This window comes from Pituophis catenifer, unplaced genomic scaffold (assembly GCF_029215685.1).
Source record: "Pituophis catenifer annectens isolate HBS135680 unplaced genomic scaffold, rPitCat1.0.hap2 SCAF_1, whole genome shotgun sequence".
Taxonomy (NCBI): Eukaryota; Metazoa; Chordata; class Lepidosauria; order Squamata; family Colubridae; genus Pituophis; species Pituophis catenifer.
Genome location: NW_027256881.1, coordinates 353127013 through 353382012, shown reverse-complemented (window position 1 = coordinate 353382012; position 255000 = coordinate 353127013). Strand labels below are relative to the sequence as shown.

General features: G+C 48.9%; 6 protein-coding genes across 8 annotated transcripts in view; 4 read left to right on the top strand and 2 right to left on the bottom strand.

The window, feature by feature from the left end:
• Positions 1 to 9211, bottom strand: part of NRTN (neurturin) — a 52915-nt gene extending 43704 nt beyond the window's left edge. Inside the window, 1 exon segment of the mRNA XM_070931927.1 lies at positions 9170 to 9211. The gene's annotated coding sequence lies outside the window, so the exon portion shown is untranslated.
• A 63873-nt stretch (positions 9212 to 73084) lies between these two features.
• DUS3L (dihydrouridine synthase 3 like) lies at positions 73085 to 96895 on the top strand. 2 transcript variants are annotated; one of them, XR_011600468.1, is made up of 13 exons: positions 73085 to 73148; positions 77453 to 77750; positions 79036 to 79617; positions 80854 to 80895; positions 83746 to 83898; positions 85534 to 85650; positions 87906 to 87971; positions 90572 to 90682; positions 91072 to 91168; positions 92375 to 92450; positions 93920 to 94108; positions 95164 to 95351; positions 96471 to 96559. XR_011600468.1 is itself a non-coding variant. In XM_070944737.1 (13 exons), the coding sequence occupies exons 1-13, from the start codon at positions 73114 to 73116 to the stop codon at positions 96777 to 96779; spliced, it is 1968 nt and encodes a 655-aa protein (XP_070800838.1). In that variant the 5' UTR covers positions 73085 to 73113; the 3' UTR covers positions 96780 to 96895. The 2 variants fall into 2 exon arrangements, 1 of the variants encoding a protein (XP_070800838.1); XM_070944737.1 differs by lacking the exon at positions 95164 to 95351 and adding an exon at positions 96707 to 96895 and having other exon boundaries at positions 96471 to 96599.
• A 2713-nt stretch (positions 96896 to 99608) lies between these two features.
• Positions 99609 to 123603, top strand: MLLT1 (MLLT1 super elongation complex subunit). The gene is made up of 12 exons (XM_070931926.1): positions 99609 to 99799; positions 103705 to 103885; positions 106915 to 106997; positions 108438 to 108581; positions 111309 to 111434; positions 113959 to 114549; positions 115880 to 115967; positions 116569 to 116680; positions 118442 to 118541; positions 119980 to 120051; positions 121032 to 121103; positions 123279 to 123603. The coding sequence occupies exons 1-12, from the start codon at positions 99788 to 99790 to the stop codon at positions 123405 to 123407; spliced, it is 1710 nt and encodes a 569-aa protein (XP_070788027.1). The 5' UTR covers positions 99609 to 99787; the 3' UTR covers positions 123408 to 123603.
• A 25340-nt stretch (positions 123604 to 148943) lies between these two features.
• On the top strand, positions 148944 to 176526 carry ACSBG2 (acyl-CoA synthetase bubblegum family member 2). Its single transcript, XM_070931925.1, has 14 exons — positions 148944 to 149059; positions 156268 to 156323; positions 157160 to 157401; positions 157679 to 157767; positions 158902 to 159022; positions 160972 to 161052; positions 162450 to 162599; positions 163804 to 163980; positions 165691 to 165872; positions 169823 to 170056; positions 172583 to 172800; positions 173818 to 173957; positions 174887 to 175133; positions 175889 to 176526. The coding sequence occupies exons 1-14, from the start codon at positions 148944 to 148946 to the stop codon at positions 175975 to 175977; spliced, it is 2142 nt and encodes a 713-aa protein (XP_070788026.1). The 3' UTR covers positions 175978 to 176526.
• Positions 176527 to 181624: 5098 nt separating this feature from the next.
• Positions 181625 to 240608, top strand: RFX2 (regulatory factor X2). Of its 2 annotated transcripts, none has more exons than XM_070931923.1 (18): positions 181625 to 181708; positions 210087 to 210184; positions 212700 to 212777; positions 216386 to 216465; positions 218382 to 218649; positions 219443 to 219517; positions 223245 to 223426; positions 225951 to 226070; positions 226935 to 227050; positions 228029 to 228147; positions 228322 to 228440; positions 230039 to 230190; positions 231989 to 232086; positions 235316 to 235465; positions 236767 to 236975; positions 238814 to 238967; positions 239917 to 239959; positions 240074 to 240608. In XM_070931923.1, the coding sequence occupies exons 2-18, from the start codon at positions 210095 to 210097 to the stop codon at positions 240169 to 240171; spliced, it is 2151 nt and encodes a 716-aa protein (XP_070788024.1). In that variant the 5' UTR covers positions 181625 to 181708; positions 210087 to 210094; the 3' UTR covers positions 240172 to 240608. The 2 variants fall into 2 exon arrangements, with proteins under 2 accessions (XP_070788024.1, XP_070788025.1); XM_070931924.1 differs by lacking the exon at positions 181625 to 181708 and adding an exon at positions 197348 to 197378.
• Positions 240609 to 243160: 2552 nt separating this feature from the next.
• On the bottom strand, positions 243161 to 247966 carry PRR22 (proline rich 22). Its single transcript, XM_070931922.1, has 3 exons — positions 247837 to 247966; positions 245735 to 245791; positions 243161 to 244308 (listed from the first exon to the last, which is right to left on the bottom strand). The coding sequence occupies exons 1-3, from the start codon at positions 247964 to 247966 to the stop codon at positions 243161 to 243163; spliced, it is 1335 nt and encodes a 444-aa protein (XP_070788023.1).
• Positions 247967 to 255000: the final 7034 nt, after the last annotated feature.

Sequence of the window (255000 nt, the reverse complement as noted above, 5' to 3'; positions counted from 1 at the left end):
GTGTTGGTTATCACCTTTAAAGCACTCCATGGCATAGGGCCTAGCTATCTTCGAGACTGCCTGCTGCTACTGACGACCTCCATCGACCCGTGCGCTCCCACAGAGATGGCCTCCTCGGGGTGCCATCAGCCAAGCAATGTAGGCTGGTGACCCCCAGGGGGAGGGCCTTCTCTATGGGGGCACCTACCCTCTGGAATCAGCTGCCCCCAGAGATAAGGAGAATCCAAGACCTCGGTGCCTTCCGCCGTGCCCTTAAAACCCACTTTTTCCAGCAAGCCGGGCTGGCCTAACACTTTTTAAAATGTTTTTAATTGTCTGCTATTGTTTTTAATCATGGGGCCAAATTTATACATATCTTTTTAATTGTATTTTAATGTTTGTAGTTTATGTTTTTACTTGGCTGTTCACCGCCCTGAGTCCTCAGGGAGAAGGGCGGTATACAAATTTAAAAATAAATAAATAAATAAATAAATAAATAAATAAATAAATAAATAAATAAATAAATAAATAAATAAATAAATAAACTGAGGGTTCCCCGGGGTTGTGTCCTCCCCTGTGAGTTTTTTTCCCACTTAAGGCTGTTCAGTAAACTTCATTTTCAGGGGAAAAAAAAGCTTTTAAGGTGCCTTTTCTAGCCTAAACTGGAAATCTGGGCCCATCTTCTTTGCATCTGCCCCCAATTTTTAGATCTCTGCAGTTGTCTTCTTTGTGGAGAGATGACCAGCATTCACAAAGGCGTAAAAATGTGGATATTGCAACCCATCTGCAGACTTCCATTGAAAGATGACTGCATGGTCATTCCTAGGGGATTTTCTTAACCTTAGACTGAGACCGAAGCCACAGCAACGGAAGGATAGTATCAAGATATCACCTGAAGTGTTAGTACCGTTTTATGATACCTTGGTAAGACTAAGCTGGGAATATTGCATCCAGTTTTAGTCACCACGATGTAAAAAAGATGTTGAAACTCTGGAAAAAGTGCAGAGAAGAGCAACAAAGATGATTAGAGGTCTGGAGGCTACATGGGGCTCCCCTTGAGGAGCACCCGGAGGCTCCAGCTGGTGCAGAATGCAGCCGCGCGGGTACTTATGGGGGCGACATGGCACTCCCACGTAACACCTCTCCTGCGCGAGCTGCATTGGCTCCCGGTGGTCTTCCGGGTGCGCTTCAAGGTATTGGTTCTCATCTTCAAAGCGCTCCATGGCTTAGGACCCGGTTACTTACGAGACCACCTTCTGCCACCGATAACCTCCCACCAGCCAATACGCTCCCACAGAGAGGGTCTCCTCAGGGTGCCGTCGGGCAGGCAATGTTGGCTGGCGACCCCCAGGGGGAGAGCCTTCTCTGTGGCTCTCTGGAATGAGCTACCCCCAGAGATACGACTGATCCCAGACCTCCGTACTTTCCGCCGAGCGTTAAAGACCTTCTTATTCCAGCAAGCCGGGCTGGCTTAAAATTTTTAATTGGTTAATTTATGGGTAAGGAGTTTTAAATTGGGGGAAGCCAATATAGATTTAATTATGTTTTAAAGTATTCTAATGTTTATATTGTATGTTTTTTAATCCTGGCTGTTCACCGCCCCGAGTCCTTCGGGAGAGGGGCGGTATAAAAATTTAAGAAATGAAATGAAATGAAAATGAAATGGAGGCTAAAATATAGGAAGAACGGTTGCAGGAACTGGGTATGTCTATTTTAATGAAAAGAAGGACTAGGGGAGACATGATAGCCGTCTTCCAATATCTCAGGGGCTGCCCCAAAGAAGAGGGGGTCAACCCATTCTCCAAAGCACCAGAAGGCAGGAGGAGAAGCAACGGATGGAAACTAGTCAAGGAGAGAAACAACCTAGAACTAAGGAGAAACTTCCTAATAGTGAGGACAATTAATCAGTGGAACAGCTTGCCTCCAGAAATTGTGGGTGCTCCATCCCTGGAGGCTTTTAAGAGACTGGATAGCCTGAAATGGAGTAAGGTCTCCTGCTTGATCAAGGAGGTGGACTAGATGACCTCCAAGGTCCCTTCCAGCTCTGTTATTTTCTGTTACACCAATATGTCCTGCAGGGAGAAGGTCTCAATCTCAAAGAAACAGTTTTAAGACCCGACAGCCTTGGAGACCGCATCGGAGGGCTCAGCCGGTTGCCACCCTTGGGCCTGACCAACATCTTGAGGCTTCTCTTGCCGTGATGCACCTCAAGAAAGATCAGGAAACACCACACCTGGGATACAGCACCCAGTTTTGGTCGCCATGTTACAAAAAAGATACATATAAAGATCATACAAAGACTCAGGTCTACAGAGCCTGGGTCCTGAGCACACTCTTGTACTGCAGTGAGTCTTGGACCCTCTACGCACGGCAGGAGAGAAACTTGAACACCTTTCCTACGTGCTGTCTCTGACGAATTCTCGGCATCACCTGGCAGGACAAAGTTCCAAGTAGCGCACTCTTGGAATGTTCTGGAATTTCAAGCATGTATTGAAAGAGCGACGTCTACGCTGGCTGGGGCATGTCGTGAGAATGGCCGATGGTCGGATCCCGAAAGATCTCCTGGATGGAGAATTAGTGCCGGGAAAGCGCCCCAGAGGGAGACCTCAGCTGCGATATAAGTGTTAGGATATGGTTTGAGCCTAATAGTTGTCCAGGCAATATATGTGTATTGTACCTTTAATCTGTAAATGTATTATGCGACTTTAAAGGTTTTCCTGCTGATTCATTGTAATGCTGAGTCACGCTGTAATTAGGTAATGACTGGTTGTGAAAGTATTTAAGCAAGGTATTGTAACGTATTCAGATTGATGATGAAGCTGAGATGATATGCTACCATTGAGAGGAGTTGCTATCTGCTAATCATCATTTGATGGATCTGCTACCATCGTGGTGTGTGAACCAGAGTGAGTTTGTTATTCTAACCAACTAATGTTTGTTTGATAAGACGATATCTGTAACTACTGGACTGATTTAACTGGCAAAGACTTGGAATTTGTTTAAAGACTATGAGACTGTTTTTCTACTATAAAGTAAGCGTTTGATAAACCAGTTTGCATACCTCTTATTCATTGCTCTCAGCAACGTTTCCTTGTGCATACACTCTGCTGGTTGGTAACACAACAACAATATCCTTAACAATAAGGATATCTGCAAGAGGGACCGAAAGGTCCTGGGAATGGACATTAACGACTGGGAAACCTTGACCTCCGATCGTTCAGCTTGGAGGCGAAAGACGCAGCATGGCCTTCTCCAATCCGAAGAGACACTCGTTCGGCAGGCCGAGGCAAAGAGGGAGTCCCGGAACCAGCGAAATCTGGGGGTTGGGCAGGGGACGGAATGGATCTGCCCTCCGTGTGGAAGGGATGGCCACTCTCCAATTGGCCTTTTTAGTCACACTAAAAAAATGCTGTTTTAGGACCTCTTTCCAGAGCACAATACCATCGTCTCTTGAGACGGAAGGATGCCAATGAGTGTTACAAAAAAGTTTTTAAGAGCAACAAAGGTGTTTTAGGGGCTTGAAGGCTAAAACACATGAAGAACGGTTGCAGGAACTGGGAATGTCTAGTTTAACGAAGAGAAGGATCAGGGGAGACATGATAGCAGTCTTCCAGTATTTGAGAGGCTACCCCAAAAAAGAGGGAGTCAAGCTATTCTCCAAAGCATCTGAGGGCAGGACAGGAAGCAATAGATGGAAACTAGGCAAGGACAGAAGTAACCTGGAACTAAGGAGAAATTTCCTGACAACAGGGCTGTCTTAACGCAGGGGCCCGATGGGCACTTGCCTGTGGGCCCCACGAGCATAGGGGCCCCGTACTAATCTGTGTATGTCAACCCTTCAACGCACCTTGTATCATATAAATACAGCAACATATTGATTACATTTTACTGCATGTTTTTAATTAATATTAACCTGCATTAATAGAAATGAACACTGATTTTTTTTCCGTAAATGATGAGACGAGCCCACATGTTTTTAATGTTTCAACACCGATTTTGATGGAAGTGCCAATAAAATAAATATATGTTTAATTTTATCAATTGTTTACATTTTTAGTGTGAGTAATTGTCGTAGGGACCCCACTGCTTTGCCCGGGGAGGGGGGCATAATGCTGTTAAGACGGCCCTGAGAACAATTAATCGGTGGAACTTCTTGCCTCCAGAAGTTGTGGGTGCCCCAACACGGGAGTTTTGAAGAAGAGACTGGATTTCAGACATTTGTCTGGAATGGTGAAAGGACGTCCTGCTTGAGAAGGGGGCTGGACTAGAAGACCTCCAAGGGCCCTTCCAATGCTTCTGTTATTCTGCTGTTATTCTATGGTGAGGCAGAGATGGAACCAGACAGACAGGCAGTCAGTCGCCGGCTCTTCCCCCTTTCCTTTCGCCCTGCAGTTCAGAACTGCCCCGTCCAGGAGGGGAAGGGGCATTCGGTCCCCGGTGGGAGGAAGGACATGCAAAACAGACCCCGGGGCTCTTGGCCAAGCCAAAAGGCTTTTTTTCCCCGAGCAAAGCTTTTGGCTTGGCAAAGAGTCCGCCAACTTTTTGTGAGGCACTTGAAACCGTAATGCATTAAAAGTTTATATGATACACAGACACACACATCAGCAGTGCCCAAGAGCGACTCCGAGAACGGAGCGAGCAATGGCTCATATTTACAGCTGAAGCCCCATCCGAGAGAAAGGGGGGGAGGGAGAGAGAGGGAGGGGAGAGAGGGAGGGAGAGAGAGACGGAGGGGGGGAGAGGGAGAGCGGGAGGGAGAAAGACAGGGAAGGAAGGAGAAAGAAAGGGAAGGGGAAGGGAGAAAGACAGGGAGGGAGAAAGACAGGAAGTGAGGGAGGGAGAGATGGAGGGGAGGGAGAGAGGGAGGGAGAGGGAGTTGTTTTTTTTTTTAATTTGATTTATATGCCGCCCTTCTCCGGAGACTCAGGGCGGCTTACAGTGCGTTAAGCAATAGCCTTCATCCTTTTTGTATATTTATACAAAGTCAACTTATTGCCCCCACAAACTGGGTCCTCAATTTACCTACCTTAGAAAGGATGGAAGGCTGAGTCAACCTTGAGCCTGGCGAGATTCGAACCTGCAGTAATTGCAGGCAGCTGTCCTTAATAACAGGGTGCTTTAGACCACTGTACTACCAAGGCTCTTGGTAGTTAGGGAGGGAGAGACAAGGAGGGAGGGAGAGAGGAGAGAGAAAGAGAGGGAAAGGGAGAAAGAAAGGGAAGGGGGAGGGAGAAAGACAGGAAGTGAGGGAGGGAGGGAGAGAGGGAGGGGAGGGAGGGAGGGAGAGAGAGGGAGTAAGGAAGGGAGAAAGACAGGGAAGGAGAGAGGGAGAGAGGGAGGGAGAGAGGAAGGGGTGAGAGGGAGAGGGAGGGAGGGAAGGAGGGGGAGAGGGGGGAGGGAGAGAGGGAGAGAGGGAGGGAGGGAAGAGAGGGAGGGAGGGAAGAGAAGGAGGGAGGAAGAAAGGGAGAGGAAGAGAGAGGGAGGGAGAGGGAGAGGGAAAGAGAGGGAAAGGGAGAAAGAAAGGGAAGGGGGAGGGAGAAAGAGAGGAAGGGAGGGAGAGAGGAAGGGAGAGAGAGAGGGAGGGGAGGGAGGGAGGGAGAAAGACAGGGAAGGAGGGAGGGAGAGGGAGGGAGAGAAGAAGGGGTGAGAGGGAGAGACAATGGGAGGGAAGGAGGGGGAGAGAGGGGGAGGGAGGGAGAGAGGGAGGGAGGGAGGGAAGAGAGGGAGGGAGGGAAGAGAAGGAGGGAGGAAGAAAGGGAGAGGAAGAGAGAGGGAGGGAGAGAAGGAGGGAGAGAGAGAGGGAAAGAGAGGGAAAGGGAGGGAAAGGGAGAAAGAAAGGGAAGGGGAGGGGAGGGAGAAAGAGAGGGAAGGAGGGAGGGAGGGGAGGGAGGGAGAGATCCTTGAAAGGGAGAATCTTCCAATTCACAAAACCAGCTGAGGTGGGGGGGCAGGGTTGGCGTGCATTTTGGGCAAGGGAATCCCGACTTCCCACTGCCAACATTTGGATTGGAGGGATCCCACCTGCAGCTCAGGGTCACCTTTTCCCTGGTTGTTTCTCAACCTCAGGAACTTTTAAGACCTATGGACTTCAACTCCCAGAATTCCCCAGCTAGCCTGCCTGGGGAATTCTGGGAGTTGAAGTCCACAGGTCTTAACATTGAGAAACATTCCCCTATTTTATGCAGCATAGATGGGGGTGGGGAGGGGAGAGAAGCTACTGCAGAAACGCATTACAGGTAGCTCTCGGCTTACAACCGATTCATTTAGTGACCGTTCGAAGTTACAACGGGACTGAAAAAAATGACTTAGGACCGTGTTTCACACTTACGACCCGGGTAGCCTCCCCATGGTCATGTGATCCACATTCAGATGCATGGTGGCTGACTCATATTTATGACGGTTGCAGTATCCCGGGGTCACGTGATCCCTTTTTGTGACCTTCTGACACACAAAGTCTACAGAGAAACCTGATTCAGGTTAACAACCTGTGTGACTAATTTAACACCCACAGTTCGTTCATTTAACGAACGGGGCAAGAAAGGGCCGTAAAAGGGCTTGGTGGTTCAGCAGACTGATAGCATTGTGATTAACACCAGCTGTCTGCAATTACTGTAAGTTCGAATCTTGCCAGGCTCAAGGTTGACTCAGCCTTCCATCCTTTCTAAGGTAGGTAAAATGAGGACCCAGTTTGTGGGGGCAATAAGCTGACTTTGTATAAATACACAAAAAGGATGAAGGCTATTGCTTAACGCATTGTAAGCCGCCCTGAGTCTCCGGAGAAGGGCGGCATATAAATCAAATTTTTTTTAAAAAAAAAGGGAGCCAAAACCCACTCAACAAAATGTCTCACTTAGCAACATAAATTCTGGGCTCCTTTGTTGGTCGTAAGTCATGGACTATCTGAATTCTGAAGTCAACGGCCTTCCAGTCCCATCCCTGCCAACCGACATTATCCAGGAACTGCAAGTTCCAAAGAACTACTGTCAAATAACAGACGCTGTTTAAAGAAAGCGGATTTCCAAAAACCAAAACATTTTTTCTTTTCCTTTTGTAATCACACAACTCCTTTGTTGTAAATAGGCAGCCGGTAGCCTTCCAGGGAAAAATCCATCGTTCCGGAGAAACCGAAGGAAAACAAAGCCCAGAAAATTGAGTATATATATTTTGTAAATAAAATTTACAAAGCCTTTAGTAAGGCCACACCTGGAATAACTGCATCCCGTTTTGGTCACCACGTTTCCAAAAAAAAAAAAAAGATGTTGAGATTTTGGAAAAAGTGCCAAGAAGAGCAACGAAGATGATTAAAAGCCTGGAGATTAAAATTATATGGAGAATAGTTGGAAGATTTGGGTTTGGCCAGTCTAGAGAAAAGAAGAATTAGGGGTGATATGATCGCAGTCTTCCAGTATTTGAGGGGCTGCCCCGAAGAGGAGAGTCCAAAGCACCGGAAGGCAGGACAAGGAACATGGAAACTGATCAAGGAGAGAGAAGCAACCTGGAATTAAGGAGAAACTTCCCGACAGTGAGGACAATTAACCAGTGGAACTGCTTGCCACCAGAAGTTGTAGGTGCTCCAACACTGGAGTTTTTTTGTTGTTGTTTTTTTAATTTGATTTATATGCCGCCCTTCTCCGGAGACTCAGGGCGGCTTACAATGTGCTCAGCAATAGCCTTCATCCTTTTGTATATTTATACAAAGTCAGCTTATTGCCCCCACAAACTGGGTCCTCATTTCACCTACCTTAGAAAGGATGGAAGGCTGAGTCAACCTTGAGCCTTGGCGAGATTCGAACCCTGCAGTAATTGCAGGCAGCTGGTCTTAATAACCAGCTTAATAACAGGGTGCCTTAAACCGCTGTACTACCAAGGCTCTTTTTAAGAAGAGACTGGACAACCACTTGTCCGGAATGGGATAGGGTGTCTTGCTCAAGCAGCGGGTTGGACTAGAAGACCTCTAAGGTCCCTTCCGGCTCTATTTTGATCGCTAGTGACTGGGTTCTCATAATTTCGGGAGGCAAATTCTAAGCTCCAGCAACTTCTCTCCTCGGGCCCCGAAACTCTAACAACAACAACAACAACAACAACAACAACACACACACACACACACACACACACACACACACACACAACTAGCCTTAACGCTGACAATTTAACGCCTGCGGTTTGGCGTGCATGTGTGTTTAATCTTGCGAAACTATGCGGGCAACGTCATTCCTGCTCTTGCAAGCCTACTCCGGCCGCGCAGATCGGGCATGTAAGGGGTTCGAATCCAATTAGTGAAATTCATTTGAAATTTCCGAGGAATTTGCGGTAGGGAGATCTTCGCTGGAACAGATTTCCCAGCCACGTCTGGCCGGCAGAGAAACCCGGAGATCCAAGAGCGATCGCTCCCCCTTTTTCTCCCAAGGAGATCCCCCCCACCCCACACACCCCCAGCCCCAGATCCAAAGCGGCTGTGCCGGTTCTGTCTTTCCCACACACCCCCCCGTCGCCCCCCGACCCAATTTTCTAGGAAAGGAAAGGAAAAGGCGAGTGGGGGAAATGCCAAGGTGAGATTTTGCAAAACTTTTGACTTGGGACGGGGAGAAATTGGGGCGCGCGTGGAAGCGGGCAGCCGGGAGGGGGAGGCGCAGCCCCTTCCCCACGTCTCGGAACCCATCTGTCAAGCTGGGACTTCATCCCGGGGGAGGGTCTGAAGTCCCGGGAGGACCCCAGGAGGAGCCCACCCACCAGAGCCAGCCAGGTCGGAGGGACGGGCAGACCACGTCCCCAACCTATCAGTTCAACCCCCTCCCCGACCCCCCCAACCCTCAATCCTGGCTCGGCCCCACATCCATCGCGATCCATCCACATGGCAAGTCGGACCAGACAATCAACCCGCTTTTTGGAAAGGACCTGCAACCCGCATCTCGTGTGAACGCAGCCGCGGCCTCCTGGAAATGCCTTTTGGGGAGGGGGCGTTGCGCAGGATCTTCTTCTTTTGTGTGTGTGTGTGTGTGTGTGTGTGTGTGTGTGTGTGTGTGTGTGTGTGTGTGTGTGTAAACCCCCCCCCCATTCTTTTCCGCTCAATTTGGACCACCGGGCAAATGTGCCGGGGTGGCGGCGGGGGTCTCACTCCCAGACCATCGGGAGACCCTCCGCCCGCTTACTTGCTTGCTGCCCCCGAGCCGGAGCAAGATCGCGTCCTTACCTTCTCCCACCGGCGGCAGCTGCTCCGAGGCGCGCACCTCCGCCCGGGCGGACCCCGAGCGCTTAGGATCGCTTCCCGCCAGGCGCGCAGAGCCAGGCTCACGCCCAGGCGGGGGGGCGTCATGGCTCGGCGGGCGGGCCGCCTTCAGATGTCCCCCCCCGGGGGACCCGATCCCGGCGCTCAGCCGCCGTCGCCTCCTCCGTCGCCGCGCGGGATCCAAAGCGCCTCGGAACCCGGGCATCTTCTCCTGGGGGTGGGCTTCTCCTCTCCGCGGCCGGCCAGGCGATAAATGAGGAGAGGGGAGGGGGGGAGAATCTCCAAGCTGGCTCTCAGCCCCGGCCAAAGCCCCCCCACCCCCACCCCACCCCCGGCGGGCTTTGCGCTGCTCGGCTCTGGATCGCCCCTTGCCCGCTTTTCTCTCGCCGGCGCTGGAAAAAGAGCGAGGCGGAGGAAGGTCCTGCGCGATCCGGGCTCTGCGCCCTGCAGGCGGCGTCGGGAGCCGCGGGGCAGGGTCCGCTGCCAGCCGAGATGCGACGGTGGGGGGGGGGGGGCTTGTGCGGGGAGGGGGGGGGGTTGAAGGCCCCTCCTCCGTCCCACCGCTGGGCTGCGGGGTGTCGGGTTTCGCCCGAGCGGAGGCTCCGGGAAGCGCCCTGCGAGGAGGAGGGTGGGGGTGGGGGGTCCCGGGACGCCCCTTCCCCCCCTCTAGGCTCCATCTCGACCCTTCGCAGCCCCCGCAAATGTCTCCGGGCAGGGGGGGGGGTCTCGAGATCCGATTCGCCGGGAAAGTTAGGCAGACTCTCCGAGGAGTCGCAGCCTGAAACCCACCCACCCAACGGGCCGGAATCGCCGGGGGTTGGACTAGATGACCTCTGGAGTCCCTTCCGCCCCGTACTCCTGTAGAGGAACGCCTTTTCTGATGCGGCTACAGTTCAGGGCTCTTCCCCTCTCGGGTGGGGAGGGGAGGGGAGGGGAGGGGGCTGTGCAGCCGGAGCAATTCCAGGGATTGGAGGCTGGGCAGGAGAAAGCTCCCCCACCCCACTCCTCTTCCCCCCCACCCCCAAAATGTGTGCTTTGGAGAGGCGGCTTGCGGGGGAAGGGCGGGGGTGGATGATAAAGCGGGGGGCTTTGGGAGCTTCTAAATGTATCCTGGCAATGCAGAGTAACAGAATAACAGAGTTGGAAGGGACCTTGGAGGTCATCTAGTCCAACCCCCTGCTCAATCAGGAGACCCTACACCATTTCTGACAAGTGGCTGTCCAACCTCTTCTTAAAAACCTCCAGTGATGGGAGCACCCACAACCTCTGGTGGCAAGTCGTTCCACTGGTTAATAGTTCTCACCCTCAGGAAATTTCTCCTTAGTTCCAGGTGGCTTCTCTCCTTGGTGAGTTTCCATCTTGTCCTGCCTTCTGGTGCTTTGGAAAATAAGCTGACCCCCGCGGCCCCCCCCCCCTCTTCTTTGGGGCAACCTCTCAAATACTTGAAATACTGCTATCATGTGTCCCCCCCCCCATTTTTCTTTTCTCTGGACTGGCCAAACCCAAATCCTACAACCGTTCTTCATGTGTTTTTGTCTCCAGCCCCTTAATCCTCTTCGTTGCTCTTCTTTGCAATTGCAATATATGTTTTATTTATTTATTTATTGGTTCGATTTATATGCCGCCCTTCTCCGGAGACTCAGGGCGGCTTACAATGCGTTAAGCAACAGCCTCCATACTTTTGTATATACCTGCTTAGTAGGGCTTTCGCCCCCCCCCCAAAGCAGTGTTCTTTTTTTTATACAAAGTCAGCTTATTGCCCCCACAATCCGGATCCTCATTTTACCCACCTCGGAAGGATGGAAGGCTGAGTCAACCTTGAGCCGGGTGAGATTCGAACTTGCAGTAATTGCAGGCAGCTGGCAGCTAAGTACTACTTTAACAGCACTTAGTCCACTGTGCCACCCAGGCCATTTCATGTTGCATTGAAAACATGGCACTTGGGATGTGCACAGAAGTGATTTGCAAGAAGGGAAAAGCGGGGGGGGGAACCTAAATCAGTGACAATAATTGGGGAGTGGGCAGCGGACTTCTCCCCCTTTGCTTACCGGCCTGTGTGTTGTCTGGAGCAAACTGGACACCTCTGGGTTATAATGCTAAATTAATCTTTGATGAGGATATATATGGTTTTTAACTTTGCTGTACATATCCCTCACCTGTGAGGTGGGCGGCCGCATGAAATGACTAATAAATCAATATATAAGGCGGCGAAGCCACGGCAGGCTAGAAATGCCACTGATAAAAGGCGCAGGAGATGCCAGCCTGCACCCAGCATCAAAAACGGCAGCGAATGTGCTTGGGAAGGGCCGGAATTTTTTGCACTCTCTTCCAAGACTTGCCTTGTTTCCTGGGAAAACAATAAATAAACAGGAGGTTCAGCTTCTTTTCTAAGGAACGCATTTTATTAATGAGCCAAAGCCAGCAACTGGGATGGCCCGGTGGGGTGTGGATAGGCAGGAGGGTGGCACACACACACCGTTGCCACCAACACCCTTTTCCGAGCCAGTTCGCGCCGACTTTTATGGCTGCTGCGTGACTCTCGCCTGCTAATCGGGAAGCTTCGAATGCAGGCCTCTCGAATCACCCACAAAACTGGACTTTCAACTTTGCGCACGCCAGGTGTGAGCCAAGGGCTCTGCTTTGGTGGTGCCAGAGCTCAGCTGGGTGTGTGCGAAACATCCCAGAGTATTATTAAGAACTTTTAGCCCCGCCTTATAGCAGTAGCAGTTAATACTTAGACTAGGAGTCAGCAACCTGCAGCTCTGGAGCCGCATGTGGCTCTTTCATCCCTCTGTTGCAGCTCCCTGTCGCTCAAAACATGCATCACAACCGCCAATGTGTGACAACCACCAGCACACCATTAATTGACCTTTTCCAATCCCCATGGCTAAATCCAAGAAAAGAAAAGTCTCAGAAGAAAACAGAACGTTGAATTCCAACTACATGTGCTAGTTTTGTGGCCACTCAAGAAACAGTCAGGCACGGGGAGGGTTTTGTGGCTCCTGGTGTTTTCTTTTCTGTGGGAAACGGGTCCAAATGGCTCTTTGAGTGTTTAAGGTTGCAGACCCCTGACTTAGACTTATATACGGCTTCATAGGCCTCTCTAAGCGGTTGACAGAGTCCTCCAACAATCTGGATCCTCATTTTAATGACTTTGAAAGGATGGAAGGCTCAGTCAAACTTGAGCCGGTCAGGATCGAACTCAGAATCAAAATCAGAATCAGAATCAGAATTATTATTATTATTATTTATTTATTGAATTTCTATACCGCCGTACTCCCGAAGGACTCAGGGCGGTGTACAGCCATGAAATAAAACACATAGATATACAAAAGAATAAAGCCGGAAGGGACCTTGGAGGTCTTCTAGTCCAACCCCGTTCAAGCTGGAGACCCTCTACCATTTCAGACCGATGGCTGTCCAGTCTCTTCTTAAAGACCTCCAGTGATGAAGCACCTACAACATCTGGTGGCAGGCAGTTCCACTGGTTGATTGTTCTCACTGTTAGGAAGTTTCTCCTTCATTCTAGGTTGCTTCTCTCCTTGATCAGTTTCCATCTGTTGCTTCTCATCCTTCTCACCTTCTGGTGCTTTGGAGAATAGTTTGACCCCCTCCTCTTTGGGGCAGCCCCTCAAATACTGGAAAACTGCTAGCATGTCCCCCCTTAGTCCTTCTTTTCATTAAACTAGACATACCCAATTCCTGCAACCGTTCTTTCTATATTTTAGCCTCCAGGCCCTTAATCATCTTCGTTTTTCTTCTCTGCACTTTTTCCAAAGTCTCAATAACTTTTTTGTAACGTGGTGACCAAAACTGGATGCTGTATTCCAGCTGTGGCCTTACCAAGGATTTATAATGCGGCACTAAGACTTCAATTTGGGTCCTCATTTTACTAAGCGGTTTAGAGAGTCAGCCTCTTGCCCGCGACAATTTGAGTCCTCCTTTTACCCATCCTCAGAAGGATGGAAGGAGGAGTCAACCTTGAGCAGGTCAGGATGGAACTGCTGGCAGTGAGCAGGGAGTTAGCCTGCAATGCTGCATTCTTTTTTTTTTTTTTTCCAAAAAAGTTTTTATTTTTATTTCTCATAAACATATTTAAATGTACAATCTTTTATCCATCATTTTCCATTCATCTTATCTTTTAACTTTCATTTTTAGTTGTTCGGGGCTGCTCTTTTACCGTTTACCCTCCTTTATTTTTCCACAACTTTTCCTCTTCTCCTCCCCTTCCCTTCCTTCCTTCCTCTATCTCTTCCTCCTTTCTTCATTCTTCCTCTCCTTCTCTTTTGCCACCCTGGCTTTTACAGACCCTGGTTAGCTCCCGTCCTCCAGAGACCCTTTGCAGCTGCCACCTGCCTTTGACTCATCTGCCTTAAAACAGATTCCGACTTGCTGATGGGGCCTCCTTCCCCCCCTCACCCGCAGGCAAAGGTGGAGAGTGAAGGGTGAGACAGGCCAGGAAGGGCGGGGGGGCAGCAGACTTGTAAGGCCTGGCTCTCTGCACATGCCCAGATGCCCTCTGGCATAAATCCTTGAGATGCCAGCCTCTTTCTCCCGCAAGTAAAACATCCCTCTCCTTTAGGAGTTCAAGGGAAGCAGGCAAACGTTGAGAGGTAGACTGCTCCTCCCAATGCAGGCTCCACGGACCCATCGGTGAATGGGCCTCAGCTTGTAGAGTGATCGGCTGTCTCCACCCTCCAGGTCACCCTTAGTGGAAAGGGAAGTGAGAAAAAGCCGGTGGGAAAATCCCCGGCTCTTCAGTGGAATTTCTTTTTCTAGGTAGGATAGAAAAAAACCGCTTTGAGTAGTTAGAACTGGATTCAAATTCCCTGGTTTGTTGGTTTGCGGGAGGAGTCCCAGAGAGGCAATTCGTTAATTAAACGCCGGGTTAATCTTCGGCTGCAAAAACCAAAAGCTGGCAGCCGATCACAGGAATAACCCCTTGCATAACTTTCCAGCCCAGCGTAGTAATAAACGGAGGTTTGAAGACTTCTGAACCTCTAAACCCAGCTTAGCTGTTCTGACCTAGGCTTCCTGATATAGTAAAGAGCACACAATTAGTCCCCCAACACCCCCCCCCCTTTTTTTTTTTATTTTAACGGTTGTGAATTCCTTTCGTTCACAGCACGTGCTGAATCACCCAGAGTTTATAAATAGCCCAACAGAAGTCTGCCACAGTCCTTCGGATAAGGCTGGTAAACACCCACCTTTATCTTCTTTGACACGTTGCCAAAGACCTAATTGGCAATTATCTTGGCCAGGCCACACGGAAACACAGAGTCAAAAATGGAGCTTCAAAGTACAAACCGTCACCATCCACAACGTTGCTTCCTGCAAAGGCCCATGTGCCTTTGCTCTTCCTTTATGTTTTACGGGAGGGGGACAACCATCTCCAGGCCTTACTCCTGAGTCGTCCCTTTTGTTTTAACTGTTTGGCAGCTCTGCGCGTGAGCACACTCTGCCTCACTGATGTCCGACTCTGGAGGCTCGGGAGTCCGCACGTAACTCCCAGATTTTATTTATTTATTTGATTTATTTGATTTGTATACCACCCTACTCCCGAAGGACTCAGGGCAGTGAACAGCCAACAATAAAATACATAAATACACAAAATTTAAAAACTTTTAAATTTGGAGATGGCCCCATCTCTGCCTCCGACGCAGAGCACTCATCCGAGTCTTTCCCAGACTCCAAGACTGGCCCATGTTCCTCCCCAGCCTCCTCACTGTCCGATTCTGCTGCCAGCTCCGCAGGCTGCTGGCGGACCACAACACTAGCCATGGGCGACGGAGATGTCGCAACCACATTGTGCAATTGTGCAGCCACCTTATGTGGCTTCACACCTGGCTCAACGTTCCTCTGGATTGCCCAGCCAGCTCATCTTCTTTTAATGACCCCATGATCCCTTGTGGGGTGGAGTCTGGGCAACTGAATGGGGCCAAGTGTTTACTGGCCAGATGCCCTTCCTGTCGCCAATACAGAGTTTTACAGATATATTCTCAGTGTGCCCAGAGAGAGAAATATCTGTCTCTACCTAGGATTGAACTCACAGCCTCCTGATTGTGAGGCGAGAGTTCCACCTTTAGGCCACTGCACCACTCTATTACCCAGCCAACTCCCTGTTTGCAAAATCTGGAAAGTTGTGTGAATGCAGCCAGAGTTCTTAGAAAGAAGAGGGGGGAAGGGGAAGGGAGGGGGGCTCTTCACCTCTCCAAGTTATACAGTGCCCCCTGCTGAACTGTAAACCCACTCGGTTATCCCCCACCCCAAAGATCAGGGATCAAACTGCAACCTTAATACAGGCAGTCCTCGACTTAACGACCAAAATTGGGACCGGGCTTCCTATCGCTATCGCTTCCTATCGCTAAGCCATGTACCATCAACCATGGTATCCTGCTGCAGCGGTTGAGGGGGTTAGGAATAGGAGGCACCGTCTTGCGGTGGTTCTCCTCCTTCCTCTCCGACCGCTTGCAGTTTGTGTTGGCAGGGGGGCAGAGGTCGACCTCGAGGCGCCTCGCTTGGGGGGTGCCGCAAGGGTCGGTCCTCTCGCCTCTCCTGTTCAACATTTATGTGAAGCCGCTGGGCGAGATCATCCGTGGTTTTGGGGTGAGGGTATATCAGTACGCTGATGACACTCAGCTGTACATCTCCACCCCAGGCCACCCCAACGATGCCCTTGACGTGATGTCCTGCTGCCTGGAGGCCGTGCGGGTCTGGATGGGGAGGAACAGGCTCAGACTCAACCCTTCCAAGACCGAGTGGCTGTGGCTACCCGCATCCCGGTATAGCCAGCTGGTGCCATCGCTGACTATTGGGGGTGAATCTCTACCCCCCACAGAGAGGGCTCGCAATCTGTGTGTCCTCCTGGACGCACGGCTGTCTTTAGAAGAGCACATGACGGCCGTGGCCAGGGGGGCCTTTTATCAGGTTCGCCTGATTCGCCAGTTGCAGCCCTTTCTGGACCGGGACGCCCTGCGCACAGTCATTCACGCCCTTGTTACCTCCCGGTTGGACTACTGCAATGCTCTCTACATGGGGCTCCCCTTGAAGAGCACTCGGAGGCTCCAACTGCAATGGCTCTTGCGGGTTGACTCATCTCCTCATTCCAGAAGGGGGACCCGATCCACCCCCATCCCCCAGGCAGATGTTGGCCCTTAAGCCTTTCCAGATGAGCCTTCCTCCAAGACGGGGCTGTCAGATGGGGAAGGGGTGTTGGCTGCCCACCTGAAAGATATTAGTGACTAGACTCCCTCCCGCTTCGACTAGAGCTCTCCAGCTGCGCTGAAAGCAGCGACTGAAAGGATCGGTTGAACTGGATTTTTTTAATCAAAGCCTGCGGGAAGAAGCCCGGAGCCCACCTGCCTCCTGGCATCCATCGTGGGGAGGGTCCAGGGGGAGAGAGATCCCTGAAGATCTCCGAGGCTGCTTCGCGGGAATAACAGCCCTGCTCCATCCCTGGAGGCAAGAAAAGCCCGGAATCCCTTGGCCGCCCCCCGCCCCTACTCCGTGCCTAGATGCGGGGAGGGGAGGGGAAGGGAGGCTGTCTGCTGAAGGAGGGGGCTGGGGGCTTCTCTGCACCAGTCCCTGATGCCTGGATCCGAACCTGCATCCAGGCGCTAAGAATGAGGAGGAGAATGAGGAGGAAGAGAGGAGCAGGGAGAGAGGAGGAGAATGGAAAGGAGGGAGGGGGAGCAGGAGGAGGGGAGGGAGGAGAGGAGGAGGAAAAGGAGGAGGATCAGGAGGAGGGGAGGGAGGAGCAGGAGGGAGGGAGGAGTGGAGTGAGGAGAGGAGGAGGAGAGGGAGGGGGAGCAGGAGGAGGGGAGGGAGGAGAGGAGGAGGAGAAGGAGAAGGAGGAGGATCAGGAGGAGGGGAGGGAGGAGCAGGAGGGAGGGAGGAGTGGAGTGAGGAGAGGAGGAGGAGAGGGAGGGGGGAGCAGGAGAAGGGGAGGGAGGAGAGGGAGGAGGAGCAGGAGGGGAGGGAAGGGAGGAAAGGAGGAGGGGAGAGAGGAGGGGAGGAAGAAGAGAAGGAAGATGGAAGAGAGGAGGAGGATGGGGAGGGGTGAGCAGGAAAGGAGGAGGAGGAGGGGAGGGAGGTGGATGAGGACCGGAGGCAGGAGGGGAGGAAGAGGAGGAGGAGGAGGAGCAGACCCAGCCAGCTCCTCCTTGTGGGCTCTTCTCATAAAACCCTCAAATACCCTTTCCTCTTTCCCTCAGCAGGAAGGGCAGGAGTTCCCTGGACAAACCTGACTTGAACCTTTCAGGGGAAGCCTGGCCAAATCCTGCTCCATTCCGAAACCAACACGCCTGATTTGGGAATGATTTCCTCTCCTCGGACCCCCAAACTTTCCAGGGAGGGGAGGTCCATTTCTTCCACAAACAGTCCCATTTCAGTCCCAAGTTCCCCAATACCACGCCAGGATCAAAGGAGTTTCCACCGTTTGGGATGCTGAGAACAGGCTCCGGGCGCTCTCACAAAATGGCTGGCAGGGTGGGCGTGGCCTGTTGCTCTACGCCCCCTTGGCCGAAGGCCACAGAGGGTGTTCTTTTAGCTTCCAGGATCCTGTCCAGCTTCATCTTCTGCCTGTCTTCAGTGGCTCCTCTCCAAGTCCGAAGCTTCGCTGGAACTTCTTGGAAATCTGTTTTGTCATGAATTTGTTTATTGTCCTGTGTTTATAAGCTCTCTTTCTTTAGAAGTCCCCGAAAGCGGGAACAAGAAAACATCTGCGAAAGAACAGTTGGTGGGACAATTAAAACAAGCTGCCCTACAACAAGGTTATGAAAGCACAACGTGGCACTGCGTGCACAATTAAAACACCAGTAAAGTTCATGTTGCCGGCTGGCCTTCTAATCTGCCGAAACTAGTTTCCAAGGCATGTTGTTGTTTTTCAAAAGAGTAATTTAAAAAAAAAAAACAAAAAAAGGATAAAAGAAAAATTGGGGTGGGGGGGGTGGCAGACTCTGCTGGATCCTTTGGCGCCCGCGAGCCCCGCGTTGGGCATCCAAGACGCAGCGAGCAGGGCGCCGAGATTCCCCGCTTGACCCCTGATCCAGCTGGTTTTCTGAGTGGAGCAAACTGGCCTTGAGTGAAACTTCCCTCCTTCTAGAGAAACCAGCTCACTTGAGAAAAAGCAAGCTCCCCTCTCCTTGTGATCTCTAATCGTTGTTTTCTTTTGGGGGGCCTGCTTTGTGTTAAGCAGTTTGCTTTGCAGCTACTGGATTTGGCCAGAAACCTTTGCCGTTTCCTTGGTCTTTGTTATGGCTCCTTTGATGCTGGGAGAAATTCCCAGTCCCACCCCCACCTCCCCCGAGCCCTCGCCACACAAATGTGCATGTGCACATATACGCAAAGAGGGAGGGAGGGAGGGACAGATAGGCAGACAGACACAGGCTGACAGATAAGTAGATCATAGGTAGATAACAGGGACAGAGTTGGAAGGGACCTTGGAGGTCATCTAGCCCAATCTCCCTACTCACGCAGGAGACCTATACTGGGGATTCAAACCGCCGACCTGCCAACCTTTCTGATCTAGGTAGATAAATAGGAAGGTGAGGATAGATAGATAGATAGATAGATAGATAGATAGATAGATAGATAGATAGATAGATGATAGATAGATAGATAGATAGATAGATAGACAGACAGACAGACAGCTAGACAGATCGATGACAGGTAGGCATAGGAAGATGATAGATACAGCAGGTAGATAAGTAGACACATAGATGATAGCCTGAAAGATAGACACAGAGATAATAGGTAGACAGACAGACAGATGGATGATAGGATAAGAAGATAGGATAGGATAGGATAGGATAGGATAGGATAGGATAGGATAGGATAGGATAGGATAGGATAGGATAGGATAGGATAGATAGATAGATAGATAGATAGATAGATAGATAGATAGATAGATAGATAGATAGATGATAGACAGATGATAGGGAGAGAGAGAGAGACAGACAGGTGAATGATAGGTAGGATAAGATTAGAGAGAGAGATGATAGACAGAAAGAGATAATAGGTAGATGATAGGAAGATGAGATAGGGAGGGAGGGACAGAGAGAGGGAGATGACAGACAGACAGATGACAGGTAAGTAGAGACAGACAGGTGGATGATAGGATAAGAAGATGAGAGAGAGAGAGATGATAGACAGAAACAGATAATAGGTAGATAGATGATAGGAAGATGAGATAGGGAGGGAGGGAGGGAGATGACAGACAGACAGACAGATGACAGGTAAGTAGAGAGAGACAGGCAGGCAGGCAGAGACAAATGGATGATAGGTAGGATAAGAAGATTAGGAGAGAGAGAGAGAGAGACCATCATTGCATTGCCGCCAGTGCTTGCCTTCTTTAGAGGGAGGGGCAGGAAGGAGACGCCAGACCTTCCTTAAAGGAATGCCAGAAGCTGGAAGGGGAGACTCTCTCCTGTTGTGCCAGCCTCCCTGCCTTCCTTCCCTCTCACTGACAGTAGGTGTAGAGATTTTATTTTATTTTATTTTATTTTGAATTTGTATACCGCCCTTCTCCCTGAGGACTCAGGGCGGTGAACAGCCAAGTAAAAACATCAACTACAAATATTAAAAAAACAATTAAAATATATATAAATATGGCCCAAAAATTAAAAATCACAAACCAATTAAAACATTTAAAATTTCTTCTTAAGCCAGCCTGGCTTGCTGGAAAAAGAAGGTTTTAAGGGTACGGCGGAAGGCACTGAGGTCATGGATTCTTCTTATCTCCGGGGGCAACTGATTCCAGAGGGTGGGAGCCCCCACAGAGAAGGCCCTCTCCCTGGGGGTCACCAGCCTACATTGCTTGGCCGATGGCACCCCGAGGAGGCCCTCTCTGTGGGAGCGCACGGGACGATGGGAGGTCGTCGGTGGCAGCAGGCGGTCTCGAAGATAGCTAGGCCCTATGCCATGGAGTGCTTTAAAGGTGGTAACCAACACCTTGATGAACTAGACAAGGGTCTCCATTTCCGTCCAGGCCACCCCAAATTTCAGCTGCCCCGAATTCAAAGCCAGTTCCCAAAGAGGGAAGCATCTTAGTCACTCAAAGCCCTTGAAAGGGGATTCTTTGCATCTAAAGATAACTTTGCCGAAAGGTGTTTCAAGTTCAATCTCTTTACTCGTCTGGCCTTTTCATGTCAAATCCCTGCAGAATTCCAAATTCTTTGGCCTCCGATTTCCAAAGACCCCGGCTGCTGTTTTTCTTTCCCCCGCCCCCCACCCCCTAGTCTTTCCTGAGATTTCCTTGCCCTCTGATGGATTTCCTGGGCTTCTTTCCTAGGAGTCCCAACATGAAACAAAAAAAAAAACAAGTGGAGAAGTGTGTGTGGGGGGGGGGGTGAGACTAAATGATCTCCAGGTTCCCTTTCAAAGGATCCAGACTTTGGCTGAAAGGAGGGGCGTGGAAGCCTTTGGTGGAGGGCTGTCGTGACGTGGGAGCATATGTCCAACATATATCATAAGTCATAAGTTTATTTGTCAAGCATATATAAGATAACAGGTAACAGTATAAACGTAATTTGAATACATGAAAAGAGTAAGTAAAAAGGAATATTAGGACAGGGATGGTAGGCACGCTGGTGCACTTATGCACACCCCTTACAGACCTCTTAGGAATGGGGTGAATTAACAATAGTTAGTTTAAGATTAAAGTTTTGGGGATTTGGGGAAGAAACTACAGAGTCAGGAAGTGAATTCCAGGCATTGACCACTCTGTTGCTGAAGTCATATTTTCTGCCATCAAGTTTGGAACGGTTTACCTTGAGTTGGTATCTATTATTTGCTCATGTATTGTTGTGGTTGAAGCTGAAGTAGTCATTGACAGGAAGGACATTGTGGCAGATAATTTTATGTACTACGCTTAGGTCAGACTGAAGTCGGCGTAGTTCTAAGTTGTCTAAGCCCAAAATTTGGAGTCTGGTGGCATAGAGTATTTTATTGCGGTTAGAGGAATGGAGGTCTCTTCTCGTAAAACATCTCTGGATTCTCTCGGTTGTATTTATGTCCGATATGCAGTGCGGGTTCCAGACAGATGAGCTGTATTCAAGAATTGGTCTAGCAAATGTTTTGTATGCTCTAGTTAGCAGTACAACATTACCAGAGAGGAAGCTACGCAAGATTAGGTTAACAACTCTTCATGCCTTTTTGGCAATGTTGTTACAGTGGGCTCGGGCACTCAGATCATTAGAAATGAGTACTCCAACATGTAGTTATACCGAGACAAAACAGTTTGTGTAGCAACAGCCATTGGAAAACATTTGGCCTTTCCCTTGAGTTATTGATCTGAGTTTGAGGATTAAGTTGGTCGCGGGAGGGAGGGAAGGAAGGAAGGAAGGAAGGAAGGAAGGAAGGAAGGAAGGAAGGAAGGAAGGAGGGGCTGGATCATAAATGGAGGGGGGTGGAGAGAAGGGTGAAGGCGCCTTTGGTCTTCTGCCACCAGGGAGATTGGCAGGGCTGGAGACCCTCAGCAACACATTCATTGCGTAGGTTTCCACCCTGATCTTCTAGAGTCGTGTTAACAACTTTAAGATGGGTGAACATCCTCTCGACCTTTCCTCCTCTTCCATCCTTCTCTAACACCTTCTTCTCCTTTTGCTACTTCTCGTCCTTCCACCTCGTCCTCCTTCTCTCCTCTTTCTTCCCCCATTCTTCTCCTTCTCCCTCTGATCCTTCCTTCTCCATCTCATCTTTCTCCTCCTCCTCCTCCTCCCTCTGATTCTTCTCCTTTTCCTACTTCTCCCCCTTCTCTTCCACCTTCTCCCTTGTCCTCCTTCTTCTCTCCCCACCTTTCTTCTTCTTCTTCTTCTTCTCCTCCCTCTGATCCTTTTCGTCCTTCTCATTCTCCTCCTTCTCCTTCTTTCTTTCCACCCTTTTTCTTCTCCTTCTCCCTCTGATCCTTCCTTCTCTATCTCGTCTTCCTCCTCCTCCTTGTTCCTTCTGCTTCTCCCTCTGCCTCTGATCCTTCTCCATCTTTCTTCTTTTTCTTTTTCTTCTTCTTCTTCTTCTTCTTCTTCTTCTTCTTCTTCTTCTTCTTCTTCTTCTTCTTCTTCTTCTTCTTCTCCTCCTCCTCCTCCTCCTCCTGCCAGAGTGACAGCCTCCTGTGAGTGTCCAGCTTCCCGTTCTCCCTTCCTTGCCCCATGGAGACGTGTGCCCTTCCTCCCAGCCAAGCCACCTGCTTGCAATGACGTTTCCTTCGGAGGCGGAATTGAATTATCAGGATGAAAGCTGAGAGTTTGATTCGCTTGTTGGATGCTCTTCTGGAGGCCTGTGTTGTGGTTGACGCTGTCACACCGAAGGGAGAGTCACAGGACGCTTCTTGGCCGGGCTCCGTTCCCGCGGACGAGCTGTGATCCTTTCCATCTGGAGCCCGCCTGCCATAACCCGATCCCCAAGGGTGCTTTTGCTTAGATCTTGCGACCTCAGCGCTCACAAATCTACTTTAAATATTTACCCTGTCTTGTTAAATAGAACATAATCCCCAATTAATTGAACTCTTGGCAGTGTGAAGGGGACTCTCTCTCTCTCTCTCTCTCTCTCTCTCTCTCTCTCTCTCTCTCTCTCTCTCTCTCTCTGTTTCTGTCTCTTCTTTCTGTTTCTGTCTCTCTGTTTTTCTCTTTCTCTCTCTTTCTGTCTCTGTCTTTCTGTCTTTTTCCTCTGTCTCTCTCTCTCTGTTTTTCTCTCTCTCTTTCTCACTCTCCTTCTCCCTGTCTCTCTCTTTCTCACCCTCCCTTTCTTTTTCTCTCTCTGTCCTCTCTCTTTTTCACCCTCTCTCTCTTTCTCTCTCTCCTCTCTCTTTCTCTTCTCTACCTCCCTATTTCTTTTTTCTCTTTCTCTTTTCTCTCTCTCCTCTCTCTCTTTCACTCTCTCTTTCTCTCCATGTCTCTCTCTCCCTTTCTTTATTTTTTCTTTCACCCTCTCCCTTCCTCTCTCTCTCTTTCTCTCTGTCTCTCTGTCTCTCCCTTTCTCTTTATGTCTCTCTCTCTCTCTTCCTCCCTCCCTCCCTCCCTCTTTCTTTTTTCTGTTTTCTCTCTCTCCTCTCTCTTTCACTCTTTGTCTCTCTGTCTCTCTCTCTCCCTCCCTTTCTTTATTTTTTCTTTCACTCTCTCTTTCTCTCTCTCTCTTTCTCTGTCTCTCCCTTTCTCTATGTCTCTCTCTCTCTTCTTCTCTCCCTTTTTCTTTCTTTTTTCTGTTTTCTCTCTCTCCTCTCTCTTTCACTCTTTGTCTCTCTCTTTCCCTCCCTTTCTCTCCCTCTCTCTGTACCTCTCTCTGGTGTTCTCATGAGTTTTCCTTGTGGAAAGAACAGATCCTGCCTTCTTGGCATTTCACAGAGGACACAAGGCTGCAGAAAATTTGGTGTGCACGGTCTGGGGGTCTGGAGGAGACCGCCCTCGGCTTCCTGCCAGCCCTGCAAGGGAGACAAGACTGAGAAACCCATGCCAAAAAAACCTTACTTTTATTGGAAGAACCAGAGCAAAGGAGCAAAACTGAATGTGCTTTATCTTGAGGTCAGCTAGGGAGGTCAGTCTGCCTGAAAACATTTTCTTACCTTGGGCAGCAGGGAGCTTGCTGGCTGCCTGAAAAAAAGCCTAGAAATTAGTGGATTGGGATTTCACTGAACTAGGGCTGCATAAAAATCTTGCTTTACGTAGGAAGAACCTGGCTAAAGAGAAATACATACATACATACATATGTTTTCTTTCCTTTTCGTAGGCTTTATGTGTATTTCTCTTTAGCCAGGTTCTTCCTACGTAAAGCAAGATTTTTATGCAGCCCTAATTCAGTGAAATCCCAATCCACTAGTTTCTAGGCTTTTTTCAGGCAGCCAGCAAGCACCCTGCTGCCCATTGGGGGACTAAGGAGACTAAGATAGATCTGTTTCGGACTTATTAGTCCTCATCAGTTAGCCACACCTTCATCCCACTGATATCTATGTGGGCATGTCAAGTGAGGGTCAGGTGTGAGCCATCCGTGGGAGTCTTCTGGTGGGTCTTGTAATGGGGAGGTTACATCAGATGGGAGGTCATTGGGAGGTGGTCGGGGGGGAGGGGCTTGGGTGGTTGGGTTGATTAATAATATATTAATCACAGACAAGAATTTCAGTGAAAATGTGGTCACCAGTAATGAAAGTGCCTGAATGAAACAATTCATACAGGACTGGGTTGTCCCATGGTGAGTTGGCCAGGGACAGCCATCTACCTGGAATGGTGTAAGGCCGTGATGGGGAACCTATGGCACATGTGCCAGAGGTGGCACACAGCACCCTCTCTGATGGCACGCGAGCTGTCGCCCCAGTTCAGCTCCGCCATGCATGTGCGCACGCCTCCCGCCAGCCAGTTTAGGTCTCTGCCGAACATGCACGGGGGCAAGGCGTGTGCGGGGGCACACCCATGCATGCGTGGGAGCGTGTGGAGGGCGCACCCATGTGCAGGGATGGCAGGCACGCATGTGCATATTGGATTTTGGGGGTTTGGGTGCCCGCGTGCACATTCACACACACACAGCCGCATGTTTTGGGCACTTGGTCCGGAAAAGGTTAGCCATCACGGGTATAAGGTATCCTCCTGGAGCAGAGGGTTGGGCTAGAAGACCTCCAGGGTCCCTTCCAAACTCTGTGATTTTAAAAGCCGATAAAATGCATCGGAAGGCCGTCCCATCTCGAACCCAAAGTCTTGAAAGGGGCTTCCGTCTGATCCAGAGCCGGACAGGCCAGCTTCCGGTTCCCATCTTGGCTTGAAAAAGGACAGGCCGAAGGTGAAGCAGCGGAAAGTAGAATTGTCCTAATATTTGGAAGTCAGAATCTCATCCTCGTCTCCCATCCATCCCCACCCCACACCTCCATCCACTCTGCTCCTGGACCCCAGCCTAAATTGCTTTCAGCTTTATGCCTTTTCAGGGGGGGGGGCAAAGAGGGGAGGGGGCTGCCGAGACCTTTTTAAAAGCCCAGGGCAGCTGCCTCGCAGACCGTGGAGGATGTCGACCTCTTCTTCCCACAAAACCTTCTTTCCGTCCTTGATTGATTTACAAACAGAGGTTTCGCCCCACTTGTCTTGCTAAAAGGGGTCACGGAGGAGAGCAGACAACGCTGGTAAACACCTGAGGTCCAAGGGAAGACTCCTCAAGAGACACCCCCAAAGGAAGAAGTGGTAAAACGGGGAACCCCCAAGGCTGAAGAAGGAGCTCAGCTGGGAAGTTTGTTTGTTTGTTTGATTAATTGATTGATTGAGTGACATCCCGCCTTTATTATTTTTGCACATGCAGTAAGTCAAGGTAGGGAACATATCCAACACGCCTCCTTTCTCCTCTTTTTCTCACAACGACTCTGTAAGGTGGATTGGATTGAGAGAAGCACTGGCCCAAAGTCACCCAGCTGGCTTTTGTTCCATGTGGTGGGCTCCTCCCGGTTCAGTCCGGTTCAGCCGAGCCGGTAGCGGTGACGATATGACGTCACCGAACCGGTTCTCCCTCCCCCCACCCCCCCACCCCCCCCCACCCCCCCACATTATTCTTACCTTTTATTTGGCCCCACCCCCAATCTATTGCTGCCTCCTGAGTCCCAGCTGATCGGCTAGAGGGAAAAAAAACTGTTTAAACTCTTGGGGGGGGGCTTCAAAGGGCCGCCCTACAGCTGATCAGTGTTAAAAGCAAATAAATGAGTTGGGTCCTAAGTGCGAGGACTGGTCATAAGTGCGAGGACCTTCCAGAAATGACTCTGACCAGCTAGCCACACCCACCTAGTCACATGACCTCCAAGCCACACCCACAAGATAAAGCCACGCCCACAGAACTGGTAGTAAAAAAATTTAGAACCCACCCCTGCGAGATTAGCACTTCGTCTTTTTATATATATAAAATAATTTTTATTGAATATTTTACATTTTAAAACCAAACACACAATAGCAAAAGTAGTCAAGAGACAAAAAAACAAAAATACACATCAGATGTTAAAATACAATACTAACAACAGATATATACAATTTTACAACTTTCTGCATCGACTTTTGTCTTTCCTCTTAGCTTTTATCCTCCCGCTCCTTCTCTTTATTTTTAAATATTCATAATTAACTCCTTTGTTAGCAGGATCATTATTTACATTTATATCCAGTATGTTAATATCAAATTTCACTTTATAGTCTTATTTCTTAATTTGATTTCTGTTTTCCAACCATGTATAAAACCTATTCCACACTTTATAATAATCCGAGTCTTCTCTTTCTTTGATCTCCATCGTTAATTTATCCATTTCGGCGCATTTGAGGATTTTCTTTATTATTGTTTCTTCCGATGGTGTATTGGTCGACTTCCACATTTGTGCTAGAACTCCCGATCTCCTGGTGATGGGCCCAAACTCACCCAGCTGGCTTTCATTCCTGAGGCAGCACCAGAACTCCCCATCTCCTGGTGATGGGCCCAAAGTCACCCAGCTGGGTTGAAAGAGAAGGACTGGCCCAAAGTCATCCAACTGGCTTCCCTTCCTAAGGTGGGACTAGAACTCACAAACTCCTGATGATGGGCCCAAAGTCATCCAGCTGGCTTTCGTTCCTAAGGCAGCACTAGAACTCCCGATCTCCTGGTGATGGGCCCAAAGTCACCCAGCTGGGTTGAAAGAGAAGGACTGGCCCAAAGTCATCCAACTGGCTTCCCTTCCTAAGGTGGGACTAGAACTCCCCATCTCCTGATGATGGGCCCAAAGCCACCCAGCTGGCTTTCATGCCTAAGGCAGCACTAGAACTCACAAACTCCTGACGATGGGCCGAAAGTCACCCAGCCTGTTTTGGTTCCTAAGGTGGGACTAGAACTCCCCATCTCCTGGTGATGGGCCCGAAGACTCAGCGCCCCCAACTCACCCACAAGAGGAAGAGGAGGCAAAGCTTGAGACTCAGAAGGGCTTTTTCTGCCCAGCCAGTGAAAATCCAAAAGCCCTTCCATATGATGGAATTGTACCGATAATCCTTGATTTACAACCCTTCATTTAGTGACGGTTCAAAGTTACAACAGCACCCAAACGAAGTGACCAACGATCGTTTTTCACACCTGCGACCATTGCAGCATCCCTACAGTCACGAAGTCAAAAGTTTGGAGTTTTGGCCATTGGCTCTATTTATGACGGCCTCAGCATCCGGGGTGAGTGGGGGGGGGTCTCACGGGATCCCCATTTGTGACCTTCCGGCAAGCCAAATCCACGGGGAAGCCAGGTTCACTTAACAACCAGGTTATTAAATTAACAACTGCAGCGGTTCGGTTAACAACGATGGCGGCAAAAGTTATGAAAAGTCATAAAAAAGTCATAAAAGGGCCAAAATTGATTTGAACAAACGTTTCGCTTAGCAACAGAAATTTGGGGGGGGGGGCTCAATTGTGGACCCCTTCCTCCTTTTCTTCTGTTGTTGTTCTGTCTAACACTGAACCCCCAATGCTGTAGTCTACTCTGCTCAGGAAGGGGGGGGCTCTTGGGGACCCCGAAGGGGAAGACACCCCCCCCCAAAGGAGCAAGGCGAGGAGGCCACCTGCCCCTCTCCGTCAGCCAGGCCAGCGGCGTATCTGGAGGCAGCCTGGTAGTGGAAGCCGATCTCCGTGGGACCAGCCCCTGGGGGCCCTGCTCAACCCCTATCTGGGGGCTCCCCAGTCCTTTCCTTCCCTTCCCTTTCTTTCCCATCTTTACTTTTCCCTTTCCTTCTTCATCTATTTCCTTTCCTTTCCTTTTTTCTTGTTCTTTCCCTTCACTCCTTCATCTAGTTTCTTTCCTTTCCAGTTTTCTTCCCTTCCTCATCTATTTACTTCCTTTCCTTTTCTCCCTCTTTCCTTCATCTCCTCCTTCCCTTCCCTTTTCTTCCTCCCTCTCTCCCATTCTCTCTCCTTCCTCCCCTCCCTCCCCTCTCTCCTTCCTCCCTTCCTTCCTTTCTCCTTCCTTCCTTCCTTCCTTCCACCCTCCAATTCTTTCCTTCCATCCCTCCCTCCGTTCCATCTCTCCTTCCTTCCTTCCTTCCTTCTTTCCTCTCTCCCTCCCTCCCTCTCATCTCTTCCTCCCTCCCCTCTCTCCTTCCTCCCTTCCTTCCTTTCTCCTTCCTTCCTTCCTTCCTTCCACCCTCCAATTCTCTTTCCTTCCTTCCATCCCTCCCTCCCTTCCATCTCTCCTTCCTTCCTTCCTTCTTTCCTCTCTCCCTCCCTCCCTCTCATCTCTTCCTCCCTCCCCTCTCTCCTTCCTCCCTTCCTTCCTTTCTCCTTCCTTCCTTCCTTCCTTCCACCCTCCAATTCTCTTTCCTTCCTTCCATCCCTCCCTCCCTTCCATCTCTCCTTCCTTCCTTCCTTCCTTCTTCTTTCCTCCCTCCCTCCCTCCCTCTCATCTCTTCCTCCCTCCCCTCTCTCCTTCCTCCCTTCCTTCCTTTCTCCTTCCTTCCTTCCTTCCACCCTCCAATTCTCTTTCCTTCCTTCCATCCCTCCCTCCCTTCCATCTCTCCTTCCTTCCTTCCTTCCTTCCTTCCTTCCTTCCTTCCTTCCTTCCTTCCTTCCTTCCTCCCCTCCCCTCCCCTTTTCCAGAAAAAGAAAGGGAACTCAGGACAAGCGAAGGCATTGCTGAACTAGCAGCCAAAATCTCACTTGCCCCTTAGAATCTTCACTTGCAGCCATAAAATTATTCCAGCTGTTTTTCCTCTGGCGTCATTTCAAGCTAATTGTTCACATATGTCCTGGGGGCTGCAGAGTCTCCCATCATCTGAGCTTGGGCAGAATGGGGAGGGGGAGGTCGGCAACAAAATGGGGCAATGGGGACCCTTCTGCCCCACCTGCCTTTCAGCCGTCCATTCACAAAGTGCACGGATGGATCGGCTTTTAATTCCCCACCCGAGATCCAGACTCTGGCAGGGCCCAGAAGCAGATAAACCACCCACAACTTCATGACAGCAAAACAGCCCCACTGGAGCAGAGAACTGCAGACAAGAACAATAATAATAAAATAAAATAAAATAAAATAAAATAAAATAAAATAAAATAAAATAAAATAAAATAAAATAAAATAAAATAAAATAAAATAAAATAAAATAAAATAAAATATAAAATATAGTAAAGTAAAATAAAATAAATTAAAACAAAATAAATTAAAACAAAATAAACTAAAATAAACTATAACATAAAATTAAAAATATAAAATAAAATAAAATAATATAAAGTAAAATAATAAAATAAAAAATGTAACAGTTATAACAGTAACTGAGTTGGAAGGGACCTGGGAGGTCATTTAGTCCAACCCCCCGCTCACGCAGGAGACCTGTACTAGGGATTCGAACCGCTGAACTGCCGAATATAAAATAAACTAAAATAAAATATAAAGTAAAATAATAAACTAAACTAAACTAAACTAAACTAAACTAAACTAAACTAAACTAAACTAAACTAAACTAAACTAAACTAAACTAAACTAAACTAAACTAAACTAAACTGAAGTCCAATAAAATTGGAAGAGCGCCTGGAACAGAGGTGTCAAACTCAAGGCCCAGAGGCCAAATCCGGCCCGTGGGGTGTTTAGAGCTGGCCCACGCGGCCGCCTTGAAAACAGTGAAGGACGGGGGCCCCGGGAGCTCTGTTTTCGCTGGCCGAGGGTTGCAGGAGGCTGTTGCAGCTGAAAACGGAGCTCGGAGGTGACGTCAAGGTGGCCACACACACACACACACACCAGCCCCTGCCCCCCCATCCCCACCCCACCCCCCACCCCCGAGGTCAAACACAACCCTGATGCGGCCCTCAATGAAATCGAGTCTGGAGCCATGATGCCTTTGGAAACTTTCAAAAAGTCAGTGGGGCAAGGGGAACAGGGAGGGGGTGCTCAGCCTACTCTGAACCCCAGAGGTTCTTCCCGTGTGGGCACCCCCCCCCCGTAGAAGCAGGCCCTTCTCTTTCCAGCCCCTCACCCGCTGTCAGACTTCGATGCTATCTCAAAATAAATGAATTTCCAAACTGCCAATCTTTAAGGAAATCTTCTCTTTATTCGAGCACAGCAACCGGATCATGACTCGATGCGGACAAGACTGACCTTTTGCCCCCCAATCCCTCCCTTTCCGATCCCCAATTATCTGCTTCTCATTGGCTATCTTCCAAGTCACTCTACTGACTTCTTGTCTCGTCATTTCACAGGAATGTCCCCCCTCCCTTCATTTCCACGACGACCCAGCTTCAAAGGGATTTAGCAGGCAAAAGTTCTGGGCTTATCTCTCTCCTCTCTATGCCAGCGGTGCGACGCTGTCACCCGCCTCCTACGACTTCCCCAAAATTTGGGATTGGTGAATTTCATTGGACTGCTTTCATTGGACTGCTCTGGGAGGTGCAATACAGATTGTTAGTAGGTAGGTTAAAAAATAGTTCCAGAACCCATCAAGGAGAATATTTGTAGCGGAGGGTTAAAATGAGGGATGCTTGGAGCTCTCTGGGCTTGCAGACATTTCATGACCCCCCCGACTAAGTAATATCATCAGGGCACTGATGATGTTCCATAGTTGGGTCACGAAACAGCTGCAAGAAAACCTATCTTTGGGGAAAGCAAAGATAAATTTAATTTCGTTTTATAGTATTTTAATGTTTGTATTGTGTGTTTTTAATTTTGGCTGTTCACCACCCCGAGTCCTTCGGGAGAGGGGGCGGTATAAAAATTTTAAAAATAAAATAAATAAAATGAATCACACTCAGAGAGCACCAAGGAGCCCATAGTTGTTGTCCTCCTCCTCCTCCTCCTCCTCCTCCTCCTCCTCCTCCTCCTCCTCCTCCTCCACCTCCACCTCCACCTCCTCCTCTTCCTTCTTCCTCCATGTCAAGCACTGGGAAAATCAGGAGATCTGGACAGTTCAAATGTCTATTGCAAGATACCCACAAAATCTTGCAAGTCGGAAGGTACAAATCTCCCGCTGTCTCCTTTATAGCCTGAGAGGCTAGGCAGGGAGGGTCCCTTCTGAGGTTTTCTTTCTCCATCCGTTATGTAACTGAGGGCTAAGCTGTCTCTTATCTGACTGTCCCCTAGGCAGTGTCTCTCCCTTCCGTTTCTCAAGGTCTTTCTCACACACACCATTGCAGGAGTTACAGGCACGACAGAGGTGATCTATGTGAACAATCAGCAGATGGACCAAGTCTGATTCTCCCAAAAACCTTGTTGACAATCAAAAAGGGGATCTGTGGCTGACAGGATCTTGTCCCCAATCCCAGGCTGCTCTCCTGCTTTTTCCTGGAAAGCCAAGTCTCCCTGGAGAGGGGTTTCTCGGCCTTAATCGCTGGAAGATGAGTGGACTTCAACTCCCAGAATTCATGCAGAGTCCATACCGGCTGGGGAATTCTGGGAGTTGAAGTCCACCCATCTTCCAGTGGCCCAGGAGAAATCCCTGCTCCATAGCTTCACCCTCTGGGCCCGTTTGGCAGAAGTGAGGTCAGCAGCCCACCGACCCCCTTCGTCTCCCCAAAAACACCGAGAGGCTCTTCAGCTATTCCTGGAATGCTGGATAGATTCTGGATCCCTCCCTCTGTCTCTCCCTCTCTCTCCTTCTTTTTCTCTCCCCCTCTCTCTCCCCTCCCTCTCTCTCCCCTTTCTCCCTCTCTCCCTCCCTCTCTCCCTCCCTCTTTCTCTCCCTCCCCCTCCCTCTTTCCCTCTCCCTTCCCCTTCCTCTCTCCTTCCCTCTATCCCTCCCTCTCTCCCTTTCTCTCTCCCTCTCCCTCCCTCCTTCTCCCCCTCTCTCCCTCTCTCTCACTTTCTCCCTCCCACTCTCCCTCCTTCTCTCTCCCTCTCTCCCTCCTTCTCTCTCTCCCTCTCCCTCCTTCTCTCCCCTCTCTCCCTTTCTCTCCCTCTCCCTCCTTCCTTCTCCCCTTCCCTCTCCCTCCCTCTCCCCTCCCTCCCTCTCTCCCATTCTACCACTCTCTCCCCCCCTCTCTTTCTCTCTCCCTCTCTCTCCCCTCCCTCTCTCCCTCCCTCCCTCCCTCTGAATTGCTCGTGCAGCAAGCTTTTTCCTCCTCCCTCTGGCTCTGTCTCCCCTCTGCAAATTTTCGGGGAATCCGGGAAGGGACCTTGCCAATAGGATTGGAGCCGACAGGAAGAAATTAAGCCCCTTAAGCCGCTTAAAAGCTCTTCCTGGAACCTTTGGGGCTGGCAGGGAACACCTCGAAGGTGTCCAAAACCTCCGGGGGCTTCGCAGCTCTACCCCCCGTTCATGTACCCAACCAGCCCACCCGTGGAAAGAAGCGACCAGTTCCTTCAAGCCGGCATCTATTTCCCCCCCCCCCCAAAGCGTTCCTGTTTGGGAACGTCCCGCCGGAGGACGTGAGCCACACGAAGGCCTCCCTGTCACAAGCAGAACTGGTGATGCCGAAACTATTTCTGGATTGGACCACTCCGGCTCTTTAATTGCCTCCATATGACAGGAACAGGCCTTACATGGAGACTTCGAGCGTGCGAGGGAAACGCGGGGCTCCCCCCCACCCCACCCCCCCAGGGCCTCCCTTTCTTCGCCTCTGTCGATTTGGCTTCCTGCACTCCGCAACCAGAGGCAGCCCTGAACAGCTCCGCATGTGCTTAACACAGGTGGGCAAAAGACGTAGACCACCCCGGAAGACCAAAAGTGATGGAACAGAAGAACAGAGTTGGAAGGGACCTTGGAGGTCTTCTAGTCCAACCCCCTGCTTAGGCAGGAAACCCTACACCACTTCAGACATAAGGTTATCCTACATCTTCTTCAAAACTTCCAGTGTTGGAGCATTCACAACTTCTAGTGGCAAGTCGTTCCACTGATGAATTGTTCTAACGGTCAGGAAATTTCTCCTCAGTTCTAAGTGGCTTCTCTCCTTGATCAGTTTCCACCGATTCCTGGAATCTTGAGCCGAAAAGAATTGGCACCTTAAAAAAAAACACATTATCCCTCCTTTATCGTTTTGATAAGTAACCCAAAGCTTCAGACATACTCCTTCCTCCTCCTATTTTCTCAGAACAACAACCCTGTCAGGTGGGCTGGGCTGAGAGAGAGAGCAACTGGCCCAGAATCATCCAGCCATCCATTATGCCTAAAGCAGAACTAGAATTCCCCGTCTCCTGGTGATTGGCTCAAAGTCACCAGCCAGCTTTCATGCTTAAGGTGGGACTAGAGCTCGCTGTCTCCTGGTGATTGGCTCAAAGTCACCAGCTGGCTTTCATGCTTAAGGTGGGACTAGAACTCCCTGTCTCCTGGTGATTGGCTCAAAGTCACCAGCCAGCTGTCATGCCTAAGGCGGGAGTAGGACTCCCTGTCTCCTGGTGATTGGCTCAAAGTCACCAGCCAGCTTTCATGCTTAAGGTGGGACTAGAACTCCCTGTCTCCTGGTGATTGGCTCAAAGTCACCAGCCGGCTTTCATGCTTAAGGTGGGACTAGAACTCCCTGTCTCCTGGTGATTGGCTCAAAGTCACCCAGCCAGCTGTCATGCCTAAGGCGGGAGTAGAACTCCCTGTCTCCTGGTGATTGGCTCAAAGTCACCAGCCAGCTTTCATGCTTAAGGCGGGACTAGAACTCCCTGTCTCCTGGTGATTGGCTCAAAGTCACCCAGCCAGCTTTCATGCTTAAGGCGGGACTAGAACTCCCTGTCTCCTGGTGATTGGCTCAAAGTCACCCAGCCAGCTTTCATGCTTAAGGTGGGACTAGAGCTCCCTGTCTCCTGGTGATTGGCTCAAAGTCACCAGCCAGCTTTCATGCTTAAGGTGGGACTAGAACTCCCTGTCTCCTGGTGATTGGCTCAAAGTCACCAGCCAGCTTTCATGCTTAAGGTGGGACTAGAGCTCGCTGTCTCCTGGTGATTGGCTCAAAGTCACCAGCTGGCTTTCATGCTTAAGGTGGGACTAGAACTCCCTGTCTCCTGGTGATTGGCTCAAAGTCACCAGCCAGCTGTCATGCCTAAGGCGGGAGTAGGACTCCCTGTCTCCTGGTGATTGGCTCAAAGTCACCAGCCAGCTTTCATGCTTAAGGTGGGACTAGAACTCCCTGTCTCCTGGTGATTGGCTCAAAGTCACCAGCCGGCTTTCATGCTTAAGGTGGGACTAGAACTCCCTGTCTCCTGGTGATTGGCTCAAAGTCACCCAGCCAGCTGTCATGCCTAAGGCGGGAGTAGAACTCCCTGTCTCCTGGTGATTGGCTCAAAGTCACCAGCCAGCTTTCATGCTTAAGGCGGGACTAGAACTCCCTGTCTCCTGGTGATTGGCTCAAAGTCACCCAGCCAGCTTTCATGCTTAAGGCGGGACTAGAACTCCCTGTCTCCTGGTGATTGGCTCAAAGTCACCCAGCCAGCTTTCATGCTTAAGGTGGGACTAGAGCTCCCTGTCTCCTGGTGATTGGCTCAAAGTCACCAGCCAGCTTTCATGCTTAAGGTGGGACTAGAACTCCCTGTCTCCTGGTGATTGGCTCAAAGTCACCAGCCAGCTTTCATGCTTAAGGTGGGACTAGAGCTCCCTGTCTCCTGGTGATTGGCTCAAAGTCACCAGCCAGCTGTCATGCCTAAGGCGGGAGTAGGACTCCCTGTCTCCTGGTGATTGGCTCAAAGTCACCAGCCAGCTTTCATGCTTAAGGTGGGACTAGAACTCCCTGTCTCCTGGTGATTGGCTCAAAGTCACCAGCCAGCTGTCATGCCCAAGGCGGGAGTAGGAGTCCCTATCTCCTGGTGATTGGCTCAAAGTCACCAGCTGGCTTTCATGCTTAAGGTGGGACTAGAACTCCCTGTCTCCTGGTGATTGGCTCAAAGTCACCAGCTGGCTGTCATGCTTAAGGTGGGACTAGAACTCCCTGTCTCCTGGTGATTGGCTCAAAGTCACCAGCCAGCTGTCATGCCCAAGGCGGGAGTAGGAGTCCCTATCTCCTGGTGATTGGCTCAAAGTCACCAGCTGGCTTTCATGCTTAAGGTGGGACTAGAACTCCCTGTCTCCTGGTGATTGGCTCAAAGTCACACAGCCAGCTGTCATGCCTAAGGCGGGAGTAGAACTCCCTGTCTCCTGGTGATTGGCTCAAAGTCACCAGCCAGCTTTCATGCTTAAGGCGGGACTAGAACTCCCTGTCTCCTGGTGATTGGCTCAAAGTCACCCAGCCAGCTTTCATGCTTAAGGCGGGACTAGAACTCCCTGTCTCCTGGTGATTGGCTCAAAGTCACCCAGCCAGCTTTCATGCTTAAGGTGGGACTAGAGCTCCCTGTCTCCTGGTGATTGGCTCAAAGTCACCAGCCAGCTGTTATGCCTAAGGCGGGAGTAGGACTCCCTGTCTCCTGGTGATTGGCTCAAAGTCACCAGCCAGCTTTCATGCTTAAGGTGGGACTAGAACTCCCTGTCTCCTGGTGATTGGCTCAAAGTCACCAGCCAGCTGTCATGCCCAAGGCGGGAGTAGGACTCCCTGTCTCCTGGTGATTGGCTCAAAGTCACCAGCTGGCTTTCATGCTTAAGGTGAGACTAGAACTCCCTGTCTCCTGGTGATTGGCTCAAAGTCACCAGCTGGCTTTCATGCTTAAGGTGAGACTAGAACTCCCTGTCTCCTGGTGATTGGCTCAAAGTCACCAGCTGGCTTTCATGCTTAAGGTGAGACTAGAACTCCCTGTCTCCTGGTGATTGGCTCAAAGTCACCAGCTGGCTTTCATGCTTAAGGTGAGACTAGAACTCCCTGTCTCCTGGTGATTGGCTCAAAGTCACCCAGCCAGCTGTCATGCCTAAGGCGGGAGTAGGACTCCCTGTCTCCTGGTGATTGGCTCAAAGTCACCAGCTGGCTTTCATGCTTAAGGTGGGACTAGAGCTCCCTGTCTCCTGGTGATTGGCTCAAAGTCACCAGCCAGCTTTCATGCTTAAGGTGGGACTAGAACTCCCTGTCTCCTGGTGATTGGCTCAAAGTCACCCAGCCAGCTTTCATGCCCAAGGCGGGAGTAGGAGTCCCTGTCTCCTGGTGATTGGCTCAAAGTCACCAGCTGGCTTTCATGCTTAAGGTGGGACTAGAGCTCCCTGTCTCCTGGTGATTGGCTCAAAGTCACCAGCCAGCTTTCATGCTTAAGGCGGGAGTAGGACTCCCTGTCTCCTGGTGATTGGCTCAAAGTCACCAGCCAGCTGTCATGCCCAAGGCGGGAGTAGGAGTCCCTGTCTCCTGGTGATTGGCTCAAAGTCACCAGCTGGCTTTCATGCTTAAGGTGAGACTAGAACTCCCTGTCTCCTGGTGATTGGCTCAAAGTCACCAGCTGGCTTTCATGCTTAAGGTGAGACTAGAACTCCCTGTCTCCTGGTGATTGGCTCAAAGTCACCCAGCCAGCTGTCATGCCTAAGGCGGGAGTAGGACTCCCTGTCTCCTGGTGATTGGCTCAAAGTCACCAGCTGGCTTTCATGCTTAAGGTGGGACTAGAGCTCCCTGTCTCCTGGTGATTGGCTCAAAGTCACCAGCCAGCTTTCATGCTTAAGGTGGGACTAGAACTCCCTGTCTCCTGGTGATTGGCTCAAAGTCACCAGCCAGCTGTCATGCCCAAGGCGGGAGTAGGACTCCCTGTCTCCTGGTGATTGGCTCAAAGTCACCAGCTGGCTTTCATGCTTAAGGTGGGACTAGAACTCCCTGTCTCCTGGTGATTGGCTCAAAGTCACCAGCTGGCTTTCATGCTTAAGGTGGGACTAGAGCTCCCTGTCTCCTGGTGATTGGCTCAAAGTCACCAGCCAGCTTTCATGCTTAAGGTGGGACTAGAGCTCCCTGTCTCCTGGTGATTGGCTCAAAGTCACCCAGCCAGCTGTCATGCCTAAGGCGGGAGTAGGACTCCCTGTCTCCTGGTGATTGGCTCAAAGTCACCAGCCAGCTTTCATGCTTAAGGTGGGACTAGAACTCCCTGTCTCCTGGTGATTGGCTCAAAGTCACCAGCCAGCTGTCATGCCCAAGGCGGGAGTAGGACTCCCTGTCTCCTGGTGATTGGCTCAAAGTCACCAGCTGGCTTTCATGCTTAAGGTGAGACTAGAACTCCCTGTCTCCTGGTGATTGGCTCAAAGTCACCAGCTGGCTTTCATGCTTAAGGTGAGACTAGAACTCCCTGTCTCCTGGTGATTGGCTCAAAGTCACCAGCTGGCTTTCATGCTTAAGGTGAGACTAGAACTCCCTGTCTCCTGGTGATTGGCTCAAAGTCACCCAGCCAGCTGTCATGCCTAAGGCGGGAGTAGGACTCCCTGTCTCCTGGTGATTGGCTCAAAGTCACCAGCTGGCTTTCATGCTTAAGGTGGGACTAGAGCTCCCTGTCTCCTGGTGATTGGCTCAAAGTCACCAGCCAGCTTTCATGCTTAAGGTGGGACTAGAACTCCCTGTCTCCTGGTGATTGGCTCAAAGTCACCCAGCCAGCTGTCATGCCCAAGGCGGGAGTAGGACTCCCTGTCTCCTGGTGATTGGCTCAAAGTCACCAGCTGGCTTTCATGCTTAAGGTGAGACTAGAACTCCCTGTCTCCTGGTGATTGGCTCAAAGTCACCAGCTGGCTTTCATGCTTAAGGTGAGACTAGAACTCCCTGTCTCCTGGTGATTGGCTCAAAGTCACCCAGCCAGCTGTCATGCCTAAGGCGGGAGTAGGACTCCCTGTCTCCTGGTGATTGGCTCAAAGTCACCAGCTGGCTTTCATGCTTAAGGTGGGACTAGAGCTCCCTGTCTCCTGGTGATTGGCTCAAAGTCACCAGCCAGCTTTCATGCTTAAGGTGGGACTAGAACTCCCTGTCTCCTGGTGATTGGCTCAAAGTCACCAGCCAGCTGTCATGCCCAAGGCGGGAGTAGGACTCCCTGTCTCCTGGTGATTGGCTCAAAGTCACCAGCTGGCTTTCATGCTTAAGGTGGGACTAGAACTCCCTGTCTCCTGGTGATTGGCTCAAAGTCACCAGCTGGCTTTCATGCTTAAGGTGGGACTAGAGCTCCCTGTCTCCTGGTGATTGGCTCAAAGTCACCCAGCCAGCTGTCATGCCTAAGGCGGGAGTAGGACTCCCTGTCTCCTGGTGATTGGCTCAAAGTCACCAGCCAGCTTTCATGCTTAAGGTGGGACTAGAACTCCCTGTCTCCTGGTGATTGGCTCAAAGTCACCAGCCAGCTTTCATGCTTAAGGTGGGACTAGGACTCCCTGTCTCCTGGTGATTGGCTCAAAGTCACCAGCTGGCTTTCATGCTTAAGGTGAGACTAGAACTCCCTGTCTCCTGGTGATTGGCTCAAAGTCACCAGCTGGCTTTCATGCTTAAGGTGAGACTAGAACTCCCTGTCTCCTGGTGATTGGCTCAAAGTCACCAGCTGGCTTTCATGCTTAAGGTGAGACTAGAACTCCCTGTCTCCTGGTGATTGGCTCAAAGTCACCCAGCCAGCTGTCATGCCTAAGGCGGGAGTAGGACTCCCTGTCTCCTGGTGATTGGCTCAAAGTCACCAGCTGGCTTTCATGCTTAAGGTGGGACTAGAGCTCCCTGTCTCCTGGTGATTGGCTCAAAGTCACCCAGCCAGCTGTCATGCCTAAGGCGGGAGTAGGACTCCCTGTCTCCTGGTGATTGGCTCAAAGTCACCAGCTGGCTTTCATGCTTAAGGTGGGACTAGAGCTCCCTGTCTCCTGGTGATTGGCTCAAAGTCACCAGCCAGCTTTCATGCTTAAGGTGGGACTAGAACTCCCTGTCTCCTGGTGATTGGCTCAAAGTCACCCAGCCAGCTTTCATGCCCAAGGCGGGAGTAGGACTCCCTGTCTCCTGGTGATTGGCTCAAAGTCACCAGCTGGCTTTCATGCTTAAGGTGGGACTAGAACTCCCTGTCTCCTGGTGATTGGCTCAAAGTCACCCAGCCAGCTGTCATGCCTAAGGCGGGAGTAGGACTCCCTGTCTCCTGGTGATTGGCTCAAAGTCACCAGCTGGCTTTCATGCTTAAGGTGGGACTAGAGCTCCCTGTCTCCTGGTGATTGGCTCAAAGTCACCAGCCAGCTTTCATGCTTAAGGTGAGACTAGAACTCCCTGTCTCCTGGTGATTGGCTCAAAGTCACCAGCTGGCTTTCATGCTTAAGGTGAGACTAGAACTCCCTGTCTCCTGGTGATTGGCTCAAAGTCACCCAGCCAGCTGTCATGCCTAAGGCGGGAGTAGGACTCCCTGTCTCCTGGTGATTGGCTCAAAGTCACCAGCTGGCTTTCATGCTTAAGGTGGGACTAGAGCTCCCTGTCTCCTGGTGATTGGCTCAAAGTCACCAGCCAGCTTTCATGCTTAAGGTGGGACTAGAACTCCCTGTCTCCTGGTGATTGGCTCAAAGTCACCCAGCCAGCTGTCATGCCCAAGGCGGGAGTAGGACTCCCTGTCTCCTGGTGATTGGCTCAAAGTCACCAGCTGGCTTTCATGCTTAAGGTGAGACTAGAACTCCCTGTCTCCTGGTGATTGGCTCAAAGTCACCAGCTGGCTTTCATGCTTAAGGTGAGACTAGAACTCCCTGTCTCCTGGTGATTGGCTCAAAGTCACCCAGCCAGCTGTCATGCCTAAGGCGGGAGTAGGACTCCCTGTCTCCTGGTGATTGGCTCAAAGTCACCAGCTGGCTTTCATGCTTAAGGTGGGACTAGAGCTCCCTGTCTCCTGGTGATTGGCTCAAAGTCACCAGCCAGCTTTCATGCTTAAGGTGGGACTAGAACTCCCTGTCTCCTGGTGATTGGCTCAAAGTCACCAGCCAGCTGTCATGCCCAAGGCGGGAGTAGGACTCCCTGTCTCCTGGTGATTGGCTCAAAGTCACCAGCTGGCTTTCATGCTTAAGGTGGGACTAGAACTCCCTGTCTCCTGGTGATTGGCTCAAAGTCACCAGCTGGCTTTCATGCTTAAGGTGGGACTAGAGCTCCCTGTCTCCTGGTGATTGGCTCAAAGTCACCCAGCCAGCTGTCATGCCTAAGGCGGGAGTAGGACTCCCTGTCTCCTGGTGATTGGCTCAAAGTCACCAGCCAGCTTTCATGCTTAAGGTGGGACTAGAACTCCCTGTCTCCTGGTGATTGGCTCAAAGTCACCAGCCAGCTTTCATGCTTAAGGTGGGACTAGGACTCCCTGTCTCCTGGTGATTGGCTCAAAGTCACCAGCTGGCTTTCATGCTTAAGGTGAGACTAGAACTCCCTGTCTCCTGGTGATTGGCTCAAAGTCACCAGCTGGCTTTCATGCTTAAGGTGAGACTAGAACTCCCTGTCTCCTGGTGATTGGCTCAAAGTCACCAGCCAGCTTTCATGCTTAAGGTGGGACTAGAGCTCCCTGTCTCCTGGTGATTGGCTCAAAGTCACCAGCTGGCTTTCATGCTTAAGGTGAGACTAGAACTCCCTGTCTCCTGGTGATTGGCTCAAAGTCACCAGCCAGCTTTCATGCTTAAGGTGGGACTAGAGCTCCCTGTCTCCTGGTGATTGGCTCAAAGTCACCAGCCAGCTTTCATGCTTAAGGTGAGACTAGAACTCCCTGTCTCCTGGTGATTGGCTCAAAGTCACCAGCTGGCTTTCATGCTTAAGGTGAGACTAGAACTCCCTGTCTCCTGGTGATTGGCTCAAAGTCACCAGCCAGCTTTCATGCTTAAGGTGGGACTAGAGCTCCCTGTCTCCTGGTGATTGGCTCAAAGTCACCAGCCAGCTGTCATGCCTAAGGCGGGAGTAGGACTCCCTGTCTCCTGGTGATTGGCTCAAAGTCACCAGCTGGCTTTCATGCTTAAGGTGGGACTAGAGCTCCCTGTCTCCTGGTGATTGGCTCAAAGTCACCAGCCAGCTTTCATGCTTAAGGTGGGACTAGAGCTCCCTGTCTCCTGGTGATTGGCTCAAAGTCACCAGCCAGCTTTCATGCTTAAGGTGAGACTAGAACTCCCTGTCTCCTGGTGATTGGCTCAAAGTCACCAGCTGGCTTTCATGCTTAAGGTGAGACTAGAACTCCCTGTCTCCTGGTGATTGGCTCAAAGTCACCCAGCCAGCTGTCATGCCTAAGGCGGGAGTAGGACTCCCTGTCTCCTGGTGATTGGCTCAAAGTCACCAGCTGGCTTTCATGCTTAAGGTGGGACTAGAGCTCCCTGTCTCCTGGTGATTGGCTCAAAGTCACCCAGCCAGCTGTCATGCCTAAGGCGGGAGTAGGACTCCCTGTCTCCTGGTGATTGGCTCAAAGTCACCAGCTGGCTTTCATGCTTAAGGTGGGACTAGAGCTCCCTGTCTCCTGGTGATTGGCTCAAAGTCACCAGCCAGCTTTCATGCTTAAGGTGGGACTAGAACTCCCTGTCTCCTGGTGATTGGCTCAAAGTCACCCAGCCAGCTTTCATGCCCAAGGCGGGAGTAGGACTCCCTGTCTCCTGGTGATTGGCTCAAAGTCACCAGCTGGCTTTCATGCTTAAGGTGGGACTAGAACTCCCTGTCTCCTGGTGATTGGCTCAAAGTCACCCAGCCAGCTGTCATGCCTAAGGCGGGAGTAGGACTCCCTGTCTCCTGGTGATTGGCTCAAAGTCACCAGCTGGCTTTCATGCTTAAGGTGGGACTAGAGCTCCCTGTCTCCTGGTGATTGGCTCAAAGTCACCAGCCAGCTTTCATGCTTAAGGTGGGACTAGAACTCCCTGTCTCCTGGTGATTGGCTCAAAGTCACCAGCCAGCTGTCATGCCCAAGGCGGGAGTAGGACTCCCTGTCTCCTGGTGATTGGCTCAAAGTCACCAGCTGGCTTTCATGCTTAAGGTGGGACTAGAACTCCCTGTCTCCTGGTGATTGGCTCAAAGTCACCAGCCAGCTGTCATGCCCAAGGCGGGAGTAGGACTCCCTGTCTCCTGGTGATTGGCTCAAAGTCACCAGCTGGCTTTCATGCTTAAGGTGGGACTAGAACTCCCTGTCTCCTGGTGATTGGCTCAAAGTCACCAGCTGGCTTTCATGCTTAAGGTGGGACTAGAGCTCCCTGTCTCCTGGTGATTGGCTCAAAGTCACCCAGCCAGCTGTCATGCCTAAGGCGGGAGTAGGACTCCCTGTCTCCTGGTGATTGGCTCAAAGTCACCAGCCAGCTTTCATGCTTAAGGTGGGACTAGAACTCCCTGTCTCCTGGTGATTGGCTCAAAGTCACCAGCCAGCTTTCATGCTTAAGGTGGGACTAGAGCTCCCTGTCTCCTGGTGATTGGCTCAAAGTCACCAGCCAGTTTTCGTGCCCAAGGCGGGAGTAGGACTCCCTGTCTCCTGGTGATTGGCTCAAAGTCACCAGCTGGCTTTCATGCTTAAGGTGGGACTAGAACTCCCTGTCTCCTGGTGATTGGCTCAAAGTCACCAGCTGGCTTTCATGCTTAAGGTGAGACTAGAACTCCCTGTCTCCTGGTGATTGGCTCAAAGTCACCCAGCCAGCTGTCATGCCTAAGGCGGGAGTAGGACTCCCTGTCTCCTGGTGATTGGCTCAAAGTCACCAGCCAGCTTTCATGCTTAAGGTGGGACTAGAACTCCCTGTCTCCTGGTGATTGGCTCAAAGTCACCCAGCCAGCTGTCATGCCTAAGGCGGGAGTAGGACTCCCTGTCTCCTGGTGATTGGCTCAAAGTCACCAGCTGGCTTTCATGCTTAAGGTGGGACTAGAGCTCCCTGTCTCCTGGTGATTGGCTCAAAGTCACCAGCCAGCTGTCATGCCCAAGGCGGGAGTAGGACTCCCTGTCTCCTGGTGATTGGCTCAAAGTCACCAGCTGGCTTTCATGCTTAAGGTGGGACTAGAACTCCCTGTCTCCTGGTGATTGGCTCAAAGTCACCAGCCAGCTGTCATGCCCAAGGCGGGAGTAGGACTCCCTGTCTCCTGGTGATTGGCTCAAAGTCACCAGCTGGCTTTCATGCTTAAGGTGGGACTAGAACTCCCTGTCTCCTGGTGATTGGCTCAAAGTCACCAGCTGGCTTTCATGCTTAAGGTGGGACTAGAGCTCCCTGTCTCCTGGTGATTGGCTCAAAGTCACCCAGCCAGCTGTCATGCCTAAGGCGGGAGTAGGACTCCCTGTCTCCTGGTGATTGGCTCAAAGTCACCAGCCAGCTTTCATGCTTAAGGTGGGACTAGAACTCCCTGTCTCCTGGTGATTGGCTCAAAGTCACCAGCCAGCTTTCATGCTTAAGGTGGGACTAGAGCTCCCTGTCTCCTGGTGATTGGCTCAAAGTCACCAGCCAGTTTTCGTGCCCAAGGCGGGAGTAGGACTCCCTGTCTCCTGGTGATTGGCTCAAAGTCACCAGCTGGCTTTCATGCTTAAGGTGGGACTAGAACTCCCTGTCTCCTGGTGATTGGCTCAAAGTCACCAGCTGGCTTTCATGCTTAAGGTGAGACTAGAACTCCCTGTCTCCTGGTGATTGGCTCAAAGTCACCCAGCCAGCTGTCATGCCTAAGGCGGGAGTAGGACTCCCTGTCTCCTGGTGATTGGCTCAAAGTCACCAGCCAGCTTTCATGCTTAAGGTGGGACTAGAACTCCCTGTCTCCTGGTGATTGGCTCAAAGTCACCCAGCCAGCTTTCATGCCTAAGGCGGGAGTAGGACTCCCTGTCTCCTGGTGATTGGCTCAAAGTCACCAGCCAGCTTTCATGCTTAAGGTGGGACTAGAACTCCCTGTCTCCTGGTGATTGGCTCAAAGTCACCAGCCAGCTTTCATGCTTAAGGTGGGACTAGAGCTCCCTGTCTCCTGGTGATTGGCTCAAAGTCACCAGCCAGTTTTCGTGCCTAAGGCAGGACAAGAATTTATTGTCTCCTGGCATTTCACCCAAAGTCACCTAGCTGGCTTTTGTATCCAAGGTGGGAGTAGAACTTACTAAGTCCTGGTTTCTATCCTGATGCCATAATTCCTAGACCAAACATAGGCTGAGACTTTCCCAAAAAAATGTCAGTCCAGTCACGGATGCCGGGAGGAAAAGAAATGAAAAGTTTGAGATCAAACTATCTCCTTTCAACTATGCTGGGAATTCTTGCCTGCTGTTCTGATTACAACCCGGCCTCTCCCCTAAAAAATGGAGATACGGAACACACAAAGATAAGGACCTCCAAATCCTCCACTCTCAGGAAGAGATAAGAAGAAACTTCATTGCAGTACATAACATCTCAACTCCAGAAAATAAAGAAGAAATCCATTTCTCTCCTTCCCAGGACTTGAACTCGGAGCATCCCAGGGAGCTGAAGGTGGGTGATGGTGGACAGGTGAAATAAAGACTTTGGGGCACAATCAGGAAGAAGGAGATATGCAGGAGCTGTAAACCAAGGAAAGGGGGTTGAAACATTTCTTTAAGTCCAGAACATCGAGATAACATTCAGAGGTGGCTCAAAAACACCCCCACTCTGATTCACTGGAGTATAAGTGGGGGAGGGAGAGAGAAAGTCCTCTACCTCAGACCACCCCAATGATGCCCTTGACATGATGTCCCGGTGCCTGGAGGCCGTGTGGATCTGGATGGGGGGAAACAGGCTCAGACTCAACCCCTCCAAGACCGAGTGGCTGTGGTTTCCGGCGTCCCGATATAGCCAGCTGGTGCCTTCGCTGGCTATTGGGGGCGAGTTATTGGCCCCCACAGATAGGGCTCGCAACTTGGGCGTCCTCCTGGATGCACGGCTGTCTTTAGAAGATCATGTGACGGCTGTGGCCAGGGGGGCCTTTTATCAGATTCGCCTGATTCGCCAGTTGCGTCCCTTTCTGGATTGGGACTCCCTGCGCACGGTCACTCATGCCCTCGTCACTTCCCGTCTGGACTACTGTAATGCTCTCTACATGGGGCTCCCCTTGAAGGGCACTCAGAGGTTCCAACTGGTCCAGAATGCGGCCAGGCGGGTGGTTATGGGTGCGACACGGCGCTCCCATGTAACACCTCTCCTACGCGAGCTGCACTGTTTATCTGTGTCCTCAGGGTCACCTGAGTGGTGCAAGAAGAAGGCTCCACCCCGATTTATACCACTCAGGTGACCCTGAGGACACAGGTAAACCTCCAGGTGGCCTCAATGACTCCCTAAAAGGATGCAAATGACCAGCTGTCTGCAAGGGGTATCAGTCCTTCCCTTCCCCACCATCCTGTCAGAGCTGAAGAAGCTTCTTGGATGAATAGTGCTGCAGAGCAGGGGTGAAATACTCCCGGTTCGGACTGGATCACCCGATCCGGTAGCGATGGTGGCGGCTGGTTCGGAGAACCAGTAGCAAAAATCCCTGCACCCCTCCCCCATGCCCAGCTGAGCCGCACGATCATCAGAGGCTTTTTTTTTTTACTTTTAAAAGCATTTTTTCTACAACCTCTTCCGATGAAAAGATGCTTTTAAAAGTAAAAAAATAAAAGCCTCTGATGATTGCGCGACTCAGCTGGGATCATCAGAGGCTTTTCAAAGCATTTTTTTTCTGCAACCTCTTGGCCGAAGAGGTGGTAAAAAAAAATGCTTTGAAAAGTCTCTGACGATCCCAGCTGAGTTGCTTGATCGGCAGAGAGGCTTTTCAAAGCATTAGAAAAAATGCTTTGAAAAGTTTTTTTTAAAAGTTGGCCACGCCCACCCAGTCACATTACCCACCACCACCAAGCCACGCCCACAGAACCGGTAGTAACAGATTTTACATTTCACCCCTGCTGCAGAGGGTGTGTGTGTGTGTGTGTGTGTGTGTGTGTGTGTGTGTGTGAGAGAGAGAGAGAGAGAGAGAGAGAGAGAGAGAGAGAGAGAGAGAGAGACTCAGGGGAGCCATGGAAAGAGGGAAGGCCTCGCACCAGGCATGAAAAGTGTCCTTGCACACTTGTCTTGGTGGAGGGGCTTCCACTCAGCCTCGGCTCAGCCCCTCTGAGAAGACCCATGGTGCTCATCCAGCAGCAGACTCCTAAACTGGGATTCAGCTGGGGAGGGAGGGATTTATTAAAACATAATTCTCTTACATTCCCTTTCAAGCCCATCTTCCCCGCCGGTGGTGCATCGAACCACCAACTTCTGTTGTATTTTGCTGCTCCTCCTTGGACAGCTTTCCAGCAATTACACGCCCGGACACACACATACAAAAACACGCAAACCTCAGGAAACTTCCCCTTTCATTCTGAGGCTCACCGCAATCTCGAATGTTTATCTGCGCCGCGAGACGGACGGCAGAATTATGTCAGGAAAGGCGGGTTTGGCTCCGGCAATCCCGTGGAGGCACAGTGTGGCCTGGCCAGGAGAAACCAGCAGGGGCTCATATAACTGTTTCTGTGTTTATTTTGGGGACATAAAGCGAGGAAGGTGGGGGTGCGAGACAGCCTTGCACATCTGGAAAGGAAATTTTGCTCGGATCAAAGATTGCCAGGGAGCGGAGGGTGTTTTATTTTGGTTTTTATTCCGGCTTTTGGGGAGGGGGGGGCTACCAAGGGTGAGACAGGTGCAGGGCAGGGAGGGGGCCCATCTCCCCCCCCCAGCTGCAGATCTCTGGCAGGACATTGTTTGAGCCAAGGTGCCTGGGTCAAAAAGGGATGGATTTTGGGGTCAGTTCAGGCCAGCTGCAATCTTAATCCTCCGAATCAGCCATCCACAGGCACATAGAGATCAACAACGTGTACACGCCATTCAAAAGAGACAATCACGAAGCTAAAGAAGGGAACAAAAAGACCAAACGTCTCCTCCCCAGCAATCAACACCCAGATTAACATTAAACCAACCATCAAGCCGTAAACAATACTGTGATCAATGAACTGCCAAGAAAAATAAAGTAATACTCCCATCAACATTGTCAAGACAAACCACCATATATAAACAGACCAGGAAATCCCGCTCCTTTCTAGCACTGATGATTTTATCTAGCTGGGTTATCTAGCTCTCGATCCCCTGAGTAACTGATCATTTGAGGAACTGATCCCCTGAGTAACTGATTGTTTGAGGAACTGATCCCCTGAGTAACCGATTGTTCGAGGCACTGATCCCCTGAGTAACTGATTGTTCGAGGCACTGATCCCCTGAGTAACCGATTGTTCGAGGCACTGATCCCCTGAGTAACCGATTGTTCGAGGCACTGATCCCCTGAGTAACCGATTGTTTGAGGCACTGATTCCCTGAGTAACCGATTGTTCGAGGCACTGATTCCCTGAGTAACTGATCGTTTGAGGCACTGATCCCCTGAGTAACTGATCCTTTGAGGCACTGATCTCCTGAGTAACTGATCCTTTGAGGCACTGATCCCCTGAGTAAACGATCCTTTGAGGCACTGATCCCCTGAGTAAACGATCCTTTGAGGCACTGATCCCCTGAGTAAACGATCCTTTGAGGCACTGATCCCCTGAGTAAACGATCCTTTGAGGCACTGATCCCCTGAGTAAACGATCCTTTGAGGCACTGATCCCCTGAGTAACTGATCCTTTGAGGCACTGATCCCCTGAGTAACTGATCCTTTGAGGCACTGATCCCCTGAGTAACTGATCCTTTGAGGCACTGATCCCCTGAGTAAATAATCCTTTGAGGCACTGATCCCCTGAGTAAACGATCCTTTGAGGCACTGATCCCCTGAGTAAACTGCTACTCAAACAAAGGGAACCCTGCACTGACATTCCTTCTTTGCACTCTCGTTCATCCTCTGGTTTCTTACTGTCAATCCACCAGCCAACTTCCTTGCATGCCAAGATTCGAATCAGGGTCTCACCAGCCTGGTTGAGACTCTGGACCCCTCCTCTCCACCCGGACCACCGCAAGGAGGGACAGAAGAGACCTTCCCTCCTGGTTTACTGCAGCTCCAAGAAACAACCCCATTGCAGGGGTAATACAGAATAGCAGAATACAGAATAGGGACCTTGGAGGTCCTCTAGTCCAACCCCCCCACTCCGCCCATGGCAGGAGATCCTATACCATTCCGGAATCTTTTGGGAGGGCTGGATGTAACGGCTACGCATAATCATAAAAAGAATAACAGAAAATAAAAGTTTTAAAAATTTTAAAAACCCAGAATAATTAGAGTTTCGAAGGGGCCCGGTTTGTCCTGCCGTCTGAATTCAGATCTGCTTAGAGAGGCCCCGTGTTGTGCTGGGGCGTGGGACACGGCCAACGTGGCCTGCTTCTGAAGAAGCCAAATCGGAGGCCCAATCCTAATCCTTGTTTATGTTGGGTGGCTGACCTGCAGGGAGGTGGGGAGGGGGCTCTAATCATTGGGCTTGTCCTTCTTGCCAAGTTGCTTTCTTTTCTCAGAGAGTTTGCGGAGGGTCCCTCAACTGCGGAATCCAATCCGGAGCGATTCTGTTTCCCTGGTAGATATTTTTAACCTGAAGGATAAACACGAGGAATTAGCTTTTAATGGCTTGAAGATCAGGAATAAATCCCCAGCAGAGGCCAATGCGAAAGCAGACGACCTCCGGCCAACATGCCCTGGCGACGATGGGACCTAGAATAGAATAGAACAACAGAGTTGGAAGGGACCTTAGAGGTCTTCTAGTCCAACCCCCTGCTCAGGCAGGAAACCCTAGACCACTGATGATGGCGAACCTTTTCAGCACCGAGTGCCCAAACCAGAACGTGTGCCGGAACCCAAAGATCAGGTTGCCAGTGCGCAGCTGGACTTCAGGTTTCCGGTGCACCGGTGCACACAAGGACATGTGCACTGGAAAACGAAAGAGCAGCTGGTGACGGTGCATGTGCCCACAGATAGGGCACTGCGTGCCACCTCTGGCACGTATGCCATAGGTTCACCATCACGGCCCTATACCACTTCAGACAAATGGTTGTCCGATCTCTTCTTAAAAACTTCCAGCGTTGGAGCATTCACAACTTCTGGTGGCAAGCAGTTCCACTGGTTAATTGTCCTCACAGTCAGGAAATTTCTCCTTCGTTCCAGGTTGCTTTTTCTTCTTGATTAGTTTCCATCTTGTCCCACTTTCTGGTGCTTTGGGGAATAGCTTGACATGTAGTCCCAGCAAGATCACGAAAGTCAGTTTCAGGAATGATGCACGGCGGAGGAGAGATGGCCGGAGAATGGCATCCATTTTTTGATTCTTCTTTGCTGGGAAGACATATACCTGTTCTGTCCCCGTCCCACACACACACACACACAGACGGCCCGGAGTTAATAAGCCACACGACAAAATCTTTGAAGATAAAGCTGGCAGCAACCCAGTGGCTAGCTGCCAATTCAGACTTTACTCACACAAAACAAAGATTAGACTGCCAGCATTCCGATAAAGCAGGCAAAGTTTTCAGCAATACAAGGATTAGTCCAAATGCAGTCCGACAAGGCAGGCAGAAGTCCAGTAATGCAGAGATCATGGATTATTTCTAGTTTTTGCTCGTCACAAACTGAACCGGCCACCACACCCACATTTATACCCTGTGGGGTGTGGTCCAGTGACTCAGCTAATCTCTGGCACGCCTTCCCCTCTGCTGCGCACGCTTCTCCCTGCGCCTCTGCTGAGGGTCCAGCCAGCACTTATCTCCTTCGTCGCCGTCCACCTGTGGCTGCAGGGACGTGCTTGGCTCTGGGCCTATCTCTTGGCCTTTGGAGGCATTGCCAGAGAGGAGGGTCCTGGAGAGGGAGGTCTTGCCAACTCCTCTCCCTCACTCTCAGAGTCTGCATCTGTCGATAGCCCAGGCTCAGGCAACGGAGCCACAACAATACCAGGGATCAGCAACCTGTGGCTCTGGAGCCGCATGTGGCTCTTTCACCCCTCTGCTGGGCTCCCTGTCAGTCAAAATATGTGTCATAACCACCAATGTGCGACATCCATTGGCACATAATTTATTGAGCTTTTCAACCCCAATAGGCCAACCATGGATAAATCTAAGAAAAGAAAAGTTTCAGAAGAAAATAAAACATTTAATTGAACTACATAGGCTAGTTTTGTGGCCGCTCAAGAAATAGTCAGGCACGGGAAGGGTTTTGTGGCTCCCGGTGTTTTCTTTTCTGTGGGAAATGGGTCCAAATGGCTCTTTAAGGTTGCAGACCCCTGACATATATGGTTGAATCATTGCTATTAACATGCCTAATTTTCAAAATTTAGCTGGGTTGACGGGCAGGGGTGAAATGTAAAATCTGTTACTACCGGTTCTGTGGGCGTGGCTTGGTGGTGGTGGGTAATGTGACTGGGTGGGCATGGCCAACATTTTTTTTTTAAAAAAACTTTTCAAAGCATTTTTTCTAATGCTTTGAAAAGCCTCTCTGCCGATCAGGCAACTCAGCTGGGATCCTCAGAGACTTTTCAAAGCAATTTTTTTACCACCTCTTCGGCCAAAGAGGTTGCAGAAAAAAATGCTTTGAAAAGCCTCTGACGATCCCAGCTGAGCCGCGCGATCATCAGAGGCTTTTTTTTTTTTTACTTTTAAAATCATTTTTTCACCGGAAGAGGTTGTAGAAAACATGCTTTTAAAAGTAAAAAAAAAAAAAGCCTCTGATGATCGTGCGGCTCAGCTGGGCATGGGGGGGGGCAGGGATTTTTGCTACCAGTTCTCCGAACCAGCCGCCACCCTTGCTACCGGATCGGGCGATCTGGTCCGAACCGGGAGCATTTCACCCCTGTTGACGGGGTTTGAAGCAGAAAGAGTCCGTCCCTCTGTCCAGGACCATTGTTGTAGGGATGTCCTGCCTTGGAAAAACCAACAGTCAACAAGGGGGTGGACTGCAGGACCTCAAGTGTCCCCCCTCCCCCTGCAACTCTATAACTAGACCGAAGTACCTCGATTTACAACCATTCATTTAGTGACCATTCAAAGTTACGATGACACTGGGGGAGGGAAAGGACTTATGACCATTTTTCACACTTACGACCATTGCGATCAGGCAATCTAAATTCAGATGTTTGGCCACTGACTCATACTTATGACGGTTGCCGTGTCCCAGGGTCATGCGATCCCCTTTTGCGACCTTCTGATGAGCACCATCAACAGGGAAGCTAGATTCAGTTAACATCCAGGTTACAACTGCAATGATTCACTTAACAACTGAGCAAGAAAGGTCATAAAAATGGAGCAAAACTCGCTTAACAAACATCTCATTTAACAACAAAATTTGGGCTCAATTGTGGTCGTAAATCGAGGACTACCCATATCATTTAAGTGTCTGGTCTTGGCCACTTCCTTCCCTTCCACAATGACATGTAGTCCTCAATTTACGGCCACAATTCCAGAATTGGGCCGTTTGCTGTCTTTTCCCAAAACACCGTATACGTGTGGGAGCACACGTAATATGCTACATGCTACTCAGGCCCATGCCATGGTGAATCTGGTCAGATTCATCGTTGCATTCCCACACTGCCAACAGTCCCAACCAGCACAACTGATGTGTAGAAAGTCAGCGCCTACCCCTCCTAGAAGAATGAAATATTTTGAGGAATATTTAAAAAGGCAGAATCTTCTATTTCCCTAAATGAGAAATGAAGAAATCTGTTTTTTTAGAGGCGGAAAGCTGCCCCCACTTTCCTTAATAGCCCATCACAGATGCCAGCACTTAAAGAGATAAAGAGCTTATTGAAAAAGGAAGGCAAATATCTAGATAGCTCTATTCATAGGCAAAGCAAATACTGCAGGCAGAAATCCATTCAAGACAGGATATTTTAAAATTTCCTGCAGCAAAGTCATTCCCACTTTTGACTGTAGAGCCAGCTATGACCCCCACATGACTCCATGGGAATCTGACAACAGCCAATAGAAGACATGTTCTTGCACAGGAACAGGAAGCTCAAGTGCAAAGCCCAAAGAAGGTATAAAAACCCTTCCACTCTCAACTCCATTTTTGGTCAGCTGCACCAGAACCACAGACCCATCTGGTTCTGCTTCATCAATAAACCATCTTTCCAATCAGCCTCCATGTTTCCAGTGTCTTTCTCCCGGCTTGGAACTGAACCAGATGGATATTTCTTCCCACAGATGAAAAAGCTTTTTCTGATTTTTTTTTTCCAGCCTTGCTCGGCCTCCCTGGTTTGCTTCCTCTAAAGCAGTGTTGGAAGAAATGTCCAGGCCCAATTCCAAGCCGGGAATAAAATGGAGGCTGATTGGAAGGAAAGATTCTGTTTATTGATAAACAGAACCACCAACAGCTTGTGGTTCTGGGGCAGCTGAACAAATGGAGTTGAGAATGGGTGGGGTTTTTTTTTATATACCTTCTTGATTCCTATAGGGGTCATGTAGGGGTCATGGCTGGCTCTATAGGCAAAAAGGGGAAATGCAAATCCTAGGTGTTTGTCTGAGCTAATCTTGTCAGCCTTTGGCTTGCCTAATTGGGTTGCTTATCTGGAGTCTCTGTCTGACCCAGTCTTTCTGAATGGAATACCACGCTTGCATTTCTAAAAGCTGGCCTCCTTAGTTTCTGCTTGGGGCAGGGAGACTGGGGCTGGGTTTGTTTCTTTGTTTTGCCTCCCTTAAGATTTTTTTCTCCATTTCTCCTTTGGGGGAAAATATTCTATCCTGCCCTTTTTAATATTCCTCAAAATATTTCATTCTCTAAGGAGGGTGGGTGGGTGCTGATTTTCTACAGCAGGTGACGGGATTTGCTGGCCGCGGGGCAAAATATTTAGCTTGCAGGCACAAAGGCTGACCATAAATGGAGAGCCATCCTGGAGCAGGCCAGACCTCTGGATCTGCGGAGGGAGGGAATCAGGGCCGGCTTTCCAGAGAAAGTGGACTGCCAATCACTCTCGCTTTCCCAGCCCGGAGAGCAGAGTGCAAAGCTCCCTTGGTTATTGTCACAGGGACTGAATGACTGCATTCCACAACAAAGAGATAAGACAGAGACAGGCAGGCACACACACACACATGACAGAGGGGTGATGGATGGCCAATGGGCTCATGGCCAGAACACACACACACAAAAACCTCCAGGATCTCTTTGGCTGAACTGGAACCTTTTAAAGAATCCTCTGCGAGCATTTATTCATAAGCTGACTTACACAAACACACAAACACACAGCAGCTCTGTGTATGGTGCTTACAGATTTTCTTCAAGCTAAATTTGCAGATAATAAAAGAGAGGATGATGAGGGGACCGAAGGCTAAAACATATGAAGAATGGTTGCAGGAACTGGGCCTGGTTGGTCTAGTGAAGAGAAGGACCAGGGGAGACAGGAGAGCATCTTCCAATATTTGAGGGGCTGCCCCAGAGAGGAGGAAGGGGGTCAAGCTATTTCCCAAGACACCTGAAGGCCAGACAAGGAATAATGGACAGAAACTGAACAAGGAGAGATTCAACCTAGAAATAAGGAGATATTTTCTGACAGTGAGGACAATTAACCAGTGGAATGACTTGCCACCAGAAGTTGTGGATGCTTCATCACTGGAGGCTTTTAAGAAAAGACTGGACAGCTACTTGTCAGAAATGGTACAAGGTTTCCTGCCTGAGCATGGGGTTGGACTAGATGACCTCCAAGGTCCCTTCCAACTCTGTTTATTCTATTCTATTCTATTCTATTCTATTCTATTCTATTCTATTCTATTCTATTCTATTCTATTTTCTACTCTATTCTTCACAAGAGCTCTCTCCAGAACAGATCAAAGAACCACACTGAAGACTTTTCCCTTTTTAAATGTAGTTAGTTCCCTTTTCTCTTTGCAGAATAGGTACCAAGTCCACCTGGGCATTTGGGTGCAAATACAAACATATAATGTTAACGTACTAAATGCAGAAAGACAAAAGAACACACACATATACACACAAACCCCAAAGAAGAAATGGAATGAAATCTAATCTCAGAAATCAAGCACAGATCTGCAAACTTTCTGTTTTCAAAGGCCAGGATGCAACAATAACAACGACAAAAATACAGCCGATGTATTTATTCAGCACAGCCCAAATCCCAATTATGAGGAAAAAAAAAAAAAAAGCAAAGTAACCTCTCCTTGCAGTTCAGCTCAATTACTACATGCAAACATCCTGTTATTTCCTTGGTGACAGATCGGACATTGTCGGTCGGCGCCTTCGTCCCAGTTATTTTGGGAGCTTCCCTAGGGAATTACCAGGTGGTGTCCCATCCAGGTGGCGACCTAACTTAACCCCGCTTGATTTTGGGGAGTTCAGACAAGATGAACCACATGTGACCACCGGCTCTGGATCAAATTTCTAGGTGTGGTCTTACTAGGGCTTTATAAAGTGGTATTATTACCTCCCTTGATCTTGATTGTATCCCTCTGTTAATGCAGTTTAGGATTGCCTTGGCTTTTCTGGCTGGCGCTGCACACGGCTGGCTCCTATTTAGCTGGTTGTCCACTAAGACTCCCAGATCCCTCTCACAGTCACTGCTATTAAGCCCGGTTTCCCCCACTCTATATTTGTACTTTTGGTTTTTCTACCTCAGTGTAAGACTTGACTTTTCTCTACGTTGAATTTCATTTTGTTAGAGAGGGCCCAGGATTCAAGTCTGCCAAGATCCATCCGGATGTTGCTTCTTGTCCTGCCTTCAGATGCTTTGGAAAATATCTTGAGCCCCTCCTCTCTGCGGCAGCCCCTCAAATACTGGAAGATGCTCTCCTGTCTCCCCTGGTCCTTCTCTTCACTAGACCAGCCAGGCCCAGTTCCTGCAACCGTTCATCGCATGTTTTAGCCTCCAATCCCCTCATCATCCTGGTTGCTCTTCTCTGCAACTTTTTCTAAAATCTCAGCCTCTTTTTTATAGTGCGGTGACCACAACTGATGTAGTACTCTAGGTATGGTCTTACTAAGGCTTTATAGAGTGGTATTAGTACCTCCCGTGATCTTGATTGTATCCCTCTGTTAATGCAATTTAGGACTGCACTGTCTTTTTTGGCTGTCGTTGCACACAACTGGCTCATATTTAACTGGCTGTCCTCTAAGATGCCAAGATCCCTCTCACAGTTACTGCTATTAAGAACCTCCAGAAGCTCTCTTAAGTGAAGAGGACGAAGAGGAGGAACCTCTTCTCGATGCACGGGCGCGCAGAGCTGCCAAAAGACAGGAGTGGCTCCTCTGGAGGAGGTCTCCTTGAGAGTAAGGCTTGGGGCTAATTGGCCACTCCCTTAGCCTATTTAAGGAAGAATGCCGACTGAAGCAATTTGCAGGGAACAACTCCGTTCACATACCTTCCTGTCTTGTCTTGCTTATCTAATCAGCTTCCTGCAAATTGCTTCTGGGCATTCTGCCAATCACAGTAAGCTTTCGGTTATTATTCTTTGAATTCTTGGCGGCTGTTAATGCAGTTAATTAACAGCCGGTGTTGTAAAAGACAGATTTATTTAGTAAACCAAGGTTTGAACAGACTTTGTGTGTGCTGCGTTCTTTGGGGTCCGTAGCTGGGGCAGAACAGCTGGAGGCTAAAAGATATGAATGATTTGAGTTGCAGGATTTGGGTTTGGCCAGTCTAGTGAAAAGAAGGACTAGGGGTGACATGACGGCAGGGTTCCCATATCTCAGGGGCTGCCCCAAAGAAGAGGTGGGGGTCAACCTATTCTCCAAAGCACTTGAAGGCAGGACAAGAAGCAACGGATGGAAACTAATCAACCTAGAACTGTCAGCCAGAAGGATAAAAATCGGTGATCCCAATAAAGAATAAATGAGGCATTTCTATCCAGTTTGGCACAATCTCTCTCTCTCCCCCTATTTGAACACGTCCAGCAAGATATAAGTTTTTAAAGCCGAACGTTGAAAGAAACGTTTAGATGTGATCGTTTTAGTCCGTGGGCAAAATTCTAGTCCATACATGGTTTTTAGGTTAAATAAAATCAGGGTCTGCATTGCTTGTTAAAAGCTATTTTTGACATCCATGCATACTCTCATAGCTCAGCCTGCCAATCTTCTAAAGAAGGAATTATGTATATTTTCCACCAAAAAAAAAAAAAGCATAAAGTCTCTTAGGAGCTGTTTGCTGTACCCAGCCAAGTTCATGGGATTCGTAGAAATGTAAGACTTAAACAGATTAAAAGAGTTGGAAGGGACCTTGTAGGTCATCTAGTCCAACCCCACCCACCCACCCAAACAGGAGACTTTATGCCATTTCTGACAGATGGCAGTCCAGTCTCTTCTTGAAAGCCCCCAGGGGTAAAACTCCCACCATTTCTTTCTTTCTTTCTTTCTCTTTCTTTCTTTCTCTCTCTCTCTCGCTCTCTCTTTCTATCTATCTATCTAATCTATCTATCTATATCTATCATCTCTATAATCTTTCTGTCTATTTATCTATCATTTCTATTATCTATCTATATCTATCTATCTTTCATCTATCTACCATCTCTATAATTTTTCTGTCTATTTATCTATCATCTCTATCATTTCTATTATCTATCTATCTATCTATCTATCTATCTATCTATCTATCTATCTATCCGTCTGTCTCTGTCTATCTATATCTACCTATCTATCTATCTATCTATCTATCTATCTATCTATCTATCTATCTATCCGTCTGTCTGTCTGTGTCTGTCTGTCTGTCTATCTATCTATCTATCTATCTATCTATCTATCTATCTATCTATCTATCCATGGTGGAATTCAGCCAGTTCTCACCAGTTCGGGAGAACCGGTTGTTAACTTTCTGAGCAGTTTGGTGAACTGGTTGTTGAAAGAAATCATTAGGGCAGAGAACCGGTTGTTAAATTATTTGAATCCCACCACTGTATCTATCTACTATCTCTCTCGCTATCATCTCTCTCTATCTCTCTATCTATGTCTGTCTATCTAAATATCTATCTATCTATCTATCTATCTATCTATCTATCTATCTATCTATCTATCATCTATCTACCATCTCTATAATCTTTCTATCTATTTATCTGTCTATCGTTCTATCTATCAGTCATCTGTCTGTCTATCTATCTATCTATCTATCTATCTATCTATCTATCTATCTACTATCTATCTTTCTCTAACAGGTTAACAGAGTTGGAAGGGACCTTGTAGGTCATCAAGTCCAACCCCCCGCCCAAGCAGGAGACTCTACACCGTTTCTGACCAATGGCAGTCCAGTTTCTTCTTGACAGCTTCCAGTGATGAAGCTCCCACAACTTCTGAAGGCACCTTCTGATCCATGGGCTGATTGTTCTCCCTGTCAGAAAATTTCTCCTTATTTCCAGGTTGAATCTCTCCTTGTTCAGTTTCCATCCATTCTTCCTTGTCTTCAGGCCTTCAGGTGCCTTGGAAAACAGGTTGACCCCCTTCCTCCTCTCTGTGGCAGCCCCTCAAATATTGGAACTTAATAATGCTTGACAGAAAGGCAGGTTTTAAACACATACACAGAGAGAGAGAGAGAGAGAGAGAGAGAGACCATGGACCTCTCCCACTGTATCATCAGCTACCCCACCCCCAAACTACTTTTTCAACCGTCCCCTTCCCCCCAGACACCTGCTCCAACTCTTAAGTGAGGTTTGCTGGGGATAACGTGCGAATGGCACAAAGGACCCCCCTTGCTCCCCTCCTCCTCTCCCGCCCCATCAGCCTTCAATCTTTCTCCAGTGGTGGGTTCAGCCAGGCTCCTTCCTTTGACCGGACAGCTTCCTGCAGTGGGAGGAGGGGAGGGGAGAGAGACGGGAAGGCCACCCAGGGCGCTGGCTTGATGGGAAGAGCCCCTCTCCACTCCCAGCTCTACCTCACCCCTTGCCCCGCGGAGCTTCAAAGGCGGAAAGGGAAGGTCGGAGAGGGGAGCTGTCCACTGTTCTCCTGCCCGGCTCCAGAGCTGCTTGCGGCTGCTGTTGGTGGGGGATGCAACGCCTGGGACCCTCCGCGCCAGGCTGAATGGAGAGCTGTCCCCTGTGCAGGTTGAGCCCAGCCAAGGCGCAGCGCTCTAAAAGAAGCAGGGACCAAAACCCAGCCGGGGTCTGGTCGGATGGTCCAGACGGACCCTAGCAGGCTCCGCGGGGATGAATAGAATAATAGCATAGGATAATAGAGTGGGAAGGGACTGTGGAGGTCTTCTAGTCCAGCCCCTCAGCTCAAGTAGGAGAGCCTATGCCCATGATGGCGAACTTATGCCCTCTCTGCTGGCATGCAAGCTGTCACCCAACTCAGCTCTATCATGCCTGCACTGAGCCTCCCGCTGGCCAGCTGATTTTTGGGTCTCTGGGTGGGGTGGGGTGGGGTTATGCATGCATGTTTTAGGTCCTAGGAGGCTTCAGGGAGGCCTGCCAGGCCCAAAACGGGATGGGGGGGTATGGTGCTCCCCCCCCCCTCACGGCCCGTTTTTGGTCCCAGGAGGCTTCAGGGAGGCTTGCCAGGCCCAAAACAGGCGGGGAGGGGGTCACGCGTGCATGCACGGGGAAGGGAAGTGCAGGGGGGTCGCACGTGCATGTGGGGGGGCGTGGGGGATGTGGGGGGGGGTCGCATGCACATGCGTGGAGGGTGGGGCACACAGGGGGCATTGCATCATGGGGGTGGGCACGTGCACATGAGACCCCCCCCCCTGTGCAAACCCTGCTTTTGGCATGCGACAACAAAAAGGCTATCCATCAGTGCCCTATGCCATTGCAGAGAAATGGTTGTCCAGTCTCTTCGCAAAAAAACACCAGGCCTTTTTTTTTCAAGAGGCAACTGGATTTTCTTGTTTTTCCTTGGAGAGGTTTTGCTTCTCATCCAAGAAGCTTCTTCAACTCCGGCTGAATGGTGGGGAAGGGAAGGATTGATACTTGTTTCAGCAGGCCCTTTATATTGCTTTTGATTTTATTTTAAACTGGGATGTCTTGAATTATCTAGGACCAGAGTGTTTAGTATATTTTAATTGGCTTTTTTTTAACGTTTGTATTACATGTATTTTTATCGTTCGCTGTTCACCGCCCTGAGTCCCTCAGGAATAGGGCGGTATATAAATTTAATAAATAAATAAATAAATAAATACTGCTTGCAGACAGCTGGTCCTTTGCATCCTTTTTAGAGGGGCGTTGAGGCCGCTTGGAGGTTTCTCGGTGTCCTCGGGATCACCTGAGTCGTGCAAATGGGGGCGGAGCCTTCTTGGAACTGTTGAAACTAATGAGAAGCGAAAGACCTTCCAAGAAAAACGAAGGAAGTCCAGTTGCCTCTTGAAAAAAGCACCTTCGGGACAACCAGGACCTGGAGGACTGAGAATCTCCATAGACACTAGATGGAGCGCCCACAACGTCTGGTGCCAAGCAGTTCCACTGGTTAATTAGTCTCATTTTTAGGAAATTCCTCCTTAGTTCTAGATCGCTTGTCTCCTTGATGAGTTTCCATCCGTTGCTTCTTGTCCTGCCTTCAGGGGCTTTGGAGAACAGGCTGACCCCCCCCTCTTCTTTGGGGCAGCCCCCCATGTACTGGAAGATCACTATTATCTATCACCTGTAGTCCTCCTCATTGTGAAACATACTCAGTTCTCTCCTAACTCTGTGAGTGTAAAGAATGAGGGGCATCTTTAAAAACATTTCCAACTCAGAAGTTGGGCAGAGGAGAGCAACCAGGATGATGAGGGGACTGGAGGCTAAAACATACGAAGAACGGTTGCAGGAACTGGGCATGGCTGGTCTAGTGAAGTGAAGGACCAGGGGAGACAGGAGAGCATCTTCCAATATTTGAGGGGCTGCCTCAGAGAGGAGGAAGGGGGTCAAGCTATTTTCCAAAGCACCGGAAGGCCAGACAAGGAACAATGGATGGAAACTGATCAAGGAGAGAAGCAACCTAGAACTAAGGAGAAATTTCCTGACAGTGAGGACAATTAATCAGTGGAACAACTTGCCACCAGAAGTTGTGGGTGCTCCATCCCTGGAGGCTTTTAAGAAGAGATTGGACAGCCACTTGTCCGAAATGGTGTAGGGTCTCCTGATTAAGCAGGGGGTTGGACTAGAAGACCTCCAAGGTCCCTTCCAACTCTGTTCTGTTAGTCTGTTTAAAAGCAGATCGCAAGTTGGTACTAACACACATACACAAAATTCCTCTCCAGCTGCCTTCTTCTCTCCCCCACCTTCCCACCCCATAGTGCCCCACCCAGAGATCAGCTGGCCCACAGTTGGGCTTCTGCTTATTCAGCTCCCAGAGCCACGTGGCCCCTTTAAATAACGAATTGCCAATTTCTCCTACTCAGGATTCCACCCTTGGGAGTTGGGGGCACTCCAGCTGTCTCCCCATTCCCCACTTGGCCAGAAGGGACTCAGGGTAGCCGGAGTCCTACACCCCAAGAGGCCTCCCTTCCTCCCTGCTTCTCCCTCTGTGCCCGGCTGAGGTGCCTTTCGCCCCTCCCAACGCAGGCGAAGGGGGCACATCCGCTTCTCCAGCCTCGGTGCACTGAGCCCTATTTTAGGAAGACCCAACAGCACACGGGCGAGCACGAGGCAAGGGTGCCCGTGACATTTACAAGGTGATGGCGTGATGGGTTCCGTCTGGAGAGAAGTGGAAGCAGGCGGGCAGCGGTTTCGGCCGGAAAAACAGCGACGTGGTTATCTCCGACAAGGCTGGCAGGAGGTGAGATGGGCACTGTCCGGTTTTGGACAGTGATAATGGACCCTGTGATAATCCTGCCTAGTTGTTTTTTTTTTTCACACCTCTCCCACTGCATAAAACAGCAACAAAGGCCTCCGTTTGTGTGCCAGTTACCGGCTGCTGTCTACAGGGGAGAAGTCGGGAGAGATGGGAACTGTAGTCCATGTCCCACGCCAGAGGTGGGGGCAGCTGTTCTTCTATTCCGTCAGAGATGCCCAATGGCTAACAGGATGGCAGCCTTTTGTTGGCCTTCTTTAAGTTAGGAAGCTCAGTGGGTTTAGCTCTGGTTAAGCTTCGGGCAGGAGACCAAGCCAGGATTGTCGGCTTGGGGAAATTTTCAGAGTTGGAAGGGACCTCGGAGGTCTTCTAGTCCAACCCCCTGCTCAGGCAGGAAAAACCCTACACCACTTCAGACAAAGGGTTGCCCAATCTCTTCTTAAAAACTTCCAGTGTTGGAGCATTTACAATTTCTGGAGGCGAGTCGTTCCACTGGTTAATTATTCTAACCGTCAGGAAATGTCTCCTTAATTCTAGGTTGATTAGTTTCCATCCGTTGCTTCTCGTCCTGCCTTCAGGTCCTGGAAGGAGGCTGGCACAAAACCTTGCTCTGGCCAAGGACATGGCACAGACGCCTTGGCAGAGACAAGGAAGGGGGTTTTCTGCCGAGGGACCCCCGGAGCAAGCAACTTTTTCAGCCTGTTTGTCTGACGGCTTTGATCGATTCAGACTTTATGCCCTGCCGCTTCCCTGCCATTTATACCTGCAGACACTCCGGTTCTAGAGCCCATCCAAACGGGTGGTTGGCACAGCCTTGTCCTGCCAGTGACCTACCCAGACCTTGGCAGGGAAATCAGCCCTCTTCAAGGGGAGAGCTCTCCCACCCTCCCCCCACCCTCTACCCCCACCCCATTTAATCGATCTTTCTGATTTCTCCGAGTCTTTTTTTCCGCTGGCTCTTAATTGCCTTTTATAATTCAGATGGTTTCAGTTTTTCTTTGGCTTATATGGCGTTTTTATTTTGCATATGTTTTTATTCAAGACTGTCATTATTATTATTTATTTTTTTTTGAAGGCCTTTTATTGTACTGTAAATGGCCCAGAATGCTTCAGCTACTGGGCAGTTTTAAACATTTCAAGCAATAAAATTAAAGCGAAGGGTGAATCTTGACTTCTAGCTGTCTCTTCTGGTATGGACCGTGAGTTTGGAGATGATTTGGTTTCCAAAGGTCTTTTCTGGAGCCCTGTATTAAATCCAACTTTCCTGCGGGCCCAAAAACATCTGAAAACGTCCATTTTTTTTAATCGGTGATGATTTGTTTAGCAAGCTCGGAGAAGAAACCACTGTCAGTATCTACCACCATTATTTTCCACCATTTCTAATCTCTGTTTTTCTATGGCAAAAGTTCCGGACAATCTGACTTTTTTTTTAAATTCAATCTTGGCAATTTTAAGAGGGGAGGACTTCAACTTCCAGAATTCTCCTGGCCAAGGTATAGAAAAACACTGATTTAATTGAAAACCCACTCGTTTTTGTAGCCAGGAGGACTAGGAACTTGAGCCGTAGTGGTGCAGTGGTTAGAATGCAGTACTGCAGGCTAACTCTGCCCACTGCCAGGAGTTCGATCTTGACCAGCTCAAGGTTGACTCAGCCTTCCGTCCTTCTGAGGTCGGTAAAATGAGGACCCAGATTGTGGGCTGACTCTGTAAACTGCTTAGAGGGGGCTGGAAAGCAACGTGAAACAGTAAATAAGTCTAAGGGCTATTGCTAACTTACTTTATTTTTTGAAAAATCCTGATTGTGACAAACTTGGACCATGGGCCCTATCCAACTAAACAAATTTTTAATGTGGAGAAAAGCAAAGTTTTACATTTAAGGAGGAAAAATCAAACAGGCAGCCCAAAGACACACACAAAAAAAAACCCCTCCCCCATCTTCTGAAGCGGGCACAGCAAGAACAACAAAAACTTTATTATTATTATTTTTTTAAAAATGATTGTCCTGACTTGCCGGTATAAAGACGGGGCTGTTGCAGCTTCAATGGGTCCTTTGTGAGCCGGGACAATGGCAATCCATCGATGGCATCAAGAGTGGCAGCTCTGGATCCAGGCCTAAATATATATATATTGCATTAGCAAAAAGAAAAAAGAAAAACAAAGGGGGGGAGGGCGGAGGGGGTGGAAACGACAGAAAATGTTCAAGGGTAACATGACCTCTTAATCCCTCCTGCCAGGCACCCCTTCGTTCCAAGAGAGGTTTCCCTGTGTCCCCCCCCCCCCAATCCAGCCTCTGAGCACCCCCAGGAGGGGCCCTGTGATTGGGGAGGCAGCCCCCCTGGCTTCCTTTCGACAGTTCTTGCTTTTGCTACGGAAGGGGCTGGAGTTGAGTTGAGATTTTAGTTTCTTTTAAAATTTAAAAAGTAAATCTTTCTTCCTTTCTCTCTCTCTCCCTCCTTCCCTTTCTTTTCTTTCCCTTCCTGTCTCTCCTTCCTTCCCTTCTTATTCTCCGTTTCTTTTTCTTTCTCTCCCGCTCCCTCCATCTATTTCCCTTCTCTTTTTCTCTCCCTCTCCTAGCCTTCCTCCCTCCCTCGCTTCTTTCCTTTCTTCTTCTTCTTTCTTCCTTTAATTGGGATTTTAGTTTCTTTTAAAACTTAAAAAGTTCATCCTTCTTCCTTTCTTTTTCTCCATTTCTTTTTCTTTCTCTCCTGCGCCTCCCATCTTATTCCCCTTCTCTTTTTCTCCCCCTCTCCTCTCCTCCTCCCTCCCTTTTCTTTCTTTCTCCCTTTCTCTTTCTTTCTTTTTCTTTCCTTCTTCCTTTTTTCTTTCTCTCTCACCTTCCTTCTGTCCTTCTTTCCTTCCTCCCTTTCTCTTTCCCTCTCTCTCTCCTTCCTTCCCTCTCTTTCTTTCCTCTGTCTTTCCTTCCTTCCTTCCTTATCTATCTATCCATCCATCCTTCTCTCTCTCTCTCTCTCTCTCTCTCTCTTTCTCTCTCTTTCATTGGTTGCCCAATTCCATCACGACTCTGGGTGGCCTCCTCTCCACCCCTTTCAAACTAGCCTTTCCTTGCCTCTTTTGGTACCGTTATCTTCACCAAAGTCAATATATTGCAGCTTCCTCGGATGCTTTGCTTTTATACAATCAACAAACTGAACTTCCCATTTCTACAGAACTTGCTGCTCTCCTGGCCTGCCGATGCTTCCCTCTGTACAGGCAGTCCTTGACTTAAATAATTCTCGTTTAGTGACCGTAAAGTGGGACAGATTCCCTTGACATGTTTTTCACCGAACAACAGAAATTTAGGGCTCAATTGTGGTCGTACGTTGAGGATTACCTGTATAGTCGTCATCTGTAAAACCCATACGGCCTTGGTCCTGGAGATCAGTGGTGGGATTCAGCCGAACCGGTAGCTAACTTTTTCTGCAGTCTGGTGAACCGGCTGATCCCACCACTGGCTGGCCCCGCCCTGCCACTCGCCCCTCCCCTCCCAGCCACTCCTCTCCTGCGTATATGAAAAGCTTGTTCATATTATATTGTTATATTGTTTATGTGCAATATCAAAATTACAGAGATTGGGCAGCCGCAGTGAGCAGTGATGTGAGCCCTGCGGGCTGGAAGGTAAGGCTGACACTGGGGGAGGGAGACCAGCTCCGGGCTTTCCACACTCGGTCGAAGGGCACAGGCCGCATCGGATGCTCGGACGCCTTTCAGACCCGCCTCTCAGCTTCTGCGGAGCTTCTGGGTGAGAAAGCGCCTGGTCCAGGCACAGCGCCCCAGCGCAGCACTCTTCCAAGAGGGCCGCCTACTCACCCAGCCGCAGGCCAGGCTGGCCCGGAAGCAGCACATCCCCCCACTGCAGGTTGGATGCGGGACCCGAGGCGGAGGGAGGGTGAACAGGCGGCAGCCAAGAGCTGGACCTGAAAGACAGCCAAGCTTCACCATCCCTTGCGAGGTGGCCCGTGCAGCAGGCCCAGAGGGGGTCTCCCTTACATTCTCAGACCAGGCGAGGAGTTGCTGGGAGGGGAGGGGAGGGGAGGGGAGAGGCGGGGCCAGGTGTGGTGAGGCACCCCTCAACATGAGTGATGTAGAGTTGGCCATGCCCACCCAGTCACATGACCACCCAGCTACAGCTACCCAGCCGGTCATTAGGGCAGAGAACCGGTTGTTAAATTATTTGAATCCCACCACTGGTTTAAGGTAAATCGCACCGGTTTTTTTGTTGTTGTTGTTGTTTTTTAATTTGATTTATATGCCGCCCTTCTCCGAAGACTCAGGGCGGCTTACAATGTGCTCAGCAATAGCCTTCATCCTTTTGTATATTTATACAAAGTCAGCTTATTGCCCCCACAAACTGGGTCCTCATTTCACCTACCTTAGAAAGGATGGAAGGCTGAGTCAACCTTGAGCCTTGGCGAGATTCGAACCCTGCAGTAATTGCAGGCAGCTGGTCTTAATAACCAGCTTAATAACAGGGTGCCTTTTTCCAAGAATTACATTCAAACTCCTTGCTGAATGAGGTTCTTGGGAACCTGAAGTATTTAAAAACAAACTACCCTGTTTCCCCCAAAATAAGACCTCCCCTGATAATAAGCCAAATCTGGCTTTTGAGCGCATGGCAATAAGGCCAAGCGCTTATTTCAGGGTTCAAAAAAAATCAGGGGTCCCCAACCCCCAACGACCCAACATTGGGCCGTGGCCCGTTCAGAACTGGGCCATGCATGTGGTGGGAGAACATGCATACAGGTGCAGCTCCACTTGCACAAGTGGCAGACACTTGTGCTTGCGTGTGAAACTCCACTTACGTGAGAGGTGGGCACGTGTGCAAATGTTGATTTGTTTGAGCAGTGGGCATGCACGCTTGTTCTCACAGAAACAGAGCTGTGCATATGCCCGCGCTCACTTACCATTCACATGGAGCAATCTCCTCTCCTCCCTATACACACCGGACCGCCAAGCTGGAAAGGTGGGGGACCGTTGCCATAGACAACAGATTGGAAGGGACCTTGGAGGTCTTCGATTCCAACTCCCTACTCAAGCAGGAGCCCCCAGATCATTTCAGTCAAACGGTTGCCCAATCTAAAAGGTTGTCCAAGCAACGCAAATGAGGCCATTTTCACAGAAACCACACTGGAGAAGGAGCATCTCATTGACAGAATAACAGAATTGGAAGAGACCTTGTAGGTCATCTAGTCCAACCCCCTGCACAAGCAGGAGACCCTACACCATTTACAACAGATGGCAGTCCAGTCTCTTCATGAAAGCCTCCAGTGATGAAACTCCCACAACTTCCGAAGGCAATTTCTGTTCCATGGGTTGATTGTTCTCAGAAAATTTCTCCTTATTTCGAGATTGAATCTCTCCTTGTTCAGTTTCCATCCATTATTCCTTGTCTGGCCTTCAGGTGCTTTGGAAAATAGCTTGACCCCCGTCCTCCTCTCTGTGGCAGCCCCTCAAATATCGGAAGACTTGCTATCCTGCTTCCCCTGGTCCTTCTCTTCACTAGACTAGCCAGGCCCAGTTCCTGCAACCGTTCTTTGTATGTTTGTTCCCATCATCTGCTGTCCTTTTATTCTTTAGAGCAGAGTGATCATGGCATTTGAAATCTAAACAGAAAATCAACTCCAGGAGACGCGGGGTGGGAGAGCCAGAGCTTTAAACGTTTGCAGGTGTTCGGTACGGCAAATGGCTGTTGCGTGCAGCAGACAAGAGTGCCGTACACCGTGTCACAAAAGAAAACCTAAAACAGGACTCCGGGCATGGGAGGGGAGGGAGGGCAGGGGAGTCGCGGGGAGCTGGTCAGGGTAAACACACCTGGACTCAATACAAATGTAGGCCTGAACCGGAATGCGCACATTGGGGGAAGCTTGGAAAGGTTTGCATTTCATTCCTTCCGCAGCTTTCGACAACATTGTGTGGGAAAAACGAGTGCTGTTGCCATCTGGGAAATTCTTTGGTTAATTTCGCCTTGTTCTGAAGGTGCACTGAGGGTGACTTTGCTCCCACATCAAATTATTCATCCCTGCCGACAGCAGTCAGTGTGCAGTAGTGTAAAACGAGAGAGTTACACAACAAGGCTGAAGGTCGTCCCAGCACCAGCTGGATTAAAGGAAATATTTGGGGGATTATACGCCAGTACAAAGCTTCCCGTTGCCAGCAGGATCCTGCCCCTCACCAGCCCAAGAAATGTCCCCGGAGATCTGAAGAATGGAGTGTCCAAACACATGTGAGGTTTTTCCCAATCGGTGCACACCTGGAGTTTTGGAAATGGTGAAATCCTATGCTGCCAAAAAAAAAAAAAAAAAACCCAACCAGGGGGAGGCAGGTAGCACCTTTTCTGACCCACAAATCCTATTAAAAGGCAGAAGCTGCCACTCACAACAATGTCTACTTTTTAAAAATGAAATGTTCATGGCAATTATGCGTTGGAAAAGGATTCCCAGGTTGCTGGTGCCTTAGAAGGTGTCGCTTGCTGGACGGCATGTAAATATAATAAATAAGTATAAATATAAATAATGCCTCTCTCAGGATTCTTAGCAAGGGGGATCTCAGGCTACGCAGGCTGGGCATCTGGAAGTTGTAGTTCTAATACTACTGGAGGCCCCTAAAGATTAAAACCAGAGCTTTAAATGATGCTATTAAAAAAATTGAAGAGGGTGAAAAGCCTGCTTCTCACTGTGGCTATCGTCAGCCCACACAAATTTACTGACCCTCGAGACATTTGAGACAGAAAACTAGATTCCAGCACAGTACAAGATAATATTGACAGTTTGGGCCTGCTAGAAACCAGGAGACAGTGAGTTCTAGTCCTGCCTTAGGCATGAAAGCCATCTGGGTGTCTTTGGGCCAATCACTAGGAGATGGTGAGTTCTAGTGCCACCTCAGGCATGAAAGCCGTCTGGGTGTCTTCTCTCAGCCCAGCTCACTTCATGGGGTGGTTGTTGTGGGGAAAATAGGAGGAGGAAATATGTTTGCCACCTTGTGTTATATATAAAAATAATAAAGGCGGGATAAGAAATCTAAAACAACTTGAAAAAGTTGATTCTTTTGAAAAAGAAATTGATTATGGCCTGAATGGGTCCTCCCTTGATCCTTTCTTTCCACCGTGATCTTTTCCAGTGTCACCTTTATGGCTTGCCGTCCGTCTCCTTCTACATGAGGTTCAGAGGAAGCCACTTCGGCAGCCCAGCGGGAATCACACTGCCGTAATCAGCTAAAATCCTGTGGCACAGAAGCCACTGCGATGAAATGAGGCTTATTTGGCAAGCAACTTTGAAACTTTATCTGTTTTGGTGATCAACATACTTTCTAGCCAGATGCCATTGGAAAATAATTTCCTCTCTCATGGGTTTTTTTTCCTAGTAAGGAGCACCTTAAGACACGGGCAGGGTTAGATTCTGCTAGTCAGTCAGAGGACCAGTTGACAATGAACAACTAACATTTTACTTAAACATCACATTGTATAAATAGATTATAAGAGCGGTCTCTCTTTACAAGCACCTTGGCCCAAAGGCTTAATTGCAGAACAATTATTTCAAAAGCCACCAGCTTTCTTTCTCTTCATACTTTTTTTCCCCCTTTGTCCAACTGACCAGTGCCTCTCTCCTCTCTCAAGTCAGCACCAGTTCCCTTAATTTTCCATATTGGTCTTTGGCCTTATAAAGATCCAAGTTGATTGGATCCCTTAGTTTTCTGCACACATTCCTCAGAAGGGCTCTTTTCCTCTTTTACTTTAGGAGGAAATGCCTCCTAAAGGATCCAGTAAACTGAGATCACAACTCTTGAGCCAAATAGGATTGGAAATGAGCTAAACTGGAGCCAAGTGGCCACAAAGGATTTGCTTTGCCATCTGATATTTCTGTTGAATCTGCACCATCTGCAGAGCTTTGCTGCAAGAAATCCCTCCAGCCACCATCTTGCTGCAGGTGCCCCTTTCTGTGACTATTTTGTCCCTTGTTGGTTTCCAGAAAGCTGCTAGAAACAGAAATGCCAGCCTTTCCAAGAGTTCAATGCACGAACCCATCTTTTGTTTCCTTTTTATATAGTGTCTTTTACACTGAAGTTTATGATAGAGATTTAGTTAGGATCGAAGTCTAGATGTTTTATGTTTTTTATACAATCTATCACATAACCTGCTGAGGCTCATAGCACTGAGGGGGATACAAACTTCAGGGAGTAAATAAATGTACCAAAAAAGGCCAGGAATGATTCACTACAAAATCTCGCATGGTACTGTAGCGCCTCCTACAGCATCTGATAAACTGAATCCTTCTTGAGAGGCCTGACAAACGGAATCCGGTTTTTTATTTTCCCGAAACTTGTGACAGCCTACGTACCCAAAGGTACAACTGATCAGATGTTAAGACTGCACCTTTATTCCCACTAGGTTGAACAGGAAGACAAATTAAGCTCCCAAAAACTTTCTGATTTCACTGGCCTGCAAGGAGAAAGCCTCGGAAATGAAAGTAGCTTAATTTTACCAAATTGGGTCACTAATAAAGGAGAATTTAAGTCCGGAGTTAGCTCGAGTTTCCAAGATACAGCTTCAAGTCAAAATTTCATCAAAATAATTCAAAACTACAAGGGGGATGTGCAACTATGCTCCATAACTTTTCTGCAAAATGTGATATATAGCGATGGGAATGGTGCCACACCAATCATTATAAATTCATCTTTTTATTAATACCAATAACTTTACATTCATATATTGGCTTTTCATGTAACCTTTTAATGCTTTTTGCATGAAAAACTGACAAGCTCCAACATCAGATGACACAGCAAGGTTCCATTTTTATTCGGTCTCTAAACCACACTTTTTGGCTTTTCTTTTGTGAGCTGCAGTAGGATCATCCCTGGGGAAATTCCAACAATAATCGGCAAGCGTGGACGGACTCCATTTCCCTTGGTATCTTTTCTCCATGCCTGCAATATCCTGGTGGATTCTCTCCCCATGTTCTTCACTCACTGCCCCACAGTTCAAAGGGAAGTAGTCAAAATGTGAGTGTAAGAAGTGAATTTTCAGTGACATGTTTGCAACAAGTACTTTATAGGACCTAGGCAATTCCAAACCCCTGACCAGGTCATTTAGTTCACTCTGTGAAATGAGATGTGGTTCAGGAGGAGCATATGGTGAGCTAAAGTTTGGGCCCGCTAACATCGACGGCCCCAGATCGGCTGCATCCTGCTCATCGTCTTTATCATCATCGGAGTCTAGAGGATTCTGGTGGGTCTGGAATTGGCAAGTCCTCCCCATGGGGTACAGGACGCAGGGCGGATGGAATGTTTGCATATTCCACAGCCCATTTCTTCTTTCTCGAGATTCCTTTTGCAACTGAGGGAGCCATGCAGAAATAGCAATCGCTACTATGATTTGTGGGTTCCCTCCACATAATCGGGACCTGCGAAAGGCATGGATTTTTTCTTCCTGCTTAGCCAACAACGCAGGTAAGTTGCACATGTAATGCAACAATAATGAGGGGCCCAACTCTTCTCCTGATCCCCTATTTTGCATCCAAAATATAGGTGGTAGGCCTTCTTTACCACAGCTGTCAATCTGCACTTTTGGGATGCAAATGTAACCTCACCACAAATGTAGCAGAAGTTATCTGCGTTGTTTAGTTTCGAGACATCTTGGCTTCTGAGGGAAAATATCATGCAACTGTTCCTTGGAAATGTTAGGCAGTAACACTTTCACAAGCCACCAGATGTAAGTGTATGATGTGTAGATCTCACAAAGACAAACATGCCTTGCAATAAAAGAACAATTACAGTTAGGTAATAATCTTTAATCTCAAAGTGAAGATAAATTTATACGCTTCCATGTGGTACCATTTTCATTGCTCTACCATATTTTGTCAAGACGTTATGAGGCATTCTAGACACCTCCCTCCCTTGTCGGCAAATATACTCACCTGTGTACAAATCTTTCTTGTGAAGTATCTTGAAAACTTTAGCCAACCAGCACCATTATCATGTTTTCTAATTCATCTACTCGAAATATGTAAAAGTTAATACATTTTATCTCAGAGGTTGATAATTTCTCAAAATGACTTTGTATAAAATATACAAAAGAATGAAGGCTATTGCTTAAAGCATTGTAAGCCGCCCTGAGTCTCTGGAGAAGGGCGGCATATAAATCAAATTAAAAAAATTAAAAAAAAAAAAAAAAAATCAGTGGAACGACTTGACTCCAGAAGTTGTGGGTGCTTCATCACTGGAGGCTTTTAAGAAGAAACTGGACAGTCACTTGTCTCACATGGTTACAGGGTCTCCTACTCAAGCAGGGGGTTGGACTTGAAGACATCCAAGGTCCCTGTAAGGACTTGCCTCTCCTCTCTCTTCAAGAAAGCAGAACTCTTGAAACAGGCATTATTTCAAAAGGAAACTTTTATTGAGGGAAAGTGATAGCAAGGAAAGCAAGGCAGGATCTGAAGTTCAGAACTGCTCAGAACCATTAGGTTAAACATTACAGAAAACCCCTCCCCTGTGTCCAGTCTGAGGTGAGCCAATCCGCAGGTGTGAAGTTGTTGTGAGAACCCAAGGTGATAAGAAGTTGTTCTCAGGCGCAGTATGAGAAAAGAGGTTGTAAAGGAGCATCCAGACCTCCTCCCTGCCAGAATGGCAGCGTCCTGACAGGGACCTAACAGTCCCTTCCAATTCTGTTATTCTATGCCAACTTTACGAGCTGTGGACTTCAACTCCCAGAATTCGAGGCAACCATGCTGGCTCAGGAATTCAGGGAGTTATCAATCAATTAGAAGAGAGCTGGAAGGAATCTTTGGAGGTCTTCTAGTCCAGCCCCCTGCACAAGCAGGAGACCTTATACTGTATCAAACAAGTGGCTGTCCAGTCTCTTCTTAAAAGCTTCCAGTATTGGAGCAGCCACAACTTCTGGTGGCAAGCTGCTCCACTGGTTAATTGTTCTCACTGTCAGGAAGTTTCTCCTTAATTCCAGGCTGCATCTCTCCTTGATTAGTTTCCACCCATGTTTCTTGTCCTGCCTTCTGGTGCTTTGGAGAATAAGTTGACTCCCTCTTCTTTGGGGCAGCCTCTCAAATACTGGAAGACTGCTGTCATATCACCCCTAATTCTTTTCTCTACAGGCCACAACTTCTGGTGGCAAGCTGCTCCACTAATTAATTGTCCTCACTGTCAGGAAGTTTCTCCTTAATTCCAGGTTGCTTCTGTTTGATTAGTTTCTGTCCATTGCTTCTTCTCCTGCCTTCTGGTGCTTTGGAGAAAAAGCTGACTCCCTCTTCTTTGGGGCAGCCTCTCAAATACTGGAGGACTGCTGTCATGTCTCCCCTAATTCCTCTTTTCTCTAGACTGGCCACAATGTCTAGTGGCAAGCTGTTCCACTGGTTATTTATTTATTTTATTGGACTTATATGCCGCCCTATCTCCACAGGACTCAGGACGGCTCACAACAATAAAAACAAGCAAACCGTTAAAAACAAAGTCCATGATAAAATTGACAAAAATCCAATAAAACCCCATTAAGTTCTATTAAAAAAACCCCATCAGTCTAGGGCGGCTAGATGAAATAGCCACATTTTCAGCCCACGGTGGAAGGAGCGAAGGTCGGGGGCCACCCAGAGCTCCAGAGGGAGTTGATTCCAAAGGGTGGGTGCGCCTACAGAGAAAGCCCTCTCCCTGGGGGTCGCCAGCCGACACTGTCTGGCCGACGGCACCGGACAGTTAATTGGAGCTCTCAGTTGATAACAATGCCGTAGTTCGGAGGGTCTGTCTCCACTGACACAAGAAGCCTTTCTTCTGTAAACAAACGCAAATACACACACAGACGTTGCAGGAAGAGCCTTGCTAAGACCCTCTGGGTCCCCCCAGAGACAGAGGGGAGAGCAAGACCCCCTCCCCAGCAGAACCAAAAGTGGTGCGGGGGACATATACATCTCTCCAAAGCAGTCTTTTTCAGTCTAGGCCTCTTTAAGATGGGTGGACCCCTACTTTCCCCGGCTACTAGGGAATTCTGGGAGTGGGAGTCCACCCATCTTCAAGCTGCCCAGGCTGGTCGAAGAAAAAAGAAAGAAAATCGCTGATCCAAAAGGCTGTTTTATTGGGCATCCCTGCTTGCTTTGGTCGCCCCTTCGGTAAAACGGGTTCTTCCTCCACGCTGACTCCGCTGCGGTCTTTAAATGCGAGTCAAGACTCCAGTCCTCATGTTTCTGACTACAGGATTAGCAGAACGCCTTTCGAGGCATCGCGAGCGAGCGAACAACCGTTTACCTCAGAGTTGGCGCCTTTTTTTTTTTTGGCTGACTTCCGGCCGGAGTCCCGCCCTCGTCGCCGCACATCCGGCGGCTCTTTTTCCCCCTCATTGGCTGAAAAGGGAATCAATCCCGGCGTGAAGGGCGGGCGGCGGGAGCTGAGGGGACGAAGCCGAGGGAGATATTTCTTTCTACGGAGAAAATATTGACTCCCTTTTCTTCTACCGTGGCTAATTAGACATTAATTAAATGAATTAAATTTAGCTGCAGAAGGAACGTGTGTTTTTCCCGCACTGGGGATGGGGGGAGGGGAGGGGAAGCGCCTTCCCGCGCTTTTCCAGCCTCGGAAGCCCCGCCCGCGGCCACCGTTATCCGCGGAGGCCAATTCCTAGAACGGCGCCCTGATGTATCCGGGGGCGCTCTAGGCTCCCTACCAGGAGCTGCAGCGCTTCCGGGTAGGTCGGGGAAGTCAAGCCAGCCATGGAGGCGGCCGGAGTGGCTCCCATCCGAGCCCAGTGAGTACGAGAGCCCCGGGGTTTTGGCCTACCTCTCCGACCGGGGAGGCTCAGCCTTTCTCTGCCCCGGGCCTTTTCCCCCCGCTTCCTTCGCAGCTCTGGGAGCCCTCCTTGTGAGTTCCTCGGAGTTACGACCCTTGGCCGGGTCCTTCCAGGCCTTGGTGTGTGTGTGTGTGTGTGAAATGGGTCAAGGGATCCCCCTCCCCCTTTTTCCCAAATCCCTGTGGAACTGTCCCCATGAGCAGGGCGGGTTGGACTAGAAGACCTCTTAAGGGCCCTTCCCATGAGGGGTGGGGGGAGGAGGAGGGTTGTGGAGCCCAGTGAGTAGGAGAGAAATAAAATTTTAAAAAAATCCTTGGGAATTGCCCGCTTGTTGAATAGATTTTGGGGGGCGGGCAGGTGACAGGATGGGATATAAACTGGCAAAAGACATTTCTTTACCAAAAAAACCTCCAATTAACAGAGGGGTTATACTGAAATACTAGAATTAAGTAGAAACTTGCTAATTGTTTCCTGCAACATATATACATAGATAACATATATTTGTCTTCTTAAGTTTTTGCCGGTGTGCATATGCAAAAAATTAAAATCTCGGGTGTTTTCCCGCGTCATTGTAAACAAGTTGGTTAAAATATTTAAAATCCTGGTTAAAATCCCAGCTTAAAATCTTCTAAAAATCCTTACAGAGCACTCTGCAAGGTCCTTTAAAACCTCAGCTAAAATCCTACCAGTGACTTTAAAAAAAGTTTTTCTTAAAGCAACGTTTCGACAGGCTCACAACCCTGTCATCTTCAGGCTCTGTTTCATTTAGAAGCTATGGGTTTTGAGCTGGGATTTTAACCAGGATTTTAAATATTTTAACCAACTTATTTACAATGACGCGGGAAAACACCCGAGATTTTAATTTTTTGCATATACATATATATATATATATACACATCTCTCTCGTCATCTTCAGGCTGGTGTCTTCGGCTTCGTGCTTGTGCGAGGAAAGCTTTCCTCTTCTCAGGTTTTCGCAGGTGTGTGTATGTAAAAGGTTAAAATCTCGGGTGTTTTCCTGCGTCATTAAAAGTCTGTTAGTTAAAATGCTTAAAATCCTGGCTAAAATCCCAGCTCAAAATCCTCTAAAATCCTAACAAAACACTTTGTAAGGTCTTTTAAAACTTTGGCTAAAATCCTAATCAACACTTTAAAAGCTTCTAAACTGAAAAGATGATGACAAGTTAGAGAGCTTGTCGAAACGTTGCCAAAAGAAATTTTAAAGCGTTGGTTAGAATTTTAGCCTTACAAAGTGTTTTGTTAGGATTTTAGAGGATTTTGAGCTGGGATTTTAGCCAGGATTTTAAGCATTTTAACTAACAGACTTTTAATGACGCGGGAAAACACCCGAGATTTTAACCTTTTACATATATATATATATATATATATATATATATATATATATATACATATATATATATATATACATATACATATACATATATACATTACATATACATATACATATACATATACATATACATATACATATATATAGCTGTAGAAAAATCTTGGCTACGTAGGAAAAACCTGGCTATAAGAAAAACACACATAAAACCTACAAAAAGTAAGAGAAAAGAGATATATATGTATATATGTATGATATATGATGTCTTTGTATACCTGCATGCTGTAAATATTTGTTTCCTGTGACACTGACATATATTAAGCCCTTTGTAGCAGTGTTGGATTTCAAATTTTTTTTACTATCGGTTCTGTGGGCATGGCTTGGTGGGTGTGGCAGGGGAAGGATACTGTAAAATCTCCATTCCCACCCGATGAGCTGGCACTATGGCACTCAACATGGAGAGAAGTAAGCAGTGGGGTACTACCAGTGGTAGGATTCAAAATTTTTTACTACCAGTTCTGTGGTCATGGCGTGGTGGGCGTGGCTTGGTGGGCGTGGCACAGGAAGGATACTGCAAAATCCCCATTCCCACCCCACTCCAGGGGAAGGATATTGCAAAATCCCCATTCCCTCCCGATCAGCTGGGACTCGGAAGGCAGAGAATAGATGGGGGCGGGGCAGGTCAGAGGTGATATTTACCGGTTCTCTGAACTACTCAAAATTTCCGCTACCAGGGAAATAAAATGAATAAATTTATGAATAAAATTAAAACTACTCCAGGACTCAAAAGATAGAGGAGGAACAGCACTCCCGGATTGGGAACTTTATCACCAAGCGGCAGGACTTGTATGGGTCAAAGACTGGATGGAATTGAATAATAGCAGAATATTATCCATTGAAGGTCATGACTTACAAACGGGCTGGCACTCTTTTTTATGGGACGAAAGGTATAAATCACATACTTATTTTAAAAGACACACAATTAGGAATGCTTTATTACCAGTTTGGCTAAAAACTAAAAAACAACAGTATACAAAAATCCCGATCTGGCTTTCACCCTCAGAAGCGTTAAAACACCCTGACCTTACAGAACCCAAAAATATAATTAGATATAAAGATTTAATTGATCAACAAGGAAAATTGAAAACCAAACAACAATTGGAAACAGATTTGAATAGAGAAATCGGTTGGTGGACTTTCTCACAGATTCAATCAAAACATAAGGAATATATAAAAACATTTGAAATATGTAAAGAGAAGCAGGAACAAGATAAAATTATATTAGACTCCGAAGAGAAACTAATCAGGAAAATTTACAAATTCTTACTGCGATATAAGATGGAGGAGGAAATAGTTAAAAACACGATGATTAAATGGATGCAAAATTTTAAATATTCAATAGAGTGGGAGAAATGGGAAGAACTCTGGCAATTGAACACAAAAACAACATTGGCGGTGGCATACAAGGAGAACCAGCTAAAAATGTTCTATAGGTGGCATATGTCGCCTACAAGATTGGCCAAAATTAATCCGAAAAATACCTCAGTGTGCTGGAAATGTAAAAACCCACAAGGCACCTTTTACCATCTATGGTGGACATGCCCGGCGGTGAAGAAATTTCGGTCCAACATCAAGAAATGGCTAGATCAAATTACCAAATTACAGATATACAAGAGACCCGAAACCTTCCTCTTAGGAATCTTCACAAAACCATATCCTAAAGAAATAAAACACCTGTTAATACATATCCTAACGACAGCGAGGATAATATATGCTAAAAATTGGAAACTGGAAAAAATCCCAACGGAAGAAGAAATAATAGATAGATAAAATTACACAGTGTGCTGAAATGGATAGGTTAACAAAAGAGCGAAAGGAAAAGGAAGAGAGAGAATTTTATAAAGTTTGGAATAAATGGTATCAATGGCATAATGTTACTACTGAAGAATCACAACTAGAAGTAAGATAGAATAGAAATACAATTGTGCATACAAATAATTCCCTACGGGCAGATAAACTTACAGAGAGAAACTCTAAAAGTAAAGATACAATTTAAATGTATGATATATAGATTACTAAAGTAGAAGTCTTAGAGAAGAGAAGAGAGGGGAGGGAGAAATGGTAAAATGAAATTATTAAGTTAAGATTTAGGGGAATAAGTACAACCGTATTACTTGAAAGACCAATACGAAATAAATGTTCCAAAAGACTGATTTACTTATAAATTATTCATTGTATAATGTATTTATATGGTTTTTTTTTGTTTTTCTTATGTGTTTTATATATGTTTTAATAAAGTTTATAATTTTTTTTTTAAAAAAAATCCGCTATCAGTTCTCCAGAACTGATCAGAACCTGCTGAAACCCACCTCTGCTTTGTAGTTATAACACAAACATGCCACATTTGACTAACTTCCTGGATTGTTATTGGGGTCTGTTGTGAAGTATCTTGCATTTGTCAAACTATAGGTTCCACCTTTGGATCAGAGCCTTATCTCTCCCCCTCCTGCCTTGATCTTTTAAGCTCCCCCCACTCCAGGGGGCTAAATAGCCAAGTGTGAACACAAAGAGGATGATCAGGAAGAGATAACACTAATGATGCTCATTAAGAGGTTCTACCCTGTTTTTTTTGGGGGGGGGGGATACAGAAACCAAATTCCAGGGGATACACAAATCAAAGATGCCAGAACTGGAGGTTTATGACTTTCCTAAACAACATAAAAGGGGTTCACATTCCTTCTCTTGTTTGTAGTTGTTACTTGCATGTATCTTGTATGTGTTTGGAACAGCTAACCATTGAAGCTTAATCAAGATTAAATGCTATTTTACTCAAGCCTCTGTTTAAGTTTCTTGTTTGACATTTATGAGCTTAAACGTATTATTATTATTGGACCTTACACAACCTTTCTCCCTTGAGATACCGCTGCACGAAAGAGGACTTCCACGCCCACCTTGAGAAGGAAGAGAAGCCGAGGAAAGATCCGGATGGAGCCAAGAACGACCTTCAGGCCGCCGAGCGAGGGGAGCCTCCTGCCAAGCTGCAGAAGGTGGAACTTGATGGGGCCGGAGAAGAGAAGCCCGCGGAAGTTGCCGTTGCCAGTGAGAGCGCCCCAGAGCCTCCGGGACGGAAGAGGCTGAGAGGGCAGAACAAGAACCGACATTGCATGAAGCCGACTCACTACGAGAAGCAGCGTTTGTGTCCCTCCGTGGTTCAGGTAAAGTTGTCTTAACGCGTGGCACACGCCTGCGGACGAGTCCACTTGCTGGGCCTTGAAACAGTCTTTCTGGCTTAAGCATTCACATTCCTTGGGCGGCTTCAAAACGGACCAAAGGGTTCGGTTTTAATGGCTACATAGAGGTAGTCCAAAACTTAACGACCAGTCACAAATATTCTCTATACTCCTCGACTTAACAACCATTCATTTATTGGTTGTTCAAAGTTACAAGAAGCTGAAAAATGACTTATAGCCATTTTTCACACTTATAACCATGGCGGCATCCCCATGTGGTCAAAATTGAGACGCTTGGCAACTGGTGTGTATGTATGATTGTCAGGAAGTTTCTCCTTAGTTCTAAGTTGCTTCTCTCCTTGGTGAGTTTCCATCCATTGTTTCTTGTCCTGCCCTCTGGTGCTTTTGAGAATCAACCCCCTTTTTTTGGGGCAGCCCTCAAATACTGGAAGACTGCTATCATGTCACTCCTAGTTCTGTGAACTGGAGAGCGCACAGAGATTTCGGAAGGAGCTTGCGGTCCGAGCAAGCAAAAGGCTGAAAGAATTTCACTAATAGTCGGGAGACCCTAAGAGCCAATTGGCAAGGGATCAGTCCAAAATGGAGAAGAACATATTAGCTAAGGGTGACAGGTGACCAAGGGGGTTGGTGAGACAAAGGCCTTTTGGTTGTGGTGGAATCAAATTGAAAATCATCTGTGTAAAATATAAAAGATTTTAAAAGTCTGTGGAGATTCTCAGCCATTCAGGACATGGTTGTCCCAAAGGTGCTTTTTTCAGGAGGCAACTGGACTTCCTTTGAAGACGTTTCGCTTCTCATCCGAGAAGCTTCTTCCGTTCTGACAGGATATTGGGGAACGGAAGGATTTATAGTCCTTGCAGACAGCTGGTCATTTGCATCCTTTTAGAGAGTCGCTGAAGCACTTGGAGGTTTATCTGTGTCCTCAGGGTCACAGGACTACAGGAACCAGGAGCACCACTCAGGTGATTCTGAGGACGCAGGTAAACTTCCAAGTGGCCTCAACGACCTTCTAAAAAGAATGCAAATGACCAGCTGTCGGCAAGGAGTATAAATCCTTCCATTCCTCACCCTCCAGTCAGAGCTGAAGAAGCTTCTTGGATGAGAAGCGAAACAAGAAAACTCCAGTTGCCTCCCGAAAAAGCACCTTTGGGACTATAAAATTTTGATTTTGATTTTTTAATTTTAGGGGAAAAAAAAAAACCTAGTTTCTGCCAGTTTTCCCCATCGCTTGTCTTTTCTCTCGCCAAAGGAACGTCTGGAGAAATGCTTCTACGGCTCCAGCTGCTGCTTCCTGCACGACCTTAAGGAGTACATGGCCGCCAAGCCCCCAGACCTCGGGGGCCGCTGCCTGCTGTTCGAGACCTTCGGCCGGTGCACGTACGGGGCCACCTGCCGATTCGCCGGAGCTCACTTGGGAGAGGGCTACAAGAACCTGGTGAACGCCGACCTCCTGAAGCAGTGGGAAGGGAGGCTGGCGGTAAGAAACGGCCTCAGCAAGGACGTCCAGCAGCAGCTGCGCAAGAAGAAAATGCCCTTCACCAGATCCAGCGAGTACCTCCGTTCCCTGGGCAAGACCCACCCGGCCAGGAGGTCTGGCACCCAGGCTGCGGTGGCAGAGACGGGGGTCTCGGACTGCTCTGCTTCTGAAGGAACCAAGGAGCCTGAAACGGCCAGGTTGGAGGCACCGAACGGTTCTAACCCATCGGAAGGAGTAGGATCTGCTTCGGAAACCGCGAAGACGCCGATTCCTCCAGCAGAACCCGTTCTGGAAAGAGTGGGCGTGGTGACGGATGAAGACACGGTGAAACTGAGGCCATCTGAGAAACCCAAGGTAAACCAGCCCAGGAAGGGGCAAGGGATCTGTCAGTCCATCTACTATTTTATTTAGCCAATCCATTTATTTACTATCTCTTGTTTATTCTATTCTATCTTATCTTTCTGACTGTCTTTATCATCTATCATCTATCATCTAAGTTTTATCTATGTGCCTGTATCTATGTCTATCACCTCATCTATTGCCTCACTTATCTGTCTTCTATCTGTCTGATCTCTCTATTATCTAGCTAACAGTTGACAGACAGATAAAAGATAAGATGATAGGGATCTATCTGCCTGCCTGTCTCTTATCATTTATTATCCAACTTTATCTCTCTGTCCCTATCACCTCTATTATCTGTTATTTAACTTTTATCTATCATCTATGTTTTTCTCTCTGTCTGTCTGTCTGTCTCATCTATCTATTGTCTAACTCAGAGGTCTTCAAACTTGGCTTCTTTAAGACTTGTGGACTTCAACTCCCATAGCTGGCTGGAGAATTCTGGGAGTTGAAGTCCACAAGTCTTAAAGCTGCCAAGTTTGAAGACTTCTGGTCTAATTTATCTGTCTCATCTCTATTATCTCTTAGACAGATAAGATGATAGATCTGTCTGTCTCTGTTACCTATTGTCTGTCTAGCTTTATCTCTTGTCTATTATCTCTCTATTTAGCTTTTAGCATCTCACTTTATGTCTCATCTCTATTATCTGTCTGTCTAATGTATCTATTATTTAACTTACCTATCTGTTTCATCTCTATTACCTAACTTAGATGATAGATAAGATGATCTATCTGTCTCTGTTATCTATTGTCTATCTAGCTTTATCTCTATTATCTCTCTATTATTGAACTTTTATCATCTATCTCTGTTTATGTTTCATCTCTCTCATTCTCCATCTAATTTAGAAACTGCTCACCTCCCTCACAGAGAGCTTTAATAGTCTTCCCGCTCTTTCCAAATTAAGTTTAGATTTTGCACAAAGAAAAGAAAGGGAGCCAGAAAGTCGCTCCACCTGTGACCCCTTCCTCTGGCTGGTATCTCCTTTCAGGCAGAGAAGAGACTTTTGGGAGGGGTACCCTCCAGGGGCTGCTGTGTTTTGCATCGTTCAACAACCCCCCTCCCACACACATCCCTGCACCGTAACAAATGGCAGAGTTTCTGCCAACTGGGCTTTGTTGAGTAGGAAGCAGATTCCCCACGATGCGCAACTTAGCCTTCACACATTTCTCTCTTCCTGTGTTTCTCTTCCAGTTGGATCTGCATGGCAAGCTCTATTTGGCCCCTCTGACCACGGTAAGGAGGCCTCCTCCTAGTGGAGGTTTGCCAACACAAACGCTAGACAGCTGAGGATGTGAGCTCAGGTCAACATGCTTATGGGGAAGCCAGGAGAAAGGGTGAAGCAGGAATCCCAGAAGAGCTTTTTCAAGAAACAACCTGGACTTTCTGTTTTTTTTCTTTGAAGACCTCTCGCCCAAGAAGCTTCTTCAGCTCTGACAGGATGGCGGGGAAGGGAAGGATTTATACTCCTTGCAGACAAAACTGGTCATTTGCATCCTTTCAGAGAGTCCTTGAGGCTACTTGGAGGTTTTATCTGTGTCCTCAGGGTCACCTGAGTGGTGCAAATGGGGGTGGAGCCTCCTTGGAACTGCTGATGACATCATCTATCTCCGGTCTACAACACGATCCGTTCAGCAGTTCCAAGGTGACCCTGAGGACACAGGTGAACCTCCAAGTGGCCTCAACGACTCTCTGAAAGGATGCAAATGAACAAGGCACCTTTGGGACAACCAGGGACCTGGATGGCTGAGAATCTCCATAGACGGATGAAGCAGGAGAACAGCTGAGCTGGCCTACCTACTTCCAGAATGGGATGGAGCAAATATTTATCTTCCCCCCACCCCTTCACAATGCTTCCTTCTCTCCTGAAGTAATCCATGGATCCCTCCTCTGCTTCTCCCTGTCCCACTGGATTCTGCATCCCCCACCCCCAAATCTTAGGGTTTTTTCCTCAGTGTCCCAAAAGTACTTTCACACACACACACACACACACACACACACACACACACCGAGGCAACTGGACTTTCTGTGTTTTTCTTTGAAGACATTTCGCTTCTCACCCAAGAAGCTTCTTTGGGTTTTTTCCCTTGGGTTTCTCGGCGAGAAAGGTGTTCTCCCTCCCCCCCCCCCCCCAAATTTCACAAATCCTTAGCAGGACAGATAGTCCTTGACTTACAATCATAATTGAGCCCAAAATTATGAAATTGGCCTACTTAGACTGACCCAAATTTTTAAAAAGTCCATAATTTAAGACGTCTGGAGAAGCAATCATTTCATTCTCCTGGAGGAAAAAAAGCAGATCTGAGGGTCAAGCGTATCTCCCAGATCCCATGGCCGGACAGAAGATGCTCCTTGGAAGGTGGACAACACGATAAGTTGTTACTAACTTCACAACCGCAGGGATTCGCTGAGTGGCCGTGGCAAGAAAGACGGTAAAATGGGGCAAAACTCCCTTAACAGCTGTCTCGCTTAGCAATGGAAATTTGGGGTTCAGTTGTGGTCGTGAGTCAAACAGTACCAATGTTATAAAAGATCAAAGCAAATAAATACAACTGTTTAATTAACAGAAAACTAGCTAAGATGGGGCAGGAGCAGGCGGGGGGGGGGGGTTAGAGTTGGGGGTCTTTTATTTCATTCCCTAACCACCTCCAGAATGACTCGTCTCCCATCAGGGCCCCAGGCCAAATTATGGGGGTCCTTCAGGAAGGCCAAAAGGATGGGTGAAGATCTCGGGGTGCACAAAGTTCCAGAGGGTGGGAGCCATAACCTAAAAGGTTCTTCCGGACCCCCACTGGCTGGGATTCCTTGACCGACAGAGTCTGCAGCAGGCCCCTTCTGATGGGGCGAGTAGGGTGGCCTGACCCCATTGGTGGAGGGAGACGCTTCTTCAGAAACCTGGACAACCCCCCCCCCCCTTGTCCCCAGAAGCCACATTTCTCCTCTCAATTAAAACCTTTTTATTAGTTTATCAAAGTACAAAATACGTAGGGGAAAAAACATGGAAAAGTAAGAAGAGGAAGGGGAAAGGGGGGTGTAGTATAATGGAAGCAACAAAAATAAAGGAAAAAGGCACCAACTTCCGACTCTCTTTGGCACAGTCGAAGGTAACATTACAACTACAACTTTTTGTTTTTACACAGCAATGTGTGCAAGCCATTTCTATAACAATAAGCTAGTTTTGTACGTATAAAATGAGTAGGTACATATACGCAGGTATGCCGGGTTTTTTAAAGTAATGCTGAACAATATTTTAAAGTTGGTAAAATAGTATGGACTAGATTTGAAAATAGGAGAATGAATGATGTATTATTTCCCACAGCAAGGGAAGTTGAGATGGTTAATTTATAAAAACAGAATCAGAGTTCCACTTTTTTGCCCCACCCCCACCCCCACTGCAAACACAAAAATCCAGAAGCAATTTCGAACTAGAGACAAAATTAAATACAATCTCTTATTTTGGATAAAAGAAACATTTTAACCATCTCACCTTCCCTTGCTGTGGGGAATAATATATCATTCATTCTCCTACTTTCAAATCTAGTCCATATTTTACCACCTTTTAAAATATTGTTCAGCATCACTTAAAAAAAAACCTGGCATACCTGCGTAGACGTACCTACTCATTTTATACATACAAAACGGGGGTGAAATCCAGCAGGTTCTGACGGGTTCTGGAGAACCAGTAGTGGAAATTTTGAGTAGTTCGGAGAACCGGCAATACCACCTCTGACTGGCCCCAGAGTGGGGTGGGAATGGGGATTTTGCAGTACCCTTCCCCTGCCATGCCCACCAAGCCACGCCCACAGAACCAGTAGTAACAAAATTTGGATTTTCACCACTGATACAAAACTAACTTAAAAGTTTTCTAACCATATATCGTTTTTTTTTTTAATCCATCCTAATGAATTAAACCATATTTAAGTCCCTCCCTCCCGCTTATCTTCATAGAACAGAGCCCTTTTCTTCTCGGGAGAGACCATCAAGTCTCTTTTCCTAAACACGTTCTCGGCTTTATTGATATCCATGATGCGAATCCATCCTGGCTTGCATTAACCTCCCTCCCTCCTTCTTCCCTGCCGTTTTCAGTGCGGCAACCTTCCCTTCCGTCGGATATGCAAAGGCTATGGGGCGGACGTCACCTGCGGAGAGATGGCGGTGTGCACCAACCTCCTTCAGGGACAGTCTTCCGAATGGGCGTTGCTGAAGCGCCACATGACCGAGGATCTCTTCGGGGTTCAGGTAGCTTCCTGGGGCAGAATGGGAATTGGGTCCCCGGGGGCCGAGGGAGCATTGGCTCAGGTTGAAGCTCTATCTGCTTCTGGCAGACGACGCCTCTCCCTGAAAAAGGGAGACCAGCAGAAACGGAGGCTTCCCATGGAGACGATTGCAGGAATTGGATCTGTCTAGTTCAGGGGTCAGCAACCTGCAGCTCTGGAGCCGCATGTGGCTCTTTCATCCCTCTGCTGCGGCTCCCAGTTGCTGGTCAGCTCCACAATTCATAAGCCCCTGAAGGCAGGACAGGAAGCAACGGATGGAAACTCATCAAGGAGAGAAGCAACCTGGAACTAAGGAATTTCCTGACAGTTAGAGCAATTAATCAGTGGAACAGCTTGCCACCAGAAGTTGTGGGTGCTCCAACATAGGATGTTTTTTAAGAGATTGGACACCCATTTCTGTGAAATAGTGTGGGGTCTCCTGCCTGAACGGGGTTGGAGTAGAAGACCTCCAAGGTCCCTTCCAACTCTTGTTATTCTGTTATTTTATTTTATTCTGTTCTGTCTATTATGTTCCACAATACAAAAAAGGATGATGAGACTCTGGAAAGAGTGCAGAGAATGATTAGGGGACTGGAGGCTAAAACATACGGTTGCTGGAATTGGGTATGTTTAGCTTAATGAAAAAGAGAATGATAGCATCTCCCAGTATTTGAGGGGCTGCCCCAAAGAGGTGGGGGGGGTATCCACCTGTTCTCCAAAGCCCCTGAAGGCAGGACAGGAAGCAACAGATGGAAACTCATCAAGGAGAGACGCAACCTGGAACTAAGGAATTTCTCCCCGGATGTACACTATATTCAAGCCAGAATGGGCAAAAAGCCAGCTGCTGCCTCAGATCAATTTAAGTACCGTATTTTTCGAGTATAAGATGCAGCTTAGTTTTTGGGGAGGAAACTAGGGGGAAAAATTCTGCCTACCAGGTATTCACCTGGCTAGCGTCCTTAGCCTGGTCAGCTTCAGCACATTAGTTCGCTCGCTGGTTTTGAGGTTGGGGCTGCTTGGGGCTAAAAAACAGCTTCTAAAGCACAGCTGATCGTCGGAGGGAGCGCCAGAGGAAGGGGTAAGAGAAACCAGCCCTGGGTAGCCATTTTGGGCACCGTGCGTTCACGCTTTCAGCCTCCAAGCGTATCACATTTTCGGGCAGCGATGTGCTTTGGCGATCCCCGCAGCCTTGAAGGGCTCTCAAACGGAGCATTTGGAGGCTGAAAATGCGACGTGCAGAGCCCAAAAACACCAGCCGTTGTCGGTGGCAATCTCTGCAGCCAGGAAGAGGACGCGCGGAGGCCGAAGGGTGGGGGCCAGCAGGCGGGAAGAATTACATTTGGAGTATAAAACGCACCCAAATTTTCGGCCTGTTTTAAGGAGGGGAAAAAAATGTGTCTTGTACTCCGAAAAATACAGCAAATCATTGCTGGTGTAGAACGAGATACGCCTGAAATTGTCGGAACTGACAATTTCTGAATGGTCTGAAACAATGTAGGGTCTCCTGCTTTTAGCAGGGGGTAGGACTAGAAGACCTCCGAGGTGCCTTCCAACTCGGTTATTCGGTTTAGGGGCTCCCTTGCGCCTGGCTAACTTTCGGCGTCTCCTCTGTTTGCAGCTGGAAGGAGCCTTTCCAGACACCATGACTAAATGCGCCGAGCTCCTGAACCAAAACATTGAGGTGGATTTTGTGGATATCAATGTGGGATGCCCAATTGACCTGGTCTATAACAAGGTAAGTGGTCGTTTTGGGCCAGTGTACGGCTGCCTTGTATTGGCTGTGGCTCAGTGGCTAAGGCGCTGAGCTTGTCGATCGAAAGGTCGGCAGGTCAGCGGTTCGAATCCCTAGCGCCACGTAATGGGGTGAGCTCCCGTTCCTTGTCCCAGCTTCTGCCAACCTAGCAGTTCGAAAGCACGTAAAAAAATGCAAGTAGAAAAATAGGGACCCCCTTTGGTGGGAAGGGAACAGCGTTCCGTGCGCCTTTGGCGTTGAGTCATGCCGGCCACATGACCACGGAGACGTCTTCGGACAGCGCTGGCTCTTCGGCTTTGAAACGGAGATGAGCACCGCCCCCTAGAGTCGGGAACGACTAGCACAGATGTGCGAGGGGAACCTTTAGCTTTACCTAATAAAGTGTAGCTCCTGTTCCAATGGGCTGACGGCTTAGAAAGCCAGCCCAGCGGAGTAGACATCCAAGAGGATTAATCCACTTTCAAACGTCGGCTTCTCCATCTCTTGACCCACTCGGGAAATAGAATGGAAATGGGTAAAGGAGGAGGTATGCAAAAAGAAGCCTCTGGACCTGTGCTTCTGTGTAGGTTGAGGTGGTAACGTAAGGCCGCAGCGGATATGCCGCCGTAACTCCGTATCTTGAAATCGGGCCTTGAGAGGAATGATAAAACGGCTGCCAAGGAGAAAGGGGTGTGCCCATTTCCAAAATGGCTGCCTCGCAGACAGCAGTCACTGAGCCCTACCATCAAAAGAGGAAAATATTTGTATCTCGGGGTTAAAACTGTGGGGTCCTTGCTGCTCTCTGAGCTTGGTGGTATTCCTGCAGACGTTTCATGACCCAACAAGATCATCAGTGCTGGAAGGAAGTGGGGGTCGCTCTCGGCTTATATAATATTGGCTTCTCCTGTCCGTCTCCCCCCCCCCCCCCCCCGGTCAACGGGTCCTTCTGACCAGCAAAGTCAACAGGGGGAGCCAGAGTCACTTAACCAGGTTGCTAACAATTGCAGTGGTTCGCTTAACAACTGTGGCAAGAAAGGTTGTAAAATGGGGCAAAAATCACTTAACAGCGAGCGCAGTGGTTAGAATGCAGAATGGGAAGCTGACTCTGCCCACTTGCAGGAGTTCGATCCTGACCTACTCAAGGCTGACTCAGCCTTCCATCCCTCTGAGGTCGGTAAAACGAGGACCCGGATTGTTGTGGGCAAGAGGCTGACTCTAAACTGCTTAGAGGGGGCTTTGATGCACTTTTTTTTTTTAATTTGATTTATATGCCGCCCTTCTCCGAAGACTCAGGGCGGCTTACAATGTGCTCAGCAATAGCCTTCATCCTTTTGTATATTTATACAAAGTCAGCTTATTGCCCCCACAAACCGGGTCCTCAATTTACCTACCTTAGAAAGGATGGAAGGCTGAGTCAACCTTGAGCCTTGGCGAGATTCGAACCCTGCAGTAATTGCAGGCAGCTGGTCTTAATAAGCTTAATAACAGGGTGCCTTAAACCTCTGTACTACCAAGGCTCTTTGAAGCGGTATATAAGTCTAAGAGCTAAGTGGGAAGGAAGGAAGGAAGGAAGGAAGGAAGGAAGGAAGGAAGGAAGGAAGGAAGGAAGGAAGGAAGGAAAATGCAGCATTTATTATTTATTTATTAATCATATTTCTATGCCGCCCACTCTCTGAGGACTGGGCGGCTTACACCAAAGACAGTATACGAAATAGCATATTGCCCCCCAACAATCTGGGTCCCCAAAGTTAGCATTGCAGGCTAACTTTGCCCAGAGCCAGGAATTCAATCCTGACCTGCTCAAGGCTGACTTAGCCTTCCATCCTTCTGAGGTCGCTAAATAAGGACCCAGATTGTTGGGGGCAAGAGGCTGACTCTGTAAAGTGCTTAGAGAGGGCTGGAAAGCCCTGTGAAGCAGTATGTAAATCTAAGTGCTTAGTGCTATTGTTATTAACAACTCTCTGGCTTAGCAAGAGAAATGTTGGGCTCCATTGCGGTCATAAATCGAGGACTACCTATATGGGAGACGGTGAATTGTAATCCCAGCCTAGCCATGAAAGACACCTGGCTCACCTTGAGCCAGTCACTCGCTCGCTCTCTCAGTCTAACTCACCTCACGCGGGGGGAAGGGGAGGGCAAATGAGGAAATACTTATTATATTCAAAGCCTTAAATGGTTGATAAGAAATAATGCAGGCAGCCTATTAGATAAGTAAACAATCTCTGAACGCTTCGCCCTCTTTTCCTTTCCCTTCTCAGGGTGGCGGATGTGCTCTGATGACCCGAACCAATAAGTTTGAGCAAATCGTCCGAGGCATGAACTCCGTAAGTCGGCCGATTCACGCAGCGTTCAATGTCTGCTTTTCCTAACCACTTGAAACTCTTTGTGTGTGTGTGTCTTTTCCTAATGGCTTGAAACTCTCCTGTCTTAACAAAATGAAATTCAACGGTGGAAAAAGCAAGGATCTACATTTAGGCAAGAAAAACCAAATGCACAGGGACAGTATATATGTGGTACCTTGCTCAATAGTAGTAACTGTGAGAGGGACCTTGGAGTCCTAGTGGACAACCACTTAGATAGGAGCCAGCCGTGTGCAGCAGCTGCCAAAAAAGCCAACACAGTTCTGGGCTGCATAAACAGAGGGAGAGAATCAAGATCACGTGAAGTGTTAATACCACTTTATAAGGCCTTGGTAATAAGGCCACACTTAGAATATTGCATTCAGTTTTGGTCGCCATGATGAAAAAAAAGATGCGGATACTCTGGAAAGAGTGCAGAGAAGAGCAACAAGGAGGATTTAGGGGACTGGAGGCTAAAACATATGAAGAACGGTTGCAGGAATTGAGTAGGTCTAGTCTAGTGAAGAGAAGGACTAGGGGAGACAGGAGAGCAGTCTTCCAATATCTCAGGGGCTGCCCCAAAGAAGAGGGAGTCAAGCTATTCTCCAAAGCACCTGAGGGCAGGACAAGAAGCAACGGGTGGAAACTAATCAAGGAGAGAAGGAACCGAGAATGAAGGAGAATTTTCCTGACAGGGAGAATAATTAACCAGTGGAACTCCTTGCCTCCAGAAGTTGTGAATGCTCCAACACTGGAAGTTTTTTTAGAAGAGGTTGGACAACCATTTGTCTGGGATGGTTTTCTTCCTGAGCAGGTGGTTGGTCTAGAAGACCTCTGTGGTCCCTTCCAACTCTTATTCTATCCCATCTTGCTGGGCTGCATTTCAGGAAACATGCACAAAATATGTCAGGGACTCGATGGTGTGACGGATCAGGCCCTGTCCTCTCCAGCTCGTGTGTTTTTCCAGGTCTAACTAGATGGGGTCTGTAGCTTGAGTCGTCCTATCCTCTTCTTGTGATCTCTTTCGACTTTACAGAACAGATCCCTGGGTCCTTGCCTTGTTCAAAAAACAGCAGATTCAAAGAAAGCAAATTCTATCAAGCGTGGGATTCCCAAACAGACTTGCCCCAGCTGTGATGACTCCTCCAGACGCTTCCCCAGATGCCTCTTCAGATGTCAGTTCGGAGGAGGATGAACCAGTCCTGGGCACGTCAGGAGGGGAGTTGGTCAGTGGTTCCAAGCAGCGGTCTGAAGAGGGATTTGGCTGAAGCACAACTGCAGCCAGGCAGCTCTGAGGCTTCAGGTGGGGAAAGCAGGCAGCTGCAGCGATGATGATGATGAGGAGGAGGAGCTGCCTTCTGCACCCGATCGAAGGACCCGCAGGGCAGAGAAGAGGCAGGAGCAGAGGAGGTCAGGCAGAGTGCTCGCGAGGAGGCAGCCTCGCCCTTCCCGATGGGCTGCCCCAGAAGCTGACTCTGTAGCACAGCAGAGAGGGGGGGGGGGAGCGATGCTGGGAACGACGTGTTCATTTCCTAGCTGTGTGTTTTCTGGTTGTCATGATTCCAGCCTTGCCTTGGATTGGCCCCGTGCCTTGGCTTTGGTTCGTGCCTTGTGAACTCCGGACTTTGCTTGCCTCGTGAAACCTCTTGAGCTGTGGATTTAATTTCGCCCAGTGGATTTATCTGGATTGGGAAACTTTCAAGTGCCTTGTGGACTCACTGGCACAGTGCTCTCTGGACTAGCCTCGGTCTGCTTTTGGCTGGACTTAGAATAGAATAGAAGAACAGAGTTAGAAGGGACCTTGGAGGTCTTCTAGTCCAACCCCCTGCTTAGGCAGGAAACCCTACACCACTTCGACAAACGGCTGTCCAACCTCTTCAAGTTGTTCCACTGATTGATTGTTCTAACTGTCAGGAAGTTTCTCCTTAGTTCTAAGTTGCTTCTCTCCTTGATCGGTTTCCACCCATTGCTTCTGGTCCTGCCCTCTCGTGCTTTGGAGAATAGCTTGACTCCCTCTTCTTTGGGGCAGCCCCTGAGATATTGGAAGACTGCTATCATGTCTCCCCAAGTCCTTCTCTTCATTAAACTAGACATACCCAGTTCCTGCAACCGTTCTTCCTATGTTTTAGCTTCCAATCATCCCCTAATCATCTTTGTTGCTCTTCTCTGCACTGTTTCTAGAGTCTCAACATCTTTTTTTACATCGTGGCAACCAAAACTGAATGCAGGATTCCAAGTGTGGCCTTACCAAGGCATTATAAAGTGGTATTAACCCTTCCCGGGATCTTGATTCTATCATTCTTAATTCTCTCCCTCTGTTGATGCAGCCCAGAACTGTGTTGGCTTTTTTGGCAGCTGCTGCACACGGCTGGCTCCTATCTTCATTGGGACAGTTCTGGGTTTTCAGCAAAGGGAGTTGCAGGGGAATATTAAAACAAACCCAGTAACCCACCCTTACATGTGTGTGTGCTGTATGTGAGTGAAGGAGTGGCTGGGGAATATTAATAAACGCAGTAACCCATGGTTGCGTGTGAGTGGGACAGCACACCGGCTCGATTTTTTTCCTCTTCTCTTTTCTCTCTCAGGTCCTGGATGTTCCCCTGACGGTTAAGATCAGGACAGGCGTGCAAGAGAAGACGAACCTGGCTCATAAACTGATCCCCAACCTCCGAGAATGGGGAGCCTCGTTGGTCACGGTATAGGATGCTCTGCTTTCCTTGCTCCGGTTGGGATGGAGGCCTGGTTACTCGCCTTGGCAAATCTGAGTGCTAATTCTTCTTTGGCTGTCCCGCGTCGGGGGGGGGGGGGGAGGGGGGGGGCGGCTCAGAGGGGAAGAGGGGGGTAGCATTCCTGTCCCGTCCTTCCTCTTCCTGGGAGTTTCTCTAGCAAAGGTTTGGAGAAAGAGAGAGAGAGAGGGAGGGGGAGAGAGAGAGAGAGAGAAGTGGAACCTGCTGTGCTGCTTTTATTTAGAGCAGGGGGGTCTACAAGCTCCCAGAATTCCCCAGCCGAGCAGGCGTGAAGGCATCCAGGCCTTGCCGTGTTTGCTTCATCCATGCCAACTGCGCCTTTTTCTGCCCCTCGTTAGCTCCACGGCCGATCGAGAGAGCAGAGGTACACAAAGATGGCAGACTGGGCCTACATAGCGGAGTGTGTCCAGGTGGCCAGCCCCATGCCCCTCTTCGGTAAGTGGCGGGCGGCCAGTTCCGGCATTTCCTAGTCCTTTTGGGTCAGCCCTTGCAGGATACTTCAACAGGCATCGTTTTTAGCATGGCTTTGCTTGCTTCCCTTGAATTAGACTCTTCTGTCTGTCTGTCTGTCCGTCCATCCATCCATCCATATCTATCTCATCTATCTATCATCTATGTATCTATCTAATGTACCTCGCTTTCTCTCCTTATCTATCAATCATCTATCTATCCTATTTGTTTGCTGTCCATCATGCCACAAGGTGACTCTGGGCGGCTTACAACATTAAAATGAAAACATAAGTAAATGAATAAATGTTACACACATCCATATATTTATATATATACACACACACACACACACACACATATATATAATTCAACTTACAACAGTACATTTGGTGGCCTTTTAAAGTTACAGCAGCACTAAAAATGGACTTTTCGCAACCCCATGTTACCGCATCCCCATGGTCATATGGTGAAGATTCAGACGCTTGGCAACTGACTCACATTTATGACGGTTGCAGCATCCCAGGGTCACACGCTTCTCCTTTTGTGACCTTCTGACTAGTAAAGTCCATGGGGGAAACAAGATTCCCTTAACAAACTTAAGTGTTAACTAATTTAACGACGGCAGTTGGTTCCCTTCACAACTGTGACAAGAAAGTTCATAAAATGGGTCATAATTCACTTAACTTCACTTTCACTTTTATTAGATTTCTATACCGCCCTTCTCCTGAAGGACTCAGGGCGGTGTACAGCCATATTAAAACACATGTAATTTACAAAATTTAAAAACCATTAAAATCAAATATACAAAATTTGGCCCACAAATTAAAAGCTAACAACTGTCTCGCTTAGCAACAGACATTTTGGGCTCTACCGTGGTCGTAAGTCGAGCACTACCTTACCTGTACATCTCTCTTCGCACAGAAAGGAGGATTGGGAACAAGTGCCTTTACGACCTTTCTTGCCACACACCATTGTTAAGTGAATCACTGCGGTGAAGTTAGCAACACAATTGTTCAGGGGATCTGGCTTCCCCTTAACTTCGTTTGTCAGAAGGTCACAAAAGGGGTCACACGACACCCCCCCCCCCGGCGACACTGCAACCGTCATAACATCTCTTCATTTATTTATTTTTCCTTTAACTTTTCGGATTCATATTTATTTATTTATTTATTTATTTTTCTTGTGGCGCAGGAAACGGCGATATTTTTTCTTTCGAAGATGCTAACCAAGCCATGCAGAGCGGAGTTTCAGGGGTCATGATTGCACGGTAAATGGTTTCTCTTCTTCCAGCCTCTAATATAAAAATAAAAATAAAAAACTTCCATTGCTTAATGGGAGAATTCAGAACGGGTTCCCTTGCTTCCATCCAGAAGATCGCAAGCTCATCTCCTCCGTCACGTATATCCGTCCTGCGGGGCTGGGAAAGGCAGCTCCCTGTAGCCCTTGTAGAAACTGTACCAGCTCACAACCGAGTTCCTCCTAGAATAACAGAGTTGGAAGGGACCTTAGAGGTCGTCTAGTCCAACCCCCTGCTCTTTGTGGAGTAAGGAATCTCTTTGTGGAAATTTAGAATTAGGAGCCCTCCTGTCCTACCACCTCTTACAATACTAGACAGCACAGTATCAACAGTAGAGTCCTTCAACTTTCTAGGTTCTACCATATCGCAAGATCTAAAATGGGACAGCTAACATCAAAAACGTCATCAAAAAAGCACAACAAAGAATGTTCTTTCTGCGCCAACTCAGAAAGCTCAAACTGCCCAAGGAGCTGCTGATCCAGTTCTACAGAGGAATTATTGAGTCTGTCATCTGCACCTCCGTATCTGTCTGGTTTGGTTCTGCAGCCCAACAAGACAGACAGAGACTTCAGAAGATAATTAGAACTGCTGAAAAAACAATGGCTACCAACCTGCCTTCCATGGAGGACCTGTATACTGCACGAGTCAAAAAGAGGGCTGTGAAAATATCTACAGACCCCTCGCATCCTGGACATAAACTCTTTCAACTCCTACCCTCGAAACGACGCTATAGAGCACTGTACACCAGAACAACTAGACACAAGGACAGTTTTTTCCCGAACGCCATCACTCTGCTAAAGAAATAATTCCCTCAACACTGTCTATGCTCTGGGATGTCAAACCATTTAATGGGGCTGCATTACTTATTGCCCTTCTCATCTTTCCTACTCCCTACAGCCTTATCATCTTATGACTATAACTTTATTGCTTGTATCTTGTGATTTATATTGTTTTATTTAGCATCCCACTAAATAACTGCTTATTTAGTATCCTAGAACTATCCCCGAGTGTTGTATCTTATGATTTATGACGACTGTATTTTACCATCGTGATTTGTTTTATTTATTTATTTATTTATTTATAAAATTTGTATGCCGCCCTATCTCCAAGGACTCAGGGCGGCTCACAACGACCATCGACCAAGCGACTGTTAAAAACAACAAATACACACAAAAAATAAAAACGTTTTTAAAAAAATTTAAAATAATTCATCCTTCGAGCTTCTGCACCTTGTGCAGAAGACAAATTCCTTGTGTGTCCAATCACACTTGGCCAATAAAGGAGACAAATTCCTTGTGTGTCCATTCACACTTGGCCAACGAAGAATTCTCTATTCCAGGAACGGAAGCCCCCCCCCCCACCACCACCTCAACCCTCTCCCATTTTTGACGCGCTCCACAGATTTTGAATGCTGTCACGACTGTTGTTCTTGGTCACAGGGGAGCCCTCATCAAACCTTGGATCTTCACCGAGATCAAAGAACAGCGGCACTGGGACATCTCTTCCAGGGAGAGGCTGGACATCCTCCAGGACTACACCAACTACGGCCTGGAACACTGGGGCTCGGACACCCAAGGCGTGGAGAAGACCAGGAAGTTCTTGCTGGAGTGGCTTTCCTTCCTCTGCAGGTGGGTGAGCACTCCTGTACCTTCGGCCGGATGGTCATGGTGGGCAGGAATTAGCTGGGAGGGACTCAAAAGGTGCTTTTTCAAGAGGCAAGTGGACTTCCTGGCTTTTCTGTTTCCTTTGAAGATGTTTTGCTTCTCATCCGAGAAGCTTCTTCAGCTCTGACAGGATGGTGGGGAAGGGAAGGATTTATACCCCTTGCAGACAGCTGGTCATTTGCATCCTTTTTAGGGAGTCTTTGAGGCCACCTGGAGGTTTGTCTGTGTCCTCAGGGTCACCTGAGTGGTGCAAATGGATGCGGAGCCTTCTTGGAACTGCTGAAAGGACTGTAAGAAGGCTCCACTCAGTGGTGCCATTTGCACCACTCAGGTGACCCTGAGGACACAGACAAACCTCCAGGTGGCCTCAGCGACTCTCTAAAAAGGATGCAAATGACCAGCTGTCTGCAAGGAGTATCAGTCCTTCCCTTCCCCACCATCCTGTCAGAGCTGAAGAAACTTCTCGGATGAGAAGCGAAACTTCTTCAAAAGAAAAAAACCCAGAAAGTCCACTTGCCTCTTGAAAAAGCACCTTTGGGACAACCAGGACCCAAATGGCTGGGAATCTCCATAAACATTTACCGTATTTTTCGGAGTATAAGACGCACCTTTTTCCCCCCTAAAAGGGGGTGAAAATTTAGGTGCGTCTTATACACCGAATGTAGCCCCGCCCATCCGCTGGCCCCCACCTTTTGGCCTCTGCCTCCCAGCAGTTACCTCTTTGCAAGCAAACAGCAAGAAAAAACAGCTCCTTTCAGCTTCAGCACAGCCTAATTAGCACAAGTTGATTGGATCGGCCTCCCGACTCTCAGCTGATTTGCTCTCAGCTGTTTTGCGCAGGGCTCTGCTGCTTGCTTGCAAGGAAGAAAATTGCTGGAGCAGATTTTTTTTGCCTTGGGCTAATCAAGCTATGCTGAAAACAAAAATGAAAGTAAAGTTGTTTGCTGTTTGCTGCAATGAGGCAAAATTGCTCAGAGGCAGAGGGAGATTTCTTTTTCTTCTTTTCCTCACCAAAAAAGGTAGTTGCGTCTTATACTCCGAAAAATACAGTAGGTAGTAGGGATGAGAATTTTCTGACATCAGAGGCTGAACGCTGGCTGGCGAGAACACAGCAAGAGAGCTACTGATGGGGCATATTGCCGGTAGTCCTGGATTTACGACCACAACCAAGCCCGAAGGTTCTGTTGCTAAGCAAGACAGTTGTTAAGTGAGTTTTGCCCCATTTTACAATCTTTTTTGCCATGGTTGTTAAATGAATCACTGCAGCTGTCACACGGTTGCAAAGTGAACCTGGCTTCCCCGTGGCTTCTTCTCAGAAGGTTGCAAAAGGGGATCATGTGACCCCGGGACACGGCGACCGTCGTGAATATGAACCAGTTGCCAAGGCCCTGAATTTGGATCACCTGACTAAGGGGAATGCTATAAGTGCGAAAATCAGTCATAACTCAACTTTTTCTGGTGCCTTTGGATGGTGCAGACATTTGCATCCTTTTTAGAAGGTCATTGAGGCCACTTTACCTGTGTCCTTGAGGTCACTTTGGAACTGCTGAACACGGACCGTGTTGTAGACCGGAGATAGATGATGTCGTCAGCTGTGCCAAGGAGGCTCCACCCCGATTTGCACCACTCAGGTAACCCTGAGGACACAGATAAACCTCCAGGTGGCCTCAACGACTCCCTTAAAGGTTGCAAACGACCACGATTTCTACTCCTTGCAGACAAAGCTGGTCATTTGCATCCTTTTTAGAGAGTCGTTGAGGCCACTTGGGGGTTTGTCTGTGTCCTCAGGGTCACCTGAGTGGTGCAAATGGGGGTGGAGCCTCCTTGGAACTGCTGAACATCCTGCGGAAAGCACAACTCCACAACACAATCCTTTCAGCAGTTCCCGAGGACACAGGTAAACCTCCAGGTGGCCTCAGTGACTCTCTCAAAGGAAGCAAATGACCAGCTGTCTGCAAGGGGTATAAATCCTTCCATTCCCCAAAGGTGCTTTTTCAGGAGGCAGCTGGACTTCCTTGTTTGTTTGTTTGTTTTTTTGTTTGAAGACGTTTCGCTTCTCGTCCAAGAAGCTTCTTTAGCTCTGACTGGATGGTGGGGAAAAGCACCTTTGGGACAACCATGACCCATGAATGTCTACAGACTTCCGTTCCCCACCATCCAGCCAGAGCTGAAGAAGCTTCTTGGATGAGAAGCCAAAACATGAAGGAAACACCCAGAAAGTCCAGTTGCCTCTTGAAAAATCACCTTTGGGACAACGGTGACCCCGGTGGCTGAGAATCTCCCTAGACCTCTCATTTCCGGCTGTTTTTATTTTCCTCTTGCTCAGGTACATCCCCGTGGGCTTGCTGGAGCGCCTGCCGCAGCGAATCAACGAAAGGCCCCCTTACTACCTGGGCCGAGACTACTTGGAGACCTTGATGGCTAGCCAAAACGTGGACGACTGGATTAAGATCAGGTACGAGGGAGCTCGAACCGCCCCTCGCCTCGCCTTACCTTTTGAATTCCTCACATCCTCAATAATTCAAGTTTCTTCTTCTTTTTTTCTTTTTTCTTTTTTTCCAGCGAGATGCTGCTGGGCCGCGTCCCTGCCAACTTCTCCTTCCTGCCGAAACACAAAGCGAATTCTTACAAATAGGACGGCTGAAGGAGAAGCGACGACATCCTCCGTCTGCTGCTTACCTGTCTTGTTTATTCAAATCATTAAAAGAAATTTTTCCTTTTTTTAAAAAAAGAAAAAGACGAAAAAAATCACCTGACTGTTGGCTACGTTCATTGCTTCCCCAATCGGCCCCCGTCCCGAAGGACCTTGTGTCTGTGGGTGGGTGGGTGGGTGGCTCTGCTCCCTTTGCCTGGCCGCTTCTTGGGATGCCCCGATTTACAGATTTACAGGTAGTCCTCGGCTTACGACCCACAATTGAGCCCACGGTTTTCACTGCTAAGTAAGAGGGTCGCTAAGTGAGTTTTGCCCCATTCTGCAACCTTTCTTTCCACGGCTGTTAAGTGAAATCACTGCAGTCCTTAGTAAAACACGGTTCTCAAGCGAATCTGACTTTGCTTGGGGATCGCGTGACCCGCGGGATACTGCAACCGTCATAAATACGAGTCAGTTGCCAAGAATTCTGATGGTGTGACCATGGGGATGCTGCAACGGTCGTAAGTGTGAGAAATGGTCCCAAGTTGGGGGTTTTTTTCAGTGCCCGTTATAACTCCAAACTGTCACTAAAGGAGTGGTGGTAAGGCAAGGACTACCTGTATTTATGTCCCGTCTTCATCATCATTATTATTTAAATTATTATTATTGGTTAATCTTTAGTGAGATTCACAGCCTTTGAGGCTGGTTAATAGCTCAGCAGCTCGAGTCCTAACCGAGGACCTAGGAACTGTTAAGGTATCGTCGGAGGATGTAAGCTGTTCCGAGTAAGGTGGCTTTTTGTAGAGTCAAAAATTATTATTATTATTATTATTATTATTATTATTATTATTATTATTATTATTATTATTATTAGTTAATCTGTAGTGAGATTCACAGCCTTTGAGGCTGGTTAATAGCTCAGCAGCTCGAGTCCTAACCAAGGACCTAGGAACTGTTAAGGTATCGTCGGAGGATGTAAGCTGTTCCGAGTAAGGTGGTTTTTTGTAGAGTCAAAATGTTCAAGTCCGGCAAATTTAGAATTTCTAAATAGCGGGGTAGCCCCCTGGGTATTGCTCCGAGGGCTCCAATTACAATCGGGACAACACACGATTTCTTATTCCACAGTCGCTCAACTTCAATTTGTAAGTCCCGGTACTTTGTGATTTTTTCTTGCTGCTTATCTTCAATTCGTGCATCACCAGGTATTGCAATGTCAATGAACCATACTTTTTTCTTTTCAACTATTGTTATGTCAGGTGTGTTGTGGATCAAGTGCCTGTCAGTCTGAATCCTAAAGTCCCACAAGATCTTGAGTTTCTCATTTTTTCTCTCTTAAGTTTCTCTCTTATTATTATTTATATATAATATATAATATATATTTATTATATATAATAAGTTTCTCTCTTCTTCTTCTTCTTCTTCTTCTTCTTATTATTATTATTATTATTATTATTATTATTATTATTATTATTTATTGGTTAATCTTTAGTGAGATTCACAGCCTTTGAGGCTGGTTAATAGCTCAGCAGCTCGAGTCCTAACCAAGGACCTAGGAACTGTTAAGGTATCGTCGGAGGATGTAAGCTGTTCCGAGTAAGGTGGCTTTTTGTAGAGTCAAAATGTTCAAGTCCGGCAAATTTAGGATTTCTAAATAGCGGGGTAGCCCCCTGGGTATTGCTCCGAGGGCTCCAATTACAATCGGGACAACACACGATTTCTTTTTCCACAGTCGCTCAACTTCAATTTGTAAGTCTGGTACTTTGTGATTTTTTCTTGCTGCTTATCTTCAATCCGTGCATCACCAGGTATTGCAATGTCAATGAACCATCCTTTTTTCTTATTTTTTTTTAATATTTTTCTTATTATTTTTCTTATTATTATTTAAATAATTCAAGGCAGGAAACATACTTAAGTATACGTAGTCCCCAGCTTTTCATTTAGTGACTGTTCAAGGTTAAAACGGCCCTGAAAACTGTGACTTACGACCGCCTTTTCCCACGGCCCTTCCTGCCAGGTGATCAGAATTCAGACGCTTGGCGAACGGCTCGTACTTAACGACGGCCGCGATTCTCCCGGTGTGTGTATGTGTGTCACGCCGATTCCTCTTTTGCGACCTGATGAACAAAGTCAAGGGGGAAGATTCACTTCACCATCATTTTAAGAACAGCGATTCACTTAATGGCGGCGAGAAAGATCGTAAAACGGGGCAGAACCCACCGAAGTGTCTCCCTTCGCAACATAAATGTTGGGTTTCCGTTGTGGTCGTAACAGGAGGACTCCCCGCTACTGTTTCCCACACAACAGCCCTGTGAGGTGGGCTGGGCCGATTGGTTTATTCATTTATTTATTTATTTATTCAATTTATATACCGGTTAGATCGGTTGAGGCCGATCTCTTCACTGCCCGGTTGAAACCCCACATGATAAACGTTAAGAGGGGAGAAATCGCCTCTCCACCCCAAACTGCTGCTCTCTGAGGGTCTCCGCTCCATCTTCTGCCCCTCTGGTAAGGGAAGGGCTCTCCGCGCATCCGCCTCAATGAGGACTAGCCGCCCTCGGGGTCTCTTCCCTCTCCCTCTCTCGCAGCGCTCCGCCGTCTCCCTGGCAACGCGGCCCCCGCGCTCCCATTGGCCCTCCGGCGGGCGCCGCTATTCCCGCCCTCTCCGCGGCGCTCCCATTGGCGGGGACGGCGAGGCGCCGAGGCGAGCGCTCCCATTGGCCGGGCCGGCCGCTCGTCTCCGGGGCGAAGGGGAGGGAGGGAGGGGGTTCCGGTTCCGGTGTGGAGGCGGCAGGAGCAGCAGCAGCAGAAGCAGCGCTGGCGGCCAAGCGAGCGTCGGAGGGGGCCGGGCCCAGCGCGGCGAGGACCACACGCCAGGCCCGCTCCCGCCCGGCAGGCAGCCCGCCATGAGGAGGCGGCGGCGGGAGCAGCAGCACCAGCCGCCCCTCGAGCCCTGAAGGCAGCCGAGCCCCGTAGGCCCCAACCCGCCTGGGGGGAGCCGGCCCGGCCCAGCCATGGACAACCAGGTGAGGAGGAGGAGGAGTCCCCCCTCCCTCCCAGGAAGGGGCGGGGCCGGCCCTCATTGGGCGCGCGGCGGCCACGCCCACACCCTGTGGAAAGGGGCGGGGTTTGGGCAGCGAGCCACGAGGCTGGCCACGCCCACGGAGGTCCTCATGCAGCCCCCCCCAACTCCCCCTTCCTGCCTTTTGTTCCTGAGGGGGGAGGGGCGGGTGTGAGGTGAGTGGGGTGCCCTCCCCTTTGAAAGGGGGAGGGGAGGGGGAAAACCACCTGCCCTGGAGGGAGGGAGGGGAGGAGCCTGCCCACCTGAAGGGGCGTGGCTTCCTCAAGGCAGGGGAAGCATGGATAGGATAGGATGATAATAGGCTGTAATAAGAGTAGAATGTAGAATATGCTGGAAGGGACCTTGGAGGTCTTCTAGTCCAGCCCCCTGCTCAAGGGGATAGAGGGGAGCAGAGGTTGACACCCCCACCCCCATATTGCTGGAAGCTTCCTCTCCCTCCCTGCCCCCACCCCCACCCCGGGATGCAGGCAGCATGCAAAACCCTCCCCACCCCAGTCTGGGGGGGGGGGGCTTTCTCCATGGAACCAGTCCCTGGTGCCCAAAAGGTGGGGGGGGGTCACTGGTCTAGAGAAAAAGAGGACATGGGGTGATATAATAGCAGCCTTCCAGTATTTGAGGGGCTGCCCCAAAGAAGAGGGGGGTCAAATTATTCTCCAAAAGGACCAGAAGGCAGGAGAAAAAGCGACAGATGGAAACTACCCAAGGAGAGAAGCAACCTGGAATTGAGGAGAAACTTCCTGACAGTGAGGACAATTAACCAGTGGAACTGCTTGCCACCAGAAGTTGTGGGTGCTTCACCACCGGAGGTTTTTAAGAAGAGGCTGGACAGGCACCTGTCTGAAATGGGAGAGGGTCTCCTGCTTCAACGGGGCTGGACTAGGAGACCTCTGAGGTCCCTTCCAGCTCTATTCTGATTGGTTGATTGATTGATATAGGGAGTCCTCGACTTACAACCACAATGGACCCCCAAAATTTGTGTTGTTAAGTGGGACATTGGTTAAGTGAGTTTTGCCCTATTTTACGTTTCTTGCCACATTAAGTCAATCGCTGCAGCTGATAAGTTACTAACCTGGCCATTAAGTGGATCTGGCTTCCCCTGTTAACTTTGCGGTTCTGAAGGTCGCAAAAGGGGATCACCTGATCCCAGGATGCAGCCAAGGTCGTAAACATGAACCAGTGGCCAAGCGTCCGAATTTTGATCCAGTAACCCTGGGGATGGTTGTGAAAAGCCGCCCTAAGTCACATTTTTCAGCACCGCTGTAACTTTGAAGGGTCACAAAACAAACTGTTGTTAAATCGAGGACTACCTGTAGTAGGACCACGCTGACTTAACTGCCACAGTTGCCGTTGTTGGGCGAGTCCCGTGCGGTTGCAGCTGCCCACACTTGTGGGGTCGCCATTTGCAATCTCCCGCCGGCTTCCCTATGGGTCACTGCTGTGTGTCATGGAAATTCCACGCTGGGTAACGCTACAATGGCTGCAACTACAAGTTGTCGTTCCTCATTCAGTGCGGTACCTTCCAGCGGTCACTAAACAAGGGGTCGTCACCAAGGACGACCTGTATAGCAAAGGTGGGGAGCAGGCAACTCCGGTAGACATATAAACTATGCACAATTGCAGTTTGTGCCAGTTTGGTAAGCTGCAAATAATAGCTTGTAAGCAGCCCTGAGTTTACCTATCCTCACAAAGTAGGTTCGCGTATTGCAGGAACATTAAGAGCTTAGAACAACGGAGCTGAACCTTGTAGGTCACCTCGTTCAACCCCCTGCTGAAGCAGAAAACCCTGCACCATTTTTGACAGATGGCAGTCCAGTCTCTTCTTGAAAAACTCCAGTGATGAAGCAACCACAACTTCTGGTGGCAAGCTGTTCCACGGGTTGATTGTTCTCACTGTCAGGAAGTTTCACCTTTAATTCCAGGTTGTTTCTCTCCTTGATCAGTTTCCACCCATTATTCCTTGTCTGGCCTTCGGGTGCTTTGGAAAATAGTTTGACCCCCTTCCTCCTCTCTGTAGCAGCCCCTCAAATATTAGAAGACTGCTCTCCTGTCTCCCCTGGTCCTTCACTTCACTAGACTAGCCAGGCCCAGTTCCTGCAACCGTTCTTCGTGTGTTTGAGCCTCCAGTCCCCTCATCATCCTGGTTGCTCTCCTCTGCACTCTTTCTAGAGTCTCAACCTCTTTTTTATAGTGTGGTGACCAAAACTGGATGCAGGACTCTAGGTGTGGTCTTACTAAGGCTTTGTAGAGTGGTCTTAGTGCCTCCCTTGATCTTGATTGTATCCCTCTGATAATGCAGTTTAGGATTGTCTTGGCTTTTCTGGCTGCCACCACACAGGGCTCCGGCTCATGTTTTAAGTGTCTGTCCAGTAGGACTGCAGCCCAGCCCAAGACAAGGAACGATGGTAATTGAGGGAGAGAGAGCATTCTTTGGGTATGTAAGGTAGATATTCATAAAAGTTGAAGCATAGGATCTAACTCTTTGTCGGACACCCAAAGCTAGAACTTGGGGTGTCCAAAAGGGCCTACAGGCCTTTTGGATATTAAAGTCAGCTGTGTAGTCACTGGGACCCCCCTCCGTCTTTTTTTAACCGTTCCACCAATATTTGTGCCAGAAGACCTCTTAACAGTTGTGCAACATCTGTTCTCACCCTGCTACGTGCCTGGACCGCTTTTGAGTTGAGTTCGTATCTTCCACCTGACAGCTGAGTGTTGGCTTAATGTCAGTTTATCCTCTTGCCCCACCACTGATAATCCTCATGGGGACAATTGAGCGCGCAACATTTTGGTTGCCAAGCCAGACGGTGGTTAAGTGAGTTTGTCCCATGTAACGACCTCTCTTGCCCCAGTTATTAAGTGAGTCGCTGCCGATGTTCAGTTAGTAAAACGGTGGTAAAGCGAATCTGAACTGTCGCAAAAGGTGGTCGCGTGAATTCTGCAACCTTCCTAAACGTGAATCTGTTTGGGTGCTATGAACAGTCCCTAAACATAAGGCCTCCTTGTGTTTCTCCACAGGCCATCCGCTCCTAAGCGCTATTTTTGATTACCTGCTTTTAGGCACCTACTTTCTCAGGTGAGGAAATGGTTTAGCCGCTGGGGCCTTAAAAGGCTGCAAAGGGCCCTCCTGAGGCTATCTGCTCTGGGCTAATCCCTTCGTTCCCGCAGACTCGTGGTAACGTATCCCAAAAGTGGCAGAAAAGACTTTACAACTGAAGAGGCAGAATGGGGGTCCTGTGGGTTTGTTGTTGTTGTTTTGAGCTGCTTTGCGGTGCCCTTTCCCCATCCCCACCCCATCCCCTTATGGCTAGAACAGCTAAGAAAACCCACACACCACGTCTGTGTGTGTGTGTGTGTGTGTGTTTGTAAATATCGCCCTATATTTGTACAGCAAGTCCTAATTCACAGTTGTGGAAGAGGGTTAAGCCTACAGACCTTGGATCTGTCATCTGGACGGAGAGGGCCGTTTGCGGGAAGCTTGACCTGTAGTTTGTGCGTGAGAAATTAACGTGCGGTACGCTTTTTAATCTTTCCAATAATTGAGCGGGGGGCACAGATCCTGACTGTTAGGTTCTAAAATCAGTTTTGCTAAATTAACGTCCTTCAGGTAAGCTGTCGCCTGAGCTGCCGAGTTCCCAGCCAGTTGGGAAAAGCTGGTTTTAAACAAAGGAATTAAATCGTTTCGGGTCTTTCCTGAACTATATAAACAGTTGGTGTGACTTTTTTTTTCTTTTTAAAGAAGTCACTGTTGCAGTTCACCAGCTAGATCTAACAGTCGAGGTATGTTTGCCTCCCTCCCTCCCTCTCTTCCTTTGCCCTTCCCCTCCCCTCCCACACCGCCTTCCCCCTTCCTAGTGTACAGTCCAGGTGAAGTTGGAGCTCGGACACCGCGCCCAGCTGCGCAAGAAGCCCACCACTGAGGGGTTCACGCACGACTGGATGGTCTTTGTACGAGGGCCGGAGCAGTTTGAGATTCAGCACTTCGTGGAGAGGGTCGTCTTCCGTCTCCATCAGAGCTTCCCGAAACCGAAACGTGGTGAGTGAGCGAGCGAGTGGGCGTGCATGCGTGGCCGCTGGGGTGTCCCAAGAGAAGTAACTCCCAACCTAGAAGTAAGGAGAAGTTTTTCTGACCGTGGGAGCAATCAACCCATGGAACAGAAGTTGCCTCCAGAAGTTGTGGGAGCTTCATCCCTGGAAGCTGTCAAGAAGAGACTGGACTGCCATCGGTCAGAAATGGGGTAGGGTCTCCTGCTTGGGCGGGGGGGTTGGACTAGATGACCCACAAGGTCCCTTCCAAATCTGTTATTCTGTTAAGAACTTACATAGGAAGTCGGTTCTCCCAGTTGAGAAAAAAAAACACTAAGGATTTGTAGCTCCCAGAAGTATCCTGTGTTCTCCCTGAGATGTTAGATTTCTACATGCAGGGAAGTTGGACTCCCTGGCTTGGCTTCTGAGGTCATGCTCATGTAATCTTCCACCCAAATATAAGCAGTCCTCGGCTGACCACCACAGTTGAGCCCAAAATGTACGTTGCCAAGTGAAACATTTAAGTGAGTTTTGCCCCCGCTGTACGACCTTCCTTGCCAGAGTTGTTAAGCAAATGGTTGCAGCTGTTCAGTTAATAACCTCGTCGTTAAGCGACCCTTGGCTTCCCCATGAATTTTGCTTGTCCACGGGATTTGGTTAAGAATGACAACACCGATCCATTGGCCAACCCCCGGACACTGCAACCGTCATAAATACGAAGCACTTGCCAAGCATCTGAATTTTATGGCCACAGGAACCCTAGAGCAGTCGTAAGTGTGAAAAATGGCCCCAAGTCACTTTTTTTCAGGGACCGTTGGAACTTTGAATGATCCGTAAATGAACTGTCATAAGTAGGGGACTACCTATATAAGTTTTGCATTTAAGGAACCCAGTGGAAGGGCCCAAATTGGCCGCCAAAGGATGCAAGACGGAACGTCCTCTCAAGGGCTCTGCAGACTCGGACAGAAATGGAACTGCTTTAGAATTAGAATAACAGAGTCGGAAGGGACCTTGGAGGTCTTCTAGTCCAACCCCCACTCAGGCAGGAAACCCTATAGCATTTCAGACAAACGGTTGTCCAATCTCTTCTTAAAAACCTCCAGTGTTGGAGGATTCACAACTTCCGGTAGCAAGCTGTTCCACTGGTTAATTGTTCTCACGGTCAGGAAATTTCTCCTTAGTTCTAGGTTGCTTGTGAGGCTTTCCTGAGCCCCCCTGGCTCTTTGTGGGAAGCGGCACAAAGTTGGCATCTGATAGTCCTGTTTTACGTTTCTGGGGTGTTTCTCAGCCGACAAACATTGGGAAGTTTAGAAGCCCAGGATGCTGAAATTTTGAAATTTAACACTAGTCCTGGACTCACAATAGCAATTGGGAGGGGAATTTCATCACCAAGGAATGCTTTTGTAAAGTACGACCGCATCACTTAGCGATGGATATCCTTATGGTCCTGGTTGCCGTTGTTAACTGAACCCCATGGACGTTAGGTGAACTGCAAAAGTCAGCGGAGAAGCCAGCAGGAAGTTGCAGGTCCCATGTATGTCAAAGGTGCTTTTTCAAAAGGCAGCTGGACTGTTGAAGGGAAGGGAAGGACCAGGGGAGACAGGAGAGGAGAGGGAGGGAGTGGGAGAGGTCCATGGTCTGTGTGTGTGTGTGTGTGTGTGTGTTTAAAACATGTCTTTTTGTTAAGCATTATTAAGTTCCAATATTTGAGGGGTTCCCACAGAGGAGGGGGTAAAGCTATTTTCCAAGGCATCCGAAGGCCAGACAAGGAACAATGGATGGAAACTGACCAAGTAGAGATTCAACCTGAAAATAAGGAGAAATTTTCTGACAGTGAGAGCAATCAACCCATGGAACAGAAGTTGCCTTCAGAAATTGTGGGAGCTTCATTACTGGAAGCTATCAAGAAGAGACTGGACTGCCACCTGTCAGAAATGGTGTAGGGTCTCCTGCTTGGGTGGGGGGTTGGACTAGATGACCCACAAGGTCCCTTCCAACTCTGTTCATCTAATCTCTTGAGGAGAAGGAAGAAGGAGAAGAAATGTTGCTTCTCATCCAAGAAGCTTCCTCGGTTGTGACTGGATGGTGGGAGATGCAAAGAGAGGTTCTGACAGGTTGGGAAGGGGCAAGAGAGACCCAGCTCGGGTCAGGGAGGACGCCCGAGGGTATGAGGGGGATGCCCAAGAGGCCCGGGGTGGGGGGAGGGTTGTGTGAGCCAGCAAAGGGATATGCAAGAAGGGGGACAGAGGTTGGAGACGGGATGTGAGGGCTTTGGGTGGCACGGGTTGGGCAAGGGGCCCCAGCGGGTGAGCAAGAGGCCTGGTTCGGAGACAACACAAAGGGGTCGGGGGGAAAGGTGTGTGAGGGGTAGAGAGGGTTGCAAATGTCTGTGAGTGGCCAGCGTGACACAAGCACAGAGGGATGGGTGGGAGAGGACTGCCCCGTGAGCTTTCCTGCCAGCTTCTCCATTGACTTTCTGGGGAAGCCAGCAGGGAAACTTGCAAACGGGGATCGCTCGATTCCAGGGCAATGCAACCGGCAACCGGTCATGGCTACAAAGCGGTTAACATGCACCCAGCTCACGATTTCCATTGTTAATTGGGTCGTTGGTTCAGTGAGTTTTGCCCCCATTTTACGACCTTTCTCGCCAGAGTCATTAAGGGAATCTAGCTCTCCCTCCCCCCCCCCCCCCACCCTTGACTTTGCTTGTCAGAAGGTCACGAAAATGAGGATGGCTCGTCCTTGGGACCCTGCAACTGTCATAAGTATGAGCCGGTTGCCAAGAGTCAGAATTTGGGTCACGTGACCACGGGGATGCTGCAAAGGTTGTACGTTGTGGGAAACGGTCTCCAGTCACTTTTTTCAGGGCCGTTGTCACTTCGGTCACTAAACGAGCTGTCCGGTATTGCCTGTAGATCACATTATGGGTAAAAAGGAGTGTCCCACCGTTTTGATTTTCCTCCCTGCCGTTTGCCTGGTTTACATGGTCCTGCTGGGGGGGGTTGCTAACGCTCCTTTTTGCTTCCCCCACACGCACAGTTTGCAAAGAGCCCCCTTACAAAGTGGAGGAGTCTGGCTACGCGGGATTCATCATGCCCATTGAGGTCTACTTCAAGAATAAGGTATCGTTTTATTTTCTTCCTCCTCCTCCTCCTCCTCCTCCTCCTCCTCCTCCTCCCTGCATTTCATCTCCTGGCCAACCCCAGGAACTAATTTCACCTTCCTGTTTTACATCTTTTATATTCATATCTCGCCTTCTAAATCCGAGGCAAGATATGGATGGACAGAAAATCTGCTCTTTTTCCTAAGACAGTAATGAGTAATGTGTGTTTAGGCATTCCAGCTCTGATCTAGCCCTGCCTCTGCAGATCATTCTGGAAGGAGATTGGATCCTTCCTTCCTTTCTCACCCCAAATTCATTACCTTCTGTTTTCTCCCTGCCTTTCATTTCCTTCTGGCCAACCCCGGGAACCAATTTCACCTTCCGAGTCAAGATACGGATGAAGAGAAAACTTTGCTCTTCTCCTAAAACCATAATGAGTAGGGTGTTTCCCCAAAAATAAGGCCCAACCGGAAAATAAGCCCTAGCATGATTTTTCAGGATGCTCGTAATAGCCCTACCCCAAAAAATAAACCCCACTTAAGATCGTCAGCCAGACGGACGCATTTAGTATCGTACTTCCCCGAAAATTAGACCTACCTGGAAAATAAGCCCTAATATGTGTCTTTTGGAGCAAAAATTAATACAAGGTCCGGTTTATTTTTGGGGAAACGGGTATGTTTAGTTTATTCCAGCTCTGATCGACCCCACCTGCGCTGATCATTCTGGAAGGAGATAGTAACAAAGTGTAATATTGGGTTTTAATTGGATTGTTTTAAATTGTGGGCCAAAGCTGTATAATTCTTTTAATCGATTTTAAATTTTGTATTGGTATGTTTTTTATCCTTGGCTGTGCACCGCCCTGAGTCCAATAGGAGAAGGGCGGTATATAAATTGAATTAATAATAATAATAATAATAATAATAATAATAATAATAATAATAATAATAATAATAATAATAATAATATCCTTTCTTCTTTCTCACCCCAAATTAATTAATGTCCCTCTGGGAAAATAGATGAGCCTTTCACCTCAAAGCTCATGTCCAAAATGTTTTGGGCAAATTAGTTTAAAAAAAACCCCAAAACCGGTGCCATTTTGAAGGCTGTTTCTACCACCAACCATGGCACGGTGACAGCTAAGGGGACACCAGGGCTGTTCCTGTACGAATCGGCCAACGCAGGATTTTGCCATCCTGTAGCCAAGATTTTGTTGATATATCCGAATGCTCCCATCCTGTACTTCGACCCTGCTTTGAATGTTTACAGGGCCTCCTCCACCCCCCAGAAGGATTTGCCAACAATGTGGTGGAGTTCGGAGTGAATTTTTCCGGTTACGCTCCGTTCTTCTCGTTCGGCTGTTTTAGCTGCCCGAACACGGGAGAGCTGTCGAAATTGCAGGACAGAGACTCGTGCAGTCGGTTTCAATCTCTTGAGATTTTTTTTCCCTCTGCTTTCACAGGAGGAACCGAAGAAAGTGTGTTTTACCTATGATCTTTTCCTAAACCTGGAAGGAAACCCCCCGGTGAACCATTTGCGCTGCGAGAAGCTCACCTTTAATAACCCCACCAAGGAATTCCGTCACAAACTCATCAAAGCCGGAGGGGTGAGTAATGAAGGGAGGCAGCCCCTTCCTAGGGACCAGGAGAACGAAAATTGTCTAGTGGTTCTTTTTTCTGTTTGTCGTGTTGTCTGGCCGTGGGATCTGGGAGAGAATGTGATTGACTCTCTCTCCATCTGGCTTTTTTCCTACAGGAGATTACATGATTGCTTCTCCAGGCAGTTTAAAGAAACGTTGGACGTTTTAAATTTGGTTCGGTCTGAGTAGGACCATTACTTTGTGATTGTTGTTTTTATGCCCTTTGATTTGCTTGGTTTTCATTCTCTTAAAATTCACACACTGTTCTTGGGATAGTCTTGGTGGTAGCAAAGCGGTTGAAAAAAATCAGTAAATCAAAAAGTATACTCAGAAATTAATTTAAAAAAGTATGGTGGTGGGTTTTTGCTTTTTGATATTGGTTCTTTGAGACTAAAGAATAAGACTAGAAAAGGTGTGGGAAAAACATCGTTCCTTTCACTCTAACAGTACTAGAGCTAGGACTCACACAGGCGGTCCTCGATTTAACAGGATCACATGACACTGCGACCGTCATAAATACGAGACAGTTGCCAAGGGTCTGGATTTGGATGGGAATGCTGCAGTGTGAAAAATGGTCATAAGTCACTTTTCTTTTTCCCAGTGCCGTTGTCACTTGGAATGGTCCCTAAAATGAAGCGTTGTAAGTTAAGGACTACCTGTGAAATGGACGAGATAATGAGTGAACGCTTTCAACTCCAGCAGAGGAGAATATTTGTAGCTCAAGAGTTGAAATGAGGGCATCCTTGGTACTTGGTGGTCTCCTTGCAGCCGTTTTGTGACCCAAGCAGGGAACATCTTCAGTGCTGTCCCAAAGGGGCTTTTTTTTTTTTCAAGAGGCCACTGGATTTCCTGGTTTTTCTTTGAAGACGTTTCGCTTCTCATCCGAGAAGCTTCTTCAGAGCTGAAGTCCAGTTGCCTCTTGAAAAAAAAAAAAAAGCCCCTTTGGGAGAACCAGGACCTGGATGGCTAAGAATCTCCATGGATGTTTTCAGGGCTATTGCTCCCTTCGGCACTGAAGATGTTGCTTAGCTGACTAAAGGAACATCTGCAGGAAAACAACCAAGCTCAGAGGACTGCACTATCTTCTCTTCCTCCTCCTCCTCCTCTCCTCAAACCCCACTCCCTTCTAGCACTGATGACGTTCCCTAGTTGGGTAATCAAACATCAAGGACCCCTCACTCCAAACTCCTCCAGAATGCCGAGAAAGTCCATCTTAACACTTCCGAAGCCCACGGGTGGCTACTTGGTGTGGTGGAACATAGCCTGGAGTCCCAGAAAGGCCGGGGCGGGGGGTTACTTCTCTTGAGGGCAAAGAGGCAGTGGATTGTCTGGAAGGCTGGATGAAAGTCAGAAGGGCCCCTCGCTGAGACTTCACCAAGTCGTCTCCTTCCGTGTCCAGATCAGCCTTCGAGCTGCCAGAAGGAAGCCGCCTTCTTGGCTTTGTCGTTGGCCCCAAAATAAGACCTGATCGGTACATGTTCGTATGGTACGATTGGTAACTATAATCTATGTCACTTGCTGTTTGTATGTACAATGACAGCTTCTGCACCAGAGGCAAATTCCTTCAAAGAATTCGGTTCCGTTCCCTGGTAGTAGCCGAAATACCAGCAGATACCAGGGCTCTGGGTCTCTCCACAGCCACCCAGTGTGATGTTATCCGCGAAGAGCTTCTCCTTCAGCATCTTGGCTTTGCATTGAGGGACTCCGACTTTCAACCTATTCAGGGTTCTCCAAGTAGTATAAGGGAGGTCAGATCCTTCAGCCGTATCCTCCTTAAATGTCGTCCCTCGCTCAGTGGTCTCCTTCCTCCATCTTTTCATTCAGTTTTGTTCTTGTGTCCTCGCACGAGTCTTGGTTCTTGCCAGAAGGCCATCCCTCAATCTGAGTCCGGCGGGCTTGGGGCCCATTGTCCGTTCAGAGGACATTGAGAGTCGTCGCCTCGCTTCATTCTCTCGGCCTCTGCCGCTACTTCTGTCCCGACCTTGAGTGGGGCCGGAGGAGATGTTTTCTCTTAATGCTCACAGAGTATATCTATAGTCATGCAAGTGGTTGGTTTAGCCTGGCAAGATTCTGCCTGTAAGATGAACAGCAACGAAGAATAGAATAGGAATAGGAATAGGAATAGGAATAGGAATAGGAATAGGAATAGGAATAGGAATTGGAATGGAATGGAATAGGAATGGAATGGAATGGAATGGAATGGAATGGAATGGAATGGAATGGAATGGAATGGAATGGAAAAGAAACAGAGTTGGAAGGGACCTTGGAGGTCTTCTAGTCCAACCCCCTGCTTAGGCAGGAAACCCTACACCACTTCAGACAAATGGTTGTCCAATCTCTTCTTAAAAACCTCCAGTGTTGGAGCACCTACAACTTCTGGAGGCAAGTTGTTCCACTGATGAATTGTTCTCACTGTCAGGAAATTCCTCCTCAGTTCTAAGTTGCTTCTCTCCTTGATGAGTTTCCACCCGTTGCTTCTTGTCCTGCCCTCAGGGGCTTTGGAGAATAGCTACTCCGGAGTAACTCCGGAGTAACTCTTGTGTGTCTTTTTTGACTGGCTGGCTGGGGAATTCTGGGAGTTGAAGTCCACGAGTTTTCAAGTGGCCAGATTTGGGGAGACGCCCCTGATCTAGGCTCTTGCCTGATGAGAAGCAGAGGTAGAATTTCCAAGATTGATCATCGATTTCTCCCCAGGTGATGGTCATGCCGGAAGGTGCAGAAACAGTCTCCAGGCCGAGTCCTGACTACCCCATGCTTCCAACCATCCCTCTCTCGGCCTTCTCTGATCCTAAGAAGTCCAAACCATCTCATGGGTCAAAGGTGAGTCACTTTGGAATGCAGGTAGTCCTCGATGTACGACCGTAATTGAGCCCAAAGTGCCTGTGGTTGGCGGAAAGACTTGTGAAGTGAGTTTTGCCCCTGTTTTACAACTTTCCTTGCCATAGTTGTTAAGTGAGTCACTGCAGCTGTTAATGTTAGTATCGTAAACGTGGTTGTTATGGGAGTCTGGCTTCCCCCTTGATCAGAAGGTCGCAAAAGGGGATCACGTGACCCAGGTACACTGCAGCCGTCACAAGTACGAATCCGTCGCCCAGCATCTGAATTCTGAACATGTGACCCCGGGAATGCTGCAATGGTCACACGTGTGAAAAACCATCATGTCACTTTTCTCAATCTCATTGTAACTTGGAACGGTCACTAAATGAAAAATATTAACAGAGGCACATACGTGTATAAACGATGTTTTTCAGCCAAAAAAAAAGGATAATTGGAAATCATAATCCTAAAATATATCCATAAAATATGATGGTTGTGGAGATTCTCAGTCCTCCAGGTGGTGATTGTCCTGAAGGGGCTTTTCTTTTCTTTTTTTTGCAAGGGAAAACTGGACTTCCTTTGTTTTTCTCGGAAGACGTTTCACTTCTCATCCAAGAAGCTTCTTCATTTCTCAGAGCGAAACGTCCTCCGAGAAAAAGAAAGAGAATCCAGTTGGGGGGGGGAAAACCCCCACCTTTGGCCCTTGGAATGGTTCATTCTTGAAAATAGCTTCTGATGAACACCAGAATGTCCATTTAATTAGTCACATCATATCCCAAAGAAAAGAGAGTTCCGAAAACTGCTTTGGTGGGGAAGGAGAGAGAAAATTGGAGGGAAACCACAGTTCTGGCTGTTCTCTTGCAATTAGAAAAAGTCCTGAGGTGGGAAACCGATCCAGTTTTTTACTCTCGTTCCAAAGTGCAGAATGAAACAGTCGGCACCAATTTCTGAACAGTCGGAGTCGTTCAACACCGTTAGTTGAGCGGGAGGTGGCAACTATTTCATTTGGTGACAACGGCGCTACATCACCAAAGGTGACTTACCGTTTTTCACACTTAACGGCCGTTGCAACCATCCCCACGGTCACGCAATCAAAATTTCCGACGGTCGGCAACTGGTTCACATTTACGACGGTTGCAGTGTCTCGGGCGGGCAAGGGGAGTGTGTCACGTGATCCCCTTTTGCGACCTTCCGAGACAAGCAGAGTCCACGGGGAAGCCGGATTGCCTTAACAACCGTGTTACTAGCTTACTAACTGCAGGGTTTCGCTTAACTACTGTGGCTAGAAAGGTCATTAAATGGGACGGAACTCGCTTAACAGTCTTGCTTACTTAGCGACAGAAATTTTAGGCTTAATTGGGGGTCGTAGCTCAAGAACTACCTATATTAGAGCAAAATTGCCTTTACGAGGCAATTCAAGGTGCGTGCTATGTTTCCCACTGGTGTAAGCTGGTGTTTTAGTTGCTACCCATAAAAACAGGCCTTCTCCACGCCAAGGTGATTCTGTAAGTAATGATTTAGTCTTTCCGAAAGAGCCTTTCTCAGCCCACCCAGGAACCCTACAAAGTTTTTGTTTTGTCCCCAAAGTTAACCACTGTTGATGTGATTTTGTGCCCTTGGAGGAATTGGGTATGTCTAGTTTAATGGGAAGAGGGGCTAGGGGAGACAGGATGGTAGCCTTCCAATATTTGAGGGGCTGCCATTAAGAAAAGGGAGGTAAGCTATTCTCCAAAGCACCTGAAGACAGGACACAAGAAGCAACGGGTGGAAACTAATCCAGAGATTATAGACTGGGTGAAACCAGGCTTAATAGCAGTGACTGTGAGAGGGATCTTGGAGTCTTAGTGGACAAAAAGTTAAATAGGAGCCAGCAGTGTGCAGCAGCAGCCAAAAAAGCCAATGCAATCCTAAATTGCATTAACAGAGAGAGGAATACAATCACGGGAGGCACTAATCCCACTCTACAAAGCCTTAGGAAGGCCACACCTAGAGTCCTGCATCCAGTTTTGGTCACCACCACACTATAAAAAAGAGGTTGAGACTCTAGAAAGAGTGCAGAGAAGACCAACCAGGATGATGAGGGGACTGGAGGCTCAAACATACGAAGAACGGTTGCAGGAACTGGGCCTGGCTAGTCTAGTGAAGAGAAGGACCAGGGGAGACAGGAGAGCATCTTCCAGTATTTGAGGGGCTGCCCCAGAGAGGAGGAAGGGGGTCAAGGTATTCTCTAAAGCACCTGAAGGCCAGAAAGGAATAATGGATGGAAACTGATCAAGGAGAGATTCAACCTGGAAATAAGGAGAATTTTTTCCGACCGTGAGAGCCATCAACCTGTGGATCAGAAGTTGCCTTCAGAAGTTGTGGGAACTTCATCCCCGGAAGCCTTCAAGAAGAGACTGGACTGCCATCGGTCAGAAATGATGTATGGTCTCCTGCTTGAGTGGAGGGGGTGGGGGTTGGACTAGTTGACCTACCAGGTCCCTTCCAACTCTGTTACTCTGTTATTTCTTTTTCCTCTGATATCTAGGAGGTGAGCAAAGAGGGAGGCAAACTCTCCAAGCCCCACAAAGTCACCCGTGAGCATCGCGAGAGGCCCCGGAAAGACTCGGAGAGCAAAGGCTCGTCTCGAGACCCCGAACGGGAAGCCGGCAAGGCCGCCAAGGAGCCCTCCAAGAAACACGCCACCGAGAACAAAGGGCCGAAGGAGGAGAAGCCCCTCCCCAAGGCCGCTCTCAAGGAGGCCAAGCTGGCCCTGAAGGAGCACAAGCTGGAGAACGCCTCGCCCAAGGGGGCGCCCCCGGCCCCCGAAGGGAAGTCCTCGGCCAAGCGGCCCCTGGCAGTGGAGTCGCCCAAGCCCATGGCCAAGAAGCTGAAGAAGAACAGCTCCAAGGGAGCCAAGACCGTCCCCACCAACACCCACCGTCCCACCAACACCACCACCACCACCACCTCCTCCTCTTCCTCCTACGCGGAGAAGAAGCTGCCCAAGGAGAAGGTGCCCAGCGCCAAAGCCGAGAAGCCCAAGCCGGAGAGCGAAGCCAAGGCCATCAAGAAGCCCGTGGAGGTGACCGTGGCCGAGGAGTCCAACTCGGAAGACGAGGCCTCGCTCAAGTCCGAGGTGAGGGCCGGCCCAGCCCACTCACTCGGCTGCCCATTTGTGGCTTGATTTTGCCCAGGGCAATCAGGGAGTCCTTGACTTTTAACAACAGTCCGTTTAGTGACTATTCAGCACTGCACTCGCACTGAGAAAAGGGGCAGGCGACCCACATTTAGGATGGTCGTCGACATCCCTGGGGGTGTCATGTGGTCCCTCTTTTGCGACTGCCTGACAAGCAAAGTCCAAGGTGGAGGGTGGGGGAGGGGAGAAAGCCAGATTTGCTTCCCTTCCCGTGCGATAAGCTGAACAATTTCAGGGATTGGTTGAAGAAACGTGGCGAGGGAAGTTTGTAAAAATGGGACCAAATTCACTTAGCAACACAAATTTTGGGCTCGATTCTGGTTATAAGTCGAGGACTACCTTGAATATATATACAGATATATATATATATACAATATATATATATATATTGCTAGAAAGAAAAACTTCATGTACTGGTAGGATTTTAGCTAAGGTTTTAAAGGACCTTGCAGAGTGCTCTGTAAGGATTTTTGGAAGATTTTAAGCTAGGATTTTAACCAGAATTTTAAACATTTTAACTAACTTATTTAACATGACGCGGGAAAACACCCGAGATTTTAATTTTTTGCATATACACAATCGCAAAAACTTAAGACATATATATATATATATATATATATATATATATATATATATATATATATATATATATATATATATATATATATATATATGTTTTCTGAGGTTTTCGCGGGTGTTTGTATGTAGGTCTTTGGTTATTCGGGTTTTCTCCCGCGTAAAATTGGAAGTGTCTTGGCGACGTTTCGACGAAGTCTCATTCGTCATCTTCAGGCTGGTGTTTTCGGCTTCGTGCTTCTAGGAGCTTCTAGGAGTTAAAAGGAAGAAACAGCTGCAATCACACACATTGCTCCTAGAAGCACGAAGCCGAAAACACCAGCCTGAAGATGACGAATGAGACTTCGTCGAAACGTCACCAAGACACTTCCAATTTTACGCGGGAGAAAACCCGAATAACCAAAGACCTACATATATAATATATTTTAACTGCATGCTGCCCAGAGTCACTGACTGACATGGTTGGCGACAAATTGAATGAATGGGTGGATGGATCGATGGATGGATAGGGGAGTGGACAGATGGATGGATGAGTGGATGAGTAGATCAATGGGTGAGTGGATGGATGGAGGGATGAATGGGTGGGTGGGAGGTTGAATGAATGATTGATCCGAGAAGGAAGGGAAGAGGCAGGGGGCTCTCTATTTTATTGACATTCTTTTCTCTCCTCCTTCCTTTTCTGGGGGCGGCAAAGTCTGCCGTATCCAGTCCTTCCAACTCCAGTTCCAGTTCCGACTCCAGCTCCGACTCGGATTTCGAGCCGTCTCAGAACCACAGTCAAGGTGCGTGGCCTTCGGTCGCTTGCCCCGTCCCCCGAACTCTGGCTTTGGACCAAGCCTTGGTGCCAGGCGGCTGTCGGTCTGAGCAGCCTCCCCACGTCTCTGAATGCCCAGCCTCTGTCCTGCAACTGACAGCCTGGTCCTCCTGGGCAGCCATTGGGCACCTTGACCTCTTAGGTCAGAATCTCTCGACCGTGGCAACTTTAAGAGGGGTGGACTTCAACTCCCAGAATCCCCCAGCCAGGAAGGGGAATGAAGCCCACCTTAAGCAGATGGGTACACAGTGAACCTGGCAGAGTAACAGGGGCCATCCCAGGGCCCCCTCCCCAAAGATTGCTCCCAGGGCCACGCTGTGCATCAGCCAAAGGTTTCCAAACGGTCTTCAAGGGTGGCCCCGTGAAGAGCGAAGGTCCGCCAGCATTGTCGCCAGGCCGCCTCGTCAGGGGACGCGAGGACGCAAAGGCAGCCGGGTCACCTGCACCCAACCCCTTAGAAGGCCCGAACTCAGACTGCCCCACGCCTGACCCGGTTCCTCCCAGCCCCGAACCCGTGCCCCTTCTCCAGCTCCCCATTTTTTGTAATCGGCTGGGCTTCCTGCTTGCAGGGCCACTGCGTACCATGGTGGAGCACCTGCAGTCGGAAGAATCGGACGAGGACGACAGCTCCTCCGGAGAAGAGGTGGCCGTGAAGTCCACCCCCATCAGCAGAGAGGCCAGGTGAGAGCGGGAACGCTGCCCCCACGCCCTCCCCCCCCCCCTTTCTTCTTCTTTTCCTCCCAGCTCGCCTCTGTTCCTCTCTGGAACCCTTTAGGATCAGGAAGGCGAAAGAAAGCAGAGACGAGGAAGCTGCCCTTTCTGAACCTTTTCTTTTTTCTTTATAATCTTTATTGTCAAGTGCACACAGTGACACACATTAAAAATGAAGTTGTGTTGCCTGCTCTCAAAAGTGTACACATACATAACATGCAAAAGGAATGGAATAAGAGGAGTAGGAGTAGGAGTAGGAGTAGGAATAGAATAGAATAGAATAGAATAGAATAGAATAGAATAGAATAGAATAGAATAGAATAGAATAGAGAATGGGAAGAAAGGAAGAAGGGGAGAGGGGAAGGGGAGAGGAAGAGAAGAGATATATGGATAGGATAGGATAGAATGGGAAGAGGAGAGAAAGAGAAAATATAGGAATAGAGTGGAGTAGAGTAGAATAGAATAGAATAGAATAGAATAGAATAGAATAGAATAGAATAGAATATGGGAAGAAAGGAAGAAGGGAAGAGGGGAAGGGGAGAGAAAGAGGAAGAGAAGAGAAAGAGAAGAGATATACGGATAGGATAGGATAGGATAGAATGGGAAAAGGAGAGAAAGAGAAGAGAATATAGGAATAGAATAGAACGGAACGGAACGGAACAGAACAGAACAGAACAGAATAGAATATGGGAAGAAAGGAAGAAGGGAAGAGGGGAAGGGGAGAGAAAGAGGAAGAGAAGAGAAAGAGAAGAGATATACGGATAGGATAGGATAGGATAGAATGGGAAAAGGAGAGAAAGAGAAGAGAATATAGGAATAGAATAGAACGGAACGGAACGGAACAGAACAGAACAGAATAGAATATGGGAAGAAAGGAAGAAGGGAAGAGGGGAAGGGGAGAGAAAGAGGAAGAGAAGAGAAAGAGAAGAGATATACGGATAGGATAGGATAGGATAGAATGGGAAAAGGAGAGAAAGAGAAGAGAATATAGGAATAGAATAGAACGGAACGGAACGGAACGGAACAGAACAGAACAGAATAGAATATGGGAAGAAAGGAAGAAGGGAAGAGGGGAAGGGGAGAGAAAGAGGAAGAGAAGAGATATACGGATAGGATAGGATAGGATAGAATGGGAAAAGGAGAGAAAGAGAAGAGAATATAGGAATAGAATAGAATGGAACGGAACGGAACGGAACGGAACGGAACGGAACAGAACAGAACAGAACAGAACAGAATAGAATATGGGAAGAAAGGAAGAAGGGAAGAGGGGAAGGGGAGAGAAAGAGGAAGAGAAGAGAAAGAGAAGAGATATACGGATAGGATAGGATAGGATAGAATGGGAAAAGGAGAGAAAGAGAAGAGAATATAGGAATAGAATAGAATAGATAGAATAGAATAGAATAGAATAGAATAGAATAGAATAGAATAGAATAGAATAGAATAGAATAGAATAGAATAGAATAGAATAAGGGAATGGAACGGAACGGAACAGAATAGAATAGGAATAAGGAGAGGACAGGATAGAAATAGAAATAGAAATAAATAGAAAAAGAAAAAGAAGAGAAGAAGAGGAATAGAACGGAACAGAATCTTGGAGATCTTCTAGTCCAGCCTCCTGTTCAATCTCTTATAGATATGACCTCCGCCTGCCTTTCTCTCCTCCTCGGTGTGGGGCTCTACCTCCCCCACTGCCCCAACTTCTCCCCTAATTCCCAGCCCTCCCTTTTTCAGGCTCAGCCACAGCGACAGCGATACCGACAACAGCGCCGACTCCTGCCTGCCGAGTCGAGATACGCCACCCAGGCAGAAGGGGCCCTCCGCTAACAATAAGGTCAGCAGCATCCTTCCGCTACGAAGCCCGGCGGCCTCCAGCCCTGGGAAACCAGCTCAGCCGTGCCGGCCCCCCTTCCCCCCCCCCTGCTGCCGCCACAGAGGGGGTGGTGGAGGGCACAAACACCCACCCACCAATTGCCCAGACGGGGGACGGGGGCTCGTTGGAGCCAGGGTGCGTGAAAAGACCTGCCCCCTCCTAATGTGCTTCTAGAACTTTGAATTAAGTTGGGAAGACGGTGGGGAGTCCAGCCTGCTGCTCCCTGGAACCGGCTCAGAGGAAAAGCCATCAGCCCAAAGATTAGGGGGCTCTTCCCCAGATAGAAATGGAATTGGACAACTCACCACAGCCGTCTTGCCGTGGCCAATTCGCCGCCGGAGAGTTCCAGACACGGGAGAACTCCCTGTCACTCTTTCTTTCTTGATTTCCATTGGCCAAACTGGAAATAATGTCCAGCTGTTGTAACTTTGAACGGTCGCTAAACGAACCGCCGTATGTCGAGGAGTGCCTGCACCAGTTTTTATGCGGGGGGGGGAGGTTCTTCATTCCTGATCCCGTTGCCAGAAGGAGCCGGATGAGGCTGGCTTTCAGGGCTCGAATCACAACCGCTTGCTTAGCGACCGATGGAAGTCACAACGACGTTGAAAAAAAAAGTGACTTATGACCGGGTTTTTGCACTTACGACCGTCGTAGCCTCCCCACGGTCACGGGATCTAAATCGGGACGCTTGGTAACCAGTTCATACTTACAATAGTCACAGTGGGATCCCCTTTTGTGATCTTTTGACGAGCATAGCCAAGGGGGGGAGCTGGATTCCCTTAAGACCCTCCGGGATTCGCCTCACTGCAACCAAGGAAGGTCGTAAAACAGGACAGGACTCCCGTAACAAAATGTCCTTTGTTTAGCAGTGGAAATTCTGGGCTCAGTTGTTGTTAAGTCGAGGACTGCCTGTACAGGTAGTAGTCCTCAACGTATCGACCAGAATTGAGCCCAAAATTTCTGTTGCTAAGCCAAACTGTCGTTAAGTGAGTTTTGCCTCGTTTTACGACTTTCCTCGCAGTGGTTAAGCCAATGGCTGCCATTGATAAGTTAGTCACCCGGTTGTTAAGTGAATCCGGCTTTTCCCCCATAGACTTTTGCTTGTCAGAAGGTCGCAAAAGGGGATCTCATGACCCCCCCCTTCCCCCCGGGGACTCCATGCCCATCATAAATACGAGCCAGTTCAAATATGATCACATGACCACCGTGATGCTGCAGCCACGGTCGTAAGTGCGAAATGCGGTCACAACGTCCCTTTCCCCCCCCCTCAACACCGTTGGGACTTGAAACGGTCACTAAATGAATGGTCACTAAACAGAGGGCTACCTGTGTTTGGTGCATGGCTGTTGGGAAACGAAATCTGCCCTTTTTCCGATTCTTCGTCCGCTTTCCCTCTCAGGTGTCTGGCAGGAAAAGTCCAGAGTCCTGCAATAAACCGGAGAAGATCTTGAAGAAAGGGACTTACGACAAGGTACGTCCACCCAAAATGGGGGGAGAGGGGGGCGCTCTGGAGTTTATTTATTTATTTTATTTATTTATTTTATTTTGAATTTGTATACCGCCCTTCTCCCTGAGGACTCAGGGCGGTAAACAGCCAACTAAAAACATCCAGTACAAATATTAAAATACAATTAAAATATATATATATAAATTTGGCCCCATTAATTAAAAACGATAAACAAAACAATTAAAAACACTTAAAAAATTATTGTTTGGGGGGTGATCAGAGACAGGCGGGCTCCTTTGCAGCTCACCTGTCTCGGAGGCTGTTTTGGGCACAGAGGGGCATCTCTTCGCCCCGGCAGCTTCTTCCTGGAGGTTTTCCTGCGCTCACTCCTGCCTGATGCCGATTGGCTAAGGACCACGCCAGTCAGTCTCCAAGCAGGGGGGGGGGATCCGGCGGAGACGGGCTCTTCCCCATTTGCCGTGGTGCAGAAGCAATGCAGCCTTGCGGAAAAGGGGGACCGGCCGTGGCAAGCCAAAGGAATCACAGGGTCGGTCCTCGGCTTAACAGCCGCGCGGTCGGGACTTCCGCGGCTAAGCGGACCGCGATCCTTGAGTGGGCGCCGGGCCTGGTTTTGCTAACCTTTCATTCCGTTGCGACAGTTCAGCAAACGGCGTGGCCGTTAACCGAATTGCGCAGTCGTTAAGTGAATCCTATACCCCCCTCCGCCCCCATTCACTTTGCTTGTCAGAAAGGATGTAAATGGCCATCGTGTCACGCGCACACACGCACACACACACACGAGAGAGACACCGCTTGCCAGTGTCCGAATTTTGATCCCATGACTTCTGCAGTGGTCATAAGCGCGAGGATGGGTCACAATTCCCTTTTTTTTAGCACCGTTACAATTTTGGTCCTTAAACGAATGGCCCTTAAGTTGACGAACTAACTAATCTGGTTTTCCTAACCCCCCCCCCTTTCATTTCCCCCCCCCCCCCGCCAACCAGGCCTACACGGATGAGTTGGTGGAGCTTCACCGGCGGCTGATGGCTTTACGAGAACGCAACGTGCTGCAGCAGGTGAGAAGCGGGTCAGGGGGCTCTGCCAGGTGAGGGAGGGGAGGGCCGGTTCTCGGCTTTGCAGATCTGGCGGTCTTGATGTGACAGAGCCCTGTCAATCGGGGAGGGGGCGGGATACATTTTCAGAATGGCCGGGACCAGTCCCAAAAGCAGTGCCCTGGTGGCCCAGGTGTCGGAATGCAGCATGGCAGGCTAACTTCACTGCCCACCGCTGGCAGTTTGATCCTGACTGGCTCAAGGTTGACTCCGCCTTCCGTCCTTCCGAGGTCACTAAATAAGGATCCAGATAGTTGGGGGCAACCAGCTATCTCTGTAACCCGCTTAGCATTAACAATAGCAATGTCGCTTAGACTTATATACCGCTTCACAGTGCTCTACAGCCCTCTGTAAGCGGTTTACGGAGTCAGTGAATTGCCCCTAACAATCTGGGTCCTCCTTTTACCGACCTCGGGAAAGGACGGAAGGCTGAGTCAACCTTGAGCCGGTCAAGGATCGAACTACTGGCTGTGTGGGCAGAGTTTTTGCCTGCAATGCTGCGATGCAACCACTGGGCCACCAGGGGTCATTAGAGAGCCTGCCAAGCATTTAGGAAGCGGCATAGGAGTGAAATCGTCACTGCTGTGGCTATTAAAGTGATCGCTGCACAATTTGAAGTCACGTCGTCCTTCCATAATTACATTATATTCCGTTGTCCTAATAATGCTCCAAAGAGATTAAAAACGAAGGCGAAGGCTGCTATGGAGAGCAGGAAGGGGGGGAAAGCAGGCAGTCCTGGGACGTCTTGCGGCCTAATCCCAGAATGATGCCACCCTTGCCCACGGGGAGGCCAAACACCGGCAGGAAAACCAATTCGTATTTAGAATCCGCGCTAGGAAGGGACCCTTCAGGTCATCTAGTCCAGCCCCCTGCTCCCTTCAGGATCCTGTCAGACCTCGATGCTATCTCAAAATAAATGAATTTCCAAACTGCCAATTTTTAAGGAAATCTTTTCTTTAATTGAGCACAGCCACCGGATCATGACTCGATGCGGACAAGACTGACCTTTGCCCCCCAATCCCTCCCTTTTCGATCCCCAAATCTCTGCTTCTCATTGGCTATCTTCCAAGCCATTCTCCAGACTTCTTGTCTCGTCATTTCCCAGGAATGTCCCCCCTCCTCATTTCCACGACAACCCAACTTCAAAGGGATTTAGCAGGCAAAAGTTCAGAGCTTATCTCTCTCCTCTGCTCTCTTTGCCAGCGTTGAAGCGCTGACAGATCCTCTGACGCATGACCTGCAGCCTCCCAGGATTCCTTGGACCAGCAGAAACTGGGAATTCCAGGAAACTGGGAGGCAGGCGATGAATTGGTGCCCCCCCCAGCCCACTTCAGAGGGTGACGCCCACAATTCAGAGCGATTAATTTTCCAAATTCAAAATGGGTTCAGGGAGGAGAGGAGGCGGCTGCACGCCGGTCTGAATTTTACCCTGTTGCGTTAGGGCCTCCTTTATGTGGTCCTCGACTTCCGACCACAATTGAGCCCCAGATTTCAGTTGCTAAGCGAGACGGTTTTTAAGAGAGGTTCGCCCCACGTCACGACCCTTCTTGCCGCGGCTGTTAAGTCCATATTCAGTAACCCCCGTTGTTCAATGAATCTGGCTCCCCCCTTGATTAGGCTTGCCAGAAGGTCGCAAAAGGGGATCATGTGACCCCGGGACACTGCGACCGTCATAAATACGAGCCGGTTGTCAAGCGTCCAATTTGGATCGCGTGATCAGAACGGGGAGGCTGCAGCAATCAGGAGTACTAATAAAGGAGAATATTTGTAGCTCAGGGTTGGCCTGAGGGGTCCTGGGGGCTTTCTGAGGCTGGTGGTTTTCTTGCAGACGTTTCATGACCCGAAGGTAACATCATCGGTGCTAGTGATGATGACCGTGATGACAACAACTAGCACTGATGATGTTACCTAGTTGGGTCATGAAACGTCTGTGAGAAAACAGCCCAGTACCCTTCGCCATCATCCCAAGTGTGAAAAATCATTCACAAGTCAGCTTTTTCGGGGGCCGTTTTCACTAGGAACGGTCGCTAAATGAACGTTCGTAAAGCCAGGGCTGCCTCTGAACATGTCCGGGGGGGTGGGGGGAGTCTTCATGCGAGTGCCTTCCTCCTCCTCCTCCTCTTCCTCCTCCCATCCCAGATCGTGAACCTCATTGAAGAGACGGGGCACTTCAACGTCACCAACACGACCTTCGACTTCGACCTCTTCTCCTTGGACGAGACCACCGTCCGCAAGCTGCAGAGCTACCTGGAGGCGGTGGCCACGTGACCCTCGGCCTCGGGAGCAGGACCCACCCGCTTCTCTTCGGTCTCTCTGGGATTAGGAAAGGGGACCCCCCACCCCCGGACTACGGCCGCTGCCTTACTCTCTCCTTTCACCCGAAGCACTGCCTTAGGGATCAGCCACGCGCTAGGAAGACCCTGCCGCTGCCGCCGCTGCCCCTGACTCGGTTTCTCTCCTTTCGGGCTTCAGCTAAGTGCTCGCCTCTGGCCACCGTCCTCTTGCCCCCCCCATTCCACCCCCCCCATTTGCTCTGGAACCACTTGGAGCGAAAGCAGGATTTGATGCCAGCTGGCCACCGTCTTCTCCTTCCAGCCTGGTCGTTTCAGAGCAAGAGAGTTTTGGGGAGGGAGTGTCGTTTTCAGATATAGGTCAGCCTGGAATGGACGCAGCGCTTACTTCCGTTGGACTTGCAGCCACTTCCACCAGGGTGTGTGCGTGGGTATGATCTGTGCCGGCACCTGCCCTCCACAGTCACCGGTCGGGTCAACGTTGGCCTTCCTGCAGCCATTATCGGCGGCCGGAGACTTCTGCCCTGCCAGCTGCCATGGGTCAAGGAGCCAGCGACCCCGCTGGATGTGCCCGTGCGGTGCGCTCGGACCGGGCAGAGTCTGGCACGCCGAGGTTCTTCGGCAAAAGATTTCCGGCCCTCGCGCGGCTGAAGACGCTTCCCTCGAGTCTTTTAAGGCGCCGCGGTTCTTGGTTCCCGGTTTGTTCCAGTTTTTGATCGGCTCGGACCGTAAGGACGACCTTAATTGTACGCTGTCTGTTTTCCAAGCATACCTACAGATAACCCGGTCGCTATCTGTACGTATGTACCTATAATGTATTTACGGTGTAAAAAAAAAAAAAGAGAGAAAGAGAGAAAGAAAAGGCCCCAACGGGCCTTGAGGTCTCAAAAGAGGGTTAGGGAGGAGGGCACGTTTGAAAGGCTTTTTTAAGATTTCTTTTTTTAAAAAAAGGAAAAGGTGAAATAGGGCTTCGGGCTACCTTCTGTCGGTTTGTTCAAGAGGGCGGTTTTTTTAGCGTTTTAGAAGCGGGAGCGGGGGAGTTGGGCCAAAGGCTCCCGGGGCCTTTTGTGCCAAGCGACAGACTCCCTCTGGGCTGCGTTTGTCGGTTTGTTTGTTTTTTCAATTCGCCATCAGTGTTCAAGGAAAGTGTTTTTTGTTTTTTTGTTTTTGGCCGAAATTGCCCTCCGGTGTGCGTTGGTTGAGAGAAACCTCGTCCGCTCCGGGCTCCGCACCACCAGTTTGGAGGGAAAGAGGCCATCAGTCATGAAAACTTATGGGGTTTTTTTTCCCCCCTTTCTTCCTTTGGAAAATGCTCCTTTTGCGATTCCCCAGGGTTTGCGAAAACGATTCTGATCTTCTCGGACAACCCATGGGAATATTTGTAAATATTCCTCGGAGTCCTCCCCCCCCCTCCCCTTTTAGCATGTAGAGACGCGAGGAGGCGTCTGCAGGAAAGTTTTGTGCTGTCCCGTCCATGCCTTCTGGGAACGAAGCCCCCTCCCCTCTCTCCTTCCCAGTCTGGGGGCGGGAGCTCCACCTTCGGCCGAACATTACCGGCTTGTGCACCGGGGCAGAAAATACTGCCGGTGGCTAATATTTTGTATTTCGCTCTTTCTCAAGTTGCTCTTTCCTTTCGGGGGGGAATTGTCCCCCGCTTCCGGATCGTTCTTCCCCATCGCTTCCCTAAAAGACTGACGTGGCAATAAGCCGATCTGAGTGAGGTCATGTTGACCCTGTTCCGAGGTGAAACCCCCCCCCCTTTTATTTTATTTTATTTTATTTTATTTTTGCTGTCTCTTTGTGTACACAATGTTGTTTGCAAAGGTTTTCGAGATGTTGCCCTGACATTTGGCAACGCCTCAAGCCAGGTGGAGATTTCCCAATTTGGCCAGCGAACAAAGCCTGGGCACGGCCAAACGGGCAAAAAACAAACCCGGCAGAAGCCCAGACCGCTTTCTCGGTGGCATCCCATGGGGCTGCCACGCTCTGCTCGACGAGCAACACTACTGCTGGGGCCAGCCCCTCTCCCCCCCCCCGATCTGCTTGCAACCGCTGTAAAAATGGGTCCCTCCCAAAGCAAGGGCTGATCCGCCCCCCAAATCCCCCCATTTCGTTACAATCCCCCCACCCCACCCCCATAGCTTTGAAGCTGCTTGGAAGAGAAAGAGGCTCCCGGGTGCTTCCAGAGGGCTGGGTCCCTGGCGCTTGGCTGGGAAGGTCAGAAGGGCTGGGGTGGGGGGGAAGAGGGGAAGGGTCCTCCTGAATTAATGCTCTGAACATCCCTGCCATTAAAGGGGAGGGGTCTCTTCTGCTGGAAGAAGGCCTCTGAAGAGCTGGCTTTGGAGACAGATTTCATCCTCGGGGTCGCCATTTGTGTTTGTAGGTCCCCAAATTCCTTAGTTTCTCTACCTGACCAAAGCTGGATGCTTCGTGGTGGGGTGAGAGCGACTGGCTGGTTGGCTGGCTGACCAGAGGACCCTCTCTTCTTCCCCCCTTCCCTGGCAGACGATTCTCTCTTAGGCGCGGCCGTGTTTGTGGGTGTGATGTGATTGTCTCGTGCGTCGTCTCCTCTGCCCCTTCGGGCTTCCTGCTTTCAGCTTCCTCCCATCCGATGCTCGGGTAGACAACGCCCGTCACGCTCTTCCGTAAGGTGGGGAAATTCAAGAGCGTTTCCACCAAGGTTGCAGAGGGTTGGTTTCGCCTCTGGGAAAAAAATCACCGAAGAACTGGAAAGGTGGTCCAGTCCTCCAAGATTTGGCATTTTGGTAAAATCTTGGAAAACCTCAAGTTTCTGGGAGGGAGGCGCGAAAATTTTCCAATTCCAGCGCTGTTTTCCTCTCCCCTCTGGTTTCCCTTTTGCTTTCCTTGTTTCCGTAGGAAATTTGCGTCTCCGTACAGACCACAGCACAATTTTGTGTGGATCGTATTTCAGATATTAATTCCGGACCGTGTTGAGTGCTGAGAGTGGGCAAGTGGCAACTTCCTAATCCAGGCCAAGGATCCCCCCAAGCATGGCAACTTATAAGACGTGTGGACTTCAACTCCCACAATTCCACACCTCTTAAAGTTGCCCAGTTCACTTCCCCTGCCGGTTTGGGCTAGTCTGGAAGCCGCCAAGTGAAGCAGTGCAAAAATCCAGGGGCCTCAGAAGCCACCTCTCTGCTCCCAGGGATTTAATCAAAACACATCGGGGGCATTTCATTGGGGGGGGGATGGGCTTCTCCTGGCACATTGTCCTCTCGAAGCAAAAGTGGATTTTGTGCTTCGGGTCAACCGACCTTGGCGATCAGCCCTTGCAGACGTGGCATGGCCGGCCTTCCTCTTTTTTGCCCGTCGCCGAAATAAATAATTGACAAAAAATGGGTGATTTCCAGGGACGAGGCGACCTAGGGCACAAAATAACCTGAGTGTTTTTGGCGGCATGGCCCTTCAGCAAAGCTGCTCTTTGACCCCCGCTTAAGACGCTTCTCCGTTTCGCCAGAACAAAAGTATTTCACAAGTAGCGTTAGGTTTTTTTCCTTCCTCGCTTTCCCGTTCGTCCCCGGTTTTGGCAGCCGGGAGGATTCGTAGACTGGGTTTTTCTGCTGGTGGGGACAGGCGGATACACACACACACACACACACACACACACACACACACACGTATGTCTCCAGAAATGTGGACGGCTGCTGTTTGCGCTCAGAGTGAAGGTCCCCCCTCCCCCTTTAGAGCCACTTCACCTTGTAAAAAAGAGCTCCTCTTTTGCTCTCTTCTCTTGAGGAGCCGTTCTTGCGGGACCCCTCAATGGGAGGGGCTTGTCTGCAAAGGCCACCCTCTTCCCCCCCCCCCAAACATTTGACCCACCGAACTCTCTCCCCAAACACGAGGGCCCTCCCCACCTTTCGAAGCACCCACATGTTTTCACGGAGCTGGAAGTGGTCAGTCGGGGGAGGGGGGGGAGTGTCCCAACCTTCGAAGACTTGTGGACTTCAACTCCCAGAAGTCCACTGGCTGGGGGAATTCTGGGAGTTGAAGTCCAGAGATCTTCTGATCGCCAAAGTTGGACGCCCCTTTTGTAGATTGAACGGATCCTCCCTAAATTTGGATTTTTATTATTTTGGGTCAGATGTGCCATTTCAGGGATGTTTTCCCCCCCTCGCATCCGTTCTTTTGGTATTTTGTAAAAGTTTTAAAAAAAAAGTATTTTGGAGAACAATCTCCTACAGGATTGATTGCAGTTTTGCAGTTCGTTTCTTTGGGGGTGGGAGTGGCCCCCCATGCTTTTTATGGAGATTTCTAATCTCCCAGCCAGGTGAGCTCCGTAGGGCCTTTCTCTGCTCCTTGCTTTGACCAGACGCATCACAACGGTAGGTAACTACAATGAAGCATCTCTTGTTATTCCCCCCCACCCCCCGTTTTCATTGCCAAGTGCGCCAATCCCCCCCCCCCCACCTGTCCCATCTCAGGTTCTCCCTGTGGGTGGAGATGGGGGTGAGGGGGGGGGGCTGGGACCGGTCTGGCCTTGAGAACAAAAACGGGGGATTTTGCACCCTCAAAACGAACAAGTCCTTAAGGCAAGTATTGGAACGCTTCGGTTTCTCTCTCCCGGAGCGAAGGTATTAAATCAACCCAAGCGCGTTAAAAATTGGTTTTTAAGGGAAAAAAAACAAAAAAAAAAGTCAGGGGTGGGGAGGGAAATGTTTGTAATAAGTTATGGGATTGTGGTCATTTTTGTTTTTTGGGGTCCTGACTTTTAAGCTTTTTTTGTTACATTTGTGGAAATTTATGGAGGAGTTTTATAGGAAAAATTTAAAACAAAAAAAAAAAAAGAGAACCTGAAATAAAAGGTGAAAGTTGCAATCTGGAGGGGATGTCGATTTTTTTTCCTCGGGGGGGGGGGAAGAGGGGGGCGTTGGCATCAAGACAGGTGTGCTCTGCAAACGTGCCCATCCAGCTGTGGACATTTTGAGGGCTCGGCTGGTTCTTCACTCTTCCCCCCCCCCCACCGGCCCCCTCCTCGTGAACCAGAAGGGAGCCCAAAGGCAGTGAGGCCTCGCGTGTCCAGGTGAGCCTCACTCACCCACCTGGAAGGGGAGAGGGGTCTCCGGGAAGGAGGGGTCTCCACCTAACTCCCTTGACTCTTAACTGCCTGCTGTGTCATGGCCCGGAGGAAGACAGGAAGGAAAAGGAGGGAGGCAGGAAGAAATGGGGTAGAAAGACGAGAGGGAGGGAAGAAAGGACGGGATGAAAAGGGAAGGGAGGAAGGAGAAGAAGGAAAGGAGGGAGGAAGGACAGAAGAGAAGGAGGGCAGGGAGGAAGGAGAAAGGGGAAGGAAAAGGAGGGAGGGAGGAAGAAATGGGGTAGAAAGACGAGGGAGGGAGGGAGGAAAGAAGGACGGGGTAAAAAGGGAAGGGAGGAAGGAGAAGAAGGAAAGGAGGGAGGAAGGAGAAAGGGGAAGGAAAGGGAGGGAGGAAGAAATGGGGTAGAAAGACGAGAGGGAGAGAGGAAAGGACGGGGTGAAAAGGGGAGGAAGGAGAAGAAGGAAGGAAGAAAAGGAGGGAGGAAGGACGGAAGAGAAGGAGGGCAGGGAGGAAGGAGAAAGGGGAAGGAAAAGGAGGGAGGGAGGAAGAAATGGGGTAGAAAGACGAGAGGGAGAGAGGAAAGGACGGGGTGAAAAGGGGAGGAAGGAGAAGAAGGAAGGAAGAAAAGGAGGGAGGAAGGACGGAAGAGAAGGAGGGGAGGGAGGAAGGAGAAAGGGGAAGGAAAAGGAGGGAGGGAGGAAGAAATGGGGTAGAAAGACGAGAGAGAGAGGAAAGAAGGACGGGGTAAAAAGGGAAGGGAGGAAGGAGAAGAAGGAAAGGAGGGAGGAAGGAGAAAGGGGAAGGAAAGGGAGGGAGGAAGAAATGGGGTAGAAAGACGAGAGGGAAGGAAGAAAGGACGGGATGAAAAGGGAAGGGAGGAAGGAGAAGAAAGGAAGGAAAGGAGGGAGGAAGGACAGAAGAGAAGGAGGGCAGGGAGGAAGGAGAAAGGGGAAGGAAAAGGAGGGAGGGAGGAAGAAATGGGGTAGAAAGACGGAGGGAGGGAGGAAAGAAGGACGGGGTAAAAAGGGAAGGGAGGAAGGAGAAGAAGGAAGGAAGAAAAGGAGGGAGGAAGGACGGAAGAGAAGGAGGGCAGGGAGGAAGGAGAAAGGGGAAGGAGAAGGAGGGAGGGAGGAAGAAATGGGGTAGAAAGACGAGAGGGAGGGAGGAAAGGACGGGGTGAAAAGGAGAGGAAGGAGAAGGAAGGACGGAAGAGAAGGAGGGGAGGGAGGAAGGAGAAAGGGGAAGGAAAGGGAGGAAGGAGAAGAGAGGGATGTCACCTTGTAGCTTGACTACTGCAATCTGCTCAGTGTGGGGCTGCCCTTGAAGGCCACCGAAAGCTGCAGCTGCTCCAGAAGGCAGCCAGGTTGGGCAGTGAGGGACATGCCCCACAAGCCTCACTGCCTGCCAGTTGGCTTCTGGGGGCAGGTCAAGGTGCCCGGGGCGACCTCGAAAGACCAAGACGGCGCAGGGCCCGGAGACTTCAGGAACCGCCCGTCTCGGAGCAGCTGCCGGTAGTTCTCAGACAAGGCGGCTGCGCCATCAGCTATGCCCCCCCCCACTCCTCCTCTGCCACACTGCCTGCTATTTATATATTTATATTCAACCTGTTCTCCAAAGCCCCCGAAGGCCAGACAAGGAAGAATGGATGGAAACTTGATCAAGGAGAGATTCAACCTGGAAATGAGGAGGGATTTTCCTGACAGGGAGAACGATTAACCCGTGGAACTGCTTGCCACTGGACGTTGTGGCAGCTTCATCCCTGGAGGCTTTCAAGAAGAGATTGGAGTGCCCCTCTTGTCAGAACTGGTGTAGGTAGGGTCTCCTACTCGAGCAAGATCCCTTCCAACGCTCTTTCTCTCTTACGTTTGATGGGCTTCTACTAACCTACTTGAAATGAAATTTATTTTGGATGGTCCCTGTACGATACGCCATATGCTAAATATGGCATGTGGGCCTCAGATAAATGTAATGAATAATAAAAAAATACCTCAAGCACCCACTACGGCAGTGTTTCTCAACCTTGGAAGCTTGAAGATGGGTGGACTTCAACTCCCAGAATCCCCCAGCCAGCAGCGCTGGCTGGGGGATTCTGGGAGTTGAAGTCCACCCATCTTCAAGCTTCCAAGGTTGAGAAACACTTAACTTTACAAGCTGTGGACTACAACTCCCAGAATCCCTGGCTGGCTCAGGAATTCTGGGAGTGGAAGTCCGTAAGTCGTAAGGTTGCTATACGGACAGTCCTCGACTTGCCACCACCGCTGAGCCCAACATTTCTGTTGTTAAGCGAGACGTCTTAAGTGAGTTTTGCCCCATTTTACGACCTTTTAAGCCCCCGGTGGTTAAGTGAGCCACTGAAGTCGGTAGCCCGCCTGTTAAGTGAATCCGGCTTGCCCGTTGCTTATCAGGCGGTCGCAAAAGGGGATCACGCCATACCCCCCCCCCTTCACCCCGTCTGGGGACACTGCGACCGTCGTAAACACGGACCTGTTGCCAAGCGTCTTGAATTTCGATCACGTGACGACGGAGATATCTGCAACTGTTGAAAAACGGCCACAAGTCCCCTTTTTCAGTGACGTAGCTTTGAATGGTCACTAAGTGAACCGTGGTAAGTCGAGGACCACCTGTAGTTGTAAAGAGGTAACAGGAAGAGTGTTAAGTTTCCAGTAGCCGAGATTTATTTTTTTTAAAAAAAAAAGGACAAACCCTTTTAAACAAACACGTTTTATTCAAAGGGAGAAACTTTCCATATTGTTGGACTGATCTCAAAAGAGTCCCTCTGTGCTCATCAAAAATAAAGAGGAAATTCTGCAAGAACCCAAGCTGTGAGAAGGGTTTTTTTTTTTTTTTAACTTTAATTTTATTTATTTATTTGACTCAAAAGATCGATACGGTTGCCCAGATTGAACAATGCGACTCTCGGCAGTTTACAAGCAGAACCTACCGAGCTAATCTCTTTTGGAAAACAACAGTAACAGCTCGCATTTGTAGCCTCGGGGAGTTTATTTATTAACTAAAACTAATAAAATCTTATTTTTAATGTGGTCTGGGGAAACAATCGGGTTTTGAAGGCTGTTATAAACCTGGCTCCCACCAAGACAGGTTTTTCCTGTTTTATTCTCTTGTTTTGGTTAGCAGGTCCTGTGCGTTTAATATGGAAACTGATCGATAAATAAGATTTCCCTACGTGAACAGGAAGACGGGAAGCCCGCTTCTCTCCAGAAAATGTGGATTTAGCCCTGCTCTGTTGACGTCTTCCTTGGGGCGCCAAGCGGTCTTTTCTGATGGGAAATCCAACAGCTGCTCTCAACCTGAATTTCACCGTATCCACCTGCCGTGATCAGCTCCTAATCCATCACAGCCTCCCTTTTGTCTGCTGATCATTTTTTATTTTTTAATTAAAAGTTTGTTTATACGCAGGCATGGGAGAGCCCAGCAGCTGAAAAGGTGCCCAGGTTTTTGAGGTAGGCAGGCAGACGGACGGACAAAAGAGCCAGAAGGAGGGGAAAACTAGCCCAGCCACTCTCTTCACCCCTGCAGGTTAGGCAAACCTAGTTTTTTTTAGTTTGTACATCAGATTAAAGTGGTAGCAGGGATTGGGGTTCTCTGTGTGTGATAGGAAGCTGGAACACTGGGCTAAAGAAACTATGTCCCAAACTAGGTAACATCATCAGTGGGAGCGGGACGACAGGATCCTTGGTGCTGTCTGAGCTTCTTTTCTTGCAGGCGTTTCATGACCCAAACTAGGTAACATCATCAGTGCTAATCCTGATGATGTTCCCTAGATGGGTCATGAAACGTCTGCAAGAAAACAAGGCAAGCTCAGAAAGCGCCAGCCCTCCTCCTCTTCTTTCTCCTCCTCCTCTTCTCCCTCCAATCCTTCCCTTCCTCCTCCTCTTCCTCTCCGCCAACCCCTCGTCCCTCCTAGCACCGATGACGTTCCCTAGTTGGGTCAGCAAACGTCTGCAAGGAAACCACTAAGCTCAGAGGGCACCAAGGACCCCACAGTCCTCCTCCTCCTCTCTGCTAACCCCTCCTAGCACTGATGCCGTTGCCTAGTTGGGTCAGGAAATGTCTGCAAGGAAACCTCCAGGCTCAGAGAGCACCAAGGACCTCCTCATTTCAACCCTGAGCTACACAAATTTTCCTTGATCGATAAATATGGGACAGGGGTTGTTCCTCTGTCCTGGTCCTGTTAGATCTCTCAGCGGCTTTTGATACCATCGACCATGGTATCCTGCTGCGCCGGTTGGAGGGGTTGGGAGTGGGGGGCACCGTTTTGCGGTGGTTCTCCTCCTATCTCTCCAACCGGTTGCAGTCGGTGTTGGCAGGGGGACAGAGGTCGACCCCGAGGCGCCATGTTTGTGGGGTGCCTCAGGGGTCGGTCCTCTCGCCCCTCCTGTTCAACATTTATGTGAAGCCACTGGGTGAGATCATCCGTGGCTTTGGGGTGGAGTTCCATCAGTACGCTGACAATACTCAACTGTACATCTCCACCCTGGACCACCCCAACGATGCCCTTGAAGTGATGTCCCGGTGCCTGGAGGCCGTGCGGGTCTGGATGGGGAGAAACAGGCTCCGACTCAACCCATCCAAGACCGAGTGGCTGTGGCTTCGGGGTCACAATATAGCCAGCTGGTGCCATCGCTGGCTATTGGGGGCGAATCACTGGCTCCCACGGAGAGGGCTCGCAACTTGAGCGTCCTCCTGGATACACGGCTGTCTTTGGAAGAGCATATGATGGCCGTGGCCAGGGGGGCCTTTTATCAGGTTCGCCTGATTCGCCAGTTGCAGCCCTTTCTGGATCGGGACGCCTTGCGCACGGTCACTCACGCCCTTGTCACCTCCCGGTTGGACTATTGTAATGCTCTCTACATGGGGCTCCCCTTGAAGAGCACTCAGAGGCTCCAACTGGTCCAGAATGCGGCCACATGGGGGATTATGGGAGCGATGGGGCACTCCCATGTGACACCCCTCCTGCGCGAGCTGCATTGGCTCCCTGTGGTCTTCCGGGTGCGCTTCAAGGTGCTGGTTACCACCTTTAAAGCGCTCCATGGCTTAGGGCCGGGATACTTACGGGACCGCCTTCTGCCACCGATAGCCTCCCACCGGCCAGTTCGCTCCCACAGAGAGGGTCTCCTCAGGGTGCCATCGGCCAAGTTATGTCTGCTGGCGACTCCCAGTGGGAGGGCCTTCTCTGTGGCAGCTCCTGCCCTCTGGAACCATTTGCCCCCGGAGATACGAAGGATACCAGATCTCCGGGCCTTTCGCCGTGCCCTAAAAACTTTTCTATTTCATCAAGCTGGGCTGGCGTGAAACCCCCCCCCCTTTTAGGTATTTTTAATTGTAAATGTCGGGAGGTTTTAAATTTTGGGCCAAAATTTGTTTAATTCTTTTAAAATTTTAAATTTTGTATTGGGATGCTTTTTATTCTAGGCTGTGCACCACCCTGAGTCCAGCAAGAGAAGGGCGGTATAAAAATTTAATAAAATAAAATAAAATAATAAATAAATATTCTGATATTCCTCTCATTCAAAGAGGGGACCTCTAGGCATATCTGACATCCCCTTTATAGTTTAAGATGTCGAACAAAATGCCAGAGAAAAGTTGATTGGACAAAAGTAATTTCCCCTTTGCATAGTAAACCAGCTACATGTATTCAAACATGTTACATGTATGACCATTGAAAGGAGGTCTGATCACAGAAGGGGCACAAAATTGAAGATATTAATGAGGAAAGAGCTTGTTTGACCTTCACAAAGGGAAAAAAATAGACACCAATTAGCAGTAATCAGCTTTTTCTTATCAGGAGGCATTTTACAGACATCCCCTCCTACAACTTATCTTTTCAGTTAGAAATGTCAGAGGCTGTCAATCAATCAATCCATCCATCCATGCAGGAATAGGATAAAGTTTTCCCACTTTCCATTCTCTAACGGTTTGTTAAACCCTTATCACCATTTTAAGAGAGAGAAAAATAAGTCAAATCGAAATGCAAAAATAACCATTTGAGTTTGAACAATACAGGCAGACCTGACGTACGACCACAACTGAGCACAAAATCTTCCGTTGCTAAGGGAGACGTTTGTGAAAGTGAGTTTTGCCCCATTTTACGACCTTCCTTGACACGGTGGTTAAGCGTGAACCTGGCTTCCCCGCATGGAGTTAGTATGTCAGGAGGTCGCCAAAGGGGATCGCATGACACACCCCGAGACACTGCCACCGTTGTAAGCGTGAATCCGAAGCATCTGAATTTGGATCGCGTGACCATGGGGACGCTGAAAAGATCGGATACGTGAGGATTTTTTTCAGTGCCCTTGTTAATTTTGAACGGGGACTAAATGAAGTGTTGTAAATTGGGGATTACCTGTAAAATGGTATTACAAATAATAATACAACGGTATTATTGCAATTCTGCCAGGGTGGGAAGGTGGGTTTGTCTACATCAGTGTTTCTCAACCTTGGCTGCTGGACGATGTGTGGACTTCAATTCCCAGAATTCCCCAGCCAGCTCTGCTGGCTGGGGAATTCTGGGAGTTGAAGTCCACACATCGTCCAGTGGCCAAGGTTGAGAAACACTGCTCTACATGGTGGCAGAAAGCAAAAAAGATGGGGAGGGGTGCTTCCGTCCTTCTGCCACTGCCCCCCTTTGCCCACTGACCACCCAGCCGATGCCAGCCTTCCCTCCCCTTGGTGGGGGGGGGGATCCACCCACTCAACCCAAAAGCTGCTACGGCTCAGGGTTGTATAAACAGAGGCATAGGATCAAAATCACGTGAAGTATTCATACCCCCTTTGTAAAACTTTAGTAAGGCCACCCCTGGATCCGATTTTGGTCACCACCTTTTGGTCACCACCACCTGTAAGGTGGACTTCAACCACCTTACAGAAAAGAGGTTGAGACTTTGGGAAAAGTGCCAAGAGAAGAGCAAGTCGGATGATCAAACGGATGAAGAAGGGATGCAGGAATTGGCTCTGGCCAGTCTACAGAAAATAAGGAGCGGGGGGGGGGGGACACATGATAGCATTCTAGTATTTTGAGGGGCTGCCCCAAAGAGGAGAGGGGGGGAGTTCTCCCTATTCTCCAAAGCCCCTGAAGGCAGGACAAGAAGAAGCGAGGGATGGAAACCAATCAAGGAGAGAAGCCACCTGGAATTAAAAGAGTAGCTTCCTGACTATGAGGACAATCAACCAGCGGAACTGCTTGCCACCAGAAATGGTGGGTTCTCCATCTCTGGAGATTTTTGAACAAGTGAATGGACAACCATTTGTCTGAAATGCTACAGGTCTCCTGATTGGCTTGTGTGGGGGGGGGGGGGAAACCGCCGCGGGGGGGGCACTTCAGGCCCGCCATTCACAAAAAATCCACCGTGGCTGACTTCCTACGCTACTTCCTTCTCCGCGGGGCGGATAGAGCCCCGCTCCCGCCTGATGCAATCGGCCCGGCACGTGCGTCTCTCCCAGCAGCGCCCCCCCTCCTGCCCCCCCCACGCCACGTGGGCCGCTCTTCCATCCCTCCATCCATCCATCCAACCAGCCTCCATTCATTCATTCATTCATTCATTTGAATCTCCCCAGGCTCCAGGGGGACTCAGCCTTCCAGCCTTCCCAGGTTTCTAAAATGATAGTTGGGGGGCAAAGGGGCTGACTCTGTAAACCGCTTAGACTGCAGTGTTTCTCAACAGCACTGCTGGCTGGGGGATTCTGGGAGTTGAAGTCCACCCATCTTCAAGCTTCCAAGGTTGAGAAACACTGGCTTAGAGGGAGCTTTGAAGCCCTTGGAAGCGGTATATAAGTCTAAGTGCTAAATGGGGAGGGAGGGAGGGGCAAGAGGCTGACTCTGTAAGCCGCTTAGAGAGGGCTGTAAAAGCACTGTGAAGCGGTATATAAGTCTAAGTGCTAAGTGGGAAGGAAGGAAGGAAGGAAGGAAGGAAGGAAGGAAGGAAGGAAGGAAGGAAGGGGCAAGAGGCTGACTCTGTAAGCCGCTTAGAGAGGGCTGTAAAAGCACTGTGAAGCGGTATATAAGTCTAAGTGCTAAGTGGGAAGGAAGGAAGGAAGGAAGGAAGGAAGGAAGGAAGGAAGGAAGGAAGGAAGGAAGGAGAGCCTTGGTACTACAGTGGTTTAAAGCACCCTGTTATTAACACAGCTGCCTGCAATTTACTGCTGGTTTGAATCTCTCCAAGGCTCAAGGTTGACTCAGCCTTCCATCCTTTCTAAGGTAGGTGAAATGAGGACCCAGTTTGTGGGGGCAATAAGCTGATTGGTATAAAAATATACAAAAGGATGAAGGCTATTGCTTAACGCCTTGTAAGCCGCCCTGAGTCTCCGGAGAAGGGTGGCATATAAATTAAATTAAAAAAAAAAAAAGAAAAGAAAGAAAGGAAGGAAGGAAGGGGCAAGAGGCTGACTCTGTAAGCCGCTTAGAGAGGGCTGTAAAAGCACTGTGAAGCGGTATATAAGTCTAAGTGCTAAGTGGGAAGGAAGGAAGGAAGGAAGGAAGGAAGGAAGGAAGGAAGGAAGGAAGGAAGGAAGGAGGAAGGAAGGAAGGAAGGGAAGGAAGGAAGGAAGGAAGGAAGGAAGGAAGGAAGGAAGGAAGGAAGGAAGGAAGGAAGGAAGGAAGGGGCAAGAGGCTGACTCTGTAAGCCGCTTAGAGAGGGCTGTAAAGCATTGGGAAGCGGCATATAAGTCTAAGGGCTATTGCTATGCAGCCAGCCAGCCGTTCATTCATGCTTTCGGGCGGGAGGTCAACGACCGGGAGTAACTCGGCACGCGCGCCCCACCCTCCTCCTCCCCTGAGCCCCGCCCCTGTTGGCTTCCCGGAGGCACGAGCCACCCCGCCCCCTCCAGCTGTCCCGCGCAGGCCCCGCCCACGCCCCTCCCTCCCTCCCTTTTTCAAAAGCAGCCGGCTCGGGGCAGCGGCGCTTACTGGAGGCGCTGGAGGCGAAGGGTGAGTGTGCGGGACGGGACGGGACGGGAGGCGGGGAGCGGCTTTGCGGGGCTGCCTGCTGGGGCGTCCCGGGCTCTGAGAGGGGGCTGGACGGGGCTCCCCTCGTTGCCCCCTTTCCCCCCCCCTCCAAACCCGGTTCTCGGGGGCTTCGCCAACCCGGCGCCCGCCAGCTGCTTTGGGAGCCCGGCTGCCCGAGGGGAGGTCCGGCGCGGGCTTTGCTGGCTTGCAAGGCGGCCGCCTCTGGCCAGCTCTCCCGCCCGGCGCCGCCTGGGAGGCCGAGGGGAAGCCCAGCCGTCGATCCTCGGAGGAGGAGGAGGAGGAGGAGAAAAAATCCCCCGCCGAGTCCTCGGGTTCGGTGCTCAGCTCTATCGACGCCGTTCTTCTGTTGGGCGTGTAACGGGGAAGCCAGCTCCTCCTCCTCCTTTTCCCCACAACAGCAACAACAACAACCCTGTGAGGTGGGAATGGGGGTCCAAAGTCAGCCAGGAACTCGTGGTCGGTCCAAAGTCACCTAGCCATCTTTCATGGCTAAGGAGGAACTAGAATTCCCCATCTCCTGATGACTGGCCTAAAGTCACCCAGCCTTCTTGGATAACAGTCGGAAGGGACCTTGAAGGTCTTCTAGTCCAACCCCCTGCCAGGCCATTTCGGACAAACGGCTGACTTTCACAACTAAGCCAGGACTAGAACTCGCCGGCACCTGGTGACCGTCCCAAAGCCAGCCAGCCAGCCAGCCGGCCATCTTCATAGCTAAGGCAGAACTAGAAGTCCCGGTCTCCTGCTCTGTAGCCTGCTGCTTTAACCACTAGGCCAAATTTTTTTTTAATTTTTCTTTAATTTTTATTTATTTTTATATGCCGCCCTTCTCCGGAGACTCAGGGCGGCTTACAATGTGCTCAGCAATAGCCTTCATCCTTTTGTATATTTATACAAAGTCAGCTTATTGCCCCCACAACTCGGTCCTCAATTTACCTACCTTAGAAAGGATGGAAGGCTGAGTCAACCTTGAGCCTGGCGAGATTTGAACTCGCAGTAATTGCAGGCAGCTGGATGTTAAATGCTGCCTTAGTAGGAGGCATTAGCCTCCTACGCCACTCAGGCTCAAATACATCCCCTTTGCTGCTCTCTGCCTCGATGGAAGGAGGGGACCCCTCGATGACCCCTTGCCCGGTCAGAACCCCTCGCCCCTCTTCCCCGGCTCTTTCTTCCTCCCCATGGGTTCCTTGGTGGGGGGTTCTTTGCATTTCATCATTCCAGCGGCTCCTTGAAACAACCCTCCCCGAAAGGCCTGTGGGGCTGGGGATGATGGGAGGTGGTGGCCCTCCCATCTGGAGGACTTGCCAGCCCTTCGGAGGGGAGGCGGGGCAGACTGGAGAGAACTCAACTGTCACCTTGTTGCCAGGGGCTGCAGATGCGAATCTTGCTAGGCTGGTTGGGCCACTCCTCCCTGCCCTTCTGATGGCCAGAAAACGGGGAGACCCCTTCTTAACCCTCCCCCCCCCCCCGCCAGCCTCTCCTAATCCCCATCTCCCTTCCCAGACCTCCAGGAAAGCTTCGTCGTCCTCTCCTCCTTTTCCTAGATATTCTCGCTCCTTTCCTTTCAGACGGACCCCCAGTGTGCAGAGGGAGAAAAACGAGGGGACCCCAAAATTGGGAGGGGTCGGGGGGGGCTTTCCCTACTCTCAGATTTTATCCAGAAGCTTTAGGGAAGCGGGGCAGAATTAAAACTCAGCTGGGAGGAGAAAGCTCTTCTTAGGAATAATTCCCAGCCATTGAACAAGTGAAAAAAACCCCTGGCTGCTGGTTTACATGGTTTTTCTCGCTGTGGGTCCTTCAACACAACACGGCTTGTGCTCTCACACGGCTGGGCGAGGGTGCAAAGCAGGCGTGACAAGCGGATCGTTCTTTTGCCGAAAACATTTCCTCCTTTGGAACAATGCTCTGATTGATTAGCGGCAACGGCTGGTTATGGTTATTCAACCGGGCGCACGTGGGGAGGTTATTCCGCTGTGATGACAACCGGGAAGAAGTCCTCCTCTCAATATTCAGAGAAGGGGGAGGGCCCTGGAGGGCTGTGGCCCATGGGGGATGATGTCCCAATCGATACGGAAGGGGGAATTCATGGGGAAGAGAAACTGGGCACGCCTCGATCTCGCTCGACTCACAAACGCGAGGGAGCCCAGCCACATGTTGGCTTGGTGAATTTTGCTCTGTTTTACAAACTCTTCTTGCCGGCGTTGTTAAGCGGACCGCTGCAGTGGTTCAGTTAGCGACACGTTGTTGAGTGAATCCGGCTTCCCTGTCAACTTTGTTCGTCAGAAGGTCTCGAAAGGGGGATGCCGTGACCCCGTCATCAATATGAGTCAGTTGTCCGGCATCCAGATTTTGATCGCTTAGCCATGGCGGGAGGGGATGCTGCAATGGTCGTTAGAGTGAAGAACAGCCATAAGTGTGAAAAACAATCAAATTGCTTTTTCTGGTGCCGTCGTAACTTCGAACTGTTGTAAGTCAAGGACTGGCTGTGTTCTGTGGCCATTAATGGGGTTCCTGCTTGTTGTGTCTTGACTCAACTGAGCAGCTTGAAAGAACAATTAGGGGCACACGCGTGTGCAGCCTCTTGCTCCCGGGAATGAAGGTGCCAGAACTCTCTTGGGGAGGGGGCCTTAGTTCTACAAAGACCCCTTCAAAAGCCTTCCTCCTGGTGGGTCTGCCACTTCTGGAGCTTCTTCTCTACTTGCCGGAAAGCCCCCCACCATGTGGGACCTCTGGAACGAAGAGGGACAAGCACCGACTGTGCACAGTCTCCAGGTAGAGACCCCTGCCCCAAATCTTTCAGCCGCTCGCTGTGGGTGCTTTTGCTTTGCCCCCCATCCTGATCTCAGGTGTTCAGGATGCCTCTGGGTAGCAATCTGTGGGGTCCTGGGTGCTCCTCTGGGCCTGGTGGTTTGTTTGCGGACGTTTCATGACCCAACTTAGGTAACGTCATCTGTGCTAGAAGGGAAGAGGAGGAGGAGGAGGAAGAAGAAGAGGAAGAAGAAGAAGGGGAAGAAGAAGAAGGGGAAGAAGGAGAAGGGGAAGGAGAGGAGGAGGAGGAGGAAGAGGAGGAGGAGGAGGGGCTGGTGCTCTGTGAGCTGGGTTGTTTTCTTGCAGGAGTTTCATTAACCAACTAGGTAACATCAGTGCTGGAAGGGAGTAGCAGTTGGCTCTCTGTTGATATACTAACTACTGGGTTACCCTCTCCGTGTTGGTGAGAAAGTGTTTTCTTTTCCCTTTGGCAGTTCCTTGGTTAGGGTGTTGCTTATCTGTTTGTCTGGTATTAATCCCTGCTTCTCTGAGTCCTTTTCTTTGAATCCTTGATGTTTCTAAGCTTGCCTACCTTTCATTGCCCAACTAGGTAACACAATCAGTGCTAGAGGGAATTAGCCATCAATCTTCTTTTTGGAAAAGAAGTGCATCTCTAAAGATCACCTGTCCGTTGCCCCAAATTCACCCCACCTTTAATGCGATATCTCTGGCCTTCTTTCCTCCTGCTTTGAAAGCGGAATTTCTCAATGCAAGTAGTCCCTGATCCCCTTTAAAAGCAGAAAGGAGTTATTTCCTCACATTGTTGAATTCTAGGGCTGGGAGGGCCTTTGAGGCCATCCAGTCCACCCCCACCCCGCTTGCTCAAGGCAGGAATCCCAGTTAAAAGCCTCCTTGCTCAACCTTTGCGTGAAGAGGTGCTCGCCAGATCCCTGGGAAAGTGATCCCGCTCTGGGATCACTTGGGTAGATGATATGCTGTCACTTCAGTGAGACTCTTGGCAACCACAACACAGATAAGTCCTCAACTTACAACAGTTCCTTTAGTGACCATATGAAATTACAACATCACTGAAAAAGGGACGTATGACCATTTTTCACACTTACGACCATTGGAGAATCCTCACGGTCACGTGATCAAAATTTCGGACGCTCGGCAGCTGACTCGTAGTTATGACAGTCGCAGGGTTCCAGGATCACATGATCCTCTTTTGCGACCAGCAAAGTCCATGAGGAAGCTGAATTCACTTAACAACCGTATAACTCCCTTAACAACTGTGACGAAGCGTTTAACAATTCTGGCAAGAAAGGTTGTAAAACAGATCAAACCTCACTCAGCAACCGTCTTGCTCAGCAGTGGAAGCTTTGGGTTCAGTTGTGGTCGTAAGTTGAGGACTCCCTGTAGTTAGTCTGGGTCTTGAAAGTAGGGTTTTTTCTCTTGGTTTTCTGTCGGACTCTGGCTCTCCTGGGACTGAAGCCCCCTCAGATGCGTCCTATTTATTTTATTTATTTATTTGTTCAACTTGTATGCCGCCTTTCTCCAAAGACTCAAGGCATCTTACAATGCATTTAAAAACATATATAAAAACATTAAAAATTAAAACATTAAAAACAATTAATTTTTACAGGAAAGGAGGGGGTCTTGACCCGCTTAGATATTGGGTGGGGGGCACCAATCTTCTCTTTTCCTTCCATCTCTTGGTTAATACAGGGAGTCCTCGACCTATGACCACAATGGAGCTCCAAAATTATGTTGCTAAGTGAATAAGATGATTTATTGGGTTAGGGATTTTTTGTCTTCCCTGTGAGTTGTGTTGGGGGGGTGTGCACTGAGGGAGCTCCACCAATCTCCTTGTACATATGTTGTGCACTGACAATAAAGATTTGAATTGGAATTGAAGTGAAACATTTGGTTAGGTGAGTTTTGCCCCATTTTATGACTTTTCTTGCCACGGTTGTTAAGTGAATCTTTGCAATTGTTGAGTTAGTAACCTGGTTGTTAAGTGAATCTGGCTTCCCCCCTCGAGTTTGCTAATCAGAAGGTCTCAAAAGCACATCCCGTGACTCCAGGATGCCACAACCGTCATAAATACGAGTCGGTGGCCAAGCTTCTGAATTTTGATCCCTTGACTGGGGAGGCTGCCATGGTCCTCCGTCTGAAAAATGCTTCTGGGTTGCTTTTTTAAAGTGCCATCAAAACTTGGAAGGTGGTTAAGTTGAGGTCTGTTAGCCGTGCTCTGCCCCGTCTGCCCTTGGCTTAAACTCTGCCAACTGTGCCCGAGGGAGGGAGGGAGGGAGGGGGAGAGGGAGGGCTCTGCTTCTCGGGTGAGGGCCGCCACGCCAAGAGCATCGGCCGCCAGTTGCCTTCCCGGAGGGCAGTCCGGTCGCTTGGCTTGGCAGCCACGTCAGCCTTCCGCTCAGAAGGGAGAGGGATGGGGGGGCCATGCTTCGCTCCTTCTGCCCCACCCCCACCCCTGGGTTGGGTGGGTGCCTACCTGGCATGCCTCCCTCAAGCCTCACCTGCCCCCCAGGCTATGGGTGAAAGGGTAGGCTCCGAACAACTGCCTGCCAGCTCTCCTCCTCCTCCTCTTCTTCCTCTCCTCTTTCTCCTCTCCTCTTCCTCCTCCTCTTCTTCCTCCCCTCCTCCTCTTTTTCTCTTCCTCCACCTCCTTTCTACTCTTCTTCCTTCTCTTCCTCTCCTCTTTCTCCTCTACCCTTTTTTCTTTTCCTCCCCTCCTCCTCTTCCTCCTCCTTCTCTTCCTCTCCTCTTTCTCCTCTACCCTTCCTCCTCTTTCTCCTCTTCCTCCTCTTCCTCTCCTCTACCCTTCTTCCTCTTTCTACTCTTCTTCCTCTTCTTCCTCCCCTCCTCCTCCTTTCTACTCTTCTTCCTCTTCCTCTTCCTCTCCTTTCTCCTCTACCCTCCTTCCTCCTCTTTCTATTCTTCTTCCTTTCCTCTACCCTTCTTCCTCTTTCTACTCTTCTTCCTCTTCTTCCTCCCCTCTTCCTCCTTTCTACTCTTCTTCTTCCTCTTCCTCTCCTTCCTCCTTTTTCTACTCTTCTTCCTCCTCTTCTTCCTCCCCTCCTCCTCCTCTCCTCTTTCTCCTCTATCCTTCCTCTTCTTCCTCCTCTTCTTCTTCCCCTCCTCCTCCTCTTTCTACTCTTCCTCCTCCTCTTCCCCTCCTCCTCCTCTTCCCCTCCTCTTCCTCTACCCCCTCTACTCCCTCCTCCTCCTCCTCTTTGGTAACACACACTCACACAGAGCCCTCTGGGGATAGTCTGCCCCGTGACGAGGCTTGGATGTTGCCGCTCGGCCCTCCCATTGGTGGAGGAGAGTTGGATGATTCAACAGCAGGTGTAGCCGAGGCTGCGGCGAGCAACAGGCGGATCTAATTAGAGGGGGGGGGACGAGGGACAGGCCAGCCCAAATCCTCCATGCCTGCCAGGAAGCTACAACTGTTCTCTGCAGGGCCAGCTGGGTGGGTGGGGGGGTTGGCCAGGTCTGGGGGGGGGGGGAGCACCTCGGCTTCGCATTGAAATTGATGTTAAATTAATTCCAGAAAGAGTGCAGAGAAGAGCAACCAAGACATGTAGGGGGCTAGAGGCTAAAACATAAGACGAACGGTTGCAGGAACTGGTCTAGTGAAAGGAAGGATTATGGGGGACAGGATAGCAGTGATACAATATTTGAGGGGCTGCCCCAAAGAAGAGGGGGGGGTCAACCTATTCTCCAAAGCCCCTGAAGGCAGGACAAGAAGCAAAGGATGGAAACTCATTAAGGAGAGAAGCAACCTAGAATTAAGGAGAAATTTCCTGGCAGGGAGAACAATTAACCAGTGGAACTGCTTGCCACCAGAAGTTGTGAATGTTCCCAACACTGGAAGTTTTTAAGGAGAGATCGGACAACCGTTTGCCTGGAATGGTCTAGGTTTCTTGCTTGAGCAGGGGGTTGGACTAGAAGACCTCTCAGGTCCCTTCCAACTCTGTTATTCTATTAAAATGGAAAAGTGGGGAGCCCTGCTCCAGCATTAAGGCAGCTGCTGGTGCTTCTGGCATTTCCTTTTGCAGGAAGCATCCGTTCAGCTGGCTTCTCCCATCCCTTGAGTAGAGGTTGCCCCCCCCTTGGCATGTGTTCCAGTGTGCGAGGGGCTTTGAGCCCCACCTGTAAGAAAGAGGTGGCCGGGGGGCTCGGGGAGATGGTCTGAACTTTGCCTCTTTGGTGTTGCAGCCTTCAAGAGGGTGTTTAAAACCGTTCCAAATCGGGGCCGTGCCCGATAAGCAGCTATGAATTGCATGATGTGCAAATAAGAAGCAGCCGGACTTTTTAACCCTTTCTCTCCTAGCTAAGAGTTTTGCAAGAGTCAAGGGGGCTCCTGCCCACGGCAAAAGTCCCTGGAAGGCTTCTGGGGGGGAGGAGGGCAGCTTTATCCCGAGTTTTTGGAGGCCCAGTTGAAAATCTTTCTTCAGATCCTGGCTGGTTCGCTCGCTGCGCTTAGCTTCATTTCGCTCCTCTGAACCGGGATTGTGTTGAATTAGCTGCAGTTGGCTCACATAACATGCTTAAGCTCTCAATGGTGGTTTGTAAGGCACATGGCCAGGTTGCCGTTATACATTGTACATACGCTATGTTCAAGGTGAGAGGCCAGGTGCTGCCTCTCAGATTAGTTTAAGCGAGAGAATTGCTGGGATAGGAATTGCAGTGAAATTTGGCTGTAAGGTGGATCATACAGTAGAATCCTGGGGCAAGAAGGGACCTCAGAGGTCGTCTAGTCCAACCCCTTGCCCAAGGCAGGCGTCCACAAGCAGAATAGAATGAGATATGCCTGAAAGATATGCCTCATTTCTGAATTGTCTGAAAGGGCAGAGGGTTTCCTGCTTGGACTAGAAGACCTCGAAGGTCCCCTACCAACTCTGTTATTCTGCAGTAGGCCTTCTTTCTCTCCTGGGCTAAAGTCCTTGGACAGGTTCCTTGCTGCTGGCACTAACTCATGTTTGCCGAAAGTCTGGTCTCCCCCCCCCCGCCCCCTCTCCAGCAGCTGGAGGGTTGCTAAAAATATCGGACTCTTGCATAAGCTTTCTTTCTCAAACCCCTCTGTGAAAACAGAGCCTTTGACCTGCTTGGCTGTCTTTCTGGAAGAAGGGCTCAGCTGACCTGGAGTGCGAGTGATGCAACGTGGAACACTCTCCGGATAAGCCAAACGACGTCTGTACGGTTTCGCCTTCTGGAATGGGGCAGGTTGCCTCAACCTTGGGGGCTTTCAGACTTCAACTCCCAGAATTCCCTAGCCGTCACCAGGGCGCCGGGTTTACCTTCTCCCCCTTAGCAACTCTTAAGACGGGTGGACTTCGGAATTCCCCAGAATTCCCCAGCCAGCCCTGGGGCTACGGACCAATGAGGGGGTGGGTGAAAACAGGGAGGTTGGGGCCTGGCGCAGCTCCGGGCTGATCCTTGCAAAAGAAATCTTCGTTCACCTCGTACCTGGGGAGGCTTTTTTTCCTGGCAGAAGGGCTCCGGAGGCCCCTTAGTTGCTTCTCTCGCTCTCCTTCTCCTCCTCTTGGGAATTGGGGAGCAGAAGTCATTCCGTGGGGGGACCTGAGCGGCTTTTCTTCCGGTTCTTGGTGTTTGCCAGGGTTACACCTGTATCTCTCTCCCCCGTTTTGTTTCAGGCGTGTTCACCTTGGCATTTTCGATAGCTGAGATAACCGCCGGGTCAATTTGACATGACAGTGGTTGGTGAACTGAAAGGAAACGGGGCTCGGGTTCAAATTTTAAGGGGGGAAAGAAGGCAGGGGAGCATTTTGATACCCGTTGCGGACAGAATGCTTTCACCCGGTCAAAATAGAATTCGGAACAGGAGAGGGTGAAGAAGTGAATGACACAGAGCATCGCTTAAAACGTCTGTCTCGGGAACACAGGGCGAGAGGGTTTTGAAGAGAGAACCTCCCTGTCCAAGAGCAGTCTACCAATGAACAGCCAGGAATATGTTGCTGCATGCCTCGTGAGTAGCATCTTCCTCTCCAGGAGGTCTGGGAAGAAGAAAGTTGCCAGATCAGATTTGGCTGTAGCTGATCCAGTTTCAGGGAAGAAGAAAAAAAAAATCAGATTTAGTACTGACTTTGGGTCCTGAAACCTTAGCGGAACTTCCACGATCCAAGGCAGTCCAGCTGAAAATTCTAGTTGTTTGGCTCCAACGACCAAAGGAACATGTGGGTTTTTTTTTTTTTTTTAAATTGGTTAGACATGAAATGACTTCCTTCCAGTGAGCAAGTTTTAAACTGGCAACTCCTTGCAACAGGCTGCTCAGGAGTCGGTTCCGTGGAGCAAAACGTGCATTAAAAGGTCTGTGGTCCAAACAGGCTGGAAATTTCCCCCTCCCGCCCCTTTTTGTCTCCAAACAAAAACCTGACGTTTGCCAATTCGCCGGGGCTCGTCTGCCCGCCTCGATCAGTGTCTTAGCACACAAATGGAAGTTATTCTTGATCAAACCGGCGGAAATCCTTTCCGTGGTTTGCTGTGCCGGAAGCCGACTGAAATAGGTTGTTGGGGGTGGGGGAGAGGGAGAGGGAGACAGGCATGTGTCCATTCAAGGTTGAGGGCCGATGGGCTGATGTGACACGTCACCCGTGGCCTGGCATGAACTCAACTGGGGGGCAGCTTCGGAGAAAAGGAGGGGCTTGAGCAATCCGGCTACTTGCCCCCACTTTGGATCTGAGCACATTTCCTGTTTTCAAAGAGGAAATGGATGCGCCGTCCCCTTTTCTCCTTCCCCAGTTGCAACAGGGGAGAAATCCAGATGTTAATAACTCGTGAGAAAAAAAAAAACCTTTTAGGTTAGAGAATTAGATGTCTATGGAGATCCTCAGGCATCCGGTTGCCCCAAAGGGGCTTTTCTTCTTTATTTCAAGAGACCACTAGACTTTTTGGGTTTTCTTTGAAGAGGTTTCGCTTCTCCTCCAAGAAGCTTCTTTCTTTCTTTCTTTCTTTCTTTCTTTCTTTCTTTCTTTCTTTCTTTCTTTCTTTCTTCCTTCCTTCCTTCCTTCCTTCCTTCCTTCCTTCCTTCCTTTCTTTCTTTCTTTCTTTCTTTCTTCCTTTCTTCCTTTCTTCCTTCCTTCCTTCCTTTCTTTCTTCCTTTCTTTCTTTCTCCCAGAAGACAAATCGGTTGGTTTTGAATTTTGCAATTTCTGGAGTTCTTCAAAGCTGCTTCACTAGATGCCACCTGGAATGAGGGTGGGGAGGGTCTCATCAGGTTGTCTTCGACTCCTGCTGACCACCTGGGTGGGATTTCTCTAGCAGGAGGCTCTCCAACCCCAAACCTTCAGGTCTCCCAACCCTGTGAGGGAGTCCATCCTCCCCTTCACACACCCCTCCCAGGTCCTCCTCCTCTTTCTTTCCATCTTTCCCAGTCGGGGTTTGGCATTCGACTGACAATGTGCTATCAAGTCACGTAAGCTCAAGAATCCAGATGGAATCCTGATAGATTTGAACGCTGGGCCCCGTCCAACAAAATGAAATTCAGTGGTGAGAAAAACAAGGCTTGACAAACGTTACAGGTGTACATTAGGTGAAACCTGGCTCAAAAAACAGTAGCTGCGAGAGGGAACTTGGAGTCTTTGTAGGCAATTAGTTAAACATGAGCCAGCCGCCGCCAAAAAAGCCAACACAATCCTTGGCTGCATAAACGGGGGGATACAATCAAGATCAAGGGAGCTACTAATTCCACTCTATAAAGCCTTAGTAAGGCCACACCTAGAGTCCTGCATCCAGTTTTGGTCACCACACTATAAAAAACATGCTGAGACTCTAGAAAGAGTGCATAGAAGAGCAACCAGGATGATGAGGGGACTGGAGGCTAAAACATATGAAGAACGGTTGCCGGAACTGGGCCTGGCTAGTCTAGTGAAGAGAAGGATCAGGGGAGACAGGAGAGCCGTCTTCCAATATTTGAGGGGCTGCCACAGGGAGGAGGAAGGGGGTCAAGCTATTTTCCAAAGCACCTGAAGGCCAGACAAGGAAGAATGGATGGAAAACTGATCAAGGAGAGATTCAACCTGGAAATAAGGAGAAACTTCCTGACAGTGAGGACAATTAACCAGTGGAACTGCTTGCCACTAGAAGTTGTAGGTGCTTTAACACTGAAGGTTATTAAGAAGAGATTGGACCACCATTGGTCTGGGATAGGAGAGGGTTCCTGCTTGAGCAGAGGGTTGGACTAGAAGACCTCCAAGGTCCCTTCTAACTCTGTGATTCTGGCATTCTGATGGTGGGCTAATGCCAAGAATCATGAAGGGATTTTGCATTCAGAGGCTTGGGGATGGAAAGAAGGGGGGTGCGTGTCAACTTTTCATTGATTTCAAGGGCGACAGTGTTGGGGGAACCTTAAGGGTCATCTAGTCCACTCTTGGCCAACGAGCCACGATTGCACGGCTGGAGGACTACGGGATTAAAAGCCAGTCCCAAAGGGGACCGTTTGCAAAAGCAACAGCCCCCCCCCGCCCCCCCCCCCCCAATCTCTTTCATCTCCGAAGGGTTAATACATATAACTTATTTTCTTTTTCTTTTCCTGTTCCTTGTCTGTGGTGTGGCTTCCCACACACGCCCGGAAGTGAGAAGGTGATACTAAGAGGCACTCTTTGATTTCTCAATTCAGGCTTTCAAGGGCTTAGAGACGGTGTAAGGGATCCGTTTTCCGACCACCCCAGGCTCGGTCAAGATGGCAGCGGCAGCCGTGGTGAATGGATCCGTCCCTGCGGGACCAGTGATGCCTCCCTTCTCTGAACCGACGGATGTCTCATTGAACGACATTGCGGTGACCGCCTCTTCGCCCAGGTGGGTGCTTCCTGTCTGTCTCCTTACCCGCATCCGAAGGGGGGGGACACATTTTTACCATGGGGGTGTTTGGACCATTAGTGGGGGGGGGAGGCAGGAGGGGAATCCAGGGGAGATTTGGTAAAACAAAGTTGAACTTATTTGGAACTGACCATCCCGATTTGCAGTTTAGTGGTCTGTATAAACCAGACATTCACGGCTTGCTCAAACCACGCTTCACCCCACATGTGTCCGCCGCGAACAACAGGACCCACACGTGTAGAGCTCAAACTTACAACAGTTCATTTAGTGACCAAATTTACAGCGGCGCTGGGGGGGGGGGAAAGTGACTTGTGACCGTTTTTCCACACTTGCGACATGTTGCAACATCCCCACCGTCACGTGATCCAACTTCAGATGCTGGGCAACCGACTCCTAGTTATGACGGTCGCAGTGTCCCGCGATCCCCTTTGGCGAAGTCAACGGGGAAGGTAGATTCCCTGAACGACCGTGTGACGAATTTAAGAACTGCAGTGATTTCACTAAACCGCTGTGGGAAGGACGTTTGTAAAATGGGGCAAAACTCACTTAACAGCTGACTGGCTTAGCCACAGAAATTTTGGGCTCCGTTGTGGTCATAAGTCGAGGACTACCTATATAGGTAGTCATCAGTGCTGGAAGGGAGTAGCAGTTGGCTCTCTGTTGATATACTAACTACTGGGTTATCCTCTCCGTGTTGGTGAGAAAGTGTTTTCTTTTCCCTTTGGCAGTTCCTTGGTTAGGGTGTTGCTTATCTGTTTGTCTGGTATTAATCCCTGCTTCTCTGAGTCCTTTTCTTTGAATCCTTGATGTTTCTAAGCTTGCCTACCTTTCATTGCCCAACTAGGTAACACAATCAGTGCTAGAGGGAATTAGCCATCAATCTTCTTTTTGGAAAAGAAGTGCATCTCTAAAGATCACCTGTCCGTTGCCCCAAATTCACCCCACCTTTAATGCAATATCTCTGGCGTTCTTTCCTCCTGCTTTGAAAGCGGAATTTCTCAATGCAAGTAGTCCCTGATCCCCTTTAAAAGCAGAAAGGAGTTATTTCCTCACATTGTTGAATTCTAGGGCTGGGAGGGCCCTTGAGGCCATCCAATCCATCCCACCCCCCACCCCTCTTGTTCAAGGCTCCTTTCCCCATTCTTCGAAATATGAATTTCAAAAGGTCATAAAATGGGGCAAAATTCACTTAACTGTCTCATTTAGCAACGGAAATTTTGGGTGCAATTGTCTTCAGATGAGGACTATTACCTGTCACAAGAATCCTTAGTAGGGCTGGGTAGGGGGCTCCCGCTGCTCAAGTGTGGGCTTTGGGAACTGAGTGGGGGGTGGCCTTGACAGCTCATCTTGGGGGAAGCAACGAGGGTCCCGGTGTAGTCTTGGAAAGGCAAATGCTGATACCAGCTGAAGTTTATCCAACGGGTATTACTTGGTGCCTCCCTGGGCATCACCTTGAGGGACGGTGGATGGGGTGCAGGAAAACCCCAGTTTCACTCTTTTTTTTTTCCAGCAAGCAAACTGGTGGGGGGTGGCAGGGGTGCTGTTTCTAGGCCGGGCAATTTCATGCAGGCCATGCCAGTTACCCTTTCTTCCCCCATGGCTTCCTTTCTCCGACGGAGGTCTTTACAGACTAAACAGCCTTTGCAGAAACGCTGGGCATCGGAGGAACAAGACTCCAGTATCAGGGACACTCACGCGCGTGTGTGATTTTCTGCTTTCGTTCTCTCTGCTCAAAAACAAGGGGTCTCACCGACATGGATGCTGGCTTTGTGAGTGCCCCTTACAAGAAAGGAGTTCAGAGCCAGCTTTTCTCCTTCCTTCCATCCTTCCCTCCCTGTTACGATCCAGGGGAGGGTGCTTTGCTGAGGATGTGGGCCCCAGAGGTGGGAAAGCAGGGGCAGGATTTGGGCACGGCTGCTCCACGAGTTCCAGCAGGCTCAGGAAAGGCTCCATCCTGTGGTTTGCGGCTTCTCAGAAGAAAACGGTGATGGTTTTGGAGTGAAGGCTGGGGTGTGGCAACCGAGAAGGTCAACCCTGTAATTTGGGGGTACGGCCTATAGTGAAAGTCCTGTCCGTGCCCCCCCCCCACAGCGTTGGTGGCTTGTGAATTACAGGGTGTGGCTCGGAGGGGAGGAAAACCTACGTCAAAACGTAGGGAGGTGGATGGGCTCAGTTATCCAAGGGAGTCTCCAGGAATTACGTGGGGGAGGGGGCTTGGAGACCCCCTGACCGGTTGTGTGCTTCAAGCCAGGGTCGGGACAGTTTTCAAAGCCAGCTGGCGAGGCCACTGTGCTTTGCTAGAGAAGCCTCAACCGCCCTTTCAGTCTGGGGGGGAGGGAGGAATGACGAGCATTCCTCCCTGCCTCGGTTTCCCTTTGGTGTCCCAGACAGAACACTTGGAAAAGCGTCACCTTTAAGCCATTTTTGGTCATGGCGAAAGACGGCCCAGAAGTATCTGTCCTAGGCTGGAGGGGTGAAAACCGGCTTCTCTTGGGGAACAGGCCAGGCAAGTAGCAAAGGGCAAAGCCATTTGCTCACCTTTCTTTTAAGATCTGTTAAGATCCGTGCGGAACCATTGAGCAAATAAAGCTTGGGATTACTCCGAGCTTGGGAGGGAGGAGTTAATCCTCTGGACCAGAAGTGGCTCAGATAAAGCCCTGTGGAATTCCGGGAATACGGCATCCAGACACAAAAAAGAGGTTGAGTCTTTGGAAAAAGGGCAGAGAAGAGCAACTAAAATGATTAAAGGCCTGGAGACTAAAGCAGGAGAACTGGGTTTGGCCAATCTAGAGAAAAGGAGGACTAGGGGTGACAGGATAACAGTCTTCCAGCATTTGGGGGGCTGCCCCAAAGAAGAGGGAGACTAATTATTCTCCAAAGCACTTGAAGGCAGGACAAGAAGCAACGGATGGAACTAACCAAAGAGAGAAGCAACCTGGAATTAACCTGGATTTAAGGAGAAACTTCTTAACAGTGAGGAGAATTAAGCAGTGGAACTGCTGGCCACCAGAAATTACCACCACCAGCTCCTATTATGGATTCCACCTCTAAGTTCCTTTGGTCCTTCCTACAAGCTCCTTGCTCTTTGGCTTCCTGTGTTTGCCAGAGTTTCTCTTAATCCTCAGATCAGTGGAAGCTGCCTCCTCTTTGAACTGAAAAAGCCCAGGATATTTTTTTTTAGTTTTGAGAACTTTCCAGCCAGTCTTTTCTTTGCCTTCTGCCCAGGAAGATCCTTGAAAGAGTTTCTGTATGAAAATGCTTCCCAGATCTAGCGGGCGTATGTCCTCTTCTCCCTTTCCATGCAACTGGGGAATCCCAAAATGATGCAATGGACCGTTTGCAGAACGCCCCAACTTTAGCTAACCAGGTTTGAGATGCGAGTGAGGGTCCCAGTGAAAAAGAACAGATGTCAGGGTTCCAAGTAATACTCCCACGAAAAATAGGACAGGCAGATTCCACAGAGAATGTGATTTATTGGAAGTATCGTATTGGCACAGGCTGGTGAAAACCGACTCTGAATATTCCCACAGTTTTCACCGAGTTAAAAGTAAAAGTTTTTCCCCTTCCCCAGTCAGTCAGTCACATGGCCCAATCATCGTGTCGCCTGGTTGCCTGGTAATGTCACTCCGCCTCTTTCCGACCACCTGTGGGAATGACCTTGGTTCCCAAGAGAAAGTATTTTGTTTTGGCTACAAACTGCCTCCCTAACCCTCAGCTCCAGTGTGGCAACGCTGAAGCTAGAAAATGGCCTGGCTCAGCCCAACTTCAGAGTTGACAACAGAACCGAAAGCATGGCTCTCCAACCATGGCAACTTTAGGGCTTGTGGACTTCAATTCCCAGAATTCCTCAGACCAGGTTGGAGAGCCCTGGGGTAAAGCAACTTCAGCATGGATTGGGCCTGTCTTTGCAATTTGATTTTAATAAGAGGGAGCAAGGAAAGTTGGAAAAAACGAAAGGAAGGAAGAAAAGAAAGGAGAAGGAAGGAGAGTTGGAAAGAAAGATGAAGGAAGGAAGGATAGATAGAAAGAAGGAAGGAAGGGAAAATGAAAGAAGGAAAAAGGAAGGAAGGGAAGGAAGAAAAAAGGAAGGAAAGAAAAAGAAAGAAAAAAGGAAGGAAGGAAGGAAGGAAGGAAGGAAGGAAGGAAGGAAGGAAGAAAGAAAGAAAGAAAGAAAGAAAGAAAGAAAGAAAGAAAGAAAGAAAGAAAGAAAGAAAGAAAGAAAGAAAGAAAGAAAGAAAGAAAGAAAGAAAGAAAGAAAAGAAAGATTCTGAATGGTCTCCTATAATGTCAGAGGGATATATATTCTTGGGCCTGGCAAATTTTGGGAGAAACCTACGCCCAGGAGCCTTGAAAAAGCCGTGAATGCAGCATTGAGGGCACGGGGGCTGCCGAAGAAGCTGGTCTGGCATCCGGGTCCATTGGCCAAGTAGACCCTGCTGTTCCCTGCGTGGAGGAGCCGCATCACGTTTGCCCCCCGTTGCCCAGGGCAGCTCCAGCCAGCCCTTTTGCCGGCAAGGGCAGAACCCTGGAGGGCTGGCGCTGCGGGTGAGGTCACAAGCAGCCCTTCCGGAACTCCGGGGCTGGCAGAAAGCAGCTGCCCATCGCTGCGGAGGGCACCCTCCTGCCCAGGGGCAGGGAGAGGGTGCCCTTTTGGGGGACCGCGGGGCTCTCCGGAAGACCAGTCACCACAGCCCACCAAGTCCAACACTAAAAGATGCCAAATAAGAAACGGCAAACCACGGTGCCGCCTGCTACGGGAGAGGAATAACGGAACAGGGCCCAGGTGTGTCTCGGTGTGATTGCGTTTGCATGGCGGATGTGGAAGCCAGGCTGCTAATTCCAACAAGGACAGAAACTGGAGCATGGGGGGGGGGAGGGGTCATTCCTCCCCCTGAGACGGGGGGCAGGGGGACAGTCATTTTCCATAGGGGCAGAATTCCCAGTCACCCGGTAACTGGGTGAGGACCCCAGACCCTGAGGCATCACTCCAGGGTCTCCGTTCTGAGTCAGAAGATTGACAGACGGCCCCAACAGAATAACCCACGTTTGAAGGGGACCTTGGAGGTCATCTAGTCCAACCCCCCTGCTCAAGCAGGAGACCCGGACAAGTGGCTGTCCAGTCTCTTCTTGAGAACTTCCAGTGATGAAGCACCCACAACTTCTAGAGGCAAGCCGTCCCGCTAATTAATTATTGGAAGGGACCTCGAAGGTCTTCTAGTCCAACCCCCTGCTCCGGCAGGAAACCCTATCCCGTTCCAGACAAGTGCAAACGGTCCCCTGTGGGACTGGTTTTTAATCCCATAGTCCTCCAGCCGTGCAATCGTGGCTCGTTGGCCAAGGCTGGACTAGATGACCCTTAAGGTTCCCCCAACACTGCCGCCCTTGAAATCAATGAAAAGTTGACACACACACCCCTTCTTTCCATCCCCAAGCCTCTGAATGCAAAATCCCTTCATGATTCTTGGCATTAGCTCACCATCAGAATGCCAGAATCACAGAGTTAGAAGGGACCTTAGAGGTCTTCTAGTCCAACCCCCTGCTCAAGCAGGAACCCTCTCCTATCCCAGACCAATGGTGGTCCAACCTCTTCTTAATAACCTTCAGTGTTAAAGCACCTACAACTTCTGGTGGCAAGCAGTTCCACTGGTTAATTGTCCTCACTGTCAGGAAGTTTCTCCTTAGTTCCAGGTTGCTTCGCTCCTTAATGAGGTTCCATCAAGGAGAGAACCAACCTAGCACTACGGAGAAATCATTTTTTGGGGGGGCAAAATTCTTCTGGGTATCTGGGTGAGGATCCCAGACGCAGGGGCATCACTCCAGGGTCTCCGTTCTGATTCGGAAGATCAAGAGATGGTCCTAGAGTGGAACCGTCTCACATTTATGACCGGTTGCAGTCCTATGATGGAGATTTGTAAGCTTTTTTATTCCGCTGATTTCTGGCAAAAAAAAAAACAATTAAAAAAAAGGCCATTGGGGAAACCGGATTTGCTTAACCGCCACATGGTTCCGTTAACAACCATCGTAAAAAAAGGTGGTAAAATGAGGTCCAATTCAACTTTCAATGGAAATTCCAGTCGCAGTTTTGGTTGTAAGTCACAGACTACCTGTATGAAATTGAGCTCCCAGAATCCCAGTCCATGGGTGGATGGATGGATGGATGGATGAGAGAGAGAGGATAGATGATAGATGGATGAAATTGGATACAGAGAGAGAGAGAGATGACAGGATGAGAGAGAAAGAGAGAGGATTGATAGATGATAAAAGGATGAAATTGGGGAGAGAGAGAATAGATAGGATGACAGAGAGAGACAGAGATGGATGGATAGGGATGGATGATCTTAAATCCCTGAGAGGTTGAAGCATTTTCCACCTGCCTGGCCAAGGGCAGAGATGAAAGGGTGGCTCTCCCTTGAGGGATCCATGCTGCAGATCTCCAGAAACCGTGGCTTGGTTGCCACTCCCTGCTTTGTGGCAGGTTTCCTCGTCCCTCCACCCCCCCCACGGGCAAAAATGCCAGCTGCGGCACAGGGGAAACACGCTGGCATTAGCCCTGCTTCGAGACCCCCCCCATCTCTCCTCTCCCCTCTTAGGGAAATCAAGGGCTTCAGTCCCGTGACTGGGACAACTGGTACTTTTTTGGGGGGGGGAGCTCTCTGCATCCCCCTCCCCAAAATAGCCTGCTCACAATTGCCTTGTCCCAGCTCTGGTGTAGAATTAGCAGCTGCCCCTTGGCCCATGGACCGAGCGAGGGTGCAGCCTGGCTCCCTGCCCTGGGGATCAAATCACCCGGAGAGTCCTTCTCCCAGCCCTCCTTCCTCGTTTGGGGACAGGGTCCTGAAGAGGGGGGTGGGGGGATTTCCTCATGGCAGGAGGGAGATTAAGCTGGGAAAGTGACACGGACCAGGCCCAGGGACGCAGGGAGAAATCTGAAGTTCCTTTTGCTCCTGGGGGACAAATAATTTGGCTCGGGGGTCCCCAAACTTTGCAGCGGGGGGGGGGGAAGAGAGGGGAACCGTGCAAGTGATGGGCTGGCCTTCACACACATGTACGTGTGCATGTGTGTACGTGCTGACCCGCCACTTAACGTGGCCCAGGTGTGAGTAGGTCACAGTCCTGTAGAGGGACGGAGGACGGGGGGGGGGGATCGGGGACCCCTGGTCTGACTTTTTCTTTCGGTTTTCCTGCAGAGCTAAGCCCCAGCCCCAGCAGCCTGCGGAGGAGCCGGAAGCTGAGATGTCGAAAGGTAGGAAAAAGGTGGAAAGGACACCACCAGGAGACCCAAGCCTAGCTGGCAGGGACGGTTTGGCACGGTGTTTCTCAAGAGTAGCCATTTTTAGTCAAGAGTAAGAAACTTTTTACCAGGCCGTTGTAACGTTAGCCGTCATTAAACGAACAGTCGTAAGTGGAGGACTGCCGATACATGTTAGTCCTCGACTTGCGTCCAAACTAATGACAGCCTTGGGGAAACGTGATTTACGACCTGTATTCACAGCTGAGCTTCCGTGCTGAGTTTGTTCAGGGGTAGGAGGAGAATAATGAATTTCACCTCTCTCTCTCTCTGTGGGTAAAGATTCCACGGCCGCTTGTGGAATTTTTTTTACCCACCGAGAGAGGTGAAATTCATTATTCTCCTCCTACCCCTGAACAAACTCAGCACAGAAGCTCAGCTGGCAAACACTTAACACAGTGACACACCACACTACCTACCCCTCTCACAGTCAAGTGATCGCCAATTCAGATGCTTGGCCCCCGGCTCACTTAATGACCGGCTGCAATATCCTGCAATATCACAAAAATAGGACTTGCGTCTTTTTGGGGGGGCCGATTTCTGGCAACCAGCAAAGTCCATGAGGGAATCCAGATTCACTTAACAACCGCATCGATGCAGTTAACCCCTAGGGTTCAAGAAAGGGCATAAAATGGGGCCAAACCCACTTAACAAACAGGCTCCCTTGTCATTGTAAGTTGAGGACCACTTCTAATAGGGCAGGAAGTGACCTGGGAGGAACCTGGGAAGGGGGATTTTTCCTTTTCCGACCGTCAGAGAACAGGACAATGTCCTTGCCTGTTCCCCTCCAGGGCCAGCCCCCGGAGGTGGGGGTCTGTGGACCACCAAGCGGGATGGAGAAGTCCAGCTGCGGATGGACGCGAGCGGCATCGGCTCCGAGACCCCCATCACCGTCCACGACCTCTTCCTGGCCACCGTGCAGAAATACGGCCACTTCCCGGCGCTGGCTTCGAAAAAGCAGGGCCAGTGGTCCAAGCTGAGCTTCTGTCAGTACTACGAGGAGTGCCGCAAGAGCGCCAAAAGCTTCCTCAAGGTCTCAGCGGGGAGGGGGGGGCAGGGAGATAATTAGGGAGGGGGGACGCGCATGCTCTCTGCACAGTGTCGCCATCGGTTCACGGCAGCCCTGCGAGGTAGGGCGGCTGCAGGGGTGGCAAAGGTGGGACTGGGTTGTCTTGGGAATCCGGGGGTGGGGAGAATCTGTCTGGCTTTGGGGCTGGGGGTGGGCAGTGGGTGCTCTGAGGGGGCGGCGAAGGGGAGCATCCGTGGGGGGGGAGAGGAGTCTCCCTGACGTCTCTGCCCTTCTCCCACAGCTGGGCCTGGGGCGATTCAACAGCGTTTGCATCCTGGGCTTCAACTCCCTGGAGTGGTTCCTGGCCGACATCGGCGCCATCTTTGCTGGGTAAGGAGAAGACCCTGCCCCCCCCATCCTCCCCTCTTGGGAAAAGAAAGGGGGGGTTCCCCACCTGCGGAGATTGACAACTTCTCCGATGCCGAGGGTTCAAGTCCAGCCACGTCTTCCCTCCCTCCCTTCTGCTCTTCTCTCTTAGGCTTCGGGTCAGGGCAGAGGGGAGGGGTCTCTCCCCCAGCCTTTGAAGGGGAGCCCCCCCCCCGCCTCAGGGTGCCCCTTCCTTGGAGTTTAAGATGAATCCGCAGACCTTCAGGGTCGAGTTTAGCAGCTGACTGCTAAGCCGTTCATCCTTATTGTTCAATCTGCTTCTGGGTTGCTCTGTTCTCCAATAAAGGAGAATATTTGTAGCTCAGGGTTGAAATGAAGGGACCCTTGGAGGTTTCCTTCAGACGTTTCATGAGCCTACTAGGGAACATCATCAATGCAAACTCCTTCCCCTTTTAGCCCTGATGGCTTGAAATGTCTGCAAGAAAACCTCCAAGCTCAGAGACCCCCAAGGACCCCCCAGTCCTCCTCCTCCTCCTCCTCCTCCTCCCTTCCGCCACCTCCCTGCAAACTCCCATTTCCTTCTAGCACCTTCTTCTATGACATTACCTAGTTGGGTAATGAAGTGTCTGCAAGAAATCACCAAGCTCATTTTTAAATGTAAATTTTAATTTGTTTTTAAATTATGGGGCATTTTAAATTCAGCCAAATTATTTAATTCATTTTTAATTTATTTTAAACTTTTGTATTTATGTGTTTTATCTTGTGGCTGTTCACCGACCTGAGACCTTCGGGAGAAGGGTGGTATAGAAATTTAATAAAATAAATAAATAATAAATAAATAGAGCTGCTCGTCCTCCTCCTGGGGAAGCTGCCCCAGGTGGGTGGGTGAGGGGCTTTCATTGGCACTGCATAGGATGCAGGGGGTCTTTGTCCTGGTGCACAACCATGAGCGATAATTTTCCTCGCTTCCCCGGAAGCCTCTCGGGTGGAAGCCGCAAAGTCTCCAAGGGGTGCGCGGGAAGCCTTGCAACCCCCACCCCAAATGGCAGTGAGCAAATCTCCCCTTTGTCTCTGCCATTGGGGGCGGGGGGGAGGGAAAGGTGGGCTTTGAAAGGGGGCTGCACGTTCTCTTTGCAGGGGGTTTGCCGTCGGCATCTACACCACCAACTCCCCCGAGGCCTGTCACTACGTCGCGGAGAATTGCGGGGCCAACATCATTGTGGTGGAGAACGACAAACAGCTGCAGAAAATCCTGGAGGTGAGAGCCAGACTCGGGGGGCTCGGGAAGGGAGCCTGGGAGGTCTTCTAGTCCTCCCTCCGGCCCAGGAGAGGATTCTTCCGGAAGGCTTCCAGGGATGGAGCAGCCACGGCTCTGGGAGTTTGGATAGCCCACCAAACCTTTTGAGGTGGCCTATCTCTCTCTCTCTCTCTCCCCCAGTAACTTTAAGATGGGCGGGCTTCAACTCCCAGAATTCCCCAGTTAGGGGAATTCTGGGAGTTGAAGTCTACACACCTTCCAAGGTGCCAAGGTTGAGAAACACTGCCTTGAGACTGTGTCTTTTGGATGGCTGTGTACGGATGCACTAAAATTGGTGCGGGGATGTTGCACTCACAAATTGTATGTCATTCTGAAATATATTGTGGCCGAATCAGAGGAGGAGGAGGAAGAGGAGGAGTTGTGGGAGTCAGGATCAGCATCGGGGCAACCCGGGAGCTCCGAGGGGGAAAAGGAAATGGAGCTGGCAGAGAGAGAGAGGGAGAGAGAAAGACAGAGAGGGAGAGAGAGACAGAGACAGAGACAGAGACAGAGCCTGGGCCATCCATCAGCCCTCCGATGGAGAGTCAACAGCCCCCAGAGGTCTGGAGGTGGCTGGTGTGGAAGAGGAGGAACAGCTGGGTCCAGTGCCTGACGTGCAGATACACAGAAGGCAGAAAAGAGGAGAGCAGTGGAGCTGGTTTCTTAGGACGGAAGAGCCACCACTGCTAGTGAAGCCCCACCTTAGCTCTGGGGAGAAAAGGCAGGGGGCAGAGATGAATAGGTGTGGCAGACAGCTATTCATCTTCCTGCCAGACAGATTTGTTAGCCTGCGGTGAGAGAGATGTCAGCGTTCCAGCGCTGACATATGAAAGGAGAGGAGAAGCTTGAACTTTTGCCTACTTAATTCCTTTGAAGATTCTGTTTCCTCGGAGATGGGAGAAGGGGGGACATTCCTGTGATCTGACGGAGATGGGATGAGGAGAGTGGCTTGGAAGATAGCCAATGAGATGCAGAGAATTGGGGATCGGAAAGGGAGGGCTTGGGGGGCAAAGGTCAGTGCTGACCGCGAAAGAGCCAGGGACAGATCACTATGCTCAATAAAGAGAAAATTTCCTCAAAGATCGGCAGTTTGGAAATTCATTTATTTTGAGATAGCATCGAAACCTGACAAGAGAGACATTTTTTGTCAGGGCTGCTAATAAAAGAATCTTTAACTTCAGAGGGTTGTTTGGAGAGCTGGGTCAGGACAATTAGTTTATTCAACATATTTCTATGCCGCCACCAATAGTAGAACAAGGCTCACTTGCGTGCCTTGTAGAAAAAAGTCTTACAACCCACAGTTGAGCCCCAAATTTCTGCTGCTAAGCAACACACTAAGTGAATGCTGACCCATTTTAGTTAAGTGAATCATTGCAGTTCTTAAGCTAGTCACGTGGTCGTTAAGTGAATCTGGCTTCCCCTATTGATCTGGGGATCACGTGACCCCTGGGACACTGCAACCGTCATAAATGGGAACCCGTTGCCTGAGTTTGGATCCCGTGACCATGAGGATGCTGCAATGGTCGTAAGTCGCTTTATTCAGTGCCATTGTAACATTGAACAGTCACTAAACGGTCATAAATTGAGGACTAACCTGTATAAAAGCAAAACAAGAGCACAAGAGCGCTCCAACCATAGGAATATAGATAGTCCTCGTTTAGCGACCACTGGCAGTTGCAAAGTAACAACGTTACAGCCGATCCTCACATTTATGACCTTTGCACGTCTGGAAAGCTGTTAATCGCATTGTAAGTCTGAGGGTGGTTTCATTTAGCGACCACTTTGTTTAATGACCTAGTTGCCATTAACTTCCAACTGGAGGGAGTGGGTGATTTTTTTCAGGGGGTTTATTGGGAATCCCAGTGAAGGCATTGGGGGTGAAGGGTCTCTTGTTTTGCCCCCCCTCCCAGGTGGAGAAAAAACTTCCTCTCCTAAAAGCGATCATCTACTGCAGCAAAGACATCAAAGAGAAAAGGCCCAACCTCTACAGCGTGAGTAGCTTCCCTTCCTTTCCGGGGGTCCTCGACTTACAACCAGAATTTCCACAGCTAAACCAGGCAGCTGTTAAAGTGAATTCGCACGTGGGATTTTACGGACTGTTTCCCCCCAGTGTTTAGGCAAACCACTGCAGTTGTTGAAGTGAATCATTCGGTCGTTAAGCGAATACAGCCTTCCCCCCACACCCCACCCCATTAACTCTGCTTGCTAGGAAGGTCGCCCAAGGCGATCGTTTTGACCCCAAGTCAGCTGTTCCCTTAAAGGGGGTGCCTAAAACCTTGCGCCCCACACCTCCCAATGCACCAACATGGGTCTAGCCCAGTGATGACTAACCTTTTTGCCATCGCCTGCCAAAAGTGGGGGGAGGGGTCATGTGCGTGCATGCCCACACCCATAATTCTATGTGCCCTGTCCCCCGTGCTCCCCCCACTTTTGGCACATGATGGCCCGGTGGGCCTGTTTTTCGCCCTCCCCAGGCTCCAGAGGCTTTCTAGGAGCCTGAGGAGGGTGAAAACAGCCTTCCCTACCCCGCGGGGGCCCTCCAGAGGCCAGAAACAGCCTGTTTCCCAACTTCTGGTGGGCCCAGAAGACCTGAAAACTAGCTGGCCAGCGCGTGCATGCCCGCTGGAGCTGAGCTCGCGTGCCCACCGATGTGGCTCCGCATGCCACCCGTGGCACGCATGCCATAGGTTCGCCATCACGGGTCTAGCCGCTGTTGTGGCTCCGTTACTTGAGCCTGTGTCATCGGCAGGAGAGGACTCCGAGAGTGAAGGAGAGGAGTTGGCAAGGCCTCCCTCTCCAGGACCCTCCTCTCTGGCAATGCCTTCGGTGTCCGCCGAAGGGCAAGAGATAGGGCCGGGGCCAAGCACGTCCACGCAGCCACAGGTGGACAGTGATGAGGGAAATGAGTCTTGGCTGGATCCACGCCAGCGTCGCAGAGATAAGCGCGCGCAACAGAAGAAAAGGCATGCCCGAGATTAGGCTGAGTCACTGGACCACACCCCACAGGGTATAAAAGGGAGCGTGGTGGCCAGTCAACCCTTGTGACGAACAAAGCTAAAAGCTTCCACGCCATTCTGCATTGCCGGACTTTTTGCTATAGACTTTGCTGGATTATCTCTGGACTTCAGTTACTCTGTAATTATTGAACATTTTACTTTGATGTACCAGAAGCGGAGAGACGTTATCTCTTCCCTTCGTGAATAATAAACTCTTGGCAGGCAGCCACTAGGTTGCTGCCAAGTTCCGTTATCATAAGGATAAGGATTTTGTCGGCTGGTTTGGTTTTTAATTCTTGGACGTCTGTTGGTGTGTGTGCGTGTGGGACGGGGACAGAACAGCCGCCTCCTTCTCATCCGAGGCTGTGGGGTTTTTTTTTCCTTCCGGCCAGTGGGACAAGTTCATGGCCCTGGGCAGCTCCGTCCCGGATGAGCAGCTGGACCAGGTCCTGGCCAGCCAGAAGCCCAACCAGTGTTGTACCATCATCTACACGTCGGGGACAACTGGGAACCCCAAAGGAGTCATGCTCAGCCACGACAACGTAAGTGCCTGGGACCCTGGGGAGGGGGGGATGTTTAGGAGGGGGGGTCTCCCAACCTTGGCAACTTTATGACCTGTGGACCTCAACTCTCAGAATGCCTCAGCCAGGTTTGCAAGAGCAAACGAGCAGGTTGCGAAGATGTTACCGCATTTCCTGCCTTTTGCAGACCAATCTGTATGGGGCATTTAATATTTAAATGAGTGCCTAGGGACCGTTTCAGGCATCCAAGTCACGGTTGTCCCAAAGGTGCTTTTTTTTTTTTCTTTTTCCAAGAGGCAACCAGACTTCCTTGGTTTTCCTTGAAGACGTTTCGCTTCTCATCCAAGAAGCTTCTTCACTTCATCAGCATTATTGAAGAACTGAAGAAGCTTCTTGGATGAGAAGCGAAACGTCTTCATGGGAAAACAAAGCTCAGGTGCCTTTGCAGGGAAAAAAGCACCTTTGGGGCATTTAAATGAGTGCCTGAAGAAACTTATAAATATTCACCCTGGAATAAACCTTGAACATTTAACGCTCCTCCCAGCCCTTCTCTGACCTAATTTAAATAGCATTTGCTGGTTTTTTACTGAAGCGAAGAAGGATTCCTTTCCTTTCTAGCTTTGTAACTCCGTTTTCAGATCAGTCTCAAAGAGGCTTGTTTTTCAAGAGGCAACCGGACTTTCTGATTTTCCCTTGAAGACGTTTCACTTCTCCTCCAAGAAGCTTCTTCAGTTCTGACTGGATGGTGGGGAATGGAAGGAGCTGAAGAAGCTTCTGGGATGAGAAGCGAAGCGTCTTCAAAGAAAAAATAGCTGGAAGGACTTGTGTTGTGGAGTTGTGCTTTCCGCAGGATGTTCAGCACTTCCAAGAAGGCTCCGCGTCCATTTGCAGCACTCAGGTGACCCTGAGGACACAGACAAACCCCCCAAGTGGCCTCAAGGACTCTCTGAAAGCTTCTCAGATGAGAAGAGAAACCTCTTCAAAGAAAAACAAAGGAAGTCCAGTTGTCTCTTGAAAATAAAAGCACCTTTGGGACAACCAGGACCTGGAGGACTGAGAATCTCCGTAGAAGTTTTCAGATCAGGAAACCTTTGTGAGAACTCGGGTTGTGGGGTTGTGTTTCCTTGGGGTGTCGTAATAGCCCCAGAGGTGGCCTGAGGTTCCTGTGTGAATCCGCGGGGGCTAGGCATCCCTCCGTGGCAGCCACGCCATCTTTGTCTTGCAGATCACGTGGACGGCCAGGGCGGCCGGAGAGTACGTGAACCTGAAGACGGCCTGGGAGGGCCAGGAGAGCGTGGTCAGCTACCTGCCACTGAGCCACATCGCCGCGCAGATGATCGACATTTGGCTGCCCATCACCTTTGGCGTGGAAACCTACTTTGCGCAGCCCGACGCTCTGAAGGTTAGTTCCTGCGTCTGCTGCTTCTCCCTTTAAGGGGGGCTTTTGCGGGGTTATCCTTTCACGTCACCCCCACAATTGCAAGAATAACAGAATGGCAGCGCTCGGAGGGACCTTGGAGGTCTTCTAGTCCTACCCCCTGCTCAAGAAGAAAACCCTATGCCGTTCCAGACAAATGGTTGTCTAATCTCTTTTTAAAAACCTCCAGTGATGGAGCAACCAAAACTTCTGGAGGCAAGTTGTTCCACGGGTTGATTGTTCTAACCATAGCGACCCTGCGAGGTAGGCTGGACAGTGGGTCAAAATTGAAAGAGAAGTTAACTATTGCCTTAATTTGAGCTCAGCTTTTAGTGACCCCCCATGGGTATGTTCAGTGGTGGGATTTCCTAGTGGTGCACCATCCTGGTGTTCGGGGATCAGCTGAGCTTGGCTAGGTGCTGCCCCCTAGTGGGGAGAGCAAACATTCCTTTAGGTACAACTCGATTCCTTCTTATAGGCAGGTCTCGTTTTACAGCTGCTCTGTTTAGCGGAAGTTACAACAGTGCTGGAAAAGTAAACATTATGACAGGCACTTACAACTGCTGCAGCACCCCAGAGTCACCCGATCACCATTTGCGAATTTCACGTCCGGCTTCTGACAAGCAGAGTCAATGGAGAAGCCGGCAGTAAAATCACAACATGAGGTCTTGCTTAATAACCAGATGGGAAGTGATTACAGTCTGTCACAATCACACTGTGTTTCATTTAACAACGGTGGTACTTAACAACAGAGTGACTAGTCCTTGTTGTAATCATTAAGTCAGAACTGCCTGTTAAGTTTTGGCAGTGAGGGATACAGATGTTTTCACTTCCCAGTTGATACTTTGGTTGTGGGATTTCCTGGTGGTCTCTCATCCGTATGCTAGCTAGATTGGTTTCTACTTGGCATTTTCTGATTTGCTGAGGTCAGCTAGTTGTTGCTATCACAAACCCTTGATTTAGAAGCAAAGAGCCGCTTTCTGAGGAAGATGGTTGACTAAGGTATAGGGTGGGTGGGTGGATGGATGGATGGATGGATGGACGGACGGACGGACGGACAGACAGACAGACAGACATAGATGATAGATAAGATAGACAGACAGACAGACATGATAGACAGACAGATACAGATGATAGATAGATAGATAGATAGATAGATAGATAGATAGATAGATAGATGATAGATAGATAGATAGATAGATAGATAGATAGATGATAGATAGATAGATAGATAGATAGATAGATAGATAGATAGATGATAGATAGATAGATAGATAGATAGATAGATAGATAGATAGATAGATGGATGGGTGGGTGGGTGGGTGGGTGGGTGGGTGGGAGGGAGGGAGGGAGGGAGGGATAGATGGACAAACAGATAAACGGATGGATACATAGACATAGAGATAGATGGCTAGACAAATTGATGGATAGGCAGATAGAAAAATAGACAGACAGATGGATATATATAGAGAGATAAGCAGATGGATAGGTAGATGGATAGATAAACAGAAAGACAAATAGATATGTCGATAAATGAAAGCAATATCCCAAAGGGGAGGGGGCCAAAATGCAATATTCCTGGGGGCTCAGGGTGGGATTTCCTCCAGCGCCCCCCTACCCCCCCTTTTGAATCGGCTTCCCAGCCCTCTTCTCTGTTCATCCCCCCCGACCGCCTCCTTTGCCTTGGTCCGGCAGGGCAGCCTGGTGGACACCTTGCGGGAAGTGAGACCCACGGCGTTCATGGGCGTCCCCCGCGTGTGGGAGAAGATGCAGGAGCGGATGAAGTCGGTGGGGGCCAAGTCCTCCACACTGAAGAAGAAGATTGCCGTGTGGGCCAAAGCCGTGGGGCTGGAGACCAACCTGAAGCGCATGAACGGGTACGAGGCTGAGGGGTGGGGAGGGCCAGAGCTGAGGGGTGGGGAGGGGCAGTCGCAGCCTCTGTTTTATGGGTCTGGGGTCGGAAAAGCCCCTTCCCGCCAAGGGTCGAGGCTGCAATAGTGGGAGAAGCTTTCAGTAGGTATAAAAGTGGGCAGGGGTTTTAAATTTGGGACCCCCAAATTAAGGGGCGGGAGGGAGGCAGAAGCGGCTTGGATAGCCTCTGCAAGGTGTGAACCTTTCAGGACCATCCCCAGGTTAATCTGCAGCCCCCTCCTGCCAATTCTGAGCCCGCCATGCCATCTGCTTCCCTGGGCACAGCGGCTACACGCAACTGGGCAGATGGCCTGTTCAATCAAAGGAGCCCAGCCCCCTTACAAAGCAGGACATTTCCCCCCCCCAGAACCCCCCACAGGTTGCTAAATCCAGTTTTCCTGCCTGCATCTTAGCAGGACCTGGGATGGAGACTCTGCTCATCCTGAGCCTTGGTTAGAGGGTCTTCCTGTTGGTGCCCACTCCTTTTTTTTTTTTTTCCTTGCATGGGTCTGGGGATCCAAAGTTGAAGGTGGGGCTTTGAGGCACTTTCTCTCTACAGCTAGTCCTCAAATTATGACCACAATTGAGCCCGTTGCTTCAGTGAGAAATTGGTTAAGTGAGTTTTGCCCCACTTTACGACTTTTCTCGCCACATTTCGTTAAGTGAGTCCCTGCAGTCGTTAAATTAGTAACAGGGTCGTTGAGTGAATCTGGCTTCCCGGTTGACTTTGCTTCTCAGAAAGATGCAAAAGGGGAATTGCCTGACCCCGGGGCACTGCGACGGTCATAAATACGAGTCAGTTGCCAAGCACCCAAATTTTGATCACAGGGATGGTGGAATAGTCGTTAAGTGTGAAAAATGGCCACAAGTCACTTTTTTCAGTGCAATGGTAACTCTGAATGGTCGTTAAATGAACTGTCATAAATTGGGGACTGCCTGTGTTCTTTCTTCCTTCCTATTTTCTCTGCAACAACAGTCCTGCGAGGTGGGTAGACTGAGAGAAAAGCCCAAAGTCACCCAGCCGGCTTTGATGCCTAATGAGGGATTAGAATTCACCTTTACAACATTACAACCGTCATAAAATAGGAGTCAATTGCCAAGAGTCTGAATTTGCATCAAGGTGACCCTGGGGAAATGGCAACGGTCGTAAGTGTGAAAAAGGGTCATAAGTCGCTTTTTTCAGTGACGTTTTGGGCAGGCTGCACTCTGATTGGCTGCTTCCTGGATTGATTATGGAAATTAATGTTAAAAAAGAGAGAAATGGCCCCTCTTCTGTGCATTGGGTGGCAAGGTAGCATCTATTTTTGCCCCCTCCCCCGGGATGAAAACTTGAACTATGAGCTTTGAAATCCCTTCCTTCCCCTTGAAAATATCTGCAACAGTCCTCAACTGAACCAAAGTTCGTTTAGTGACCATTCAAAGTTACAACAGCATTGGAAAAAAAGTTGCTTATGACTGCTTTTTCACATTTAGAATCGTTGCAGCATTCCCTGTGGTCACGTGATCGAAATTCAGACATTTGGCAACTGCTTCATATTTATGACCGTCGCAGCGTCCTGAGGGGGGGGGGTTGTCCCACAATCCTCTTTTTTTGTGACCATCCATGGGGGAAGAAGCCGGATTCGCTTAAACAACTGTGGCTAACTTAACTGTAGTGATTCGTTTAACTGTGGCAAGGACTGTCTTGCTTAGCGGCCAGTCAAGGACCGCCTGCATTTCAGTGTTTCCCACATGGCTGGCCGGCCGGGGAATTCTGGGAGTCGAAAGGGTTCATACACCTGAAAGTTGCCAGCATTGAGAAACTCCGTTTTGTTCCGAGCTTGAGAGAACATGAAGTGCTTTGTTCCTCCTTGGGAATACAAAGTCGTTTCCTCCAAACATTTTATTTTTCTTAAATACACACTGACCTTTTTTTCTCTTTATCTTGATGACGCTTGTTGTGGAAATAGAGACGCATCACTAAGCCCTGCAACGTGACACCTTCCTCCCACTCTTTGGCACCTGGGTTAAAAATAAAAACAGGGAAATCACGTTGAGAGAAACGAGGAAAGATTAAGGAGGAGACTTTTAAAAATAAACAAAAACTGTATAAAAATGCTTTACGTGTAGTCCTCAACTTATGGAGCCTGCCCATTACAGTCAAGAAGTAATAAGGCAGGACATCATAGGAGTAGGAATAGGAATAGGAATAGGAATAGGAATATTTATTTATTTATTTATTTATTTATTTATTTATTATTCCAATTTATATACCACCCTTCTCCCAAAGACTCAGGGCGGTGTACAGCCAAAGGTAAAAGCACACAAATATAAAATTTAAAAACGATTTAAAAGCATATTAAATAATTTGGCCCAGCTATTCAAATAAAACACCCATTTTAAAATTTTAAAAAATTTAAAAAGTTGAAAAATTAGGCCAGCCCAGCTTGTTGGAATAAAAACGTTTTGAGGGCACGGCGAAAGGTGCGCAAGTCGGGAATCCTCCGTATCCTGGGGGGCAGTTCGTTCCAGAGGGCAGGTGCCCCCACAGAGAAGGCTCTCCCCCTGGGGGTCGCCAGCCAACATTGTTTGACCGACGGCACCTGGAGGAGCCCCTCTCTGTGGGAGCATACTGGCCGGTGGGAGGCTATTGGTAGCAGCAGGCGGTCTTGTAAGTACCCAGGTCCTAAGCCATGGAGCGCTTCTAGAAATAGAAATAGAAATAATAGAAATAGAAATAGAAATAGAAATAATAGAAATAGAAATTATAGAAATAGAAATAGAAATAATAGAAATAGAAATTATAGAAATAGAAATAGAAATAGAAATAGAAATAGAAATAATAGAAATAGAAATTAGAAATTAGAAATTAGAAAAATAGAACTCCATTGTGGCTGTAAGTTGAGGACTTCCTGTATTTTGCTATTGTGAGTCACCGAGAAGGTGTTTCTGTTGGGGAGGTGTGCGTAAACCTGACAAAATACTTTTGATTGTGTAACAAGCCTTCTGAATAGTCTCCTCGAGGTGACATTGGCAGCAAACAAATTTAATAAAGGAAATAAAAATAAGGAAATAACCCCACACGCAAAACACAAGTATCCTTGCAATTCTGGGCTCTCTCCTGCCCCTTTGGGTCCTTGTGCCCCCATTCAAGTTTGCACCCCTGGTTTTCTGGAATCCGGGCAGCCCTCTTGACGTGATTTGGCCGTCCCAAGTTGCCAGGACGTCTTCCCAACCCTTGTCATGGTTCCCCCACCCCACCCCGACTCCTCCGTTCAGAGGAGAAGGGTGAATTTGAGTCTGTGGAGGAAGGAGGCGAGTGTTGGTCAGGATCGGGGAGTGCTATCCTGATGGACCAGGCTGGGCTAGGATGATCGGATGAGTGACGGGGCCAGGCGAGTTGGACAGGAGGGTCCCAACGAGGACTGGGAACAGCTGCCGCCCGCTAGCATTGAGGAGGAGGTGGAGTTCACAGGTCCTCCTGATCCAAGGACACATAGGGCAGAGAGAAGGCAGGCACAATGCTGGTCGGCTAGACTACACGTGAGAAGGCAACCTCCGCTCTCATGAAGGGCTACACCGAGGTCGCCTACTTAACCCCGCCCCGACGACTTGTGTGTTAGGGGAGCAACGTGCCCAATTCTGTGCCTTGTGTGCTCGCGCCGTGTATCCTATCCCGTTTGAATCGTGGACTATTTTCCTGGACTTTACGTGTGCCCATTGGGCTTGGTTACTCTGTGGTGACTCTTGCTATAGTGAGCACGGAATGCAGATCTGTGCTTTCCGAAGACCTGTTTGAAAAAACACGTGTAGACCTCTTTGTCATACGTGTGTGGGGGGCGGGGAGTGGGGCAGCACAGCCCCTAAAAAGGCTGCAGCCCTTGCAGAGAGAGTAGGTCTTGTTTTGCTCCTGGCCTCATGTGTGTTTTTCCTGCAGGTCCGCTGATTGCCCGATGAATTACCGGTTGGCGAGGGCACTGGTTTATAAAAAGGTCCGGAAAGCGCTGGGTTTGGACCGCTGCGACAAATGTTACACGGGGGCAGCCCCCATCACAAAGGACACCTTGGAGTATTTCCTGAGCCTGGACATTGTGGTCTACGAGCTCTACGGCATGAGCGAAAGTTCGGGACCCCACACCGTTTCCTATCCAACGTCATACAGGATGTCGAGGTAGGATCAAAACTCAACTTACACCCATAGCAAAAGCTGTAGCCCTTAGACTTAAATACCACTTCACAGTGCTCTTCAGCCCCCTCTAAGCGGTTTACAGAGTCAGCCTCCTGCCCCCAACAATCTGGGTCCTCATTTTACTGACCTCAGAAAGGATGGAAGGCTGAGTCAACCTTGAGCCAGTCAGGATCGAACTCCGGGCAGTTGGCATAGCCTGCAATGCTGCATTCTGATCTCTGCACCACCATGGCCCTCCCTCCCTCCCTCCCTCCTCTCTTCTTCCTTCCTTCCTTCCTTCCTTCCTTCCTTCCTTCCTTCCTTCCTTCCTTCCTTCCTTCCTTCCTTTCCTCCCTCCCTCCCTCCCTTTCCACTTAGCACTAACCCTTAAGACTTATATACCGCTTCACAGTGCTCTACAGCCCTCTCTTAGCGGTTTACAGTCAGCCTCTTGCCCCCAACAATCTGGGTGTTCCTTTTATCAACCTCGGAAGGATGGAAGGCTGAATCCACCTGAAGCCGATCAGGATCGAACTGCAGGCAGCTGGCAGTCAGCAGAAGTTTTTGGGGTTTTTTTTGCTTTAATTTATATGCCGCCCTTCTCCGGAGACTCACAATTCGGCTTACAATGCGTTAAGCAATAGCCTTCATACTTTTGTATATTTATGCAAAGTCAGCTTATTGCCCCCACAAATTGGGTCCTCAATTTACCTACCTTAGAAAGAATGGAAGGCTGAGTCAACCTTGAGCCTGGCGAGATTTGAACTTGCAGTAATTGCAAGCAGCAGTTGTTAATCACAGTGCTTTAGTCCACTGTACTACAGGCTCTTGCCTGCAAGACTGCATTCTAACCACTGCGCCATCATGGTTCTCATCCATAGTTGAGCCCAAAATTTATGTTGCTAAGTGAAACGTTTGTTAAGTGAGTTTACCCCATTTTACAACCATTCTTGCCACAGTTGTTAACAACTGCAGTCGTTAAGTTAATCAAACTGTTGCTCAGTGAATCCAGCTTTCCCATTGACTTTGCTTGTCAGATGGTGGCAAAAGGGGATCACATGAACCCCGGGACATTGCAACCGTCATAAATGTGAGTCCGTTGCCAAGTGTCTGAATTTTGATCATACGACCATGGGGATACTACAAGGGTTATAAGTGTGAAAATTGGTCATAAGTCACTTTTTTCAATGCCATTGTAACTTCGAACAATCATTAACCAAACTGTTGCCTGACCATGGTGATTGAAAAAGAAAGCATGGCATCACGTCAAGCTCATTTTACGACCCTTTTTTGTGGCAGTTGTTAAATAAATGCTGCGGTCATTAAGCAGAGCTATTGTTTTGGGGCCATTTTTGCCAAAAAACTAGAAATAAGTGCCAATTTTCTTCAAAAGAAATATCGTAAATTGCGGTCCTGTGAGGATGAGCTGCTGCAAACTGCCATCAACGCAGATCAGTTGCCAAGGGCTCAAAATATAACCAAATTGGGGAAAGGGGGGGGGGGTTGCCATCATAAACAGGTTTGGGCGGAGTCTGTGATGACTTCGGATGGCCCATTATAAGCTGAGGAAGTCCCGTATTTCTCTTCCAGCTGGGAAGAAACCTGAAGGCTTTTCTTATTGAGGAGTCTCGTGGATGAATTGGCTCCCACGTGTCCATTGCAAAATTTAAATTTCCCAGATGGAGGAGGTTGCCGCATGCTCAGATGAGCAAGTCACGGGAGAGAATTCCCACAACATTTTGGGGTTGGGTTCCCTGGCACGACCGGCTGTGTTGTGCTGAAATTTCTGGCTGAGATTTGAAAGCTCTCCGCCAAGCGTTAGAGGTGCAAGCAGATTGTTGTGTTTGTTGTGCAAACACTCAGAAAGCCCAGATTTCAAGTGTGGCGTTGGGGAGCTGTTAACATGGGCCTCTTGCATTTTTACAGTTTGGGAGAGTAAAAGCTGAAAGAAGGGGGGAGAAAAGCCCTCTGAATTTTATTTTATTTTTTTAAAACCCAAGCAGAGCAAGTTCTGAGTAAAAGGACCTGAATAGGGGAAATACCAAAAAAGTTGTAAACATTTGGGTGTCCGTGTCAGAAATTCAGTGCAGCAAGGTTTCCTGGCTGAGCAGGGGGGTTGGAATAGAAGGTCCCTTCCAACTCTCTTACCTAGCACTGATGATGTTACCTAGATAGGGTAGTGAAACGTCTGCAAGAAAACAAGCAAGCTCGAAGAGCACCCAGGAGCCCTCAATTCTGTTATTCTGTTAAGCTCTCGATTTAATGGGGAAGGAACGCTTGTTAAATCAGACGTTATACACAGATTGTCTGTTGCATCCAAGCTTTTCTGAACTGAAGACTGTTAAATCAGGATGCGTTGTTTTGTTAAACGAGGGTCTCAAGCTTTAATAATTAGGTTTTCTTTTATAATCATGGTGTGTGTGTGTGTGTGTGTGGAGACTCTGCTGTGCTTTACCGCAGTGGGCAGTCTGTGTATGGGGCACGCTCGCCAGCCCTTTGCTTGACCCCTTCCCCCCCTCCCCTCCCCAGCTGCGGCAAGGAAATTGCAGGCTGCCAGACAATGCTTTTCAAGCCAGACCAGGAAGGAGTCGGCGAGGTCTGCTTTTCTGGGCGCCATGTCTTTATGGGCTACCTGAACATGGAAGACAAAACGAAAGAAGCAATTGACAGCGAAGGCTGGCTCCATTCCGGGGATCTGGGCCGGCATGATGAGGACGGCTTCCTGTACATCACGGGAAGGATCAAAGGTAATCCAGTCTCCTGGGTCATGAGAGAAAGTCTCCAGGGAAGGTCACAAACGGCAATCCCGTGTCCTTGGGACGCTGCAGCTGTCATAAATACATACTGGTGGCCAAATATCTAGAGAGATTCTCAGTCCTCCAGGTCCTGGTTGTCCCAAAGGTGCTTTTTCAAGAGGCAACTGGACTTCCTTTGTTTTTCTTTGAAGACATTTCGCTTCTCATCCAAGAAGCTGCTTCAGCTCAGACTAGAAGGTGGGGAATGGAAGGATTGATACTCCTTGCAGACAAAGCTGGTCATTTGCATCCTTTTTAGAGAGTCGTTGAGGCCACTTGGGGTTTGTCTGTGTCCTCAGGGTCTCCTGAGTGGTGCAAATGGGGATGGAGCCGCCTTGGAACTGCTGAACATCCTGCGGAAAGCACAACTCCACAACACAATCCTTTCAGCAGTTCCAAGGTGACCCTGAGGACACAGGTAAACCTCCAGGTGGCCTCAGTGACTCTCTCAAAGGAAGCAAATGACCAGCTGTCTGCAAGGAGTATAAATCCTTCCATTCCCCAAAGGTGCTTTTTCAGGAGGCAGCTGGACTTCCTTGTTTGTTTGTTTTTTTGTTTGAAGACATTTCGCTTCTCATCCAAGAAGCTTCTTCAGCTCTGACTTCCCAACCATCCTGTCAGAGCTGAAGAAGCTTCTTGGATGAGAAGCGAAACGTCTTCAAAGAAAAACAAAGGAAGTCCAGTTGCCTCTTGAAAAAGCACCTTTGAGACTACCCGAAACCAAGTCCCTCGATTTTGATCACACGACTGTGGGGTGCCGCAACGGTCGTAAAGATGAAAACCAGTCATAAGTCACTTTCTCCAAGGTGATTGGAATTTGGAGTGGTCACTAAAGGAATGGTTGGAAGGCTAGGGTTACCGGTTTCTGCAGCAAGCAAGCTGTGGTTTATCCCGTAGGCTGCAAGCGTGAACCGAGTGGCTTTTCTTAGGGGGGTTCTGACGCCAGGGCCTCCGCCATTTCTGTTCCAGAGCTAATCATCACCGCGGGGGGAGAGAATATTCCCCCAATCCCGATTGAAGATGCTGTCAAGGAGGCAATCCCCATTCTCAGCAACGTCATGTTGGTGGGAGACAAAGCCAAATATCTCGTCATGCTGATGACCCTTAAGGTGAGTGCTGGGTTTTCTCCTGCCTCCCCTAGGCACCCCGGGACCCAGAGGGTAGGGGAGACAAACTCAAGAGGTGCCATTCCCACCACCATCAGCTCTTTAATGATCCAAATTGGGCTTCTCAGATGTGTTTGCCAGATTCTAGAGCACTGTTTCCCTGTTTTAAGATGGGCGGACTTCCAACTCCCAGAATTTCCTAGCCAACTATGGCTGGCTGGGGAATTCTGGGAGTTGAAGTCTGCCCATCTTCAAGCTGCCACGGTTGGGGACGCAAAGAGCGGAATGAAATGGGGCGATATACAGGATCTATGGGGATCCCACTTGGCTGAGAATCTTAGCCCATCCATCTTAAAGTGGCCAAAATGGAGGAACACCGCTCTAGAAGATTGACCTGGGAGTCACCCCTTTGGGGAAGGCATGATTTGAGGGTGTCGGTTCAGATTTTTTTTTAAAAAAATCACCTTTCAGAACTCTTCAGGATTTGAAAGCTTGAGGACTAGGATCTTGAATTGAAAGCTGCAATAATAGCGGGGAGTCGTTCTGCAGACAATTTCAGTCTTCTAATGCTTGGTTATTGAAGTGATAGATTCTCCCAAGGAGTTGCTTAACTTAGGATGGGGCTGATCCTATGCTGGGGGGAGGAGAAAGTTCTCCCCGCCCTTCTGTGCTCCACCAATCACTGGTGGGAAAGGATCGTTTCTGAGCGTCCAGAAATGGTCTCCAAGGGGGCAAACGTTTCTGGCCTCTGCCTTGAATTACAAACTCTTATCTTGTACTCCACATCGTCTGAATGGGTGGCTTCCCACACGACCCCTCTCAGCTACACCCCCCCCCTCTTTTGGGCAAACACTAGGGCAGGGCCAGCCGCCACCAGAGGGTGGCACTGCACCCCTTCCTATGGCCGCCCCAACGCTCCTCTGCTTTTGTAGTGCAAGGTGAACTTAGAAACGGGGATCTCGGAAGATGAACTGACGCCCGAAGCTGTGGAGTTTTGCCAGAAACTGGGCAGCAAATCCACCAAAGTGTCTGACATCGTGGGGAACAAAGACGTGTTAGTGTACACCGCCATCCAGAAAGGGATCATGAAGGTCAACGATCGTGCCACCTCCAACGCTCAGAAAATCCAGAAATGGCTCCTCCTGGACAAGGACTTCTCCATCCAGGGTGGCGAACTTGGTAAGCAGCTAGCATGGCTTCCCATTCCTCCCGGGGGGGGGGGGGGATTGGTGGGCAAAGGCTGCTGGGTAGGGGGGATGTCAGATGGCGCAAGGCAGTGTTTTTGAACTTTGCTGGAGCCCTGGGGAATTCTGGGAGTTGAAACCCATCCATCTTCAAGGGGCCGAGTTTGGGGACGCAAGGAGTAGAATTGAAAGGGGATAATATACAAGATCCGTGGGGTTCAGCCCAGGTTCCACTTGGCTGAGCTTAGCGGTTTCATTCAGAAAGATAAGTCGTGCCCAAAGAGATTATTCAAGCCTTAAGAGGAGAAAGGCCTGGGGATGGCGGGCATGGTTTAAACTTTGTCCCCCGAGATGCTGAATTAAAAGAGGAGTAGCCTCTGCTCCCTTTTCCATACGGAGTTGTTGCATTACTCCGGGGTGGAAACTTAGCCTTGGGTGTTTCTTCAAAGATTTTAAGGCAACCTCAGGAAAGTTGCCTGTCCGTCGGGGCAACCCCCAACGAGGTTCCTAGCTCTGGGTTGTCCACCGTGCAGACAGCATCCACCTGGGGAGGGGGCTGGTAGCCCATCCTCATTATGTTAAGGGATCAAGGGGCATGCCCCCCCCTACCCCACCCCATCCATCCAAACATTGCAAGAAATTTCCTCTGGATCTCAGCTTTGCACAGCTTCGGAAAAAGTTGAAAGGGGGATAGAGGGCAGGGTGGGGGGGCCTCCGGCATTAACGTGACCCCCTGTGTCTGCCTCCCAGGCCCAACCATGAAGCTGAAGAGGCCAGTGGTGGTGAAGATGTATCAAGAACAAATCCAACAGCTCTACTCAGACACAACGGATTTCTGAACCAGGATGCCCATCTCTCCGCCGGCCTCTGTTCAAAGTGCAGCATCTTAACCGGAGTCCTCCTGGAGGCGAGGTGCACCGTCTCTTCCCTTGATAAATGAGGTTTTTTTCAATAAAGCCGTCATCTTCTCTTGCCTTCCCCCAAGACAGGAGACTTCTCTGCACTTCGGACTCTGGCTGTGCTGGTGGCAGGCCTCAGGATGACCTTCGCTGGCTGTTTTGACCCCAGTGTCCCTCTTCCCAAAATGAATGTACCAACCTCAGGGTTCTCAGGATTTCTCTTCCTTCCTTCCTTCCTTTCTTTCTTTCTTTCTTTCTTTCTTTCTTTCTTTCTTTCTTTCTTTCTTTTTCTTTCTTTCTTTTTCTGTCTGTCTTTTTTCCTTCCTTCTCCCTTCCTTCTTTCTTCCTCCCTCCCCCCCCCCCCTCTCTCTTTTTACCAAAGGAAAACATTGCAGCTATGCCACAGACTGGGTGAACACTATGTGTTCTTGCGATGGGGTAGCTCGATGGGCGAGTCTTTGCATGGGTCACTTTTTCTCCTTCCACAGACGGCTGGTGTCCGTGTTGCACACACGCTGGCAACGTTTCTTCCTGCAAGGAAGTCTGGCACACTTAAACATCTTCTCATTGTTTTTACTTGGGGTTGGGGTGGGGGGGTGTTACATAGCAAGGTTCAACTTCAGAGCAGATCACGGGCTCCATTTTGCCCCTCTTGTGCCAGGGGGGACAGTGGGGAAGGAAGGAATGGGCAGAAATCTCCCTTACCTTGTTCACCAGTGTCTTGAGAACACTTTTGGGAACCTGGGTGAGCACCCAACTTAGGGTTCAGCCAAATTTTAACCTGCACTTGTTCTACATAGAACCGAAGACTTAAATTCCAGCCGAATTATATCGTGGCGGGGAGGGAGGGTGTTAGGCTCCTCAGCTGTGCCTGCTCCCCATTAAATCTACGTAAAATTGCAAGTACTGCTCTGGATTCAAAAACCAAATTGTGTAGAAGAGCCAAAAGTGTGTCCTTGTGAATTTGAACTGCTTTTCGGTGCAAAAGAGGGGATTATTTAATGTTGATGTTTGGTAAAAATTACAGTGAAGAGGCAACGCGGGGGGAGGGGGTGTCTTAAAGGAAGCGCGGGGTGCAATCATGGATTATAATTTTTAATAGTGTGAGCTAAACCAAATCACTTTTAACTTCTAGTATAAACATGAGGGGAGGGGGCGTATTTGATAAAGATTAATGGCTGCTCTGTTTTTGTGGGAAGACTTAAAGACCGCCAGAGCGGTCGTCTCTTCTCCCTGTAAATGTGATAATAGGAGTTCCCTGTATTTATGAATTGGGTGCGAAGAAAACGTGTCTTAAGGAATCAAATGTGATCAATTTGTCCATTTTTATTAGGAGTGTTTTTTCTTAAAAGTGTTTTCAAGGCCGTCCAAAGCTGGGGATGGTCACCACATATTGTAACAAGGTCTGTAAGTTTAAATATCTTTTTTTTTTTTCAAAATATGCAGATGTTGGCTTAGAGCTTTAAAGACTCACCTTTTCCTTGCAAACGTGGTTATGTTACGTTGAGCTTTGAAGTTCGCCTTCCCTGACTTAGTGTTGCCTCAAATTTTGGGGTCCAGCTTCTTGATCTTCCAGCTGCTGTTAAGCAGAGTCCCAGGAAATCAGGACGCAAAAGCCAGGGGTGGCTGGGGGGGAAAAAAGACATTTTAAGTAGAAATTCTACATATTTTTCCACCCATCTGTTTCAGGGCATGCTGTTCTTTATGTGGTCCCAGGTTTTGTCTAAAGCCTTTTTGAATCATGACAGGAAAATATTTCGGAATAAAAAAAGATGCAAGCTAAAAACCGGTCTTGAGTGTCTTTGTGGCCTCTCTCAAGGATGTCCCGGGTGAACTTCTGCCTGCAGCCAACACAGCCCCGCAGGAATGTTGTGGCAGGCTAAGCTGGAACTCGGTGCAACCTTCCCTTTGGGGATTGCTCCCCATGGGCCTTGTAGGCCGTAAAACACCACAAGCCCCCCAAAACCATGGTTAATGGGACAGGCAGAAGGCTCACAGGAGTGCTGTAAAGTGCTGTGAAGCGGTTCATTTAGTGACCATTCAAAGTTACAACGGCACTGAAAAAAGATTTAGAATAACCTTATTGTCATTTTAAATGTACACTAATCGGAACACTTTAAAATGAAATTTTGTTCCATACAGCTCTCAAAGGGTCACCACTTCCAAGACACTACATAAACATGACACGTGTGTGTGCGTGTGTGCACACACATATATTATTTATTTATTATTTATTTTATTTTATTTAAATTTTTATACCGCCCTTCTCCCGAGGAACTCAGGGCGGTGCACAGCCAACAATAAAACACATATATCCATAAAATTTAAAAAACAGTTTAAAAACATATTAAATAATTTGGCCCCAATATTATTAAAAACTAAAACAAACCATTAAAATTCATGTGTAAGCCAGCCCAGCTTGTTGAAACAATAATGTCTTGAGGGCACGGCGAAAGGTGCGTAGGTCAGGGATCATCCGTATCTCTGGGGGCAATTCATTCCAGAGGGCAGGTGCCCCCTCAGAGAAGGCTCTCCCCCTGGGGGTCGCCAGTCGACATTGTTTGACTGATGGCACCCTGAGGAGTCCCCCTCTGTGGGAGCGTATTGGCCGGTGGGAGGCTATCGGTGGCAGAAGGCGATCCTGTAAGTACCCAGGTCCTAAGCCATGGAGCGCTTTAAAGGTGGTGACAAGCACTTTGAATCGCACCCGGAAGACCACCGGGAGCCAGTGCAGCTCGTGCAGGAGGGGTGTTACATGGGTGCGCTGTGTCGCACCCATAACCACCCGCGTAGCCGCATTCTGGACCAGTTGGAACCTCTGAGTGCCCTTCAAGGGGAGCCCCATGTAGAGAGCATTACAGTAGTCCAGGCGGGAAGTGACGAGTGCCTGAGTGACTGTGCGTAAGGAATCCCGATCCAGAAAGGGACGCAACTGGCGAATCCGGTGGACCTGATAAAAAGCCCCCCTGGCCATGGCCGTAATATGCTCTTCTAAAGACAGCCGTGCATCCAGGAGGACGCCCAAGTTGCGAGCCCTATCCGTGGGGGCCAATAAATCGCCCCCAATAGCCAGCGATGGCACCAGCTGGCTATATCGGGACGCCGGTAATCACAGCCACTCGGTCTTGGAGGGGTTGAGTCTGAGCCTGTTTCCCCCCATCCAGATCCGTACGGCCTCCAGGCACCGGGACATCACGTCAAGGGCATCATTGGGGTTAGTTAGTTTATTAAACTTCTATACCGCCCTTCTCCCGAAGGAGTCAGGGCGGTGTACAGCCATGTTAAAACACATAAACTCACAAAATTTAAAAACAATTTAAAACGAATATATAAAATTTGGCTCACAATGTTAAAAATTGACAAACAACCCAATTTAAAATTCATATTCTAAGCCAGCCCGGCCTGTTGGAACAAAAGAGTCTTAAGGGCACGGCGAAAGGTACGATGGTCGGGGTGGTCCAGGGTGGAGATGTACAGCTGAGTATCATCAGCGTACTGATGGTACTTCACCCCGAAACCACGGATGATCTCACCCAGTGGCTTCACATAAATGTTGAACAGGAGGTGCCTCGAGGTCGATCTCTGTCCCCCTGCCAACGCAGACTGCATATGGTCAGAGAGGAAGGAGGAGAACCACCGCAACACGGTGCCCCCCACTCCTAATCCCTCCAACTGGCGCAGCATGATACCATGGTCGATGGTATCAAAAGCCGCTGAGAGATCTAATAGGACCAGGACAGAGGAACAACCCCTGTCCCATATGTATGTCATTTTAACAACCCCATAACCCCTTGCTGGGTGAAGTCTAGGCAACTGAATGGAGCTGAGTGTTTACTGGCTGGATGCCCTTCCTATCGCCAATGCGGAGTTTTGTTCAGCAGATACATTCTCATTGTACTCAGAGAAATATCTGCCTCTGTCTAGGATTGAACTCATAGCCTCCTGATTGTGAGGCGAGAGCTCCACCTCTAGGCCACTTGCACCAGTGTGTGTTTGTGTGTGTTTGTGTGTGTGTGTGTGTGTGTGTGTGTGAGTAAATATGCATATACCCACATATATAACACACAACACAGTCTAGTTTGGATGTAAAAGTGACATGACTATTTTTTACACTAAGGACTTTTGTAGTATCCCCATGATCATGTGAACAAAATTCAGACCTCTGGCAACTGACTCGTACTTACAACCGTTGCTGTGTCCCAAAGTCAAGTGATCCCCTTTTGCAACTTTTAGACAATCCAAAATCCACGGGGGAAGCCAGATTCACTTAGCAACCCCATTACTAACATCTCGACTGTGGTGATTCACTTAACAACCATGGCAAGGAAGTAAAGCTCGCAAAACTCGCTTCACAAATGTCTCACTTAGCAACTAACTAATTTCACAACTTAGCTCAGTTGTGGTTGTAAGTTGAGGACTACCTGTATAAGTATATAAGTATAACCTCACAGGTTTTTTTAAGAGGCTAGTCCCTTATCTGAAATGATATAGGTTCTCCTGCTTGTGCAGGGGGCTGGACTAGAAGACCTCCAAGGTCCCTTCCACCTCTATTCTAAGTCTAAGCACTATTGCTATCGATCCAGGCCAGCCATGTCCCAAAAAAAGAAGCTGGTATGGCAGTTAAACATTAATCCCAAAGTTGCTTTTTTCAAGAGGCTACTGGACTTTTTTTGGGGGGGGGGTTCCTTTAAGACGTTTCGCTTCTCCTCCAAGAAGCTTCTTCAGCTCTGACTGTCTTATAGAGCTGAAGAAGCTTCTTGGATATGAAGCGAAACCTCTTCAAGGAAACACACACACACCCTAAAAAAAAAAAAAAAAAAGTCCAGTTGCCTTTTGGGGAAAAAAAATGCACCTTTGGGACAACCTAATTTTAGGTTCTATTTAATTGGGCCAAACTATGTTATAATAATAATCTTAATTAGCAATTTTATGATGTTTGTGTTATCTATATTTTTCTGGACTGTACACCGCCTTGAGTCCTACGGGAGAAAGGAGGTATAGAAATATAATAATAATAAATAAATAAATAAATAAATAAATAAACAAACAAACAAACAAACAAACAAACAAACAAACAAACAAACAAACCGCAACCTGGATGGTGGACAACCTCCATAAGACATGAAGTCCCATCTTCCCCAGCTGATTTTTTTTTTAATTTTTAAATTTGATTTATAAATAAATCAATGGATAATGAATGGATAATATAGGCCTGCTGTGCTTCCCCCCCCTCCATGGGGGCCCTTTAAAAGCAGCAAAAAAAAGTATTTCTCCTAGGCGCTCTGCACATGCCCCAGAAGCCCTCAGCACCCGCCCCTCCCCCTCCCCCGCATTCTCCTCAGGCGCTTTCGCGCCAAAACGCGCGGCAACCGCCGGCCCCGCCTCCTCCTCCTCCCCCCCCGCCCGCCTTTGGACAACCGCCCAATCGGAGCGAGCCGAAGGCGGGGTCGGGTGGGGGGGACCGCCCGGAGGGGCGTGGCCGCTGACGTCACGGGGCAGGCTAGCAACAGTTGCCTCGAAACCCCCGCGCGAGGAGGCGCCATAGTGACCGTAGCCCTGGAGACGGTTACTTGCCAACGGGAGCCGCCGCCGCCGCCGGCGCCGCCTGCACCCCGGGCCGCCGGAACCCAGCGCAGCCCCGCAGGGAGCCCTGGAGCCTCGGGGAGGCCCGGTAAGTTCCCTCCGCCGACTCGGGACTCCGAAGCGCTCCCGGAGTTCCGGGATGTTGGGCTGGTGGGAGGGGGGGTGGGGGTGGGGGTGGGGGGTAATAGGAGGCCGCGTTAATCCGGAGTGACTCCGGAGGAAGTTTGCAAGAGGTGGAGGAAGGGAAGGTCCGGCGGGGCGGGTGGGGGTGGGGGTGTAGCCGCCCCACCCACCCACCTCCAATGCGGGGACCACCTGTTGCGCCCCCTTCCTTTTCCCCCCCTTGTTTGCAAGCTTTCCCTAAAGGGGGGGGTCCCCCCCACTCCGTAATTTTGGTGGGGGGGGGCGATTAGACTGAGTTTGGGGGGGTCACCTGGACGGTGTTTCCCAAGCTCAGCAACTTTTAAGATGGGCGGACTTCAACTCCCAGAATTCCCCAGCCAGCTTTGCTGGCTGGGGAATTCTGGGAGTTGAAGTCCGCCCATTTTAAAAGTTGCTGAGCGATACTTTTTCCCCCCAAACTCTTTTGCTCCATGACCCTCCTGGACTCCCAAAGCCCCTGGGGTTTTTGGGGGGTGGGGGATGGGAGGAAGTGGGTTTTCCTCTTTCCTGCACCTTTCTTGCCTTTGCACATTAGGATGGGTGACAAGTGGTGGTGGTGGTGGGGGCAATCTGGGGGATGACCTCCTTGCGTGGGAGACTGGTGCCAGAGCCCGGTTTGGCTTGGCAGGGAAATGACACAAATGGTGTTTGAATTTGCGAGCTGTCAAGGGATCTCCTTGCTTTCTTGCTAGGGCTGAGTCTGGTGGGGAGGTGCAGAGGGAGGAAGGAAGGAAGGAAGGCGATAGGGAGGGGGAGGAATGGAGGAAGAAAGGAAGGAGATAGGGACGGAGATAGGAAGACGAAGGAAGGAAAGAAAGAAAGGAAAGGGAGGGACGGAGGAAAGTTGGAAAGAAGGAAAGAGAAGGGAAGGGAAAGAAGAAAGAAAAAGAAAGAAGCAGAGAGGGAAGCAAAGGAAAAGAAAGAACGGAAGGAAAGGGAGGGAAGGAAGGAGATGGGGAGGGAGATAGGAAGACGAAGGAAGGAAAGAAAGAAAGGAAAGGGAGGGACGGAGGAAAGTTGGAAAGAAGGAAAGAGAAGGGAAGGGAAAGAAGAAAAAGAAAGAAGCAGAGAGAGAAGCAAAGGAAAAGAAAGAATCGAAGGAAAGGGAGGGAGGAAAGTTGGAATGAAGGAAAGAGAAAGGAAGGGAAAGAAGAAGGAAAAGGAAAGAAGCAAAGAGAAAGAAAGAAAGAAAGAAAGAAAGAAAGAAAGAAAGAGAAAGAAAGAAAGAAAGAAAGAAAGAAAGAAAGAAAGAAAGAAAGAAAGAAAGAAAGAAAGAAAGAAAGAAATCCATTCTCCGGCATTCTTGCATTGCTGTTTGTGGCTGGGACTTTTCCATTTCTGGGGTTTTTACCACCTGGCTCCTCTGGAAGGGAGGGTGGGAAATCAAGACGGGACTTGGTTTGTGGTGCAGATCCCGGTGTAATTCCTTCCAGGCAGCCAAAGGGTCTTGGCCAGAACCGGCCAGATCTATTTAAAACATCCCCTCCCCTCTCAAATGCCAGCACTCTTCAAATCTGGCTGACATTCCTGCTGGAGCTGACTTCTGTCTGGCTTGGCGTGCCAGGACTTGCTGTTGCCTCCTCCCTCGACTCGGCGCTGGAAGATTAGATTTCACATAAGCCGAACCCGGCCTTCCTTTTCCATTGCATGCTGGGCTGATCCTTGTCTGTCTGTATCTCTCTCTCTCTCTCGCTCTTTCTTTCCCTGAAATTGAACCAGAGGGGAGCAGGAAAAGGGCGAGCCCGCTCGGCCTCGGGGATTTGGAGAACGGACGAGCTCTGGATGAGCTTTGAGCCACTTTGCAAACATTTGGAAGTGAACTTAGTGGCGTGACGCAGATTGACATGATGCAAGGAGAAGGACGAGAGGAAGGCGGTTGGGGGGGGGGAAGAAAGGCTGACGGTGCTCTTTGCTGCCTTTCCTGATAAAGCTACTCTCCGTTGTGTGAATGATAAGAGCATTTATGACAGCAAAGTCAGCCTATCTGTCCACAAGACACACCCACACTCCCCACCACAGATGATCAAAACCAGTCTCAGGAAACTGAGATAACGTTCCCTGTTGTTATTGTTTTTTTCTTTTTGCCGAATCTTCCTTTTTAGTCGATTTTAGTTTGTTTTCATCCAGACGAGGAAACTGACAGATTGGGAGCAACAGGTCCCGTTTGGGCCTAAGGCTGACTTCGTCCTCTGCTTATTAACCCGAGATGCAATTGGCCGGACACGTTTATGGTGTTCGTGGTTTACTGTTTATGGTTACTGTTATCAGCATGCAATTAGGAAGAGGCACATGGGCCAGAGTTAAGAGGCCTAATCAGAATAGAGCTCAAAGGGACCTTGGAGGTCTTCTAGTCCAACCCCCTGGCTCAAGCAGGAGACCCTAAAGCATTTCAGAGAGGTGGCCTCCAGCCTTTTCTTAAGTACATTTTTCTAGCCAGTTAGAAATCCATCTGGCGGTGATGCTGTCTAGCCCACATTTTCCTAGCTTACCGAGAAGTAGGTTGTGGTCTACTCTGTCGAATGCCTTGCTGAAGTCTAAGTCTACTATCTCCACAGCATTTCGCTGGTCTACGAATTGAGTCACTTTGTCAAAGGATGAAATGAGATTGGGTGGGCACGACCAACCCCTGCGGGCTCCTAGTTACATCTTTATTTGTTTCTAGGTCTTCACAAATCTGTTTATTGATTCTTTTGTCCCCAGTATCTGCCCAGGCAGTTTTTTAAAGTGGTTTTTTTTTTTTTTTTAAGTGCCGTGTCCTAAATGGCAGCCCGGTGAGCAAAGCAGGCTGGCACCCACTTCAAACCCAATTAAGGGAAGTTTGTTTGATAAGGCCATTCAATTTAAAGAGGACGGGAGAAAAGCTTTGATGCCACACTGGAAAGCCAGTCCTTTTCTCTGCCCGCCCTTGCCTCATCCGGACCACAACACCCGCTTCCCTTAAATGCCCGCTGCCCTCATTTCGCTGCGGTGCCAACTCAGCTCTTCCCTTCGTTGTCCTGCCTTGGCTGGCAAGTCTCTTCCGTGCAAAAATGGGGAAATGCAGCGTCACAGCCCTGGTGTTGCAACAGGCAGGCCTCTTCCTCCTCCTCCCCCTTTTTGCTTTCTGCAGTAAAGTTTCTTCCAGGGCTGTGGAGAGCGGGGAGGGGGGGGATGTTTTCACTCCTGCATAGCCTGCAGAGACCTGGGTCTCATTGCTATCTTGACACTTCCTGGCCGATGTTTTTGCTTTCACTTTGTAAAGCCCTGTCTGAACTACATCCGGGTCGGAGGGCCGGTCCAGACCTTGGAAGCTGCAAATTTTGGATCCCAAGAAGTAGAATAACAGAGGTGGAAGGGACCCTTGGAGATCTTCTACTCCAACCTTCTTCTCCAGCAGGAGACCCTACACCAGTGATGGCTAAGCTTTTTGCTGTTGCGTGCCAAAAGCAGAGGTAGGGAGCGGGGTCGTGCGTGCTCACACCCATAATTCAATGCCCCTCCGTGGCCGACCCACCCCCGCACATGCGTGTGCAACCCCCCTGCACTCCCCCCGCTTTTGACACGTGATGGCAAAAAGGTTATCGGTGGGCCCAGTAGGCCCATTTTTTCGCCCTTCCCAGGCTCCAGAGGCTTTCTTGGAGCCTGGGGAGGGCGAAAACGGCCTTTCCCCCCCCCCAGAGGCCTTCCAGAGGCCAGAAACGGTCCATTTCCTGACTTCCAGTGGGACCAGAAGGCCCGAAAATCAGCTGGCTGGCATGCACATGTGCGCTGGAGCTAAGCTAGAGCAATGCTCAGGTGCCCACAGATATGGCTCTGCGTGCCACCGATGGCACACGTGCCATCATAGGTTCGCCATCATGGCCCTACACCATTTAGGTCAGAGGTCTTCAAACTTGGCAGCTTTAAGACTTGTGGACTTCAACTCCCAGAATTCTCCAGCCAGCTATGCTATGTCCTCAGGGTCACCTTGGAGCTGCTGAAAGGACGGTGTTCTAGACTGGAGGTAGATGATGTCATCAGCCGCATCCATTTGCACCACTCAGGAGACCCTGAGGACACAGACAAACCCCCAAGTGGACTCAACGGCTCTCTAAAAAGGATGCAAATGACCAGCTTTGTCTGCAAGGAGTAGAAATCCTTCCGTTCCCCACCATCCAGTCGGAGCTGAAGAAGCTTCTTGGATGAGAAACAAAATGTCTTCAAAGAAAAACCAAAAGTCCAGCTGCCTCTTTAAAAAGCACCTTTGGGACAACCAGGACCTGGAGGACTGAGATTCTCCATAGACTCTGAGCAGACATTCCATTACCAAACTAGGTAACATCATCAGTTCTAGAAGGGAGTGGAGTTTGTTCTCAGTTTGTATTCTGGTGGCTTTGCCCTGTCGGGGTTGGTCTTAGAGATTCTTTGGTTGCGCTGTTTACTGTTGGCTTGTTCAGCAGTTCCTTGATTAGGATACTGTTTAACAGAATAACAGAGATGGAAGGGACCTTGGAGGTCTTCTAGTCCAACCCCCTGCTCAGGCAGGAAACCCTAGACCATGTCAGACAAATGGTTGTCCAGTCTCTTCTTAAAAACTTCCAGTGTTGCAGCATCCACAACTAGTGGAGGCAAGTTGTTCCACTGCTTAATTGTTCTCACTGTTGGGAAATGTTGGTCTGATGTCTGGTTGTGAGTCTGATGTTAATCTTGGAGTTAATCTATGCTCATCTGGGTGCTGATTGCTGGCGGGGAGGTGTTTTTGTTCCCTTTTTGGCTTGTTGACGGTCTCTTTTGCATAATGTAAAGATATTGTTTATGTCCTTGTGTCTGTTGATGGCCGATTTGTCCGAGTGCCAGGCTTCGAGGGATTCCCTGGCGTTTTTGGACTTGGCTTGGTCCAGGATGGTCATATGGTTAAGTCTGTCCATATGTTGTAAAATTAAAGAGTTTTCCTCATGTCTTCCGACTGCTAGTTGGCATTCATGGATGTCTTCTGCCAGTCCTTTGCCTGTTTGTCCTACATATTGGCTGTTGCAGTCATTACACTATGTCTTATAGATGAGTCTCGTTTTTTAATTCTGGGGCTGCTGTGAATTGTGAAGGGCTGCGGTTGGCTTGTCTGGGACGCTGATTCTATGCGGTTGTAGTAGTAGATGTTCGTGATTCGTGGCAGTGGTTTTATTTTGTTTTTTTGTTTAGAGCTTGGGTAGGTCGTCCTGTCTTGGGTTGAGTCAGGCACTTTTTGATAAAGTTGTGTGGAGATCCACTGTGTTGCAGTGGTGAAATGCAAATTTTTTTACTACCGGTTCTGTGGGTGTGGCTTCGTGGGCGTGGCAGGGGAAGGATATTGCAAAATCTCCATTCCCACCCCACTCTGGGACCAGCCAGAGGTGTTATTGGCCGGTTCTCTGAACTGCTCAAACTTTCCGCTACCGGTTCTCCAGAACCTGCTGGATTTCACCCCTGCTGTATTGGAAGATGTTGTATAGACACTCTCTTTCTTTGTTCTGCTGTTCAGCGTTGCTGCAGTGAGTTTGTGCATAAATTGATGAGAACACTCAGAGAACATCAGGAACCCCACAGTCCTGAACCACCAAGTTCAGAGAGCACCAAGGACCCAGTCGTCATCCTCCTCCTCCTCTTCTCTTTCTCCTCCACCTCCTCCTCTCCTCCTCTTTCTCCTTCCAGCACTGATGATGTTACCTAGTTGGGTCATGAAACATCTGCAAGAAAACCACCAAGCTCGGAGACCACCCAGGACAACCCCCCCCCCCCACCCACCCATGGAATGGTTCTCTCCTTCTGAAGCCATGACATCAGGGGTGCGTTCTAGATTTTTTTACTACCGGTTCTGTGGGCGTGGCTTATTTTGTGGGCGTGGCTTGATGGTCATGTGACAATTCTTTAGGATTTAGCAGAGGTACTGGCCCACCAGGCTTTTAACTGCTTGCAGAGCTGTACCGGTCTACTCATTTGTTTTTGGAGCATTCCGTTCTACCCATTTGTTTTTGCAGGCACCGGTCTACCCATTTGTTTTCTTTTAACACTGTTCAGCTGTGGGGCGGCAAGAGTTTAAACAGTTTTTTCCCCTCTAGCCATCAGCTGGGACTCAGGAGGCAGCAATAGATTGAGGGTGGGGCCAAATAAAAGGTAAGAATAACGTGGGGGGCGGGGGGCAGAACCCATTCGGTGACATCATATTGTCACCGCTACCAGCTCGGTGGAACCGGGAGGAACCCACCACTGCCTGACATCCACCCAGAATGAGTTGCTGAATTTCTGTTGTGGTTTCCAGGCGGAAGAAGTCAAACGCACCAAGCTCCCAAGGGAACTCAAATTTTGCCTCTGCCTTCCCTGGTGAGGACAGCCGTAGGTCAAGAGACTAAATTCTTATTTCAAAATTGGGGCAGCCCCAAGGCATGGAGGGAAACCCAGAGCAAAGGCCCAGGCCTCAGGTGTCTGAATAAGGGGATGACTTCCAAAGGACATTAAGAAGCCCCTCCAGTTCATTTGTTTTTGGGCCGCATTGCTTGTCCAGGAGGTCCTTTCTGGATCTCACCTGGAGAGGCCATGACATATAAACCAAGTCAACCACTCCCCTGCGGTGGTGTCGAATCATGAAATACCTCAAGAAGGGATCTGTACTTTCGTAAGTCTCTCTTGTGGGATCTTTGCTGCTCTCTGAGCTTGGTGGTTTCCTTGCAAGACGTTTCATGACCCAACTAGGTAACATCATCAGTGCTAGAAGGAGAAAGAGAAGGAGAGGAGGAGGTGGAGGAGAAAAAAGAAGAGGAAGAGGAGGAGGACGATGACGACTGGGTCCTTGGTGCTCTCTGAACTTGGTGGTTTCCTTGCAGGCGTTTCATGACCCAACTAGCTAACATCATCAGTGCTAGAAGGAGAAAGAGAAGGAGAGGAGGTGGAGGAGAAAAAAGAAGAGGAAGAGGAGGAGGACGATGACGACTGGGTCCTTGGTGCTCTCTGAACTTGGTGGTTTCCTTGCAGACGTTTCATGACCCAACTAGGTAACATCATCAGTGCTAGAAGGAGAAAGAGAAGGAGAGGAGGAGGTGGAGGAGAAAAAAGAAGAGGAAGAGGAGGAGGACGATGACGACTGGGTCCTTGGTGCTCTCTGAGCTTGGTGGTTTCCTTGCAAGACGTTTCATGACCCAACTAGGTAACATCATCAGTGCTAGAAGGAGAAAGAGAAGGAGAGGAGGAGGTGGAGGAGAAAAAAGAAGAGGAAGAGGAGGAGGACGATGACGACTGGGTCCTTGGTGCTCTCTGAACTTGGTGGTTTCCTTGCAGACGTTTCATGACCCAACTAGGTAACATCATCAGTGCTAGAAGGAGAAAGAGAAGGAGAGGAGGAGGTGGAGGAGAAAAAAGAAGAGGAAGAGGAGGAGGACGATGACGACTGGGTCCTTGGTGCTCTCTGAGCTTGGTGGTTTCCTTGCAAGACGTTTCATGACCCAACTAGGTAACATCATCAGTGCTAGAAAGAGAAAGAGAAGGAGAGGAAGAGGTGGAGGAGGAAGAGAAGAGGGGGAGGAAGAGGACTGTGGGGTCCTTGGTGCTTTTTCAGACCTTTTATGACCCAACTAGCTAACATCATCCACTCTAGAAGTCTCTTTTTTTTTTCCCCTGTCAGTTCCCCTCCCCCTTTTCTTGCCTACATAAAGGTGAAAAGCTCATCCTTACGACAAAAGGCAGAAGGGGTTTTTTTTTTTTTTTCCTGCTTGGTGTTTGTTTCATTTTTTATTTTATTTTATTGATTTATCCAACTTAAGAGACCTCCCATTTCGCCCTTGAGTGACTTCGGAGAGCGTACGATTAAAACCAAACAAAGCACGTGAAAGGCAAAATCAAAAGAGGCCGGGAAAAGGAGGATAGAGCAAGAGACCGGTGGAGAACGGATCCCAGCCTCTTCCTAAGGCTGGACTCAAAAGAACGCCTTGGATGAGACTTACTCCTTGGTGGACACGCAGCGTAAGCCTCGCCTGCGTCTTTTGCAGCCTTGAGGGGTAACATGGTTTATCACTTAAAAGCCGTTAAGAACATCCTGCCTCCGCCTAGTTCTCTTCAAAGAGCACACTGGGGGGATTTTTTTTTAGAGCAATCAAACCTTTGAATTTGAATGTAATTGCGCCTGAATCTAACTCTTATCATTAAGTAATTATAATTTAATATGAACACCTCCTATGGCACGTACTAACTTTTCCTTTTTGTGTCATTTGAAACATTACAGTCTGATGGATGGCAGATTGGGTTCCGACTCTCCACGCTTCAAAAAGAGAGAGAGAGGGAGGGAGGGAGAGAGAGAGAGAGAGAGAGAGAGAGATGGCTAGATAGAATAGATAGATACAATAGAGGGACAAACAGATACAATGGATAGTACGTATACATGGATGATAGATTAGATAGATACATAGATACATACATAGCTGGATGATAGGTAGGTTGATTGATAGATGATAGACAGTAGATGGATAGATACCGTGTTTCCCTGAATGTAAGACGCTGTCTTATATTTTTGTTGAACCCTGAAATAAATGCTTGGCCTTATTGCCATGCGCTTAAAAGCCTGATTGGGCTTATTATCAGGGGATGTCTTATTTTGGGGGAAACAGGGTAGATAGATAGATAGATAGATGATAGATAGATAGATAGATAGATAGATAGATAGATAGATAGATGGATGATAGATAGATAGATGATAGATAGATAGATAGATAGATAGATAGAATGAGAATCGAAATAGAGCTGGAAGGGACCTTGGAGGTCTTCTAGTCCAACCCCCTGCCCAAGCAGGATACCCTATACCAGGGGTGGGCAAATGTGGCTCTTTTACAACCTGTGGACTTCAACTCCCAGAATTCCTGAGAGTTGAAGTCCACAGGTTGTAAAAGAGCCACATTTGCCCTGTACCATTTCAGACAAGTGGCTGTCCAGTCTCTTCTTAAAAACCTCCAGTGGTGAAGCACCCACAACTTCTGAAGGCAACCTTGAGCAGGTCAGGATCGAACTGCTGGCAGCAGTCAGTCAGTAGAAGTAGCCTGCAGTACCGCATTATAACCACTGCTGCCACCTAGATAGAGAGAGAGAAAGACGGCAGACAGACATTGGATCTGTCCTACGCTCCTGAGTAGAAACTTGCCCCGTTTGAGGAGGACTTGCTCCATCCCCAACGTCGGAAGCCTCTCGGGGGCTTTAACAAAAATTAATTAATTGAATAATAATAATAATAATAATAATAATAATAATAATAATAATAATAATAATAATAATAATAACAACAACAACAACAACAACAACAACAACAACAACAACAACCTTTATTGTCATTGTACATCATGTATACAACAAAATTGGTTTGGCCTCAACTGGTGCAATCCATAAGAGAAAATACGAGACAATACAGTTCCCAATTTATACAAGTAATTGGGGAAAGAAAAAAACCAGTCATACGCAGGGTGGATTTGACTTAAATCGAGTGGGATTTAAATCGCAATTTAAATCATGATTTAAATCACTAGTAAAAAGACTTGATTTAAATCAACTCGATTTAAATCATAATTTTTAAAGAGCAACTGTCATCTCTGCTACTCCGTTGACCCGCTGTTGACTCACCGACAGTCCCAGGGTTGCAGAATATACAGCCTCGTGTTACATAACTCAGCTCCATTTCAGGCTGAATAAACTAAATTATTTATGTATCTTAAATAGAAAACTATCTTATGATAGCTTTTTACCCCAAAAGTTTTTTTATTAAAATAAATTCGACTTAAATCAAAAAAATCCGATTTAAATAAAAAAAATCCAATTTAAATCAAAGAAATCTGATTTCTTTTATTGTTTTAAAAAAATCATTGATTTTTATCCACCCTGGTCATACGTTTCCATATGTCCGTGGAGTGATTGTGATTGTGTTTAGGAGCCCAGGGGTAGAAGCTTTTTTTAAACCCGCTTGTCCGGCTGGCTAAGCTTCGGTGTCTTCTGCCCGATGGTAAAAGCGAAAAGAGACACTGGCCAGGGTGGGAAACATCCCTAAGTATCTCCCTTACTCTGCTGAGACAGAGAGACCTGGCGATATCATCAGAGGTGACATTCAGCCGTTCTGGCGAACCGGTCATGGCAGGCCCATCCGCATCCCGTCCTACATCGCTGTGTTTTTGACGCTGCATGCATGTGAGGACAGCACACACGAGCGAATTGTTGTGTTGTTTGACGTCACACGCGTGTGCGGATGGCGCGCAGGAGCTCACATTTTCGGTGCAGGGCGAACCTGTTGCTACAGTATTTGAATCCCACACCCATGTCATCCAGTGGTGTTAGGGGGCAAGCAATGGTTTCCTATGCCAAATTAATCACTCTCTGTAGAGCTTTCCTGTCCGTGGCTGTTCACCAGCGTACCCAGTGGTGGGTTCCTCCCGGTTCCGCCGAGCCGGTAGCAGTGACGATATGATGTCACCGGACCGGTTCTGCCCACCCCCCGCCCCCATGCATTATTCTTACCTTTTATTTGGCCCCACCTCCAATCTATTGCTGCCTCCTGAGCAGGGTGGATTTGATTTAAATTGAGTTGATTTAAATCACGATTTAAATCCCTAGTAAAAAGGCTTGATTTAAATCAACTCGATTTAAATCATAATTTTTAAAGAGCAGCTGTCATCTCTGCTACTCCTTTGACCCACTGTTGACTCACCGATAGTCCCAGTATTGCAGAATATACAGCCTCATGTTACATAACTAAGCTCCATTTCATGCTGAATAAACTAAATTATTTAAGTATCTTAAATAGAAAACTAACTTACGATAGATTTTTACCCCAAAAGTTTTTTATTAAAATAAATAAGAGCCTTGGTAGTACAGGGGTTTAAGGCACCCTGTTATTAAGCTGGTTATTAAGACCAGCTGCCTGCAATTACTGCAGGGTTCGAATCTCGCCAAGGCTCAAGGTCGACTCAGCCTTCCATCCTTTCTAAGATAGGTGAAATGAGGACCCAGTTTGTGGGGGCAATAAGCTGACTTTGTATAGATATACAAAAGGATGAAGGCTATTGCTGAGCACATTGTAAGCCGCCCTGAGTCTTCGGAGAAGGGCGGCATATAAATCAAATTTTTAAAAAAAAATCGATAAAAATCAAAAAAATCTGATTTAAATCAAAAAAACTGATTTAAATCAAAAAAATCCAATTTTTTTGATTTTTTTAAAAATATCATTGATTTTTATCCACCCTGTTCCTGAGTCCCAGCTGATCTGCTAGAGGGAAAAAAAACTGTTTAAACTCTTGCCGCCCTACAGCTGATCAGTGTTAAAAGAAAACAAATGAGTAGACCGGTGCCTGCAAAAATAAATGGGTAGATCAGTACAGCTCTGCAAGCAGTTAAAAGCCTGGTAGACCAGGACCTCTGCTAAATCCTAAAGAATTGTCACATGACCATCAAGCCATGCCCACAAAATAAGCCACGCCCACAGAACCGGTAGTAAAAATAAATTTAGAGCCCACCCTTGAGCGTACCGTACTGTTATACAGCATGTGAGGACACTCTCTATCGTGGACGGATAGAAAGAAGTCATCGGCTGTTGTTCCGCCTGATTTTTCCGCAGGACTCTAAGGAAATTGTTGAGCCTTCCTAACCACCAGCGTCGTGTTGTTTTTCCAGGCGAGATCTTGGCTAATGAGCGCTCCCAACAATTTAAAAGAATTTAAAAAAGCAAAGCCAGCGCCCACAGGGGGTTAAGTTTAAACTCAAAGTATTGCAACCACGTTAAAGAGCCAAGCGAGATCAAGGCCCTCCCATATGCTGGCTGGCATTCCGCCAACAGCCGAGGGGCATCTTTCTAAGCCAACCTGTTCGGATTAAGCGGGAGGAAAGAGAAAGCCTTAAGAGGATCCGGGGGAGGAGAGGCTTTGATGTAACCTATAGGATGTGCCGAAGGTGCTTTGAATTGTCTTCGTGGTTTTGATCACGATCAGCTCCTTTGAGTCTTGCGCTGGGAGAAAGTCTGGCCCAGCGGATCTCCAAACTCTGCAATTTTAAAGACTGGAGGAATTCTGGGAGTTAAAGTCCACAAGTCATAAAAGGGCCCATAGTCCTCCATGCTGGCTCAGGAATTCTGGGAGTCGAAGTCCAGAAGTCATAAAAGGGCCCATAGTTCCCCATGTTGGCTCAGGAATTCTGGGAGTCGAAGTCCAGAAGTCATAAAAGGGCCCATAGTCCTCCATGTTGGCTCAGGAATTCTGGGAGTCGAAGTCCACGAGTCATAAAAGGGCCCATAGTCCTCCATGTTGGCTCAGGAATTCTGGGAGTCGAAGTCCAGAAGTCATAAAAGGGCCCATAGTCCTCCATGTTGGCTCAGGAATTCTGGGAGTCGAAGTCCACAAGTCTTTAAAGTTACCAAGTTTGGAGATCCCTGGGCTAGCCAACTGACCCCTCAGACACCTCCCTGAAAGACAGAGGTTTCTGGGTGAATCATAAAGAGAGATTGGTTTCCTTGATATCTTTTCAGTGCTGGTATTCAGCCGGTTCGGACCGGTTCAAGCAAAACGGTAGTGGCAACCTGCCGGTGGGCCTGCCCACCCACCCCAGCGCTCTTCTGCCCTATTTAGCCACTTTTTCTAAGCCATGCGCATGCATGCAAGCCACACACGTGAGCAAAGCACATGCCCGGAAGGCGCGCACACGCTCACATTTTCGATGCACGGCGAACCGGTGATAAAATTATGCGGAACCCGCCCCTGTATCTTTTGATTATAAAAATTGATGGGTTTGCAAAATAAAACCAACATGTTACCTTGAATTAGCGGCAGAGGTGAGGCTGTGTGAAATGCGACCGTTACAGGTAGTCCTCGGCTTACAACCACAATGGAGCCCAAAGTTTTTGTTGCTAAGTGAGACATTTGTTCAATGAATTTTTGACACATTTTACGACCTTTCTGGCCATCGTTAAGTGGATCACGGGCAGTTGTCGAGGTGGTTAAATAAATCTGGCTTCCCCATTGGCTTTGCTTGTCAGAAGGTCGCAAAAGGGGATCACGTGTCTCTACAACCGTCATAAATGTGAGTCCGTTGCCAAGCGTTCGAATTTTGATCACGTGACCAGAGGGGGGGGGGAAGGGATATTGCAAAGGTCATAAGTCACTTTCATTTCGGTGCTGTTGTAGCTTTGAACCGTCACTAAATGAACGGTTGTAAATCGAGGACTACCTGTATTCGGAAAGAATTTCTTGCTAAATCTGGAGAGAAGAAAAAGATGTTTTTCTCTTTTGAGAAAAAGCAATTCTGGGCATCTCAGAAGGGGCCTTTGTCTCTTCCCCTGTCTTGTTGTTCCAGATCTTTTGATTGGCCGATAATGAACAATGAAGTCGGGGGTCCGAGGCTTTTGGGAACAAGATAGCAGGGGGGGGACTCTTGATTCTTTCCAGGGGAAAGTTTGCAGCCCCAACATCTGCTTGGAAGTGAATTTTGGAAAAGACCCGGGTTCTATCTATTAATGGAATGAAGTTTTCATTGCCTTCGGTCTCTCTCTGGAAATGATGTGGGAAAAACTAAAATGGGAAAAAGAATTTCCAATGAAATTTTTCTGGCCCCAAAGCAGGTTTTAATAGGTTATTCAGTCTGGGGCCATAAAGTCAAAAATGTGGATTTTCCCGAGCAATGGCACTCCTCGGAGCTCTCTCTGGATACGGCTTCCCGGGGTTGCTTTCAGCCCAAGGAGACCTCCTTGTAACTTTACGGCAAGTTTCTTTATGGCAACTTTTACTACAGCTTTCTTTCCTGCTCTGAATCTGCCTTTGGTTTCTTTCTAGCCAAAGACTTTGATTTAATGTCAGCGTGATTGATTGGCATCCGGTTAAATGCAGTGGATGGGACGATTCCCCGTACACCATAAAATGGGGGACGACTTTTGGAAGTAGCCTGCAGATTTTGGGGGGCGTGGGCAGCAAAACCTAGCTCACCAGGAACATCTATAAATCTTATTTTCCAAAGCCCTCAAGGGCAGAGCAAGAAGCAATGGGTGGAAGCTTCTTAAAGAAAGATCCAACCTAAAATTAAGAAGAAATTTCCCGACAGCGAGAATGATTAATCGTTGGAATGGGGCTTGCCTCCAGAAGTTGTGGGTGCACCATCACTGGAGGTTTCGAAGAAGAGACTGGACAATCATTTGGGATGATATATGGTCTCCTGCTTGAACGGGGGAGGGAGGGTTGGACTAGAAGACCTCCGAGGTCCCGTCTTCAATTCTGTATTCTGTCCTTAAACTTCCCTTCACTCTTCTCATTTATCCAGAGTTTTATTTATTAAAATTCATTTATAAAAGAGTTTTCCAAAGCACCAGAGGGCAGAACAAGAAACAACGGATGGAAACTAATCCAGGAGAGAAGCAACCTGGAATTAAGGAGAAACTTCCTGACAGTGCGGACAATTCACCAGTGGAACTGCTTGCCACTGGACCTTGTGAATGCTCCATCACTGGAGGTTTTTAAGAAGAGACTGGACTGTCAGGTCCCATCGATTCCTATAGGGACTGTCTGGACTGTCATTCTGGTGGGAGGGGATCTCTGTCTCTATTCCTTGCTGTAACTTTGGGGACCTTGGGATGGGGAGGAAAGGAATGTGCCCGGAGCCAGCTGCCTTATCTCGTCTCCGGAGAAGAGCAGCAGCGTTGCCTTGGAGACCGGCGTTTATCACCTTCTCGGCCTGAGTTTCCCATAACATCTTCGCACCTCGGGATGAATTGGGCTTTGGGGTGGGGGGTGGGGGCTCTGTCTGCAGTGGTTTTAATCTCAAGATTTCGAGCGGGAAGAGTTAGTTCCCGCCTACATCCTCTGGCTATCACAATCTTCCAATAAAAGTTTCCTTGGGAAATGGCTTTGGTTTCAAGAGTTCTGCTTTCTTGAGAGGACTGGCAAGACAGGACCTGACGCTTGTAAGGTCATTTGTCTGAAACGGGAGAGGGTCTCCTGCTTGAGAGAGGGTTGGACTAGAAGACCTCCAAGGTCCCTTCCGGCTCTGTTCTGATTCTGAATGCAAGACCCGTGTCATTTCTCTCTATAAATAGCCCACCTTTTTTTTTTTCCTAAGTTAGAAGCAGGCGGGCCTCCCGTGTTAAAACGCCTCACCCAGAAGGCTAGTCCTCAACAATCCCATTGTGCTTCTCCACCACCGACAGACCAACACTTGGCAGGGCTCATCTCTATTTACCCGTCTGGCCTCTGTGGTGCTGTCAGATCCATCTGGATGTGTGTTTGTGGTTCCTCCCTGGAGTATATTTTCTTTTTTTCCCCAAGGGGGTTTGCTTTCCAGACACGGCAGCTGCACACTTTCTGTTTCGAGAGAGACTCACAACCTCCGGGCAATGTCGGAAGGTTTACCCACAGGAGGCTGAAGTTCCTGATTGAATTGCTGCCATCGAGAAGGGAGGGAGGGTGTTTGTGTGTGTGTCTGTGTGTGTCCCGTCTTGTCTCCAAGAGCTCCACCCTATAAACAGCAACCGCTGCTTACTTCCCCAGTTGCTGGTGTTGTGGGTGTGGCCGCCATGCGCCACAGTCCTGCTTAGTCAGGCCGTGTCATCAGCGGAGCCCACGGAAGTTATTTACAGAGAGGAAACTCTGCAAGCCATCTGCACACGTGTGAGTCCCGTGTGTCTGCCCAGCGTGTGGGCAGGAGGGGAATCGTCGTGAGTCCGTAGCGATTTAAAAGAATGACGGAGTTGGAAGGGACCTTAGAGGTCTTCTAGTCCAGCCCCCTTCTCAAGCTGTACCGTTTCGGACAAAGGGCTGTCCGGTCTCTTCTTAAAAACCTCCAGGGTTGGAGCTCCGACAACTTCTGGTGGCAGGCAGTTCCTCTGGTTAATTGTCCTCACTGTTAGGAATTTTCTCCTTAGCTCCTGGTTGCTTCTCTCCTTGATTAGATTCCATTTGTCGTTTCTTGTCCTGCCCTCTGGTGCTGTGGAAAATCTATCAATCAGAATAGAACCGGAAGGGGCCTTGGAGGTCTTCTAGTCCAACCCTCTCTCAATCAGGAGACCCTGTTTGACCCCCGTCTTCTTTGGGGCAGCCCCTCAAGTACTGGAATCCTGCTATCATGTCCCCCCTAATTCTTCTTTTCTCTAGACTAGCCAAACCCAAATCCTGCAACCGTCCTTCATATGTTTTAGTCTCCAGGCCTTTTAATCATCATCTTAGTTGCTCTTCTCGTCACTTTTTCCAAAGTCTCAACCTCTTTTTTTGTAACGTGGGGACCAAAACTGGATGCGGTACTCTAGGTGTGGCCTTACTAAGGCTTTATAAAGCTTTATTCCTTTATAAGTAAGTAAAGCTTTACTTATAAAGCTTTGCTAAGACTCCACGTGATTTTGATTCGATGCTTCGGTTTACGCAACCAATCCTTTATGGCAGCATAGCTGGCTGGAGAATTCTGGGAGTTGAAGTCCACAAGTCTTAAAGCTGCCAAGTTTTAAGACCTCTGCTTTATGGGCTGCATGGAATTTGTAGAATATAAGAAAATGGGTCTCTACGCCTAGAAGCTAACTAGTATTTGTCATGCAGGTAACTATTTATTTATTTATTTATTTATTTATTTATTTATTTATTTATTTATATATATTTCTATACCGCCTTTCTCCCGTAGGACTCAAGGCGGTGTATAGTCCAGAAAAATATAGATAACACAAACATCATAAAATTGCTAATTAAGATTATTATTATAACATAGTTTGGCCCAATTAAATAGAACCTAAAATTAGATAACAGATAACTAGAGGTAGTTGTCGACTTTCCACAGTTTAGGGACCGTTTGAAGTTACAACAGCCCGGGCAAAAGTGACTTATGACCGTTTTTCACACTTATGACCGTTGCGGCCATCCCCCTGGTCACGGGATCAGAATTCAGGCACTTGGCAACTGTCTCGTATTTACGACGGTTGCAGCGTCCCGTGGCCCTGTGATCCCCTCTTGCGACCTTCTGACAAGCAAAAGTCCACGGGGAAGCCCAATTCACTTCACCACCTGAAGAAGTTGTTCTCCTGCCCTTCGTCCCCAAAGCCCACCTCCCTATAGGACCAGCAATGGCTCTTGAGCCGCCCTGTGCACCTATCTCTCTCGGGACCACCACCTTTGCAGAACCTGTTAAGCACCGGGGCTGTGGGCAACCCACCCGTCTTCCTCCGCCTTCTCTGGATGCGTGGCCTTCATCAGGCCCGATGCATCTCCACCACCTTCTCACCTGAAAGAACCCAAGGTAAAGGAAGGTGGGATGTCATCTGAATAGTGGGGGGCAGCACTTCTTTGAAGCACAATAGAGCTGGAAGGGACCTTGGAGGTCTCCTAGTCCAACCCCCTGCTCAATCAGGAGACCCTATGCCATTCTGGACAAATGGCTGCCTAGTCTCTTCTTCAAAGCCTCCAGTGATGGAGCACCCACAACGTCTGGTGGCAAGCCGTTCCACCGGTTAAAAGTCTGTAGCAATTCTCAAGTCATCCAAGTCCTGGGTGTCCCAAAGGTCCTTTTTTTTTAGGAGGCCACTGGACTTCCTTGTTTTGGCTTTTGTGGGAAGAAATATCCATCTGGTTCAGTTCCAAGCCGGGAGAAAGAAACTGGAAACATGGAGGCTGATGAAGCAGAACCAGTTGGGTCTGTGGTTCTGGTGCAGCTGACCAAAAATGGAGTTGAGAGTGGAAGGGTTTTTATACCTTCCTTGGGCTTTGCACTTATTTATTTATTTATTTTATTTTATTTTATTTTATTTTATTTTATTTTATTTTATTTTATTTTATTTTATTTTATTTTATTTTATTTTATTTTATTTTATTTTATTTTATTTTATTTTATTTTATTTCTATACCGCCCTTCTCCCGAAGGACTCAGGGCGGTGTACAGCCTGATTAAAAGCACAAAGACAAACAAAATTTAAAATTATGAAATGATAGGCTCAATTTTAAAAACCCCAAATTTAAAATCCCATATTTAAAAACCAATTAAAATCTTCAGCTTCCTGTTCCTGTTCCTGTGCAAGAACATGTCTTCTATTGGCTGTTGTCAGATTCCTGTGGGGTCATGTAGGGGTCATAGCTGGCTCTATAGGCAAAAGCGGGAATGCAAATCCTAGGTGTTTGTCTGAGCTAAGTTTGGTTGAAGTTTGGAGTGCTCTGAAAGGGTGTTGGGCAATTCCTTTTGTGGCTTAATGGCTTTCGTCCTGTGTTAGATCTTGGGTGAGGGTATTTGCTTATGAATAGAGCTATCTAGATACTTGTCTTCTTTCAATAAGCTCATTATCTCTTAAACTGTGGGCTATTAAGAAAAGGTGGGGGCTGCTTTCTGCCCCTTTAAAAATAAACATGTTTCTCCATTTCTCCTTTAGGGAAATATAATATTCTGCCTTTTTTAAAAAAATATTTCCCAAAATATTTCATTCTTCTGGGAGTTGGGGAGGAAGGGCTTCCCACACTTTGAAGACGTTTCGCTTCTCATCCAAGAAGCTTCTTCAGCTCCTGACATGGCTGGCTGGGGAAATCTGGGAGCTGAAGTCCTCCAGTCTTAAAGTTTGCCAAGGTTGGAGAGAGCCCAGCCTCCAGGTTTTGCAGCGAAGGAGCCCGATCAAATTCAGGAAACGAATAACAAGAGTTGGAAGGGACCTTGTAGGTCATCTAGTCCGACCCCAGCCCTGCCCAAGCAGGCGACCCTATGCCACTTAACAGATGAACAGAGTCGGAAGGGACCTTGTAGGTCATCTAGTCCGACCCCAGCCCTGCCCAAGCAGGCGACCCTATGCCACTTAACAGATGAACAGAGTCGGAAGGGACCTTGTAGGTCATCTAGTCCGACCCCAGCCCTGCTCCTTCCAAGATTATCCCGGGTCAAGATCGCCTTTCCTCGGCTGAGGCTGCAAGGGCAGCCGGGCGGACCAAACGGGGCTCACACATCCCTCCCCCTCCGGAAAAATCCGGACGGGGTGGGTAGGGGGAAGTTTGAAAGCTGCTCTTGCTTTCGCTTCCATCCCTTTCGCAACCCCCCCCCCGCGCAACTTTGTGCATGGATGGAGCGCAACCCTCCCGTGGCGCAGCGAAAGCCTCAGGTGCAAGGGGGAGGGAGGGGGCGCACAGGACCGGGGGGGGGCTGGAGCAGCCGAAGCGAACAGCCTGCAGATGTGCAATTAATCCCGGGAGCCGCCGCATTGTTGACCGAGTAACAACGGTTGCCCCGGGCGACGCGCTCGGCTCCCGATTGGTTCCCGGCGACGGTTGCCCCGGCGACGGAGAGAAAGCTTCCCAAACCAAACAAAAGCTGTTCCGTTCCCCCTCCCTCCCTCCCCGCCCTTTGAAGCGCACGAAATGTATCGGGCTGTCGGGTCAGGCCTTCCGAGGAGCGGGGGGGGGGGGGAAGTGGGGGGGGTGGAATGAAATCTTCTCTCCGTTGGAGACTGCGGAGAAGCCGGGCGCTTTGCAACCAGATCCTTGAGAGAGAGAGAAAAAACCCTTCCCCTTTTCCAACCCTTCTCTTTGGATAGCATAGCATAGCATAGAAAAATGGAATGGAATGGAATAGAATTCAGAGTTACAATCGAGTAGAGTAGAGTAGAGTTAGAATACAATAGAGAATAGGAATAGAATGCAGAAGAGAATAGAATAGAATAGAATAGAATAGAATAGAATAGAATAGAATAGAATAGAGAATAGGAATAGAATGCAGAATAGAATAGAATAGAATAGAATAGAATAGAATAGAATAGAATAGAATAGAATAGAATAGAATAGAATAGATACAGAATAGAATAGAATAGAATAGAATAGAATAGAATAGAATAGAATAGAATAGAATAGAATAGAAATAGAGAAGAGAATAGAATAGAATAGAATAGAATAGAATAGAATAGAATAGAATAGAATAGAATAGAATAGAGGAAAGAATAGAATAGAACAGATACAGAATAGAATAGATACAGAATAGATACAAATAGATACAGAATATACAGAATAGAATAGATACAGAATAGATACAGAATTGAATAGATACAGAATTGAATAGATACAGAATATACAGAATTGAATAGAATATAGAGAAGAGAATAATAAAGAAAAGAGAATAGAATGCAGAATAGAATAGAGGAATGAAGAGAAGAGAAGAGAAGAGAAGAGAAGAGAAGAGAAGAGAAGAGAAGAGAAGAGAGAATGGAATGAATACAATAGAAGAGAAGAGAAGAGATGAGAATAGAGAATTAGAATAGAATAGAATAGAATAGAGAATGGAATGAAGAGAAGAGAAGAGAAGAGAAGAGAAGAGAAGAGAAGAGAAGAGAAGAGAAGAGAAGAGAATATATTGTCACTTTGTAGACTAATCGGCATACATTAAAATGAAATTACGCTGCATACAGTTCTCAAAGGGTCTCCACCTCTAATATAAACATATATACATGACAAGATAACTAAGTAAATACAAAATTATGTATGTACCCACATATATTATATGACACGGAGAAACAACATACTCTCGTTCGGATGTATTTCGGATATACATGGCGAGAGAAAGGAATCTTGCGAGTTTGCCAGACGGATGGCCTAGGGAACAAAGGTGTTGCAGAATTGGTTAGTCCTGCTCGAAATACTTTGAAATCTCCTCCCAGAGGGGAGCAAGAGAAACAGACCCTGGAGTGGGTGTATGGGGGAGTGGTGGGTTTCACTTACTTTTGCTACCAGTTCGCTTGCACACGCGTGCTCGTTTCACTCATTCACGCGCCACTTCTGCACATGCGCAGAGCATATTTGATGATGTCTGGCCAGGTGGGTGGAGCCTCTCACCGCCGCTGCTACCGGTTCTCCCAAACTGGTAGCAACCCAAACCCACCACTGGTGTGGGGTCTCTAACAATGCTTCGAGCTCCAAGCACATATCTTAGTTAAGCATCTTGAATAATGGGAAGCAAGATTCCTACAAACTTCTCCGCTGTCCTCACCACTCTCTGTAGGGACTTTCTATCTGAGGCACTGCGGCCACCGAACCGAACAGGGATGCAGTTTGTTAAAATGCTCTCGATCGTGCCTTTGTAAAAAGTGGCCAGGACAAGAAGGAGAAAGACATCCCCTCCTCATCTGATGCAGGAAATGCAGACGTCTGGTGTGCACGCTTCATGAAAGATAATGTAGGAAGACACCAAGTCAGATTGTTAGTTATCTGCACCCCCAGATACTTAATACTGTTGACCACCTCCATGGCTCCATCCTTGATACTGAGTGGAGTACGACCATGCTGGCGCTTTCTAAAATCTACGATGATCTCCTTTGTAATCTAGAACCAGGTTACTTTTATTGCACCAGTCCACCAGAGCCTTCTGGGGGAAGCCTATGATATGATAAGGATATGACCGGGGGGTGGGGGAGGCATAATATATAGAATAAAACATAATTCTTTATTGGCCAAGTGTGATTTGACACATAAGGAATTTGTTTTGGTGTTTAAAAGCCACAAGTGATCAATCACAAGCGTAGTATCGTAAAAATACATTCATCCTAAATCATAAGATACAAAACTTAGGGGTAGTCACAGGACACTAAATAAGCAATCAACATAAATCATACTAGGAAACTAAATAAAACAATATGAATCTGTTAGGGAAGGGGTGGGCAAATGTGGCCCTTTTACAACCTGTGGACTTCAACTCCCAGAATTCCAAGCTGTCTCAGGAATTCTGGGAGTTGAAGTCCACAGGTTGTAAAAGGGTCACATTTGCCCACCCCTGTGTTTTGGGGGGGGGGGAATCCATCTAGTTCAGCCAGGAGAAAGACGCTGGATATAACATGGAGGCTGATTGGAAAGAAGGACTCTGTTTATTGATGAACAGAACCACAGCATGCAGTTCTGGGGCAGCTGACCAAATGGTTGAAGGAGTGGATGGATCTTTATAGGTTCCTGTGGCTTTGAAGTTTGAGATGTTCTGGGGGGATTGTGCAATGAAGGGGCTTTGTGTTCTGGGTAATTGCTATTGTGGCTGATGGCTGTCCTGTGTCTGATGGCTGTCCTGACTTTTTGGGTGAGGGGCAGCTTGCTCTAATCCTATCGCTCTGCTTTGGTTAGCTGTCAAAATTGCTGCAAGGGGTTTTGAAATATCCTGTCTTGAATGGACTTCTGCCAGCAATATTTGCTTTGCTTATGAACGGAGCCATCTAGATAGTTGGCTTCCTCTTTCAATAAGCTTGTTATCCCTTAAGTGTCAGCAACTGCTGTGGGCTATTAAGAAAGAATTTGAGGGCTGCTTTCTGCCTCTTAAAAACATGTTTCTCCATTTCTCCTTTGGGGAAATAAAATATTCTGCTCTTTTTTTAAATATTTCCCAAAATATTTCATTCTTCGGGGTGGGGGGCTTCCCACAAATCGTAAAGATACAAGTAACAACATTAGAATCATGAGTAGAAAAGGAGATAGGTAATAGGAAAGATGAGAAGAATAGTAATACAGCCTTACTAAGTGTTGTGTTGTGGGAATGAGTTGTTTAGCAGAGTGATGGCATGGTAGAACTGTCCTTGTGTCTAGTTGTTCTGATGTGCAGTGCTCTATAGGGTCATTTTGAGGGTAGGAGAGGAAACAGTTTATGTCCAGGATGTGAGGGGTCTGTAGCAGGGGTGAAATCCAGCTGGTTCTGACAGGTTCTGGAAAACCTCTGGAGCCTGGGAAGAGTGAAAAATGTGCCCCCCCCCAAGGTCCTCCGGAGGCTGGAAACAACCCATTTCCCTACTTCCGGTGGGCCCAGAAGGCCTGAAAATAAGCTGAGCTCGTGTGCCCACTGATATGGGTCTGCGTGCCACTTGTGGCACGCATGTCATAGGTTCACCATCACGGGACTAGGAGATCTCTGAGGTCCCTTCCGCGAAAGGGAAAAATACACGTAATAGAGAGCTGTGGCTCAAAGCTTTTACATATATGTATTAGTAAGGCCTGAAATAGATTGGATATTAATCAGGATATCAAAATTGTAACCTGCCCGTATGTCTTAAGGTGGCTCAGCTTTCCCCAGACCTTGAGTTCCTTCTTTTCCAGGATGGGGGGAGCTGGGCTTGTGGGAAATGAGGAACTGAATGCCAACGGTAGGTGCTCAGGTTGCTATGACAACGTGGCGGGGTCCCGAAAGTCAGGTGCTTGTGGGTTTGGGGTATATAAGGTAATGTCGGGCGGTGGGTCGGAGCCAATCGGCCTCAAGCCGTCCCAGGGTAGCTATTTGTCCGATTTGACCCTCATTGCAATGGGATTATTAGGAGCCGTGGTGGTGCAGTGGTTAGAGTGCAGTACTGCAGGCCACTTCTGCTGGCTGCTGGCTGCTTGCAATTTGGCAGTTCGAATCTCACCAAGGTTGACTCAGCCTTCCGTCCATTCGAGGTCGGTAAAAGGAGGACCCTTTTCTTCCCTCTTTCTGGAAGGTCATTAATTGCAAACACCACCGTTTGATTTGGTTCTGTTTTAAATATTGAGCAGGCCAACTTTACCCAAAATAAAAAAAAAAATGGTTAATCTTGAAAATCCACAGCAAAGGACTGGCAACGATTTAAGGACGGTTTTGAATCATGCAAAAAGGGTGCTGCAGCTTTGCCTTTTGGTTTGTAGTTGTTTGTCCAGGTGGTCCTCGACTTACGACCACCCCGAGCCCAGAATTTATGTTGCTAAGTGAGACATTCGTTAAAAGTGTTTTGCGCTGTTTGACCGACCTTTCTTGCCATGGTTGTTAAGTGAACACGCTTCCCTGTGGATGGCGCTTATCAGAAAGTCGCCAAAGGGGACCCAGCGACGGTCATAAGTATAAAGCGGTTGCCAAGCGTCAGAATCTCTGATCACACGAGACCACAGGTTCTGCTGCAAAGGTCGGAAGGGTGAAAAACGGTCATAAGCCCCCTTTTTTCCCTCAGTGCTGTCGTAAATTTGAATGGTCACTAAATGAATCTGTCATTAAGTTGAGGACTACCTGTAGTTTGTAAGTTGGCTTGTTTTTCATGGAAGCCCCTCTAAAGACCTCCAGTATCCCGCATGGGTTAGTGGTGAGATTTACATCAGAAGGGACCCGGGAGGTCTTCTAGTCCAGCCCCCTGCTCAAACAGGAGACCCTATACTATTTCAGATAAGCGACTGTCTAAACCCGTGATGGTGAACCTATGGCACGCGTGCCACATCTGTGGGCACGCAAGCATTGCCCTAGCCCAGCTCCAGTGCGGCCAGCTGATTTTCAGGCCTTCTCGGCCCACCGGAAGTCAGGAAATGGGCAATTTCCGGCCTCCAGGGTGGGTTGGGGAAGGCTGTTTTCGCCCTCCCCAGGCTCCAAGAAAGCCTCTGGAGCCTGGGGAGGGCGAAAAAAAACGGACCTACCGAACCCACCGGTAACCTTTTTGCTGTTGCGTGCCAAAAGCAGGGGGAGCGTGGGAGGGTCGCGTGCGCATGCATGGGGGGGCATTGAATTATAGGCGTGGGCACGCACGCACGCAACCCCGCCCTCCCCCGCTCCCCCACGCTTTTGGCACCCAACGGCAAAAAATTTAGCCGTCACTGGTCTAGACTCTTCTTAAAAGCCTCCAGTGATGGAGCATCCACAACTTCTGGAGGCAAGCAGTTCCACTGGTGAATTGTTCTCACTGTCAGGAAGTTTCTCCTTAGTTCCAGGTTGCTTCTCCTCCTTGATTCGTTGCCATGAGAATAGGTTGACGCCCTCTTCTTTGGGGCAGCCCCTCAAATCCTGGAATACTGCTATTATGTCCCCCCCCTAATTCTTCTTTTCTTTAGACTAGATTGTTGAATTCAGAGGCAGGAGACAGAGAGACAAAGCCTTTCGGCAGCCTACCTGAGGCTGGTTGGTTGGTGATGGTTGCCTGGTCCATCCTGGCCTACCTTGCAGGTGTGAGGATAAAATCAGAAAGGGATTCAAACAGAGGGATTGAATCAAGATCACAGGAGATACTAAGACCGCTCTATAAAGCCTTAGTAAGGCCACACCTAGAGTCCGGCATCCAGTTTTGGTCACCACACTATAAAAAAAATATTGAGACTCTAGAAAGAGTGCAGAGAAGAGCAACCAGGATGATGAGGGGACTGGAGGCTCAAACACACGAAGAACGGTTGCAGGAACTGGGCCTGGCTAGTCTAGTGAAGAGAAGGACCAGGGGAGACAGGAGAGCATCTTCCAATATTGGAGGGGCTCCCCCAGAGAGGAGGAAGGGGGTCAAACTATTTTCCAAAGCACCCGAAGGCCAGACAAGGAATAATGGATGGAAACTGACCAAGGAGAGATTCAGTCTAGAAATGAGGAGGAACTTTATAACAGTGAGAACAATCAACCAATGGAACAAAAGTTGCGTTCAGAGGTTGTGGGAGCTTCATCACTGGAGGCTTTTAAGAAAAGGCTGGACTGCCATCTGTCAGAAATGATGAGTAGGGTCTCCTGCTTGGGCGGGGGGGTTGGACTAGATGACCTCAAAGTTCCCTTCCAACTCTGTTAATCTGTTAAAAAACCTGTTTTCCAAGGCACCTGAAGGCCAGGCAAGGCATAATGGATGGAAACGAATCAAGGAGAGATTCAACCTGGAAATAAAAGAGAGATTTTCTGATAGTGAGGACAATGAACCCATGGAACAGAAGTTGCCTTTGGAAGTTGTGGCAGCTTCGTCACTGGAGGTTTTCCAGAAGAGACTGGACTGCCACCGGTCTGAAATGGGATAGGGTCTCCTGTATCAGCAGGGGGCTGGACTAGAAGACCTCCAAGGTCCCTTCCAGTTCTGTCATTCCCACTTCGTTTTGCTGTTCTCCCCTTTAATAACAAGCCAAACGGCCCCTTGGCCAACATTGCTGCCGTTTGCAGACTTGGCAGTGGGGTCCTTGGAGCTCAGAAACATCCAGAGATCCTGAATTTGGGAGGGGGGGGCTTCTCCTGAGTCACGGGACGGGCTGGCAAAGCTCCTGAGGCAAAGTCCTTTCCTTTCCTGTCTTGTCTTTTTGTCTCTCTCTCTCTCTCTCTCTCTCTCTCTCTTTTTTTTTTTTTTTTTTTGCAAAGAATGGCTGTATTTTCCTCTTGCACGCTCTCTGCCTGGAAACGGAGCCAGGTCGGGGTAAACAGACGGTTGCTAGCGACTCCATCTGTCCAGCCCGGCTCTGCCTGTCGGCGTTTGCCTGGTGTGATGAATGACGCAAGCGGCTCGCGAGAGAGCCGCCTTTTAGCCAGCTTACGAAGCCCCTCCGGGGCAGGGGGTGGGGGGCAGTTCGGACATCGGCCTGGCCTTTCTCCTCCATCGGATTTGGATGCCACCCATCTCAGGCGTCTCACCCCCAAAATGAGGGGCTGCCACAAAGAAGAGGGGAGGTGTCAGCTGAGCAAGAGGGTTGGACTAGAAGACCTCCAGAGGTCCCTCCCAGCTCTGTTCTGATCGATTGGTGTTTTTCCCCAAAGCACCAGAAGGCAAAAGAGAAGCAACCACGGATGGAAATTCATCAAAGAGAGACCCAACCTAGAGAACTAAGGAGGAATTTCCTGACAATGAGAACAGTTAACCGGTGGAACAGCTTGCCACCAGACCTTGTGGGTGCTCCATCACTGGAGGCTTTAAAAAAGAGACTGAACAACCGTTTGTCCAGAATGGGATAAGGTCTCCTGCTTGGGCAAGAGGAGGTGGACTAGAAGACCTCCAAGGGCCCTTCCAACTCTTTATTCTGACTTACCTGTACAGGGGCTCAGTGTTTACTCAAGGGGCAAATTTCCAGAAACTAAGTCTTGAGGGTTATATGTTCTGCTCCAGGATAGTTCCTGAAAGCTGACTTTTATCCTGGTTCCCACTTAAGATCTGGAGACCAGCAGAGAAGCAACTTAGAAGTAACGAGGAATTTCCTGACAATTAAAACAATTAATCCGCGGAACGACTTGCCTCCAGAAGTTGTGGATGCTCCAACACTGGAGGTTTTTTGTTTGTTTTTTAAGAGGAGCCTGGACAACCACTTGTCTGAAATGGTACGGTATGCTTGAGCAGGGGGTTAGACTAGAGGACCTCCAAGGTCCCTCCCAGCTCTATTCTGATTGTTACTTGTTGTTAATCGGGCATATAATACAGAGAGCCTGTTGCAGAGATCAGGGGGTCCACTCTGGAAAGACCAAGCCTAGAGAAATTGCCCCGGGCTTGGCAAATGGGAAGGGAAGGTTCGGCTTGGATGCAGAAAAGGGCCTGAGCCTCTTTTTCAAATCCCTATGTCAGTTTCGAAAAGTTCTCCCTCATTCTTGTCCTGTGGTTCCTGGGTCTGGTGAGGGTCAAAGGTTGCCAAGAGGACCTCCCTGTTTTTTTTAATATTTTTATTATTATTATTATTATTATTATTATTATTATTATTATTATTATTATTATTTCCTTTCATTTGCACAAAAATAATTCTCACAGTATTCTTGGTTATGTCAGGAAGTTGATGGCTTCTCTCCTAAAAAGAATTGTGGGTTAATACTTCACGTGTGCCAAGGAATACTCCGCTTGATGGTGCGACTTAGCAATTTTAAGGGTTTTAATTCTCACACAGAGAGAGACAGAGACAGAGAGGAAAAGCAAGAGATGGAGAGAGAGAGAGGAATAGAAAAAGGGAGGAAAGAAAAGAGAGGGAAAGAGAGAGAAAAAGAGAGGAAGAGAAAGAGGGGGGGAGAAAGGGAGAGAGAAAGATGGAGACAGAGAAAGAGAAAGACAGATGAAAAGAGAGAGAAAGAGGAAGAAAGAGAAAGAGAGGAACAGAAAGGGAGAAAGGGAGAGAGAAAGAGAGAGAGGAAGAGAGAGAGAAAGAAAGGAAAAGAGGGAGAGAGGTAGAGACATAAAGGAGAGAGAGAAAAAGAGGGAGAAAAAAGGAAGAGAGAAAGAGAGAGAGACAGTTGAAAAGAGAGAAAAAAGGGAGAAAGAGGAATAGGGAAAGAGAAAGAGAGGCAGAGAAAAAGAAAAAGAAAGAAGGAGAGAGAAAAAGGAAAAGGGAAAGAGAGAGGAAGAGAGAGATAAAGGAGGGCAGGGAGAGAGAGAGAGAGAAAGGGAGAGAGGAAAAGAGAGAAAAAAGGGAGAGAGAGAGAGGAAGAGAGAGAAAAAAAAAGAGAGAGGGAGAGGAAGAGAAAGTGTCTGAGTGTGTGTGTGTGTGTGTGTGAGAGAGAGAGAACTATTGAAGTAATGACTGATTCAAATGGTTAAGCTGGTGAGTTTCCCCAAAACCTCCTTTCAGACTTTTGGGACTGGCTTCTCCGTCATGGCCGCCCACCAGCGGCTCCAGACCGAACCCCGTTTGTTCTAAAAAGAGGCTGAAATGAGCGAGTGAAGAAATTCCCTTTTTTTCCCTCTCTCTCTCTCTCTCTCTCTCTCTCTCTCCCAGAGCCAAGCATGCAGACTTCCGAGGAGGGCTCCAATTCGGCCACCCCTGTGGCGCTGCGCACCTCGGCCTCGGCCCAGCCCGGCCCAGCTTCCCAGCAGGTAAGGCCTCTCCTCTTTGGCCAGAGGAGACCCACCTGTCGTCCGGACTCCCCCCATTTTGCACGCCCGGGGCCTCTCTCTTCTGGTTATCTCAAGCCAGCAGCTTGGGCTTCTGGGTTTTTTTTAATGCGGGGTATAAAATCTCCGAGTTCTTGAATCGGAAAAGACAGTCAGTCAAATGCATCAGTCAAGAGTCAACATTGCATCCAGTTTTGGTCGCCACAATATGAAAAAAAAAATAATAATGTTGAGATTTTAGGAAGAGTTCGGAGCCCTGAAGGCTAAAACATCTGAAGGACAATTGCAGGAATTGGGTCTGTCTAGTTTAATGGAAAGAGGAAAGAAGGGACCTTGGTAGCTTGAAGATGGGTGGACTTCAACTCCCAGAATCCCCCAGCCAGCAGCGCTGGCTGGGGGATTCTGGGAGTTGAAGTCCACCCATCTTCAAGCTTCCAAGGTTGAGAAACACTGGTTTAGACTTATATGCCGCTTCACAGTGCTTTACAGCCCCCTCTAGCTGAGGGGCTGCCACAAAAAAAGAATCTGAATCAGAATAGAGCCGGAAGGGACCTTGGAGGTCCTCTAGTCCAACCCCCTCAAAATTCCGTTCGCTGAGGGGATCCACCTGTTCTCCAAAGCTCCTAAAAGGCAGGACAAGAAAGCAACAGATGGAACCGGACGAAGGAGAGAAGCAACCTGGAATTAAGGAGACATTTCCTGATAATTAGACCAATTCGTCAATGGAACTTCTTGCCACCAGAAGCTGTGGGTGCTCCATCCCTGGAAGCTTTCAAGATGAGACCCGACAGCCACTAGTCTGAAATAATATAGGGTCTCTTCTTTGAGCAGGAGGTTGGACTAGAAGACCTCAAAAGTCCCTTCGGACTCTCTTTAATTCCGGTTACAAAAAGCCGGAGGGAATCTGGGAACATCTTTTCCAAATGACAAATTTTATTCCATGCTCACAAAAGTGTCTAACTTTTTGAATAAAATGTGTCCGTTGGAAAGACAATCTTAGATGCCTTTTTCTTTTGGGGGTGGGTGTTTGTTTGAACCGAAAAGGCAGGGAGGTTTCCCACTGGTGCCAAATGACTCGAGTTGCAAGAGACCTGATCGGGTCGAGGTAGAGTGTTCCTAGACAGGGAAGCTCTCCCCTCCCATTGGTCTTTCGTAGCCTCATTTGCTGGTTTGACGTCACCGCCTTTCCTCAAGACGCCCAGTGATGAGAGCTGCGTGGTAAGACCGTGGAGGCGTTGAGTGACCAGGTCAGAAAGAGAAATTGGCTTGACAGTTAGAACAAGAGCCTGTAGTACAATGGACTAAAGCACTGTTATTAACATCTGCTGCTTGCAATTACTGCAAGTTCGAATCTCACCAGGCTCAAGGTTGACTCAGCCTTCCATCCTTTCAAAGGTAGGTGAAATGAGGACCCAGATTGTGGGGGGCAATAAGATGACTTTGTATAAATATGCAAAAGTATGAAGGCTATTGCTTAGCGCATTATAAGCCACCCTGAGTCTCCGGAGAAGGGCGGCATATAAATTAAAGCAAAAAAAAAACAATTAATCAGTGGAACAACTTGCCTCCAGAAGTTGTGAATGCTCCAACACTGGAAGTCTTTAAGAAGATGTTGGATAACCATTTGTCTGAAGTGGTGTAGGATTTCCTGCCTAAGCAGGGGGTTGGACTAGAAGACCTCCAAGGACCCTCCCAACTCTGTTATTCTAGTCTATTCTAAGGTGATGTTTCCCAGCCTTAACAACTTTAAGAGAGGGGTGGGCCAGAGTTGGGTTTCAGCAGGTTCTGACAGGTTCTGGAGAACCGGTAGCGGAAATTTTGAGTAGTTCGGAGAACCGGTAGTAAAAATTCTGACTGGCCCCCATCTATTCTCTGCCTCCCAAGCCCCAGCTGATCGGGAGGAAATGGGGATTTTGCAGTAACTTTCCCCTGGAGTGGGGAGGGAATGGAGATTTTACAGTATCCTTCCCCTGCCACGCCCATCAAACCACGCCCACCAAGCCACGCCCACAGAACTGGTAGTAAAAGAAATTTGAAACCCGCCACTGATGTGGACTTCAGCTCCCAGAATTCCCTAGCCTCCCTCTGCTGGGGAATTGTGGGAGTTGAAGTCCACATCTCTGAAAAAGTTGCCAAGTTTGAGAAATGACGAGCCTTGGGCAACGAAAGCTTCCTGCAAATGGCTGGTTCATCCAAGCCGCGGTTGAATGATGGCCAAATCCCGATAGCCCATCCCGATAAACTGGATTTACCAACCGCCTAGCCAGTCAGGTGTAGAAGCTATGATCCGTTTCACCCATAACAGATACAGATACAGATTAGCAGAGTTGCAAGGGACCTTGTAGGTCATCTAGTCCAACCCCCACCCCCGCCCAAGCAAAAGGGCGTTTCCCGAAGGGCTCCTTGATGCCATTGGGATGTGTGGCTGCTGGTCAAAGGGTGAATGTGTCAGGCCCCCCTCCTCAACTGACCCCTCCCACCCTTTCTTTTTCCCCAGAGAGTTTTGGTCCAAGCCACGAGTTCCGCCCCCAAAGGTGTGCCAATGCCGGAGCTCACTCTGCCCAGAGCCCAGCAGGTAAATTCTTGGGATGGGGCCCAAAGGGAGATGGGGGAGTCACCCTGCTACCCACCCACCCCCACCCCTTCCCCCTGGAATCAGGGGCTCCGTTTCGGGAGCTCCTAACGGGACCAAAGAACATTGGAGGATTTGCAGCCTGCAAAGGTTTCTCCTCCAAATTTGGAGGAAAACAACAACAATAACAACTTGGAGGCAGGCAAGTCTTCGACTTATGACCACAATTGAAACCCCACCCCCACCCCCCTCACCAACGTTAACTGAATCGTGTGGCCGTTAAGTGGACCTTCCCTTCCCTCATTGACTCTGCTTGTCAGAAGGTCGCAAAAAGGGATTGCGTGACCCTGGGACACTGCGACCGTCGTAAATGTGAACCAGTTTTGGAATTTTGATCCCCTGGCCATGGTCGTTAAGTGCAAAACTCGGGGATGGCTCACTTTTTTTTCCCCCAGTGCGTTGTCGTTTCGAATCGGTCACTCAATGAATAGTTCGTAAATCGAGGCCCATTTGGGTTAAGGTTTAAAGATGCTAAGGTTAAAAACGAATGCAAAAGAGCAAAAAGCAGCCCAGAGTTGTGGGGTACAAATGGGTTTTAAACAAAGCAAGGGAAAGGATTGAAAAATCTTATTTCCCATCCATCTAGACCAGAGGTCTTCAAACATGGCAGCTTTAAGACTTGTGGACTTCAACTCCCAGAATTCTCCAGCCAGCATAACTATGCTGGCTGGAGAATTCTGGGAGTTGAAGTCCACAAGTCTTAAAGCTGCCAAGTTTGAAGGCCTCTGATCCAGCCCTTAGTCCATTTGTTAATTTTCCAAAATCAAATTCCAGATAGTTTACAAACGCACAGCTGGCAATGTAGACCCGGTTTAGATGGTGGTCCTCCAGTTACAACGGTAACGGAGCTGCACATTAAGGTCTCAAAGCCTAATGGTGGTTTGGTTTAATTTTATGCCTTTTTTGTGTGTGTGGCAATCAAGTTTCTATTATTTCCCCATGTTTTAAATAAGATTTTTGAATCCAATTAATTATCCTTTCCTCTGCTTTGTTTGAAAATCCACTTCCCCAAAATTCAATAAATAGCATTATTTAGTTATTTTTAATCATAGTATCTTTAAACCTTAATAACGGGTAGTCCCCGACTTACGACCGTTCGTTTAGTGACCATTCGAAATGACAAACCCCCTGAAAAAAGTGACGTGCCACCTGTTTCTCACACTTACGGCCGCTGCAGCATCCCCGCGGTCACGGTGCACAAATTCAGCCGTTTGCCAACCGATTCCTATTTATGACGGTCGCAGCGTCCAAGGCGCCAGGGGCCTCCCGGTGAACAAAGCCGGATTCACTTAACAAGCCCTGTGACTAACAGAAGAATTTCAGGGATTCGCTTAACCACCGTGGCAAGAAAGGTCATAAAACGGGGGGGAAAGCTCACTTAATGGCCGCCACGCTTAGCGATGGAGATTTCTGGCGTCCAGTGTGGTCGTAAGTCGAGGATTACCTTTATATGGCCTGGTTTCTAATGCCACCTTGTGGCCAGAAAAAGACTGCTGTTTTGTTTTGTTTTTTTCTACACACAACGTGCAGACCCACAATCACAATCACAAACACATACACATCTTCATGTCAAAAAGCCAAGAAGAGAAATTCCGTCTTGAAATAAAAGCTTTGGCCGACGAGTTTTTACAAAGCCTGCTGGCTCTTCTCCAGGGAAGGATTTCTTTTTTTAAAAAAAAAAAAAACTCTTCCAGTACAGGTAGTCCTCAACTTATGACCAAAATCTACATTGTTAAGTGAGATGTTTGTTCCGTGAGTTTTGCCCCAACTTTTTGAACGACTTTTCTCGCCGCGTTCGTTAAGCGAATCGCCTCAAGTTCTCAACTTAGTCACCCGTCTGTTAAGTGAATCCGGCTTTCCCCCCCTCCCCCGCTTGACTCTGCTGGTCCAAAGGCCACAAAGGGGGGGATCGCGCAACCACCCCCTCCCTCCCTCCCGGGATCCTGCGACCGTCGTAAATACGAAGCCCCTTGGCCCAGCGTCTGAATTCTTGATCACGTGAGCGCAGGGATGGAGCGACGGTCATTAAGTGTGGAAAAACAGGCGTGAAGTGCGGTTTCGAGAGCCCAGGTTTGGAGTCTGTAAAAACTAAAGCCCCTTTGCTTCTGTCCCGTTGTAACTTCGAACGGTTACTAAGTGAACCGTTGTAAGTCGAGGGCTGCCTGGGCTGCAAAGCTGGGAATACGAAACACTACACACACAAACATACACAGAGGCTGCAAGATCCTGCTTTCCGAATTTGAATTTTGAACATTTAACTAACTTTATGAACATTTAACTGCCCTCCCTTTGGGAGAAAGGGAATTGGCCAAGCCAAGTGGGGACGGAGCCGCTGGGCCCTTAGGGGGTCTTGGCCCCTCCTTGAGGGCTGAATTTTCGAAGGGCCAGGGTCACCCAAAGGCCCTCCAGACGTGCCCCGGCCGTTCCTGCCGAGAGAGAGTTGGGCCCTTAGAAGGGAGGCTTCCCCCACCACCATTGCCCTCCCGGCTACAAGGACCGTGAAATGGGACCCCGGTTTTCAAAATTCCAAGGTTTTTAAGGGCTTGGTTGCTGCTCAGGCATCTGTCAAAGTCCAGCATTATTTAAAGGTATGGTAAGAATAGGAGGGAGGGAGGAAGAACAGAAGGAGGCAAGGAAGGAAGGGGAGGAGGAAAGGGGAGAGAGAGAGAGAAGGGAAGAGGGAGGGAGGGAGAGGAAGAAAAAAGGAAGGAGATAGGGAGTGGAGAGAGAGGAAGGAAGGAGATAGGAAGAGAAAGGAAGGAAGGAGGGAGGGAGGAAAGGGGGAGGGAGAGAGGAAAAACAGAAGGTGAGAGAAGGAAGGGAAGGAGGAAAGGGGGAGAGGAAGAACAGAACAAAAAGAGGAAAGGAGGAAGAACAGAAGGAAAAAAGGAAGGAGGGAGGAAGAACAGAAGGAAGGGAAGGAGGAGAGGGGGAAGAAAGGAGGAAGAACAGAAGGAAAGAGGGGAGGGTGGAAGGAAGAACAGAAAGAAAGAAAGGAGAGAGGGTTGGGACGATGTCGAAAGGCATTCGAATGTTTTCCTTTTGACGGCCTTTGGGCTGCTCTCTGCCCCCTCCTCTTCCAGGCCGCTTCCTCCCTTCCTTCTCCCCTGGAGCACAGGGGGCCGGTCTGTTTCACTGGGGGGAAGAGAGTCCAGGCAGAGGGGGCTCTCTGGCTGATGCCCCCAACAGGAAGGCCCAGCAGGCATGGTCAAAAAAGTCAAGATGGCTGCCAGGATTTTTCACATTGCAGAGCTTCAACCTCAGCCCCCTTGCCCTTTTTTTTTTTGACCACACCCCGTGGACACCCAGGCCCCCCCCTCCAGCCACCCAAAGGCACTGAAGTGGGGGGGGTCTTCTCTCTTGCAAACGGAGAACCTCCCCCCTCCCTCCCCCCCCTCAGTCCCTGTTGCAGAAGCGGATCGTCCGCTGGGTTTCTGCAGATTTCTTTTTTATGTTTTGGATTAAGAACTCAAGAGTCTTTCTCAGAGCATCCGAGAGGGGCTTTTATCTCTCCTCCCCACCCGTTGAAACAAATCTCCTCTTTCCCCCAGGTGCAAACGGTGCAGCACGTGTACCCAGCCGAAGTCCAGTATATCGAGGGAGGAGAGGCCGTGTACGCCAACGGGACTCTGTAAGCGCCCCCCCCTCCTCTCTCCCTCTTTCTCCCCCTCACAATCCCTCTCTCATTCTCTTCCTCCCTCTCATTCTCTCTCTTTTTCTCTCTCTTCCTCTCCCTTTCTCTCTGTCTCTCTCTCTCTTGCTCCCTCTCTCTCTCTCCCTCTTTCTCTCTCTCTTTCTCCCCCCTCTCTTTCTCTCTCTCATTCTTTCTCCCTCTCATTCTCTCTCATTCTCTCCCTCCCTCTCTCTCTCCCACCTCCCTTTCTGTCTCTCTCTTCCTCCCTCCCTCTCTCTCCCTCTTTCTCCCCCTCACAATCCCTCTCTCATTCTCTTTCGCCCTCTCATTCTCTCTCTTTTTCTCTCTCTTCCTCTCCCTTTCTCTCTGTCTCTCTCTCTCTTGCTCCCTCTCTCTCTCTCCCTCTTTCTCTCTCTCTTTCTCCCCCCTCTCTTTCTCTCTCTCATTCTTTCTCCCTCTCATTCTCTCTCATTCTCTCCCTCCCTCTCTCTCTCCCACCTCCCTTTCTGTCTCTCTCTTCCTCCCTCCCTCTCTCTCCCTCTTTCTCCCCCTCACAATCCCTCTCTCATTCTCTTTCGCCCTCTCATTCTCTCTCTTTTTCTCTCTCTTCCTCTCCCTTTCTCTCTGTCTCTCTCTCTCTTGCTCCCTCTCTCTCTCTCCCTCTTTCTCTCTCTCTTTCTCCCCCCTCTCTTTCTCTCTCTCATTCTTTCTCCCTCTCATTCTCTCTCATTCTCTCCCTCCCTCTCTCTCTCCCACCTCCCTTTCTGTCTCTCTCTTCCTCCCTCCCTCTCTCTCCCTCTTTCTCCCCCTCACAATCCCTCTCTCATTCTCTTTCGCCCTCTCATTCTCTCCCTCCCTCTCTCTCTCCCACCCCCCTTTCTGTCTCTCTCTTCCTCCCTCTCTCACCCTATTTTTCTCTCTTTCTCCCCCTCTCTCCCTCTCTCTTTCTGCCTCTCATTCTCTCTCTCTTTATCTCATTCTCTCTCTCTCTCTCTCTCTCTCTCTCTCTCTCTCTCTCTCTCTCCCTCCCTCCCTCCCTCCCTCCCCCTCTCTCTCTCATCCCTCTCTTGGGATTTCTTTATATATATATATATATATATATATATATATATATATATATATATATATATATATATATATATATAATTCAGTTTTATATATATACAAGACATGTTCTATTTACATCGGATCTGCAGTGTTTATACATATATACATAAAATGTCTCTGGTATCACTTTATCAATTTATTACTACTTATTTATCATGCCTTATATTCCCTCTTTAATTCTGTTGTTCAACCATTCGTACCACCTTTCCCACACAGTATAATAATCTGAGTTCTCATCGTTATTTATTTCATACGTTAATTAACTCATCTCTGCGCACTCCAGGATTTTCCTAATTATAAGTTCTTCTGGTAGCTGGGTTTTCTCTTTCCAGAGTTGTGCGTAGGCCAGTCTAGCAGCTGTGGTTATGTGTATTATCAGATGGATCTTTTTCTTTCCATACCCCTTTTTTACTATTCCCAGGAGAAATATTTCCGGCGTCAATTCTATGTCTTCTCCAATTATTTCTTGTATCCAACTCCCAATTTTATTCTTTCATATTTTATTCAGTATCTTTTCACTTCGGGGCATGTCCACCACATATGAAAGAAGGTGCCCTGACCATGGCTGCATTTCCAACAGTCGGGGTGCATATTGGGGAACATTTTAGCTAATCTGGCAGGAGCTAGGTACCACCTGTGGAGCATTTTGTATTGATTCTCCTTATAGGTCGCGGCTCTGGTTAATTTATAATTTTTGTTCCATGCCTCTCTTGGGATTTCAGCAGCCTTGATTCAAGCGTCCGTCAGTTCCGCAGGCTAAGGGAGCCCCTCTCCTCCCTCCCCTTCTCTCTTTTCCTTCTCGACAGACGCGCCACCTATACCTACAACACCGAGGCCCAGATTTACGCTCCAGGCAGCGCCACGGCCTATTTTGAGCCGCAAGGGGGCAGCGCTCAGGTGAGCCCGGGGGCTTCCTCCCCCACCACCATCCCCTCCCACAGCATGGTGGGCCTCGCCCTGGACAGCGCGGGCACCAGCCAAATCGTCACCAGCTCCGGCACCTATCTCATCCATGGCGGGATGGAGAACGCCCGGCACACTTTGTCGCACACCTCCCGTTCCTCTCCGGCCACGGTAAGTCAAGGGGCCAAGGTTGCTGTGTCCCAACTGGGCACGGGGGAGGGGACTTTGGGGTGGGAGGCCCACCTTCCCAATTGCACGTTCCAACTGGGGGGGGGACGTCCTTTATTCAAACTGGTGTAGAGTTTAGCGCTTCCTCCAGAGCAGGGGTGAGCAATTTTGACCTTTTTAACAACCTGCGGACTTCTATTCCCAGAATTCCTGAGCCAGCACGGTTGGCTCAGGAATTCTGGGAGTTGAAATCCACAGACTGTAAAGGAGCCATAGTCGCCCGTCCCTGCTCCAGAGAAAACCACCAAGCTCAAGGGAGACATCCCAGATCTGTCGGCTAAACCAGAGTGGCGACAGAGCCGTGGGGAGCCCCTTCTGTTGCGTCGCCGAGAGAAGCACAGAAATCTAGATACCAATAAAATCCCACGAGTCAAGCTCGACTGGTGGGAAATTTCACCTGTTTGGAAGTCACGGAGGGCTAGAAACGTGGCCCTCTGCGCAAGTGGCGAGCAGATGCCACCCTTCCCCTGCCCTCCGTTGCCCTGCCCTTTGCGTTCGCTGCTGTGCCGTGTGGCTTCTTCCGCATGCCGTCCTAGGCAGTCCCCTTTTGTGTCTCTGCCGCACTAACCCTCTCCTGCCTTCCATAGTTTCGCTTTGGCCTGTTTTTCCCGGGGGGGGGGGGGAAAGACCCAGAGGGCATGGCATTGGCGGAAGCTCAGCCGATGCCCCGTGTCTGATTTGCCTTTTTCTTCCTTTTTTTCCCTCTTTCTCTTTCCGGCCGGCTTCCTTTGGGTAGCTCGAAATGGCCATTGAGAACCTCCAAAAAAACGAAGGCATTACGTCGCACAAAAGCACCCTGCTGAACAGCCATGTAAGTTTTGATTGCCCTCCCCCTCCCTTCCTCCCTCCCTCCCTCCCCTGCCTTGGTCCCCAGAGAGGAGAAGCGTCATCCAGGGTTGGGGTGGTTGCAGACAAAGCTGGTCATTTGCATCCTTTTTAGAGAGCCATTGAGGCCGCTTGGAGGTTTGTCTGTGTTCTCAGGGCCACCTGAGTGGTGCAAATGGGTTGTGGAGCCATTCTTGGAACTGCTGAAAAGACTGTGTTGTAGACTGGAGATAGATGATGTTTATCCCAAGGATAAAACACCCAGATACAAACTGAGCAACGTGGTATATGCAGCACAATGCAGTGAGCCCTGTGCAGATCTGGACATTGGGGAAACAAAACAGCCACTTTACAAACGCATGGCACAACCTAGGAGAACAAACCCATCTGGACTAGATTCAGCAGTCCATCTGCATTTAAAAGACAAAGGCTGCTCTTTTGAAGATAGCAAAATCCACATTTTGGACAGAGAGGACCACTGATTTGAAAGAGGGGCCAAAGAGGGCATCTAGTTGAACAGGGGGAGGGATACGACATCTCCAATCTCCAGTCTACAACACAGTCCTTTCAGCAGTTCCAAGAAGGCTCCAAACCCATTTGCACCCCTCAGGTGACCCTGAGGACACAGATAAACCTTTGAGCATCCTCAACGACTCTCTAAAAAGGATGCAAATGACCAGCTTTGTCTGCAAGGAGTATAAATCCTTCCATCCCACCACCAGTCCAGTCAGAAGGGAAGAACCTTCTTCGAGGAGAAGCGAAACTTCTTCAAAGAAAAAAACAGAAAGTCCAGTTGCCTCTTTGGGGGAATCGGGGGCGGTGGGGGGGGAAATAACACCTTTGGAACAACCATGACCCGGATGAGGGAAAATCTCCACAGGCAAATATAGGAAAGTTTTACCTTTTTCCTCCTTGGACCTCCCCTTGTCCGTAATCATTTGCAACTTCTTTCTTTCGGGAACGTTCCGTCTACAACGGACTTCCCCAGCCGATGAGCTTGAGGGGTTGTGTCCGTCTCAGGCTTCCAGTCACATCCCAGCCTCCCCTCCATTCCGATGCCTTTCCCCCCCCCCCCCCCCGTTAGAAGCGTAGGGTAGCGAGTCACCCGTGGCCACCTGTCCTGCCTCTGTTGGTCTTGGCACCAAGCTGGAGAGAAGCCTCCAAGCCCTCTTGGCTTCTAACGCACACACCCCTCCCTACTCAGGAGCCCCTCCCTTCCGGCCTTCTCTTTTTCTCACCTGGAGACCTCTGCCTCTCTCTCTGCCTTGCGCTTGGCTTCCCCTTCCCTTCGCCTCTGAGGCCAGGCTCCTCGGGCCTGGCCTCGGATTGGGCAGGGGGACATCAGGTCCTCCATGGCAGGGGTCCACAGCCCACCGGGACGCGACCCTCTACTGGGCCTTCTTTCAAATCGGGACACCAAAGCAATGGGTAATTGCATGCACACGAAGCTCAACTCGTGCGAGTGGTGGGCCCTTGCACTTGTGCGCAAAACACTGGTGTGAGCAGAGGTCGGGTGCGTGTACGCCTGCCACTCACGCACACCCCACCTGCAGCGGGCCACGCCGCCAAGGTGAAAAGGTTGGAGTTGCTCCGTGAAGTCGGAATCTTGCCCTCCCCCGCCCCCCAACCTGGCTCCTCATTTTATTGACCTCGGAAGGCTGGGTTAACATTGCGCCAGTCAGGATCGAACCGCTGGCAGTCGGAATGCAGAGTTTGCTTGCAGTATAGGTAGTTCTCGACTTACGGCCACGATTGAGCCCAAAGTTTCTGTTGCTAAGTGAGACACTTGCTAAGTGAGCTTTGCTCTATTTTATGACCTTTCTTGCCTCAGTTATTAACTGAATCACCGCAATTGATAAGTTAGTCACCCGGTCGTTAAGCAAATCTGGCTTTCCTCCTTGACTGTCAGAAAGTCACAGAAAAGGATCACGTGAACCCCCCCCCCCGTGACGCTGCGACCGTCATAAGTGTGAGTCCCATGCCAAACGTCTGACTTTTGATCGCCTGACCACAGGGGGTGCTGCAAAGGTTGTAACTGAGCAATGTTCATAAGTCCCAGTTTTCACTGCCGTTGTAACTTTGAACGGTCACTAAATGAGCTGTTGTAAGTCGAGGACTACCTGTACTGTATTCTGTCCACTGCGCCACCATCGTTCCAGGTGGACATTCCCAGCCATTGTCTTACTGTAGGGGCCCCCGGGTGGGGGCACAGGTGCTGGGGGGAGGGGGCAGAGGGGGGGGGAAAGAGAGGCTTCTGGTAGATCAGGGGATCCCAGAAGGTGACAACCCACCCCCACCCCCATCCCCAGGAGACTGGATATGTCCAGACTTGGTCAGGTCCTCCTTGGGGTGGTCGCAGCCTCTGATCCGGCTTTCTCTTTCTCTTTCTCTTTCTCTTTCTCTTTCTCTTTCTCTTTCTCTTTCTCTTTCTCTTTCTATTCTTCTTCTCTTCTATTTCCATTCTACTTCTCTCCTCTCCTTTTCCTCTTCCTCTTGTCCTCTTCTCTTTTTCTTTTTCTCTCCTCTCCTCTCCTCTCCTTTCTCTTTCTCTTCTTCTCTTTTCTCTTCTCTTTCTCTCCTTCTCTTTTCTTTTCTTCTCTTTTCTCTTCTTTTCTCTCCTCTTTTCTATTTCTCTTCTCTTTTCTCTTTCTCTTTCTCTTTCTATTCTTCTTCTCTTCTATTTCCATTCTACTTCTCTCCTCTCCTTTTCCTCTTCCTCTTGTCCTCTTCTCTTTTTCTTTTTCTCTCCTCTCCTTTCTCTTTCTCTTCTTCTCTTTTCTCTTCTCTTTCTCTCCTCTTCTTCTCTTTTCTTTTCTTCTCTTTTCTCTTCTCTTCTTTTTCTCTCCTCTTCTCTTTTCTCTTTCTCTTCTCTTTCTCTTTCTCTTTCTATTCTTCTTCTCTTCTATTTCCATTCTACTTCTCTCCTCTCCTTTTCCTCTTCCTCTTGTCCTCTTCTCTTTTTCTTTTTCTCTCCTCTCCTCTCCTTTCTCTTCTTCTCTTTTCTCTTCTCTCCTCTTCTTCTCTTTTCTTTTCTTCTCTTTTCTCTTCTTTTCTCTCCTCTTTTCTATTTCTCTTCTCTTTTCTCTTCTCTTCTTTTTCTCTCCTCTTCTCTTTTCTCTTTCTCTTCTCTTTCTCGTTCTCTTTCTATTCTTCTTCTCTTCTATTTCCATTCTACTTCTCTCCTCTCCTTTTCCTCTTCCTCTTGTCCTCTTCTCTTTTTCTTTTTCTCTCCTCTCCTCTCCTTTCTCTTTCTCTACTTCTCTTTTCTCTTTCTCTCCTCTTCTTCTCTTTTCTTTTCTTCTCTTTTCTCTTCTTTTCTCTCCTCTTTTCTATTTCTCTTCTCTTTTCTCTTCTCTTCTTTTTCTCTCCTCTTCTCTTTTCTCTTTCTCTTCTCTTTCTCTTTCTATTCTTCTTCTCTTCTATTTCCATTCTACTTCTCTCCTCTCTTTTTCCTCTTCCTCTTGTCCTCTTCTCTTTTTCTTTTTCTCTCCTCTCCTCTCCTTTCTCTTTCTCTTCTTCTCTTTTCTCTTCTCTTTCTCTCCTCTTCTTCTCTTTTCTTTTCTTCTCTTTTCTCTTCTTTTCTCTCCTCTTTTCTATTTCTCTTCTCTTTTCTCTTTCTTTCTCTTCTCTTTCTCTTTTCTCTTCTCTCTTCTCTTCCCTTTTCTCGTCTCGTCTCATCTTTCCCCCCCCCCATCTCCCCTTCCTCCGAGCAGCTGCAGTGGCTGCTGGACAACTACGAAACGGCGGAAGGGGTGAGCCTGCCCCGCAGCTCCCTCTACAACCATTACCTGCGCCACTGCCAGGAACACAAGCTGGATCCGGTCAACGCAGCCTCTTTCGGGAAGCTGATCCGCTCGGTCTTCATGGGCCTGAGGACGCGTCGGCTGGGCACCAGGTCTGCAAGGGGTCCGGGACCATTCGCCACGACCACCTCGCCACGGGGTAGCTCGCCACAGGGACAAGAATTACAGTAATTTCGAAGAAACGGTGGAATAGACTCCGGATGCCAAAGGAGGGACAGAATCAAATGTGAACGACGACGATTCAGATATTTTGTTTCTTCATTTTAAATCATTGATTTGTTAAATTGTCCCGCGGCGAGTTGGCCGTGGAGAGGTGGTCATGGCAAGGTGGCCACAGGAGTGGTTCCATTCCGGTCTGGCAAGGGTTGAGGGCTGGGAAGAGACCCTGGATATTTGGGGGTCCACTTCCTGGGGTAAACCCTTGCCCCTTCGGCAGCTGCCATCTTGCCCTTTTTTTCGACACCCCCCCTCCCTCCCCGGATGTCCAGCAGCTCCAAGCCCAGAAAGGTTCCCCGGATTCAGGAAGGCCAGACAGAGGGGGGGGGTCCCTTCTACGTAGCATTCAGGGTCCTTTCGGCTACTGTGCCAGCCTTTTTTTTTTCCTTTTTCTACACCATTGGGGCTGCTTTCCGAGAAGAATTTCCCGTCCTTTGCTGCAGGGAATTGTGGGTAAACGGAGGGCAAGGGAGGTGGAGGGGAGGGTCTCCTAAACCCTCGTGGGCATCACCGTGTCGTTCGCACGATGACATCAGAACTGGGCATGGCGTCATAGCGCCCCCTCAAGGACGAAGAGGGTAATGAGGAGTCACATCCATCCCAACGAGATGACCTCCGAGATCTTTTCGACCCGACACCACGTAGTCCTCGACTTACGACAACAGCCCAGGCCAAAATCTCCCTTCCTAAGCAAGACTGTTGCTAAGTGAGCTGTGCCCCCATCGTTTTGCGATCTTTGTGTCCATGGTTCATAAGCAAATCAGTGATTGTTGTTAAGTGAATCGTTTAGTCGTTAGGGGAATCTGGTTTTCCCCCCTCCCCGCCTCCTCCATTGACTTTCCTTTTTCGGACCGTGGCCGGGGAGATCGCAAACAGTGATCCGGTGATTCCCAGGACGCTGCCAACGCTTTGTTAAACTTCCTTTTTAAAAAAAATTCGGGCTTTTATGGCAGTGAGCAGCCTATCAGAATAACAGCAGACTTATTTGCTGAAACAGGCAGCAAATCAATTTAATAATAATAATAATAATAATAATAATAATAATAATAATGATAACCACAACAGTAATAAATACCATGTTTCCCCGAAAATATGACCTCCAAAAGTACGTCCTAGCTCAATTTTTACATGTGCGCCCAAATTAAGCCCTACCCACAAAATAAGCCCTAATTAAGACCTTGCCAACTCCAGGGTACACAGGTAAAAATCAGGGATGAAATGCTCCCGGGTAGGACCGTATCACCTGATCCAGTAGCGATGGCAGCAGGTGGTTCGGAGAACCGATAGCAAAAATCCCTGCCCCCCCCCAATGCCCAGCTGAGCCACGCGATCATCAGAGGCTTTTTTTTTTTACTTTTAAAAGCATTTTTCTTCAGCCGAAAAAATGCTTTTAAAAGTAAAAAAAAAAAGTCTCTGATGATCGCGCAGCTCAGCTGGGATCGTCAGAGGCTTTTAAAAGCAATTTTTCTACAACTTCTTCAGCCGAAGAGGTTGTAGAAACAAAAATGCCTTTAAAAGCCTCTGGCGATCCCAGCTGACTTGCCTGATCATCAGAGGCTTCTAAAAGCATTTTTTCCTGCAATCTCTTAAGGTTGTAGAAAAAATGGTTTTTAAAATTACCCCCCACCACCACCACCAAGCCATGCCCACAGAACCGGTAGTAACAAATTTTACATTTCACCCCTGGTAAAAATGAAGCTAGGGTGGGGATGGAGCTGCCCTACAACTTACCTTCGGAAAGTTGCAGCCTCAGACACCTCGGCCCATTTCGTCTGCAGCCGGCAAGCCTTTCTTGAAGGCTTCCATAGCCGATAACAGAGCTCTGGATCGATCCAGAGTTCTGTTATCGGCTGCAGAAACCTTCAGGAAATCCTTGCTAGTTGAAGAAGTTCCTGAAGACCCCTCTCCGACAGCAAAAAGGAGGCCGGGGACAACACGCGGTGAGTGAGGTGAATCAGTGAACGACATTTCCCCTTCCCCCTCTCCGAAAATAAGTCCTGGTGCCTTTTTTGGTGGCTAAAAAAAAATATAAGACAGGGTCTTATTTTGGGGGAAACACAGTAACGAGCCGGTTGCCAAGTTCCTGAATTTTGATCACATGACCACGATTTGGGGAGGTGGGGGGAGATGCTGCCCCGGTCATAAGAGCAAAAAATCAGCCGTCAAAGTCACTTTTTTCAGTGGTAACTTCGAACGGTCACTAAATGGAGGGTCATAAGTCGAGGACCACCTGCCAAAGGGTGAGAAACTGCAGAGGGCCGTGAGAGTCAGGGGTCTCCATGGGGGGATTTGCAGAGCCCCCTCCCCTAAACCCCCCCAAAACCCATTCTTAGGATGGCGGCTGCCCCCCCCCCCGCACCCCGTTCTTGGAAATAACCCACTGCCCATTATCCTCCGCAGGGGAAACTCCAAGTATCATTACTACGGGATCCGTCTCAAGCCGGAGTCGCCCCTGAACCGCTTGCAGGAAGATGCCCAGTACATGGCCATGAGGCAGCAGCCGGCCCACCAGAAGCAGAGGTAGGAGCCCCCCGGCCCTTAGTGGCACGTTGCAACCTCATGTTGCTAGTCCTCATGGAACTGCCTGGAATGACAGAAGGCCTTTCAAATCGGGGCGGAAGAAGACACACACACATACACACCCCAAAGGAGAAATAATTGCTGTTCCCCCCACCTACCACCACACACACACACACACACACACACACACACACACACACACACACACTCGCACACACAGAGAGATCAACCTATTTTCCGAAGCACCCGAGGGCAGGACAAGAAGTAACAGATGGAAGTTTATCAAAGGGAAATCCAATCTAGAAATAAGGAGAAATTTCCTGACAGAACAATTAACCAGTGGAACAGCTTACCACCAGAAGTTGTGAACGCTTCAACACTGGAACTTTTTTTAATTTTTTTTTTAATTTTTTTTAAAAATTTGATTTATATGCCGCCCTTCTCCGGAGACTCAGGGCGGCTTACAGTGCGTTAAGCAATAGCCTTCATCCTTTTGTATATTTATACAAAGTCAGCTTATTGCCCCCACAAACTGGGTCCTCACTTCACCTACCTTTGAAAGGATGGAAGGCTGAGTCAACTTTGAGCCTGGAGAGATTCGAACTTGCAGTAATTGCAAGCAGCAGATGTTAATCACAATGCTATCAGTCTGCTGAGCCACCAGACCCATTTTTAAGAAGAGATTGGATAACTCTTTGTCTGAAATGGTATAGGATTTTCTGCCTAAGCAGGGGGTTGAACTAGAAGACCTCCAAGGTCCCTTCCACATCAGTTACTCTCTTCTTCCTTCCTTCCTTCCTTCCAAGCCTCCGCAGCTCCTTCTCAAGGTAAAAGCCTCTTCTCTTCCCCCTTCTCGTTCTGCAGGTACCGACCTTCCCAGAAGTTGGATGGGTCATCTGAAGGGGGGGGCATCAGTTCCCCCCACACCACCCCCGAAGAGTCCGTAGCTGCCCAGTGTCAACATCACCAGCAATTCATCGGTGAGAAAAGTTTCCGTATCCCAATCTGTGCTGCTATTTTCTGGCAGTCTCTTTCAATAAAGTGCAGATTTTTAAAAAAAAAATATTTTCCATTTTTCCAATTTACATAACAATAAGCATTTTTAGTACTGTGTCATATGTCTCTTACAGTTTCAATAAAGTGTGTTTTACAGAACCCCAAACGCTTAAGATTTTATCTTCTTTTGATTTAATGATTAAATTTACTTGCCCCCCTCTCTTACTGTCCGAGCCGACGGATGAAAAACCCAGTAACTTTGGAAGAAACATTTGGGGAGGTGGAGGAGTGGGAAAACAGGAAGCCTACCCCGAAGGTGTGAAAAGGGCAGATTAGGGAGGTCCCTGGGAGACGGATGGTGTATAAATTTAGTATATAAATAAATTTCAACCCCAGGCTCAAAGCCAGCGCCTCAAACCCAGATTCGTGCAGTGCTTTGAAGTTCAGAGAGCCCTCCGCTTGCAACCATTCATTTAGTGACCATTTGAAGTTATGACAGCACTGAAAAAAGTGACGTATGACCGGTTTTCGCACTTACAACCGTTGTCACCTCCCCGTAGCCACGTGATTAAAATTTAGATCCTGACTCATATGACGGTCGCAGTGCCCCAGGGTCGTGACCTTCCGACAGGCAAATTCAACGGGGAAGCCGGATTCACTTAACTTAAAAGACTTGAGATTTAAAACTTCACAACCGCGGCGATTCCCTGAACAGCAGTGGCAAGGTCATAAAATGGGGCACAACATATTAACCACGGAAATTTGGGTCACAATTGTGGTCGTAATATATATTGCGATTTGCAGTAGATCACCAGTGGGCAGTTAGACTCCACGTAATTTTGCCAGCAGTAGAACAAAATTTAGCCACATTCAGCGAAACTTACAATCGTGCTGATCCTGATAACGGCAACGGTACATAAAACAAATCTCCCAATTTTGTTTTTTTTTTTCTTGTCCCGCAGACATCACTCACATCCTGCCTGAATTCCCAGTTCTGAATCCGGAAAGCGTCCCCCTGCAGGAGGGGATCGAATCACGCGACCTCCAGGCTCTGCAGCTCTTCTACCGCCGGCATTGTGAGGTGATTCTCACGTCCTTCCCCCCCCCCCTCTCGGAAGGGGCCAGGTTTGAAGGGGACCTGCCTGGGAGCCCTGCCACGATTGCTTCACTGTTGGGGCAACCACGTGGCGACCACAGGAGCACCTCTGCCTGTCCCGCTGGAAGCAGATCTGATGGGAGGCGTCTGTCCCTGCAGGCCAACGTCGAAGTGGTGATGAGCCTCCAGCTGCCGTTCCTCGAGAAACTCTGGCATTCCTTCTGGAATTCCGAATCTCTCCCCAGCCGGACGGGTGCCGCCGCCGGCGGAGCTGCCAGGTAATGCCATGGTCAGGTGGCCTCTCCACCTCCCCTGACCCTTGGGCTCAAAATGAATGCAGGTAGCCCTCGACACATGGCTACAAGTCAGCCCAAACTTTCTACCGCTGTGCAAGAGAGTGGCTCAGTGAGTTTTTGCCCCGTTGAACAGCTTTTCTTGCTGCAGATGTAATTTATTTATTTATTTATTTATTTTTAAATTTGTATACCGCCCTTCTCCCTGAGGACTCAGGGCGGTGAACAGCCAACTAAAAACATAAACTACAAACATTAAAATACAATTAAAAAGATATGTATAAATTTGGCCCCATGATTAAAAACAATAGCAGACAATTAAAAACATTTTAAAAAGTGTTAGGCCAGCCCGGCTTGCTGGAAAAAGAAGGTTTTAAGGGCACGGCGGAAGGCACCGAAGTCTTGGATTCTCCTTATCTCTGGGGGCAGCTGATTCCAGAGGGTAGGTGCCCCCACAGAGAAGGCCCTCCCCCTGGGGGTCACCAGCCTACATTGCTTGGCTGATGGCACCCCGAGGAGGCCCTCTCTGTGGGAGCGCACGGGTCGATGGGAGGTTTTCGGTAGCAGCAGGCAGTCTCGAAGATAGCTAGGCCCTATGCCATGGAGCGCTTTAAAGGTGATAACCAGCACCTTGAAGTGCACCCGGAAGACCACTGGGAGCCAGTGCAGCTCACGCAGGAGAGGTGTTGTATGGGAGCGCCAAGTAGCTCCCATGACTACCCGCACGGCCGCATTCTGGACCAGTTGGAGCCTCCGGGTGCTCTTCAAGGGGAGCCCCATGTAGAGAGCATTGCAGTAGTCCAGGCGTGAGGTGACGAGGGCGTGAGTGACTGTGCACAGGGAATCCCGATCAAGAAAGGGCCGCAACTGGCGAATCAGGCGAACCTGACAGAAGGTCCCCCTGGCTACAGCCGTGTTAAGTTAGTAACACGGTTGTTAAGTGAACCTGGCTTTGCTTGCCAGAAAGTCATGAAAGGGGAATCACTTGACCCCAGGCCACCGCGACCGTCATAAATACGTGTCAGTTGCGAAGCATCTGAATTGAATTGAATTGAATTGAATTTTATACTATACTTATATTATATTATATTATATTATATTATATTATATTATATTATATTATATTATATTATTATATTATATTATATTATTAGCTTTATTATTTTGTTTTATTATTATTATTTTATTTTAAAATTTTATTTTGCCCCCTACTTGTATATGACAACTCAAGGCGGCTTACAGGGCACCAAAACCACAATATAAAAGAAATAAAAGATAATAACGAATGGAAATAATAATTTTTACCACCTGACCACGGGGATGCTGCCACGGCCGTCAGGTCAGGTGGTAAAAATTATTATTTCCATTCGTTATTATCTTTTATTTCTTTTATATTGTGGTTTTCCTGTGCTGTTGTCATTTCAAAGGGTCGCTGAGCGAGCGGTCGTAAGGCGAGGTCCACCTGTATTTCCACTCTGCCCTCGGAAGTGCTGGCCCCGAATGCAGAGACGAGTCCTTGGACGGGTTTTTAGGGGACAGCCCGGATGCTCTTACCGAAAGGCTCTCCCGCTTTCCCTTTGCAGCGAAGAGTCTTACGAAGCCATCCTCCCGAGACACCAGCTGATCGCCCTCTGCAAACACGAGCCCATCCTGGCCTGGATGCGGAGCTGCGACCACCTCTTGTACCAAACCCTGGTGGAGATTCTGATCCCGGACGTTCTCCGGCCTGTTCCCGGTGCGTAAAAGAGACCGGGGGATGGGGGGGGTTCCTTTACGAAGCTTTTCTCTAACAGGCTCTGCACGAAACCACCATCCCTCTTCCCCTCCCCTCCCCCATTCGGCACAGACTCCTCCATCGTCAACTTTTCAGTCATATATTCCCTCTCCGTAAATCCTTGGCGGCCTTTGTTTTAAGCTTCCCGTTCTTTAAGGGATTGGGCCACAGGGCATCGGTTGGAGAGTGTGAGGTTCTCGCCAGCTTGAAAAACCACAGGGTTGTTCCAGAGGGTAGGAGAAGAAACTGGGTTTAAATAACAAGCCAAGGTGGGGGAGGGGGGAGAAAGCACCATTCATCAGTGGAAAAATACTGCTTTGGGCAGTAGTGGGTTCTCTTTTGATGGGGAGGAGTTTAGACAAAGGCTGGATCGCCACGCTTCCCCGGTGGTACCGAAATACAGATTCTTGCCCTGGCACAGTTTCTCAGTCTCACCTACTTTAAAACGGGTGAGCTTCCAACTCCCAGAATTCGCCTTTCGGTCTTGTGGTTTCCATTTTTGCTTTTTGAATGGTGTGTACATGCTGTTTATCTCTCTGTGCCTGTTGATGGCTGGTTTGTCTGAGTCTTACACAATTCTCTAGTGTATTTTGGACTTGCTAAAAATAGTCTGTTTTAGGAACTACAGAGAAGAAATCAGTACTTCTACTGTACCTATACTGACAGGGCAACTCACTTGTATGTAAACAGAGAGTAAACTCCACTCCCTTCTAACTCTGATGTTGTCACCTACTTGAGTCATGAAACATCTGTGAGCACCAAGGACCCCACAATCCTCTTCCTCCTCCCTATCTCCTCCTCTCCTCTTCCTCCTCCTCCTTTTTTCCTCTCCCCACTCCACAGACCCCCCCCCCTCTCTTCTAGCACTGAAGATACTGTATTTCCTAATTAAGTGGCATCATGTTGGAGCAGTACTACAATGCAATTTTGCAGGCTAACTCTGCCCATAGCCAGCAGTTTGAGCCTGACCAGCTCAAGGTTGAGTCAGCCTTCCGTCCTTCCTTCCGAGGTGGGTAAAAGGAGGACCCGGATTGTTGGGGGCAAGAGGCTGACTCTGTAAAAGTCAGCTTATTGCCCCCACAATCCGGGTCCTCATTTTACCTACCTCGAAAGGATGGAAGGCTGAGTCAACCTTGAGCCTGGTGAGATTTGAACTTGCAGTAATTGCAGGCACCTGGTGTTACTTAACAGTCTGCATTAGTCTGCTGCGCCACCAAGGCTCCTCTTTGACTCCTCTTTCAAACCAGCGGTCCTCTCTGTCCAAAATGTGGACTTTGTTGTCTTCAAAAGAGTGGCCTTTGTCTTTCAAACGCAGACGGACCGCTGAATCTAGTCCTGATGGATTTGTTCTCCTATGTTGTGCCATGCGTTTGTGAAGTGGCTGTTTTGTTTCCCCAATGTCCAGATCTGCACAGGGCTCACTGCATTGTGCTGCATATACCACGTTGCTCAGTTTGTATCTGGGTGTTTTAGCTGTAGGGTGGACCAAATTCTGCCTTAGTGTATTCCTGGGTTGGAAGTGTGGAGGTATGTTGTGTTGGCTGAAGATCCCTGCAGCCGTCTGCCAGGAGTATCAATCCTCCCATTCCCCACCATTCCAGTCAGAGCTGAAGAAGCTTCTCGGATGAGAAGTGGAACGTCTTCAAAGAAAAACCAGAAAGTTCACTTGCCTCTTGAAAAAAAGCAGCTTTATGTCTTCCAGTCGGGGCTCCCCAGCTCCCCGACTCGGCTGAGGCCGCTCCGTTCTCTTCCCCGGCAGGCACCTTGACCCAAGCCATCCGCAACTTTGCCAAGAGCCTGGAGGGCTGGCTGATGAGCGCCATGAGCGAGTTCCCGCAGGCCGTGGTCCAGAGCAAGGTAAGCCAGCAGAGACAAAGGCCGAACCCCTCTCCGCCTTCGGGGTGGGGTGGGGGAACCGCTGCAGTCTCCCCCCCCACTAACAAAGTTGCGACCCACAAGCCTACAGTTTCTCTTCCCCCTTTGAAAAGGGGGCACCCACTTCTTCCCTCGGCACTTCAAGATGGTGGCATGGATTGTGCCCAAGATGCTCTGCCTGCTGCCTTGCAATTTCTTTTCCCACCCTCTGCATAGAGACCCGCAGAGCCTAAGCAGGGGGCTGGACTAGAAGACCTCCAAGGTCCCTTCCAACTCATATTATTCGATTCTGATTCTATTATTTCTATTCTATTCTTTCTCTGTTCTTAACAATGGCACGATTCGCTTAACAACGGTGGTATAAACGGTGGTAAAATTGGGCATGACTCCCTTAAGAACTGCCTTGCTTAACAATGGAAATTTTGGTCCCAATTGCAGTCATAAGTCAAGGACTCCCTGTAGCCGTGGATGGGTTTGACTCCTGCAGTCTTCAAAATGCCCTCGTTGTTCCCCTCTTCCTCCTTTTTTTTTTTAATTTTCTTTTAATACAAACATTCCATCATACATTAAACTGTGTCATCTGAGTATAAAATTCTTTGTCTCCTAACAATTAAACTTACCACCATATTCATTTCTTACACTCATTCTTATATTAATACTAACTAGTAATAATACTGATAAAATAACATAAACCTAACATTTCTCTTCTTTACTTATCTATTTTTACAATACATTGCTTTCATATTTATTATCTAACCATTGATAAAATAACTCCCATATATTATAATAATCTGATTCTTCCTTTCCTTGAATTGCAAGTGCCTTGGTACTACAGTGGTTTAAAGCACCCTGTTATTAACACAGCTGCCTGCAATTTACTGCTGGTTCGAATCTCTCCAAGGCTCAAGCTTGACTCAGCCTTCCATCCTTTCTAAGGTAGGTTAAATGAGGACCCAGTTTGTGGGGGCAATAAGCTGACTTTGTATAAATATACAAAAGTATGAAGGCTATTGCTTAACGCACTGTAAGCCGCCCTGAGTCTCCGGAGAAGGGCGGCATATAAATCAAATTAAAAATAAAAAAAAATAAAAAAAATAAAATCCCCAACAGGAACAATTCCGGTTTTAATTTTTTTTTTTTTTAAATTTGATTTATATGCCGCCCTTCTCCGGAGACTCAGGGCGGCTTACAATGCGTTAAGCAATAGCCTTCATACTTTTGTATATTTATACAAAGTCAGCTTATTGCCCCCACAAACTGGGTCCTCAATTTACCCACCTTAGAAAGGATGGAAGGCTGAGTCAACCTTGAGCCTTGGCGAGATTCGAACCTGCAGTAATTGCAGGCAGCTGGTCTTAATAACCAGCTTAATAACAGGGTGCCTTAGACCACTGTACTACCAAGGCTCTCATATCTAAATCAATATGTTGTTGCATCATCTTCTCCAGCCACATACAAATTTTTGCTGAGTATCTTTATGCTTCCCCACATATCCACCACATATGATAATATGACCCGGGTGTTTGTTGGCATTTCCAGCATTTAGTTGATTTATCTTTAAACATTTTGGCCAGTCTTTTTGGTGCTAAGTGAAACTTTCTCCTTGAAGGGGCGCCTTGATGCCAGGCCCGGTTCTGACATCATCGTGAAAATGCATCCACTGCATCCATTGTGAGAGTGGAAACGCATAACATAATCCTGCCATTTGCCCAGTGATGTCCTGCCACATGTTGCATCATTGGAAGATCATTCTGGCTTCTGATGGGTGCCCCTTTCTGTCCCTCCCTCCCCCATTTTCTTCCATATGCTCCAATCTTGGATCACCTCGCTAAAGTCTCTCAGGGGCTCCCTGGGCCCTTCCTTAGTCTCCTGGGGGCCCCTTGTCATTGGATCCGATCCCTCGGCAGGATTTTTCTTACCTTCCTTTAATTCAATTCAAGCAGAAAGCTCTTGGGATTCAGGAGTAGCTCCCGTTTATCCTGGCTGCTTTCCCTATTTAAATAGTTTCATTGAGTTTATCAAGACTGTGCTGTGAACTCCGCATAGGTGTCAGGAAGGGCATCTGGCTGGTAAACGCTCAGTTCCATTCAGCCGCCCCTGACTCCATCCCGATGCAGGGAATTACAGAGTCATTAAAAGAGGGGGGGGAAATTAAGTTCATCAAAATATAAAATGCAAAAGAACGTGGACAATGGGGAAGGAAAGGGGGAAGGGGAAGAAGTGGGGGGGGGAAAGGGGAAAAAAGGAAGAAAAACATTGGCTTCTGATTCTTTTTTAGCCCAGTAGAATAAGACAAGTAACAGCCTCATCTTTTTAGGGCAGTGAAATAAAACATCATCGGCCACCCATTTTGACCACAGGGTAACTCTGGGTGGCTTACAAAGATAAAACTATACAAAACCCATGGGCAACATGAATAAAACACTCTAAAAATCCAAATACTCGGCCCTAACTCCAAGATGGGGTGGGAGGGAGGGGGATTAGTAAGGAGGGGGAGAGGAGAGAGAAGGTATTCGTTTTATCAATCACCCCATATTTAATATGCACTAGCCGTTTCTGTAACAACACATTTATCCAATCGGCAACACCCACAGTTGAAAATTTAATATATATATATGTATGTATGTATGTAGGTCTTTGGTTATTTGGGTTTTCTCCCGCGTAAAATTGGAAGTGTCTTGGTGACGTTTCGACAAAGTCTCATTCGTCATCTTCAGGCTGGTGTTTTCGGCTTCGTGCTTCTAGGAGCTTCTAGGAGTTAAAAGGAAGAAACAGCTGCAATCACACACATTGCTCCTAGAAGCACGAAGCCGAAAACACCAGCCTGAAGATGACGAATGAGACTTTGTCGAAACATTGCCAAGACACCTCCACTTTTACGCGGGAGAAAACCTGAATAACCAAAGACCTACATACAAACACCCGCGAAAACCTCAGAAAAGATAGATAGATAAATAGATAGATAGATAGATAGATAGATAGATAGATAGATAGATAGATAGATATAGATATAGATATAGATATAGATATAGATATAGATATAGATATAGATATAGATATATATTTTTCCATCTTAGAATGTCAATTTGAGATATCCTGGCAGGTGTACCATAAGTACCCAGGGGAGGCTTTGTGGGGGAATCCCTTGTGGGCTGAAAACGGGGCCCTGGGGGTCCCTACCTGAGGAGCCTCACGCTCTCTCTTCCCTCAGGTGAGCGTGGTGAGTGCCTTTGCCCAGACCCTGCGCAGGTACACCTCTCTGAACCACCTGGCCCAGGCCGCGCGGGCCGTCCTCCAGAACACCTCGCAGATCAACCAGATGCTCAGCGATCTCAACCGGGTGGACTTTGCCAACGTCCAGGTCAGTTGAGGTCTTGGGGTCTCCTGGGAGGGGCGGGGGAGCAGGGAGGGGTGCCTCGTGGCCACGGGCACACTGCTGGATGGGACTCGTAATCCGGCATTTCCGCCCGAAAGTGATACCGTAAGAGTTTTGTTTGCCACAAATACTTAGAATGTTGACCTTAGAGTAAGGGTCCTCGGTGCTCTCTGAGCTGGGTTTTGTTTTGCAGACGTTTCCTGACCCAACTAGGTAACATCATCAGTGCTAGAAGGAAGGGGGGTTTGGAGGAGGAGGAGGAGGAGGAGGAGGAAGTGGAGGACTGTGGGCCCTTGGTGCTCTCTGAGCTTGGTGGTTTTCTTGAAGACGTTTCATGAACCAACTAGGGAATTTCATCAGTGCTAGAAGGGAGTAGGAGTTTGTGGAAGAAGAAAGGGAGGAGGAGGAGGAGGAGGAGGAGGAGGAGGAGGAGGAGGAGGAGGAGGAGGAGGAGGAGGAGGAGGAGGAGGAGGAGGAGGTGGGGGGATGAAAACGATTCTGGGCTCCTTGGTGCTCTCTGAGCTTGGTGGTTTTCTTGAAGACGTTTCATGAACCAAGTAGGCAACATCATCAGTGCTAGTGAATGTGAGTTGGGCTCCCTTCTTTAGGTGCAGTAGCTTACCAAGGAGAAAATCAACACCCCCTATTAACACTGGTAAGTGATGATGATTACTGGTTGAGTAATAAAACGTCTGCAAGAAAACCAAGCTCAGAGAGCACCAAGGACCCCACCGAAAGAGAAACCCAGATAAGCAGGGATTAACACCAGACAAACAATCAAGCAGAAAACAATGTCCCATCAACACTGACAAGCCAAGCTAATGTGTACAAACAGAGAGCAAACCCCTCTCCCTTCTAGCACTGATGATGCTACCTAGTTGGGTCATGAAAAAAAAGTCTGCAGGAAATCCACCAAGCTCAAGAGAGCACCCAGGACCCCATTGTCCTCCTTCTTCCCTTTCTCCCCCTCCTCCGTCTCCATCTCCCCGTCCTCCTCCTCTTCCTCCGCGGAATCCCCCTTCCTTCTAGCACTGGTGATGTTACTTAATTGGGTCATGAAATGTCTGCAAGAAAACCATCAAACTCAGAGAGCACCCACTGTCCTCCTTCTCCTTCTTCCCTTTCTCCCCCTCCTCCATCTCCATCTCCCCGTCCTCCTCCTCTTCCTCCTCCTCCCTTCTGGGGTCATAAAACACCTGCAAGGAAACCCAGGACCCCCACAGTTCAGCCCTGAGCTCCAAACCTTCTCTTCTCTGGGTCTCTCTCTCTCTCTCCCCCCGGGGCAGGAGCAAGCCTCCTGGGTCTGCCAGTGCGAAGAGGGTCTGGTGCAAAAACTGGAGCAGGATTTCAAGGTGACGTTGCAGCAGCAAAGCTCCCTGGACCAGTGGGCGAGATGGCTGGACGAGGTGGTGACGCAGGTGCTGAAGCCGCACGAGGGCTCGGCCAGCTTCCCCCGGGCGGCCCGGCAGTTTCTGCTGAAGTGGTCCTTCTACAGGTAAGCCCTCTGCCTCGCCCCTCACTGCCCACTCCTCCGGGACCAGAGGGCCAGAGGTGTTAAGGATATTGTGGTGTCACCACCAGAGTCGTGGTTCATGAAGCAGAGTACCATCAGAGATTTTACGCACGGAAACGGGTTTGAGAGTAATTGTGAATAACATGCAGACAAACCGGTTTTATAGTACTTTCCTTTGAGGGTAAAGCGAAATCGTAGTCATTTAGCAATCCAAGTCTCAGCCATATAAAGTGCAATATAAGATCAATCCAGGGATATATAAAATCTTCTTACCAGTTTGTAGAAAAATACGAGGAACATTCAGGAACAATATAAAAACAGTTCAATAAATATCAGGAAACCGTAATAAATAAACCATGATCCAACATTGACCATTTAGGGAGATCAAAAATAGTTACAGCATAGTAGCAGGTAAAATATGCAGGTGCAGTGAACACACTAACCACAATTAAGCTCTCCTTAAATACCTTGGCTACAGAGCTCATCCAATCAGGATGCAGAATGACTCAGCAACATAATACATTTACACAATACAAACATACAATGTTGGATTATATATTACCTGGCCAACTAGTTAGGCAATGACCATTTCCTAACATGAGGGATGGAGAAATTGACTGGTACTGCAGTCTGATCTGCTCGCTTTCTCATTGGAGAGGCTTCTCTTACCTGGAAGAGCAGGTTGTTATGCCATCGAGTTTTATACACACACACACACACACACACACACGCACACACACACACACACACACACACAAATATGATAGTGCACTACTTGTAGTGATGATGTTACCTACCTAGAACCTACAGTTCTCCTCCTCCTCCTCCTCTTTCTCCTCCTCCTCCCCACAAACACCACTCCCTTCTAACACTGATGCCGTTACCTAGTTGGGTCAAAAAACGTCTCCAAGAAAACAGCCTAGCTCAGAGAGCACTAAGGACCTCTCCGTTCAACCCTACAAATATTCCCTTCTATCAGCACACATACACACACACACGTGCCTGCACACACACACACACACACACACACACACAAACACACACACACTTTGCTTTGCCAAGAGCCCTTCTGTTGTGGTCTGCCAGTGGCCAGCAGAGCTGGCAGCAGATTCGGACAGTGAGGAGGTTGGGGAGGAATGTGGGCCAGTTCTGGAGTCTGGGGAAGGCGCAGATGTGGGCTCTGCATCAGAGGCAGAGAGGGAGCCAGGGCCATCAGGGAGTGATGTGCTGCCTCCGGAGCCTCCAGAGTCAGACAGAGAGGCAGAGGAACAGGGGGAGTCTGTTCCCAGTGCACGCATGCGCAGAGATGCCAGGAGGCAAGAGCAGCTAAAGCAAAAGGGGCCACTCGGAAGTAAGGCTTGGAGATGATTGGCCCCTCCCATAAGACATAAGAGAGGAGCAAACGGACGTGAGCCTTTGCAGGAAGCAACTTTGTTCATTCTGGTTGGTTCAAACTCTGAGAAGCTCCATTTGACTCTGTGCTCCGTTTGGCCTTGCAAAACTAATTGGCCATTAGGTCTCTGGCAGCGTTTCAAGGGAGATAAAGGTGGGCGCTTCTCAGCGTTACCTTGAAAGACTCTGGCAGACATCTGTCGGACTCTTCACAGAATGTTTGTGAATTATTATGGGCTGGGAATGACCATAATTCACAGCCGTTGATTTAAGCTTCCTCAGGGAGCTTAGGTCAGAACATCTTCCCAGCGCAGGAAAACGTCCATTTCTCTTCTGAAGGCAGGAAGGGTCTACCCACCCACCCACCCACCCAGGTCTCAGGCTGAGCTGCTGGACATCCCTTCCTTTCTCCCCCCCCCCCCACACAGCTCCATGGTGATCCGCGACCTCACCTTGCGCAGCGCCGCCAGTTTCGGCTCCTTCCACCTGATCCGCCTCCTGTACGACGAGTACATGTTCTACCTGGTGGAGCACCGGGTGGCCGAAGCCACGGGGGAAACGCCCATCGCCGTGATGGGAGAGGTGAGCGCCGGGTACGGCTTCCCATCTGCCCTGCAGGGAAGAAGCCGAATCCCTCTTGTGGCCGGGTGTATGACAGAACAACAGACTTGGAAGGGGCCCTGGAGGTCTTCTAGTCCAACCCCCTGCTCGAGCAGGAGACCCTAGACCCGTGATGGCGAACCTATGGCACGCGTGCCACCTGTGGCACGCGGAGCCATATTGGTGGGCACGCGAGCTCAGCACCGTCACACATGTGCATGCTGGCCAGCTGATTTTTGGGCCTTCTGGGACCACTGGAAGTAGGGAAACAGGCTGTTTCCTGCCCCAGAGGGCCTGGGGGGGTGGTGGGGAAGGCTGTTTTCACCCTCCCCAGGCTCCTAGGAAGGCTCCGAAGCCTGGGGAGAGCAAAAAATGGGCCTACTGGGCCCATCGTGCCATCATGTGCCAAAAGCAGGTTGACTCAGCCTTCCGTCCTTCCTTCCGAGATCAGTAAAAGGAGGACCCAGATGGTTGGGGGCAAGAGGGTGACTCTGTAAACCGCTTAGAGAGGGCTGTAAAGCACTGGGAAGCGGTATATAAGTCTAAGGGCTAGTGCTAAGTGGGAAGGGAGGGAGGGAAAAGAATTAAATTGAATTGTTCAGTTGTCCCGTGACGAGTTGGCCATATAGAGTTGTCGCACGGAGGGCCGGCCAGCTGGATGACTCTTCCTGTTTAAAAGTACCTCCCCCCCTGGAGAGACAGGAAAGACCTTCTCCCTTTCTGGGAGAGGCCTGCTCAGGTCAGGCAGTCCCTCCAGAGACCCCCTCCCTTCAGCCTCCTGGCTACACGGGGCTGTAGAGCCAAAGGTTGCTACTGTTGTTGCATGCATCCCCTGGCAGGGAGAGGGCAGAGGTGGGAGAGCGGTCCGTCCCCGTCCCCCGTCCTGTTCTCGGGAGCCCCCACTGAACCTCCGTCGTCTTCTCTCTTCCAGTTCAGCGACCTCGCCTCCCTGTCTCCGGCTGTGCTCGAGAAAGGTACGGACCTTCTGGCCTTCCTCCACGGGGAGGCGACGCCCAGCCCGTTGGGGACTTCCCCCTCCCAGTCCCACCCCAGGCTAAGGCTGGGCCCATCTTTCTCCTTTCCCGCAGACGCCTTCGGCACCCTGGGGCACGAAACCGGAGCCCGGGTGAAGCCCCGGGTGAAGCGCGAGCACAGCGACCCCGGCCCGTCCTTGCAGGAGATCTAGGCTGACGGGCAGGTCGTGTGCCCACCCCTCCATCCCAACTCCGCCGAGAGTGCCAAAGCTTTCCGAACGACGCCCTGCGAGGACTCCTGGCCCTCCCGGAGGACGCCGTGCCTCTACTTTCCTCTTCCTCCTCCTCCTCCTCCTTTCGCTTACGGGTCTTCGCCAAAGACGGGCCGGTGTCCAGCAAGACAGGGAAGGCCTTCGACCATCGGCCGGTCATTCTCTTTGCAAGGACCCCCGGCCGGCCCACTCCCCGTCCTCCCTCCTGCTCTTACGCTTTGCCTTAACTGACTCCACTCCCCGAGGGGGAACAACCTGCCGAGGTGCCACTGTGACCCGGGGCCGCTGGTCGATTTTGCGCCTTGCGAGAGAAGGGGAAGGGCCGCCTTCCGGCGTCCACTCCGACTCTTCCTTAATAAACGGACACTTGTGGCCAACTGCGGGCATACATCGTTGTCCTTCCATTCCTCTTCGCCTGTCGTCTCCTGGGCCCTCGGGGGCCACCGCTGGAGGTGGGATATTCTAGGAGATTGTTTTTCAACCCGAGCCGTTTGAAGATGGGTGGACTTCACCTCCCAGAATTCCCCTAGTCAGGTTGAGAAATGCCAGTAGTCCTCGACTTATGATGGTTTCATTTAGCGACCGTTCAACGTTACCCAACGGCCACTGGAAAAAAGGGTACTTGTGAGCGTTTTTTCCCAGGCTTATGACCATTGCGGCATTCCCCGCCATCACGGGATCCAATTTGGCAGTCCCTGACTCATATTTATGACGGTTGCAATGTCCCGGGTGATTGCCCTCTTGCAACCTTCTGCCAATCAAAGTCAACGGGGAAGGCCAGATTCACTTAACAACCGGGTTACCAACCGATCAATTGCAGTGATTCACTTAACAATGGCGGCAAGACAGGTCGTAAAACGGGGGCCATACTCGCCGAACAAGCGTCTCACTCGGCGAGAGAAATTTTGGGCTCAGTTGTGGTCGTAAGTCGAGGACTACCTGTGCTCCCAGAGCAAACAGCCACTCGATTGGCAGAATGGCAAAATCCTCTTCCTGCAAGCAAACTTCCCAGAATTCCCCAGGTTGTTGGGCCAGGATCCTCCCCACAATCCTCAGCAAGTTGGAAAGGCCAACCGCAGCCTGCCAAGGTTAACAGGGCTCTGTGCGCCCAGGTGACCCTGTGAGAATTGCTGACCTGTTTACAGGCCGGGCCTCTCTTCGGCAAACTGCACGCGGCTTTCAATTGCGGGTGTACAAATGACAGCCAAAACCGGGGACTCCACAAGTTACGAGCCGGGCTATGAATGCAGCGACAAAGCAGCGTGCAAAATATGGGTGTATTTTATTGGTCAGGTGCATTCATTCGTTCATTCATTCATTCGATTTCATAATTGAGATAATCATTTAAAAAGATTTAAGACGCCCAGAGAATCGTTCAACATTGAGCAGTGGTGGCGCAGCGGTTAGAATGTGGTATTGCAGGCTAATTCTGCCAACTGCCAGCAGTTCGATTCTCACCACTTCAAGGTTGACTCAGTCTTCCGTCCTTTTAAGAGCAGTAAAATGAGGACCCAGATTGTTAGGGGCAAGATGCTGACACTTTAAACTGCTTAGAGGGGGCTGTAAAGCGGATATATAAGTCTAGGTGCTATTCTCTCTCTCTCTCTCTCCTTCACTCCCTCTCTCCTTCCTTCACGCCCTTTTCTTTCTACCTTTTCTTTCCATCCCTCTACTCTCTCCTTCCTTCCCTTCCTTTTCTCCATTTTTTTTCTTTCTCTCCTGCTTCCTCCATCTCTTATTTCCTTTCTCCTTTGCTCTCCCTCTTCTTTCTTCTCCTTCCTTTCACCCTCCTTTTTCTTTCTCCTTTTCTTTCTTTCTCTTCCTTCCTTCTTTTCTCTTGCAAGTGCCCTGGTGGCGCAGTGGTGAGAATGGAGTATTGCAGGCTAACTCACTGCCGACCGCCAGACGTTCGATCCTGACCGGCTCTAGGCGGACTCAGCCTTCCAATCTCAACCTTCCTTCCGAGGTTGGTAAAAAGAGGATCCACATTGTTGGGGGCAAAAGGCTGATTCTGTAAACCGCTTAGAGTGGGCTGTGAAGCAGTATATAACTCTAAGCGCTACTGCTATTGACATGGGTGGCGTATCAAATGAAAGGAAAGAGAAAAATAAAGAAAAAGGAAGGAAGGAAGGAAGGAAGAAAAAAAGAAAGAAAGAAAGAAAGAAAGAAAGAAAGAAAGAAAGAAAGAAAGAAAGAAAGAAAGAGAAAGAAAGAAAGAAAGAAAGAAAGAAAGAAAAGAATTTGAATGAATGTGTCAGGGTTCCAAGTAATAAATCCATTGCAAGCAAGACTCCGAGGCACTTCAGTTCCTCAAAGATTTACTTTTAATGGAAGTATCATATTGGCACATATCTGGTGAAAACTTGACTCACCTCATTAAAAGTAAAAAATTGAATGAATCAATGAATGAATGAAACTCCTATATTAATATCCCTGGGTGGCTCACATCAGCAACCCAGGAAATCAAACAAGCTGAGACTATTAAAACCATCATGCACTCCCATGCTGAATGCCCCCTGCCCCACCCCTCCCGGGGCTGGCTCTAACTCCCTCCCTGGCCCAGCCAGTCAAGCCCCACCTGTGGCGTTAGCGGATTAAAGGCTGTGGTTCACCTGAGATTCTTTCAAACTTCCCCTGAATGATCACATACCCCATTTCCCAGGTGGGCAGAAACTTCCATTTGGGTCCCTCACCAACCCGGAGGTTGGACTAGATGTCCTCGGGGGGGAGGCCACTACAACTCCAGGATTCCAGGGCAACTACAATTCACCCAGGTTCCCGTGAAGCCGAATCCGGCCGACCGAAAAGGAGTCACGCGCATCACACGGGCCGCCACGTTTCGGGATACGTGTTTTTTTTAATGCGTCAGATCCATCCGAATCCAACTCTGTGATCAAAGATATGTCCAGGTTGCCCCTCCTGCCCCGTCTCAGAGGGCCAGCAGGGCAGAGTTTCCCTCCGGAGTCTCCCTGTCGCCCCCCTGCACGGATGCCCGTTCAAGCTTCCTGGCTCTGTTGCCGGGGCCCAGGTTCCTCCTCTTCTCCTCCAGGCCCATGGGGGACCGGAGGAGTCTCGGGAGAGGGGGCGGAGAGCCCAGCCTGCTCTCCCACGGGGGCTCGTCCCCGAAGGAGTTCACGTCGTAGAGATAATCCAAACTGGTCACGGCGCTGAGGATCTCCGGCACGCTGTAGTCGAAGGAGAGCAGCTCATCCGGCAGGTTGAGGGAACGGATGTCGCTGGAGGAGTCCTCGCCGGAGAAGCAGCCCTCCCGCAGGGCCTCCCCCGGAAGGGCCGCCTGGCTCCCACCGCCCAGCTCATCCAGGCTGGCCTCGGTGTCCGAATGGATGGGCGAGCAGTCAAACAGCTTCATGGCATCTTCCAGGGGTACCTGGTCCAGCAGCTGAAAGGCCTTGCCCGGCTCCTCCAGCAAGGGGGTCTCCCGGGGCAGAATCCCCTCCAGGTTCACACAAGGCTCCAGCTGTTCCATCCCCCCGCAGGGGACTGGCTCTTCAGGGTGGACGCCGGGGCTCAGGGGGGGCTCCCCCATCCCCAGGGGGATCTCGCTGACCTTGAAGTCGGCTTCGTCCGCTGGGAAACCCTTGAAGACTGGGAAGGCCAGGCCGGTCCTGGGGTCGAGAGGCTGGTAGGGGCCCACCTGGCTGGGATGCTGCTGCTGCTGCTGCTCCTTGAGACTCGAACTGGGGACCACCGCCAACAGTTTGTGCTCTTCCAGGGGCATCAGGCTCTCGCCCGGCAGGCGGGGCATCTCCACAAACGGGGGTCCGTGGGCCAGGTTGGCCACGAAGCCGGCGTGGTCTGTCAGTTTGGCAGGGGACCCCTCGGGTTTGAAGAAGGGCATGGCAAAAGGGGGGTTGCTGGCCACGGGCTGGTACGGGGCGTAGGGCAGCGGCTGGACCGAGCCCTTGAGATACTTCTGGTTGTCCAGAAGGTACGAGTTTTGAGGGTTGGGCCCGCTGGACAGTTTGTACACCGAGGGCTGGACAAAGTTGGCCGTGGCCCACTCGATGCGGTAGATTCGGGGGTCGAAGAAACAGCCGCAGGGAGCCATGTGGAAACCTGCAACGAGAGGCGAAACGTCATGAGCAGCTCCGGAGGGGCTCCGTCCAAGGAGGGCACAGCGGCAGAACCGGTCCGGGCCTAAGCCCAACCAGGGATGTGCAGTGCCTTTGGCTGGGAATCGTCCAAAATGGCGTTCCTTATGGCAGAGACGCCCCGAAGCCTGGAGAAGGCCTTGCCCGGCCAAAGCATGCCACAGATGCCCACGTGGGCTTTACATGTTGCACTGGATTGGCAAGGAAGAGGGGCAGATGCATGATGCAGAGGTAGACAGACATCTAGACAGATCAGACAGACAGACAGACAGACAGAGAGATGATAGATAGTTAGTTAGATAGATAGATAGATAGATAGATAGATAGATAGATAGATAGATAGATAGACAGAGAAAGAGACAGACACAGACAGACAGACACAGAGAGAGAGAGACAGAAGATAGATGAGAGATAAATGATAGATTAGATAGACAGACAGACAGACACAGAGATAGATAGATAGACAGAGATAGATAGATAGATAGATAGATAGATAGATAGATAGATAGATAGATAGATGATAGATAGATAGATAGATAGATAGATAGATAGGTAGGTAGGTAGGTAGGTAGGTAGGTAGGTAGGTAGGTAGATAGATAGATAGATAGATAGATAGATAGATAGATAGATAGATAGATAGATAGATGATAGATGATAGATGATAGATGATAGATAGATAGATAGATAGATAGATAGATAGATAGATAGATGATAGACGATAGATTAGAGAGAGAGAGAGAGAGATGGAAAGATGATGGATGGATGGATGGATAGATAGATGAGAGAGAAAGGGGGGGGAGTTAATTGCAACATGAATCATTCATCTTGTGCATTAGAGTAACATTGATGGACACCACAGTGTCCAATCCTGATGTTTTCCCCTGGACGGTGGGGGGGAGGCTAGCTCTGCCTCCAGAATGGGGTGATTCCCACCTTCCCCCACCCATCCTCAGGACCCCTAGAAGATGCCTGTCCAACTTCCACAATTTTCCTGCCAAGAACCTTTTTTAAAAAATGGGTCCAATTTCCTTTTCATTCCGTCCGGTTCCACATCTGAATTTTACAATAATAACTATTGTTCTCCCCCCCCTTTTTTTTTTTTAGTTTTTCGCACCCATTGATCACATCTGCTTTTATTCGCTGTTCACACCAGCCTCCAAAAACAGTTAGGCTGAGGGTTATAGTTGACAGCAAACTCTGTGAATTGATGTGCCCACCCCATAATCGTAATTTATATGTACCCGCTCCACAATGACCATAAAACATTGCACCATTGCACCAATGGATTGCATTTTGGAGATGAGATGGCGGGCAAAAAAGGGACAAGCCATGTGTTACACAAACGCCACTCTGCCACAATGGCTATTTTCTACGCACCACAAAAGATTTACCTGCTGGGGGCGCTGCGCAAAGATCTTGACTGGGCGGGTGGTACAAACTGGGCGTCCCTGTAACGACAACACAAGACGATTCAGCCACATTCCAGGGTTCTTCAATTAAGCCATGATTGGTGGCTTCTCCTCATTTAATGCTTCTGTTGTGGCCCGTACGCGGCCTGTGTGGCTGGTGGCTGATTCGGACAGCGAGGAGGCTGGTGTGGTGCTGCGCCAGCAGCCTGTGCAGCTGGCGCTCGAGTCGGACAGTGAGGAGGCTGGAGAAGATGTGGTGCCAGAGGCGGGGATTCAGCCAGGGCCTTCAGAACCTCCAGAAGCTCCCATAAGAGAAGAGGCATCGAGAAGCACGGGTGCGCAGAGCTGCCAAAAGGCAGGAGTGGCTCCTCAGGAGGAGGTCTCCTCAAGAGTTAGGCTTGGGGCTAATTGGCCACTCCCTTAGCCTATTTAAGGAAGGACGACAACTGAGACAATTTGCAGGGAACAACTTCATTCACTCTCCTTTGTGTCCTGATCTTAGTTCTCTTATCAGTTTCCTGCAAATTGGTTCTGGGCTTTCTGCCAACCATAGTAAGATTACGATTATTTTATTTTATTTATTTATTAAATTTATATCCCGCCCTTCTCCCCGAAGGGACTCAGGGCGGTGAACAGCCGAGAATTAAAATAACATACAATATAAAAGTTAAAAGAATTAAAAATAAATTAAACGGCCGCCCCAATTTAAAACCCCTAGCAATACAATTAAAAAAACCCTAAAACCTATTCAGGCCAGGCCGGCTTGCTGAAATAAAAACGTCTTCAGGGCCTTACGGAAAGTGCGTAGATCCGGAATCAGCCGTATTCCGGGAGGTAGCTCGTTCCAGAGGGCGGGTGCTCCCACAGAGAAGGCTCTCCCCCTGGGGGCCGCCAGCCGACATTGCCTGACCGACGGCACCCCGAGGAGGCCCTCTCTGTGAGAGCGTATTGGCCGGTGGGAGGTTATCGGTAGCAGCAGGCGGTCTCGTAAATACCCGGGCCTTAAGCCATGGAGCGCTTTAAAGGTGAGAACCAACACCTCGAAGCGCACCCGGAAGACCACCGGGAGCCAGTGCAGCTCGCAGAATTCAAGAATTCTTTGGATTCTTGTAGGCTGTTAAGAAAGTTAATTAACAGCTTTTGTTTGGGAAAAAAAAAACTTATCTAATTTAGTAAACTAAGGTTTGTACAGACTTTGTGTGAGCTGAGTTCTTTGGGGTCCGTAGCTGGGGCAGAACAGCTGGCTGAGTTTCGAAACTCTGGATTCCCATTTTAAGCAGTGCAGGTTTTGGATGTAAGTGTGGCTGCAAGCTTTTAGGGGCCGCGAATCCTGGTTTAGCTTGACCATGCCTTCTGAAGTTCATTTTTAACCTGTTGGCCTCCTATTTGTGCTGGATAACGGTTTAATTTAAGTTTGGGTTGTAAGTGAAGGTTGCAATTGCTATTCCAAACTTTCCTCAGTGAGACAATCGGAAAAAAAAAACATGGAACAGAAGGCTACATCAACTACAGGTTTCTCACTGCTGCAGAAGTTTGCAAGAAGTTTTGCGTCTCCTTCCAAGACTGAATTTTTGGGAGGGGGAAAGGGGGTGGTAGGAAACCAGCTACATCCTGGGCGAAGGGGCATCTTAAACCCACCCCCCAGTCCCACCAGGGAATTTCAAGAGGGGTCAATGTTGAGAGCAAGGGGTCCGGATTGATTCTTTCTTGGCAGAAATGGTGCAAATCTACCACCCCTGGCCCAGTCGAGAATTTCACCTGTCAGGGCATCCCCTCGGGTGGGATGGGGGGGTCCAAGCAGTGAAAGAGGGGGATTGCACCCCTGCCCCTTCAAGGGGGGCAGGAAAGCAAAGATGCCCCATTAAAAATGAACCCAGGAAGGAAATTAACCCATAAAACAGATTAATTCCTTTCCTCGGGCAGCAGCTGAGGGCTCCCTGGGGATGTCAGCCAGGTCCGATTGGGTCCAGGAAGTTGCAATGGGGCACTGTGCCCTCCTAGAAGAGGGTCCAAGCCAGGGAAGGCATAGATGAGCCCTCCCAAGGGCTGCCACTCCGGCTATGGGTCGAGCAAGGGATGCCTACCTACAGAGGCAAGGTTTTCGGGCAGGACAAACGCCGGAAACCCTCGGGGGTGTTGCTGCCCGTCCGGTCGCTCTAAGGGTCGAGAGGCGTAGGTCTCGTGCTGGGGGTAGAAGACTTTGGGCTGCTGCATGCTCCTTCTGGGGGCTGAAGGACCGTCTTCCCATCTGGACCCCCGTGGAGGGAGGGGCGTGGCTTCCTGGAGTCCGTTGCCATGGGCACCCTTCTTCTGTTTGCATGGTTACTCAGGAACGGGTTCCAGGTGGGTCCTTTAAGGTTCTGCATCCCTTGACCCCTGTGAGACAGATGGATGGATGGATGGATGGACAGCAGGGCGGGGGGTGTGGGGGAGAGGAAGGGGCTGGGGGCGGAAGGGTGGGCAAAAGAAGTAATTGAAAGAACCAAGATGGGGCAAAGGGTCTCTGGGGTGGGCAGACGGTCCAGGGCACCCATTGTCCTCCTTTGGATGTTCCAAGAGTCACATCTATGGAAGGAAAAAAATATGTGGGCACCAAGAGGGCTCTCCCCCAAATCGGAGGTGTGTCCTTCCCCCATCCCTGAAACCTGCAGGGGCTGTCAAAAAAGGCAAGATGGCCGCCCTGACAGTCTAATTCAAGCTCTGCCTTTTGTGTGGCAGTTAGGATCTGTCCATGGCTGGCCCCTCCTGGGTCTCCCTGGTCTCTCCTTTCCCTCCCCCCCTTCAAAACAATGTCTCCAAGTCCATTTGGGTCCTGGCTATCACAGGGAGCGGGCAGAGTATCCGTGGGACTCTGGTTTGTTTGGGTCTTCTTTTGAATGTTTTGCCCTTTCAATCGGTGGCATTTTTGTCCTGGATCCTGGGAGCTCTCTGGGCTTTGGGATTTTCCAGCAGATGTTTCATCACCCAACTAGGCAACATCATCAGTGCTAGTAGGAGGTGTGGGGTTTGCTCTCTGTTTATATATAAGTGGCTTGTCCTGTCAGTGTTGGCGGAGGAGCAGTCTTTCTCTTGGTAGTTCTTTGATTAAGGTATTGCTTGATTGTTTGTCTGGTGTTAATCCCTGCTTATCCGAGTTTCTTTTTCTGTGGAATTTTGGGTGCTCTCTAAGCTTGGTGGTTTTGTTGCAGATATTTCATTGCCCAACTAGTTAATATCACCAGGGCTGTAGCTAAGGATGTTACTAAGGATCTCACAGCTCAACTCTGAGCTACAAATATTTTCCTCTTATCAGTTGTATCTCTAAAATGCTTTCCTGTGTGTGTGTTCTTAGTTGTAAGCCATCCAAAGTTGTTTGCGAGTTGGGTGGCCTATGAATTAAATCATAAACTGTGTTGTGTGAAGCTGTAGATAGTCCTCGATTTACAACCCTTTGTTTAGTGACCGTTCAAAGTTATAACGGCACTGCAAAAAAGTGATTTATGACCGTTTTTCACACTTATGACCGGTGCGGCATCCCACAATGACATGATCAAAATACACTTGGCAACTGACTCATATTTACGACAGTCGCAGTGTCCCAGGGTCACGTGATCCCCTTTTGCGACCTTCTGACAAGCAAAGTCCATGGGGAAGCCAGATTCGCTTAACAACCGGGTTACTAAGTTAACGGTGCGCTTTTGCTGTTGCAGCCATTATTGCTTCCCAGCTTTGCCAACGAACTCCGGGAGAGGGAAAGGGGAGAGGGAATGTAGGCTTCTGACATCCAGAAGAGAGCAGTGAGAACCAAGGTCGCTTTGGCAGGCGTTTGCCAGAGCCAAAGACTTTTTCTCATAACAATACAATGAGACTCAATTGGACAATGTGACCTGGTCTAATAGGGGGAGGGAGAATCTTACGCAGGAATTAGCCAGCTCGGGTTTTGCCCTCCTCTGTGCCGAAAATGATGTACCGTATTCAGTAGAGTTTTTATTTATTTATTTATTTATTATTGAATTTCTATACCGCCCTTCTCCCTGAGGACTCAGGGCGGTGTACAGCCAGAATTAAAAAACATGCAGGACAAATATTAAAAAACAATTAAAAGATATATAAATTTGGCCCAATTAAAACTCACTACCAATTAAAACATTTAAAAACATTTAAAAAGTTTTGCATTAAGAGATTGGATCACATCCTAACCAGTGGTGGGCTTCAAATTTTTTTTTTTACTACCGGTTCTGTGGGTGTGGCTTGGTGGGTGTGGCAGGGGAAGGATACTGTAAAATCTCCATTCCCACCCCACTCCAGGGGAGGTTACTGCAAAATCCCCATTTCCTCCCGTCGATCAGCTGGGACTCGGGAGGCAGAGAATAGATGGGGACGAGGCCAGTCAGAATTTTTACTACCGGTTCTCCGAACTACCCCAAATTTCCGCTACCGGTTCTCCAGAACTGGTCAGAACCTGCTGAAACCCACCTCTGATCCTAACGTCATTGCATCCGGACAATTACAAGGACCTCAGGGGTTCAAAACTTTGAGGCCTGTTGTGGAGCGCCTGGGTAGCAGAAATATTCTCTCCTCCCTCCGCCCCAGGGCAGCACCGAATCTTCTGGCTCTTGTGGAAGAGGAAGGAAGGGCCTTCCTTTGCGGCTGCCTTAACCTCCTTCCCTCTACTGGATCCCCAAATGAAACCTGAAGCAGCTTCAGAAATGGCTACCCCTCCCCAGATTTCCACCCCTTCCTTGGCTTGGTAATAGTCCAGGGGCTGGAGCTCCAACCTGGGCAACTTTAAGACTGATCCCCCAGCCAATTCTGGGAATTCTGGGAGTTCAAGTCCATAAATACTGGCTGAGGAATTCCCTCCCTCCCTCTTTCCTCTCTCACTTTTTCCTTCCTTCCTTCCTTCCTTCCTTCCTTCCTTCCTTCCTTCCTTCCTTCCTTCCTTCCTTCCTTCCTCCGTCCCTCTTTCCTCTCTCATTTTTTCTTTTCCGTTCTTCCTTCCTCCCTCTTTCCTCTCACTTTTTCCTTCCTTCCTTCCTCCCTTCCTCCCTCCCTCCCTCGCTCTTTCCTCTCTCACTTTTTCCTTCCTTCCTTCCTTCCTTCCTTCCTTCCTTCCTTCCTTCCTTCCTTCCTCCTTCCTTCCTTCCTTCCTTCCTTCCTTCCTCCATCCCTCCATCCCTCCGTCCCTCTTTCCTCTCTCACTTTTTCCTTTCCATTCTTCCTTCCTCCCTCTTTCCTCTCACTTTTTCCTTCCTTCCTTCCTTCCTTCCTTCCTTCCTTCCTTCCTTCCTTCCTTCCTTCCTTCCTTCCTTCCTTCCTTCCTCCATCCCTCCATCCCTCCATCCCTCTTTCCTCTCTCATTTTTTCTTTTCCGTTCTTCCTTCCTCCCTCTTTCCTCTCACTTTTTCCTTCCTTCCTTCCTCCCTCCCTCCCTCCTCCCTCCCTCGCACTTTCCTCTCTCACTTTTTCCTTCCTTCCTCCTTCCTTCCTTCCTCCGTCCCTCCGTCCCTCTGTCCCTCTTTCCTCTCTCATTTTTTCCTTTCCATTCCTTCCTCCCTCTTTTCTCACACTTTTTCCTTCCTTCCTTCCTTCCTCCCTCCCTCCCCCTCGCTCCCTCGCTCTTTCCTCTCTCATTTTTTCCTTCCTTCCTTCCTTCCTTCCTCCCTCCCTCCCTCCCTCCCTCCCTTCCTTCCCTGTCATTTGATTGGAATGGTATAGTGTTTCTTGCTTGCAGCCAGTGGGTTGGACTAGAAGACCTCCAAGGTCCCTTCAATCCTATTATTTTATGTTCCACTCTCCATCATTCTATTCCCTCCCTCCCTCCCAAGACAATTCAAATCAGCTGCATGCAAGATAAAAGAGATTTTGGCTGATCAATGGCACGCATGGAAAAGAGTCCTGGAGAGATGAGACAGAAGCACTATAGGAAAATTCCGAGATGGCTTTCCACCATGGAGGCTATAATATATCCAAATGTATTAGAAATGGGTAAAACGGTCAGATACAATGAATTATTAGATGGGGAGGGAACCTTAAAACAAGGGAAGAATTGATGGAACAAGGTATTTCTATAGACTGGTGGCCATATAACCAAATTAAATCCAGATATAAAAAAGATAAGGAGGAATTTGGCATTGAAATGAGCATAAATGGATTTGACAAGATATGGATGGGTACGGACGACAAAATTTTAGCTAAATTATATAATTACTTATTGGAGTATGATATGGCAGAGGAAGTAGTTAAAGAACCGATGTTAGCATGGGCCAAAAATATAGGACAGAATATAAATTTGAACGAATGGGATTCAATATGGAATAATAACCTTAAAATGACAAAGGCGACGGCTTATAAGGAAAACCAATACAAGCTGTTTTATAGATGGCATATGGCCCCAGCCAGGATAGCGAAGATCTACCCCAATTCGAGCCCTAAATGTTGGAAATGTGACCATCAGCAGGGTACTTTTTATCATTGCTGGTGGACATGTAATCAGGCACAAAAATTCTGGAGGATGATATGGGTGTGGATTAGAGAAATAATAAAAGAAAATTTTGATTTTGACCCAAAAGCTTTTCTCCTGGGAATTTTGAAAACTGAATATGCAAAAAAGAAAAAGTATTTAATTATACATATTCTGACAGCCGCTAGAATTTCCTTTGCCCAGTATTGGAAAGAAAAACAAATACCACCTCAAGAACATGTTATTGGAAAAATATTGGAGTGCGCCGAAATGAACAAATTGACTTCAGAAATTAATGACAGAGAAGATTCAGAATTTTATAGCGTGTGGGACATGTGGTACGAATGGATGGGGGAAAGAAATAAAGAAGGTAATAGAGATTAAATTTTAACTAATTAACAAAATCTATATGAATAGTATTAGATTTAGTCTTAGAGAGTTGAGCACTATTATTTTTAAGTGTTTGAAATTAAATCTAGCTTCAAGAAACAATATCAACAAAAGACAAGCAATAATGCATGTAGATGTATATATGTATATAATTGCACCAATGAACCGAAAATGTACCGATTGTATCACTATATGTTATAATAAAATCAAATTTAAAGGAAAAGAGTCCTGGAAACACATCGACTGCAACCCAGAGCCACCACTGTCATCTGGCTGCAGAAAAAAAGGGCGAATGCGATTCTAGACAGCTTCAACCGAACGAAATTTTCTGAATCCGAGAGAAAATAAATTCGTTCCCTTTTATTGTGCATTGGCCAGTTTCCCTCCGCCCCAAATACGGTGCTACATACATTCTGAGTCATGTTAAGAAGAACCCCAGAAACCAATCGAGGCTGGGCAGGCAATTAGAAACCACCTTTTGGGCAGCAGGGGCCAGTTCCACGGAGAGAGGTTTTTCCGTGGACCGGAGGGGGACGTGGGTTTTGCATCCTGCCTGCATCCCGCGGATTTTTGGCTTGGCTTGTTTGCACAGCCCTGTTTCTGGCACGCCATGGCCAGGTGCTGGTTTGCGGCCCAGGGAGTGGTGAAATGTAAAATTTGTTACTACCGGTTTTGTGGGCGTGGCTTGGTGGGGGTTAATGTGGATAGGTGGGTGTGGCCAACCTTTTTTTTTTTACTTTTAAAACCATTTTTTCTACATTTTTGTAAAAAAACAAATGCTTTTAAAAGCCTCTGACGATCCCAGCTGAGTTGCCTGATCGGCAGAGGCTTTTTTTTCTTTTAAAAACATTTTTTCTACAACCTCTTTGGCCGAAGAGGTTGTAAAAAAAAAAAGCTTTTAAAAGCCTCTGACGATCCCAGCTGAGTTGCCTGATTGTCAGAGGCTTTTTTTTTTTTTTTTACTTTTAAAAGCATTTTTTTGGCCAAAGAGGTTGTAGAAAAAATGCTTTTAAAAATTAAAAAAAAGCCTCTGATGATTGCACGGCTCAGCTGGGCATGGGGGGGTGGGGCGCAGGGATTTTTGCTACCAGTTCTCCGAACCACCCGCTGCCATCGCTACTGGGTTGGGCAATCTGGTCCGAACTGGGAGCATTTCACCCCTGGGCCCAAGGGTTGGGAAACTCCACTATAAAAAGGGAAAAAAAGGAGCCGTGTGCTTAGCCAAGGGAACAGAAGCCAAGGTGAGGTCCCAGAAAGGACATCCTGCAGAATTCAGGCTGTCAGCACTTCAAGCTGCATTTACTCTAGTGCTGACATAAGAAGGAGAAGCGGAGGCGTCTGGAAAGGGACGTTTGACTTTTCACCTTCTTATTTTCCCTGGAGATAATATCCCCTAGGAGATGGGATGGGAGGGGGGAAATTCCTTTGAGCTGGAGCAGTAGATTAGGGGTAGAGTGACTTGGAAGATGGCCAATGAGTGCAGGGGAGTGGGGAAAGGAAAGGGAGGGTTTTGGGTCAGGAAGTCAGTGTTGGCTACGATGGAGTCGGAGTTAGAATGTCGTGCTTAATAAATGGGAGTTTTTCATCAAAGACTTTGTTTGAAATGCAATTTATTTGAGACGACCTCGAAACCTGACACAGGCAACGAATCACTCTGGGAAGAGTGCCTCTAGTCCTCTCCAGAATCATTGCTAAAGCCACAATAGCCCTTGCAACACACATAACAAAGCGTCAGAGTTTCCACCACAATGTTGCGGCTGACATCTTGACTTTTATTTTATTTTTTTTTTAAATAGTTTTTATTATGCATTTTTCACCTTTAAAAACAACAGGAAAAAAAAGAAAAGCAAACGATTAAAAAAACAAGACAAACATAACAATATGTATTCCACCGCAGGGAAGCCCAGCCCCAATACAAAGAATTACTGGTGTAAAATTCAAAGATGGCTGGAAGAAATTACGCAACAAAAGATAGAACTTAAACTGGAGTTGTTTTTATTAGGAACATTAGACCCGAAAATGGGGGGGGATTGACTTTTTTGGCCCTTGCGACACCCCTAGGATCCAACGCCCCAGAGAGGGAGGGCTGGGCTTCCCTGCAGGGGTGCAGGTGGGGAGACGTAGACCATGCCAATTCTCCCAACAGCTGATTGTGCCCTCTCTCCTGCAAGCACCATGCTTTGCTAATGCACAGCTATCGTCCCTGTGAGACGGACCTACACTAGGCCACTATGGAAGCCTGAGCCAGCTGTGTGCTGCAGCTGCCAAAAGAGCCAAGCCAATGCAGTCCTTGGAGGGTTTTTTAGGAAAAGACGGGGCAGTCAATTGTCTGAAATGGTTTAGGGTAAGGGTGTCAAAATCAATTACATTGAGGGCCGCATCAGGGCTGTGGTTGACCTCGGGGGGGGGAGGCGGG

What these genes read in the sequence shown, in the direction of transcription:
- DUS3L (XM_070944737.1), top strand. Translation starts at nt 73,114, where the DNA reads ATGGAGGCGGCCGGAGTGGCTCCCATCCGAGCCCA. An exon ending in ATTTGGCCCCTCTGACCACG is followed by an intron (nt 80,896 to 83,745) that starts GTAAGGAGGCCT and finishes TGCCGTTTTCAG; the next exon opens with TGCGGCAACCTTCCCTTCCG. An exon ending in GGGGAGCCTCGTTGGTCACG is followed by an intron (nt 90,683 to 91,071) that starts GTATAGGATGCT and finishes GCCCCTCGTTAG; the next exon opens with CTCCACGGCCGATCGAGAGA.
- MLLT1 (XM_070931926.1), top strand. An exon ending in AGAAAGGGACTTACGACAAG is followed by an intron (nt 120,052 to 121,031) that starts GTACGTCCACCC and finishes CCCGCCAACCAG; the next exon opens with GCCTACACGGATGAGTTGGT. An exon ending in AACGCAACGTGCTGCAGCAG is followed by an intron (nt 121,104 to 123,278) that starts GTGAGAAGCGGG and finishes CTCCCATCCCAG; the next exon opens with ATCGTGAACCTCATTGAAGA.
- ACSBG2 (XM_070931925.1), top strand. Translation starts at nt 148,944, where the DNA reads ATGGCAGCGGCAGCCGTGGTGAATGGATCCGTCCCTGCGGGACCAGTG. An exon ending in ATCGGCGCCATCTTTGCTGG is followed by an intron (nt 157,768 to 158,901) that starts GTAAGGAGAAGA and finishes TTCTCTTTGCAG; the next exon opens with GGGGTTTGCCGTCGGCATCT. An exon ending in TCATGCTCAGCCACGACAAC is followed by an intron (nt 162,600 to 163,803) that starts GTAAGTGCCTGG and finishes TTTGTCTTGCAG; the next exon opens with ATCACGTGGACGGCCAGGGC.
- RFX2 (XM_070931923.1), top strand. Translation starts at nt 210,095, where the DNA reads ATGCAGACTTCCGAGGAGGGCTCCAATTCGGCCACCCCTGTGGCGCTG. An exon ending in GCACCCTGCTGAACAGCCAT is followed by an intron (nt 219,518 to 223,244) that starts GTAAGTTTTGAT and finishes TCCTCCGAGCAG; the next exon opens with CTGCAGTGGCTGCTGGACAA. An exon ending in ACATCACCAGCAATTCATCG is followed by an intron (nt 227,051 to 228,028) that starts GTGAGAAAAGTT and finishes CTTGTCCCGCAG; the next exon opens with ACATCACTCACATCCTGCCT.
- PRR22 (XM_070931922.1), bottom strand. Translation starts at nt 247,966, where the DNA reads ATGCAGCAGCCCAAAGTCTTCTACCCCCAGCACGAGACCTACGCCTCT. An exon ending in CGAAAACCTTGCCTCTGTAG is followed by an intron (nt 245,792 to 247,836) that starts GTAGGCATCCCT and finishes TTGTCGTTACAG; the next exon opens with GGACGCCCAGTTTGTACCAC. An exon ending in TTGCGCAGCGCCCCCAGCAG is followed by an intron (nt 244,309 to 245,734) that starts GTAAATCTTTTG and finishes CTCTCGTTGCAG; the next exon opens with GTTTCCACATGGCTCCCTGC.